General features: G+C 40.9%; 10 protein-coding genes and 1 pseudogene across 13 annotated transcripts; 9 read left to right on the forward strand and 2 right to left on the reverse strand.

The window, feature by feature from the left end:
* Positions 1–7,055: 7,055 nt before the first annotated feature.
* On the forward strand, positions 7,056–24,476 carry slc6a15 (solute carrier family 6 member 15). The gene is given in 13 exon segments (XM_018672585.2): positions 7,056–7,187; positions 8,806–9,321; positions 14,395–14,552; positions 14,975–15,101; positions 15,178–15,359; positions 18,956–18,985; positions 18,987–19,067; positions 20,352–20,593; positions 20,730–20,928; positions 21,021–21,213; positions 21,726–21,885; positions 22,260–22,422; positions 23,134–24,476. Coding segments are annotated over 12 exon segments (2,217 nt in total). The 5' UTR covers positions 7,056–7,187; positions 8,806–9,020; the 3' UTR covers positions 23,515–24,476.
* A 335-nt stretch (positions 24,477–24,811) lies between these two features.
* lrrk2 (leucine-rich repeat kinase 2) lies at positions 24,812–50,412 on the reverse strand. The gene is given in 57 exon segments (XM_018672586.2): positions 24,812–25,403; positions 25,641–25,773; positions 25,880–25,948; positions 26,653–26,879; positions 27,106–27,258; positions 27,439–27,629; positions 27,729–27,801; positions 27,951–28,144; positions 28,870–28,947; positions 28,949–29,083; positions 29,236–29,336; positions 29,661–29,831; positions 30,070–30,230; positions 30,439–30,629; positions 30,766–30,878; positions 31,020–31,166; positions 31,310–31,501; positions 31,594–31,740; positions 31,836–31,990; positions 32,104–32,291; positions 32,529–32,617; positions 32,740–32,833; positions 32,835–32,942; positions 33,021–33,239; positions 33,406–33,533; positions 33,660–33,883; positions 34,071–34,252; positions 34,345–34,383; positions 34,385–34,474; positions 34,476–34,533; positions 34,645–34,738; positions 35,013–35,161; positions 36,068–36,318; positions 36,411–36,607; positions 36,819–36,891; positions 37,010–37,125; positions 37,589–37,777; positions 37,970–38,231; positions 38,373–38,543; positions 38,965–39,093; positions 39,199–39,338; positions 39,688–39,832; positions 40,685–40,792; positions 40,794–40,813; positions 41,591–41,715; positions 42,032–42,161; positions 42,315–42,421; positions 42,525–42,604; positions 42,712–42,872; positions 43,185–43,304; positions 43,849–43,998; positions 45,474–45,608; positions 45,957–46,099; positions 46,950–47,030; positions 47,425–47,534; positions 48,350–48,435; positions 49,404–50,412. Coding segments are annotated over 56 exon segments (7,650 nt in total). The 5' UTR covers positions 49,540–50,412; the 3' UTR covers positions 24,812–25,403; positions 25,641–25,648.
* A 1,724-nt stretch (positions 50,413–52,136) lies between these two features.
* Positions 52,137–61,157, forward strand: LOC108880867 (proton myo-inositol cotransporter-like; annotated as a pseudogene).
* Positions 61,158–63,467: 2,310 nt separating this feature from the next.
* Positions 63,468–110,619, forward strand: kif21a (kinesin family member 21A). The gene is given in 36 exon segments (XM_051073168.1): positions 63,468–63,966; positions 84,052–84,274; positions 86,858–87,040; positions 88,029–88,169; positions 88,501–88,632; positions 88,745–88,915; positions 89,512–89,627; positions 89,920–90,115; positions 90,256–90,445; positions 90,576–90,642; positions 90,967–91,170; positions 91,756–91,833; positions 93,010–93,097; positions 93,191–93,305; positions 93,653–93,841; positions 94,407–94,606; positions 95,077–95,184; positions 95,288–95,356; positions 95,662–95,712; positions 95,714–95,822; positions 96,115–96,248; positions 96,844–97,038; positions 97,201–97,302; positions 97,474–97,639; positions 98,151–98,171; positions 98,960–99,017; positions 99,705–99,759; positions 99,859–100,061; positions 100,690–100,815; positions 104,578–104,714; positions 105,111–105,285; positions 105,680–105,844; positions 106,532–106,649; positions 106,849–107,019; positions 107,103–107,302; positions 108,357–110,619. Coding segments are annotated over 36 exon segments (4,791 nt in total). The 5' UTR covers positions 63,468–63,922; the 3' UTR covers positions 108,448–110,619.
* A 6,759-nt stretch (positions 110,620–117,378) lies between these two features.
* Positions 117,379–173,333, forward strand: LOC108880870 (copine-8). Of its 3 annotated transcripts, XM_051073166.1 has the most exons (21): positions 117,379–117,585; positions 118,604–118,731; positions 130,323–130,363; positions 134,847–134,893; positions 135,238–135,341; positions 141,529–141,568; positions 145,502–145,578; positions 149,800–149,863; positions 152,135–152,238; positions 152,913–153,017; positions 153,461–153,502; positions 154,437–154,512; positions 156,029–156,085; positions 156,458–156,519; positions 156,790–156,836; positions 158,628–158,809; positions 161,996–162,123; positions 164,591–164,693; positions 165,829–165,886; positions 166,631–166,704; positions 167,183–173,333. In XM_051073166.1, the coding sequence occupies exons 2-21, from the start codon at positions 118,649–118,651 to the stop codon at positions 167,393–167,395; spliced, it is 1,707 nt and encodes a 568-aa protein (XP_050929123.1). In that variant the 5' UTR covers positions 117,379–117,585; positions 118,604–118,648; the 3' UTR covers positions 167,396–173,333. The 3 variants fall into 3 exon arrangements, 2 of the variants coding, with proteins under 2 accessions (XP_050929123.1, XP_018528104.2); XR_001960547.2 differs by lacking the exon at positions 165,829–165,886 and having other exon boundaries at positions 167,183–167,220; XM_018672588.2 differs by lacking the exon at positions 117,379–117,585 and having other exon boundaries at positions 118,457–118,731.
* A 7,425-nt stretch (positions 173,334–180,758) lies between these two features.
* LOC108880871 (carboxypeptidase A2) lies at positions 180,759–186,420 on the forward strand. The gene is made up of 11 exons (XM_018672589.2): positions 180,759–180,924; positions 181,795–181,876; positions 182,355–182,489; positions 182,643–182,741; positions 182,849–182,950; positions 183,277–183,378; positions 183,871–183,981; positions 184,201–184,291; positions 184,449–184,648; positions 185,205–185,289; positions 186,153–186,420. Exons 1-11 carry the CDS (start codon positions 180,860–180,862, stop codon positions 186,338–186,340), a joined length of 1,260 nt encoding a protein of 419 aa, XP_018528105.1. The 5' UTR covers positions 180,759–180,859; the 3' UTR covers positions 186,341–186,420.
* Positions 186,421–186,506: 86 nt separating this feature from the next.
* Positions 186,507–198,922, forward strand: smc1b (structural maintenance of chromosomes 1B). Its single transcript, XM_018672590.2, has 25 exons — positions 186,507–187,209; positions 188,224–188,412; positions 188,613–188,725; positions 188,948–189,151; positions 190,067–190,305; positions 190,634–190,892; positions 191,202–191,342; positions 191,493–191,575; positions 191,709–191,916; positions 192,188–192,373; positions 192,458–192,649; positions 192,755–192,901; positions 193,075–193,212; positions 193,330–193,446; positions 193,614–193,720; positions 194,161–194,302; positions 194,512–194,657; positions 194,934–195,087; positions 195,366–195,464; positions 195,572–195,728; positions 195,871–196,025; positions 196,850–197,001; positions 197,656–197,725; positions 198,129–198,239; positions 198,347–198,922. Exons 1-25 carry the CDS (start codon positions 187,101–187,103, stop codon positions 198,491–198,493), a joined length of 3,765 nt encoding a protein of 1,254 aa, XP_018528106.1. The 5' UTR covers positions 186,507–187,100; the 3' UTR covers positions 198,494–198,922.
* Positions 198,923–199,400: 478 nt separating this feature from the next.
* Positions 199,401–205,797, forward strand: borcs5 (BLOC-1 related complex subunit 5). The gene is made up of 4 exons (XM_018672596.2): positions 199,401–199,911; positions 200,775–200,918; positions 201,736–201,893; positions 202,405–205,797. The coding sequence occupies exons 1-4, from the start codon at positions 199,854–199,856 to the stop codon at positions 202,636–202,638; spliced, it is 594 nt and encodes a 197-aa protein (XP_018528112.1). The 5' UTR covers positions 199,401–199,853; the 3' UTR covers positions 202,639–205,797.
* An 18,387-nt stretch (positions 205,798–224,184) lies between these two features.
* Positions 224,185–258,102, forward strand: LOC108880875 (alpha-1,3-mannosyl-glycoprotein 4-beta-N-acetylglucosaminyltransferase C). The gene is made up of 5 exons (XM_018672592.2): positions 224,185–224,281; positions 253,975–254,117; positions 254,242–254,389; positions 254,504–255,651; positions 256,007–258,102. Exons 2-5 carry the CDS (start codon positions 253,989–253,991, stop codon positions 256,139–256,141), a joined length of 1,560 nt encoding a protein of 519 aa, XP_018528108.2. The 5' UTR covers positions 224,185–224,281; positions 253,975–253,988; the 3' UTR covers positions 256,142–258,102.
* A 103-nt stretch (positions 258,103–258,205) lies between these two features.
* Positions 258,206–267,116, forward strand: rnf141 (ring finger protein 141). Of its 2 annotated transcripts, none has more exons than XM_018672595.2 (6): positions 258,206–258,295; positions 260,332–260,538; positions 261,884–261,992; positions 262,556–262,737; positions 263,250–263,357; positions 263,504–267,116. In XM_018672595.2, exons 2-6 carry the CDS (start codon positions 260,402–260,404, stop codon positions 263,652–263,654), a joined length of 687 nt encoding a protein of 228 aa, XP_018528111.1. In that variant the 5' UTR covers positions 258,206–258,295; positions 260,332–260,401; the 3' UTR covers positions 263,655–267,116. The 2 variants fall into 2 exon arrangements, with proteins under 2 accessions (XP_018528111.1, XP_018528110.1); XM_018672594.2 differs by having other exon boundaries at positions 258,219–258,394.
* A 1,480-nt stretch (positions 267,117–268,596) lies between these two features.
* On the reverse strand, positions 268,597–281,544 carry ampd3b (adenosine monophosphate deaminase 3b). The gene is given in 16 exon segments (XM_018672591.2): positions 268,597–269,475; positions 270,035–270,145; positions 270,316–270,354; positions 270,356–270,490; positions 270,845–270,965; positions 271,603–271,766; positions 271,922–272,048; positions 272,500–272,663; positions 273,963–274,094; positions 274,478–274,672; positions 274,839–274,968; positions 275,140–275,359; positions 276,494–276,659; positions 277,198–277,369; positions 277,472–277,694; positions 281,204–281,544. Coding segments are annotated over 16 exon segments (2,283 nt in total). The 5' UTR covers positions 281,226–281,544; the 3' UTR covers positions 268,597–269,313.
* Positions 281,545–288,358: the final 6,814 nt, after the last annotated feature.

Raw genomic sequence — 288,358 nt, forward strand, 5'->3', positions numbered from 1 at the left:
TCACCCACTTAGAAGTGCCTGAGTGTGTGGACGTACCATGATATTTAAGCCAGTGCCATTTTGTTTGGAATTAAATAAAGGAGGGGTTGCATCAGCAGCAGTAGCCTCTACAGTTAAACAGAGGGCTACATGCTTTTCTATGAGTGGATCCCCATTTTGTTTGCCTCAGGTGATGGTATACACATTCCTGCCAATGGTGATACACTTGTCTTCTGGTGGCTGGTAGAAAAGAATCAAACATGAATCAAAGAAAAATGGGCTTTGCACATGTTTTACAGGAAAGGAAATTCATTCATCACGCACCTGTTGTTAGACCTCTGAGAATCACACAATGTATTTTGGTGAGTAACAATGATTGTAAACATAACTTTTGTTTGTTCATAGGAAAACTCCACAGGGCACCTTTAATCGACAGAACATCTGAGGTAAAGACCACAACAGTTCTGGCCACAGTGTTTGAGTAACTGACTGTTCCAACATTGTTGGTCCTTGGACCTGTAATAATAATCTCACACTGGTGCAGAGATAGTAACAGTAACAGATAGTAACAGAATGATAAATGCAACCAAGCAACAGAACATGACCTGTGTCAGGGCTGGGGCTGACAGCTGCATCTACTGTGTGGTACAGGAGGTGGCAGGACATTACTGTGGTCACTTGCTCTGCAAAACAAAATGGATGGTTAGGAAACAGAGGCTACAAAAATCAAATGGGTGAGAGAAGAAAACATCCTGGAGTAACCCACATTTAAAAACTAGAACACTTTGACTTAGGCAAGACACAACATGGTTGTAGTAGATAGCATTTATCACCATCTAGTGTTTTGATTCTCATTTCTTCCATCCAAACTCCATCCATCAGCACTTCTCATGGCCTCGTGGTCTCATTCTGACACTCGTCTTCACTGAAAAGAAAAAACTGCATCAAGGCTGTAACAGTGAACGTCATTATTGCCTCACCACCTACTGTTTTCTTTTGTTTTATCAAAGCAGGTTTGAGTTGCACATTGCCTATCACAGCAGCTCCTAGACAGTACATGAATACATTGGGTGAAAAAAAAGAGCTTTTCAAGACAAAAGCACACCCTCAAGGTTTGTTAGTTAAAGAGTTTAATGTGTAATTATGATGTTTGAAATTGCTTATCTAAATATAAATGTTCTACATCATATGACTGGATAACAGTTGCAAGATGTTTCCTCTTTTTAGGGGAAAGCTACATCAAATCACTGATTCCATCTTTCATGCCAGGTCTAGGTGATTCCCATTGGCTGAGAGCTTTCGTCTCTGTGACAGAGTGAGAACCAATATGCCTTAACTTTCCATCAGACATCTGGCAGGGGTAAACTCATGACGTCCGGATGGCTTCATGTTACCAAAGTCAGGGTCAGTTCATGAAAAATTCAACAGGTAGGCCAGGTAATCCACCATCTGTGACCGGCTCTGTGTTTACCATCACAAAATCAAAACAGCAGCACAGAATGGGGAACACCAAGTGCTTAATAGCTCATGTAAATTAATCACTTGTTTTATTCCGATTTCAAAACAAGCTCAACCCAAGATTTTTTTTGTGTATTTTTCAAAATAAATACACATTTTGATGAAAGAATATGGAGGATGAATTCAAGCCTGAGTTTATGTTCCACAAAATAAAGACATGAAGAAAAATCTACCTCTCATCACCAGACTTTTTAAGTCTGATCTGCAGCCTCATCCATCAAGCGTTTGTTAATTGACCCCAGTTAACCTTTCAGGATAGAGGTTTTTTTTTTCATTGTCCTTGAGGCAAAGTGAAGACAGACTTCAAACATGGCTGACAAGCAACGCACCACACAGCCAGTCCGTCTCACGAGTGATATCATCATACTTATCATCGCACTGCTTGAAGAAGGAGGCATTCTTCTAGCCATACATTGAAATCACCGATTCCCTGAATGCTGAGCTGATATCAACACAAAGATATATACAAACACACACATCATTATGCTCACTACCAGGAACACAGCCGACATTCTTTATGCCTGCAAGTGTTAAATAAGAGATGTTTTTAGCTCACTGGTTTCAGACATTACATTAGTGAATGTAGCTGTCAGTTGGTTGGTCACAGTACAGGAGAGACTGAATATGAGCCCAGTTATTAGGGAGAAATCAGTAATTACGATTGCAAATGTTAATGTGTATTCTGTGCTGTTCACTCAAGATGATAACTGGATAGAATAAGAGAATAAAAGATCTGACAAACCACACAGCTGCTTACAGTATCTAGTCAGATTTTTTTGTTGTCTTTTTTTCAACTGTTGTTCAGCTTTAAAAAATCTGCTATTGAAAGGAGTAATTTAAGCAGAGATGGGGTTGAATTTGTTTCACACAGAGTACAGCATACTATTATCATCTTTCTTATCAGTGACTGTCATTAGCTTCTTTGTCTGCAGTACATTAAGCCCCAGCTGATACTGTTTAACTTGCAGATTAGACTAAAACAGTTCAGTTGAGTTGAACAGATCAGCTGTGATTTTCTGGAATTAAATGAAATGAATTGGTATGATAGTAATTATTTTAAGCATTTGTTTAGATTTCTCTGAATAGAAACTTTCATATACAGTTCAAGTGAATGAAAAGAAGATTCAATTGAATTAAACACAAAACTGAAAACACATAAAACAGTTTTGTTCATATTTTATACGTGAACATAAATTGCCAAGTTTTAGCAGTTGTGCTAAAGGCAAGTTAGTCAAAATACATCTGAAAGCCTTATAGTTTGGCAGACTGGACAACCTAAATTGCCATAAAATCTCTGAGAAGGTCTGAACAGGTCTGTAGCCACAAATTAATGCTTTACATTAACCACAAGTGTAGTGGTTATTTCTTCGCCACTATGATGGCTGAGCAAAAATATCAGACTCTCTACATCCAAAATAATCCATGGTCCACAAACAGAAAGATAAAGCACTATCTGTTACAAATGTTAAGTGAATACAATGCTCAGAAGTTCAAAAGTTAACTGAGGATATGCAAAGATAATGTCAGGACTGTCTGAAACAAAGCAGAGGCAGAGCAGAGCCTGGACTTGAGTATGAGAGGTCAAAGCCACTCCCTCCAGGTAGTACCACCTGCACTTACCTTGCAAGGACCCATCTATTCCAGCCACTAGATGGAGTTGACTCAAACAACAAATACAATACAAACCCACATGTAGGAATCATTTTTGGCCCCTACAACAATATTTAGAGTTTTGTCATGCTTTTTTATATGCTAAAATAAGATGGTGATGATCGTAAACATAATATCTGATTAACTTTGGCCTCACAGAGCCACTAATGTGACTGCAGACTCTGGTTTTCAGCAGAGGTCCATGGTCAGATGGGAACCACAGACATTGGGGTTCATGGTCAGCACCCTAGGGAACCAGATTTCTTACTCACAAAGGAGAAATGATTATTCTTCTCTGGCTCCATAGATTGAGCTGTTTTCCGCATCTGAAGCCACTCTGACATTGAGTTCATAATCACCTACAGCCACTGCTATCCTATTAGCCAAAGCCGCTGGCTGCTCTTCTCAGCTGCTGCTTTATGACTTGACAAAATCCCTGACCACAAAAACCCTGAATCACTCACAATCACCATAATACATAATGCCACAAATTCACTGCATCCAATTCCCAGCCAGTTAACCCAGGCCTGTCAGCTTTGTTGTTCAGCCTCAACTGCTATAGCTCTGTACTCTGTTTGACTTGTCCACTGCATCTTCTACAGCAAAAGGACGGCCTGCTGGGATATGAACCAGCAGCAGAAGATGTGTATTTTTTGAACTGGTGTTGACCCTAAACTCTAGACCAGCATCCTCTTTCACTTCCCATTTCCTCACCTCATGAAACCTACAGTGGTTTCTTTACGCTGGAGTAATTTTTCCTCTCTGTCATAGAAAGGACAATTTTAATGAATGCAGTACATATCTCTAAAGTAGTTTTAGCCTCTACACTTTTTAAAGCAAGTTTTTCATAAATGTGGTGATTAAGAAGATTTTAGCATCTGTTCGTCCACCACTTTGATTCAGACTATTACAGCATCTAGTTTTAGTCAGTTTAATGATTTTGGGATCCCCTGACTTTTCTTCTAGCGCCACCAGGAGGTTGACAAGTTTGGTATTAAGTTAAATATCTCAGTCATGAAATTTGGTGTAGACATTTGTGTCCACCATTCCTGTCAGCCTAATTTATGGTTAGTGCTAATTAGCAAATGTTAGCATGCTAACATGCTAAACTAAGATTCAAGATTTGATTTAATTATCATGCAACACAAGATTGTATAATGAAATTCCATGTGTAGTCCTTTACTCCTACTCACAAAAAACAAAAGTTATATAAGTCATAAAATTAGATTTTTTGGGGGGTGAAGTGCGGAGGGTTTACTAAACATCACACCTGCTACACCTGTTAGCATTTAGCTCAGAGAAATGCTGTGCATAAGTGTTACAGACATTTGTGGCTTTAGGTTCTTAGTTTTGTTATCTCTTATTTATCTCAGACTTTCACCACTGCACATATGTACTATTCTGACACATATTCCAATCTGACCATAGGAGCTGATTTGCTCAAACACACTTTGAAAGGACCAAAGGATAAAGAGAGTGACCACATTTTTACAGCTCTTATAGTGTTCGTCACCAAACCACAGTGCTGCTCTTTGAACAGATGGTGATTATGCAATCATAATACCTCTCTTGGCTTTTTAATGAGTAGTGGCAGTTGCCTAAATCATTTAAATGTCAACTACAGTGTCATCAGCCAAACAAACTATACATGCACTAACAGAAATTAGCATGAGCATTGGTTTTCCTGCACTGCTCTCAGGGTTTCTGTACTGCCCTGCTGATGAGATGGAGGCTATTAGCAGCAATCAATAAGTGCTACTTAGGCAGCTCTCACTGAGCTCCTGCAGAGTGAGAAAACTGCAGTGAGCAGGCAATACCCTGGACATTTTGTAGAATGAGGGTGATAGGCTATGTTCATGTTAGGAGCACCGAGATATACGACACAGTGACGGAGATACTCCTCATCCTTCATCAGAGGGAAGCTGTAAAGAGCAGTGATAAGTGCAATGGACTGGAAGTAATAGGATTTGTGTGAGCATCCAATACACACTCACACACACGCATTTGTGCCTGGCGACTACTGTGAGATTTCTGTGATGATGTCCTTGGTGCACCTGAAGCACACAGTGGGTGAATATCACACCAGGCAATGGGGCAACTCAGGACACAGACGTGGGTGGTGTTAGTCTCTCTTTTTCAGCGTACACCTGCATGAACTCCATCTCAATGAATTAGCCAGAGAAATCACAGTTCTCCAGAGAAGAAAGAAAGCAGAGCACTTAGCCCACTCTTCTCTGAAAGTTCAGTTTGTGTCATTCCTCTTAGATGGTGTCATTTTCCCTGCATTTTGACAAGTTAGGTCTTCCGTGTGTCACGCAGAGATACTGCACAGAGTAAATGTCAGTAAGTGTCTTTTTTGGCCAGTTTTTATGCAACAAGATAAAGATATTTACAAATATAAACAAACCATGAAAACTAGGAGGAGAGGGTCCTGACTGTTTACAGAAAACATGATGCATTTCTCCCAATATCCAGTGAAATTTTCCAAAAACACAGGCTGTTTCTTAATGAAACTTCTTCTGTTATCAACACTGACAGCTGATCAGCAGGAAATACATCCTTACATTATAAGGACACAGAATGACAGCGACATCGTCACACATGTGCACAGGAAGTGAAATCAAGACAGTTTTCCAATACAGAGGGATTATGTTAGGGTGGCTCAGTAGAAGCCTGACCCTGAAACTGTGGTGGATGAGTGCGCAATATTTATTTCCCTGCTACGACCCAGTTTCTTCTGCGTCATACCCTTTCATTGTGAGGTCTTAGCTCTGGTTTTCTCACTGAACTTGACCAAACGCTCGCTCAAACTCTGACTGCATGCTAGCTGTCTAAACTCTAACCTTAACCAAAGAAGCTCTGCACACAAGTTAACAATACACCTGAACAATTAGGTAGAAGGTAAAATTCTAATCGAGGAAAATGTGGTCTTGTGTTTAATATATCCTATAACCATGTAAAAGGCCTATATGTAGCTTCTGACCTTATAACTTAGTTCATAGATTTATTATATAGTTTAATTGATTGATAACTATATGAAACCATGTCTCCAGGAAATCATGTTTATATAATACTTCTTGTTTTGCCAGTTATTTTAGTTGGGCTATTTGTTAACTATGCTTTATTCAGCCTGTTTGTACGACCACAGCCTTGTCGTTGGTATAAGTCTATACAGTTATTGTGGTAACGTAAAGACAGCAGCCAACTCACAAGATGTTGACCGTATTAAACTGTTCTAGTTGCACGCACAATAAATTTCTTGAATTAAATACAGTATTTATTTATCATAATCATTTAAAATCCACACGCACATAAGGGGCCTTTGCATTATCTAAATATATTTGAGATGAACTGTCTGGTCGACGTATAAGGGAATATTTCTCAGATTTTTTTTTTTTTTTTGGTTAATAAAACAGATTTCTGTCTCGTCTGGGCTGTATGTAAATTTTTTTTTTTCGCGAGTCTCGATGGTTGCGCGGGTGGATGACGCGCATCCTAACCTTGACCAAAACCTCACTTTTAATTCGATAAAATTCTAAATAAATTGTGTATTTTGTTATGAAATGACTGTATAATAGTAAATCGGTATAATGTCGAAGTGAATACGTATACAGTGGGGAAATGAGCGTTTATAAACAGAGGCACATTGCATTCATCCGTGAGCCAGCCCCTTTTCTTGTAGTAGTGGACCGTACCAAGTAAAAAAGGGGGTGGCCAGAGAATAGAAAGACTTTCGTTTCACCATAAACCTTATATATGCCAAGAAGTCTAATAGTAGCCATCGAGTACAGATATATAACGTCCATGCGGTGAAACATAGCATCGATAAGAAGTGAGAAACCGGTTTAATGTCGGTACGGAGGAGGCGGAGCGCCCCCCTCCTTTAAGAGTGTCGCGTCTCTGGCTGATATGTAGAGAAGACTGAGCCGGGGACTGAGGCAGAATACACCGGCAGGGTTCGTACAGAGACAAGTGATGATGTCTGCTCCGTGCATGTGCTCTCACAATTTCATCCCTTGAGACGTATCATTTCCACACAGGTGAGTGCCCTGCACCGCATCCTCAATGGATAAATAATGATACAGACGTGGCATGGTGTGTGTATTTCTGTGTGTGTGTGTGTGTGTGTGAGAGAGAGAGAGAGGCTGACTGAGGTACCAGTGCGCAGGATGTGGCTGGCCAGTGAATGATGAAACACCTCACATGGATGTCATGAAGACTGGGCGGGAGGGAGGACAGTAATTTATGCGCATTCCTTAGAGAACAAATTGTGCCCGGGTAGAACAACGAGCCACATGGCACCGGTGTGACTTGTTGGTTTGATCTCTATCTCTCTCTCTCTCTCTCTGTGCGTGTGTGTGTGTTTGTTTTACATTCCTTTTTACATCCGCGTTTTCTCGCTGTTTGACTCATCACTCCTGAGTCGTGCAGGAAGAGAAAATAAAATGTTAAAGCCTTTTTGTGTGCGCTCAGTCATGGCCTCAGCCTCAACAGTCATATCCTAATTCCCATGCAATAATTGCGGCAGCGTTCCTTATCACAGCCTCCTCGTTGGAGGTGCAGTGAAGGTTACTCAGCATCAGTGGTCCTTTTGGCTGCTATGTTGCGTTCACTGGATTATGAAACGTCGGCCTTTGCCTCATACAAACCAGGCTAATCTGGAAGCAGTAAAGGAAATCTATTAATCACTTAATCCGCTGCTTGGTGAAACGCGGGATGGGCGTGCTGTTTCTGTAACATGGTGGCGTCGGAAGATTTTTTAAATATTTTTTTGATGCGTTTTAATGAAAAGATTAAAGCATGAAATGAGCGAAATGTAAAAGTAAGACGCCCTGAGGATGCTGAGATCCCAAAGACAAAGATGTTGCGCACCTTAACTCGCCTCCGGGTGGACAGTGCCCACACCCTCTCCAGCGCTATGTAGGCTGTAGTATAAATCATAGTGGCTTAAACGTGCATATTGCGTCTTCTGCAGATACTAAAACAGACCAAGCGCCGCGTGGTTTCCCGCACATTGTCATTCAGGGGACCGTCGCATGTCCGCTCATACTCTTATTTTTATTTTGAAAGTTGACACCCTCTCATATTTGAGGGGCTTTCCTCATCCCCGAGTGCTGCGGAGAAAAGGAGTGTTTGGGTTCGTATGCAAATGGCCTCCTCCCTTCAATTATTCAGGAGGATTGGAAACCTGATAGTCTCCGTACCTCAACCTGTCACTGTCTCAGTCACCGTCCACAAGCGAGCGAATCTTCCCAGGCCTTTTTTTTTTTTGCCACAACACTAACTTACACTAAAATGAAACCCATTCATTGATTTTGCTGCCCCTACCAGCCATGTGATTTCCATGTGAGAAATAACTGATTCCTCGGGATAAAGCAGTAATTATCACGTCAGATAAGATGGTGTGGACGAAGTAGGGTCAATAAAATGATGACTTATTTCCTACAGAATAAAAGTCTGTCCTGCATGTTTGATTTCCACTTCAGATCTTTACAAATTGTTTACAAAATGTCCATTCTTGTCTTTTGTCCATTTGCTAAAGCAGTGTGGTTGCTTGCATGTCAGTGCTGTGTCAATGACAAAGCACTGATGCAACCTCTGTCAGAATTTTCACTTTTGCCGTTTCCTCACTGAAGTGTTTCCTTTCCTGTGCCACAGACATTTGGTGATCATGAAGAAATAAACAGCTTCCTCATCACTCAACCTCTACGAACTGTTTTAAATCCCTTCAACCCAAACATCTAAAAACTTGTAGCTTTGCACAGACAAAGTTAAAAACAAAAAAAAAGTGAATTTCCACAGACCCTGGCCCTGCACCTCCAGCCCGCCAACCGAAAAGACTTTCCACCCTTCGCCCTTGATTGCTTTATCAAATGCCCAAAAACAGCAAGGCCGTCAAGAGAGAGCTTGACGACGATGTCACAGAGTCTGTCAAAGACCTGCTTTCCAACGAGGACGCCTGCGACGATTCCTTCAAGAAGAGTTCGCTGATCGTCAATAACCATGAAGGGGAAGGGAAAGAGTGCGACGTGGAGGAAGGGGGCTCGGATGGTGAGGAGGAGGAACGCCCGGCCTGGAACAGCAAGCTCCAGTACATCCTGGCCCAGGTTGGCTTCTCTGTAGGCCTGGGTAACGTCTGGAGGTTCCCCTACCTGTGTCAGAAGAACGGAGGGGGTGAGTTACTCTCAGCAGTCCTCATGTACAGTTTCACTTTGCACATTTCAGCCACAGACACTCTTCTAGTTTCTGAGGGCAGCATGGAAAAACATTGGAAATTTTAAATGAACTTAATATGACTTGAAGGACAATTCATTACGCTCTGAATCTTATTGTCAAAGTTTTGCTCATGACTATTAACAGTTGTGCTAACATTTTACTCACCAAGTCAATAACTAAGATCTGGAAATGCAACAACATTGTAAATTAGCCAAATTAACTGGTTTATCTGGAGGTAAAACAAACATGATGGCGCCTACAGTGTCAGTAAATATAGCTTATTGCACAGGAAAACTGCACATGCAACTACAGCAAGAGGAGAAGGTCAAAACTGTCCAGTTTGGCTAATCTGGGATTACCAATAGAAATGAATAACCAGGAGAGTGCAGCAGTAGAATAAACCTCAGTTACAAAATGACTAATATTAGAGTGAACCTGCAGTAAAGCAGCATGTATTTCTGTAGGTATTTTATCTCTGCTGATATGCCGTCTGTTGTCAAACTGTGGATGATTTGCCAGACGTAAATTCACATTAAAACAGCATCAAAAATGGTAAACTATAAAAAAAAATGCTTCAGGATCTGAGACTTATGAGTGGAAGCTTGAGTGAAACTGAAAAAAGAAGACAACTATACTCCCAGTTTCTGAGTTTGTAGAGATCCACGTCTTATTGCAGAGGACAAACAAAAACCAAAGAAACCATTTATGTGATTTGCATCCTTGAGGAGATACAGAACTAGACTGTGTCAGTGTTATTTTTAACATGTATTAGTAACAACACAGAGATGTCTGGAATTAGCCGTCTGTGCTCAGAAACTAGAAGTGTAATCTTCCTCTTTTTGCATCTACCAGCACTGTAAATAATCTGAATGCATTTCAAAAGGACTTTGACACTCCTGTCTAAACATCTATTTAATATTAAAGTGTTAGCTGATTAATTGTGAAGTCCTTAAAATAGACGCATGACTAATTCATGTGTTTGTTGCAAATCAACAACTTTCTATGTTAAGAAATACTCCAGTTTATCATCAGGTTAAAACACTTGGAAACTAAAAACATTCTTCATGATTAGTCCTTAAATGTGTTTCTAGAATCAACATGGTCCAAACAGATACACAAAGTGCTGCACTGTCTGTTTGATTTTAAGTGCATTTAAGAAAGATGGAGAAGCTGAGTCCTTCCTATTTTGTACTCCTCTGTCAAAACCAGACTGCTCAGTGACCTTCAGGGCCAACATGAGAGTCATGTGACCGTCTGTGTCTCTGTCAGTGTGGTGTCTGCAGCATTTCACAAACATAAAACAGATGAACGCAACATGAAATAACACCGCTGTCAACATGCAGGAAATCATTCTGTGAGCTGCTCTGATGCTCTTGGATTGTAGTCTGACTATGACAACATTCAGCCTCAGCTGCAACCAAAACCACACTTCCCACAATGCCGTACGCACTACTTGAGTAGCTCTCAATGAGGACTCATTGCAGGGTTTACGCTCTAACGTGTATGTGTTCTACGACGGTGATAAGGTGCTGCACCTCCCACCTGGAGATTATGTAAAGCCAGTGACTGTCTTGAGAAAGCTGATTAAATGAAACCGTATCAGAGGGGCTGGCCAGACAGGATAGAAACTCTCAATCCAAATCAAGTTTATTATCAGATGCAGTGTCTCAGTGGAGTTTACAGACACACAGCGACAGTGGTTCCTGATCCAGTTCAGCCTCTCTAAAAGACATAAGGAAAAGTCCCTAAAATACCCTTAGCATAGACATTAAACAAGGGAAGACTATTTGAGCTGCCTTCTCTTCACCTTTCATTATTACATAGAGTATTATATTATTATCATAGTACAACCACAAGTCTGGGGTCATGAAAAGTCTTAAAAAGTTTTACACATTGAAGTGTTTTGTCTGTCAGTGCAACACAGTTCATTTCAGCGTGAACATTGGCTTCATTATTTTGTATAGATTTGCCATAATGTGACGTACATTGCTGTCATGAAATGATAGCATTGTGATACTGACTTCCAACTAAATCGCCCAGCTCTAGTATGCAGCAATGATTTTTGAAAGTGAACATGAAAGTCTTTGTTTATGTGTTATGTAATCACAGTCTGGGATGATGCACACACACTGAAAATTGCCAGTGACAAAAATGAGTAGAAATTTGTGTTAATCAGCAGAAAAACATGATAGAACTGTAATCTAATTATTAAACACTAATGTAGTAATTCCAGTACACAGTGGGAAATATGGTCAGAAGTAAGAAATTGGGGTGTGGCAAATGGAGAATACCGGTTAAAGTCTGGCTTTGACTCCAGGAAAACAATGTAAGTCGATGCAATGTCAACTGAAGTGTGTATGTGTATGCACACAATGAATCATGTTCTTACAGGTGTGTTCATGTACATAATTTGCGTAAGATCCATCTGTTAGTATCTGTTAGTGTGTGTGTGTGTGTGTTTCGAAACCTGTCATGTTTTCAGGTCTGTTTTAAACAGCTCTGGTCGACCTGCTGTGTTAGAGTATAATTTAATTAAAATGTCAGATCTGGGGCTGGAGCAGGTCTGTGTGTGTGTGTGTGTGTGCTCATGTGTGAGTGTGTGTTTGCATGTGTCTGTACTTTATCAGCATCTTCTATCCACCCACAGCAGGAGCCTATAGTGCATCATGTGCTGTGTTCATACATGTGTGTGCATGTCACTGCCTTTCATCTCATTACAGTATATTTCCTTTAACAGCAGTGTCTGCTGGAGTGCCTTTAAAAAAAGCCACATTCATTTAAATTAATTCACTTTTCTCTTTTGTTTATAAAATAGTGAAAAATGTAAATCGTAGTTTCCCGGAGCTCATTGTGACACAAAAATGTTGTGTCTTATCCAACCAACTGTGCAGAACTCAACAATATTCACTTCAAAAAAAGAAAAAGTAGAACGATAAATATGCAGTAGTTTGAATTCTAAATAAAAAGTAAGAGCCCTGCAGTGTAGTGATTTCACAGTAACAAAAGCAACAAAAAATGTTGCTGGATAGATTCCCCTGAAAATTGCCAAGGCTGGTTCATATAAACTGTGATCACTTTGCTGATCCCCCGACATAAAAACTACATAGCTAATGAATATAAATCAACAAATGTTAGCATGCTAACACTAAATATTACACCGAACATCAATCAGAATTGACCAGAATGTTGCAAACTGTCCATTAGAGTTTGTTGACAAGTATATACTCATGTGTACACCTTCATACTGTATGTGTAGACGCTGCCATAATGTCATTTTTAATGAACACGTGCTCCTGAGCTTGAGTTTGGAATGTCCTGGTGATTCAAGTCAAAACCTGCTCAGCCAAATGCTTTACAAACAGACATGGTGTTCCTCAATCACACACCAGAAAGCTCAGGGCATCTTCCTGTGTTTTGTTTCTCCATTTCTCCTCCATCCAATGATAAATCAACTCAATATTTAAGGCAGTTTTTATAAAATGAGTTATATCTTTTACGTTGCTCATATCATAGACATTGGAAACAATCCATGCACAGTGCCGCCTAAAAAATACCTGGACTGGATAAGCCAGATATTTCACCTTGATTCTGTAAGTGAAGAGGACTGAGCTATTTTTAGAAAAGCGCAAATGCACTCTGATCAGGCAAAGTGCCGTCAAAGTGTTTGAGTATCCAAGGAAGGCTGTTGAAGGTTTTAAAAGACAATGGAGACCAGAGGGAGGTTTTGATGCTGACTGATGTCAAAGCCTCTTCCCAGAATGAACTGTGTACTCAGTGAACCAGAATTAGATGTTTTAATATTAGAAACCAGTTAGTATACTGTACATACACAAACACACACGCTTAAAACAACACACACACACACACACACACACACATATTTACTTCCTGCCACTCCCTTCCAGGCCAAACCTGGGAGGGACAGCAGGACTCAGGAAAGGATCTGAATGAACGTCCTGCCAGATGAAACAATAAACTCCTGTTGAAACAAGGATGAAACTAATCTTTAAAACAATACACCCATGGCGGAAGTTTTGATTTTGTCATCTGTGACTCATAGAAACATTACTGCATGTTGTCCCACCACGGTGTTGTCATTTGATGTTGTGGTTTAGCCCATGAGAGGAAAAAGAAGGTTACAAAGGGGGATTTTAAAATAATCTTTGTTGTGAAGTGTGGCATCATCTTTAAAAAGGTGGGTTTTCAAGAAAGTATTGTTTGGTTTTTCCATCAGTGGCTCTGCAGTTTTGAAATGATGCAGTGGTTTCTAACAGATTTCCGTAGTTTAAGGGTCCTGAAACCTTTAACACACACATCAGAACTTTCGCTTCACGTGAGGAAAATAAACCTCCACACTGCAGCGAACATACTGTACTTTTTCCCATATGTAACAGGGAAATAGAAGACACATTATTTTAAAATCTTGTGCCACTGAACACATCTAACCACCGGCCATTTCTTCCAAACAAAGACTTTTAGGTTCCTCCGTTCTCTTCCAGCCATCATGTGCCTGGCAGTCTTTCTGCTCACGAGCACTCTGACCATCATGAGAGACGTGCCCCCTCCTCGTATTTTATTGCACCACACTATTACAGCCTGTGTTTATGTTAGTCATTCGCCCTGAAACCTTAATTCTAGAGAGGAACGTCATCTTTGTGATGCACCTCAAAGTAATCCCACAGTAATTTAGGTAATTTCAGACTGCAGTATCTTTGCTGGTTTCCTGAATTATTTGATTGCACCACACACCGCGGGGGAAGTGTTAGGTGGAGACACAAATGCAGCTCAGCAGATGTGTGTATAGTAATGTGTGTGTTGCTCCTGTGTGCTCTAAAAAGCCCCTGTGTTTGTGTGTGTGTGTGTGTGTGTGTACAGTATGTGGTAGATAGTGAGATAAATAAGAAAACTAGAGAAACAACACTGTGCCCACGTGCTCGTAGGCTGCTTTCAGGAACTGAAATAGTGTCACATCAAAGTTATCTGATGACACAGTTTTCCCTTCCTTGTGTGTTCTTCATCTAACTCTGGCAGGAGCGTACCTGGTGCCCTATCTCATCCTTCTGATATTGATTGGCATCCCGCTGTTCTTTCTGGAGCTCGCCGTGGGACAGCGGATCCGCAGGGGCAGCATCGGGGTGTGGAACTACATCAGCCCTCGTCTGGGGGGCATCGGCTTTGCCAGCTGTGTGGTGAGTGCGACACAGGCGTCTGCGTTAGTTCTAAAAACATGGTTGAAAGAATAGTAAATAACCTGAATCTCTGGTGATAAGCTGGTACAGAGGAAGTCAGGTAGTTTCTGGTTTCAGCAGCAACAACAGCTGTTTCTTTATGTGATGAAACAACTGCACAAGTGCCATCAGGAATAACTCAAAGAAAGTGCAACATCTGTCAAGTTTAAACTTCAACTCAATGATGAAAACATAAGGATGCTGTATATTAGCCATTCATTCATGTCTAAATCAAAATTAAAAAGTGCCCTCTTGTTGCAAAAAGAGAAAAATCAAGGTCATGTTTGGTACTGAAGATATGACAGTTGGTTTCAGAAGATAACACCCGTTTTCCTGTTTTTGGTTTTGAGTTTCTCATGCTGACTTGGCTCTTTTGTTTGTAGGTGTGCTTCTTTGTGGCTCTCTACTACAATGTCATCATCAGCTGGAGTCTCTTCTACTTCTCCCAATCCTTCCAGCAACCTCTGCCATGGCACGAGTGTCCACTTGTCAAGAACAAGACCAGTCCATGTAAGACGCAGTTAAACACAGACACTGCAGTTCATCAAACAAGACTGAGGTGTAACTCTCACCGTTTTGTCCGTAGATGTGGTGCCGGAGTGTGAGAAGAGCTCGGCCACCACCTACTACTGGTACCGCGAGGCCCTGGACATCTCTAACAGCATCTCTGAGGGTGGAGGACTTAACTGGAAGATGACGGTGTGCCTGCTGGTTGCCTGGTCCATGGTTTGCCTCGCCATGATCAAGGGAATCCAGTCTTCTGGGAAGGTAGGGACTGCTTTAGGTTTCTGGCAAAAGTGATCAGGAGAAAAGATATTTAAACATGTAAGGAATCAGGCAGAAGAGGAGAAGCAGAGAGGAAGAGAACAGATTAAAACGACCTACTACAGCTGCCCTGCAATCCTGGCAGCTTGGCCTTAATAACCACTCAAATATAACTCCTGTACCCTGTAAAATGGGAAACCAGTTACAGAAACAAAAGACCACTTCTTGCCAAGTGTTTTGAAAATCCTCTCACACATAGTCAGCTCACTTTAAAGTAGAGGCTTACAGAGGGCCTGGTCTAAAGACACTCCAGAGTGACTACTGTAATGTGACTTGGCAAATTTTTCTAATGATACAGGCTCAGATATGATCCTGGGAGCTCATGTGATCTTGTGTGGGATTCCTGGCTCAGCTTACTTTAGCTTAGTGCAGCAAAGCTGACAGTAGCGTGACTAGCATCCGGAAGGATTAGCCCACTGGTTAAAGGTTGGCGTTTGCTTGCAAACTCGCCCCACTACTCCTCCCCTTTTACAGGTGATCTCTATCATTCCACACTTTCTCATATCATATGACAAGCATTAGCTGTTAGCTGTTGTACTTCCAAGGTCACATTCAAGCCTGTGCTAATTGGAAAAACGTTGTTAATGTTCCCAGAATAAGCTTTGAAGTCATTTGATTTTGGTCTTATCCCCACTTCTTACCATAGTCTTTGTAATAGAGCCAAAATGATTGAGAATTCACACCAAACTTTGCAGCTCTTTTGGGTTTTTAGCCTCTCATAGCTCATCATTTTGGTTTTACAGCACATTAACTCTGTATGATTTAGTCTGAGCTGCATCTGTAGACAACTGTTTCCAACACAAAAGCTCTGACAAGCCCATTGTTTGCAACCTGTCTGGTACTAAACAGAGGACACTTGAAGTTAGCTGGTATAAAGACAGCAGCCGTAGAGCGATCATATAAAATGACATGATAAACATCCAGAAACTTGATCTTGAAACTGAGTAAAATTCATTTTTGCCACACTAGCTACAATACACTGCAGTTTAGTTGAAAAGATTTGGCTTTGAAGAAACTAACAGGCTAAAATATACAACCCCACTGCTAAGACTGTAACTATAGTTTCTTGAGATAGTGTGGGAAATGTGACTGTCACTTGATAAATGAGATTTCCCACCTTTCCCATCCAGACATTATCTTTAGCTCAGGTCTTATCCCAGCAGCTGTCCTCTCTATATTTGGGTCCACTGAGCCCCTCTCTTTTGCACCTCATTCACCACAACAGCCACAGACAAAACAAGATGGATGCCCTCAACAACAGTGGCGCTTTAATCTTCGCCTCTGCTGTGGTGATTTGCAGCGCTAGACAGTCTCATTTCCCCTCTCTGCCACATCCTGCTGCCTGGCAAGAAATGTCACTGATAACCACAATCGTTGTCACAGTCGCACTGCCGCTGTATCAGAGGGGATGTACTAGCATAAATGATGTTCAAGTCCTTCCACTGCCATCATGAAAATAAAAGATAGAAATGTATTTTGGTGTTTATAAAAAAAAGAAATAACCCGTGCTTTTTATAAGAAACCAGCCAAGCTACAGTTTAATTGTACAGTTTGAGCCAGATGGTCGTCCTCCAACTACCTGGTGTGTCTGGATGGCCTTTCGAGTTGGCCCGAGTAGAAATGGGCACAAACTCTCTCTTGAAGGGGCCAGCTCGAAGTGTCTTTGAAGTTTAATCGGCGCTGTGTGGCATAAAAGAATAATAATGCCCTCTCCACCCATGTTCACACAAAAGCCTTTTCCAAGGAATATCCCCACCGCGATCTGCATTTCTGTCCCATTTGTGTGTGTGGGTGGGCGTGAAAGGGATCAGACTGTCGTGGTTACCATGGTTATACGCGCTCTTTTGGCTTGGTTTGATTGTCAAGAGTGTGGCCAAAAAAAAAAAAAAAAAGAAAAAAGAAAACGGGAGGGAGGAATTTTTGGCTTATGATGGGGGAGAGAGGGGGCTCGTTATAGATCTGGAAAAAAATGAAATTCATCAAAAGTTGCTGAACAACAATTAACGTGAAGTTTCTAATCTTATAGATATAAAAGCCTGTAGATTACTGACACATTACGTATGAAGAATTTCAACAGTTACATGTATTTCAGTCGTCATGGGGGAATCTGACTTTTTATATCGGTTTCTGACTATAACAGTGCCATTCTCAGAATTTGACCTTTGCAAGAAGCACATGCTATCTGCTATGACACCTAATCTTTCACAATGAAAGCCCTTTTTTTTTTTTGATAGAACATACAACTGAGGTTATAAAGGAGCAGATATCAACTTATCACAGAAAGCAGCAGCCTGTTTGGCTCTGTGGTGGCAGGTCTAATCAGAAAAGAACTGAGGAGAGCTGCAGCAGAGAAAAATAAAAATAAGTGAATAAACATATTCAAATTATTACATTTGACTTTATATTTAGGGACCTGAAAAGCATTTAACTCTGTGAGGACATCAATAAAACTCTAAATAATATCTAAATTAAATTCTGTTTTGTTGGTTTTAAGTCATATATGGTGTCCAGTTCTTTGAAAAGAACTGTCTTGCAGCTACAGTGCAGCATTTCACACTTAACAGATAAGCATTAATTTGAGAATGAGAGGAAGAACAACTTGTAGTCACTACCGAACAGGAAAGTCCCCAGCACGATTTCCTTTCACAGTAGAACATGTTTAGGTTTTTAAAAACTGTACATTAGCAGAGAACAAAGCCAGGGGACAATTATCAGACTGAGCGTCATAAAAGTATTTTTATGACGTACGTTAGAGATGTTAGAATCCTGCTTTTCCCCTGTAACATGGGCCTCCTTCAGGGCTTACACATGGACCACCATGCAGGAGACGCAGTGCCTCTGAATCACTGACTGTGCATATGACTCAACCTCAAACCATCTCCCGGCGTCTGCACCCACACCCACTGCTCGTCCCTGAAACCCACGTGTCACAGAGTAGCGGCTGAGTTAGGCCTTCAGTCCGGCTCTCAGTCTTTCACTGCCTCCTGTCTTTACAGAGGGGCCTCAGGTAAAAATGAGTAGTGTTCAACTTAAAAAGACATGGGGCCCCATGTCTGATGAGACAAAGGGTCTTGCAAAGGCCCAGCAGCTACCAGTTCTGGCCTGGGACCCTGCTGATAATAGTTACACAACTTTAAAATATACCAGAACTACATGGTCACAAAAAGGAGAATGCTTGAATGTACCCCAAACTCACCTCTGAGCTGCAAACAGAGATCCAAGACCAAGATAGAAATCAGAAATGAACTGAAATGAAACGTCAGTCAGAGCTGCTCTTTGATGGCCATGTTCCTGTCAAATTATCATCATGGTTAGGCAGGCACAGTTATTTTTTACACTTTTTACTCTCATTGTTTTAAGTTTCACTTCCAGTTACTGTTTCAGTTATATACTGATTGCTCCTGATAGTTTCCTGTCTTCACAGACACGGTGTGCCTCTCTCAGAGGACGGAGAAGACGTCTTAAAATATGCAGAGTGACTTTTTTTTAAAAATGCAAACGTCTGGTGCTGTTTAATATAATGATCTGTTTGCTTGCAGGTGATGTACTTCAGCTCCCTGTTCCCATACGTTGGTGTTGATTTGCTTCTTGGTTCGGGCTCTGCTCCTGAAGGGCTCCATAGATGGGATTCGACACATGTTCACGCCCAAGGTAAAGCACCTTTTCAAGCCAACGTTTCTCTGACCTCTTAATGTTACAGTGGCATCTTCAAATATGTTGTTTTGTCCAAAACTCAATTAAGTTTGCTTCTTCTTTGTGTATTATATAAGAAAGAAAAGTATCAATATCACATATACACTGTTATTTCTGATGTTCAGTTTTCCCTGCTGAACATTAATCACATCACCATCAACCAGCCGCTGCTAAATTGAATCCACTCGGTGTCTGAGGCGTCTGAACTCAAAAATCAAATCTGCGCCGTAATAGGCCGGCTCCTTAGCTGCAACAGGCCAATGGCACCTCAGGCCGTGGAATCATGTCTCCATGGCAACAGGAGTTACCGAGGCTTTATGTAAGCAACCAGCCGAAGATGCTCGTTCACAGCAGAGCGCGTGAGTGTCTCGTTCTCGTGTGTCTGCTCTGTCTCGTCGACTGACATCTTGCGACTTCAAACGACGCCTCTCTGCCACCATCTTCCGCGTACCTGCGGACATCAAAGTCCTGCTGCGTGTGTGTTCTGCTGCTTTGTGCTCAGAACAGTTTGAGACCTTTGTAACAGAAAAACTGCCAGTTTGAAACTGTCAAGACACCAGCTGTCTTTTCACAAGATGGTACACGGAGAGTCTGCACAATACAGACAGAAAGAAACATTGATATGTTACTTATTAAATTTTCAAGTTTCTGCTCTAACCTTGTTTTATCTTGCAGCTCTGTGAATCACAGATCACACACAGATTTGATCCTAAAGCATAAAAAAATACATAAAGCACATAAGTAAAACATGTAAAACAAATGCTGAACCTCCCACACCTAGCTCTGATAACACAGTATACATCTGTGACAGCAAAACATCCAGCCATCACGGCCCCATCCAACAACTGCTGCTCATAAATATGCAAATTTACAACATTCAATGAATGTATTTACAGCTGTATATTTATGTGTACGGCTAAAACAAGTATCAAGCATATTTTTAAATTACAAAATATGAGAAAATAGCATCACACTGCCCCAGTGCTCAAGATGTTATCATTCTTGTTTTGTCCAACCATGCATCTAAAATCTAAAAAGCACATGTCACAGTCCATCAGTGACTGGACCTGGATAATGTGTTGTCATAGGAACCAAATGATTGTGGTGCATTGGTCACTTGATGTAAATACAAAGCAAATACTTGTCATTTTAGCTTGATAGGTCCAATTTGAGGAGGTAACTGTTAATTAATCAGCTGTGGTACTTAACTAAGCCAAATGTGTCCGTGCTCTGTTTTTCCAGTTGGAGATTATGTTGGAGGCGAAAGTGTGGCGAGAGGCGGCCACGCAGGTCTTCTTCGCGCTGGGTCTCGGCTTCGGCGGCGTCATCGCCTTCTCCAGCTACAACAAGCGGGACAACAACTGCCACTTTGATGCCGTCTTGGTGTCTTTTATTAACTTCTTCACCTCCGTGCTGGCCACCCTGGTGGTGTTTGCTGTGCTGGGCTTCAAAGCCAACATCATGAACAGCAAATGTGTCGCACTGTGAGTACAAGCTTAACCTCAAAGTCGATGGTGATTTTGGCTTCTTGAAGAGTAACGTGGACCTTTAGCATTTTTACTCTTTACTCAGATGTTGGGAAAATAAGAAACATCTTGTTATTGCCTCCTGTTTTTTTAGGAACACCAATAAGATTGTGGCGTTGTTGGGTAATGGCATTGAAGAAAGCCTGATCCCTCACCACATCAACCTCACTCAGGTTAGTCAAGTCAGTGCTGAGGACTACCATCAGATGATAGACATCATCAGAGGGGTGAAGGAGGACGAGTACAGGCAACTGGGACTGGAATCCTGCAGCATTGAGGACGAGCTCAATAAGGTAGATGCAGGAGCTGCCACAAATAGTCATGAAAATAAATGAAGGCCCTGGCTGCTGGTTTTTGATTTCTTCTTCTTCTTTACCCCCGACAGGCGGTCCAAGGCACGGGTTTGGCCTTCATCGCCTTTACAGAGGCCATGACCCACTTCCCAGCTTCGCCCTTCTGGTCCGTCATGTTCTTCCTCATGCTGGTTAACCTCGGCCTCGGGAGCATGTTCGGCACCATCGAGGGCATCCTCACCCCGCTGATAGACACGTTCAAAGTCCGCAAGGAATTTCTTACAGGTAAGAGATGATCAATAGTGCTCTCTCTAAAATGGCTCACAGAGGAACTCTCATACTTAGATAAAATGAAATGTGTTGTAATTTTAAGGTATTTTACAAGGCTTCATAAAGAGATTATGAATAAAAGTCCCTCAATATTATTAGACAGTTCCCTCAAGAGTAAAGGAAAGAAATATTTCAGGAATTATTACAGTAAAGTTCCACCAGAGGCAACAGAATAACTGGTTTGATTAATGATACTCGTGGCTCAGTGGCTGCTCACACCACAGTGAACAGATGTGGGCCATCCTGCTGGTCGTTTGACTCAAACTGCTCTAAATGGGTCCCGCTCTACTTAAAGTTCATCTCTACTCCTCTTGTTCGGGTTTAGGTGCAAGTTTGGAGGATAATGACAACAATTCGCTGTAATTTGATGTCCTTAACTGACACTGAATGTAAACCTTTACAGTCACATGTACTCTAACATATCTGTCAGTCTGTACACCAACTAACTACCTGCGTCTCTCCTGCAGTGGGATGCTGTGTGTTGGCTTTCTCCATTGGTCTCCTGTTTGTTCAGCGCTCAGGGAACTACTTTGTGGCCATGTTCGACGACTACTCGGCTACTCTGCCTCTGCTCATAGTTGTTATCCTGGAGAACGTGGCGATCGCTTGGTTTTACGGGATTGATAAGTAAGTAAAAACATCATCTGCATATTGTCTTAACCTTGTATGACATATTTGTCATATAACATGCAAAAATAAGTAGATTATACGTCCCTTATGTGTAGAATCTAACTTTATAAGTTTCTATTACCTCATAAGCCTTAAGAGGGTTTAAACAAAACCTTTTCCTACCTTGAATTATGGGAACAAAAGGGTCTATTTTTGGAATCCTGGAGTTGCTATATTGTCTAAATCACACTATTTGAATGAGGCCATAAAGGCTAAATATAAACAACATATAAAGGTCATCAGGTTTATAAAGAAGCATGAAACTATTGTGAATTCTTTACCTCAAACATCTGATCTCACCTCCTGCTGCTTCGCTGCCGCCGCTCTCTCAGGTTCTTTGAAGACCTGAAGGACATGCTGGGCTTTACGCCGTACCGTTTCTACTACTACATGTGGAAGTTCATCACGCCCATCCTGCTGATGGTTCTCCTGTGCTCCAGCTTCATCCAGCTGATCATGACGCCGCCCAGCTACAGTGCCTGGATACAGGAAGAGGTGAGTCAACGTCTCCGGCTCGTCTCTCTTGAGGGCCGGGGATCAAATGGGGGTGGAAGTTCTCCTACTTGATAAACCTGGAACAAGTAAAAAGAGAATTAAAGGGTTCAAAGTAAATGAGGCGGTAGCTAAAAATGAGGGGGAAAAGACCATGTTTTCACTGATAAACACATGTCCAGGCATCCTTTAACCCTCGGACAATCAACAGGATGTGTAGTCTAATACACAGACATTCAAGCACCGGTTTGAAAACATCAAGAGAAAGCTAGAGTCATTTTAAAACCTTAAGTAAGTGGAGCAAAGGCCAAATGGGACTAAATGTCTGGCATCTTCTCCTTAATGTGTCCAGTGAGGCCAACATGTCTCAGCTCACCAAAGCAGCTAATTAGAATCACCTGCGGCTGTACTACACCTCACTGTGAGGTGGATTTACCACACCTGAGTGAGCAGAATAATTAGTCATCATTTTTCACACCTGAAATGAAGTGGTCATTCTCATTAAAATTACATTTTACACAAATAACTGTGTAAAATAAACATCAGGATTTCAAAGAGTACAAGGAAACATCTTCTCTTCTCTCTAAAGAGGCTATTTATATTTTACTAGACTAGAACAGACTTAAATGAAACAAAACACCTTCAGGACAAAGATCAGAGCTGCCATTTGACACAGCAAATGCCACATATTTAATGAATGTGTGTTTTCCTCAGGCCAAAGAGAAGAACTTGCACTTCCCTCCGTGGGGCATCGTGGTCTGCATCTCCCTGGTGGTGATGGCCATCATGCCGGTGCCCGTGGTCTTTGGCCTGCGCTACTTCAACATCATCGACGAGAACACCAGCGGCCTTTCCACCGTTTCCTACAAGAAGGGTCGCATCATCAAAGAGAGCGCCCGACCGGGTGAGGATGACGACGCCAGTCTGATCCAAGGCAAGTCGCCCAGCGAGGCGCCCTCACCGATGCCTGGCAACAGCATCTACCGCAAGCAGAGCGGCAGTGGCGGCCCTGATGCGGACACCGCCCCCAATGGCCGTTACGGTATTGGTTACTTGATGGCCGACATGCCGGATATGCCCGAGTCGGACTTATAGACTGACTTACATAGTAAGCCATGCCCGGCCATACCGGCTGGCCACTCCTCCCCTCCACCCCTCTGCGTGCGTTTAGTTGGCTGTATCATCAATGTATATTTCACTCGTACTGTATATTCTTTGTAGATATCGTAGCTGCTCTCTATTTGTTGTCTCTGAACCTTATATGATTGTCTACCTTATAAAAAAAGGTGTGGGAATAAACGTCATCCTTGTCTGACCTTTGACCCATTCACTCAGCTGCATCCCAAACTCATCTCGCTCTCCTGCTCCCTCCAGCCTTTGCTCCCTCCTCCTTGCAGATCCTGCAGGAGAGAACAGGTGTAAGCAATAAGGTGGATGTTCCACCATGCCTACTTGAACAAGAGGCTGCAAAGGAGCAGGTCAGGGGGTCAAGAGGTCATTTTGGGACTGCGCCTATGTCTGTGGGTAGTGTAAATCAAGCCAGCTTTGAGTCCTGCTGTAAAAAAAATGGTTGTGTACATTATGACCCCTACCTGCTGGCCAACAAGTATTGAGAGTGTAGCCACTCTGGGTGGCGTAACACTGCACGACTGAAGGTTTTTCTTGGTGAAAGTTCACATCAATCTAGTTCAAACAGTGAGAGGATGGCCTTTGAAAACCACTCCCATTATTGTTTGAGACAAAAGTGTGCCTAAGTAATTTATATTTGTTTATAGAATACATGATGAACAGTTGTAAATTTAAGGTATTCTGTAAATATAATATAAATATTATAAATATATTTATCTTGATAGTTTGGATATCAGAACACCCTGTTTTTAAGGTTCAGAAGTACTTCAAATCCTTAACTCTCGTCTCTTTGTTTTTTACTAATGTGTTGTCCATGTGTGTGAGGACTGAGTCCTCCCTGTAAATAATTTTTCCATGAAATGGCTTCAAATGCATCGTCTTTTTTTCCCTGACAAAATTAAAGATCAAATATGGTCCATACACTGAAACACTGTTGTGTGGGGTTTTTTGTTCCTCTTTGAATGTCCGATTTCTCAGACCACATCTTAGATTATTCCCAACATGTATGTCATTATTCCTCTGAAATACATGAAAAATAAAAAGGCAAATACAGCAATATAAAACGTATAGTACCTATTCACAAATACAAAATACTTTTTTAGTATTTAGTCATTTGTATTTTTTTAAAAAATCAGCAAATCAAACTTTTTACTTTAAGGGCTTTTGCTTATAAAAAGTAACTACGACACCTCTTCCACCTGTCGTCAGTCTCCAATGCTCTTTTTGTAAATAATGCTCCGACAACAACATACACACAGAATCATGACAGTACATAAAATAGTATTTACTTTGTTGTTCTGTTTGACACCATCACACACTGACCTAAACAGTGACTTTAAGTAACATGGCGTAAAAAATGTGCACAAAGCAGGCAGCATTATGAGAAGTCCCGTGGTCAGTTTACTGATATGGAGTGACTGAGCTCACTGGTAAACACGCACACATAGACGAGAGAATAAATAATCTGATATACACTTTTAGAGGCTTTTTTTCCTTTGGCTTTCTTTCCAGTTTTTTTTTCCTATCACGCTACAGGTAAACAAACATCTCTGTTCATTATGAGCAGGAGGTCGTGCTGAACATCTGCACTGCTCCCAGCTCTGATAACAACAAATCAGATCATGTGTCCCTTTTAGAAAAAATGTCCCCATCTGGTAAAACGTCGCACATTGTTTCCTAAGTGTGCATCTTCAAAAATTGTCGAATCAAACTCTTTTGATTGATTCATTTCAACGTGCTTAACCTGCTCTCCTCATTACGTATGGCTGTCAGAAAATGAGGTAAAACTTCCCCTTCGATGTGTGCTGCTGACACATCGGTCCACCGGAGAGTTGATCCCTTTTCGACGAGCAATTCTGTAAAAAACATGGTTATGTTATTACTGACAATCAGACAATCTAATTTAAAGATAGAAAAAATATAATGGTTAACTCTAAAAAACTGAACGTGTCAGATATATATGTTCTAAGTTTAAGATTTCAATCTTACCACTATCAACAGTGGTACTTTTAATAGATCTGGATATATTGTGCAGCGTTATGACCTGAATTGAAATGTAGGTTGCAAAGGGAATTAAACAGAATCAAACAAACCTATGGGCTCAGTTGTGATGAAGTTGCTCTCTCATTTTGGCTGCGATCTGCTCTCTCTTCTCACAGTGCTTGTTCAGGTCTTTGACCTCCGTCGGCAGCGTGCTGTTCCACACCATCAGCACCGACTCCTCGTCTGAGGGCACAGACAAACACACGCTTCAGACCAACACGGAGGAACTCACACAGCGAGACAACTGTTTTCATAAAGTGTGGGACAAACAATGAACCGTCAGACTCACCAAACTGATTCTTGTCCTGTGGGAGTCTTCTGCCCAAAGCCAGCACCACATTCTTCCAGTTTAGTGTTTCTATTGAAAAAAGAGTTAACTTGACAGAGTTGGTGTGGATACAGCATACAAATCAAACAAACAAAATACACAAGAGAGTGAACAAACTGTGAACAGCATGACAGACCATGAAACAAAAACAAAAGAATAACCCAGCTGTTATAAACTGTTTCAGCTCCTTCCTTTTTGTTTCCATCCATTTTCTCACTCTAAATGCTGCATGCTGTACAGTTCATCTTTTACCTCCTCTAAACTCAAACACTTCACATTCTTTTGGCAAAATGTTGTTGGACTGATGAGTTAATATTCAAAGTGTGGAACAAAATGCTAAGAAAATGAGCGGCTGTGTGCAGGAAATATCCTTTCTCCTATGTATTAAGTTATTAGGAGGCACTTGAGCCGCCTAATGTACTGTGATAATCACCATTTCATGTTACACAGGGCCTGTATTAGTGTCAGTATGAACCCGTGACCCAAGGGGGGAGCTACTTTAGTTTCAACAAAATACTTTTTCTTTATTAATATGCATTAAAATCCAGCGAGATCATTTAGTATGTAAGAATATGCCTGTGTATGCTCTCTTGATCAGAATGCATGCAGAGAGACACCCATGTTGTAACGACCTGCACATGTGGCACCATGGTCGCCTGACATGAAAATAAAGCCAAATAAATAAAATACGTACATAATATAAAAGATAAATAAGTAAAACTCCGAGGGCCCACCAATGAGTGCAGAGGCGATGCAGCGGATGGAGTTGCAGCAGGGGCCGATGACCTGCAGCGTCTGGTGTTTACAGAGCTCCAGCAGCAGCAGGTGGCCCCCTCTAGTGCCGATCCAGAGAGTTGCGGCGCTCTGCACCAGCAGGGCCTTCACTCTGGCCCAGGAGGGAGCCGCCTCGGTGGGCAGCTCCGCTCCGCTGCCCTTCCTGCCCTTGCGGCCAGAGTCATGTCTGCAGGAAGAGGAGTCATTAACACACTGTACTGCTGCTGACACATGAAAAACACCTGAACTTTCCAAGTGTGTCATTCTGAAAGGCTGGAGACTGCGATAGCACACAAACAAATTGTGTGCGCTCACCTTTCACTTCCTGTTTATTCCTGTTTATTCCTGCTCATATCTCTGACTATTCACAGTGTGTGTATCTAATCTATTAATGTGGTTTGTTGTGTGTGTACCTGATGATCTGAGCACAGTCGATGCGGTCCACCATCCTCTCGCTCCTCTTGTCCCAAACCTCGACTGTTGGCGTCCCAGCTTTGTTCAGATACACGTACTTATCCACAACCATTCGAGACACACAAGCCTCACCGCTCAATGACCGCTGCTGCCTGAAGGACACGCACACACACATATAAGACAATGACACGTTATTGTGCTGTTGCCTGGCCTTTGCACCAGTCTCCACAGACGTGATGTTAACTTTAAACTCAGGCTTCACTTAAATCCTAATAAAATGCAGAACCTTTGGAGAGAAAACAGGTCTATTTCCCGACATGACATGGACTCACTGGAAGATGAGGTTCGGTCTGGTGTCGATGGTCCTGCAGACGTCGTAGTCGGCAGTGAAGGAGAGGATCCTGGTCCCGCAGCCGGCCCACACACACCTGTTGTCTAATGCATACAGCGACTGGCCCACACACATGACAGGTGTGCTAACGTTTCCCACACTGACAGTTTTAACTGGCTGGCCCTTTTCCTGCTGCAGGGAGGAGAATGAGAAGAAAATAAAGATTAAAAACCTGCATATTCAGACATGTAATTTACACACTGGATGTTTTATTTAATATTTCTTACTTACATTGAGAACAGAGTCCTCATAAACAGTGAGAACTCCATTGGCCGTCCCAACCAGCAAATAATTCTTTCTTTGGCTGAAAAGAATTAAAACATCAAGAGGGAACATTGATGGATTATTGTTTATTCAACATTAACAAGTATTCTGCAACATTTTGTTGCTCATATTCATGGTCTTCAGAAGATAAGTTCTAATGTTCTCCACGAGTGTAGCATCAGGTTTTACCTTCTTCGAGGGTGAACGTGGAAGTACAGCGAGGTGACGGCATCTGTGACGCTCTGCAGGCGGTGCCAAGTCGACATGTCCTGAGTGCTGATGACCACTAATGAGCCGGACTGGGTGCCTGCCACCAGCCAATCACAGGCCTCGTTTGGGATTTGGACTGTCACAAGGCACAGGACGGGACTGGTGTCGATCTCCTGCAGGAGGGAGAGAATTGGTCTGTGAACATTAACGACTGTATCTGAGATGATGCTGCTCGAAGACGGCGCGGCCTAGGACAGGCAGTAAGAGCAAATTGTGAGGACTGGTTGGACGGAGAGGAAAAAAAAGTGTCTGAATTGAGAAGCTGAACTGTGCACTCACATCATTGTGCGGTAGAAAGCCTGTTAAAAGCTTCTCCTAGCATCTCTGCAGCAGATGATTCCTGACAAACACCATTACTACACAAAAGCGATCCACCCAGGGACCAAATACTCAAACAGCTACCAGTTAGGGACCTCCTATCAGTGGGTCAGTGTGATGCCAGCGAGGCTGTTACCATGCTTGTTCACAGCTGCACAAACTGTGTACATTTCCACTGAAATACATGTTTTTAATGTGAGAACAGGTCAGAACAGTCATGAAGTATAATGCAAATATATCAGCGAAGGAACACAATGCACTGCTTTGTGTGGGATGATGACACAGCTGTCGTGAAATGAATTACAGAGAGATTTTTCATTAGAAGAGGAATGAGATGGTAATTGAATCAGATGTCACTGGATACTTCCTCATACTTAGAGAGGCAAGCACATCAAAATAAAACAATGACAACTTATCAACTGAAACAGATGCTTCAGTTTGTTTACAAGTCCTGTTTCAACTAAACCAAAGGTGAAATAAACAGAACATTCAGTCCTGAGGTTAACAGTGCTGTTCATACCCGTGTAGTGACTGTGTTGGTGTCCAGATCCATGGCAGTGATGGAGCCCACCCTCTGGGTGCTGCTGCCTCCTCCCATGCCAGGCTCTGTGGCTGCTGGAGGGACTGTCGCTGCTGCCGGAGCTCACTGCGAGGCACTCAGCGCTGAACAACCGGGGAACCACCAGCTCCCTCATCAGACACAGCATCTCCCCTGAATTCAGCCTGTCAAACACCTGCAAACATTACAGAACCTATTTTTAATTGTGTGTAAAATGGGCTCGTTTGGTTGTGAAATCATCAAACTTACTCGAGTAAGCCTCTCTGTGTGTCACCGCATTCCTGTCTGCCCACCACTACCACAGTTACTCAGCTTTCAGGTTCTCACCTGAGCAGAAGTGGGTCGGTCCTGTGGACTCTCCCTCAGACAGTCCTTCATCAGCGCCTGGAAGCCCGGCCAAGGTGAGCAACCATAGTGTTTTACTGGATCTGTGTACAAGACGGAGAAGTCAGTGCTCTATTTACATATCTATCAAGCTGTTTGATTCATAAAATCAAGGTTAAAAGTTTTCTAATGCTGGCCTAAAGTTTGTTTACATGAATAATAAAAGGTAAACAACGCAGTAAACAAAGCTAAACTTTCAGTTATGAGCAGTTAATTTTATTTAATTCATATGTTTTTAAATGATCATGATTGGTCTTAATGTCATCTAGATGCATCAACAGACAACAAACCAATTGCATCACCACAGAGGTGATTTCAGGTCACCTAAATTCATGTTTATGAGTGAGCTGTATTTCCTGGAAAATTACCTGGCAGTTTCCCCTGCACTGCAACTTCATCAAACTCACTGGGGAACTTCATGCCATCAGAGATACGCTCACCGCAGGTCAGGAGGTCGTAGAGCAGCAGGCCAAATGAGAACACATCCGCCTGCTGGTTGTAGATCACATTACCCCGTACGACCTCTGGTGCTCGGAAACCTGCACGATGTTTATAACAGCTTTGCATACAGTGCGCAACTGACTTTATGCTTTCCTGATGCATCATATTATAAACATCCACTTTAACCAATTTAACCGAAAAATCTGATTTGTACGAATAATCTACTGACCTACAATGTAACTGCAGCTCTTCAGATATTCAGGTCAGATGTTTAATAAGGAGGATAACCTTGGATATAGGTCACAAAGGTCTGTAAGGACTGAGGAAATGTCTGACCTGGAGTGCCCTCTGAGCTCCTCACTCCCATGCTGCAACAGTACTGAGCGATGCCGTAGTCTGTGATCTTGGCGATGATCTCAGAGTCGGTTTTCAGGTTGAACAGAAGCACGTTGTGGGGCTTCAGATCCCGGTAGATGATCATGGCTGAGTGAAGGTACCTGACCATACAGATGAAATAATTAACTTAATTATTATTTTATTTATACCCTGCATCAACATTAAACTGAATTGTATTTTAATGTCATTTGGATTTTGCAATACTTTGATCACACTTTCCAAAAATTTGTGTGAAATCCCCAGACTTTCCAATGTTCCCTTTTTTCAAACAAGACGGTGAATGTCATGCAATCACTCCTAACTTTCTACCTGAGTCCATCAGCCACGTGCAGGGCGATCCTGTGCTGGAGCTTTCGGTTGAGGCTGCCGTTCTCATGTTCAAAAAGGGAGTCCAGGGAGCCGCGCAGAGCCAGCTCCATCACAAGGACCTGAGGTGCTGATCCGGAGGCCAGCAGGCCGACCAAGCTGGGGTGACGGAGGCGACCCAACACCGCCAACTCCTACGAAAAAAACACAGATGAAAAGAGGTTAAGAAAATTATCAGGGATCAGATTGGCTTATAATATTTCAGTGACTGTCCAGGACACAGCAAAAGTAGGAACCTTTTAGTTTCTTATTCTACATGTTGAGTGGTACCTGTCTGAGGAGTCTGTAGATGTAAAGCTCAGATGCATGCTTATTGAATATCTTCACAGCTACTTCTTCGTTTTTGTAGACGCCTCGATAAACAGTTCCAAAGCCACCGTCCCCTGTAACCAAATATGTAATATTATTAAGCCATTATGGAAAACAAACGAGACATTCTGGTCTTATACTGTTTATTAAAACTGCTTCTTCAGTAATTAAATAAGTAAAATAAATAATTACGTATGAAAATAAGATAAGCTTACCCAGTCGGTTTTCCTTAGACAGGTCCACCTCCAGCTCTTCACTGTCCAGTATTGTTCCTGCAGGCTGATCACTTAGAACTAAATCAGGGGCGATCTGAGAGATGGGCAGTGTGCACCGGGGGTCCTCTGGATTCACCAGCAGAAAATCTATGATCGATAATAAAATTAACATGATTAAAAATAAGCGAAACCAAAGTCAACGTGCTTCTAATTTCACTGATTTAAAAAAGGAAACTTCTTGAATTCATTCCAGAAATCCAGGTGTTAGTCTGTTAGTGTGATTAATGCACCATTGTCAAAATAGGTGAAGAGGTCCTCCAGCAGAATCTTGCTCCACTCCCGGCCATCCTCAAAGCTGTACAGAGCCCACTTCTTCAGCAGAGCCTCCCCGCTGCCGTGCATGTCGGTGTTCAGCAGGCCAGGAAACCACTCCTCCAGCAGGGAGTCGATGTGATCCACCACCTGACCCAGTAACATCCGGCCTGGGGGAGGAGAGGCGGTGGTGAACACTTGACTGTGAGGAACATCAACACAGCTTTTCAAACAGAACTTTTTAAAAAAACAATGACGGCACCTTTGCGTGAACAAGGCACAGTTATTCTGACAAAGCTGGAGGGATTGTCCTCCACTGAGGCAGCCTCCACCAGACAGTACGCTTCAGGGGACCAGCTCAGGTAAACACCTCTCCTCCAGTAGATCCGGTTGGGTCGCACAACTTTCTCTGGACAGCAAACAGTGATTATTTATGCACTGGGTTTTTTCTCTTTGAGGCGGTGAACAAAACAGCACTGATCAAACAGTAACTGCGCATGTTACCTCTTCCACAAAGCAAGTACGAAGAAACCTCCAGCAGGCGGCTGATCTGCCGAGACCAGTAATCCATGGGGAAGTATGGCATCTCATACAGACGCACAATAACCTCTGAGTTCTCACTGTGAGGCAGCTCTATTACTGGCCTGTGTTTGGACAAACTTAAAAAAGGAATGTGTGGTTAGAGACATTATCATTTTCTACTTATTGTTAGACCTCTACAAAATCTGGTCCAAAAAAGCACAGAGATCTGTAGCTGGGAATATAAACATACTTGCTGGGTATCAGCAGCTGGTCTTCTCCGAACGGCAGCGCGATCTGGAACTTCTCCAGCAGTTTGAAGAACTGCGTCAGGTGGCTCTTCGGGAAACATTTGGTCTCATACAGAAACTTTTCCACCAGCGAGCGCTGAACAACTCCTTTAGGATGTTCCCAGAGGCCACAGCTCTTTAATGTCAGTTTCTACACAGAGAGAAGAGAAAACACATTTGTGCATCTGACACTTCTGACACTTTTTCTACCTGCACAGGAGTGAGAATACAGGGCTTTTATGTTGCAAAATAGGACCTCCAGTGGCCATTCTGGAGGTCTTACGTTCTTGGTAAGGTGAGCAGTCCAGTAAACATGACAATAGATCTGTTTCCTGTTAGACAAAACTGCTTTATTGTCAGCATCAGCCCAAAGGAGAGATGAGGGTACCTGGGAGATGATGTTGCACAGCCACTGTGGGTCGATAAAGTAGAGCTCCTGGAGCTGAAGTGCAGGATCATCAAAGTGCAGTAAAACCCCTGCAGAGGTAAAAAAAAGAAAGCAAAGTTTGGTCAAAGATAATTAAATCTAAGGTCATCCAGTTTGTGTGTGATGTTGAATGAAGCAGGTTTTCTGTAAAGCAGCCCTGACCCAGACTGACCTGCTTCACTGAGGAAGTGGACGGCGTGCGGCAGCTCGGCTTCCTCCAGCTGCAGCTGACTGTCCTGGATGAGCTGCAGCAACTCCTGGTGCCTGAAGGACTGGGAACTCTGGGGGGACCCTGGTCCGCTCCAGGAGAACCCGGTGCTGCAGCTCCACGTAGCTGTCTGGAACCAGCTGGCCCATCACAGGCTGGCCCTGGATCTGTGAGAAGGAGAGGTGGTGAGTCAAGAGGTGAAGCAAGGAAAGGAGACATCTTACCTGCTGTCTGTGTCCTTTTACCTTGAAGCTGGTGACCTCTCTGGCGATGGCCTTGCGCAGTCTGGCCATGGAGTCTGAGTCCTCGCAGACGGAGACCATGTGATAGTCTGTGATGGTGGGGAAACCCTGGTGGTTCAGCAGCTCCTGTCTGATCTTGGTCAGACAAGCCTGAAGCTGCAGCTCATCGCTCACATCTGTGTGGGTGCCCACCAGGATCACCGGGGAGAGCGGAGCGACAGCCTGAAGGAAAGAAGAGAGCAAGGATTTTTCAAAAGACAGAAAAACATATACACATGCACATTTCTTCTTACAGATTGTCCACGTATTTGCACTAAAATTAATATTCAGATTGTCAGTTAAGAACATATTCATCGTGACCTGTTGAATCGTTAGGTTTATGCCTTACTTTGATGTTGAAGAGCCAGGGTTTGAGGGCGTCCACCTGACTGGCTCCTTTGCTGAGGTTGTAAACAACCAGATACAGAGCTCTGGAGGTCAGGAAGTGAGGGTGAGAGCCACTGAACTCCTCTCCACCTGGGGAAAGAACCACAGGCATGTGATATATTTATATCACTGTCTTACAACATGCATGACTTCGATTTGGACACTGTGGTCTAGTAACACACATCCCTGCAGCTGTCAGGTGTCATGCTGGCCAACCTGAGAAGTCCCAGACGTTCAGCACCATCTTCTTCTTGTCCCGTTCCCTGACGATCCAGTCCCTGACGTCGATACCAACGGCCGTCCTCTTGGAATTCATCTGGGAGCGCTTCAGCTTCATCAGCTGCTGAATCAGGGTAGTCTTCCCGCTGCCGGCATTCCCGACCACGATGAGCTTCATCCGGTAGTACGGCACTGCCTTCTTCAGCCGCTGCTGCAGGAACCTGGGAGAGAGGGTGGAGGAAAGCCAATGCCTTAACTATGAGACTTTAATCGTCACGTTTTTTTCTTCTACACATTCCAAAACGAGTGATTATAAACTGTGGCGTAAATTGTGCAAATGGGATTTAAGATGACTAGGGTGAGGTGGCATTGTAGTCTGCGTATGTACAAGTTTTTAAAGCCCCTGACCTCACTATGTCTTTGGTCTTGCTGCCAATGAGTTTGAGGTCCAGTTGGAGCCGTAGACCATCCAGCGGGAGGTCCCACAGTCTGCTTAGTTTCCCCATCTCATCAGGGAAGGAGCGCAGGTTAGTGTTGCGGCTCACGTCCAGGGAGGTCAGGCCTTCCAACAGGCCGATCTGTGGAGGAATCTGAGCACAAACAACACAACCATCAGAGGTACTTTATTTGTAATAATTTGATATTCACGGTTTCTTATCAAGTCCTCTAGATTGTCCTTTACCTCACTGAGCTTGTTGTCACTCAGGTGGAGTTTCTCCAGTCCTGGTCCATTTGTAGATCGGTCCGCTCAGATCCAGAGCTGTGATACAGTTCTGACTGAACATCAGCTCTCGGAGGTTGCTGGACGCCCAAAAGCCCTGGGCCAGGAAGAACAGCGATGCTGTTGGTTCTCATGTCCAGAGACCTCAAGCTGGACAGATAAAAGCATTACATGTGTGTACTGCTGAAACTCTGAGGATTATTACAACACCCTTACTGAAAAAATATACGTTAACAAGAAGCGGTTGATAATGTGACTTACTTTTGAAGATCAAGTATAGCCTCGGAAACATACATGAAGCTGTTGTTTGCTAGTTTCAGTGTTGTGATCTTGGATGGCAGATGTGACAGGGAACCTGGAGAGGACAGTAAATCCAAGATTATATAGATCCCCCCTTCAAATGTTGCAGTGATTTTAATTTCATCAATTTTGAGAGAAGCGGAAAACAAGATGCCTCTTTTTTCCGTGTGTTCACGTGACCTGATTTTTGAAATATTTTGTGCTCCATTTTGAAATTAAATGTCAAAATAACAAATAAAAAAACTTAACCTGAGTACAGGTATAGTAGGCAAGCAAAGAAGGCACAAAGCTCTTTGACTGAAGGTGCTGAATACAATAATATTACTCACAGATTTTGTTCATGGAGGCATTGAAGGTTTCTAGTTTTGGGCATCCAGTCAGAAAGTCTGGAGAAATGTTCTCCACGCTGTTCTTGCTCACGTCGAGCAGCTTGATCTCCGGCAGATACAGAGGAGTGCACAGCTCAGTTATACTGTTACTGAAAGAGGGAAAGAAAGAAAACGAGTTATCCTCACCATTCTGCTATTAGACACGTTGATGCAGGACACCGTCATGAAATGATGTGGTTATGTTTTTGCTTATAAAACCTGACTTGACCTGAAGTACAGAAACAGGCACAAGTATTACTGTGTGAATGGGAACAAGATGCTACTGCTGAACCACTGCCGAGGAGATTCTGTATTTACACAGAGACACTCATACTATCTCAAAGAAAATGACTATAATTAAATTTGGTGGAACTGTAGGCCATGCATTAATATACACACATATAAGTGAAAATCTAGATTATTTTAAAAGGATTTCTTAACACTGTGACAGGAGTCATTTTTCACATATTTTTGCTTTTTCTCAGAACTACTGCATTTACTTGAAAGCAGGAGTCCTGCACACTTATCTCATGATTTACATCAAATCCAACATTTTCTCTATTAAAACAACAGAGAGGATTGTGCAGCACTGATGGAGCTGTGTGCTCTTTAAGTGCTCTCTAGTAATCCCTCTGATCTCCACAGCACAGCAGTAATTTGTTTAAGGTATCCGTAGAGAAAATGAAATAATGTTTACTATGACAAGAGCCTCAGTTTCAAAAACCTTACACACAATAAAAGTCTTCATGTAGCCCATTTATGTGTTGACCCATTTCAGGCAATTCATTGAAATCCTGTAATAACTGTCGTTCCAGAGATTACAGTCATGGCAACAAACACATCAAAACAACGAATTTGACATTAATGTGAGCGCATTCACTTCCTAAAAAAAGTACTACTGTGCTACATTGGAGTGGTATGTAATCATGTTGAAAGAACTTCTATCTTTCCACACCAGCACGCTCCTGCTCATGTGAATATTCAGACCAGGAGCTTTGTTGCTGTAGCACACCTACCCTTCCATGAACAGCTCCTCTAGTTGATCCATGGCTCGGCTCAGCTCGTGAGGAAATGTAGTGACTTTGTTGAAAGACAAATTGAGCTGCCGCAGCGACGGGCAGGTGACAGCGGGGTCAAAGGTCAGCAGGGGACCCACGCAGTTACGAGAGACGTTCAGCATGCTAAGCGAGGGCAGGGACAGCAGCTCCACCGGCAGCGACTGGAGCTGGTTTCCCTGCAGGTCCAGTCGGGTCAGGCTGTTCAAGCTCTGTGCCAAATCAAACACAAGTAAAAGCTTCAGTGTACATTTCCTTTTATCATTTGATATCTTGGTAATTCAGTACTGGTCAGATCCATTACCTGGCAAAGAGCTGAGGGAAATTCCAGCAGGCTGTTGTGGCTCAGGTCCAGGCGGAGGAGATGACCCAGCTGCTGCTGCACAACGCCGTCGTCCATCAGACAGGACAGAGAGTCCAGCTCGTTCCCTGACAGGTCCAGCAGGCGGATCCTCTCCCTCTCTTTGGGCAGAGCAGCAGAGTTTTCAATAGACCCCAGCACTGAGGAGGTGACGCCAGAGGAGACAAATCATCAGCTACAAAAATCACTCATGAGTTTGTGTAGAAGAATGTCCCCTGACTTTAATCTAAATAGAGCACCTTAAGATGAATTTAAAACATCAAACAGCAAAGTAAATGAAGTTGTTTTTCATGCAGCTGTGTTTGAGGGAATGAGAATAAAGCTGAAGTGAATTAAATCTAATGGACTTACATTTGTGGGTCGAGCCAGTCCTCCCAAATCTCCTGTACACAGGCTCGCTGTGTTCATTCTCAGTTTGACCGCTCTGCAGACAGAGAGAGAAACCAACAGATTAGGAAATATACATGCATATAATTTTGTTTTAAAACTGTAAATAATCTCACGTGAGTGTAAAATACTAAAAAATAATGAGGAGTTTTTACCTCTGCACTGGCATGTCTGTGACGTCCCTGCTTTCTCTGAAAGGACCCCCCCCTCAGCTCCTCTGTTGAATTATTATGTGGTTTTGGAGACAGAGCCCCTGACAGTGAATCACTCCCTACAAAAGGACACAAGCACACGGGAGGACAAGGTGGTCGTTTACGTATGCAGTTACCATGTTATACTCATCCTGCAACAGTAGTGTTATTTTTCCTTTTAGCTGTGAGGTTATGATCAACTTTTTTTAAATTCATGATTTTAAATTTTGCTCTAAAATGTCATTTTAAAGCTGCAGAGTCAACGTGAGATGACAAACATCACTGCTGTAACATCAGGAATAAACTGAAACTAATCACAAGTCAAATCAGTTTGACTCCTTGATGTGGAACAGACTGTGCATAGAGCTAAGATGAATGACATAATTCACCAAAGAGGTTCTGAGAAGACAAGAGTACAGTGAGGAAATGATTCAGCGTATAAATCTCATACAGTGTCATTTCCACCTCATGTCTGAAATCACTTTTTCAGCTGAATTTAAGCCCTGGCTTAAAGTTGGTTAGTGAACATCTTTCAAACTTTACCGTCACTCTCCATGTCGTCGTTGAAAAACAGGCTGTCGTCCATGGAGACGAAGCTGAAGCTGGAGTCGTCACTCTCGTCAGAAATGTAGCCAGAGGTCAGACAGGGGTCGGCCATAGACCTGGGAGGACCGCTGACACTCTTGGACCTCTGGAGAGATTGAATGTACCTGGCCAAACTCACACCTTTACCTTAAAGATCAAGAACATAGTACACAGAAATTATGGCTGCAACTAAATATAAATGCCATTTGTCAACTGATTTTTTTCAAATAACTGATCAACCCATCACAAGTTTGGCTTTAAATTCTTTGTTTTGTCCAAAACCCAAAGATAAACAAGTACAAAAATATAAAACAGAGACAAGCATCTACTCTTCCTCACTGCTGTAACGTAGACTGTGCGTTCTTCCTCTTTCAGCCAGCAGGGGGCTAAGCCAGGCGGCGTCCAGACAGCCCAGCCTGAAGCCTCCCAAGCAGAGGGCGCTGTTGTTGAGGTCCAGACCCAGACGGCCCAGCAGCTGAATGATTGTGGGGCCGTCACCCCGCTTCACACTCACAGCCAGAGCCCTGCGGAGGTGCTGCTCGTGGGCGCCTCGGCTGAGCAGGAGCTCCACCAGTTCCAGAGGTCCGCCTCTTTCACACACCTACAAACACAACACAGAGGCCATGACGGACAGGCAGGCAGGGCTGCAACTGGTTTGAAAACATACCTCAGAAACTTCACACATGAACTGCTGGATTCTGTACATCTCTAATCTGGCCTGTGTGGTTTTGTGACATCAGACCTGATAGATGAGAGACTCTGTCTTCGTCTTCCCGTTGATGTCGGCTCCCAGCTCGATCAGACACTCGGCCATCGTCGTGTCTCCGTCCTTGCAGGCTTTTTCTAGCATGCTGTAGTGTAGCTCCGAGTCACTCCACATCTTAGACAGAGCGAGACACACCGACTTCCGCAGCTAACAGCAGACAGAGGGAGAGGAAGAAGTTACAGAAAGCTAAAGTTGCCCTGCACATTCTGTTCATTAAATTATGTTAATCAGGAAAAAAAAAGAGACATTTCTAAGAAGTTTACAAGAGGAAGACAAGTGGCCTACACGTGTAATGTGAACAGTATAAGCATGTCTAGTATGTCTTGCACAGTATCTTTGTACTGTGTGTGTACAGAACAGCATGTGTTTTAACATGACTGTCTGCTGATACACGGTATGTGACACAGACTGAAACTCCTGACGTCTGCATGCGGTTACATCATTAAAAAAGACATTTATGACGGAAGAAGAAGTCTGTAATCTTTGAAGACACTGCCCTACAGGCATGCTAGTGGGTCTGTGAGGCTGTAATTAGGTACGGCAGTGCTTTGACCTAAGTGTTACTCACTGAGTTGTTGGTCTGATCAGGGGTTTCCTCTCTGAGGTGTTGGAAGATCTGCCTGTCAAAGTCTTCTCTCTGCAATTCAGCAGCTGCTCCTGAACACGCATCAAGCATCCTCAAAGCCACCTGACAGCACTGCGGGACACAAAACCAGAGACCGATCATGAGTTTACAATCACAAAACTAAAGTACAACCAGAAACAATCGAGAGAAGTCAACGACGATGAACACTCAGGTCACCTTCAGGAGCATCTCAGAGTCTTCTCTGTATTCGTTGAGTGAGGCGACCACAACGGAGGCCAGAACAGGCACGATCATCCTCGACAGCTTCTTCTTGGTTACGAGGTAGCTGAGCAGGGTCAGACCCCAGTAGTGTATCTCTGGAGTAAGTTGGGAAGAAAGCACAATTAGTCATTTTTAATATTGATATCAGAACATTATAAACGTATAAATGAGGGACTTCTAATTCCACAATCCAGCTGCTGTATATTCAGGTTTGTGCTCACTGCTATTACACTAATACATCATCATTCTCTACATTCACTACAGCTAAAGCATTTCCAAACCTGCTTTTATGGACTTCATCTCAAGGGAGGGATAAAATGCTGCATCAGTGTAATAAAATATTTGCTGTAACAGAAATAATCACTGTATTTCCCTCTCACGTAATGATAAAATCAAATAAATCTAATTTGTTAGTGGGCTGTTATTAACAATTGTGTACTGTACCTCGCTCCTGTGGGAACATCTGTAGTGTATGTAGCACTGTGTCTATTGCCCCCTGCTGGCAGAGCAAATCCACTGCACCAGAGCAGTCAGCCAGAGCAGACAGCACCTTCAAACCACACTTCTGTATGCTCGAGCTGCTGATGAACTGCAGAGAAACAAACAGAACATTCAGGATAAATTCTTGATTCTGTATCTGCAGAGCTGTTGTACTGGACTGCATTAGTATTTGCTCAGGTACAGCTGAGAGACTAGCTCAGGTTAGAAGAATTGTACATTAAAAAAAGGATTTTTGGTAAAAAAATGTTCAAAATTTAGTTAGATATCAGTCAAAGCAGACACTGTAAATCACTTCTTATCTGAAAAGCAACTGTTTTAATCGACCTTTAAAAGAGAATTTGCTTGAAATCATTCAAGAGATAAATCAAATAGACGTTTAATTCATTTTATTTGTGGATAATGATTATGCTACATAAGGAAGGATGTCATGTTGCCTGGTAACAGAGTGTTAAAAAAAAGTTTAAATCTTATTTTGGAGCAAAAACTAGAAAACAAAAAGTAGATATAGTTAATGATTGGTTTTTGGCTTTCCCACTGACATCGTGATGTTTCATCTTGTTTTTGTCAGTGACGGTACCAACAACCACAGGGGGGGAAAAAAACATTCATTCATACCGGTAAGAATGGTAATTCTTTTTAGAAATGTAATTACATCCTTCCTACTGTATAATTTCTACAATGAATGGATGAACTGTTGTTTAACTCATGTAAAGAATGAGAACTATAAGTACTGGCGGTGTATGTGTGTACACTGCTTCGCTTTTTGTGGAAATCAAATCACACTGTGTGTGTTTTCAAGTTCCACCATCTTCTGTGTTCTTTTGTTTTTGTGACGTTGTTATATTATTTCAGGCCAGATTCAAGAACAAAAAATGTGAAGAAACTGAAAAAGAGATGGAGAGAACTAGAGAGATATTTTGGGCAGTCAGTGTGTTCATACCCTGTTGAGAACCTCCAGGTAGAGGGTGTGAGCTCCCTCCACCACACACTGGTTTTTCAGGACCTTCAGCGACACGTCGGCCATGTCGGGGTCTGCGACCGAGATGCCGATGCTCCCTTAAACTCCTGTCTGGGAATTCACACACAGCAAGGAAACAAGTGAAGACAAAGAGGCAAGTAAACATACACACACAGACACAACCACTCTGTTCTCAATCACTAATCTGATTAGGACTGTTACAAGTGCGGAGCTGGGAGCAGAGACTGAGGACACTATGACCTCAGTTTGACAGAAATTTAAAACAAAACAAGTTGCTCCACTTAACCAGCTCTGAATTCAACTGCTGAACAAAGAAAACAGATAGCTGCTCTGCCATGATCTGAAGTAAGCATCACAAAAAATAATCAAGCATATTATTAGTATTTGTTGCATGCACACACCAAACACACTGTGATGAAACATTACTGTAATACTGAAAAGTAGCTAGGCTTATCAGATCCCAGAACATGCACAACTGTGTTCAGAGCTAACTGTCAATTGCTTGAATTGTAAGCAACGCCTCTTATTAAAGCTGCATAAATAGATTTTTTGTTTACTCAGAGACCACGCTGACACTGAGCCATGTGGTAAATAACCAAACCTAAAGCTCTAAAGGAGCTGCAGAGATGGTGATACACTGCTATCAGTTTCAATCACCACAATCAACTCATTTCACATTACACAGTCATTCAATTAACTGGCATGGGCATGAGCAGAAACAGCCACCATGGAGTCATCAATAGAAAACAGAAGAAGACCATATACCTATGATTAGATTTTCAGGTCACTGCTGGGCCGTACATAAGCATCACAGAAACAGCAATTAGATGCTGACAAAATGAAATTAGAGCAGAGACTTGAATGTACCTGGGCAGAGGAAGACCAGACTGGCCTGCAGAGCCTCCAGCTGAACCTCCGGCTGGAAGTTGTGGACCTTCATTGTGCTGAGGATCTGACTCATGGCCATGTTTAACTCATCCAGACTGGCTGTCCTGCAGACACAGAGAGGCAAATTAAATTCAATATTGTTTTATCTGTACATTTTCAAAACAAGATGACATACTGAAACAAGGAAAAACTGTTTTGTATGTGCACCTGACCACTGTTTCAAGACAGATTTGAAAAATTGTGAACCCCTACTTTATTTATCTTTTTACACCTGTGTAAAGTTCTGAATACAAAGATGAATATCTGTGACAAACACTCTGCCCACCTCAGTAACCCTGTTTTTTTCCCCATGCTTATTTTTGACCTCCTCTATTCTTAAAACCAACAAGGACACAGTGAACTGAAACTGTGTGCGCTCACCGTCCCTGGAAGAGCAGGTTGAGCAGTTTGCAGGCGCTGATGGAAACTTCTGCTGACGTCGAGTGTCTCTTCATCATCTCTACTAGGTTGACATGGAGGCCGCTGGACAGCAGCAGAGAACGCATTTTACCTGCAACCAAAGCACAAACTGTAAACTCACTCACCGTCAACATAAACCCTCTGGTTCTCTGTCTATTTTCTTAAAAGTATTTTGGAGGTAGCACATAGACAGGTCCACTTTCTCTGCACAGAAAGTGTTAATATGGCACTGCTGGAGACTCACTGTTGTGAGTAATGAGTGTGGCAATAGCACTGGTAGCAGCTTTAAACACGCTGGGAGAGGAGGAGTGGAGCAGCATGGCCGCCATTAACTGTCTGTGAACAGGAGTCCTGGAAACAACCACACAACAACAGTCATTACGTTCTCTCATCAATATGTTAAATATATAAAGAAGATAAGATGTGTGTGATAGTTAATTGTTTCAGTGTGTACCTCTCATCCTGCTCCTCTTCTGATTGGTCCACTCCAGCTCCGTGCAGTAACAGATTGTGGATGGCCCAGCTTGCAGCTTCCTGAGGCAGTGGAAGGGATTCACACAGGTTTGAGTACCTGGAATTACACCCAGTTGAATATTCACTGTAGGTCGGGGGGGCAGGGCTGGAAGAAGTTGGGGACTGACCTGAACTGCTGGCTCAGCAGCGTGGAGCTCCAGTGCCATACAGCAGGCCTCCATCCAGCCCAGACCCATGTCCTCCACCTGCTCTTTACCCCTGTTCTCCTCCTCCTCTCCTTCCTCCAGGCCCTGATCGGCCACCGCTTTGTTCTGCACGATGGTTGCAGCTGAGAGGAGGAAACAGTGTGGTATACTTACTGCACTGCAAGATCTATTCTAAAAGTGGTGGGTTAATTAATAACCATAATAACATGTGGTTACAGAGAGGGCAATAGCTAATAAAGTCTCTCAAGGAGAATCAATAATCATAGTTACTGTTTACAGCACTGTTTCTCTACACTAATATAAATAATCCTATATAACACTGCTATGTGTCAATGTTGAGGTCAAGCCACTGCTCCATTGTCTCCATCATTTATCCATCTGTGTGGACATAAATAAATGAGTTAAATATAGCATGTGTGAGTGTGTGTCCTCACTGAGGTCAGCCAGGCAGGAGAGAGCGGCTGCTTGCAGCGTGGCGTTGTCAGGGAAAGTCTGACAGGCTCTCACTGTGACCCTCTGGACGCCGTTCAGCACCAGGATGTTGTAGTAACTCTCTACAACATGACACAAAACAAGCAAAAACAGAATCAAACAGATGTCTCTATTGACCTCGTCAGTCTTCATCTGTCATCAGGCGAACACATTAGCTTATCAGAATAAACAGAATGCAAACTCTGCTGTATTGATAGTGAGGATTCATTGATTTAGCAAACAGTGTTATCAGCATCAGCTGGGTTATTTATTGACAGTGCATCTCCGGGTTTGCAAATGCTTAATTTTATACTGATTATGTATTCAGTCCACAGTATAGTTAACCACATAAATATGCAATCAAAACATATGATAGTTACACATTTTATGTTCTTCAAGCTCATTTTATTAACTACTACAACTAACAGGCGGATTTTAGTGCTAATTTTGTGACCTTTATATTTCAAAAGTGTTGGGGAAAACCCTCAGTTCATCAATGTCTAAAAACCAAATGAGGTTTGTTAATGTAATTTAATAAACAGACACATTAAATTACATTGAAGGAGTCAAAGGGTAATTAAAATGCTAAATAAATATGACTCATCTCTGCAGAAATCTGGCTCTGACCTGATGTAAACTTCCTGAACAGGCAGCAGGCTGTCTCCTGCAGCTCCTCCACCTCGGGGAAAGCATCCATGGCAGCCATGATCACGCTGTAGCACCGAGCACCTCCTGACATCAATATCTCAACAGTTACTGCCTGGAGGAGGAGAGAACCTCATAAGCTCAGTGCAGCAGACAAAGTGTGAACAGGATTCATCTGCTTTTTGTTTGGTTTTAGTTTGCGGATTTAAGTTTTAGTCAGTAATCAAAGTACACACTGATAGATTACACACAAGAAATATAACAATGTATTGTTTGAAAAGCATGAGTAAAATAATGAAAATGATTAGCAGTCACTAAAGCACAAACAACTGTTGAAAAAACAAATCAGCCGATAAAAGAACATTACGCAGGAGGTCAAAAAAAGTCCTTCACAAATGAATGAGAACAACATCTCCAAATAGCCTGGAATCCCCCATGACCGTGATAAATCATACATCTGTGAAAAACAGAGATTTGTGTGGAAAAAATGTTCATGACTGAAACTTTTGTTATGTCCACTTTTCCACTTTTCCATGTCCAGCTCCAGTTTTCATGCAGAAATCATACAGATAATTTGAATTTCAAGTAGAGCAGTATGTTCTTATTAACGTTATGCATCAGCTAATATATTTTAGTTCTGCTTCTTAGAGAAAATATATGACATAATGTTGCATTAACAGTGACAAGCTTTTAACATGATGAAAAACCTACTACTTAATACAGAGCATTAAAAACTGAACTAATTCTTTTTCTCACCTTTACTTGATGAGCAAAGAAGTTGATGCTAACTCACAAGATTTCTTCTAAACAGTGTTAATACTGACGTTATCTAAGTAGCAATTGCAAAAACGTAAACAAACAAGTACACAAATGACAAATGGTCCATTTTATCATTCTTTTGTTACAGGAAATGCGCCATAATTGTGTGTGAATGAAACAGTAAGTGATGATGGCAGAAAAATGTAATTCTGGTACTACAAGAATCCGGGGGCTTCCTGTTGTCTGATAATTACATTTGCTGTTCCACAAAATGTAAAATTTCATGGAAATGTTAGAAGACTTAAACCCAATTATCCATTGCATAAGTATGTATTTGGATAGCTCGTACAAAGAGAATTCACTCAAGGAGAGCCTGTCTTCCTCACTGTGAGGGAATTTCCACGGAGATTTGACTATATTTAACAAACACCACTATCCTGTCCCACAGACGACTGCTCGTACGCAGCAGCAACACAGCGTCACACATGTTTACTGCCGTTTAATCTGATTTACATCAAGACATTACAGTGACATTATGGTCTTGGGGTGAAGCTAGAAATAGACTGTGTGAAATAAAGAGAGGGTTGATGTTTAATGTGTTTCCTTCAGGATCATCAATCATTATATTAGCAGATTCATTCACCCATATCAGATGAAACCAAACCTTTACTCTTTAATTTGCTGATATGCTCCTGACCTACACTGAGAGATCAATCAATCAATCTGAAATCGCTGTTATATCAGGTTTGAAGAGCACTAACGAATTAGCCCTTTTAACTTATCTCTCCAGTTCTTTTCTTTCCCTCTTAGACCTCATAAACATTATTGGGTTGTGATCAGGTCCCTACCAGGACGAGCCAGTGGGAGCAGCACTTTCATGGCCTGCATGAGCAGCTCGGAGCTGTCTGGGAACCTCTGTAGAGCCGCCAAGACCACAACATGGTCCTGGTTCTCCACAAACTCCATGAGGTGGTCATCACTCACTGGGAACACAGACAAGGAATATATTCAGCTACTAAAAACAAGCACAGAGAAAAATGCTGAGTTTAAGTGCAGGTGAGGCTGATGAGGACAAAATGTCACAGATAATAAACCTTTTTATTTATATAAAAACATGCACTTTCTTTTTGAACCAGCTCCAGACCAAACTTTTATTTTTATGTTTTCCCACGACTTATAAGAAACAAATAATAGCAAAGCTTTGCTGTACGTAATGAGCCTCAAAGGACTCTAAGCTTAGCTATAGACCATTAGTATATTTACGACAATAAAAGTCAGATAAGTAACAAAATCAACAAAATGTATTAAGTTTATAGTGTGTGTTTGCCCACCGTTCTCCAGGAGGAACTGCAGAGCTCCACAGCCTTGGAGCTGCACCTCTTCACTGGTAGGAAACGTCTTCATCGCCTGCACCACCAGGCCAAACACATCCTCCTCCTCCTCCAGCACCAGCAGAGGAATCATGTCTACATAGCCACAGATAAAGGAAGCTTAAAAATACAATTGTGACCATTATGAAAAACAAGTAGGAATGGCACAACATATCAGTGATTGATGCCTCCAATCCCACAAACTTCAACAATGATTTTAGATTTAAAGAGTTTAAAATGTGTTAAACTTATTGCCAAAAAACAGTTGGTCACCTGTAGATTAACTATAATGTTATCGCCAAACTGCCTCAAGTTTCACAATCTGCCATGTGATAAGTGGTGAATATATCTTAGTAACTGCATATACGACTCTTTCTTTTTTTTGGGTTATGTAAATATTTTCTTGAAAAAAAAATGGTCCTGAGTGTCAGAAAGAGGAAGTGTTTGGTTTGCTTGATTATTGTCCTTGGTAGTAGCAGTGCAGCTGCTGACACTGTACCGTCACAGACAAATCAAAGCACTTTTCAGACCATGTGACACATTTACCCCTCTGCCTTTCTCAGAAGCTTCAAATCACATCAAGCTTCATGGAATATGGGTCATTACACATGAGATTAGAAATGAGCATAACCAAAAAGATCATTAAAGGAAACAGGAACTTCTAAAAATAAACTGCAAATAGAAAGCTTTGGCTTTGAAAGGGGAGTCCCCGCATGGCAGACATGTAAGATACCTTTGCATATACAGAATTACAGTCAGATAATTACATGTGGACTGCTGTTCTATGTTTTTTCTATTTTTACTCTTTATCCTTCCTACAAGGCTTTGAGATTAATTAATTTCCACATTTTCACAAACCGTGACCTGGGCTTCAGCTATAAAGTCACAGGAAAGCTTGTGCTGTTATCAAGCAGTATGTTACATATCTCCAGGTTAATCATGTACCTGATCTAGAGCAGTAGCGCCAGAGCCCGTAGTCCCACCATGGTCACTTTGCAGTCTGCGCTGTACTGTGATAATACCTTCAGGATCTGCCTGGAAAACACATCAGCACAGGCAAAAACTTAACCAGGGCTGTAGCCAGGACAAAGGAATTCATTTTACTGTCTGCATGGCAAGGGCCTAACGTCTGCCTAACTTCTTTTTTCAGTGACCTGCAGTAAAAATGCAGGGGAAAGATGGCCTAAATCAAAACCTGAAGGCGTTGTTTGGACAATATGTTAGTCAGTAGTATAAAAGGAACTGAGACGGCAACTTGGAACAAAAATTGCAGGTAAAACTGACATTGCGTGACACAAAACTACAACCCAGAGTTGGCTACTTAGAATAAACAGGAAGTGAATCAAACTTTTTTTCAGGACACTGTGTGTGATTTTGCAAAGGAAAATATCAATTCCCTCTTGCATCCAATAAGTCTGTTCTTACTTACTGGTGCACTCCCAGTACCTCCCACTCCTTGGCTGCCTGCAAAGGTCTGGTCAGCTGGTCCAGTGTATCTGGGCATATTTCAATCAGCCGACACAGCAGTGACCAACCCACCTGCAGCAAGAAAATCACACCATCACACTTTATTTCCAGACTAGAAGTGAAGAGGCTGACCAATCGATCCACATATATCTAAAAAAAAGTAATGATTCCAACAGTGATGAAGGAAAAAACTTTGAATTTCTGACTGAAATTGAAGCCAACTCAAAAGGAATATGTTTGAGTCTTCATATGTGGGCTTGAAATGATCAACATGACTGCCTACAGCTCTGAGGGAAAAAGTCAAAACATCAGAGTCTTTAAGATCAGATTTTCTTTTATCGTTGACGTGAATCAGTTGTGACTAAACCCATGAGTCTCACAATCTGACTTTCAGTTTGTGTCATACTGCAGTCTCACCTCTGACAAGCTGCAGCACGGAGCTGTCACGAGACACCGTAAACATGCTAGATCAGGCATGGGCCTGTCAGCTGTGGATGACCTCAGCTACACAGAGCAGAAACTGTCTGAGCAGGTGATGCTGTTGTATGCTTAAACATCGGAGTGTAGTTAAAGGTGGTGCACAATTCTGTTTCATTCACCAAATAATCAATCAACAAAAATATTGGCAAATATTCTATTTATTTTATGATATGATTACCTACATGATTTATCTAGACAATAACTGTCAGATAGTCACAGCCCTTGACATTTGCCATTAAAATAAGCTGTGTTTAAAGCCACCATATGATGTTTGTTCTCTCTGCTCAGGAAGACAAAGTTCAAGATGACCCATTTTGTAGTTAAAGAATAACCTCCTTTAGCTCATGCACAAGAAAAAACAAACTGCACAGTCAGAGGTTTGTGGGGCTTCTGACGTCTCTCAGTACCTGCTGGACTCCTCTGCTGCTGATGTAGGACGACAGCATCACCAAGAGAGGGACGTGGACATCTTTGTCTTCAAACAGTTCAGCTGCTGCAACAAAGCAACAGAGAAGAAGACATGATGTGACAAGTTAGCTTTGGAGTGGAAGGACAAGGCCTTTCACACTCATTTCTGTTTTTATTGTGTATAAGGAGGCTTGGAAAACAGTCTAGAAATAACAAGGATCCCATTATAAGGGTGCGAGTGTGATTGTTTTTGTTCATGTGCAAAGATTGCTAAGATGAGCGGTCACTCATCACAACACAGCAGTGATGAAAACACACTGATGAGAAAACATTAAATATTCATATAAAGAAATGAAATGGTAAAAAATAATTTACATTATGATATATGATGAAATGAAAACAGCAAATCCTAAAGAAACATTTTCTACTTCATTCTCCTGTAAGTTGACAGATCAACAAATAAACTAACCACCTAAACCCTGATTGCAAATCCTGTTGACCAGATGTTGTGTTGCTGAGCTAAATTATCCACACCACACCAAACTACAGCAATGCCTCACTTTCCCTTTATGTCATGTCTTTACAACATATAACTAGCAACTACAGTTTTATGTTGAATGTTGTGCAGTGAAAGTAAAAGTACAAAAGTATAAACCTGCATAAAATAGACATAGTAAAAATTCCACAAATGTAATTAAACTCCTCGTGGATCTGTGAATAAGGAACCAAAGCTGGAGTAACTTTACGTCTTGAGGTACTTCTACTAATATATACTAAATTTAAGAAGAGATGATGCATTGATATAAAACTAACATACAATAACAGCTAAATCTACATTGACTACATCCTTAAATAAGCAGTGTTTTATGCATAATGAACACTGCTACAGTGCTGATCATGCTTCTGCACTTTTACTTAGTGGTATAACTAAAATAAAAGGTCTCACAGCTTCTCCCACCGCTGCTCCCAAAAATCAAACAACATGACCAGAGGCTCAAACGCCTGTTTATGAGCAGCAGCATGATGCTCATGCAAGAACAATGTGTTTCCTACCATAATCGGTGTGCGCCAGGAAAAGCAGATCCTGGATGATCTGAATCAGAGTGCACAGCTGTCTGTCTTCCTGCGGGGTTTTCAGCCTCACCAGGAGTTTCTTTAGCCTCTCTTCCAATTCCTCCTTGTTAACCATGGTCTTTGAAATACTGTTTTCCAGTGGGTGACTTGACGTGCATTTAGGTTAATCAGTGCAGTCCCTCCGACCCGACAAATGGCTTCGAGCGGCCGCACTGCTGCCGCCGCGGGGAAGAACTGAGGAAAGTGCTACTGTCGCCATTACATCACATTACTAGATATTATATTACACAATATTACATTAGCTACACTACAGCTAAGTGACTGTCACGACTGAGGAAGCTGTCAGTGTCGCACAGTTTCGGTTCCGACGTTGACATCACCGTCCTCGGCTAAACTTTCCTCCGAGAGAGAAACATGATCCTCTTTCGTCGGAGTGGGAAACTTTCTGTTGTTTCTAAGGGAAATCCAGTGGCTTGCCTCCGTCAGGCGTGTTCCTCCTTCCCTGCGGTCACATCATATGACTCCCGTCAGAAAAACTTCCCGTTTGTTGAGGAGGAAACTGGAAGCAGACACTGCGCGGTGCGGCTCGGAAAGGGAAGAGGAGGAAGAAGAGGGGGGTCACTGCCGCCACACAGACCGACTGCAAACCGTTGGTGCGCAGACTGTAGTTTTAAACTCACATAATACTGGCTGCGGTCGACAACTACACTTGTAGGAGCTGTCAATTGGCATCTATTCGCTCCATAAGCCGCCTCCCATCACGGTGTCTGAGGTCAACTAATGATCTACTGATATATAAATCAGTGATTTTGATTTGGCACTGATTCGCGCCGTATTTCATTCAAAATTTCCGTATTGTCGTGTTTATTTGCGAATTGCCAAGCGTACTTCCCCCGTGGAGAAAATATTACAGCAGTTTATAACTTCTTGTTAGCCACTTCTAAATTCGGCATATACCCAGTTCACGAAGCTGGGACTAATTAAACAAATCTCAGCTTTTTCTTTCGGTCATCTTGCTATCGCTAGCGTCGTATTGTTTTGAAGTGCGCACTTAGCGACGTAACTACGGTATTTACTCTGTCCTCATCATTATAGACTATATTTATAGGTAAAGGGCGAATAACAGTCTATGGTTTGGATCAATAATAATAGTGTCCAACTTACAAATTTAGCCAGACTCTTATTCAAATGATTGTACCTAAACCTGCGCATTAAAAAGTGTACAAGATATGGACTGGCTTCTTTATTAGATGTCTCAGTCTATATTAAAATAATCTTGAAATAGTTCTGACCAGAAATATCCAAATAAAAAGCTAAATAAAATAACATTTTATCAGTTATTGTTAAGTCTTGACAGGCGAATAAGGAACAGCTGATATGAAGATAAATGGCCCATACTGCACAGCCTCATTTGCTTTTTACAGCAATGTAAATTCCTACTGTTTGACAAGTCCAATAATATAAACACAGCTGCTACGGGAGGACCGCTCTAAGAACAGGTATACTATTCATTATAATGTAATTGGGCGTGTTCTTTTTTTCCTGAGGTAAAAGGCCAATCATATGATCCGGGTCCATCTGAGAAACTTCCTGATTGTTAAAGAGGACACCAACTGCTCCGCAATAAGCTTTTCAGAGGTATAGTTTGAGTTTTTTTGTACAGATATTGATTGTTTATTTTACCCGAGGCTTTTCTGCAATGGTGATATTTTATATTCCATCTGCTGTGAGTGTTATTTTATGGCCATTTTATGGATATTTTATGGCTTTTATGACTAGATTTGAATTGCGGTTTTTATCTTTAAAGATTAAAGACGTGTGGTTTATAGATACATGTTGAATTCACATGGATAAATCGGGCAATACCCAACTCTCAAATATTAGAGTTTTGGAGATAATTCTCTCTCTCACCAAACTGACAACCAGCTGTGGGCAATCATGTGAACTCATCATATCATGTAAACATGGAATTCAACCTTTATTCGTCGCTCATATTTATATATGCCGAATTGACGAGAGGACACAATTATTACGTAATATTTATTTTAAAATTCATTGTTCATGCTGCGATGAGCGAAGACACTAAAATGTTAAATTTGGAATGGAGTTCTACATTGATATATATTAGAGGGGGACCTGCATGTTTGCTGTGTCAACAGTGAAACAAAACGGGAAATACACGATTTGGTGCAAATAAAAAGAACCATGAATTATTTACATATAGATTAAATAAAAAAGTAATTGGGATAGAAATTGCCCTTATTTGCCGAAAAATCGAGAAGACACAGTTATGTCACAATAAAGTACGAACTCCTGTTTTAATACGTATTAAATTCGCCAGTAAACAAAGATTCACTAAATTGATAGATTTTTAAAGGGAGTTTGGCGCTCCGTTCTAGGGAAATGTTCAAGTTCCAGTGTGTTCCTAAATGAATAGGTTGGATGTTCAAAAAAGGTATTTCTCGAACAACGTATTGATCTTTTTGATGGGTTTATGTATACGACAGCTTATGGCACGTATAATATACATATATATTACGTTGTGGGACAACTTTTTTTTCGACGGTTAAACTTTCTTTCTACGGTTAAAATAGTGCAGCGCTCGCGGAAGTCAAGTGACGTCGCGTAAACATGGCCGCACAAGGAACAGAGCTGCAGCGCAGTCAGTAGTAAACAATTGTCTGAAGTCAGTTTAAAGCCCCTAAAGTGAGTATCGAGTAAGCAAATTTCTCACATGACATGACGCTGAAATCTGCTGTAAAAGCAGAACGACTCGCTCCGTTAACCGCGGGGACTTAACACGAGTCGTAACCGTTAGCTCAGTTATTAAGTATAGCTGTTAACAGTGTTTTTCTCTTCGGGCTGGACCGTTGACCGCATACGTTATTTGGAGATTATTGGGACGTGTGGTATTTAAAGAATGCGGCTTCGTTATCTCCTTTTGTATGAACCCGCTTTTTCTCAACTCTGCTGTTTTTGAGGGCGTTTGATTCACTACACATGACTGCACCCATGTAGACCTCATCAGCCGACTCATCCCAGACTGTCATCTAACCTCAGTGGTGAAGGAGTAGCTGCTGCAAGAAGCTGCTGTTGCTGTTAGATTAACATCTGGTGAGCTCAATTCCTGGTTTCTCTTATGTCCAACAGCCACGATGAATACAGCTTGAAGCACATGAGCAGCCTTATGGGCAGCAGGAGGCAGAGAGCTGTTGCTGATGGAGAGCGGAGTCTCATTGGATCTCCATCTCGGCACTCCGCCGCTGGTGGGGATCTCCTGGACCAAGATGCCCCCACGCCAGTGTTCATCTATGTGCTGGCATTTTTCTCTGCCCTGGGAGGACTTCTCTTTGGGTATGACACCGGGGTGGTGTCCGGGGCTATGCTGCTCCTGAAGAAGGAGATGAACCTGAACGCCCTGTGGCAGGAGCTGCTGGTTTCCAGTACTGTTGGGGCTGCGGCGCTCTCTGCCCTGGGTGGTGGCTTCCTGAATGGGTGGCTGGGGCGCAGGATTTGCATCCTTGTGTCCAGTCTCGTCTTCAGCATCGGTGGCATCATCTTGAGTATTGCCCCGGACAAGGTGGTCCTTCTTGTGGGCAGAATCACAGTTGGTCTGGGCATAGGTGAGTTGATTGCTTGGAAATGATTAAATCTTTTGTCAATCCAGGTAAAGTGAGGTGATTTTATCTACAACATTTTGTTTCACATTGATACAGATCAATAAAGTGACTTCTGCGCTGGATTTGGAACCCAAAATTGGTTCACAGCATACATTATCAGGATGTGCTGAGTTTCAAACTTTGGCATCAGCTATTTGATTAGATACTGAAGCAGGTTTACTAATTCTTTAATCAATATTCACACTGAGTCTGTATTTCATCTAGTTTATTGATCAGTGCTCACTTAGAGCAGATAAGTGCAGAAATTTGTAGTGTTTTGGTATCATTCAGGAGCTTTGGTATTGTATTGGCAAATGATACTCGGCCATAAGAGCATCCCTCAGTTCCCCTGTTCCCTTTTTGCCTCAGTCTTCTTATTTTAGTAAATTACCACCACTCCTCTTTTGACCTGCATGTACATTGTTGTCACTCCCAAGAAACCTCTCACCTCACCTGATCTAACCTGCTTCTCCAGTTCTACTGGAAGGCTGTATTTGACTGGAGCATAGGAATGTGTAATTGTGTAACAGAACTGAAAAAAACTTTTTGTTTCAGAATTTGGAAACACAGTATGAAATCTTTCTATGAAACCTTATCCCCCCCCATCAGGCATTGCCTCGATGACAGTTCCTGTATACATCGCAGAAGTTTCCCCACCTCACCTGAGAGGTCAGCTGGTCACTATAAACTCCCTCTTCATCACCGGTGGCCAGTTCATTGCCAGCGTTGTCGACGGCGCTTTCAGCTACTTTGAGCCACGATGGCTGGAGGTACACATTTGTTCTGCATCTTTCCCTGCTAGCATCTTTTCACGTTTGCTTTGTTTGTCATATCTCTTTGTTTTTCCTTGAGGGGAAACCAACAGATGAAGTTTCTGAGTAAACAGATTCAAGTGTTTAATTGTTAAAGTTCTCACTGAGTGCTTTGTATTGAAGGTGTTGTCCAAACCTACACACCAAGAGCAACACTTTAGAGGTGCTGTGTGTGTTTCTTTCACTGACACTCACTCTCATAACATCAATTGAAAGGGTTGGCGGCTGTGTATATTACATGATGTGCAAGGTTGTGCAAAAAGAGTGGAGTTTGATGAACTAGAAACTTGAAAGCTGGGAGTTCTCTGCAGATTTGTAAAGAGCTGTAAGGAGTTCATTGAGTTATTGCTATGGGCAGGAAAAATTTCCAGGATCGGCTTTTGACTATTAGCAGTAGCTGAACTATTAGAACTATTAGAAGAAGTCCTCCGCTGCCTGTCCAGTCTGTTCAGTGTCTTCAGAAGTACCTGATTTGCAGCCAATTATTGATCAGTATTGTTATCAAACCTTTTAAACTGTCAAATATCAAGTCAGTTCTAGTTTTGTGTTTGTTTGCTCACAACGCTAAAGGACTTTATCGTCTCAGGGCTAATTTTGACGGGGAATGTAAGCAAACAAAGGATCACAAGTGGATTGGTCTTTCAAAAGGCAACACTAATCCTAAAATCCCAGGAAAATGAAAGGGTTGGAACCTGAAAATATTGGCATAGACTTCAGTCCTATGGGTCATTTGTGTGTCTTTGCTGCCCCAGTTCATGATTTATATTTGTATATTGATCATGTAGCTGTAAATCAACTCTCAGAAACACCCTCAAGATCCCTGAGAGTCTTGATTTGTCTGATTTCTCCCCCTCACTCCTCCTCATTCTGTCCACACTGTAGGTACATGTTGGGGCTGTCCACTCTTCCAGCAGTGCTGCAATTCTTCGGCTTCCTCTTCTTACCAGAAAGCCCTCGTTGGCTTCTCCAGAAGGGCCGGAGCCAGGAGGCCCGGCAGGTTCTCAGCCAGATCAGAGGAAACCAGAGCATTGACGAGGAGTACGACGCCATCAGAACCAACATTGAGGAAGAGGAGAAAGAGGCGGGTGGAGGTGAAACACTATAAAGAATAAAATTGAGCTAAACATTAAAAGCTAAACATTGAAAAAAATATAAAGGTACAGCAAGTTAAAATTTGAGTAGTTATTAAAGATTCTTGTTTGTTTGTAGGAGGCTTCATTATTTTGCGGATCCTCGGCCATGGTCCGACTCGCAGGGCTCTTATCGTTGGCTGTGGCCTCCAGATGTTTCAGCAGCTGTCTGGGATAAACACTGTCATGTACGCCATCTTTTTAAATAATTATCTCCCTTCTACTATTGTAAAAGCTCCAACGATAAATCAGAGCCTGTGTGTTTTTACTTTGCCCTGGTCAGTGTAACTGGAAAAGCATAGTTGCTGTGATTCAATTGGGAGTTGGAATTGCAAATTAATTTGGTTTTTCGGTGAAACCTCTTTGCCCATTTCCAGGTACTACAGTGCGACCATTCTGCAGATGGCGGGGGTGCGGGACGATAAACAGGCGATCTGGTTAGCTGCTGCGACTTCTGCTACCAACTTTGTGTTCACACTGGTTGGAGTCTGGCTTGTAGGAGAGAGTTGGCCGCAGGAAGCTGACCCTGGGCAGCCTTTTAGGTTTGTAATTTGTATAGTGACTGATAGTTTACTTAATTTGTGACAGCCTGACAAATGACATGGTATTGTATTTTCAATAACTGTCCCGAATCCATAATAAAACAGGATAATTCTAGATAAAGTTGTAGTCTCATGGCGAGGTCTGTGCAGGCTTCATTTATTCATAATTAAGATCAGAGCTTTAGTTATTCTGCTTATTGTCTCTACTGCAGGTACTGGTTTCAGTCTGACTTTGTTGGCAGTCGGATTCTTGCTTTCTGCCCAGAACTCTCCGCCCATCACCCTCCACCCAGTCGACTTGCAAAACTCGACCTGCAGACAATATGAGTAAGAAATCATTAAGCAGCCACAATGCAGACACTTCATTCCATTCATTTTTTAATGCTGAAACATCAGTTTATAGTCTTATTTGCACAGATAACTGGCATTGAGAAGCCTCTCTTTGCCTACATGTAACCCAGAGCTGAATACATTAAGTCATCTTTTCGAGGAACTGATGAAAGACATTCTAGGAAATATGGGAAATAACAAGTTTATGAATTTATGAGGGATCTTTTGGAAGAGCGTACTATAATATCGGATCTCTTAAGAACTCCCTTAGTGCATTTTAATATCATAAGTGGATGAGAAACAGTGGAAGAATAGCTTACAAAGCTTACAATTCATAATACCAGTGTCAGCAGCTGCTTTTTGTTAAACAATTCTGAATCCCCAATGTCAAAAGCATAAAAAGTATGCTTCTATTCCTAAATAAGTCCAATTTCTCTTACGCAAATATGGGAATATCCAAAGTGCTTTTCAGGCTGAAATCAAAACGCGAAGTGCACTTAATTCTGCAAACCGTGTGATGATTTGAACAAAGATCCTTGAGTATTAATCCATTCATCCACTGTATGTTTGTTTTTATTAAAGGTGCTGACAGACAGTACAGTATGTGTGCCTGTCTGTTGCTCAGTAAACAGTGTAATCACTGGGCTGTTTGAGAAGTTTTACCATCAGCTCTGTCCTCCAGGTCCTGTGAATTCTGCATGTTGGATCCGAACTGTGGATTTTGTTATCGTGAAAATGGAACCAGTGTGTACGACTCCTCCTGTGTGCCTGTCAATCAACTGTCCACAGATCATGCAGCGTGGGGAAGGTGAGACACTGATGCTCTGTGTGTTTGCGTTTGACAAAGAGTCAATAAGAACTTGACAAGTGTCACAGGACAAACTTACATTCTGTTCCCATTCAAGGGAATACTGTCATTGCTGCAGCTAAAGGCAGGCAAATGCACTCTTTTTCAGCTTTTGTAAAGCTGAAGCTAAAGGAATAACATACTTGTTGCGTTTTCAAACTACAGCAGATAGAAATAACTGCAAACCACATTTCTTTTGCTGGATAGTTAAGATTAAATCAAAATATTCTTACTGGCAAAACCTGAGGAGAAATGTGGGATTCAATTTCTTGTTTTTCTCATATGTCATCCAGATGTTCCAACCAGACAGAGGCAACTGACAGCCCAATTTGGGCCTACAACTACTGTCCCACATCCTACTCCTGGGTCGTCCTGATGGGCCTCATTCTCTACCTTGCATTCTTTGCTCCAGGTGTGAAATTACTTTCTCAAACAGTTATGTGTATGATAACAAATACTGAATATATTGCTGGGTATCTGACATCAAGAAATGATGCATCCTTGTGTAACACTGCCTCCTCATCTATGTGTCTGTCTGATAGGTATGGGCCCAATGCCTTGGACAGTGAATTCAGAGATCTACCCGCTGTGGGCCCGCAGCACCGGAAACGCCTGCTCAGCTGGCGTCAACTGGATCTTCAACGTACTGGTGTCTCTGACCTTCCTTCATGTTGCTGAGTTCCTGACCTATTATGGTAAGACTAGAAAGAAAAGCCTCTGGCGTCTCAGATTACTGCCTTGCTCTAGGACACATGCTCTTTGCCATTTTAAAAATGTTGTCCACTTTGTATTTGCAGCCAGTTTTAAGCCTTAATGTATTTTTTCTATTTCAAACTCCACTTTAAGTCATTCTCAGCGCAGCTCTGCTTTTGTGATTAGTGCACAGATGTTCTTGATCCAATCTGCTCTGTTATCTCTTATGTTTTTAAAATAGAGATCTGAGAATATGCTCTCAGTGAAATCATTCCCTGCACTTCAGTGGAGCTTTTGCTTTAGCTGATCCAAATATTGTTTTTACTCTTATAACCAGCGTGTCACTGTAAACACATCTTGTTTATAGCAACAGAACATTTGCAAGAGAGATGAAATGGACTCCAACTGAGTTTTGTTTGCAAGTCCTGATTTGCTTGTAAAAGAGCAGCGTTAAACTAAATCAGACCATGTACTGTACACACACTGATGCATAAACCGATTCATAACATAAACTGGAGGTGTCATCTCACCGTCCTTATATTGATCAATCATTGGTAAGCAAGCTTTAGAGAAAGCTGCCTTTTCCATGTCATTTTCATCTATGAGTTAACATTGTGATTTAATCGAAACTGATATGCAAAAACCCAATCTCTGCATTTTCATTTTCAAGTTTAGGTAATACATTACTTGCACTTTTTAAAATGAAAATCATTTCAGTGTCATTGTCATTGGCAGCGTTATTCTTGGAAGTACAAAAAAATATAATACAGATACTGGTTTATGTAACTTAAATGTATTTACAGTGACCTCAAAAAGTATTTGGACATCTAAGCCACATTTAAAAAGATTAGAAAGATGCTTATTCTCACCTGTTTTTTCTGATTTTACTCACGGTTTAGTGGTTCAATCTGATCTCTGATCTTTCCCGGTCTGCCTCTGCACCTTCTGTTCTCAGTCACAAGTCCTCCATCTTATTAAGCTTTTGACATTGTACCCATCTTTGGAGGATGGAAGTTTATTGTTGATCTGATTCTTTGTGCCAAGCGATGCATGACCTTTCCCTCTGAGCTCACTTCACTTGTCTTATGTTTTTGCAGTTGCTTTTAACTAACAACTTCCAAGTTAATTTATAGTGGACATATCAATTATTCATAAGTTGTACTTCATCACATTGACAGTGGACATGTTCCTCTAAATTTGACAACCAGAACTTGTCCAGATGTTTTTGTTGCCATGTCGAGGGTTATGTTCATGCTTCCTCAGGTGACAACCTGATTTATCTCTAATCTCTCTTCCAGGAGCGTTCTTTATGTACACAGGCCTGGTGGTGTTGGGTCTCCTCTTTGTCCAGGGCTGCCTCCCGGAGACCCAGGGCCTACAGCTGGAGGACATCGAGAATTTGTTCACCGGTCAGCTCTGCTCCTGTGGAGGCTCCTCGCCCAACGGCAACCGCCACGTCCACTACATCCGGGTAAAAGGCAACAACTACCTCCCCTCTGACAATGATGCCTCCGATGTAGAGTAGACTGGGAAGATTTTCTTTCCACTCTATCTTTTGGTTTCCCTGTCTTTTTGATTGAGGATTGGAAAGACTACTGATGTGGGGAGGAGAGGTGAGCGTGTTGATCTCTGGTGGCCGCAAAAAAAATTCTCAAACTCTCCAGTGATTGACTGTAACTGGCACTTTCCCTTTCTCTGGCGACTCTTTCGTAAGTCATCTGTTTGTTTTTTTTCTTTTTGTTTTTGTCTCACCCGGGGGTTTTCTGTTGTGCATTCTCCTCATTTCCCATTGTCGCCTCTGTCATCGTAAAAAGCAAAACTGAAGCAGGGACCAGTGTGATCAAAGATCCTTTGAATAGTTTTGCTGAGATAATGACTATCCCAGGAAAGATACCTTTCAGTCCAGACTGTAAGTATTGGGACAGTTACACATTTCATCTTCTTCTTCAGGCTCTGTGTTTTAGCACATTCAGTATTAAATAGAATAATGTATACTGCATTAAAGTCCCCAGTCTCAGCTTTAGACTGAAGGTCTGGACTGTATGTTTTATCAATAACATAATATTACAAAGCTGAGACCAATCATGGTATTCCTTCAGGAAAGGCTTTGTTCAACAAACGGATCATTTGTATTTTAAGGACATGAACTTTGGGAAATGATTTTTGTTTTCTCCAGTGAGTAGCATTTTAGAAATAAGTCTTTTTCAGTGAGTTCAGAAACTATGTGACCTGGTTGCTGACTCACTGTTTCCTCAGCCTTTCCTTAACGTCAAGGTCATTTAATTTCCAGATGAAGAACTCCTTGCATGATTTCAGTCAGACCCTCCATCTTTTGTAAGACTACAGAGCTGATATACCAAGAATTTGTTTGTATGATAGCCTTAATTATAATCTAAGATGCATAAAGATTTCAGAAGTAAGAGCTCCACAATGTGGAGAAGAGACTATTTCAAACTCTGTTTGAAACTGATTTCTGCCTTATTTGAACATTGGTATATCTGTACATTCTGTTGGTATATTTTGAAACACATTCCTGTTAAAATCACTAACATGGATTTTGTCTTTTAATCAGTGCTGGTATGACTGAATCAGCTGATTGTGGGTTGCTGCTACTGTCTACACAGTGGGAGAGATTGCACTTTAAAAACCAAAAATGTGTCTCTTGTTTGTTTTGTTTTGTAAGGATTTTTATATTTCTGATTACGAGAATGAGTTGCTTAAATCTTCAATTTTCTAGCACGATTCAGAACTCAGCTCGGTACACTATGGAGCAGTGGGGTCAGACAGTGGCATAGCCTATATAACTGTAAGTATAGCTTCATGGTACTAAATGCACTAAGCTTTCCTGCTGCGCTACATCAGAGCTAAATGTTCCTCTTTAATGTTCATTCTCATTTCCTTGTTTCCACAGCTCAGATAATGGTGACCAGATAGCCCTGAACAACATAATACAGAGCATCTTTATATGAAACGTATTTACACTTTGATATTATGCTCAAAAAAACAGTTCAACATTTCTTATAAGTTTTTTTTATGCAGTTTTGTGCTAGAAACTAGAAACGGCCATTTCAGTGCAACTTGTAAGTTTCCCTTTTAGATGTTTTATTTATGGGCAATCTTAATTTTGTCTCTAATAATACAGGATTCCTACGAGCACCTTGGAATATCTGACCTGAATTGTTTTGTGATGTGTGAAATGTGTGAAACTTCTATGGGAACAAAAGATGCTCAGTATTTGTAACTACATATTTTGTGGTTACAGATTGATAATTCTTTCACATAATGTCATATGTACTGTAAAAACTATTTGTATACATCTAATTGATTATCAGCCTCTGTGATAAATTAAAAAAAGGAAGGAGTATTGCATTTTTATTGGAACATGAGCACTAAAAGTGTGGTGACAGATAATTAAAATACTGACACTGCCATTTTGTACAACAGACTCAATCTACCCTCAGGTGAAGAGTAACATTACGAATATTCAGAGGGACGTTTGTAAGAAACCCACAGTTTCAGGTAAACAGATGTTTATAGGCCATAGATCCATTGAACCCAATGACAAATAATGGATGTGTACTTTTTGGTACTGTGTCATTTGTATTTTGTACATAAAATGTTCATGCTGTATATGAAATTACATTCCATGTCTCTTTGATCATGCTCCTTTCGTTAAAATGATCCTTGGGAAATAAACAAGCACATACTGAAGCAATCTGATCAGTAGAGTCAGTTAATGTGCCTCATATTGGTATTATATGTACTGAATACTGTGGAAAAGCAAAGAAACACAAATATATATGTTGTGCTGTAAGTTAAAATAGGTTTATTAATCTGTGGATTATTTTCTGGAATAACTGATGAAGTTTTGTGTCTGTGAAATGTGAGAAAGTAGAGCAAAATGCACATTATAAATTCCCAAAAGACAGTGAGTTCTTGCTTGTTTTATCTGATCAAAGTTTCCTGTTGTCCATGACAAAGAAAAGTATCAAATCCAGAGGCTAGAATCAGAAAATGTTTGATATTTTTGCTTGAAAAATGACTGAAATCATTAAAAAATATAAACAAAATTAAAATAGAAAAAAATGACATTTAAGGATTTCCTGCCACCAACCCCAGTACAATAAAGGTGTATGGAATTTCATTTGCTGTACTAAACCTGGGCCAACACATTCAACATGTTATCAACCAAACTGATAACTAAGTCAAACTGGGAAGATATAAATATTAACAGTCTCCCTTAGGTTCTGTAGTGCAGCCACTGTGCAGTGTTTGGTGTATGCACTGACATGTCAAGTCATTAGTGAGCTTGTATTTTGCCAAGTCTTCCTGTCCTGGTAACTCGATAGGATTGAAACAGGACTCCTGTATTCATGCTATTATTGCCCATTAGGAAGTGGCAGGGTGGAGTGCTGGGGGCTGTTACACACACACACACACACACAACCCTCTCTAAATATGCAGCTTCAGGAAAACTAATCCTGGCTTACTCTGCTCATTTGCCTCTGGCTGCAGTTTATTGTCAGAGTTACTGAGTCCAGCAGTTTTGGATATCCATTTATGATCAGATTAGACTGAGAATTAAATACATTAGCTAGTTTAAGGTATTTCTGCATAGAGCAACAATATTCATTCCCTGGCCATTTTTAAAGGTGTTTATAAAGGTGCTCTGTTCCTCAGAATGTATGAATTGGATTGCATTTTATTTCACAGGGGTACCTAATAAAGTGACACTTTATCCCCTGTATATCTCTCTAATACCTTCAGACGTTTACATGATGGTTTGTAGCCACAAGGTGGACACTAAATGGTCTCTTGAGTAAACAAGTGAGTAAGCATTGTCCATTACTTCATACATTGCACTCACCTGCATGTATTTATTTTAGAGAACATTAAAATCCAGCATAAACCTCATATTTTACATACAGTAGCTTCAGAAAGTATTCAGACCCCCTTCTCACTAAACAGATAAACATATGAACGTCTAAAGATCAACACATTTAAAACCAACTGTTTAAAAAGTACTAATGAAGCAGAAAGTGGTCCTTCCTGTTCTGACAATGGAGCTGTCCTGAGAGCAAATCCTCCACCAGAAGTGAGGCCACAGTGCAGGCCTGCAGGCAGACCCCTCTCCCCTGTGGCAGCTCAGGCTGGACACCCACTTCATTCATTCAGGGCCAAAGCACATTCCTGTGAAGTCAACAATGCTAAGTGTTAGAAATATAAAGTGCAGTGATGTTATTTGATTGTATTTGAACTGTTATACCCCTCTGTGCCACCAGGCGGAGCTCACTGCTATTGCCTTTGAATTGGTTTACAGTGCAACATTGATGTCTTATTTACTTTAAAAAATATTTAATGCTTGATGTTCTGATAATATGAGGCTGTGGTTTAAAAATCTTTTTTTCAGTACACTCCCCTCTGTTATCCTTTAGGTTTCCCTCCAAAATGGATCAGATTATGTTGCATTAACAAAGTATTTCAAAGTTGTTGAGTGCAACAGTTCAGCACCGTATCTTAAATGACCTTCTGCCCTTCTGTTTACACACACTAATGCTTTAAATGTCTTGTCTTGTCTGACAAACTGCCAAAATCCAAAGATATTCAGTTTACTATCATATGTGACCAAGAAAATAATCAAATCCTCATTTTTGAAAAGTTAGAAACTGCAAAAAATGTCATGAAATTTTGATTCAATCACTATTCAAATTGATCTGTTGATCAGCTTATAGATTCATTGATTAATTGTTGCAGCTCTAGTGGTATTTGTACTTTTACTAGGATATGAGTACTTCCTCCACCACTGGATTTATGGGTCATTTTCCTGATGACTTTAATCTAATTAATCATTTATTAGCTACAACTCGGTGTCGTTTATGCTTTAACCTACATCACGTAATTATTCATTTTAAATCTCTACACAAAAATTTAAAAAATAAATGTGCACAACACCCTTGTTATGACGTCATCTCGCAGCCGGTGCCACGGGGAGGGCGTGGCTTGCTGACGCATTGCGGCTTCCTCCCCGGTGCGTAAGCGGAGCGGAGAGAGGCACGGTGGCACGCGCGCGCGTGTGTGTCTGTTTCAATGTGTGTGTGTGCACGCGGTAATGGATTACCTAGCGGCAGCAGCGGTGAGGGAGGCGGCGGCGGCGGCGGCAGTAGTGTGCATGTGGGCTTGAGCCGGAGCTGAAGCATCCGGGCCGAACTGCGCAGAGATGCGGCGCCCGTAAACGCAACATGCGGACACACCGCCTCACCTCCTCGCTGATATCATGGTTTTTAAAAAAACACCTCTGAGATAAATCTTTTTTTTTTGCGTTTGTTTTGAAATGGCGGCGCTGAAGTCGAGGTGAGCAGCTCCGTTGCTCGGGGAGTGCGCACTTTTTTCTTTCCTCGCTGCTTTGCCAGGGCAAACAGCCAACACAGATAAATCCGCTTTTTGTTCTGTTTTTTTTTTTTCCACCTCTCTTTGCACGAGGAATCATGACGACGGGGCAGGATGAAAGCTCAGTCCGTGTGGCGCTGAGGTAAGTCACGAAAATACCTTTTAGTTCTCCATCAGCTGGTAAATGCGTATCTGTGTCTTAATTACCCGGTGCCACCTGTCAGTCAGCGCCGCGGGCCTAGCCAACAACTACAGGTCAACAGCAGCATCTGCTAACACACACACACTGTATCTGTAAATTATCAGCCTCATTTCATTTTAGCACGGTGACCCAGTTCCAGCCGGGCACCCCTTGATGCTGCTACCGGCTTTTAAGGACACATTTTCGGTCTGTTTTGTGGTTCCCTTCGGGTTGGATTATGCAGCTCTCCAAAGTGTGATGCTAAATGCAGAGCATCGCACTCATTGCTTGCACAGGTGCACACACACATGGGCCATCTTCTCCACATTGGCATGCACCGGGAGGGATGATACCTATTGTAACGGCTGAGAGGGTGTGGAGAGAGACAGTCGGCCTGTGGCCTCTCCTCAAAGCCTCCTGCAGAGAGACAGTTAATCGATGAAAGAGGAGCTTCACTGACAGCCAGGTTTCAAGGAAAGGACAGTGGACCGTTCAGTGCGCAGCTCCTGTAACAGTGTCAAGTCTGCTCTTTGTTTGACAAGACGTTTAGTGGACAGCCCAGATTCAAGCCTGTTGTTACAGTCTTTTTGCAGCAAAGAGACAGAGTCAGGCTTTCTTTCCTCCTAAGACCATGCACTTAATGTGTGCTATTGTGCTCAAGTAGGCCGCTCCCACCCAACTGGTGAGGTGGCACAGTGACAGTGGCATAATGGGAAACCAGTCTCTCTCATTAAAGGCCCTTCAGAAACCTTTATTAATAGAAATAATGGCTGAATTGTCGCATACGTCTCATCTCTCTCCTCTATATGTGTGTTTACCATCCTGTCTGTGCTTGCATTTGCAAATTTCTGTCTAATACTCACCCTCATGTGCACTTGTTCACAAAAGTGCATCATCATTGTGTGCGAGGAGCATGATTGTCCAGAGCTTCCTGATTCCATTTCCCATTTGGAAGTGGGGCTGTTTTTGTTGTTATGGCATTTACGGCGAAGCTTTTATTGCAGAAAATAACAAAGCAAAGAAAAATAAATAAAGACCTTGATAATCAAAGAGCAAGCACTTCATACAGGGAGGACTCCATCATAAAGAGAGGCTGAGATATCTGTGTCGACACCGACAATGTCAACAGATATTTAGGGCAAAAGTCATCCTAGGATTTACAGAATCACCAAGCACTGCAGGACATACACAGGAGGTTGAAGGAAAGCGAGTATTTAATTGCACACCACAAATCGATGATATCTATTAGCTGTGTGATCAGTGTAACAGAGTATCTGAGTGTGGGTTTAAAATGTGCCACGTCCCCCTGTGGAGCCTGAAATGCGGTCAGGTGTCTCCACCCATGAGGTCCGGCAGAGGATCTGCTTGTACTTTTCTGTTAGTCCTTCTGAAGCTGCACAGTTTGTGGAAAAAAACCGTGCTGCTCCTAGTGAGTAACCAGAAAAGTAACGGCACCTGTACTGATGTAATGCTATACAGAACAATCGCCCTGCTGTGAATACAGCCTTACTGTGAAAGTCAGTTTGTGTTGTAATGTGTAGATGTTGTTTTTGCAGTGTTGGTTTCATTGTTGCATCTCCATTTGTCAGTTTATTAGGTACACCTAGCTAAAATTAAAGTCTAATACCACAACCCTGCAATAAGTCCTACCTTCATGAAGGTTATGATGTTTCAGAGAGGTGTTGATTCAACTGTGTGATCATTTTGTGGGGTGTAGTTTGTGGTGCTGTTGAACTATATTGCGTCAGACATAGAGGTGCTTTTGTTATTCAGCCCTGCCCTCATTGAAAGGGCGAAGATATAAACACCTGTTACACATAAAATAGAAACACCTGTCACCTGTCCAAGGGATTTGGCAAAAAATGGAACAATATAACCTTCACAAAGGTTGGTTTGTCTTTTAGTTTTAGCCAGTTGTGCCTGATAAACTGGGAGCTGAGTGGATATTGCAGTGCAGTACAACAAGCTACATCTTAAAAACTGATCCTAGATCGTAGAATTAATACCTGGCTGATACGCTGTCTCTAATTCCATAACTCTTAGTTATGTGTAAAGTATACAGGAAGTTTGCTGCAGAAGAAATTTGCAAAATGGAGCGTGGCCTCTAACTAAAATATATGTTTTAAAATGACTTGCACTTTCTGAAAGAGTCTTTCTTAGAGCATGCAAATTGCAGTAAAAGTGTGGACAGCATTCATCCAGTGAGAGATGGATATTCTTTGTGTTCTGGTTCCAGGAACTAAAATTACAGCCCTGATTTTAGCACACTACATTTCACTTTGTCTTATGCAAAAACCAGTTCTTTTTAAAACATACCCAGAAAAGCACAGTTAATCTTTCTCAGTAGAATGCATGGGCTAATTTTAGGCTTTAGACCTCTCCTAATAATCTACAATTTTGAAGCTTCCAGGATATAACGATGCCTGTAAAACCAGTGTTTGTAATTAGCATACTGGGGTTTACACATTGCTTTCATTTCCCCTGTGACACCCAGCCTTAGTGATGTGGTTTGTAGTGGCATGTTTTAACTGCTACCAACTGGCAAAATAGTTTGTCAGGACTGTTGACAAGTCTCACCGTGCACGTGTACAACCAGTTCAAATTGGGTGTGACAGTTCATTCTCTCAGCTGCTTAAATTCCAAATAAACCCAACTAGCTTCCAGATATTTGGGTATGCTTACTCCTCGCTACACAAGAGTTGCCGTGTGTCGACATAAAGCCTGAAATGTAAACGTAATGGAAAAAGCGTTGATCTTATCCCAGAGACTGGTGTTTCTAAGGTGCAGTTTAAGCCGTAATGCCTGATTGTAGACTGCTTACTGCCTTTAAACAGGGTCGCTTTAAGGACTGGGGGGTCCAGTTGGAGTTGTTTAATCGGTTTAAGACTCCAGCTTATCTTAAGAGCGGTCGTCCTGTTCTTTTAAACTTCCTCAAAGGAGCTCAAAACATTTGCCTCTAACATGCATTTGCATCGATAGCATGTGTTTACCCCTGCACAGAAAGAGTTACACAATACAGTACACCTCCCCGGCTGCAGTATATAGATTGTACTTTAGTCTGCTTATTTGCACAGTGCAGGACGTCACAATAGCTTGTCTTAAATGGTTGGTGTACATTGAGGGGAAGGGCTCACGTGGAACTGAGGACTTGCTGAACCTGCCTGCTGGAGCAATTACACCAGTACAACAAACATAAGGTAGCTATCATTTATTTTCAAGGTGGTGACAGAGGAACAGTGTGAATCAAAGCAAGAGGGAGTGACTACGTTTGTGTTTATATCTGCTGTAACAGCTTTGTGTGCGGCAGTGTAGCTGCTGTTGCCAAGCTCATTAATCACTATACAAAATCAAAAGACACATCTCATCAAGGAAATCCAGCGTTTCTTTCTTTTCTCTTTACCTCTGTAAGGACTTGTTGATTATGATGCTCAGCTGAAGGGCATAACAATGACAGTAATGAAATTAAATAGGTCCCTAAACCTCTTAAATCTTAAGTTACAGGCGTACTTTAATGTAATGACGTGGAGGCATGCAGCAACTGGTGTAAGTCGCTAAGTCTAAGCCCCAGGTTGTAGCTCACGAGGCCAACTGTAGAGACAGGGTTAAACGCGGTAGAAAAAGCTTGTTAAAATGAGCTGCGCGATTAGAGCCGATATCTACTATTACTTAAAGACCAGAGCAGGCTTTAACTCAGCTGACAAGAGACAACAGCTGACAATAGCTGTGGGAGTGCAAACAGAGGCGAGGGGCCTCTCAACTGAGAGGATAAGTGAGGTGCAGATTGGAAAACTCCTAAAGATATGGTAAAATAAACATAACTCTCCACCAAGATAGTGAATTGTGATTATTTTTAAGCCGTCACGAGGAGCGGGTTTCAGCTAAACAGCCTGCATAAAGCCATAACATGCTTATTTTATATGTGAAATTAAAGGTTTTTGACAAGATTTATATGCAAAGACACAGAAACTTTTCTTACAAAGTACCAGTAATGTGGGCAGGGCCAGTAGAGGACTGGCAGAGGACCAGTGGGAACTCAGATATGGGACGTTTAGATGCGTGTTCGTCACCCATGGCAGCACCAAGCAAACACAAAAGCCCCGACGGGGTCTAAAGCCTCTCCAGACCTTTTGCTTTGTTCACATCCACTGAGCCAAGTCAGTCTGTCAGGAGTTAGCTGCTGACCCATGGTCCTGTGAATCTGTGTGTGTATATAAGTGTGTGTTGGTCTCGAACTGTTCTCTGTTTCCTCCCATTGTTCTAACTATTAGTCTGGTGTAATTTTTATACCCATCTGTGCTGTTACAGTCTCACGCTTTCACACTGGGAGCTTCTTTAGGCTAATAACTGTGTTAAACACCTGCTGGTGGTATGAGGCAGGAATGTGGATTCTGTCAGTCCACATGAAACACTATACACACAATAACTGTTTCATGTGGTCACAAAAACTCAGTCTGAGCTGAGATAACATGAGTCGTTGTATCTCTGCATATAACTCAGGGGTCTTTCCAGAACTGGTGGATATAACTGCATTACCATGCATCCTGAATTTGCTGGTGAATAAAATTTAACCACCATATGTTGGTGTTATTCTGGAGGTAATTTTTTTTCAGCTTCTCAAATGTGAAGATTTGCTATTTTTCTTTGTTTTTTACAGCTGTAAATTGAATCTCTTCTGGCTTTGTCTGTGAGACAAAACAAGCAATTTGAAGACATTGCTCTGGTCATTTTTTTTTGGTAGATGATTAAATAGTATTAGATCAATTAAAGAAACTTATGTTACAAAAACAATGTTACAAAGTGTCTGACAAGGGAAAAAAACTGATTGCCAATTAACAAAATATCCCCCAAAACAAGAAAATAAGAAATACAGAATAATAATAAACACATATAAATAAATAAAAATCATAAAATATAATAAAAAATGCACAACTTACATCTGATGTTTATCAGTCTACTTTATTAGCATTGCATCACTGAACAGCTCACAGAGGAGTAACAGCATAGGCAGGCACCTTGAGGCCATGGATACAAACAAACAGTATGTCTTGGCACTGTACAGCAGTGGAAGGGGATCAGGTTATGTGGACTGACAACCTTATGAACTGCAAAATCAACTCTGAAAATTTCTGTTCTTCAGTTAAAATCGTCTGGGGTTCTTCTTTTGTTTCTTTGTCTGGAGCGATGAGCGTTGTCTGCGACCTGTGTTGTTTCCACCCAGCTCTGCATCCTCCTGCTATGATCCTCATTCTTCTGTTAGAAAAAAAAAAATGGCCTGAAGGGAGCTAAACATCGCACCGTATTACTTCTCTACACATGCTGCTTGTCTTTTTTAAGTGTTGGCCAAAGTGTTAAAGTGCAAGCCAAGTTACCCAGACGGAAGCTATGAATAACACCTACTTCGCCTGCAGAACTAGCTGAAGGAAGAGTGTGTGCTCAACACAGCTCAGCTTTGAATAGACTCAGCTCATTACAATGTAACATAGCTGACCTCACATCGCTTGTATTTTATGGTCCTGCAGCAGTGCTCTCAGCCTGCCAGCTAGTATGAGTTTATAGGTGCTAGATAGACTTGTATGCTCTCTGTACCTGTGATAAAGGCAACTAAGCTTACAGTCCTCGAGTCGTCTATAAAGGGTCAAAAAATTGTACCAAACATACTTTTATAAGTATCCAGAGCTTTAGGTGACATCTTTGTCAGTCCAAAACCCAAATATATTAAATTAGCAATCATATAGAAGAGAAAAAAGCAGCAAATCCTCACATTTGAGACATCAGGAAGAGTGAATTTACGACTTTTTCAGCCATAATTCTTGCATCCCCAAACCTAGGAGGCTCTAAAGCTGAAATAATTTGTGATTCTAGCTTCTCAAATGTGAAGAGAGGCTGCTTTGTATCGTTAGAAATTAAATATATTTGGGATTTATACTGTTAATGAGACTCACAAGCTGTTTGAAGTCATCACCTGCAGGAGAGAGGATAGAAAATGCTGGCAAGGTAAAGTCTGTTTAATGTCCAGTCCAGCTGATTCAGACATTTGCATTCACACATACAGCTCCTCTGAGTGATGTTGAGAACAGTTCAGGGTTGAAGCCTTAGAATAATTCATGGGAAGTCAGGGGGAGTTCTGCAGCAGGACTGTAGACGTCTCTCTGCAGCAGGACTCCTATTATCAGGTATTAACATTATCTTTAGTGACTGACTGTCATGGTGACAGGCTGCCCTGTAATACAGTAATATGAGTGGAACCCAGATACATTTCCAGTGTTTAGCCTTCATGACCTCTTTCTAGACAGAAGGCTCTTCCACTCCAAGACAGTACTAAGCATAGCCTACACTTAAACTCAACTTCCCCCAAAATAGACTCCTGACTGGCCACAGCATTGCTGGAAGACCTCAGTTATCTATATCGCAACCTCTAAGGAGTCAGCGCATTTCTGCCAGACGCATCTGCAGCAGTGCAGAGAGGCTTCAACTGCGGAGCCGCACGCACCACATGTGGCATGTTTATGACAAGGAATGGATTTCCTCCCTCCTCCTCGTCCTCCTCGTCCTCCCCCATTATGTAGCACTTAGGAAACAAGCTGGTCATGCAAAATAGATTGGATGTAATTGTAGAGTAGCTTACATATACACCACACCCATTGCAAATATGTTGCTGGCATTTACACTTTGCTCATTTTTTTTTGTCATTTTCTTCCTCCTTGCTTTAGTTTCCAGTCGAGACTCTGTTACAGCTCCGCTTGATGTTGGCCTTTTCCTCGCTGTGCAGACCTGTCCAGTTAAGGGCTCAGCTAAAACGGATGGAGGTCTAAATGTGGAACCGGTGCCACAAATAGGATGTGGATGTAACTTAACTTCTATCATCAAACTGCCAGCAGAACATCACAAATAGGCTTCAGACAGTCACAAATAGCTCTGTTTGCATAGTGAGCTGCCACCTTGTTATTTACATCAAGAGGCTGTCTCTGCAGTTAATGGGAACAGATGCGTTTTCTCTATCAAACGAGCTGGTCTTCTTCATGAACCAGGCTGTGTCTGTCTGTCTGTCCATTAAACATGATATGTGAGGTTATATCTGTAATACACCAGACATCACTGGCCCAGTATTCCAGTTTATTAAAAATGTACGAGTCGTCGTTACTCGTCAGTTATTTATAAAACGTGAGAAGGAAAATGCACATTTTCTCTTTCCCAGAGTCTGAGTTGATGTCTTCAACAGTCAAAAACCCAAAGATATTCACATTCCATGCAGTTTGCATTTTTGTCTGATAAATGACATAAATGATTTTTCAGTTTACAAAATTGTTTCTGGTTAACTTTCTGATGCTGAACTAATTGTTTCAACACTAAGTTTAGTGTACATTTACCATTGGCTCACGTTTTGGATGAATTTTGGAAAAAAATTAACTGTTCAGACTAGTAAATCTTTTAAACAAGACTTAAATTAGTCAATCATCAGAAGATGAACTGGTGAATCTAACTGATTAATCCTCTCTCAATTTTTCAAGCAAGAACGCCAAATATTTCCTTGGTCCAGCGGCTCACTTATAAAAGTTTTCTGCTTTTGTTTCTCATAAATGATGATGTAAACTCAGTTGCCAGTTTATTAGGTACATCTGGCATAAACTAATGCAGTCTAATCCAACAGCCCTGCTGTAAATCCCTCCTTCATGGAAGTTATGATCAAGTTCTGTTGAGACTTTCTGTTTATTTTGGAAGCTGCTGTTTGTCAGATATATCATTGAGGGCAGGGCTACATCCTACGCGTGGGTGCACTTTCATGAATTCATATCTTTGGGTTTCGGACTTTTGGACGCTCGAACAGCTTCTTCACACATGTCTCTCTCACATTTTGCACAGTGGGATTGTCAGACACCTTCCTGTGTCAGACAGTCTTGCACCTCGAAAGCAGGCGTGGATTAAACTGCCTCTGAAGACAGCAGTGTATGCAAATGAACCCTCACCACCTGCTGGCATCATGTAGCAGCTGTCTGAATCTACATATTCATGAGATGTTAGTAATTTGAATTTTGCTGCAGGTGTGAACACTCAACGTGGGTGGTGTCTTTGTCAAACGTTTTAGTGTTGATTGGCCGCCCGCTGGCAAATAATAGTGGAAAAATAAAATCATGTATCTGACAGGGAGGCCAATGGTTAACTGTGGAGCTGAGCTGACTTCCACTCGACCTCGACCAGTGTGTTTACCTAACCTATTATCTGCTATCTGGCTGCCTTGAAAGCTGCAGATGGCGGCAAGCTGATGTGTCCCTCACCCACCACACACACACACCACACACACACACACGCACACGCACATTTTCAGGGGTAGCTTTTGTCCCTGGCCGTGGCTGACACAGAGATGGGGCTCCTGTATCAGCACCACATGGTTGAATGACACTGTAGTCCAGGCTTGACTCTGTGATTCATGCACTGAGGTGGAGGAAGTTTCATAAATGTCACCAAATTTTGTGCAGGAAACTGAGTAATATCATATTTACCTTTTGTCTGGTCAAGGTCAAAGGTTGATGGAAGTGTTTGTTTTTTTTTTTTTGAGGGCACATGCAATCATTTGGCAGTGAAGTTGTTTGTATAATAGCGCAGATATTTTGTGCAAATTACCCAACATCTTACATTAATGTATTTTTCCCAAATAATAATAATAGTTGTGAATTTCTGAAAGATTTATGTGACACTAAAAACTGAAGCACAGAAAATCATGTTAACAAAAATCATTTAGTGGGTAGCAGTGCTTTTTAGGGAGCTATTTATTTAATTGCAGGGCTTTTAGACGCTGAAGCAGTGTACAAAAGCGATAATAAAAAAAGTGCTCAAGGGTCTGACTATGAATGTCAGCGTGAGTGGTTTCCATCCAGATGAGGACCTTGTGTGTGTCCTCATCTCTCCCTCCTCTCTCCTTTAACAACTAACAACTAATAAAGGCATAAAAAATAATAATTATGCAAACAAAATAAGGTGAATGTGTAAAATGTGCTAAAATAATGTAAAAGCCTTTGTTATCTGTAGCTGTTGTCAGAGAGGAATCAGTATCTAATAATACAGTTGACTCGTGTTTGAAATTTCATAAATGCTCAATGCTAGCCTGATATATAGGCAAACAGATGGATGTGTTATTGCTATCAGAGAACATTTTTCATCAGTTAAATTTCTCCTTTGCAGTAGCAAGAAAAGCAGCTCTTTAAATAGGACTCTCTTTAACTAAAAATGACTTCTTTGTTAGCTGGTTTTTGTGCGCCAGTTGTATCTACATTCATGTGCAGATAAATGTTGAAAAAACATAGGAACTGGGACTTGTGATAATACACACATTGCTGATATTTAAGTCTTCTGCAGCATCAGCGTCACATTTGAGGAGCATGTGTGAATCACCCATAATTAGGTTTACTGGGATGTTGACTGGTTTAATTGCTAATGATTGCTAGCTGTTGCTTTTAGTCTCTACTGCTGTTATATGAGATGCTTGGCATCATTATATTGCCAGGTCTATATTAGTGATGTCAGATTAGTGTACGGAGTATCAGTTTATTTGTTGTGCTAGATGATCCAAATGCAATTAAATGCATCTCATATTAGTTTTAGCGTGTGTGTATGTTTGGGTGAGTGTTTCCACTCCTGAAAAGGATGCATCATTCATAGCACACTGATGTGTCCACAAATAAAGCATGTTAACCAGGCTAGAAAAAGAGGGAGGCTGTGAATGTAATGAGTTGATGAAAAGTGAAAAGTCTGATCTGCTGCATTTTCCGAGGCTGTAATCACACCACGTATTGTTGGCATATTTCACACGTCAGTCAGATCTGCTGTGGCAGGTGTGAACAGGGCGATTTGAGATGATTAAAGAGTTTTGGTCACAGTCCTCATCCAAACAAAGCCACAGAAATCTTTAACCTTGCAAGTGATGAATCCATGTGACTTCAGTTTAAATCCTGCTTCATTTGTAGTCGCTTTGAATTAGGGAGGTATAATTTTGTTGTTTGGGGATGTTGTTGATCAGGTCATGATCCTGCTGGTTTAGGCCTGTGGACAGTTTAGTCATTTCATATTCTTCATATTCTGTGTGGTGGGTAGTTCGCAGATGGTGAAACAAATTAGTCGTCGAGCTGCCTTTAACGGCGACCGATTTCCGACATAGTTTACAGCTGCAGAAACATCTGTCCTATTAAAGTCAAACACCTCCATACGTCTGAGGGTGAACCATATCTAGCAATTAAATCTTAATGACGTAGATTACGGGGCTGGTGGTGGTGTCTGTATTTTGTCTCCTGGTGCTGTTTGTTCACCCATTTTTAACTCCAGGCATTCATTTTTAGAGAGAATTAGATATGGGTGACAGTAATCAGTTTCCAGTCAAAAAAAAGCACAGAGAGTCTATTCAGGTTGGGTGATGTAGCAGCATAAAGTTTTATATTTAGAAACACAGAAAGCTGAAAGTGAGGACCTCTAATATGGCCATTAAAAGATCTTTTTCACCACCTGAAGTCCTTGTATTGAAAGTTGTTTGTGTGTCTCTGCATACAGCATGTGCCACTGAGAGGAAAACAGGGTCTATGATCCCTCAAACGCTGACCCTGGCCTGTCTCTCCATGTTGACAGCTACACATGATCCCTTGCTGACACCTCCTGTTGCCTAACCTTCCCCTCCTCTCCCCTCCCCCTCCACACCCCCGATAATGATGGGGTGGTCTGCTCCGTGACCCCTGACCCGCAGGAAGCAGTAAAGCCGTTATCAGCTTGCCGTGGGGACTCGGCGAAGCCTTGTTTGTTTTCAAAACCACATTTTCCAAGATCGGTGGCATGCCCGTTCATACCCAACGCTTTATTAGAGGAAGATGAACCAATAAGCTCGGGTCAGCAGCCGGGCAGTGTCAGCCTCCATGAACCTGGTGTGCAGACTGTAAAACACAGGCAGTGTGCCCCAGGAGAGGCCTGGGCGTGGGTCTTGTTTTTGCAAGCTCTGGCCTCGTGTTAAAATATGTGTTGAATTTGTTCTCTGTGTTTACTGCTGCTCTGTAACACACCCAGAAACAAGTCTGCATTGATAAATGAGCTTTTAATCACTTCAGTCCCACATTTTTGTTTTGTAATTAGGCAACTAAGCTCAGAAGACCTTTAGTTTAGGGTTGGACAGTGTCACAGTTTCTACCATTAGATAGTAGGCCTGCATTTATAACCATATACTGTAAGATGGATGTAAGATTTTTGCATTGCTGTGATGAAATACCTTCATTTTAATGTACTTAATTCACTGGATCAGCCAGGATCTGAACAGTTTTTTTTAAGTATTGAGAGCAAGTCCTTTCAGTACACATGCATCATAAATAAATACACAAGAAATGTGAATACAATTGCTGTGTCGAGATACGGACACAAGTCAGTCTCCATTTCTGTTTGAAGAAAAGATCTTTGATATGAGGACATAAAATATGAATTTGCTCTTCCCTTGTATGCAGCATTTTCTCAGCAATAATATGTTACTGTGCAAGACTGATCTGGTTTCAGTCCTCTACTACAGTTTATAAGCTTTGCAGGAAGGATTTAAGGAGCTGGGGTTTGATTTCCTCCCTGTCTCTGTCTCCCTAGAGAGCGATGAGCTTTTACCTGTTAAAGGATTAGGCTGCGCACTGATGTCAAAACAACCTTTGTTTATGTGGAAGTAATAGAGGATAGAGGGTTTTGCATGTTATACAGGTTGTAAAACCCAATGAAACAAACCTTCACTGCTGATTCTGCACCGCACCTACTTGACTTTTTCAACAACCACTTCTCAGCTTCAATGAAAAAGTCTTATTTTTAGCATTTTAAAGATGGTTAGTCATTGAGCTCTTCTCATAAACCTTAGTTCAAAAGCACACGATACAGGCTGAAGAAGGTCTTTGTACTTAAACCAAGGCTAACGGTATTTTAACTCTGCTATGGGCTAATGAGTGCATCACATCCCATAAATGCACATGCGACTGCTTTGGTCGCTCTTTGTGGAATTAACAGAGTGTGTAACTAAGGCCTGTCTAAGTGGTTGCTTTTTAAAGAATTATCCCTGTGGGTTAAGAATAATTATAAGATAAACCTTTTTTGATGGCCAAGCTTTAGTCATGAGGAGGAAATGTTGACTAAATCAGAAGTTGGGTCGGCGTTGAATTAACCTCATCCTGGAGTCTTTTGATGGGCGGCGGGATGCTGAGCGGGTTTGTCTCTCACCGACGCCCCTCCTCCTGGCACCCTTTAGTCGGCCAGACCGGCATTATATCCTGCTGGGATCGGATTATGACTTTAATTCTTTGCTGCTATTACCGGTTGCCATGGCAACCCCATCCTTTATATCACGCAGAGTACAGAGTGTTTCGGGGCAGCGCAGGCATAAAGACACACTGATACAGTGCAGGGCGGGGGGCAGGACATTGAATCAGCACAGATACAGATATAGGTGAAAGCTTTTTTTATAAGTGATGGGTTTGGGTTGGACTGCGGCACAGATTGCATGTGTGTGCGGTTTTCCTTGCAGCCCGTCTGTGGCCTGGTGCTCGGTTAAAGTAAACGCTGCTCTGAGCTCTTTGTCTGGTGCTGTAGGTGGTCCTGTCTGGCTGAACGGGCAGAGCATGAAACCACTTCTAGCAGGGTTTTTGATACTAAAAACGTACCTTCTCATTGTACGGCAGGGCACTTTCAAAGCATTTCCCTTAAATAGAAGCTGCAGAGGATCTTTGTGTTGGTGCCGCAGACAGTTTTCTCTTAAATTCTGTAGTTGGACCAAAAATTTCTGTCTTTCTTTTTGTTGTATTTATCTTTGCCAGGCAGTTATGTTTGACACTGTATATTAACATCTGCCTCTGTATATTAATATCCTGCTTCTGCACAGTATTTAGTCTTTCTCTTTAAACCTGCACACACCAGCCGAGCTGCGCTGCTCTAATCCCCGTACTGCAGAAGTTATTACCTGCACATACAGCGAGTATAGATACAGTCACCGTCAGCATGAAATGTCTCACATGATGGGAGAAGTAGTGTAATACAGAGCAGTAAAAGGATGATCCTGTATGTGTAGTAATAGCACCTCATTAGTGCCACGGGAACATTTAAAATTAATGACAAAGACGTGATTTTTATTTAAGCAGGCAGTCACTTGAGATGCTTCTTTAACCAGAGATACTTGGACCCAACATAAAATATCTTATGTAGAAAAGCCACATCACAGAAGAGTCTCAGAAAATAAATAAAAAATTAAGTATTCTTTAACTTTTCAAGTGTGTCTTTTCCTGGCCGGTGTTTCACTATTTTCTGACACATTCCCTCCTTAATGTTGCAACAGTGAAGGTGTCTGCTGTAGTCTGTGTAGGCGAAAAGATAAAGATGAAGGTGTGATTTCTCTGGTTTTGAAGAAATTTCCCAGGGCCTGTATCCTCCTAGTTTTTGGATTCATGCAGTCTCCCTTGTGGTGTTTGAAAGTACTTTTCCAGGGCTGCTCATAGACCTAGTGAAGTTGTATTTTCAGATACATTCACGGTCTCACCTATGAACAGACAGGGTTTGCCATTTTAGCACAGTGATTGACAGGAAGATTGACACAAATGACGGCAAAGACAATTAAGTGCATGTTAGTGTAATTTGCAACTTACCTGACTAGTTCTGAACAGTCCTGGTGTGTTAATCAGAAAGAGCAAACCCACCCTTCAAGCGCATGATGTTTTTGTTCAGAGTGATTTTCTGATGTGCTATTAAACCTCCTCGTGCTGCCTCACTTTGATTTCAGCCGTAAGGAGGCATGTAGATGCCGGCCTGCAGTGTCTGGCAACGAGCCAAGTGTGTGACAAAGACACACACACACTTTCTCTCTTATTACCTTCGCTCTTTTGTGCACACTCTTCTTCTCTGTCCTTCACACAGATGTGATTGTCTCCTCTATGGAGGACAGTGAGATGCTAAAGTTGAGCAGACAGCCCAGTGGCAGGTGACATCATCCCAAATAGCCGCACTGCTGCTCTCAGCAAATCTCCACATAAAGATCTGGCCTGTTTACTCTCCAGTCTGCAGAGACCACTGGGAGTGGAGCTTTGCTTTTGTGTGTGTGGCTTTGATTTTTTGGCTGTGTGTGCATGAACAAAGGTTGCTCTCAATCTTTTTTTCCCCCCTCCTCCTCTCTGTCTTAGCTCTAGCTGGGTCCTCTGCAGCACAGCAGTCCTCTCTCTGCAAAACACAAATGAAGCAGAGCACAAACATTTATTAATTCATCCATTTAGTTAGATTTCATATATATTCGGTTGGAAACACAAAACCGAAACAACAAAATTTACTTCATCGTTTAACATTAGCTTGAAGTATGTTTTTATTTGCTTTAATGCACTAAATATTCATCATATTTTACATCAAGACAAAACAAGACATATGAAGATGTCGTCTTGCTTTCTAGGATATTGTTATAGGCATTAGAGCTGTCGTTTTATTAATCAGTCATTTGAAAAATGAATCAGCAACAGTTTTGATAAATAAGTGTTTTAGCTGTTTTCTAAACAAAAATGACATTTTCTCTGTTTCAAGTTTCTCAAATGTGAAGATTTGATGCTTTTCTTTGTCGTACATCATAGAAAACTGAAATATCTTTGTGTTGTGGAGTGTTGGTCAGACAACAGGTGACATCTGAAGGTGTTATCTTAGGCTGCAGAAAATTATAGGACGATGTTTAGTTGCAGCTCTGTTGCACACAGTATAATATGCCCTGTTGTTCTTTGTTTTGTCCTCAGAGGGAAATGTAGAATACGGTCACCAGATATGATAAGAAAACAGTTTTCTGCTCATTAATCAGCCTGTCAAATACTTTTTTATTCAGCATTGAGTTGTGTGAGGGTAAGAACTGGTGAAGGTGAATTCATAGACTGCAATCTCAGACAGGCACACTCTCACGCCTCTGTATCCTTCGCCCCTCCCTTTCAGTGATATACTGCACTCTTAATGATTTATGGAGTGCAGTGAGGAGGTGGTTTGACTGAGGTTGGAGGGACTGGGCGTCGTGGTGGCAGGTTTGAGCGTGCTCTGGTGTTCACAGCTGAATACCTGCAGCTCTGAGAGAAGCTGTGAATGCAGCGTTTTTTCAGATTGTTACAGAAAGGGAAGGTAAGAAAATGAAAAGTAAGGAAACCATGTCTAGAAAACAAAACAAAATACAAACCAAGTTCTGTGTTTGAATCGTGTTGGACTCTCTTTAGATTTCTTTCCTGTACTTTTTACGCAATCATCCCGTTAATTAATGGATGGTTCAAGGACTTGAACCCAGACTGTCTTCATGTTGAGAGCCAGGTTAGTACAGAGCCTCAGATGTCTGCTCCTGTTGTGTTTCACCTGCTCTGTTTGGATCAGAATCAGTTTGTGTTGTTAGCCAGACTACGTGTCTCTGCTGCAGAGACATCATGACCCCTGACCCTCACTTGACCTCTGACCTCTGGCTCCTTCTATAAGGCTCAAAATCCATAGACAAGTCACCACAGCTGTTTTTTTTCTGGCCCTTGTATTGATATACTAAGGGCCAGTTTACATTTACATGTACAATCATTTTGGCTTCTGTATTTATTGATAACAATCAATGCAAACTCAAGACTGACTGAGAGTCCTTTTAGGACTGAGAAATACACCTGAAATCAATATAAAAATATTTCTGGATGTGGTTCTAATTTGCTTTTTCCAAGTGCTACTTAAACCTAAAATAAAAATTCCTTCAATTTAATTAAATTTAAAGTTAAATTCTGTTGTTAATTTTAAACAAAACTAATCTTAAAATCAATATTTGCATTAATGAGGAACAAATCTCCACCGCGGCAGAAAGTCTCAGTGTTTATATGCAGATGCAAAAGAACAAAAGAGAGTAAATTTGGGAAAGATTCCCGGGCGTGCAAGTACTGTGGGAGAGTGTTGAAACAACAGACAGGATTACACACCCAATTAGTGAGTTAAATCATCTGAAACAAAGACCTCACCCCACCCCTCGTGGATACTGGAAAGGATTAGATTTCTAGAACATTCTTACAAGCTAAGGAAACATATAATTGGTTAAGTACGGTGAATTTGTCGTGGAAGTTAATTGATTTTCTGACTGGGATCAGGTTTATTGTGCGTTACAACAGCACACTGAGGTCCTAACAACAGAGAACACGCGCTGTAAGAGCAGATTTGTTTTGTCTGTTTGTACACTCTCGTTCACTTACAGGGTTTGTATTCTGAGCATGTATTACTGTGTTGATGCAAACATCTCTGCACACACAGGCTGCGCAGTATTGTTCCAGATGGTGTTTTGTGTTACTTCTCATGGTTTGTTCAGTCCTACTAAAACATTTGCTCTGTTGAGAGCCTCCCACTCATCTCAGGATTCAGGACAGTGACTCTCTGGTGATTGTCCTGCTTCATTAAACCTACACTTGGTAACACAGATGCACCGAGTGGCAGCAGGTGAAAACTGTGTGAGCATCACTTATGTATGTAGAGTACAGAGGAATTAACACTTGAAAACCAAGATTAGTATCATTTAAAAAAAGCTCTCTCCTCAATTCTCGATTCTTCAAAATCATGTCTCAGGATTTTGATAAACGGTGCACTAATTTTCCTTAGATTTTGAGGTTTGACAAACACGTTGAACATTTTGTCCTTCTCATAAAGCATTTGCAAATTGTCCACATCCACGTTTGCTTGATTGCATTCTTCTTTTTTCTTGTCTTTGTTGGTGCATTGCTGCAGTTGCTTCTGCATCCCTACCACTGACTGTTAATCAGAGGAAGCATGAAACAAGTGGGAGAAATTTAGAATATATCCTCTGAATGAGAACACATGCAAAAGTTGTTCAACTGTAATAACAGTGGTCAAAAACCTCTCTACCTTTCCCTTTTATTATAAGCTTCCTTCACTGACATTTTGACATGTCAGTGATGACAATGACAATTTCAGGGTCCTTGTATCGTGCATACTGGCTCACTGTCACACTGTCATGACTTAAAGGTGCCTTGTGAAGTTTCCACTCAGAAAAACAGCTCCACAGGGAGTTGATCACAACAAAGTCGTCATTCATGGCCGTCAGCAAACACATTACCTGTGGTAGAGCTGGATTGTGCGGGAAAATCTTTCATAGATTTTAAACTGTTGGCTGCTGCTGTGTCTTTACATTTGAGGTGGTTTTGTGATTATTTTTTAAGATAAAATAACCTTAATTCCTCGAGGTCCACCATTGCAAGCAACCAGGAGTCAAGTGTTAGAGATTCACAGTTTCCTAAGGGCTGCATATTGCCAAAAACGACCAGCAGTAGAATGAAAATGAGTTTGCATTTTAAAGTAGAAGCTGTCATCTGTGACCCCGCTCAGCGACCGTTATTCTCGGACATGTCACGACCTCCAGGCAGGACATTACCTCTCCTCCCTCGCCTTCGTCCAGCCGTGTAATCCTGCAGCCGTGGCGTTGGTGTCAGCGCTGGGATCCAGTGTCGCACAGACGGACACAATGGCCGCACTGTACTCCGCTCACAGTATTGTTCCCCCCTGAACTTGGAGGCACAATGAGGCCTCTATCTACTCAGGACAGAGACTGGCAGACCCTCTGTCAGGTGCTTTTTCTTCCAAGCTTGTTTGTGAGCTGAGAGTTCGTTTAAAGTGACAGAGAGAGGTTTTCTTAAAGACTTAGTCACAGTTAACTTCAGAGTGAATAGAACATAGATGCTGGCCTGGAAATGTCAAACCCCTGCTACTTTTCTGTCCCACCCGTTCATTTGCTTTTCTAATGCGTTGATTCAGGTCCTGATGTGATTTGGAGTCGTGTTTCTGGCCACCTAGCTCTCTCTTTTAGCTCTGTTGTGGTCTCCACCACCTCCTGAGGGAAACATCTGGCTCTTTAGCTGCTAACTTCTCCACTACGTTCACCAGTTGGTCGCTATCTGGTGCTCAACATGCCAAGAGTGACCAGAGCAGTGAAACAGTGTCTCTGACAGTTAAACTCTGACCTGAAATTAACAATAAAAGCTGAGGAGAGCCGTTGCAGTGTTAAATTAATACACTTACTATTGTAAAATATTGGGTAAAGTCACTTTAATGAGGTTAAAAGCAGAGGAGCTTTTGCTCCTGTACAAAAGGAGATTTTTCTTTGCCCTAATTTATTGTAAATAGAATTTCTTAAGGTTTTGGACAAAACAAGACACCTGAAAAACATCATCTTGTTGAAATGGGCATTTTATAAATAAATGAACGTCATAGTTGCAGCCCTATATTGTTGAGTTATCTTATCAGACAAACCTCTTAAATTTGCTAGAAATGATTAATTTAAATGACACAATCATATAAAACTAGTATATGTTGATTTTGTGAAGACATGATTTCACTGAAATTTGATAAATTATAATTTTAAATTATCGCACAGCCACGTTTTTCAGCAATAAAGCTTTGGTTGTTGTTTTTATTACATGGCTTATTAAATAAATTCTAAAAAGATAATATCAGTACTTCAGTATAACCAAGCTATAGTTGTATGCTATAATTTGTAGCTGTTGTAACTGCCTCCAGAATTCACCAGGATTTCCCTTTTACTATATTTTACTGCAGGTTTTTCAGTGTGTAACCTCCAGGCTGACATGCAGAATGTGCTTGTCTTTCCATTGTCTCCGTCCTTAGAATTCAGCTCCTCTGTGTGCAGCGTGTTCTACTGTTGGTTCCACCATCTTTCACTTACACATAAAAAATAAATGCTCACTTTCACTGCAGAATGATCACACACAGTACCACTGCATCTCTCTCTCTTCTTCCTCTCTCACTTCCACATTAAACGAGTTAATCCCTGCCAGATTTCAGCATTAACCAACATTCAGCATTTCAGCTTTCGTAAGACAGACAGACACGCTAAAGCAGCACATATTAACCCAGCTGGCAGGTTTTATGGGACAGAGTATTGGGGCCAGAGTAGGATGTTGACCTTGTCACCACTGCTGTACAAAAATCAAACATCTGCAGCAGATGTAAATCTGCAGAAAACAAGCTTATCATATGATGTAGGACGGTGAAAATAACATTTCTCTATTGCACAAGAAACAGAGAGAGCACATAGATTTTTGTAGATTTTAGAAAAACAGTTTGAGAATTTGCATCTGAATGAGGTTTGGTAATTGTGTTGCTAATGGCTGCCTGCCACAATATGCCTATACAGCACTATAATTATCATGTGTGAACAAACTCCTGTCTCCAGTTTACTGCCTAATGAAGCAGCTCCAGGACTGTGTCGATAACTTATTCAGTAGCACAGTTGGAAAAATGGTTGGCTTGATTCCCATTGTACTCATCAGCAGCTGCAGTAACTGTGCAGCCTGTTACAATATGTTCTTGGAACATAACTAGGAGATATACTCCACCTAGTCTGGTGTGAATTGCTCTAAAAAAGACAGTAGATGTGTTAGCGATGGTGTTTCTAGTCGTTGTATTCAGATGAAGACTGAGTCTTTAAGCTGTCGTAGTGTATGAATATTTTTGTTTTCTTTCCACATTCTTATTTTAAAGCAATAAAATCCACAGATACATGTATCTTAAGCAATTATGTAATAGCTCAGCTTAGAGTTTTGTAATAAATACTTAGGATTACTGTGTTTTAAAGGCCGTCTGTCGGAGTAATGGTCTTATACAAATTATCTGAAAGCTTTGCAGAGATACTGATCTTGTGTTTTGTAGTTTGATTATGCACACAGAGCAAGAACTAAAGGTTTTAGTTCCTTTCTGTCTTTTGTTATTCGCAAATACACCCTGAATTTCTAGAATTTGGCGGCAGAACTTTAATCATATTGATTTATTTTTATTTTTATTTGGATCAGTGGGTGTGTTTGGATTTTTTTCCACTGCTGTTGCCAATAATTTTTACTGCTTTTATTTCTCTTGCCCAGATTGAAAAATAAAATGGATGCTAGTTGTGTTTTTGTGTAAAAATAAGTTGTATAAAATGTTACAAATTATTTAGCCCATTTGTTTTTCCTTTAGGTTTTAATTTCATGCATCCTTTATAATGTTTTGTCCCTTCTGTGTTTGCTGTAGGATTCGTCCTCAGCTGGCCAGGGAGAAGATCGAGGGATGTCACATCTGTACGTATGTGATGCCCGGGGAGCCTCAGGTGATCCTGGGGAAAGACAAGGCCTTCACCTACGACTATTTGTTCGACATGGACTCCCAGCAGGACACCATTTACGCCAGCTGTGCAGAGAAGCTGATCGACGGCTGCTTCGAAGGCTACAACGCCACCGTCTTTGCATACGGACAGGCGAGTCTTTGTCCTCAGTATCTCAGCTGCAGCGCTGACGGTGCTTCATAGCTGCGTGGATGCAGAGAACTGCTCTCTGTGCCTGGGTGTGTTTGAGGGAGGAAAGAGGGGTTGTTTAGGAGGTGGAGGGTGTTGACGTTTGGGTAAAAGGAAAATTAAATTTAACCTCTGTGACCTTGTCTTTGTCCAGCTATAGTTTTAAAGGAATAGCTCAGCATTTAGGGAAATGTAGTTGAAGAAAAGAGCAGTGCTACTCTCATGTCTGTACACTTAATATGAAACCAGGTGGCAGTTAGCATAGCTTAGCATAAAGACTGGAAACAGAGGGAAACAGCTAGCCTGGCTCTGTCCATGGATGTAAATCAGTATGTTTAGCTCAGGCTTTATAATCCTACAATGTTTTTGAGACATTACTGTTTCCCCTGCGCACACACTGACTCATTTCTTAGTGCCACTGCACCATACCTTTAAGAACACTTTAGGGATTTACTCGTGGTATTAATGGCATTACTTGCAGTGAGCCTGCTTTTGTAAGTTGTACAGAGATTAATGTCTTTTATAACAACTTTATCAGCAAAGACACAGCACGGCAGACATCAGTTAGGGAATTAGATAACAGTAAAATGTTCAAATTCATGACAATTAAAACACATCTAGAACCAAAACACCAGGAAACATGACTGATAAACGTGACTTTATAGATGAATAAATAAAAATAATGATGCAGAGACATCTAGACGTACTGTTTCCCTTGTGTTGCAGACACTCCTCAGTTGATGACTGCTTTTAAAAAGATTTAAAAACAACACTGATTTATGAACGTGGAGCCAAAATAATCTCCTGGACAGGGATTTTTTTTTTGGGTTGTTTATCCAGTGACACTCGTCTACTAAGATGACATTAATTAGATTATTGGCAACATTTTTGTCAGTTAATTATTTAAGTCCTTTTTCATGCAAAAATGTTTGAGTCATTCTGGACGATTTTTCAGACAAAATCAATCCGACAACTCAAATATAATCACTTCTTTTTTTTACTGTTTTCAGATGTTTAATAGATCAGATGATTGAGAGAATAATCTGCAGATTATTGGACACTGAGGATGATTATTAGGATCATTAGTTGCAGCCCTTCTCCTCTTTTCCTCAGCTACCCCTCCCTCTCTTCCACTTCACACATCCTCTCTTCATTTCCTGCACCAAGTCCATCACATGGAAATAACGTGCAAGTCTGGGCTTCATAACCCTCCACCTCCCCCTACTGCTTAGGTTGCCGTGGTGATGGAGCTCCTGCTGCATGGCACTCGTACAATTCAAAGTGAAGAGACGTGCACACGCACACCTTCAAGACAGCCATACATCTTTAATGTGTGTCCATGTTAACCCATATCTGCCCAGTTACTGCTGCGGTCTTTGCTGGCCTACTTCTGAAGGCACAGACGGCGGTTGGTTTGGCTCGGATCAGACCTATCTGCCTCTGTGGCTTTACAGCGACTAATCTAGATTTAGACCGACCCACTCGGCTGCATCACAAGAACTCAGCCCAGTTTGGTTACAGATATAAACAGACAGTGATGATGATGTGGGGAGGAGAGGAAGAAAAATCTCTCTTATCAAAAGTACTTTGACTTGTTCAAAGCCCTGGTTTAGTTCATTTGAAGAACAACTCTGTGGGGGATACTAAAATAGAATATGCTGGGTCCTTTTTTGTTTGTTTGTCTATTCAACAGTTCATATGATAATTAAATAGCAAGAGAGAAATGAAAGTGTCTCTACTGACTTTAGCCTCAGAGTGAATTCAGCCACGACACAACATACTTTTACTGAAGACATGTTTACCTTGACTAGAAAAACTTGCTCTCAAACTCAAACCGCAGGTGTAGCCAACAGGTAAATGCACTGGGTTCATGCTCCTTATGTACGGGATGTCAAAGGGAATTCTGGGAAATGTAGGAAATCAAAAAACTGGAGAAAAAGTAGATGGTCGATTGAGGAAAGTTCATAGAACAAAAGAGCAACTAAACTGTGTTTTTATGGCACATTTTCAAACCATGGTCAGAAATTGTTTCACAAAGTAAAAGTACAGCACAAAAATACAGTAAAACAGTGTGGAGAAATGCTTGATACAAGAGAGAATGAAAATAATTTTGAAAAAGGTAAATATCAGTCATCCTTCATCCTTCATATTGTGTAGCTCACACAGACACGATTAGTAAGATGTTTTGAGAGGGTTAGTGGGTTAAAAAAAAATCTCAAAATCACTTAAATCACGTATCCAGTGAAGCTGGTATCCTGATCTCTGGGAGGTCAAACAGTTTTCAGATTTTGTCTAGTAAGTAAGTAAAATAATATTTGAAGAGCGCTTTTCACAGACATAAGTCACAAAGTGCTTTACCAGACCATTATACAACATACAAGAGAAAAGAGCTTAGAGAATGAGGCGACCACCGGAGCCATGAACAAAGCTAAAATACACAAAACACGGTAAAATACACAATGCATACATAAAATACAGACTGCACAGCAGCCCAGCATTGTGTACAATATTTGTTCTCTTGAATCACATTCTCATCTCCGTTTACAGACGGGTTCAGGGAAGACCTACACCATGGGGACGGGCTTTGATGTCAACATTACAGACGAGGAGCTGGGCATCATCCCCCGTGCCGTCCATCACCTCTTCAAAGGCATCGAGGAGCGTCGACAAGCCGCCCAGGAGGAGGGACGCCCCGTACCGGAGTTTAAGATCAACGCCCAGTTCCTCGAGGTACACACACACACATACATAAATCATAAAATGATTAACTAAATAAAACAAACAAAAGATAATCTTTCTGCCTCTGTAGCATCAGGACGGGCTTTACAGAGATGTCATGGGTCAGGCTTGTATTGTTGACACTGCCAGTTTAACAAGCTTCGACACCAGCGCTCCGTCATTTGAAAATATCCACCCTGACAATTGAACTGCAGCAGCTGTCATCGGGGGGTTAGGAGGTGTTGTCAGGGGGGTGGGGGTGGCGGTCGTGGTGGTGTTCCAGTCTGGACAGGAAGAGTTAACAGGAATGACGTGAGCTGACAGTTGTGCCGGTCCATCAGACTGCGGCAGTGTTGAAATTCCTGGAGAGTAGACCTGGAACTGGAGAGGCGGATGAGTTGTGGATAAGAGATATAGATACACACAGGATGGATTGTTATTAGAAGTGTCTGACAACACAATGGATATGATTCCTACAATTACAGACCTTTTTATTAACGATTAAGATCCTTTTTTTAACCAGAAACATTGCTGTATATCACTACCAGACTCCATTGACAAAAACAGGAATTTTATAAAGCAAAGCACAGGAGCTGCTGGAATACCACTGCCTCAATCTGTTGTTTTTTGTGTTACTGTGTGACTCTCAGTGGTGGAGGAAGTGTTCACATCCTGTACAGCCTGAAGTCCGACACTTAAAATATTTCTTACATTCAGTATTCGTTCTCTTTCAGTTTGACTCCTGCACTTGATGGCTATAAACTATTTTTAAAAACATTTCAGCATGTGCAGTAACAGGCCCTCTGAAGGATGAAAAACTTTTTAAATATGTCTCTTTACACAAGATCTGTCAGAAGCAAGCTGCAGTTGTCAGTGTTGCTTCTTTATTTTGGCTCTTATATTAGCAGTTTTAAGAATTGTTTGAGCTATGAAACCTTCAGACCTTGATTTAATCCATGATTTAAAGTGGTTAAAACTTCTGTTTCTTGCCTCTCCTCAGCTTTACAATGAGGAGGTTCTGGACCTTTTTGACTCCACACGAGACATGAAGCAGAAATCTCACATACGGATCCACGAAGACGCCACCGGAGGAATCTACACAGTGGGAGTGACCACACGGACCGTGTCCTCCGAGGCTGAGGTAAAGGAGAGTCAGGATGAATCATCAAAAACACACAGAGAGGCTATTGACTTAGAATGTTAAATTCAGAATTACACATTGTTAGTGTCTCTTTCTCAAGCACCAATAAATTAAAATCCATAAATATTTTGTGGATAATGCTTTTAATAGATTTACTCTGATTGTGAACCTCTTTACCAGCGCCAGGCCTTTACAAACACACTTTCATTCATCCATTATTCATGTATTATTCATCGCTGCACTCATGTTTACTCTTATAAATTCCAGAGTGTCTGTTGTTGGGGTTCAACCAGTGTGCTAACATGTAAACCTCTTTTTTCTGCCTGTTCAGATGATGCAGTGCCTGAAGCTGGGCGCTCTGTCTCGCACCACAGCCAGCACTCAGATGAACGTCCAGAGCTCTCGATCACACGCCATCTTCACCATCCACCTGTGCCAAGTCCGCGTTTGTGCCTCCGACAATGTTAGTACAGCATCGCACTGATTAAATGCCACAAGTGCTGTTTATTCTAGAAACCAGAGGCAGAAACATGCAGTTTACTAATGGGAGTTTGTGTGTGTTCGTCGTCACTCAGCAAGAAAATAAGACAGACAACAGAGTCTCCAACGGGAACTCTGAGATGGACGAGTACGAGACGTTGACGGCCAAGTTTCACTTTGTGGACCTGGCTGGTTCTGAGAGGCTGAAGAGAACCGGAGCGACAGGCGATCGAGCCAAAGAAGGCATCTCCATCAACTGTGGACTGGTGAGCTTCTCCCCCCTCTACATTTCTCCTACAGGATCTGTACAGTCACTCAGTGACGCAGAGGAGCTTTGAGTTTCTAGAGCTGTACTGCCATCTAGTGGCTGGTTTCTCTAAGTATATGAGCAGCATAGAGTGCAAGAAGGTAAAGGTGTGAAAGTCCTGAAATGTGATTTACGAACAAAAAAACACACCTAGTCTGCAGGGCCAACATTACTAATGAATTTGGATATTCAGACTTAATGATTTTTGCAAAATTCTTGAAGGAAGAATATGTAAAGCATGTTGAACCATTATGTAGGATTTTATCTGTCACCAGCAAACTCATCTGAGGGATCCCTCTGCTTTCTAGAGTTTAAAGAAAGAGAAGAAGTTAAGGTCATGAAATTTTACAAATTAATCACCAGAGAAAACACTGTAGGTAACAGATTGTTTCAATAATTAGTTAGATGGTGGATCTTTGGCTCTTTGACTTATTTATTAGCTGAGATGCTTTAACAAAATGTCACATGTTGTATATGTTTATGTATTACAAAGACCATATAAATTCCTGTTTCCTGAGCATCTTTCTTCTCCTCCCTCTCTCTTTTTTGCTGCAGCTCGCTCTGGGGAATGTAATCAGTGCTTTGGGCGACCGGAGCAAGCGGGCCTCACATGTGCCTTACAGAGACTCCAAACTCACCCGACTTCTGCAGGACTCATTAGGAGGAAACAGGTTTCTTGATTTCACCTTATTCCGCAAATTCAGTCTCTGTAATTTTCTTCGGCAAGACAGAACAATAATCAGACATAAACCTCCGCAACTTGTTACAGTAGGAAACACAGGAAGGTAAAAGAATATGTTTGGTTTGGAACAGGAAATTTGAAGTTTGCTTTCAAATCCAAAATGTGAGACATTCAGCATTTTATCAGCATTAAAAATTCAGTGTTCAGAGAAACCATTCCCTTCAGGATTGTGCAGCTGAACCAAACACTCATAAATATCCACCTCCTCTTCTCTCTTTTAGCCAAACAGTGATGATCGCATGCATCAGCCCGTCTGACCGTGACTTCATGGAGACGCTGAACACGCTCAAGTACGCCAACCGAGCCCGGAACATCAAGAACAAGGTGATGGTGAATCAGGACAAGGCCAGCCAGCAGATCAGCGCTCTGAGGACGGAAATAGCTCGACTGCAGATGGAGCTGATGGAGTACAAGACGGTGAGGAGAGAGGAGGAATAAAGAAAAGAGATGGATCAATTTAATTACTGAATATTTCAAGTCAGAGGAGGTGTCAAAAACAAAAAAAAACCCTGAGATAAATGCAACAGCTTTTAAACTGCCCCCTTGTGTAACCCCAGGGTAAACGCATGGTGGGCGAGGACGGCGTGGAGAGCTTCAGCGACATGTTCCACGAGAACTCCATGCTGCAGACGGAGAACAGCAACCTGAGGGTGAGGGTGAAGGCCATGCAGGAGACCATCGATGCTCAGAGGGCGCGGCTCACTCAGCTGCTTAGTGACCAGGCCAACCAGGCCCTCGCCAGAGCAGGTAGGGCTGCATTTTTAAAAGATTCTTTTGTCTTCAGTTCTGATATGTGATGATATGTTATGATAGAGAATAGGAAACCATTTCGTCTCTTCGTTTCCCTCAGCTGAAATGTGTCTTGTTTCTCTCCCAGGTGAAGGAGGAACAGAGGAAATTGGAAACATGATTCAGGGTTACATCAAAGAAATCGAGGACCTCAGGTAAACATGATATAAATACTGAGCCTTATTTCCTTCTTTGTCAGGCAGTTTATTAGGTACACCTAGCAAAAAGTAATGCAGTCTGAGCATTAGAATCTTCATTTATTGCAGGATTGTTTTACTGCTTTTGGACTTTCAAAGTGTAAGACATTAAAAACTGCTGGTGTGGGGCTTGGAAATTATAAAAAGAAGATCATTTTGAGGATTTGCTCTTGGATCTTTATCTAAGACTCGCTACACATAACACAGAACCTCTAAAGCATTGTTTCTCCTGGGTCTGATGTGACTGTATGTCTGGTCTTTGTCCCTTGATTTCACCCTCAGAGCCAAACTCCTGGAGAGCGAAGCCGTGAATGAGAATCTGAGGAAGAATCTGTCTCGCGCCTCCAACCGTCAGTCGTTCTACGGAGGGCCCGGCTCCTTCTCCTCCTCGCTGCTGGCCCCCGAGAAGGAGACATCTGATATCATCGAACTGGCCAAGAAAGACCTGGAGAAACTGAAGAAACGAGAGAGAAAGAAAAAGAAAAGGTAGTGAGATTATTTCAGGCAGTTGAGGTCACTCATTGATTGGGTAGGTCATCTGGCTGTTACGTCTTGTTGCATTTTCTGCTGTGCTTACGTCTGATATGTTTCAAACTGGATTGGCACTTCCCTCATGATTTTATCCCAAACCATACAATTTGTTTTTAAAGGCATATCAATAATCACATATTGCTTCTGTAGCCAGAAGCCGGACCACTTGGTAAATGAGAACATGCATCTGATGTATTTAAACTGAGCCATCACTTAGCTAACAGATTATAACATCATTTTTGTGTAATCAGTTTTATTGACTGCCTTCAGAGACATGGGAAAACAACCTATAAATTGAATATGTGCTAATAACCCAGTGCTAAGAGTAGTCCCCGATGAGAGATCTACTGCAGCATTAGAGGCTGATCAGAGGCTCCAGGTTGAAAATAATCAGAGTTGTGCTGTCAGGCACTTTGGGGGATTAAAAGGTGGGTTTTTTTATAGTGCAGAGCTTCCTCTGACCATTCTTCCCTCCATTCTTCCCTCCTTCGTTCATCTCTTGCTTCCTTCTCTCGTTTGACCCTTCACCCCTCCCTGAAGACTCCAGCAGCTGTTGGAGGAGAGAGAGAGGGAGGAAAGGGAGGAGGTGGTGGTGGTGGAAGAGGTTGAGGACGCCAGGTTTGTCAGAGCTTCCACCCTCCTGTTGCCACTCCCATCCCTTGCTCGTCCCTAATTCAGCTTTTTATTTTTACTTTTTATTTACTTTAGGAAGATGTTTCCCCCCCCTGCACCCGGAGTGAAACACGCTACTGCCGCAGCACTTTGCTTCCATAAATCACCATTTTTACCATTTCAGTAAACCTTAATCTCTCTTTAGATCTTCTGTTCATTCATGCCTCATCCCTGCTTTCTATTGCATCTTTTAGTGTTTTTTACTGACTTTATAATAAGATCGAAGACAACCTGAAACCAGTCAACACAATAAAGTCAAGGCTCACAACACAGTAGTTTATGCTTTTATGAAAACATTCATCCATTTGGATTATTTGTGTTGAAGTTCTGAAACATCCTAAAATGTCTTAGAAGTGGCTTACTGGTGAGCGCACAGGCAAAATATGTATCTTTACCATTTACGACAGACTGTGTTAATCAGCCTTTGTGCAAGAAGACGACGTAACAAGTCCCTCTTTACTTTTCAGCCTATGCAGATGATTTTCTGTGAGACACCACCTAAACATCGCTAACCCTCCTCTGTGTTTGGATAAAACATTTATCCAACAGATCTGCTTCATGGGTTTGGTTCACAGTTTTTTTTTTGCGCTGCATTTTCCCTCCATGCTTTTTTGCCTTTGCTGGTTTTGTTCAGACTCTTTTACTGATGCCTCCCTCCTTTGTTAAAAATATAAAAAGTACACTTGTCTTTTTCACAAATAAGCAAATGAAAACAAAGCAGCGTCATCTCAGTACTCATCTTTATCCTTTTCCTTGCCATGAGATAATGCCTCTGTATATTTTTATAGTACCTGTAAATAAAAAATCCTAAGTGTCTGCATATATCAGTAAATTTAATTTCTAAACAGTCACCAGCTGCACAGTGGTGAAGTCCATTAAAAAGCTTATTTGCCAAAAAGACTCAAATAAATTGCATTGCAGTTGCAACTAAAAAACTGAAGCAGTGTCTTTATAACCCACAGATGTATTGTTACTGTAAAAATATGCTTAATGTGTACTTATGTGTTACAGTACCTGTGAAGATGCACTTGGGATAAACCATGTGTTCTGCTCAGAAAATATTCATGTAGTCACAGCAGACGTATGACGTCTTTAACTCTTCATCACGTCTGAATCTTTCAGCGCCAACAAGGAGGAAATTCCTGACAATGAGCAAGAAAAAGGCTCTGAGAAGGAAATGGCTGAGCGAGTCAGCGAGGACGCTGAGATGGTGCGATCTTGTTTCATCGTTTTGTTGAATTGAGCTTTAAAATACAGTGAGAAGTGCATTCAAATATTAAATGCTTTCTTTGTTCTGATGCAGGAGGTCCAGGAGGGCAGCGACCATGAGGAAGGAGAAGAGGAAGAGGAGGAGGAAGAGGAGGAGATGGATGTGGAGGAGAGCTCCGATGATTCTGACTCTGAGTCAGATGAAAAAGGTATCGGAGACATTGTCTGACTTCTTGCTGTCTCTCTCTCGTCTCCCTCTTTCTCAGAACAAAGAACAACTTACAAACTCAGTCACACGTAGCAGGCTGCAGGTTGTCCAGTAGGGGGAGCTGTGAAGTCACTGTCAGACCAGCTCTACAAATGTAAACCCATGCTTCTCATACTGACATTTACTCCTGCATTTATACCAGTCCAGTGAGTGAAGCGTCCAGGGAACTGACCTGCAGTTTTAGCAACCTGCACCACAAAGATGTGCCCCTGCTGAGTACATCCCCTAACAATGAAATGTTTCGTTAATCAATTATTGAGGTTAAATCTGATTATCTGTGTCCAACAGAGAACTACCAAGCAGATCTGGCCAACATCACCTGTGAGATCGCCATCAAACAGAAGCTGATCGATGAGCTGGAAAACAGCCAGCGGCGTCTTCACACGCTCAAACAGCAGTACGAACAGAAGCTGATGATGCTGCAGTGCAAGATCAGGGACACCCAGCTGGAGAGGGACCGCGTCCTCCAAAACATGAGTAAGATGAGTAAGGCTGCCACAAGCTTTGCACTGTTCATAATTTATCCATCATGTTCAAGCAGTTTGGATAAAAACATCCACCAAAAAGGCATGTGTGTGTTTGGTTTTTAATGTCTCTGCTGTTTGATCGGTTTATTTTCAGTCTTAAAACTGAGTATATTTGAGCTCTCTTTTGTCCCACTTCGATTTGGAAGAATTCATATCTTATCCTACACGTTAGATCTCAGCTTTTTGTTCTTTAGTGAAGAAAGAAACAGAATGCAGAGTGGTTCGGGCTTTATGTACCTCAGAGAGTCCTTTATAGTCAGTTGTGAATTTTATCTGTCAGCAGCCAAATGATGACACTTACATTTATGTTTGTCACCACTAATGGATCAGAGCTTTGTCGGAGTACAGAGAAGTTTTCAGATTGTCTAATTTAAGAAAAAAAACTTTTTGACAACTCAAGATGATATGCTTTTATCTGCAGCACAATGTTGTTGCTACATATTAACCGACTGAGTTATGTACCAATTAAAACTTAACGTCAGCTTTCCCCTGATTTTTGTATCGCGCACTTTCAGATACAGTAGAAAGCGGCACAGAGGACAAGGCTCGCAAAATCAAGGCCGAATATGAGAAGAAGCTGAGCGTCATGAACAAGGAGCTTCAGAAGCTGCAGTCTGCTCAGAAGGAGCACGCCCGCCTGCTGAAGAACCAGTCGCAGTATGAGAAGCAGCTGAAGAAGCTTCAGATGGACGTGGCAGAAATGAAGAAGACAAAGGTATGATAAGTTACTGTCAGTCCGCTCTAAGGTTGATCATGATAAGACTGTGCTGTAATGCCTCTGGTGGAAACCTGAGGCCGCTGCTTCTCCTTTTGATAGTATGTTTTGTGTCATACATTCATATCTTATATCTCTCTTCATATTTTCTCTGTTGTCTCTGTCAAAAATCTAAATCTTTTAAGAACACCACAGAATATTGACTTGATTTCTCCATGTGTTTATATAATATGAATATTTTTGTGCCAGTGACAGACGAGGCCGGGGGCTTTATGAACACGATATTTCAGTAGTGCCTTGATTTGGCACAAATGTTCAGCTTCACTGTGACATTATTCTGCAAAAACACTTTTCTGGCCTCTGTTCAGCGCCATAACTCAGGAACAGAAGGAGAGATTGTGACCATATTTCCTGCATTTTGCCTCGTTGGCGGAGACCGACAAATCCTAGTTGATTTTTGATTGTTCCAGGTCCGTCTCATGAAGCAGATGAAGGAGCAGCAGGAGAAGAACAGGATGAACGAATCTCGCAGAAACCGTGAAATTGCTACCTTGAAGAAGGACCAGCGCAAGCAAGAGGTTAGCGACAGGGAGGGTCTTCTTCAGCCTCTTCTGTGCTTCGGTTTTGCATCTTTTCATTTAACAAGTTTTGTCGATGCTGTAACTTTGTTTTCTTCCTCAGCATCAGCTGAAGTTACTGGAGGCTCAGAAGAGGCAGCAGGAGCTCATTCTGAGGAGAAAGACTGAGGAGGTGAGCAGCTTTCATCTCAACTAAACTGACGCACAAATAGCAAAGTAGAATTTGCATCATTTTGAGTTTAGTCATTTTTAGTTTTTAAATTTCATACTGCTCTTTCACGGGTAGAGCTGCCTCACAAATGACATTGCTGCTTTCACTTTATGCCTGTAAAAAAGGAAAAACACAGCTTTTGTTTATGTAGGGGCATATCCATACATAATTCAGAAACACCCACAGGACATTATGAATGCAGAAATGCATGTGGTATGCTTTTAGTATTCACCCGTTTTCACTTTTCTCTTCGCCCTATGTGCCAGGTGACGGCTCTGAGGAGGCAGGTCAGGCCCACCTCGGGTAAGGTCATCAGGAAAAGTCAATATCCCAGAACCAGTCCAGGACTCCCCCCACAGACCTCCATCTGGACGTATGTACTCCTCCGGCAACACAGCTCCTAACGGCACTCGGTGAGTCTGTGTGGGTTTATTTGTCTTTCCAGAGAAAGCTACTAAATATAGAGGCAAAATATGCAGAGTGGTATCCTTGTAATATTAAATACTGTAAGTGGAGGAGTTCATAGATAAGATGCTGACCACATTTACCATCATAAAAATTAAAAATGTACCATAAATCTGTCAGGATCAATACAGAGTCCTTGTTAACCAGCTCGGGAACATGCTTCCTGAATGTGTGTGCGTTGAAGTGTTGTAATCATTCGCTGAATTAATCAATAACATTATCGACTCGCGCTGTGTGTGCAGGTCTTCCTACAGGCGTAACAGTCGGTGTCTACTCCACCAGAGTTGCTCGTAATAAATGGCAGTGTCTGGAGCGACGCATCTGTGACATCATCATGCAGAGGATGACCATCTCCAACATGGAGGCCGACATGAACCGCCTCCTGAAGGTAACGTCCTGCAGCAGTGCACAGATACGTGAATATATAATAATGCACAGAACTGTACGCTCTCAACATCTGATGCTTTTTTCCCAGTAAATCAGTACAGTTATATGTATAGTATAAACATGTTGGATTTGCGAACAGTCGTTTATAATTTCCCAATTTCAGAGCGTTAATCTATTGTTCTTTCTTGACCTGGAAACCTTTAGGACTGAATACTGGTAGTGGACACACTCACTTTTTGTTTTTGTCTGGATGGTTCTTATGTCATTTCCTTCCTGTGTATGTGCATGATTTTATTGTTTCTTTGTGGTGTGATATAAGTTTTAATACTTGTTTTACATTGCTTAAAAAATGGAGAAAAAGAAACAGCTGATTTATACTTTCTGGCTCGGACAGATTTATCACCAGCCGTGTAGCCAGTCAGAGCTAAGTGGTTTGTTGTGGGATCAACTGCGTCAAGTCCCGACCTTGGAGGAGGAGGCTTTAATTAACTGCTATATCATCTTGTCGTTGCATGATTCATCATCATCAGGTGGGCTGCGAAAACAAAAATACTCTAAGTGTAAAAATGTCCCGTCCTATTTGTCTGCGTTTGTAGCAACGGGAGGAGCTGACCAAGCGTAAAGAGAAGGTCATCAGGAAGAGGGACCGGCTGGTCAGGGAGGGGCCAGAGGCAGAGAAGGCAGTGCCTCCACTCAACGAGGAAGTGGATGCACTGACAGCCAACATCGACTACATCAATGACAGCATCGCAGACTGTCAGGCCAACATTATGCAGATGGAGGAAACCAAGGTGAGAAAGGCTGATGAGTGGCATTTGGGAGCTTGTTCCACCATCGAGGAAAATGTTCAGAGAGAAATTTGGAGTTTGAGAGAATTTAGGCCCCTATAAGAAATCATTTCATACCTTCACAAAGTTAAATATGAACTAGCATTTATGGTGTTTGTTTTCCAGGAGGAGGGCGACACAGTGGATGTTTCTGCTGTGATTGGTTCTTGTACCTTGGCAGAGGCTCGTTTCCTGCTCGATCACTTCATGTCTATGGCCATAAACAAGGTACCAGCGCTAATAAAGACCAGGTGTCCATCAGGACATCAGCTCCAAACCAACATCCATATCTATGAGATGTACTCGTGTATCACACCATACAGCATCTTGAAAATGCCGCAAGATATGGGTGTTTTGAAACAGACACTGAACACAAACACTGCATTCTGACCTGTTCAGGGTCTGCAGGCGGCTCAGAAGGAGTCCCAGGTGAAGGTGATGGAGGGCAGGCTGAAGCAGACGGAGATCACCAGCGCCACACAGAACCAGCTGCTCTTTCACATGCTGAAGGAGAAAGCCGAGTTCAACCCGGAGCTGGACGCCCTGCTGGGGAACGCTCTGCAAGGTAACAACCGCCCTTGTTTGGGTTGAGGGGAGAATTATGGAGATAAGGACCCAAGACACAGACCAAGACCCCTGGTTTAACTCAGCCCACCTCCTGGAAGCGTCGGGAGTATCACGTCAAGTAAAAGTGGGATTTTATTCTGGGATGAATGTTGTTTCTCTTTAATGAGTCAGTTTTGTAAGCCTCTCAGAAAGTGGGCTGGGTTACTGGTCAGTTGCATGATTGGGCCTATTGAGATGCTCTTGCCTGTTGCCTTCTGCTGAATAGAAGCTGGCCTAATTATTAATTATTAGAAATGGCTCTGATCGTATTGACCAAATTTGTAAATCTTGAATGTTTTCCCAGCTTCTGTTCAGTAGGATGCTTTGTTTACAGTAGATGCACTTTATTTTCCTTTTGTTTTTTCTTAGAATTTCGGGGGACTGTGTTTTTGATTTGTGCATTGCCTTTTTTCTGTTCCCCCACGTTTTCTTTTTTCTTTTTTCTTTTTTGTTTTCTTATGTTTTTACAGAGCTAGGTAACATCCCAGCCGGTAAGTGAAATCACATTAGACTCTTATCTGTGTTTACGGATGCATGGTTCCTTCCCTTTGCACTTTGAAAACTAACTAAACATAACATGAACAGGTGCATGAGGTGCAATGCAGCCAGGCTTCCCTCCATCTGTCTGCTGACCCTTCACTTCCCTTCATCTGGAAACACTCTTCCTCCTCCTCCTCCTCCTCCTCCCAGCTCACCATGTGCTACAGCCTCCATGCTTTAGCACCCTGCTAACCCCAGACCCTTCCACAGGAACCATCCAACATGGATATTTTAGCCCTGTCGGACCCTGTAGGTCAGCTGACCCCCATCGGAAGCAACGGACTAATGACTCCTCACACTCCTCCACCTTGTTGTCTCAAATCGGGGCTTTTACCTTTGCTTCAACTCGTCCACACCTCTCTCTTTATATAACCGTCCCCACCTGACCGCTGTCTGACCTCTGACCTCTCACCTTTCTCAATCCATCCAGTCATACTGAGCTCAGTGAGGACCCAGTTTCTGTTTGTCGATAAAACGGCATGGCACTGACTGCGCTGACATCTGCCCCTCATCTGCTTCCTTTGTTCATCTTTTCTATATCCAGTCTGAAAAATCACTGTGGATAAATTAAGAATATTACTTCACCCATTATCTAAACAGAAAAAACAAGTTAATTACTCTTAAATAAATGTGTACTTGCTAAGAAATGTTGCAGAAAGTCATCTAGCAGTCATCTCAGTCTTATCAGCTTAGAGGGTATGTTGTGATTCTAATGTTATTCATGGGTTTCTTTTGACAGAAAATGGTGATGATAGCAGCAGTGATGAGTCTGCCCAGAGTCCTTCAGCAGAGGGAACGTAAGTTTGAGTTTTAAATATGTTGCTATATTTGACTTTACCCTGTTGTGTTACATTATGTTCATGTCATGTGTTTATGTTTCATCTAGTTCTGTTGGAGCATAAAGGAAAACAAACCAGTACATCTCTCACATACACATAATAATAACAATACTCCAAGCTGGAAACCTTCCATGGGAATTAATGGAATATATGGGAATTAACAGGAATTTATGGGAATTATCAGGAAATTTGTGGTCGTCTGGGGGTATTTAACATAAATCTAAACATTTTCTTTTGTCATAAGCTGGCATGCCTGCAAATTAATAACATTTTTTACAAACATTTTTCATTTTAATTTATTTGTGAGTAGAACTTAAATCAATTCTTTCATTGAACAACACAAAAACATGTAAATTCTCTACAGGTTAGCATGGAATTTTTCTAATTTCCGGTTTACTCCCATTAATTCCCATGGAAAGTTTCCGACTCTAAAAATTTACAGCGTTTACTAGTGTCATATGATGTTTTACAGCCTGTATGTTGCATTATTTTATGCTAATTGTTTGTTTCCGTTAAAGTGACTTCATGTCTTATTGCGTCTGTTTTATACATACATGTTGTGTTTATGTTGTATGATGTGTTATGTTGTTATATGCCCAGTGTGTTTTCACAGTAGTAAATATAAAACTTGTGCATTCCTTGCAGCACTTTAGCATCAGATCTCATGAAACTCTGCGGAGAGACCAAAACAAGGAATAAGGTATTACACAGTTGATCGTGTTTATGCCTCATTTGCCACATAAACTGTTACTCCCTTCCCTTCCTCTTGTCCTAATTTTCACGTATCTGTGCTTTACAGGCTCGCAGGAGGACCACCACTCAGATGGAGCTGCTGTATGCAAACTCTGACTCTGCCCCCGACGCGCCCACAGCAGACTTCTCCAGTCCGATGCTGCCGTTAGCCGAGACACCAGATGGGGGAGGAGACATGGACACGTCAGGCTCATCAGTCAGGGACTACACAGCTCTCTCCCCCGGCTTTTCCTCTAAAATGGGCAGCATGTAAGTCCAGGCCCGGCACTCTTTGCTAACACATTAATTACTACTTCCTCGCTGCCTGCATGTTTGATGTTTCCGCTACATCCTCTGCTTTATTTAATTTTGTTTCACATTATTCATGCGCCTCCTTACATCAAATGGCCATACCTTCCTTCAACTGATGAGTCCTTTGAGGTAAAAGCATGTAGAAAGAACAAATATTAACATTTGTATGGCTTATTTATTATCGTCCCCTGCATAAACTGCCTTTCTAATCCTGTATTACAGCTGAGTTACACGCTGAAAGCAAAAATACTAACCAGGCCGCTTTAACTGGCTTGTGAAAGGCCATGCTTTAAACCTGAGAGTATGTTGACTTGTATGTAAAAAAGAGCCTTGGCTGACAGTGATCCATCAGCAGATTAAGTAGATGAATTATATTTTAGAGTAGCAAAAAACCTACACAGTATCCTCAGTTGTTAAACATGAGCTTGGCGAAGAACCACCACTGTTTTGGGACTTAAAATATCAGGTAACGGTGTTTCTGTGTGGACTGCATGCTCCTAAACGTTTTACATCCTGTTTTATTATTATTGTTGTATACTGTCTTTGTGTTGTTTGTGTGGAAAAATTGATGAAACTGAATGCTCAGTTCTGGCTCCAGAACTCCATCAGGGGTGGAAAGGCGAGCGCCGGAGCCTTCCCCGCTCTCTCGCAGGAAGACCTATGACAAGGCGCATGCAGCGGCCGAAAGGGCAAAGGTCAAGGAGATTAAACAGTAAGAGCTTGCTGCCGACGTTGTGGCTGCAAAATCGAAAAACAAAACGAAATAATTTCACTTCAACTCTACTAATAACTTCCTCTCTCGGTTTCCTGCTTTGGAGAAGCATGTGGTCTCAATTAAATCAAAGATGCTCTATGCCTGGTGTGATAACCTTTGACCTGCCAAGTTCTATGCTGAATTTAATGTCATATTTTTCCTGCCTAACTTGGATATTATGGCTCTTCCTTGAGCCATAATGGTGACGATTGGTGTTTCTCTTTTTTTCACTCCTGGTACTTTTGACTCAAATTCAGTGTTCAACTTGCTAATCAATCCCTCTGCTGCTGGTCTACCTATGTATGATACATATTTTACCTCAGTGAGGAAATCACTGTCCTTTCTCTTTCTTAGTGTGCGAGTGAGAGAGAATGTGCTGAGTGAACTATTCTTATAAAAATGTCTTTCTGCTGAAAAATGATCATGTGATGACAACTTGTAATTATATGTTAGCTCCCATAATCCTGTCTCAGAATATATAGTGGTGGACTAGGGTAAAGTTATACAATTAATAAATGATTCTTATTTTAGTTTTAATGGCATTTTACTTAATAAGTGAATTAATATTTGAGTTTTTTAAGCTTTTGTTGGCATGACGTGCACACTTTCACCTCTGAGCTTTGTGCACCTAAGCTGTTTGCCAACCTGAAACACGCATGGTCAGTCTGTGAGTGCATGTGGTCAGTATGAGTACTGAATATTGCTGCATTCATGTCACAGGGCAAAGCCAGTAGATGGTATTTTGTTTTTGTTTTTTTTAGAATTGTAGCCTTTGTTGATAGATAGATAGAGACAGACAGAGAAGGACATGACATGCAGAAAGAGCCTCGAACACTCCGGCTACAGCATGGCATTTACTGTGCCACCGCCCTCAGGCTAAACGTGATAAGAATCTAAACAGTCCCTTCCTTTTTTTCCTGGTTTGCAATACACAGACAAGCTTTGCTATTGTTAGATTTAAGCTGCTGATAGGATAAAACATGCATTATCCTAGTATTATTTATGTGTTAATATTATTTTCACACCAAAAATCATGTCGTGCTCCAGAACTTTTTCTCATGTTGCAGAGAAAATCCTCTCAAAACAAACGCTGCAGCCTCACAACATTAAAGGAGGGTATGTTAGACAGATTGTAAAGCCTTTTGATTTGGAGTTGGTGCTGTGTAAATAAAGTTGACTTGAACTGACTTAATGCTGAAACCAGGCTACTGTTAGTGTTTCTCTCTACTACTAGACATATTTTGACAGAATGATACTGGCCTGAAATTTCCAAACTGATAAACCCAGTAAACCACATTGAGCAGGACACCTCAGTAACGTCATCTTTATAGCTTCTGATGAGTTTGAACAGGCGAACACTTTACTGTCAAGCTGTCCTGACAGTTGCTCCCCTATGACGTGAATGCAGCATATGCGTCTCCCTTCTGTCTTCATGCAGTCCTCCCACACTTCTGCCAGCAGTGTGTAAACAGCTTAGCACACACTTTAATTATGCCGCAGCTTAATTGGCAGCCCTACTGTCTTCCTTCACAGCCCAGTCATCAGGAACCCAAAGAGCGGCCCACCACTTCCTCTCTCCCCTACCGCTCGTCCCAGTAACCACGTCGTCGTGTTTAGCCGTATGACAGGGTATCTGGGGCGTACTGCGCGCGTCCTACAGGATAAGTAAGAACCAAAGATAAGTAAAATTGACACCAGCCTGTCAGAGAGTCAGATTAGAGCTGAGGAGAGATGCTAAGGATGATTCAGTTTGTCACATGTTGGCCAATGGATTATCTCCAGAGTTACAGTATATTTCCTGTTAATGTAGCCATGAGGCATACATGTTGATTTGTAAACATATGTGCACATTTTGATGCATCGTTTTGATTGTTATTATGCAGCCGAGGTTACTCAGCCTTTTGCAATTCTAGACTTTACCAGTGTCAGACTATACTAGTCTATTACTATTACTGACCATTTTGTAGAACATACCACAGGTGTGAGGATTTATTTTCCACCTTCTGTGCAGCCATGGAGTCAGAGTCCAGTCTCAAGTCACCAGTCCCAGTTCTCAGCATTGACTCTTCAGCTCTAATTGTTGTCGACGGTTTGCATGTAAATCCACATCTAGGCTGGTGAACACATGTAGAATATTAATGTAGTTGTCAATATTTTATGCCGAATTATTATTGCAAAAAACTAAAAAAGTCAGTCCTGGTCTCCAGAGGCATTCAGTGCTTGAGTCCAACTGGAGTCAACATAATTTTTCCATTTATGTGCTTGAAGAAAGTGTTTTCAAAATGAGCCTTCTCTACTTATAAATGTGTTATTGTCAACCCCCCTGTTGGTCTAAAACACCCAGCAGTTTACTTTACACAGTAGTTGGTAGCACATTGAGATTGCAGACGCTAATCATCATCTTTTTTAGTATTTACAAATAATATATCTGTGTGACAATAACAAATTCTTTGCTCTGGTGTGAGTGGCTGCATAGAAGGTAGAAAATGAAGTTGTACCTTAAAGCAGTGATTAGGGGAAATTAAGGGACTTGATAAGAATAGGAAGTAGTCAGTGTTTTAATCAGTAGCTAAGTAGCTCTCAGGTATATCGGATACTCTCTTCCACTCCAGGATGGATGGATGCCTCCACCTGTCCTGCAACCACATCCTCCGCTCTGTTTCACCTCCTCTCTCCGACCCACCCAAGTACAACTTCCTTTGTTTTTTTATTTGTCACACGGTCCTCTGAGATTTCACCTCGGGTGTACGGGGCAAAGGTGAATCTGAACCACAGATGCACGTGGTGTGGAGTTTTCTCATCACGACCTACACGTCAAACCTCACAACTTTGAGTGTGATTGTAGGGGAGAAAGCCGTTCATCAGACTGTGCGGTAACCGGAGCCTCCCAGGGGTTTTATCCCACACAGCTGTGATGTCCTTGGGCGAGAACCAGACACAACCAGTTAATGTGGTTAAAAACAATGAATGGATATCCTCTCTGGGATCAATGGATAGTGACAATAAACCCAAACAGCGTAATCTTGTTAAGCTTATTACCGCTATCGAGCCTGAACCCTCAATAATCCTCTCTATTCATTAGCCCTTTTTTCATTTCAGTGGAGCTTTTATTTTTCACGCGACAGGCCTTTTAAACCTCATTCATTCCACAACTCCTCAATATCGACGTCTGGATCTGTGGCACGCCACCAGCTCGTCCTGCTGCTCCACTGATACTGATAGATACAACTGTTAGAGAGTAGTGATTGTACAATTACACTATCAGGTGCCAATTTGTCAACACAACCAGCCAATTAGTAATCGATTGGGGTCCCTGTGATGCTATTGAACCTGCGGTCCCTGATGATGCAGCTCTGCTGCTTACCAATGATCATCTGTCTTTGTCTCCTTGCTGTTTTGTATCTGTTAAGTGCTGGAAAAGAGCAGCATTTGAAGGTACAGGGGTATTTTTGGATTCTTCGGCTTTTCTTCTCTTCAGCACAATGAGGGCGACTCTCTCCACAGCTGTCTCTTCATTTTTCTTTGGACTCTTATTGTCATCTCTTTCTATTTTTGATTTGCAGCATCGTGCTAATCAGCCATGAGCGCTGCATGCTGTGCATGTCTCTGGTTGTGTGTGTGTGTGTGTGATTTACATCTGCGCTGCGCTCAGGTTATTAGACGAGGGGCCGTCCACGCTGCCCCTGTTGATAATGATGTGTGTGTGTGTGTGTTTTCCAGGGGCGTCATTAACCCGGTTCCACCCACTAAGAGCAGTCGGTCGGCGACGTTGCAGTGTGTCCACGTGGCAGAGGGACACAGTAAAGCTGTTCTCTGTGTCGACTGCACCGATGACCTTCTCTTCACAGGATCCAAAGGTTAATACCCACCAGTCCTCCCTCCCTCCATCTTTCACTCTTTATTCTCCTCTCTCTCTCATCAGTATTCTCTCCATGTCTCCTTGTTACAGCTTTGGTAATTTATTACAGTTTGACATGCTGTTATATAACAGCAAATAAAACCTGACAGGGATTAATTAAGATTGTCATATGCACAGTATGTGGATAAATGCAGTGATGAAATAAAATGACACTGCACATACAGTAAAACTCTCAGGTTGAAGAAGAAGCTTTTAAACATGATAGACTGTTAGCAGCTCTGTCTATGTTCTCTATTCAGTTTTGTTAACGTTTCTATCAGTGAGCAGACGCCCTTGTATTTCTAACAATGTAATAAATGATGATGGACATGACAGACTGCCTGTCCTCCTGCAGACCGGACCTGTAAGGTGTGGAACCTGGTGACGGGGCAGGAGATAATGTCCCTGGCCGGTCACCCCAACAACGTGGTGTCTGTCCGCTACAGCTCCAGTTTGGTCTTCACTGTCTCAACCTCCTACATCAAAGTCTGGGACATACGGGACTCGGCCAAGTGCATCCGAACGCTAACGTGAGTCTGAAATGTCTCATTATGTCCAGCAGAACTTAAGCATAGAGGTTGTGTCATGCTTTATTTACTTTATATAAGATAGAAGAGGTGTAGCTTTTTGTTAAATATGCCCCTGTTCATGCATATTGAAGTCACTGTTTATGTGGTTTCACTTGTTGGATAATTTATTCCTCTCTGCATTGTTTTCACACTTTGTTACCCCTGTTTTCCACCACCACATCTGTTATGAGATGGTGTTGATATAGCTGCAGTTTTTAATGATTTCATCAGGATTTCTTGACAAGATCACAACCTTAAAAAAACAGCTTACAATGACCTGGGTGAGTGTGAAAGCACCTCTGTTTTTTTTTCTACCTGCTGCATATTCATACACGTTGCATCTGTGTGTCTTCAGGTCGTCTGGTCAGGTTAATGTTGGGGACGTCTGCGCGTCTAACACCAGCCGAACTGTCACCATCCCAGCAGGAGAGAACCAGATTAACCAGATCGCTCTCAACCCCAACGGGACGATTCTTTACGCCGCCGCCGGAAACTCAGTCAGAGTCTGGGATCTGAGAAGGTAAGTACTACACAGGACCTTTTTCTTCAGTCAGAGTCTACACAAAGCTGCATCTTGACTAGAATAAAGTGTCAGTGCAAAGAATTTGTATTTATCTGAAGTGTTGTGTATTGAAACCCAGACTTAAATGAACTGTGCTGGCTGTCTATCATTCCCCCCTGTTTTGTAATCACTTCCCACGACACCTCTAAACCATTTTCAGATGCATAACAAACACACATCCTGAGTTAATACAAAGACCAATTTCTTTTCACTGCACACTTGGAAGACTCAGTTCAATAAGAACCTGACAGGTATCCAATCCATACCTGTCATCCATCATTGCTAGCCAGGCTGCTATTACTTTTGATGAATTGCCTCTTTGCTCCTCTTAGAAAATAAAAACAGTTGACAACCGGCAGCCAGGATGATTAAAATAACTTTGAATCAGTATGACCTGTGAGAACACTCTGTAATTTATGCTGAGATTGAACACTGCAAACTTTATTCACAGACTTTGTTTACCCACATGACACTTTTTAACATTTGTGGATTATGTATTCAGTACCAAGTCTAGCAGTTAACCTATTGTTCCAGAAAGGTTAAAACTGTTATTTACTTTCATGTAATTATTGGTGGTAGTAGCTCACATTTAGATACTTGGATTTTAATGACTAAATCTAAGTACTGCACATTTTTCTCTGTCAGATTTGCATCCACTGGGAAACTTACTGGTCACCTTGGTCCAGTAATGTGTCTGACTGTGGATCAGTCTGGAAACAACCAAGACCTGGTGATCACCGGCTCCAAGGATCATTACATTAAGGTGTGTTTTCCAGTGTATTTGTCCTGTGATCCCTGGTGAAGAAGACATAAATTTAGAAGCTAAACTCCTACGTAATTGTAAATAAAGAGCTGCTGTAGCCATGATAAATACATCTTACACTTGACAGTAAAATGCTCTTTTATTTCACAACACAGTGTTTTCAGGATGTATGTCTCACCTGTAATGTGGTGCTCTGCAGCTCTTCGATGTGACTGAAGGTTCTCTGGGGAGCATCAGCCCCACACACAACTTTGAGCCGCCACATTACGACGGTATCGAGTCACTGGTGGTGCAGGGGGACATTTTCTTCAGCGGCTCCCGAGACAACGGCATCAAGAAGTGGGACCTGGACCGCAAAGACCTGCTGCAGGTACTGGTCGAGTCAGATGGTCAGATGAGAGATTGTGTTGGTGTCGACCTTTTCAAACCCGCATCCGTCCTTCTCTCCATCAGCAAGTCCCAAACGCTCACCGTGACTGGGTGTGTGCGCTGGGCGTCGTCCCCGGCTCCCCGGCCCTGCTCAGCGGCTGCAGAGGTGGGGTGCTCAAGCTGTGGCATACGGACACACTGGGGACCCTGGGGGAGCTCAAGGGTCACGAGAGCCCCATCAACAGCATCTCTACCAACAGCAGCCACCTGTTCACTGCCTCAGAGTGAGTCTCAAACACACGCCCTGCTTTTATGGCTGTAATTTTTAACTTTGGGGTGCTTCTGTTGAAAACAAAAAATCAGTCAGCACAGCTTGGATGATACGTTGCTGAATTGTGGCGTAAAGCAGGAAGTGAAAGCACCCAGTAAGCAGCCAGAAAATCACACTGGCTGTCAAAAAAAGAAAGTTAATAAAAATGTACCAACATGTCTTCACCTTGTGATCCTCAATCAGAGGATTCAGCTTGACTCCGGTAAGGGCCATGAGGTCAAATGCATATCGATCACTGTTTCAGTGTTTTATTGATAGTCAGTAGCAGGAAGTTGAGTGTTTATTGATTTCTTTAGATTCTTGCATCTTACTGTGTCGCCAGACTCGGCGCTGCTGCTCAGCACTGCTTTAACGTTCATGTCGGTTAACAAATACACAAAGGAGAAACTAAACTAAAATATGGTCAGGTATGTGGTTATCATTTACTGTCTGAGGAGTTTCGCACCACTTGACAGTATTCCAGTGTTCTTGCTTCTTATTCCTGCTCTGCTCTCTCTCTGCTGTTTTTTTAGCATCTACCTCTGGCAGGGTCGTATTAGAGACCTGCCCTCTCGCATTCAGAGGAAAAAATGTTCTAACAATAAGAGCAAATCAGAGCAAAGAAGCACTGAGGAAAAAATAGGTGTAAAAACACTCCAGAGTTTGCTGATCTGACCCCCAGAGAGAGGCTCCATAACCAGAATCAGGACCCTTTTCACCACATTTGCAGCCACCATTTGCAATCTGTGTGCAACCAGTGCTAGCGAATCACTTTTGTGAAACAGGTTCCTGAAAAGTAAAAGCTTGATTATCTCAAGTCTTGAACTCTGAGCGGGGGCACAGGCAGCAGACGTTGTTTTGATGACCTGAGGAGCTCAGTGGCCCTCTATGGGATCAGCAGTCCTAAGCCAGAGGGCCTGGAGGACTCTGTAGCACTGAACCAAGTGGCTTGTTCTCTGTGTACACCTGGTTTATGACTTCCCTTTTCTTTCTGCTGCATCTTACTGTTCTGTGTTCCCGTCTTTCAGTGACCGGACCGTGAAGATCTGGCGCGCTCGCGGTGGACTGGACAGCACCTTAGAGGCGGTTGACAATGTGGACGAGGTGGCGAGTAACTGAACACAACACCACCTGCTGGGGTTTGACTCTGGAAGGACATTAACGGCATCATTTGATGCTGCTTCCCTGCACTTTGTCCCCTAACTTCTGAAGCCCAATGCTCACTCCTAAAACACACACACACACACACACCGTCATTATGACTGCACCAAGAGGAAACACTAAACTAATGTCATCTCAAGAGAAACTAACACGATTGTTTTAGATTCTGTCCTGCTAATCAGCTTTAGTTCACTGTAATGTTAGTGAGTCTTTGCAGTATAAACTCATTTTTTCTCTTTTGCGCTGTAGACAGTTCTTCACCATAAGAACTCACGCTCACACACACTCACGAGACCGTTATTTAAGAGTTAACACTCAGAAAATATCTCTGCAGCTCAGCATATATTCAGCGCTGTGCCAGGAAACAATACATCAACAGACACACAATTACCCAGGGAAAAGGGTAGCAGTGTGTTGTGGTAGATTAGGGACAAATAGACAGGAAGATGGGTGTTAGAGGAGAAAAAGGTTGCAGAGCTAACAGGTTGGTAGCTGGTCTTCACAACCCAGTTCTCCGGTTTCTAGGGATTATTTCTCTGCACTTGGGGCAGAACATTAACAAAAGTGGCTTTACTGTATGTGAAAAAGACAAATCACCATTCCCCTTAAACTTCCCTCTCCTGCTTTTTTTTCTCCTCTCTTTTCAATCTCTGCAGCTGCTTTAGATCAGATGCACTGCGCTCGTACACAGAACACACTTTACAGTAACCGTCTCACTTCAAGCAAAAGTTTGACATTTTGGGAAATACGCTTATAGCTTTGATGCTAAAAGTTAAATGAGTAGATCGATACCAGTCCTATATCTGTCATATCACGAGTTGTTATGTTAAATGGAGGGCTGCAGCCTTAGCTTAGCATTAACACTGGAGACATGGGGAAACAGCTAACACAGTCTCTGCCCAGAGAAAACTAAATCTCTAACAGCACCTCCTAAAGCTCATTAATTAACACATTATGTCTTGTTTTTTAATCTGTGCAAAAACCTAAGTGTGAAAATGACAATTTGTGGTTTTACAGAAGCAACTTCTTACACTTTGTGTCAGATCCAACAAACAAGAGGCTCAGAATTTGTTACCCTGAGCCAGAGCCAGGCTAGCTCTTTCCCCCAGTTCCCATTATTTATGTTAAGTTAAGCTAACTGGCTGTCGGCTGCTGCTTGATATTTACTGTTCAGATGAGAGCGGTGTTGATCTTCTCATCCAACTCTCAGCAAGAAAGCAAGTACATGTAGCTCCCCAAATGTTGACCTGTTCTTTTAACTCTAGAGCACTTGTGAAAACAGACATAACTAGTATTTGACGTACATTTAATCCTTCTTAAATAAGAGCAGGTTCAGCGTTTGAGTCTACGTTTCATCGTCCAAATGTATGTTCACTCTTCACACGTTGCTGTTAACACTCACTGAACCTACACTACTGAGTTGTCGTCTAACTCCCATGCTGCTAAGTCGTGTGCTCACCTTCTTCAACCCTATATGAGGGCTTCTCGTCGTGGACTCCGGGTGAGGTCCACTCGGTACCGTAGCAATGTGTATGTATATATATGTAATAGTATCTTTTTGTTTTGGTTTTTGAGAGGAGAGGCCTTCAGACTCTGCCCAGTTTGTGAGCCTAACCACATCGACTGACGTCTGTCTCCCAGTTCTGATCCTTGTGGGGCCTTCCTGGAGACTCTCGTGGTCTCCCAGATGTAACTAATCTGTCTGTCGCAATTGTGTGCTGTCACTTTTGAATGTCTGGTGAAACAGCAGCTGTAGGCATTATTCAAATACATATCTAATGTATGTAAACAATGTATTTAAAAAAAATCTGACTGAATGTTAGTTTTGTGGGACCACCGATCTGAACACGGTCTCACCTGAGAGCCGACTGGACCAGAATTGGCGGGAAGACTGACGAGCAACATTAATAATGGATGGAGCTTTTCTTCCAGTGAGGTGGCAAGTTATGTTTAGTGGCCTATGGTTAGTTTTTTTTTTCCCTTTGTTTTGTTTATTATGCTGTCCCTGTTACACATATCCTGGGCGTTCCCCTCTGGAGTTTTAGTAGCCATTCCCAAGTGGCGGACTCTGTAGCGATTCTAATGTCAGATGCCTGATGAGAATAAACGCCATCTGTCAAAAACAAACAACTCAGGCGTGGTTTTTAAAGTCTTATATCTGCTGTTAATGTATCTGGAGCACAGGTAGTATTACAGTTATCTATACTAAACGTGTTATTGTGTTATTTTCTGTCACTACACTCATCTGTTGTTTGAGTCTGGCAGGTTTTCTGTTCAGCAGATTTCAAATAATGTCCATGACTTCTTTTAGGATAAATTAATATTTTCAGAAAGCTGTGTGAAAGTCCAAAAATGGAGAAGAAGCTAAATGCTGATTAAATAATCCATTCTGCCTTCTTTTCCAGGCTTTTGAGGCAAAGTTGGAAAGTTTGAACACGTCACATTTAAACAACCATTTCAGTTTGTGGTCACCAGAATATTTCAGCCATGTAATTTTGCCACGTCATAGGAAAATGAACTCTCTTTGAGCATCAGGTTTTGTACAATACAAAACTCCACCTAGATCACACCAGAAGTTATTCATGTCCTGTTCTAACTCCTGTATCACTGTCCCCCTGTAGGTAAAGCAGATTGTGGTTTAGGAGAGGGAAGGTGTTGCTTTCAGATGTCTGAGGTGGTGAAAATTGGCCACAAGATGGCAGAAGCAGCACCAGCATGACTGACCAGGGATAGTGTAAGTAATCCTCTGAGCTGTCGATGTCCAAAAATACTTCTGCTGACATTTTAGGAATTTGATTTATAAAGGAAACAGTAGAATTGCTTTTTTTCCTCCACTGACAAGCTCCAGATTATTCTGCTGGGAGGCCCTGGGGCTAAAATGAATTGTGGACCCTCATTGACCACATAGTAATTTGAATAAACACAAATCTGTAGGAGTTTGCACCAGAAGTCCCCTCTATAGGACCTTATTATTCTGTAAATAATCTGCTTTAGTGTTGTTTTTTCTTAACGAATTTACATACAGATCTGTTGGGGTCTCAGCAGCAAACTAACACTGAGGAGTGCATGGGTTAAAAAACAAAACAAATCTTGGTTTAATGTCAGTAGTTACCTTATTTCATTATTAATATAATAAATAATAATTACAGCATTATTCATGTGATTATTTTTGTGTGGTGTGTAGTTTCTGCAGCTGTTTCGTGGGGGACAGAGTGTAACAGTAACATCTTGTTGTGTTGGTATTAATTAAAGAAGAATATTTATAGAAAAACTAGGCCAGAAGAACAGGAAAATGCTTCCAAGTGCCAGGTTTGCACAAACATTCATTATTGAAGTGAGGAAATCTGTTTTTTTTTTTCGTCACGAGGAACTTTGAACTGATCGGATTAACAAAAATTTGTATGTATGAGTATTGATTACTAACTGAAACTGAAACTTGTACAGATTGTAAAGCCCAGATTTTAGGCTACATAAATAAAAATCACTTCATCCATCAAGTTTTATTGTTCCACAGTGTCTAACACATACAGTAGTTGTGATATTGTCACAAACCGGTGATAACACTCAGAGACTTTTGTTCAGATGCCTAATGAACGACTTGGGAGGCCATCAGGGTCTGCTATCATCAATCTGCAGGACTGTCTGACAGGCAGCTCCAATCACCGGCCACCTGATGTGAATGTTACAGTGCTGAGTGTGTGTGGATGCCACTGAGGTTATGTTGAGTTGAATTTGACACTTCAGAAAACTCCACAGTACTTTTCTCTTTGTCCCAGAACTCCAGACACACCAACTCTGAACGACAAACACCATTTTAAATCACTTACACAGACTTTTAAGTCCATGCTTGTCTGCATGAGGGCTATAGCCATGCACTGTTAAGTTATCCCGCTGGCTTTTTCACAAACATCACATGTGTTCATTGGTCAGTAGCCTCTTTCTTTGATGTAAGTCTATTAATCCTCATTAAAAAAACAGCACAACCAGCTGTTTCTCAAGATGCAGAGATGTGCACATTTTTACTCCAGCCCTGCTGCTGCTTACTGCTGAGCTGATCTCAACCCCTCAGAGAGAGATTTTGACCTGCCTCAGCATAAACTAGATTTGAAAGACCCTTTTATACTGCACTACATAATATCTGAACAGATGATTTTTATACTCGGAGTGCTAAATTTTCCTTAATGTGGCTCTGCTTGTGCTAATGTTTTACTAAAATGCTGTTCTTTTGGGTCTGAAAGCCACTCTAAACATGTCTTTCTGTTGTTTAAAAATACTAATTTGTGAAAAAGAATAACCCTGTAACCCCTTAAACTGGAAGCAAACCCCACTTCATGCTGAAGGACATTGCATATATACTATGGCCGCAAAGATAAGTAGATTAATTGATCAGTTGTAAAATGTATTTTTATCCATTCTTTTGACTTTTTGACAACCAATTCATTGTTTCTCAAATGAGAGATTACAGTGTTTTTCCTTGTCTTATCACGTTGGGCTCAATGACACTTTTTTTTGTACTGATTGTTGACCTTTCAGAGACCAAACAGTCAGTTTGACACAATTACAAGAAATAAAAATATCCTTTTATACACGTTTTCCCAAATTTTAGCTTGATATGTTTAGAATTTCTTTAAGGTTTGGGATCTTGGTTTGAATTTAAAGTCAGAATTTGTAGGTTTGAACAACACAAGTTTGTTGTAATTTATTCACCAGTGGGTCAAGCATGGTTGAGGAGGATAATACAGTTGAGAGGAACTCCATACATCTATCACAGCAAGACTATGTCTCTATATGGCAAATTAAGGGAAGGGGAGATTGAGGAGACAGTAATTAGGAGCAGTCAGAGCTGCTTCACACTCTGATAATTTGAAATCTATTTGTGGCACTGAGGCATGAATATAATATAGTTCTGCTGGTCCTGATTCATTGGCAGCTTAAAGCAAAAAAATTGTTTTATAGTTTGAGGGATTAAACACAAAGTCAAGTCATGGACGTGTTTTGATTGAACTCAACTCAATCTTCTGATGTAATTTTGAAGAATAAACCTTAAAAAGTGCTATTCCAAATGAAATTAATAAAGTTTTTGAGGAAGTCTTAATCAAAATGTAAAATGATGAAATTATTAATGATTTTTATGACCAATATGAATCTCCAAAGAAAGCAATGAAAGCAGAGCAATGATTAGAAATGACTTTGGAGGAAGTACAAGCCGTAATAAAACAGTTCCTCAATAATAAAGCTCATTTATTAGGTAACTGCACCGTCTCTAAATCAGTATCACCTTCCTGATTACACCTGGATCACTCCCTCAGCTGCTGTTCAAAGCTAATATTGCGCTCGTACTGAAGAGGAGCTGAGATCAATCAGAGCCGTCATATAACCCCATGTCATTACTCTCAACAGAACAGAGACAGATTGAAACGAGTCCACAGCCACGTTAGCAGATCTGTGAGGCTAATCTCAGTGAGGCTCTTTTACCAGGTAAATACTGTAAGTTTATATGTGACAAAGCCAGTGTTAATGTTTAGCAGGTATGATATTTACCATGTTCACTGTCTTAGTTTGACTGATGATAGTGCTAGATAAAAAAGGTCAGGGCTTACCAAAGTTATTACAGTTCATCCTAAGGGGAGAGGGAGCACCTCCACCAAATTTCATGCAAATCCACCCAATTGCTGTCAAGAAATTTCACTAAAGCCGCAAATATTAGCCCACTGCTAGCAGTAGAGGAAAGATCAGGGGATCATGAAAGTTAGCAGGATTCATCCTCTGGGCACCATGACTATCTGGACCAAATATCATTACAATCGATCCAGAAGTTGCTGAGTGGAGAAACAACTCGACAACATCATAGTACTAGCATGCTCAAATGTAGCACTGTGTAATACTGTATCACACACATGACCTGATCAAACAACCCTGATCAATTTCTATGATTTTTATTATTCATCATAAACATGATGCTGAGGTCAAGAGTCTACAAACAAATCAATACATTTATCCTTCATTTCAGTGCATGGAGTTTGCCAGGGTTGTCCCCTTATCTCCCTTTTTATTTGCACTATACAGCCAGTGCAGCTGTTTTCCAGAATCACAGTTAAAAGGTGTTTGTATGCTGATGATTATTACCTTTATTTTCTTAAAACCCCGACAGGCCTTATCTAGAACACGGTGTACTTGTCAACGACGGCAATCTGCAAAAACAGCAATTAAATGTGTTAAGCTGATAGTTTTCACACTTGATTAGGTTTTCAAATGTCTTCTGTGCTCCTGGCTTGAAGCAGAATCAGAATCAGATATTTTCATTTTCACAAGCAAGGTGCCTCCAAGACTCTTTATGCTCATTCTCTCTGTTTCACTCAGATAAAAGTCTCAAAGAGGGAGAGGACAAATGTAGGCAGACAAAATTAATTAAATTCATATTGGACATTCATTTCTTTTTCACTTTTTCTAAGTCTTGGAGGCAAATGGGAGTCAGATCATCTTGAGGTTGTTTCTATGTTTTGCAAATTGCCAGCGGCTGTCTTCAGGTGTAGATGAGGGGACTGTGGTGTAACTAGGCATCAATTTAGCCAGAAAATTACACTGAAATTTTGCAAGCCACATTCAGCTCCCTCATCCCAACTGTGACTCAAGGAAATGGTTGAAACACTAATATGCAGAAAGATTGTGGTGTCAGGTCTGTGACAAAAGAAAAAAATCAATACAGCACAGAGAGGCCTTTTTTTAATTAATCCACTAACTGTTTCACGGTTTGATCTCATCACTTTTCCAATTGAGGCAAATGTTATTTTAGACAATAATGTGCTTCCACGCTTTGGTCCAGGCTGAAATATCTCAACAACTAGTGGATAAATTGACATGAAATTTTGTAGAGAGAGTATGATGCCCTCTGACTTTGGTGATCCCCTGACTTTTCCTCTAGCGCCACAGAGAGGTTGAGATTTGTGGTTTGGAGTCAAATGTCTCAAAAATTATTTACAGGCTGGAACATATACATGAGTTCTATCACCCCATAGAAAACACGTAGCTCTCCTAACAGGTGTTTGACCTGCAGAATGAACTTTCTGTCTATTCCCTCAGACTAATTGAAGCTGACACACATATTTCCATTTTTAGCTCCCTGATTCATGCTGGGCTGGTTAATTGAGTTTGTTTTGCTCAGGTGGTTTTGTCATCTGTCTTCAGTGCGACTCTTTTCACCGCTGTCCAATCACAGTGCTATCAACTCTAACCCTTTCAGGTCTCACACTGGCCTCAGCAACATGTGACACAACTATTTTTTTTTTTTTTAACTTGACAGTTGTTGAAGGGAACATCTCACTCCAAGTTGGCAGACAATAAAGTGTGTTTTACAAATACAGAGTCAGAATAACAATAACCCATGTGTAGCCTCATTAATCCATAATTACTCTTGCTTTGTGTTTGGCTGATTACTTGTCACCTGTGGGCATTTTCAGTCACATATTAAGACACTGAACATCTTTACTCATCTCAAAGTTTACTCTGTTTCTTAACTTATTCAAGTCACACTGTTAGTTTTATTACTTTCCAGTTATACTACAAACACTTATAATTGCATTTTTCTCCCACCCACAAGGATGACTCAGCTGGCTCTTCTATGAGTGATCCTCAAATTTAATGGAGGGAACAGCAACTTTCTTTTTGCTTCTCAATTTTTCATCTCAATTGCTGTAATATTTTAAAGATTGCTTGGGGTGGAAATGAACTTTTGGATGATTCAATCTCATCAACTTGATTAGAGAAGCTCATAACATCAGTAAATACAGTAATTAAATAACAAGATAACTAATTCAGAGATATTTTTTTGAACAGTAATAGTCAAAATACTGCTGGGAAAAGAGATCATTTAATTGTAACAGCACCAGGCCTCTTCACCTCTCATACCCTGCTGAAATATAACATATTTTCAATTAAAATGAAGGAGTATAGTAGAAAGTTGTTCCAAAAAAAATCCCACATGTGAGTTTTAAAATGCATGAATCTCAGCCTCCAGCCAAGTAATCGATAAGTTTATTGATCAACAACCTTATCAACCACCCGCAGATCTTTTGAGGCTGTTTTGTTAAATTCTTCTTGAACTTTAAATACGGTTTCTCGTCAGATGTCTGAAGGTGGTCCTCCTCTTCAGGGCCTCTTGAAATGAGTTTTTTCCTCATCAGCAGCAAACCTGCACACCCACTGGATTTCCCACCTGTAAAAACACTGAATTGACTTACATTAATTCCCTGGTGGTTTACTACAACCTTAACCATAGCTTCTACTTGCCCAAAAGCCCAATCCATATTGCTTTATTTATCATTTAAGGCTAAACAAACCTTAAACCAAAACCCTTGACACTTAAAATAAATAAATAAATAATGTTAAACCTTGTAGGGACCAGATTTTTGTCCATATACTGTCCTTATGGACGCTTATTAGACGCTCATTAACATATTGTAATTTGTAGCCCCCCATTGACATTGACAGTATTTGTATTTGAGAACCATCATTGATCACATCCCTTCCTTAGCTCCCTAATCTTAACTCTTGCCACCAACTCAAATTTGCAGGTTTACAACAGAATGATAAATTATTTTAGTTGTCAGTTATTTTTTATTGTCAAGTCAACCACCACGGTCTTAGAATAAGCACTGTAAGTTACAGTTATGAGAGATTATTGACAAGATTGACACTTAAATCTAATTCGGAGACTTTTATCATCTCATTCTAGTAATTCAGACATTGAATTAAATGTGTTGCTTTCCAAAGAATTTAAATATTTTATATCAACAACTCCTTGTTTATCTCTCTAGCCCTGGTTGTGTTTACAAGACGAGACGTTAGAAAACATCCTCTACGCGGCGCTACTTCCTCATTCGCTCATGTTGGATCGACGGAAGCCTGGATGCCAGTGGTGTTACCAGAGGGGATGCACCGGGACGAGGTCGTTAGCATGCTAACTTAAGTAAAGGAAAAGAAGTTAAACTGAAACAAACCCAGAGTTAACATTGGTGTTGTGTCCCACTGCTGGAGACACCTCTTGGCGAGTAAAGGAATTAAGTTTGATGCTGAACTCACAATGTTTCTCCTCGACTGGTAAGTAAATAGCTGCTAATACTAATGTTGGCTAACTAGCGATTGCAAAAACCTACATTAGCACCTGTAAAAACACTTACCATCTTACTGAATGTATTTCCAGAATTTTCGCACACTCTTCTACCTACCTGGATAAGAAAATAATCTATGATATGATGTAAAAAGATTTTTCAAACTATTTCTAAGTTGCACCACCATCTCCGAATCAAAAACAAAATGGCTGCCGTCCGGTTAGCTTGGCAGAAAGCAGCTTTAATTTATGTATTTACATATTTTTTGTAGCAGGTTGAATATTTTTCATCCACATTAATAACACAGTGTTTGGAGAAATAACATCAGAATAGCGGTATGTGTTTTGGGTTGTTCAAATATTTCGGTTAATAATTATTTGGGAAGCCAACTGCCACTTTTTGTAACAGGAGTTTATGCTAATATCAAACAGATTCGCGGTGCAGCTAACACAGCTAGCTTGTGTATAACTGTTGTTTCTGCCTTTTTTCGTCTGATTTTAACTTTTTAATTAAACTACGCTTGAGCATGTAATCCCTTATCCTCCCCAAATAAATATAATACAAGACAAACCAGAATCCAAACTCTGGACATGAACTAAACTTGAACTTAATCTGAATCTCTAAACTCTGAAGAGAAATTATTCGTTAAAATTGTGAAGTTACGTGGTTCTTACAAGTAAAAAAAGCACTGTGTGCATCTCTCTCTCTCTCTCTCTCTCTCTGTTTGTGTGAGTGCGAGTGCGTGCGTGCATGCGTGCGTGCATGTGTGTGTGTCTTCCCGCCCCTTCACAACCGTCCTCTCTCCTCCGGAGCACCGAGGCGCACAGAGACGCGACTCCGACGCGCTGTAGCTCCGCGTTGTAGCTCCGCGTCCGCGTTTTCACTCTCCGGTGCTTCTCTCGCCTCCAGACAAGAAACGGCTCGTTGTCTCCTCGCCGCAAGGCTTCCTGTTCATTCATCCCATCCCTTCTCTCTCTTCTCTCGGTTCCTCTCATGCCGCCGTTAAGGCGCTGGATACGGGGCGATTTGTGATCGACCAAACAAGCAGCTCGATGAATATGGCGTGTATTGGGGACGCGGACCCTTTCACCGCTGCGATACCTGCCACCAAAGTTGAACTCACGGTTTCTTGTAGGTGAGTACAAACTGCTGATGGTTTACCACACTATCTGCTGCTATTAAACACACAGAGGACATAATTACAAGTGTGAAATTATCCATACTATTCTGATACTTGACACTTTGACAGGGAGTAACTGTCGATCACTACGATGGATTAATGTAGTGGAGAGCAAACGCAGCAGAGGCTCACTTTTATTGCAGAAACACAGTTAAATATTATTGATTTTAAACTAAAATGCATCCTTTTAAAAATGTCGGTTTTATCTTTGTATCACAGCCGTGATGAAAGAATGATAATACAGGGACTTGCAGTAGAGGAGGTGAAGGGAAATACAGCTGAATTGTGTGCGTCTGTTGGCGGCAGTTTGCATTTGGATGAACGCTAGATGGAGGTCAGAGTTGACATGTCTTTACTGTAATATCACATTGCCGAGCTCTGACACAGCTGCCACATGCAGAGCTGTGGGGATTTATGTGTTTTATCACAGTAAATACTCACTTTCTGTCCCTAGTCATGCTGTAATGTTTCTTAAATTCATATTTTTGTCTGAGGATTTTGTGCATGGAAACTGGATGAAGCATGCATGACCAGTCTGTTTTGGTTCAGACTGTGGCAGTTTTACAGCTGCAGCAGAATTTACACTTCTTTCGTACTGTAGCACAGATAGTAGAGGGTTTTACTGTAATGGATGCTACACCTGGCTGCTGAGACTCACCCGCAGTAGCCATTACTAATCTCATATTATTTAATTTAATACATTTAGTTATTTACTTATTCATCTTAATTTCTATCTATCTATCTATCTTAGAGCTGACACAATTATTTGATTAATCGATGAATTGATTCACAGAAAATGTATCAGCTACTATTGTGATAATTAATACATTGCCGTAGTTTCGAAGATGAAGACACCAAACATTATCTGGTTGCAGCTTCTTCAGGGTTAGGACATGCTGTTTTTTCAGTGTTTTATATGATTATAAATTGAATGTCTGTGGGTTTTAGACTGTTCGTCTGATGAATTTAGACATTTGAAGTCCAATCTAAGAGTCTGAGAAACTGATAGGTGACGAATTAAGGTAAACACCAACGCTACGCATCTTAGTAAGGTGTTGCCATCACAAGCTTCCACAACAGCTCCAGTGTAGGGCTGCAGATGTCAATTAAAGCTGCAAGCAGCATTGAGAGGGACCTTGCACCTTTGTGCACATCGGTGGTTATGATCAGAAAGTAGGGAAAAATACCTAATCACATGTTCAATAGGGCAAGGTGACATCTTGAAAGTGAGTTTTGCTCCCGGTTAGACAAAACAAGCAAAGATGTTGATCCTTAACTAATAAGCAGGAGCCGGGGAATGCATTTGCAAGGTTGTTTCAGATTTATTCTCTGTTGATCAACTTCATTATTTGATTAAATGTTTGAGCTGTGTGTCAGTGCTCTTTGACATAGATTGTCCGGCTCTGTGCAGGGATGAACGCTATTCTTCTGAAAGATATTCCCTCATTTGGTGTTTTGATGATGATGGTGGAGAGTGCTGCCAACATGTCGCCCCAGTATCTCTCAGAGATGTTAGCATTAGTTGAGTTTCAGTGAGTGTGAAGACTGTAACATTCAGTATATTTCACATCATTTCCATTAAACTAGAGTTTACTGATCCTTGACTAGAAACAAAACAGCAGCACTTTTGATATACTGAATAATTGGTAAACTCCATTTTTGAACATAAATGCCAAAAAATTGGCAGTGTGCCTTTTTTAAAAATTACAGTAAAGTGTTTACTGCACTGTTCTGCCAAAGTTCTTTTAAATAGAAAATAATATCCTGTCAGCGTATGGAAGACTGGTCAGAACTATTTGTTTTGGTCAGGGTTAGGGTAAGTTTTGCCTTTTAGTTAATATTATTTTACTTGGAAACTAAGTGTTGTAAACCTGAGACACATAATGAAGAGAAGAACAAAGACTCTGCACTGAATTTTGTTTCCTCTGACCTAAAATCAGCCAGCTGCTACAGGAGACTGAGCTTCAGTCTAAGATAAAAGCCTGATAATGGCTCGACAGAAGAAGTCAGCCTGGTAATGACCCTAATGATTTTGAGATCAGAGCCTGTGAAGATGTTTCTCCCAAAATGAGGAAGCCACCATCTGGAGAAAATAATTGTTCTTTTGAAATGATGGCATCATGAAAGAAAAGCTACTCTGTTAAGAGTCATGACTCATTTCTATTTCCTCACACAATACTGTTCTTACACATGCAAACATTATGTATAAGCCCTGAACCATGTGACCTTGGGAAGGAATAAGTGGTTACAGAAAACAGATGGATGGACGTGCGGTGTAGTGACAAATTGCTACATTTCTTTAATGGTTGTAATGGAGTTTGAGTCATAGGACCATTAAGTAACGGACTGTTTCTGTTAGTGTCTGTCAGATGTCAGCAGGAAATAAACCACGGACAGGCCTTTGGCACAGCTTAGCCTGTGATGGACAAAATTACACAAGTCGCCACTGACAGAAAAGGATGAGTAAACCACTAAGAGTAGCTCCAGCAGAAACATCCAGTCACGAGCTAATACCATGTACTGTGTTCAAATAGAAGTGTTGGTTTGTTATTTGCTGTTTCAACTTGATAACTAGTATTTGTGGAACTTAAGCTTGCCTCCTTCTGCCTTAATGGAGCAAATCACAAAGAAACAAAACATTTTATTGCCAGTTTAGAAACATCCAGCTAAACTAAATGTATTTTGTTCGGATTGCTCAGAGCTATGAAAAATGGCATTTGAAAACAGCTTTATGAGGTTTTCAGTGGCTCTGGAAAAACTTTGTCACGTCTTGTTTTTTTGGCTTGGAGGCTACTTATTTATAACAGAAAGCCTGTATTACAAACTGGAGGTGTGGAGTTGAAAAAGCATCAGTGTCTACCAGCCAGACACTATTTGCATTATTGGAAATTTAGCATTTAGAATTTTTGGAGCATGCCCCATAATTAGGGACAAAAAGTCTTCTTTTTCTTGGTCTTGGTCTCTGCTGCTTTATCTTGACCCTTCATTTTTTAAAAAACCTGTCCTTTGCACATCCCCCATCTTTATGGAAGTTCGATACTAAATCACTGGAGTCCTCTGAAAGCTGAAAATTGCACTACTTCAGCAGTGATGTGGAGGTGTACTCCAGGGAATGTCAGTTGGCTGAATTCCAACTAACATGTAATTTGTTTGAAACTATTTGAAGGTGAGTGTGAGAGATGGTGGTCTGTTAATCAGCCACATGTGGCCAGCATTGTCCATCTGTCACACAAACCTGGAAATGTATATTGTGGTTGTATCTTTGTTGTAAATTTTGCCATCTATGGTGTAGAACCTTAAACATCCACACAGCACTTCTCAGATGCTTTGGTGTTGGGATTATCAGATCCTTGTAGCTTAGATTCCTGATAGGTCAAGTTGATAGTGAATTATAAAAGTGCCCTTTGCTGGACCACAAGAAAAACTAATTCAAATGGTCTGTTGCTCTTATGGACTGTAAATTTTGAACTTGAATAGGTTACGACACAATTCGAATACATAATTATTTCTCATGCTCAAACAGGAAACAGCCCTACTGAAAACTTTTAACCAGAGTGGGCAGTGAAATTATGATCATATTAAATTACAGTTTAAACTGTCTACATTAGGGCTTCAACTATTGATTATTTTCTTGATTGTTAAATTTTTCAGGCTATACAATTAATAAGGCAAAAAATGCTCACCATGATACTCTAGAGCCTAAGGTCCTCAAACGGCTTGTTTTTTCTGAATTATCCATTTTCTGTAGTGTAGGACTAAGAAAAACAAGCAAATTCTCACAATTGAGAAGGTGGAACCACAAAATGTTAGCCATATTTGCTTGGAAAAAAGACAACTATTAAGTTTAAAAAAAAGTATTTTAGTCAATGAATTAATTCATTGTCTTATCATGATCTTGTTCTAATTCGAACTACTAGTGCTCTCATGTTTCCATCAATGAAATCAAATGACAGGTATCATGTCCTGCACTTGACAGACACATCCATTCAGTTACCATTAGTTTGATTATATTTTTAAACCGAAAATAACTGTAAAAAAATTTTTAGCCACCTGAGCTGATAGCAGAGTCAACACCTTCAGTTGCTTCACCAACACAAAATTTACCAGCCCTGAGGGTGGATGGTGTGATTTTCCCACTTTGGTGTGTCTCTGCGTGTCGACAAATCTATTGAGGCATTCAGCCTAGATAGATCCCATCTTTCAGTGAGAGCCTTCCTTCACTCAATAAACCCAAACCATTGCCGGACTCATCACATGTGTAGTCGAGCAGAAGAAGTGACAGATTGATTAACTCAAGTCCAATATTGTGCATCAGTGAGAGGAAATCCTGCAGTCTGCTGCAACAGCCGTTTGACTGATGAATGCCTATCACTTCTGATCAGAAGGCCTTGATGACACACGTACACAGAGCTTACTGGAGTTTAGTTTTGTGCATGGAGAGTAAACAGTGTTCTCTAGCAGGCCTCTAAAGCTGCAGAATCAAATGAACCCTGCAGATCCTCAGAGGGAATGTTTGTGCACAAAGATGTAGGTGTTCACGTCGGTGTGGCTGTCTCCTGATCTGAGTGGTCCACAGCGGAGAGATAGCCGTGACCTTTGGGCACAAAAGGTAGGAAGTGTATCCCGTCGCAGAATTGACGTGTTGTGATGTGGCTGTATTGAAGCCGGACGCTGACCTGCTGAGAGGCCGGTCGATGTGTCACAGCCGATGTTGCACTTTCCATGAGGAAGGTGAAGAAAGAGACAGAAAGACATGTTGAAGCAGAGAAGGAATCCTGTGTGCATGTTTCTTATGATGTTTCAGCTCTACACAAACAGCCAGCATTACTCTAATAACGTGGGTTTATCAGATGAGCTATAACATATTTGAGAAGCTTCAACTGCAGATGTTAATACCATTTTGCTTGAGATATCACAATTATCAAAATAGCAGAGTTTTCTGAGGCATTAGTCTTTTTTGTCTTGTTTTGCACCTGTTGGGTAATTTCCTAGTACTAAACAAACCTGTTTTGCTGCCTGAACACCCTCGTAGTCGTTTGGCAGGTATGTGCTTGTGAGTTACATTGACATTTAGGTCTTGTTCCTATGGAGATTGAATGCACTTATTGTATTTAAGTTGGTCTTAATGTTAAGTTAATGTAATGTAATTGTAGAAGACACACAGTACACACTTAATAGCCGCTTTATAAAGGACCACAATCTACAATTGTAATTCCAGACAGCTCTGCCATAAATTCTACCTTCATGAAGTTAATTATCATTTAGTTGACATTGTTGAAAGTGTGTGAATTAAATGATATGTCTATTATTGAAGTCATAGTTAAAGGTTAGGTTGAGGTGTTTCTTATTCATTGTCTCTTGCATTCACATAGATGAGTGGGGAAGAGCATTAGTAACTGAATCTGAATATAATGCAGTGCAGCACACCACCAAAATTTGAACATTACTGGCAACATAAAAGACTTAATTTGTATTGAATCACATTAGATTATAGATGTGTACCTAATGAAGTATATTCTGACAGTGAAGTAAAGAAAATGGACAACTACTTTAACAGACAACTGTATAATATACAGTAACAGGTTACTGTTTTTTTTCTGATACTGGAATAATTCATGCGCTGCCATGCATTTTGCCATCTGGGGAAAGAAAAAAATGTGGCTTTGTATCCTATTTTAATGAGCTACAGATAGTCCTTCACATACAGTTTGTTTATGTAATTTATCCTAAGTTATTATCCTTTCTTTCATGTTTCTGTTTTTTCACACCTGTTGTTTGCTATATATTTATCAAAACTTTTTATCTGTGTATCTGTCTTAACTTCCACTCAATTCCCTTTCAATTATCAGGTTGATTTATTTGCTAATAACTAAAACTAAACAAGTACAACTTCAGTTTCCATCAATTTTAATGAAACTTGACTAGACAGACAGGCTGTTTACCCTCCACTTCATTCTCTCTGTGTTGTTTCACCTTGCAGCTTTGCTCCCTAAAGTGTGTATTGGTTCTTGGTCTTACAAATTTGGCACCATTTAGGTGAAACAGAGCAATGAGCATAAAAACCAACAGAGCAAGTTGGTCTCAGGTGGCAGGTCAAAACCACAGGAGGCCCAGTGGGGGTCATGCTGAGTGGCTGCATTAATGAGTTTTTGAAGGAGTCATTTAGCCTAATTAAGGCACCAGCCAGCCACCGCGGCTTCACCTGGTTACCTCAGAGAGCCAACTCGGCTCCATCGCGTTACTAACCACCTCACCTCTTGTCCCCTCTGTTCCTCTGCTTTCATCTTTTGCATAGCCACTTTCTTCCATCTCTGTGATTGCTGTGGACAGATTTGAGGACATCATGTTGATTAGTGTCCAGTGTTTGATGCCTTTCTACTGAGCACAATATGTGATTTTTATGCAGATCCTGTCTTTTCAACTCAAAAGAAATCTTGACTTTTTCAACTTTTAGGGCAAGCAGTAAACACATTATAAGACATTATAAGAGTGAAATCCACAGTGCTCTTCAGTTGATTTACAGTAAGTAGGTGTGTTATATGTAAGAAGCAGTGTGGTTAAAAAAAGAGCTGTCCTCTGTTCTTAGATGTTGTGAAATAATTACCATATTTATCTGATATGAAACAGTCAGTCTACAGTCTACAAATATAACAACAGATGCTCCAGACTGAGCTGTAAGATACAAATTGTAAACTCTAGTAGCGCATGACCAGTTTCAGCCTCAGCAACCCTACAGTACTGAGTGAATATTGCATGATCTGTTTTTTGTTCAGAGCCACAGAAGTTACATCCATGTCTGAAAATTATCAAAATAATAACCGGTACCTGCAACGGGTCCAATCCAGCTTTAGTTGGACTTGTATATAAAATTATTTTACTCTTACCTGAGGTAAACATAGACACAGGAATGGATGAAACAACACTGTTGTGCAAAGTCAATTAAATGTTTTACAATAAGGATTTTACTGCTGCAGTTGTGTTGTGGAAAGTCATTCCAAAGTTACTTCATCAGCCATTTTTCTGTTGTAAAACGTACATGTACTGCTGATGTGGTGACTTTCTCTCAGTAAAGTAGGATTCCTTTAGTTCATTATTGGATGCACATCATTTTCCCCTGAACACACGTACAAACACACATTGAGAATCTGAGAAAATCGTTGGGAGTTAAGAGAGTGTCTCAGGTGCTTCAAAGGTGGATTGATCAGAAGAGCTCAGAGTTTTCTTCAGACTCAATTGACCTTATTGATCTGCTGCTATCCTCCCAGCAGGACGAGCTTGTGCTGTTCATTACTGTGCCTTCGCTCACAGCGGGGGCGTCTTGATTAGGTAGTTCATAGCTCCACAGACAACTGCTGCTGCACTTACAGTAAGCAAACCTACACAATGGCTTGGGGGGCTAAATGTCAACCTTGTGGACTTAACATGAGGTTATGTGATGGGAGTTCAGTGAGCTGGCACTAACGCTGCCGGGGTTAATGCTTCCAATCCTACTGGGGACCACCCAGGCAAAAAAATGTATGCCTTCACATCCATCTCATAGCATGTGTGAAGTTAGTTGGAGGAAGTTGAATGGTGGGAAATTGTTGAGGAAAGCACTGGTGGCAGTTTTCATTTTATACTAACATACAATAAAAGTTAGTGACAAAATTCCCCATTCAGGACTTTTGCAACAGATTGCTTAAGTCACAGCTCCCTAACACTTAACTGTAAAAGCAGTGATCCAGTTAATTGATGATAGCTGTTTGTTGCCTTACATCGCACTAAAGCTAATTATATTTTCATACAGCTATTTTTCAGAATATATTTTTTCAGACATCTTGGCAGCCACTGGTTTTGAATAAGTTCTCTCTGTATTATGCAATGTGGAAAGATTAGGAAAGATGCAATAAAAATCTCAAACAGTGTTTGTATATTTGTAGTGGTAGTTTGTAGTGAAAGAGACAGATATTGTAAAAACACAGCTATGGTCCTCTGTCTCTGGATCACACCGTAAATCCTTTTTAGAGCTAATACTATCAGTAGTCTGGATTAAGCTTGTTTTAAACTAGAAACTAGACTTAATTGACACTTAGGTTGCAGGAAGGGTATGGAAATGTAGGAATATAAGGAATTCCTTATGTGTAATAGTGTAACGTGCAAGCTATAGATGAACAGTATATGAAAGAAAGAAGTGATTTCCCTCGGCCTGTACCTGTGATGAAATCCCATTTGATCCTCTTTTTTATGTCAGCTTGGAAAACAAGCATATTCCCTTTTTTTTTAAAAAAAAACTCATCTTGGAAAACTTAATCTCAATTGCTCTCGCAGATGGAAGTCCCTCCCCTCCCCTCTCCCCCCTCACATACAGGTATTTAAAGCTCCTGCTGCCATGTTTAGGTGGCTGTGATGTAACTGGTGGGATTTCAAATGTAATTCTGGTGTCGAGGAGGGACCGCTCTCATAAATGTTTGATGAACGACGAGGCACTCTGCTCGGACCGCCCAGATGTTTCCCTGGGCTGCCCGCGGTGGAAAGGGCTTTTTAAAGAGTCGCCTGTCTCTATCAGGGCCAGGTGGAAGCCCTCGGGTGCACATGAATCATAGGGAGGTTACCATATCCATATAAGTGTGTGCACTTCTGCCTGCAAATGCACACACACGTACAGTTGCGTGCTGTCTTTCATACACTCCTGACACTGTTTTTTTCCTCTTCTTTCCTTCACTGCATCTTGTTCCTTGCCTCCACTCATACTCCTATGGCAGCCAACAGGGTACAGTATTGCTTTTTATTGGACATTTATCCCATTTGGCAGGTGAAGTCGCCCACTTCTCACTCCTACGCAATCCCTCAGACGTTGCGCCAGTCATAAAACACAGCCCTGATATGGCTAGACCCGATTCCATCGCTTATTATCATTTATTTAAGGTTTCAGAGCTGGGGAAGGGCCGGTGGGCGTGCCTTGACAGCGAGGCAACAGAGCGTAGTGTTTTACCATCTGGGCCACACTGGGATCAGCACAACACTGAGTGCCTGATCTAGATACATCACTAGCCATCAACGGTTTCTAGACACTCGCTGCTTGTCATACAGGACAGGACGGGCGACAGAGCGCTCGCCCTGCAGCCAGCATGATAGCAGGAACCTCTCTCCACACCACTCTCCCCCTTTATCTCTTTCACTCTCTCTTTGTCAGCAGTGCACAATATGGACAAAGTCATGCTGCTGCGATTATTACAACTTAAAGTAATAAACACAAGGTCATCTTTCTTAAGAATAGGTCACACCCTGTGGGCTTTAAAAGCAAAAAAAAAAAAAATATTGTTTCTCACTCATGGAGCATAATGGCTGAGGTCAACTTAAATTCACTTGAGATACAATTGATTTTAAATGTGACAAATTTCACAGGGGAAAGAAAGGCATCAAACAGTTTCTTCATGCCCCATCAGTATGCTCAGTGTGTTACAAACACACACATTTTCACCAAAACGTGGCTAAATTCATAACTTATGTCTTTAACATCGTGCATGACCCTTTAAGCTCGTGATTTGGCATGTGCGTTGATTTGTGCACGTGACAGCAGCTACCTCCTGCTGATCTAAAAGACATGTAAATCTCCCTCAGGTCAGATGAGGAAGATCCTTTCTGTATTAAAATACTGTATGTTATTCACCAAAGTGTGATTCTGGATAAAATGAGAGTCACAGTTTTCTTGCTTCAGTATCAAATGTTCATTGCACTGATACATCTGATACAGAAGGAAATGCAAATGTTCCTGTTTTTAGCTGAAATGCAGCAGCTTCATGAATCTAACACTGAACATAAAACCAAATCAACTGCAGTCTCTTTTTCTGTCTCATGCAGCCCTGTAACCTACAGCACTGCTGTTCATTTGCTAGGACATCATGTGGTTGTACTGTTATGACTATTGTCTGTCAGGACAAACAGCAGAAAGTGACATTGTTGTCGTGTTGCAGTTATCCTGTCAATACAGGCGCAAGATCAAAGAATATTCACAAGTCATTATGGAAATGAATGATGAATGTCAGATTGGGTTGTCGTGTTGAGAGAGCTTGCTGTGAAATGTTCTTGCTGCAGACTTTAGACACTCTACAGGACAACTCATCTTTTGTCTTGGTGGTGGTTGTTTCATATATGTGCAGAAGAAGTTCTGTCGAGGTTTAGTTTGTTTTCCCTCTTTTTTCTGTATTTCTTGACATTGATATCTTCAGGAAGAAGTGAAAGTGTCCTCTAAGGGCCAGGGGGCAAGCTGCTATCCATTTGTGTAATGGGCAGTAGTCATGGTTTTTAGAGAAAGAAGCATGCACTAAAAATCTCCTAGTTTAATTGTCCCCTGACTGTAGGAATATACCTTAAATTGGTGCAGTGTTCTTTTACTTACAAGCTACTCTACAGTGGGTTTGACAATGTAAAGGTTTTATTTGAAGATAAATGAAAATGATGGAATATAAATGCAGACATACTGAGATGAACACAGACGGCACAATAACATCTTAACACAATCCAATACAACACCTCTGGTCACTAGTAGACACTGTCTCAGTAATTGGTATTGGTATTTTTTTTGCAATGAACTGGATTAAATCAAGACCAGTTTTATGACTTGTGATTATTAAATTATTTTATAGAGAGTAGTTTTAAATTTTATGTCCTTTATTAGCTTTATTACCTTTATTGCATAAAATACTTTCAGTTCTACAACACTAGATTTTTGGGTAATGTGTCCCGCTGGACTTACTGCTAATGGCCAAGCCACTCATATTATTTAGTCTTTCTGGGTTGGCTCTATGAAAGCTTTATGGGGTTTTAATGTAGGATTTGGCAGGAGTACAAGCTGAGTGACTGAGTGAAGGTTCACTTCTGCCCCTTTGGGTGTTGTCAGGCTTGTCCCTGTCCCCCTGGCTGCCTCCTCCTGAGACTTGGACACTGTAAGCAAATGACACAGAGTTAAAACCACAAAGGTCCACACAGCTGCTGACGTAACAGGCTGGGTCTCCCTTTCCTGAGCTGGAGCTGCTCCTCAATTTCTTTCTTCTTGGATCTCAGGCAGCTGTGACTTGTCGTCTTTGTGTGCATATTTAATTCCTTCAGCGCTGTTTAACCGTGGAGTACCTCAGTGGCACCGAGCATCTGCTCTGCAATGGGACTCTTCGGTGCATTTATCCCTCCCCATGCAAAGAGTGAAGTGTCATGTAAATTTGATGGCAGCTTCCACTGCTGTTGCTGGCACCCAGGGAGTGCAAAAAAGTGAAAAATAGGTCCTCTCCTCTGCTGTTTTCTCTGTATGTTTGAAATATAAATGGGCCCCACTTTAAGCTCAATTTTATAGTCTGTTTAATGTTGCTTCCTCAGTGACTAGATGAAATGTCTTTTGTTAATCAAGTCAGAGGAGGATTATGGGTAAACAAGTTGTCAGGGTCAGTGAGAGAGCTAATTAGGCAAGGTTTAATGATGTAATAACTTCCTAGTTCTCACTTTCTTTGTTGAAGTGGGAGAGCAGTGCAATTAATTTTTATGTCAATGTGTCTCTTTGTTTTCTTGTTTTTCAGAAATCTTCTGGACAGAGACACGTTCTCCAAGTCTGATCCAAGTAAGCTCACCTCCCACCTCACACACACACACACACACACAAATATGAACATACACACCAGCTCTCAGCAGGGCAAACACAAATCCACGTGCACATGCTCACATGCACGAGCGCTCGTAGTGGACCTTAAATTCTGCAGACAAACAGAAATAAGCACAAACAAATATCTACCACATGCAGGAAGATTTTAACTGTACAAACACACGGTTATATATACACACACACACACTCACACTCACTCACTCACATGCTCTGCCTTGCAAGTGTGAATCAGTAGACATTTGCATATGTCAGGGGTCGTATTCGTCACTGTTCTCCACTCCCAACATGAGTGAGGGGAGCCAGATCATCCTCACACACAAACCAGCCACTTCCCTCCCACAGATTAAAGGACACACACACACACATACATACACACACACTCCTCTCTGCCTTGACAGCAGGGGTTCAATTTGGCAACTGGTCCAGTGGTTTTTAAAGGCCCAGTCTGCAATCTAACAGCAATTTGCCTTGATAGAGGAATGTTTTGGATTGAAGACGTTTTTCCTTTCCGTTAAACATGCAAAATGAGTGTCATTCCAGAGAATGGTTTTGTGTTTAGCTAAACATGTAAACACTCGGGCTAGGTATCAAGCCTTGAAAACTGTCAAACTGTACTAAGAACTGGTGTAAAAACTGGTGTGGTCTGAACAGGTTCATCATCCTCCACAATATCAGCCAGGTAATTGACAGTCTTGGGAAGGACGTAAATACAGCAGTTGTTCGTTTTATCCTGTGGAGGGCAGAATCTGTGAAACCTTAAAATGCATTGACAAAAAATAGTCTGTTAGTCTGCCAGTTTTTTTTCCTTTTTTTGTACAGGTTTGTCTTCTGTGAACATCTGTGATGTGATAACACTGATCTACAGTTCGGCTTATTCTGGATTACTCTTGAACTTGCTAGGCCTGATTCCAGCAGTTTAGGCCGCTGACTATCACTCAGCTATGCACCTCTTCCGCGTATCATCAAAAGAATTCTTAAGCTGTCATTTTAAGGTAAAATAGCTCCCTAATGTTGCTTTAAATCAGACCAGTTTTAGAATATTTTATTCAAGCAAAGATCTTGTACGGCTGCTTGCGTTTCGGCATCATATAGAATTTGAAAGCTTAGTCTTTTTTTAATTTGTAAAAGGAAAGAGATATAGATATCAGCCCTATTGTTGAAAATTTCAAAGAAAACCCAGTCTCACTAAATGCTGAGAGCAGATCCTCTCATAGTCATGTACTCAGGCACAGACAAGCCTGAAGATTGTAAAGTAGCTCCTTGCTGTTTTCATCTGTCGTGCCTGCTTTGTTTTCTGTAACAGACTCTGACAGTCCTGTCGGTTAAAAGCCCTCTAAAAATAAACATGATGGGAGGAAAATACTCAGAGTTATGCTGAAATGATAAAGTTGAAATATATGTACTGTATCTTTTATTTTTTACCCTCTATTTATCCATGGTTTGGTTAGCATGCAGTTTTTTTTCAGCATCACCTTGCTTTATTTCCTAAATATTCAGCACTTTGCCACCTGGGTGATGCACAGCGAGCACAGTGATGTAGGTGTGTGTGTGAACCCATAATTGATGAGCTCCCCGAATCGCGGATTGCACCTTTAAGTGTCAGACGGTGAGAGAGGAGGATGAGCATCCCTGCCCGCCCCAACATTTATGCAAGGAGGCACTTGTGCTGCGTCCATGTCTCTGCTCTGCTGACAACACTGGCCCCAGTCACACAGCATTAGATCGCCTCAGCAGAGCTACGCACACACGCAAAAAGTGCACACATCCAGGGCCGCAGGCAGGCTCACGTACCATATTCATATTAGCTTATAAAGCTGGACAACAATCCAGTGTTTCTGTTTTGTGCATGTTTGTGCGTGTTTATATCCGTAGCCGCTGCATTTTAGCCGCCGATCCTGTGGTGCATGAATGTGGATGCACTTTGATCAGTGTGCTTCAGCAGATTGGAAAAGGGCATTAAGCAGACAAGAACATTATCAAAGTATGTGCCGTCAGTCTCTCCCACATTCAAAGCAGAGATGGTCTTAGCAGTGCTATTGTCAAGCTCCTGCCCTCATCATCAGCCTGATGAATACAAAGAGTTGAAAGTGTGCCGGTACGGATGCAAGGATGCATCGCTATTTATGGGCGTGTGATTGATACATTGCTTTTTCCCCTGCACAATAATGCAGAGCCCATGTGTCATCCGATGCTTCATGGCAAGATTAAAGGATGACTGTATAGTCAACCAGCTGAGCCCCAGCCCACTGCACGCCATCCACAATGCAACATATACAACACTCAGACTGACAGTCTGCCAAAACACCGCACGTTTGTACACTCCTGCCACCATACCAGATGCTGAATAATTAGGACGTTTGTTCTTTGTGTTTGCACTCAAAAACAGTGTGACATTTTCAGCGTGGCTGTGTGGTGGAAAAAACATCAGTTTTTCTACAAAATGTTTGCAACAATATAGCGTATTTTGGCTCAGCAGAAGCTTCGAAAGATGAAATGTCAGTTTTGGGGGAGAAAAAACAGGAAATCACCAGATAGGCCTGGTGATTTTGACACCAAAGATGATTTTCACTCACAATCACAACCGTTAATGAGTCCATGATTAAATCAGTCATGTCATTTCATCAGTTGGTGGTAGCTCATACATTAATTCAGGCATAAATTTGCATTTAATTAATGCTGTAATTAATGATAATGCATGTCACCGCAGTGGAAGTTGTTGCCTTCATAATCAGATGTCACAAGATCGACTCAAGTTCTGTTTTTTTGATGCAGCACTTAAAAGAGAATGTCTTGTGCGTCTATGTGTTTTTATGCTACATTTACATAGTTTGACCTTTTAGCTTCAGTGAGCCTCTGTCCTGTTGATAAAATGTAAATCCTTGTCTTCGTCCTTAAAGTTAAAGTTCATCAAACAGCAGGTTTGGACAGCACCAAGACAGAGACAGCAAAGTAACACTGGATGCCTTGCTGACAGCGTTACATTGAAAAGGCACTGAAATGGTTTTATTAACCTTCATATCCTATAGAGTTTATGTTGTTAAATGACAGACACATTCTTGCTGTTATCACAGTAACTCTCAGTAACCACTGAGCTACCCAACCAGCTCACCAACCACGCCATGGATCCCCATGGGTAGTCTAGCAGCCAGGCAGACCATCTTAGTGGTTACTTAGCACTCGCTGAACATGAGCTAGTAGGCTCAAGTCTCTTAGTTTTTTTTCTACCCTTTTTTCGTTTTTACTGCGTTTTGTGCGACCAGATACAAGAAGGACAGACAGAGGTTGTAGTCGTCGTGGCCTTGGAAAAGAGGTTCCTCTGCCCTGCTCATAAGGTGTATTTTAAAGATCATCCCCAAAGGATGGTGCTTAAATTACAGCAGTAAATAGCAGCCATACAAAAACAGAGCAGTTAGGTGTCTTATTCTTAATATCAGTGTTTTTAAACAGTAAGAGAGAATAATTAAATAGATGAAATGCAGATTGCTGTCTTCATTACTGCATTTGTTTCAAATTTATCTAACTGGGTTGAATTGCAGCCAACAGCTATTTGTAAATCCATTAGTAATTTTGTGTGCTCCTAACGTCTTAGTAATTACTAGCTATTTTCAAACTCGTGATTAACTGAAACAGGTTGCACCATAAAAACTTTAGAAATGTCTTAGCTATTAAAGACTTTAGTAATGAGTAAATCTGCAGCAGCATCCAATCAGCTATGTAAACAGGATGATTGTTGCATCACAAGCTGTAACATGATAGTCATGATTGCCAAAAATGGCAGTTTTAGGGACCAGTCTTTATATTTCACATAAAAGCTAATCTTTCATAAATGTAGGTATGACTCTTTTATTTATATATACATACTTACATCAGAGTTTTTATGCTGTTTGGAGTCTTGTAATAGTCCATGTCTTAAATTTGCATTTCCACCACTCCAAGTTGACTGTTTCATTATATAAACCAGTTAAAACAGATTTAAAAGTGTCTAGTCCCAGGGGTTTTCAGAGCTGTGAGTCTCTGCCATGTGACACCATGTGTGAATACAGTAACGGCTGCTAGGATGCAAATGAAATGTCATTTTAGTGCCAGCTGATTGCCTCGCTCTGTTGTCGCTTGTGGTCCGTCATCAAAAAACACTCCAAGACTCCCTCGGACAGATACGCTCAAATGTTAATAAGGAGGACTTTTCCTCCACCCACACAGATACTCACTAACCCCATCCCCATCCTCCCTGTCCCTCCCTCCTCTCCCCTTCTCTGAAATATCATCATGCTGCAAGGCAAAGTTCTAGTGACATTTAATTAGGAGTTTTCTTCTCATGTTGGGGTCCGGGGAAAGAACACGCTCTTAGCTGACTTCTCTGCGTTGTTTGTTCACTGTTAAATACTCTTCAATCGCTCTAACCCTCTCTTGTTTCTCCCCTGCCCCTCCCCTGTTTCAACAGTTTGTGTGCTGTACACTCAAGGAATAGCCAACAGAGAATGGAGAGAGGTGAGTAAAAGGGTGGGGTGGTTGGGGGGAATTATTTATAACCAGTGAATGCTTCCAAGTAGCAATGCCTCGTTTAAGCTCCTTAAGTCATATTGAAGGAATACAGTGAGTTTTTGGGAGGCTGGCCTGTGAGTCATCTTACAGTGTAAATATTGAGAGCACGGCGATTAATGCTAGGTTAAAGGATAACTCCGTTTTTTTTATATTCCCATGTTTTTGGATGTAAATTAGTGCTAGGGACAAATATTTTCAGATCAATCAAGTATAAATTGGTGTATTCAGATTCTTTACATACGTAAAAGTACCTCACAATAACGGTGTCTCTTGTCTCACCTCTTCTCTAGTTTGGCAGAACAGAAGTCATAGACAACACCCTCAACCCTGACTTTGTTCGCAAATTCATCCTGGACTATTTCTTTGAGGAGAGACAGAATCTACGCTTTGACCTGTGAGTTTAACAATTGACTTATGCATGTTGGTGTGTGTGTGTGTGTGTGTGTGTCTGTGTCTCTGTGTATTTGTGTGTGTGTGTTGTGCAGGCGTGGGTGAGAGTGCTGCTCTGTGTGGAGCAAAGTTAAGACTGAAATATTCATGGTCTGTGTGGAGGGAGATGTAAGTCTTCTCCCCTTTAAATAAAAGACAAGTTTTTGTGCCACTTTTTCACCAGCGTTTCCATTTGAATTCATCCCATTCATACAATGCTTTCAGACAAAACAGGGCCAGATGCCCACAGTGAATCATACACTTGGCATTTTGTGATGATCAGATGATCAGTTTTCAGAATTGTTCATTTCACCTCGGTATCCATTGAAAAGAAAAGTGTGTCTTCGCAGTTTTATGTTAACACAACCTACAACTGTCAGTTTTTTGTAGGTGATCAACACTCTTTACTGCCTCTGTCAGTGTTTTTTTTTTTTACAGTTATGTAAATCATGTTTCCTTTTTTTCATAGATTTGAATAATGTTTTAGGGTGCTATCCTGTACATTTAAAAGCCCTCTATGAAAGTAACAAATGACCTCTTTTAAACGGCAGATGCAGGAGATTGCTTGGTCTTAATCCTTTTAGACCTAAGTGCGGCTTTTGACACAGTTGATCATACAATTTTAATTGACTGCCTTAAGCACTGGGTGGGTATCTCTGGGTCAGCACAGACTTTTCTCAGACCTTACCTCTCAAAAAGATCCTGCTCTGTTAGAACAATAGATTCTTCAGCCACCACAGCAGACGACACACACTTCTAGTGTCCCTCTGAGCTCATTTCGAGGCCCCATCATATTATACTATATGAATTTTATTTTGTAGTACCATTTGTAAACATTTGCACGTTACGCTCACTAAGCTCTTTATTAAGAACACCTGTGCCAGAAACAAAAAACATCCAGTGAGCAGCAGCTCTGCAGACAGAAATGCCTTGAGAGAGGTTAGAGGAGAATGGCCAGACTGATTGGAGCTGACAGAAAGGCTGCAGCAACTCAGATAATCACTCCTCATAGCTGTGGGGAGCAGAAAAGCATCTCAGGATGCACAACAGGTCCAACCTCGAGGTGGATGGACTAGAACAGCAGGAGACCACGTCAGGTTCCACTCCTCCCAGTCAAGAACAGAAATCTGAGGCTACAGTGGGCACAGACTCACCAAAACTGGACAGTTGTCAGCGTTGTCTGATGAATCTGGATTTCTGCTGAGGCACGCAGATGGCGGGGTCAGAATTTGGCATCAACAGCATGAATCCATGGACCCAACCTCCCTTGTGTCAACAGTCCAGGCTGGTGATGGTGTAATGGTGTGGGGAATGTTTTCTTGGCACATTATAAGCCCCTTAATACCAGTCAATCATCGTTTGAATGCCACAGCCTACCTTTGGGATGTGATAGGACAGGAAATTGGCAGCATGAATGTGCAGCTGACAAATGTGAAGAAATTATTCACATCACATCAACATGGAGCAGAATCAAAGGAAGGTTTCAGACAGTCAGGCTGTCCTTAGAGCAAAGAGAAGCCTCATCCAGTATTAGTATGGTGATCCTGACAAAGTGCTTCATGAGTGTATGTTTTCATTAACATTTAGAAATTGTTGTTCTGACTTTGTGCTGTAAGAGACAGTCACGTGTGTTGAGGAATTGACATTGATCATTTACAACAAATATTTACATTAACAGATAGATTTTTTATAAATTTAATTTATTATAAACACATTTTTATGTATCATATCAAACATTCAACTATAAACTTCTGACAAAATGTACAGTCAAAATAACTTCTTATACAGTGTATTTAAAATGATTTGGCCACACAAAACAGTATGCAACTAAACCAAGAAAGTAGTAGGTATGAAAATAGATCAACAAGATTTATGATTTATTTGTATTAAACTTTAGGTGACACCAAAATTTTTAAGTATATTTTACTTGCAGTAGATAGTGTTACTGAAGTTGTGTCATCTAGCTGGATGCTGAGTTGGTAAGAAGTGCATGTCTGGCTTGTGAGCGAGTGAATGGGCATGTAATGTGATTGACATACAATTAGAAAGTTGTCCTGATTGGCTCATTAGGTTCAGGTGTGTTGACACTGACAGACTTCCTGATGAATCTCGTGTTTGGTAGAAAAGTATTTACATTTTGTCTTGTCCACATCAGATACACCTGTATTTTGAGTCCTGGTGCCGTTAATATAAAAAAAAGAAGAAAAACAGTGATATTTCCTCATGTAGCCCTAAAAGTCGACCTGTCCATGTAATTATGATAATCTGGATTTTTCTCTATTGTGTCCCAGCCTCGAGCATATTCACTGTATTTTCCCATGATAGCTCATGAAATATGGAACGGCTCTTTTGTTTGTTTACTTGTTGGCCTGTCAGCTGGGCCACATGCTGCTTACAAACTGTGGGAGGTTGAAGTGAAGGTCAAGGAGAGACGCGAGCTGTTTGATTGTGTGTGAGTATGTAAGTGTGTGTGTGCATGTAGAATGTTGCATTTAAGTTGCATGCACATTGTGTCAGAAAAAGTGTGTGTGCGTGTTGAGCTTTGGTTGGTGGTTTGGTGTGGTTTTGTTGTACTATATTTGTGAGGACCAAAATGTTGGACAGTTATGGATGATTTAGGGTTATTGTTGGGTATTCAGTTGTGATTATTAAGGTTAGGGTCCCTCCAGAGATAGGTGTATGATAGTGAACATATGTGTGTGTACGTGTGTTTTTATTGTGCGTGTATATTCCCATGTGGCAGAGGAATGTAGTGCAGACTTTGCCATTATATCATGCAAGATGTTAAAACCTAACAAGCATTGGAGAGAGGGGATGTAGGATGATGGTGTGTGTGTGTGTGTCTGTGTGTGCAACTAGTGCGACTCCCTGCATGGCTCATGGGTGAGCATCAGGCCCCGTTAGTGTCTTCTGGGCTGATGGCCCTACGATCACTTGCAGTGAGGACATGGTTGCCACACACACACACACACACACACACACACACACACACATGCACGCCTGCCCTCAGGACAAGATAAAGGTCCAAAAACACGCACACACACTTACACATAACACATTACACTCTACCTCTAGGCATTCTTTTGCACTCATGTTGAACTGTGACATGCGTGCGCACACACACACACACACACACACACACACACACACACACACACACACACACACACACACATACACACACTTCTCAGATTTCTCATCACAGAACCAGTGGTTACTCCTGCTCTCCTCTGCCTCTGTCCTGAGGTCTGGAAGTCTTTATACTGTAGCTCCTGCAGCTCCCACAGCCCTTCATTACCTCCACCTCCCTCACTTCCACTCAGCGCCTCTTCACATCCCTTCAGGAAATCCATAGACAGACAACGGCGAGCTGCCCACAAACCGCCAGTATAGCCGCTGCTGAACCATCCCACGCTCTCTTTACCCGCAGACCCCCCACAGCCACGACACACTTTGCTTCCTCTGCTGCTATCCGTGCCTGGAAATCCTGTTAACCCTCATCTCACTGCTGGCCATGTTCAGTGCTCCTCTTAGCTTTTTTTTTTTTTTTTTTGGAATTGAAACTTGAGATGCTCACTGAAGCCAGTAGAAGCCCCCCTGCGGGTGGATGGTTGTCTAATCAAGTGTGGCAAGTGTTGGAGATATAGCTGCATTTACTCCCTCTAAAGTTGGAAACTGATTTCAAAATTTATTTTAAGAATGTAGGATTCATTAAGAAACACATGTATCTTACCAGTTGTCCATATATACATTGTCTACAGTATTGTGCACTGAACAATTTCATGCAATAAAGACAGCCACTCTTTCAAAAAGAACCACTTCCTACATTCTAGGTCACAGTGAACTTGACCTTTGACCCCTAGGCCACCAAAATTGAAAGTTCATCATGTACCAAGTTTCGAGAAATTCCCTCAAGGTGTTATTGAGACATCACATTCACAAGAATGAGATGGATGGATAGGCAGACGGACAACCCGAAAACATAAAGCAAGCATTGAATTTGTTTGTGACCAGAAGACATATATTTTTCTTTCTATCATCTGTGTACCACAAGGAACCAGAAAAAAAAACACCACATTTTGGTTTCTCTCCTTGGCAAAGTAACACACCAAGAATCATTTCCTGTAATTTCTCGTTATCAAAAGTATGACAGACATCATAAATCACTCCATGCAACAACTGGATAATTTACATTTGAATTGCGGAAAATTAGACCAATTATTTTGCATGAAAATAGGTTCTGAAAATGATTAAGAATGTCCTGCTATTCAACAGTCCATCCTCATGTAAATATTCATTACAATACAAGAAACAGATTCATGGTCTAAAAATTAGAAGTGCATTATTCCCTTCCCATGTTGAGGATGTTCTGTCAGGACCAATTACAGCATAGCAAATATATGCTAATGAAACATTCGTGTAGCATCTTGTGTGAGGATATGAAGGTTTCACAAAACTGTTGGGAAACGAGGCGCAAGTGTCAGTGTGCTGTCGTCTGTTGTTTGCTTGCCTCTCCGGCCCCGTTTGTTTGTGTGCCATCATTAGTCATCATTGCTCAGTTCAAACGGAGCTCTGAGCACCACCCCCCCAAAGACAGACAGCACAGGACCAAGAGAAATCCTGTCTGGCCCAGTGCCGATGCAGAGTGATGTCATCCACATGAACACACACACGTTCAGTAACACACCACAAATGTGCACTCACGAGGCGCTGGGACGTCTACTCCTGCAAACACTCTTCGTATGTGTGTGTGTGGGCAAATCATCCATCATATTTACATCAGGAGTATGTTTCTCTTTCCTCTCTCTCTACCTCTCTCTCTCTCTATTTCTCTCTCAACGTCTTTGGGTCTCTCATTATTAAATAAGATTAAATGAATCATTTATGAACATTTGGGAGTGACAGAAGCAAGGGGCGAATAGAACATGAAGCGCACCTGTGCATTTTGCCGGCGGCACGTTGCGTAACAGCAGCGTGTTTCCTTGCTCTTATGGAATTACATTAGTAACAGCACTGTATTGGAGCCCCCACCCCAACCCCCTCCTGTAGTGACACACAGCGTCTCCCAGTTTTGTCAGCAGGCGCCTTATCGTACATGGCATGCTGTCTGTAGATAGAAACGCACAGGCTCTCCCATTTATACACTGTTACACACACACACACCACACATACATGCTGACACACACCTGAGACGCAGAGGAAGGTGACAGGTTACAGGAAATAAATAAATCTGGATAAATTGCTCTCCGGAGAGGGGAGAGGATCACATGGTCTGCACAAAAGCTGCACAAAAGCTTGTTTCTTGAATTTCTCATACCTTTTGAATTCTTGTAAATATTTTTCAAGTCCAGCAGTGCTGCTGTGGAAGTCATGTATCTACAAAATCCATTACTTTTCAAAGAAAAATCTATGGACAACGAGAAAAAAAAAACATTCAGTTCAACTGATTTTACCCATCAAGGTCTTGGAGAGTCCTGCTGCTATATAGGACTGGGCAGTATGGCCTAAAATTTATATCACAGTATAATTTGACAGTAACGCCATAGATTTGGGTATATTTCTTTTTCTTCTCACTGCAACCACTGTCGTCTGTTGGTTCTAGGGGTTCTAGTTCTGCTGCAGCTATTTTCCTCTCTGAATTTTTGTTTGATTTTCTTATTACGATGCCGTATACTTCTACAGTATTTTAATTTGTTATTTGTCAGTGACAGATCTCCCTATTTATTCTTTTTGTCTTCTTTTTACATCCTTTATTCAAATCAAAAACCACTGAGAATGTTACTAACACGTTAATATTTGGATAGTGGAAAATTAGAAAGTGGAAAATTTGCTGAGTAAAGTGCCAAGATTTTTATGTGACAGCCATTAATGAGACTGACGCCACTGATACTGTTGCACCCTCATGCATGAAATCAGATCAGTAAAGCTTTTGGTGCCGTACTCACAAGCCTACTTTAAACCTGAACAGCTTCTTTGCAGTGATTAGTGGAGAAGTGGCTTGCATTAATGGTAGGTGATGAGGGAGAGAAGCTTGTGTCACAGACTACTAATTTGTGTTTTGGCAGCCTTTCAGTCGCGGACCCTGCTGCTCAAACCTTACAGCCTATCATGGCCTCCGTTCTGATGTGTCATCTCCTCTCTCTTCTCTGCAGGTATGATTTAGACTGCAAGAGCGACAACCTCTCTAAACACGTGAGTGTCTCTCCTTCACCTCAGCTGTTCAACAATCAGTCATGCATTCATGGAAATATTATACAGCCAAACGTTTACCCTTCCAGTACAATAGCAGCCTGATTTGAATCTGAATGTCAGAGGTAAGAGTCGCCTAACAGGAACAAAGCAATCGTGATGGCATTTCAACTTTTTTAGAGCCATACCAAACATATTAAGAGGAGTTTTACACCACAGTTGGGAAATGCAATAAGGTGTTAAATTTAAGGCTCAGAATCACATACGATCAATACACAGTTATCATGATATCAATACACAATTAAATGTGCCAAAAGCAGCTCAGCTGCTGTGGCCGACCCCAATGTCTAAATCATCGAGTTAAAACCAGTGCTTTATGAATTTAACAAAGACATTGTCCAGTGACACTGGAAGACAAACATTTTATAGCTTTGGGCATTCAACAGTAAGAGCTCATCAAAATGATCAAATAGAGGATGGGAAAGATCTCCTACAATCTCACAGGTTAGTTTTCTAAAACACTTAAGTATCAGTGACAACTGCCGGTGACAGCCTTTGATAAAGAGATTATATCAGCTTTGCCATGTCTTATCAGATGTCTGTTTAGTTCTGCTTATGCTCCTTTGTCATGAGAGTGCAGTTGCAAATTTCAAACATCCTACGTGCCCTCCCGCCATCGCTGATGATGGATTGCGGGTTGAAATTATTCCCAGACTCTATTCAGACTGCCTCTCTTCGTTAAGCTCTTCCTCCATCTTGATTCAAAACTTATAACTCGAGATTTCACAGTCCTACAGCCCCATCCTTCACCTTCCTTTCAAAACAGAAGTTTCAGGGCTGCCCTGCTCCAGTTCTGTCTATAACCTGGGCTCTATGTCCACCCCTAGCTCCTTTCATATTACCCGGCCTCATACTCATTGCCAACTGCAGGCGGAGTTCTTTTCCTCAGCTCCAGCCCCAGTGTGCCCCGGGGCTTCTACTGAGAGCGCTGAGCAATGTGAGCACAGCGACTCACTCTCAGCATGAAGGCTGAGGACGCTTGGATGCGTCCTGTCGTTGCCGTGGATGTGTGGGATTGGAGATCTGGCACACAGTGATGGCTCCATTGTTCGGGCACAGTCCATCCCCAGTCACATGGCTATAAATAACAGAAAATGGAAAATAGTGCTCACAAGTACAGTATCTCTCTTGGCAGCTTCAGTGCCAGCGTTTGAAGATGTCTCCTTCCTCCCATCACAGCAGATGTTTTTGCTGTGCCATATGGTTTGCATACCTTGTGCAGATATGGCTGCAGGGGAAGATGTGCAGGAACAGAGTGTACAGTAAACCCTAATTAAGGGCTGGATATCCTGTTTCCTATTAGATGAAGGCGATGTTGCTTTTTCATCCTGACAGACGCTTGTCACAGCACTGTGCACAATTCTTCATTTTACCCGTGTTTATCTTTGTGGTAGGATACACCAGTAAACAAACTGTAATCTCATTTCAAAGTCTTTTTTCATTATTTTAAACTCGATGATTAGCAAATGAATCCAGGCGGGGAAATAGCTTCTTTGTTTGCAGGCAGTAATTAAGTTAACTGGCTGTGTGTTCGCTCACGACTATTTTAGAGCAGTGAAGATTTTACTGCAAACTTTGAATCCTCTTATTAAACGTACTGTTGCTTCAAAAGCACATATATATCTTATGTTATTCTTGTTTTAAGTGTTTTTTGTGGGGTTGTGGGACTCATCTGATTGCACCAGACTTGAACTTAGGACACTGCTGAATGTGAACCGGGTTGGACAGTGATTCCCAACCTGGGGTTTTGGGACCCCTCCAAGGAATCTCAGCATGAATATCAGGGGTCATGAGATGACGCTGCACATATTTAGACTCATTTTTTCATGCGTTTCTCTACTTGTCTGTGGTTTTTTTAGTTGATTTGCCATTAACACAAAGTTTCCCTTATCTTAATCATATCATAGATGCTATGTACAGATATTTTATATAGACACTGAACATAATCCAGAATGCAGAATCATTCAATATGGTTGTTCTTATCTGATGCTAGGATCGGGCAGAGGGACTTAAGACATGGACATGGTCTCTGTGTGTTCTATATTTGAGGCCTAATGAGCAGAAGAACTTTAAGAAGGACTGCAGTACTTGTGAAATTCAGCTGTGATCTTTTTTACTTGAAGATACCCTTCTAACCTTTTTCTTCCTGCCACCACTGAGCCTGTTAATTTGAGGCGCCTGAGCCTCTAGCCCTAGATTTCTGAGGCGTAGCAGGCGCTGGGCTGGGGCAGCTAGCTAGCAGCATAATTCTTATGGAAAGGCCAGAGCATTTTTGTCATTTCTTTTTGTTTCGAGACCTCGGCTGGGGGAAAAATTTGCTCAGCACCGGCAAAGATCTTTGGAGCAGCTTTCTGCCCGCCGGACTCAACACGGCTCATCTGTCAAGCACTTTTATACACACACACAGACACATGTACATATAGGCTTACTCGTGCACACATGCATACACAATCTGTTAGGGGAGACCTCAGTATCAGTGCATGAACAATCAGTCCAAAGCCTGTTGTAAACAGACTTTTTATACCCCTTCCCCACTCTCCCTGCTTTGCTCTTCTTGCTGGCCAAAGGCTCCTCCTACCCAAACTGACTCCTCTCTTATGGTCACCCTACAGTGATCAACAAGGACACGGGTCTCTCTGCATGCTGGGCCTAGATGTCCATGTGCAAAATATACATGGAAAACAGAAGGGAAGCCGTTCAGTGACAACAATGTGACATTTAATATTACAACACTTCAGTGGAATGCAGCCTGAGGAAGAACTTCAAATACTTGACAACTGGAGTAGCCGCTATATAAAAGTTTTCTTTTTTTGTATGCCTCTATAGTATAGTGCTCAGAATGACAAGAGGACTGCAATTATTCTGAATATAGATTAATCAGCTGGTTATTTCCTTGATTAATCAGTAAATTATTTTGTTTATAAAATGTTGGAATATCGTAAAAAAAATTAATTAATTAAAAAGCCATATGACAACTTGATTATTTTATCCAACCAACAGACCAAGGATATTCAGTTTACCATCGCATGTGATGAGGAGAATAATTAAATCGTCACATTTGAAAAGCTGGAACCAGAGATTGTTTGGCATCTCACTTGAAAAATGGCTGAAATGATTAATCAGATGTCAAAATAGTTGCCAGTTAATCTTCTTTCAATTGACTAAGTGGGTAATTGACTAATTTTTATAGCTCTAAATGGCAGTATGACAAAAAACGATTAATGAGACAAATTCTGTTGTGACAGACTTCGATCATTCTGTGTCAGATAATGTTGCTGCAGCACCGTCTTATATTTTGTTCAAACCTTGTCCATCTCATAAATGGTTCCCAACACCAAGACCTGTAAAATATTTCTGATCAAATCCCATGTTTTCACATTTTTTCAGACCTTAAGATGATTTCATTTTTATAACCTAAAAAAAAACCCCAGCCTTTCTTAGAAGCCATGTGTGGTCATTAATGTTTTTACAAATATTATTCCTACCCTCACCAAACGCTGGAGGACAAGCATCTTCTCAGTGTTGCTGGACCATTAAAAGTTTGTACTGCATTCCTTTTCATTTTACAGCTCTAGATTTGGAAAAAAGTGTAAAATTCCTAAACAAGGCTATACATATTCATTTTTTTGCACCTGATGGTTTTGTATTGCAATTGTTCATCAATTTTGTGCCAATATTTGTGATCTGTACCACTAACAGACTTGAAGATATGAGGAATAAAACCTCAAATACATAGTGAAAAGCATTGTTTTTTATGGAAGACCGTTTCTGCCACTGTGAAGAAAATCCTAAGGAATGTTTCTCTCTGCTTAGAGTTCTGTTTTTCAGCCTCTGTATTTTTCTTTATTTTTGTTTGTATGTTTTTCACACGTGCAGGATTTCCTGGGCCAGGCTTTCTGTACACTGGGTGAAATAGTTGGTTCCCTGGGAAGCCGCCTGGAAAAGCCTTTGATGTAAGTAGCTCATGTTACCATGCGCGCACATGCACCAACGAACAAACACACTCACACAGTATGTCTTCAGCTATTTTAATTAGACACTCATAACTGAAAGCGAAGGGGCGAAAGGCTTATACTGCATTACTCTAATCAGGGAGCCACTATCATTAGGTGCTACAGAAAAGCTGTTTGGGCTCATGCTTAGATTTTAGATTCTGCTCCTTTCAGATGATGATGGAGATGCTGATGCTGATGAGTACCCTGTCTCCATCAGCCAAATGAGATGAATAGTTAAACAGCAGCAGGCCTAATGACAGACTGTAAACACGTCAAGATGGGTAAACAGCGTGTAGTGAAAAGGGACAGTTCACCCAAAGGGAAGATGTCAGTGGTGAGCCCCTTGCTCGTTTTCTGAGGAAGCCTCAACTGAACTGAAGCCTTGACTGAAGCCTGAAGAAATAATCAGGGACATTTTCCTGTGAATAAATGTCTGATTTTCTTCTCCATTGCTGATTACTATAAGATCGTGATTAAACTTAGAGCCAGCTCATGAAAGATTTCACATTTGCAGCTCTGTGTGTGGTTAGTCTTTGCTTGAAAACCTCCTCTGGTGCACAGGAAGTCCCCCTCCCCCCACCCTCTTTACTCTTTCCATGTTTGGAATCACTCTCTAATGTCAGCGATCTAATTTTATCAAAATATCATCTAAAAACAAGAGTTTGTTTGGTGTTCGAACAGAGGAAGAACTGAACAGTTAAAGGATAACTGTGGTGTTTCTAAATTTGGACCTTATTTTCCCATGTTTTTGGGTGTAAATGATTGATAGGGACAAAAGTCTTTGGAATTGGTGCAGTATTGAGCAAGAACAATGTACCCAGGCAATGTCCAAGTCAAAATATGTCCACTAAAGTGCCTGTTTTTGACACCGACAACGTTACGGAAAGGATTCCTCCAGAGACAGACCTTTTTATTAAAGAGTATGACTATACATCACCACCAGACTCCATTGACCGTTGTTTTACCGAGCAGAACACGAAATCTGCAGGAATACCAGTGCCTCGCTCCGTTAGTTTGGTTGTGGTACTGTGCGACTTTTAGTGGCGGAAGAAGAATTCAGATCCTTTACATAAGTAAAAGTACCTCACAATAACACAAACTATCTAAGAAGTCAAGGCAGCGGTAATCCAGCGTCTTCCCTCTTCTACCAAGTAAAATTATTGTTTTTGTCTGGTAGCGTTATATAGCAAAGTTTGTGTTTAAACAAAAATAATCGAACTATTTAATACCTCCTCACCCACGTGACCTATAAGATGGGCTAAGCTCTCAAAAAGGAAATTATTATACCACATTAATAAAGTGGGTTGGAGTGTCTTGTATTATCTCAGCTGCACTCTAACTGTCCTCTAACTCACAGAGATGATCTGCAGCGTCTTCTGGAGCTTATTGAAGAGAACAATTTGTTGTTGCTTTTGTTTTTCCTCCTGAGGCAATGAGCCATCAGTAGTCTGACCCTCACCTCATCCCGCAGTGGTGTCCAGTGTGTGTGTGTGTGTGTGTGTGAAATGGAAGGAAGTGACTGTACTGGCGTCTGCATCCATGATTGTCTGTCTGTACTCTGTTTATGTGTGTGTGGCAGAGTAAATGAGTGGCTGCAGCTGAATGGGTCTGCTGAAGAATGACACACAAGAAATATGATGTAAGAATGTGTTGCTGTCGCCGAGTTATGTAATCACCTCTGCCTGTAGTCATTCACTGTGTTTCAGATCTGTGTGTGTGTGTGTGTGTGTGTGTGTGTGTGTGTCTGCATTTGTATTGTGTGTGTTTGTGCAAACCTGCATGTTTTATTTTTATTCTTTTTTTAGATATGAGAAGATATTTTTAGTTATTCTTTACTATTCTGTAATTCTTGTTTGTGCTTGCAAGTTTGTGCGACTGCATGTGAATGTGTGTGTGTGTGTGTGTGTGTGTGTTGTGTGTGTTTTTGCACTCACTCTGCTGCCTCCAAGCACAAAAAAAGAGAAAAGAAATAAACGTCTAAAGTCAAACGCATCACACTTCTGCTCAGTCAAGTGGAGGCGGATCACAAATAGAGAACAAAAAATACACCCGAGATGACAATATGCTCTCGGTTCATGCAGCACAATGGCATTGTAAGATTATGTCACATTGTGTGTGTGATATGCTTTCTTCAGAGGCTAAGAGAACATTTTACAGCACAGTCTGTGTCATTAACTTTGTTTTGTTTCCACTTTTGGGTGACTTTTTCAAAACATTTTTATCAGGGCACCTTTTTAACTTTTGGCGGATCCAAATGTGGGATGTTTTTATGGGTTTTTTGAATACTTTTGCTATTTTTTCATGAAATATTGTACTTACATAAACAAAAAAACCTACTTCATGTATCCTAAGCGGTATTTCTCACTGTGTTTGTGGAGGCGGTGGCACAGCGTGTAACCGATGTGTGTGCAGAGCTTCATGCGGTTTAGAGGGGGAGAGTGTAACCCAGGTTATTTTCCATAGCTACAATTTTATAAATGTCTAATTGCACTGTTTGTTTACATTGCAGGAGCTGTTTAGCGGTTACTGGTGCAGTGTTCTCGCTCAATACTGCACCGATTTCATATTTTTGTCACTGTCAATCACCCTAAAACATGGGAAAATGACATTTATGTCATTAAATATAATTTAGAGTGTGGTGCAGCCTTGTAAGAGGTGCATATCCTCTGAGTGCTTTCTACTTTTTAAGCATGCAGTCTAGAATATAAGATGTCATCTTTATTACACATGTATAAAATATTGATTATCAGCACAAGAGTGTATCGCCGTCTACAAACCCATTTCAGTGGAAGCCATGTACTAATGTTTTCAGGCTCACTCTGTTTTCACTCAACAACTTCTCATCCACTACTCTGTCCTTCTAGTGACTCTGTTCTTCCTCTCTTTGCTCCTGTGATGGTCCATCTCTTTTTTGTTCCTCCCCTCTCTCTTTCTCTGTATCTGCCATTTTTCTATCTGCCCCCTTACTGAGCAATCTCTCTGCTCGTACAGTGAATTAATTTCACTGAATGCTTCCGTGTGCATCAAAGGATGGTGGTGTGTCTCAGGTGACGGTGGGGAGTTTCAAAGCCTCGCTTCAATTTGCCGTCAGTTTCTCCGCACGTGTTATTATAGGCTCTCTCTGCCATTACTGGACAGTACTTAGCCAAATGAAATTATCTCTGCCCTTCCTCGTTCTGAATCAGGCCCGGGGTCTGTGGCATTCATTTGGTCTATTTTTAGTGATGAGTCTCCCTTGGCTTTATTGGCTGAATGTTACGCTTCGCCAGCTCAGGATGTAAACAAACATTGCAGCTGAAATGTCACTGGATGCGGTTACATTACTTTGATGTTCTTTTTTTAAAAGGTTTTCATTCTGCATTAATTAATATTTATTTGGACAATCAGGCAGTGAATATGAGAGAGACTGAGATGAAGAGATCTGCAGGGGTCTCAGTTGATAGAATTTTACATTTTGTGTTTTTCAGTTTAAGCATTTAACCACAGAATAATTTTAGATTCTCTAAGAGCTTGACTATTACTGACATAATGCCTTAGGTTTCCTGAAAACCACAGTGTGGTTGATAAATGCTACATGGAGAAACAAGGAACACATATCCTTTATCATCATAGATTAGATTTGATTAAATTAGTTAGAATAGATTAGATTAGATACGATTCATTGTCAGTACAACAAAACGCAATTTAGCATCAGAACAGATACGTGGATATATTGTACACAAAGTTGAGTGAATTATACTGTGATGTTGCAGAATAAGCAATAAACCACTGTGGGGTATGTACCGTAGAATCAGTGTATGATGTAAAGTGTATACTACAGTGTAGTATAGCTAGGGAGAATATGGGAGTCTGTGCAGGTTTTCAGATTGACAGGGAGCTTATTCCATTCTTTAATAGCTAAATACAGTTTGCATGAAGCACTATGTATCAGCAAACAGGGTTAGAGCAACTAGTGAATATAAAAAATGATGGGAATAAAGTAAAACATGATCTATAATTGAGTAAAGTAGATTCTTGTTATTGGCTACTTTTGAAAAGAACTCCCTTAAACTACCCAGAGAGATTTTCCCTGTAACTTTTGTCTTACCTGTCATAAACCCATTATTTGAAGCGTATGGCTACTTGAATTGAATGGAAATGTTCTGTTCTTTTCTCACTCTCTCTTTCTCTTTTGTTTAGTGGGATCCCAGGGAAGAAATGTGGCACCATCATTGTGAGAGCAGAAGAGCTGAGCAACTGCAGGGTAAGAGTTTGTTTGGTTCCCCTGTCGATTTGTTTGAAGTAAAACTTTTAGACATTCAGATACTTTCCTCTAATGAGCTCAACTTTTTCTTACCCATAATTCCTCTGAAGTAACGATGAGTCTGACACATCTGCTGCTCCACACAGTTTCAAAACAAAACTCTGAACTTAGATGCAAATCTGGTTGTAATAGAATGACAACTACAATAAATCCCACTCTCACTATTTATATCAGTGAGGATGGACTAAATATTACAAACACCTCTCAGTGCAGCTTAATACGGTTAAACATAGAATATGTAATTTTCTTCTGTTAAGGGTCACTCAATCAAAACAGTAGCAAAAGACGTAGTTGAATGACATCTTGGAGTAGTGTGGAATCATGGGAGTTTTTGCTGTCATTGCAGCTTTTCCTGGTCAGGATTCCTTCGTTGTTAATCCCTCGGGAGGTTTTTACCAGGAGACAAATTATGCCGTAGGGGTTTCCTCCTCTCCAAAACAAACAGACCAGGTGACTAAATCTGGTAAAAACAATATATAATAAAGCAGTTTCCTGTTAAAAATCGTCCTGGAGGGCTGTAGCCGAGCGGCTTCTTATGTTTGTTCAGCTTGTTTCTCTGATAAGTTAAGATCCAGACGTCTGATGACTAAAATCCTTCATTTGGTCAAAATATACAGTTAAAAAAACAACCAAAAAATGTACTGTAAAAATGCAGCTTAAAATTGAATAAAAAGTTTTGACACATGTGCAAAGGTGATAGGACGTCGTTGACGGTCCAAATGAAACAGACTGTTACCTGATTAAAATTACAGATTTTTCAGGTTTGAAAATTGACAGAAACATTTGGGATAACTTAACAGTACCACTATACATAACACCTCGTGAATACATGTACATACAGTACATAAATACATAAACATGCTCTCTCAACACTTTCCCTACTTTCAGTGCATTTTATCACAGATATTGCTTTAACAATGCACCACAGATGTTATTTGTTAGACACTACTGTTGCTATGATACCATACATTTGTCTCCAATTAGAGAACTTCGTGTATTATCGAAAAGTGTATTTTCTAAAAATATCGCAGTGGTGCCTGAAAGCCAGAGAAAATTGTTACTGCATTTACTTTTACAGATCTGTAGTAACTTTTGCACTTATGAGGGTTTGGGCTTGATTTTATTTGGCTCGGCTCTGTAGGCAAAAAACTGAACTTTAGTGTTTGTGGTGCAAGTTGTCGACCAGTTTAAGAGGTCTGGTTTTCAGTTCAAGACACAGTGGACTGTTTGACACTATTGTCATGTCTTCAGTTGAACTTTGTGCTGAGGCAGACTGTGACTCTGTCTATTCGAATCCCTCTGTCTCTATAAGGAAAAGAGAACCTCACCTCACATTTTTGGGCACAGAAAAAAAAGCTATTTCTGGAAAAAAAATACCTTTTGTTGTTTGGTTGTGTTTTGGCCACCTGTAGATACAGTACATCACCTCACAGCAAGATATTTCTAGTGAAGCTATGGTGTGAAGTGTGATAGCACAATGTTTTGTCAGAGCACATAAATGTCATATTTTGGTGTAATTCCTTCAAAATCAAAGTACAAATGCTCTGAGCTGTCAGTTTGCACCAAAATATGACAAGAATAAGAAGAGAAAATCATTGTAAAAGAGGAAGAAACGCCACAACACTCTCTTCTGGCAGTAGAAAATATGCCCGAATGTAGTGCAGCCACCAGAGAAGATGACCAGCTATTGTTCTATTTGTTCATCTCTCAGTTCTGTTCTTTCTAACTACACACTACAGCTAAATGAAACAAGCTCACATCCACTTCTCTGGGTGCTTTCCAAAGACATTACAGAGAAACAAAAGAAGTGAGTTGATTAAGAGCGAGAACACAGAGGAATTCATTGCTCCCAAAAAAAGTATTTATGTCACTATTGAAAATATAACCCCTGCACATCATTAATTATAGATTTAGAATGATATCATAGTAATAATATACAAGTGAGTTCAAGGGTGGAATTAAGCCTGATAATCTAAATTTAATGCTCTAGTCTGTTTTGGAGCAGGTGAAGATCAAATATTAATATCAGACACAAACATGCAAAGTGAAAATATCTATAGATGCATACAAATATAATGTGTTCTATCCTTTCAATTAAAATATCCTAAAATAATATTGATATCAGGTGTGCAGAGAGTTTGTATTGTGTGTCATTGTTTAGGATATGAGGCTGCATAATTCACACGTTTGCCTCCATCTCCTCTTTTTCAGGAGTCGGTGATGCTGCAGTTTTGTGGCAACAAGCTGGATAAGAAAGACTTCTTCGGAAAGTCAGATCCTTTCCTCGTCTTCTACCGCAGTAACGAAGACGGATCGTAAGTTGACATGCAGCTTCCCCCGTGGCGTTAGCGGACATCAATTTTCTGAATTTACAAAAGCAGCCGTCTCGGTTTTACACACAAAAACACACATACACGGGGATGTAAAGACGCCTGACATGCAGTGTAATTTTTCATGCTCCAAAAAGCTCCCATACAGAGGATATAAGGTCTAAACTGCCTATGTGACATTACATAATGCTTAGTGCTGTATATGTGACTTAAACCATCGACAGAAGGAGGGATGAGCAGAGATACAATGGCAGAGTTGACAAGAGGAAAATAAGTGGAGAAAGGATGGATAAGATGGAGTTAAGTGAAAACTGTGTGTGGAGTTCGCACTTTCTTTGCCCCGCAGATGCTTTTATTCAAGTCAACTTCAGCATCTCACACTTAACACATTCTCTTTTTGTGCAGCTGGGTATTTACTGATGCAGCCTAAATGTTCAGCCGCAGGCTATAACAGCAGCACGCTGCAGCAACAAAGAGCCAGACTAGTTACCATATAAAAAAGGAACAGGAAGCGGTTATTTCAGCAGAGGATCAAGCTTTATGAAATACTTTTTAACATAACACTCCCCTTAATAACAAAGAGGAGAGGTGCACACAGGGGTTTGCTTTTACCTTTAAGGCAGATCTGTCATCTGTTAACAGTGGTGTGTGTCTCACAGGTATACCATCTGCCACAAAACAGAAGTGGTGAAGAATACTCTGGATCCAGTGTGGCAGGCTTTTAAAATTCCTGTCAGGGCGCTGTGTAACGGAGACTATGACAGGTACAGTAGGAGAGAGCAGGATTCCCACAAACACAAACATTATACAGAGCAGAAGTAAGAGTAAGAATGAGCATTATTTTTTACAGCAGTTAAACCATGATAGTTGATTTGACAGCAAGAGACATGTAATATATAACTTATGCAGATTTAGAGGACTGGGCAGTCTGGATGGTGGAATATGTTTCCTAACTTATTTATTTTTATATCTTTTATAATTCTTTTCTCATTTGCCCTGATTACACCAGGGTATACTGATAACGACATTTGAAAAAAAAAAAAAAAAAAAAAAGCCTTCTGTGTTACATAGGTTCATCCACTCAGGACCCTGGACTTTCACGGTCCAGTTGCCATCATTTTAAGCAGAAAGACTGTAAATCAGCGGTGCTAATTGGTTTTTTAATAGGATTTCCCTCGCTCTTCCTCCTGCTTCTCTTTCCCTACAGGAGCATTAAGGTGGAGGTGTATGACTGGGACAGAGATGGAGGGTGAGGGAACAACGCTCTTTCATATGACTTTCATGCTTCATCCATCTGTATCTGTATAGTATTATCATTTTATTGACACACTGCTGTGAAGGACGCCCCACATACATTTACAGCAAAACCCCAGGGCAGAGTAAATGAATTACATACCTATGAGCTATATACTGTGACTGTGGTGACCATTTTCTGCATGCCATTTTAAAATCTGAATATGCAGTCTTTCGCCTGATGACACTGATAAAAAAATAAAAACTGCCCTGGTGATATAAGAGCATATGTGCAAAGTGAGGAAGAGCATCAGGGATTACAGTCACACACACCACACTCCAAAATGTTTGTCCTCATGCACCCTCCTAGTTTTTCCCTCCTGTGCAGATACTGCAGAAAGAAATATCACTGCACAGCTCTGCATGTGACAACACCCCCTACACTGCTTTAAATATACATTAACTATTAATGCAGCCTGAACGGTCTCTTGACAGATAACTTCATACAGTCGGTCGGGGAGTAAAGATAGTGTTTATCATCTGAGGCGAGTGAATTCACAGTATTCAGGGGCGCAGTTTGCCCCTTCATTGTTAATTTCACAGGCGGTTTTTGACATTTCAAGGGCATTTTGCCCTGAGCTCCCATTAATTTCTGACCCTGATTCCAACTGCGCTGATTATCTCCATGAAATTATTAAATTGGTTGCTACGCCCACGCCTCCAGTAACCAAGGAGCTTGTTAGTGATACTTCTTGATTTCTCCTGTACTTTGAGGAAGACTTTGCAGACAATGTGGATACACACCAAAGAAATGAATAAAATCTGTGAGTCTCCAGCAGGCCCTTTCACCGTCATTATGGGCTCTTAGCCTTTATCTGCTGCTGTTTTACCACAGCACACAGGTTTTTTCAGTTGAGTAGAAATGTGAGTCTGTGTGTTTGTTGTTACAGCCACGACTTTATCGGTGAATTCAGCACCAGCTACAGAGAAATGTCCAGAAGCCAGTCACAGTTTCACATCTATGAGGTGAATTTCTTCACACACACACACACACTTGTGCTTTCATACTTGCAGGGATTCATTATCTTCTCGTCCCTACCTTACCCCCAACCTGACCTTAGTTTAAACCTTAACCCTAAAACCAAGTCTTAACCCTCCGACAGCCTCATTAGAAGAAGCGAGGACCAGACAAAATACCCTTATTTTTCCAAAATATCCTCACAAACAGTCAACAGTGCTCTTGGACTAAGCATGTCTCCTGCACAGCGTCTACAGGATTATTTAGAGTTGTGTTCAGAGGAGAGCTGAGCTGTAGACCCGGGCTACAGTGCTCATGTTACTAGCTGCAGTTTAATAAGAAGAGATCAAGTTGAAGTGAATGACAATATTTATTGAGGTTAGTAACAGAGGAAGACTTTTGCAAAATAAACCCCAAGATAAACCAGATGTGGTGTAAGAAAATGAACTTTGACAGCGCATGAAATAACAGAGACGACTGGGAAGAAGGCAGAGGAATAAAGGCAGAATATGAGAGAAAATATCTTCCATAGTGAAGGACATTTGCCAAAGTTTCATTTGGATAACGACAGAGACTCAAACTGTGTAACAGACCTTTTGTCTTCATATATGTTCATTTGTTATTGTCTAGTTCTGGAAGATTAAAAAACTTTTCCATCTTTAATCGCAGCACAAATGCTTCCATAACTGGCAGCACTGTCAGTGCAGCGCACAATGTGCACACATGAGCACAAAAAAACATAATGGAGGAGGTATCATACATAACTTGTCTCTCTCCTCCTCTTGTGGCGCCTTAAAATGTGGGACACCTGATTTGAATTTTATCTAGAGTCTCAGCACAGCCAACATTTCCCAGAGCCCTCCACAACATGAGCTGGTTTTATCCCATTTGAGTGCTGCTTTCCCATAGTGGGATGCATCGCCACCACCTCATCCTTATTCAGCAGTTATTTCTGATCTATATTGCGATTCAAGTCATTACATTTACACACTGTTCGTTAGCAATTGTGCAGTGACTGTAGCAGGATAAATAACAATGTACGGTATACGCTGTTAAACTAGCACCCGTTCCTCTGTGAGACTGACTCCTGTCCCTTCTTTGAACGCTCAGTGCAGCTCGCTGACGGTTCCATTAACGTCTACACCAGCTGTGTTTGAGCAACCCATAAATCACTGAAGGTCAAGAGTCAGTAAAGGTGCTTATGAAGCACAACCTGAATCACTTAGTGTAGTGTAGAGCAGGCTGTCCTCTCTCCTCACGTGTGACGAAACGTGTCATCATCGACTGCTCTGGAAAATCTCAAGAGAGAAATAAAATTTAAAAAACTACTTTAGTAATTAAACTGAATGTAATGTGGTGGTAGAGATTCTCTGTGTACAAAGCATTTAGTTTAATTTCGCTGCCTAGTGTAGGTTGATTGAACCAAGAAGAAGACATGAGTCAGGATTTCTGGCTGCAGTCCAGTCACCCACTGCTCACTGAGACACAATAAAGTGGATTCAAGTTGGTGTGTTTTCTCCACAGGTGCTAAATCCAAAGAAAAAGGGAAAGAAGAAGAAAAAGTACCTAAACTCAGGAACGGTGAGTCAACAGTTTCTGCTGCCTTCACATGATTTGTTTAGGCATCTGTTTTACCAATAGGCAGTGATAATGATATCAAAAACACAGAAAGACAGCGTCAGGGAAACACTGAAGCAAAGGAGTCTCATGTGCGTCGTTCGTACTCATGGGCAACCAATTACTCAAAGTAATAAAATAATAATAATTTAATGTAGAGAAATATTGAAAAGCGAAACAAGGCACCGAACAACATGTTGGAGAGACTAACAGCCATCACAAAATAACAAAATTAGAAGTGCTGGTTTAATTTGAGAACCAGGTGGTGCATTTACAGACTCTGCTCATACTGTAAAACAGATTCTTGTCTAATTTCTGCTCTTTTCTGGCTGGCAGGTCACCCTCCTGTCCTGCCTGGTGGACACTGAACTCTCCTTCCTGGACTACATCAGAGGCGGGTAAGTTCACAGTAAATGGCAGCGAATGATTCTGCCTAGATTACTCTCATCATTTAATCCAGTTATGAAGCAGTAGTAGACTCTGCGGAGACTCAGTTGAGAGGATTACCGCACTGTGTTTACCTCTTAGCTCCAATATTAAGACGGACCGCTGCAGATAACCTGCACCTTAATTTGCTCGCTGCTGCATGCTTTGAAACATGCTGTGGTATAATCTAGCATGATTGATGAGTCCACGTTACTCCTTACGTGATTTTTTTTCTCTTGTAGGACTCAGATTAATTTCACAGTTGCAATTGATTTCACAGCATCAAATGGTAAGTGTGTTAAAGCTTTGCTCTTATCAGTGAAATCCCTTAAGTGTATCGAACAGCTCAAACTTTGGTGGTTAACACTCAGATCTTTATTTGATGTGAACTCCTAAGTGATTCCTTATCAGTCAATTTTAATTTACTTTCTCTAATGACACTTCAGCCCCCTTTTTACTCAGCTAGAGACAAAAAGGGCAAAGAAGCAGAAAGTTGGACAATTATTTTAACATTAAACTTCTGAGCTCAGTTTGATGTTCTTCATCAACCACAGTGTGTACACTTTGTGCCTCAGTGTTTACAGAAAAAACACAGAACACCCACGTTTTTTCAAAGTTAGGGAAAGTTTATGAAGCCCCACAGCTAAAATCCTGTACATTCGTCAGTGACCACAGTTTAACAACAAACACACCAAACGAGCAACTCTGGGCAGAAGACTTTTCCACACTTGATTGATGTTCTCATTTTAGTAAGAGATGATTTAGTGAGTTAATATATGTAATAGAATTTTGGAGACATCACAAGCGAGCTGGATGGCCATCTTTACTGCCGTCGAATCAGTTTCTCGCAGTCCTGTGTTTGATGATGGCTGAAATTATAGTGATATTGGGCATATAATTGCATTATTTGTGTGTTTGTTTTGGATTAAGTTTTTCTTAGATCTCACTACTAACAGAGATTGGGTCATAATCTTATTTTGTAACATTGCACAAAGCAGTCTGTACACATTAATTTCATATAAAAGGATAAGGCTGGTGATACTTTTCCTTGTTATCAAAAAAAAAAAAAAAACTGAAAACATCAAAACAACAATGAACTGATCCTATAACAAGTAACATATGTTATTCCTCTGTCCCTTAGAGCACTATTGTTATCCAGAAATTATTAGTTTCAATCCCGCACACACCATCCTACTGCCATCATTAGTGTTAGCGTTAGCATTAGCACACCAAATGTGTATTAATCCACAGCTGAAAATAGTCCCTAACAAATGCACTGTTTACTCCTGTTTTAGTATTGTTTGCTTAAAACTAGAGTGCCCAGCTGGGAAATTACTGTGGCTTTTTAAAAAATGAAACAATTTATTTGTGACTCCTTTTTTCTCCTGAAAAAAATAATGAGCTTGGGGCTGAGTGCCACGCATTTAAAGATGTGCTAAAAAATGGTTAGTTTTTGTCTTGTCATGATGTTTGATGACAATAACAAAAATATATACCACCAGCATTAACTTCTAATGTCACCACTGTGGTTACAGTTTTTAGAAATGTGCTTTCATGTATTTATTTTTATCTGTTCTCATTTCTCTGTTGATGCCAAAAATATAGACAAGACAAGTGAAAGTGAAAACTTTTATTTTTGCCAGGAGAAGTTTCTTACTTTTATGGACAGGAGTGTTTTATTGCAAATCAAAAATCAAGACAGTCCGGCATTATTTCTGAGTGATCACATATTTACTGATTTCATCCACTGGAGAGAAGATCCAGGAGGGTCATCAGGTCACTCTAGCAGTGCCATCCTATTAGTGTGGTTAGTTAAATTGCAGCAGTAGCATCATACTGTAAAACTGTTCCTCACACCGCCCTTTGAGGTTTAAGGCAACCAGTGAGATTATTTCTGCCTCCAGTGCAGCTGTGCCCTGGAGAAATGTTTGTGTAACTAAAACTCCAGTCTGTGTTTGACCCCCCTTCCACCCACTCCCCTCCTTTTTATTTTAATATGACTCACAGCCCAGGGGGAGCAGGCATAATTACGGTTTGATGCTGATGTGTGTTTTATTGTGCTGAACTATTCGGGTCCCAGGCAACCCGTCCCAGCCCACCTCGCTCCATTACATGAGCCCGTACCAGCTGAACGACTACGCCATGGCGCTGCGGGCCGTCGGAGAAATCATCCAGGACTATGACAGCGACAAGATGTTTCCTGCGCTGGGCTTTGGAGCCAAGCTTCCCCCAGATGGACGGGTCTCGCATGAGTTTGCCCTGGTGAGGAAACCGTATCCATCAATTTTGTCATCTCAAACTTTCATTCAGTTATCCTTCCATCTTTTTATTTAAAAGTCCATCCTGTATGAACACTGATAACCAACATAACCTTACACAAAACATGCAAATATTTATCATCACATATGAGTGCCATTGTTAGCCACCAGGAAGTTGCAGGGTTCATTTATAGCTGAACAGTATCTTGATTTATAGCACAAAACAGGAAGAAGGCACTGTTTTTCTAGTGCAATCAAATCTTGAAGATATGAGGTGTGCGTCACCTCTGTGTTGTACGTAATTCCTAATTTCCTAAAGAGAATTTTCCAAAGGATAATAAATCTGACTAACTAACAGCAGGTTAAAGGTTTACCATGGTCACCATCTTATTTGTGTGTTACCATGCTAACATTTGCTGAACACAAGGTACAGGTGAGGCTGATGTGAATGTCATTAGTTTCACAGGTATTTGGTCATAAACTGAATAACTGGACAAATGAACACTTACACCTGATGATGGCAAAAGATGGAAAGTCACAATGAGCGCCAAAGTCGTAACAATAGATTATATGGAAGCCATGAACTTTGACCTGTTTGCACTAAAGGAAAAGTAAAGGATCACCAAAGTTGTTTTGGATTTGTCCTCTGGGAAACATGGATGTCTGAGCCAAATTTCATGGTAATCCAAATTGTAGTTAAAGATATTTATCTTCTTGAGTAAAATGAGAGACAAAATCTTTGGAAAAAAAGGTTTTCTTCGTGACATGAAGGTGCTCATGTTTAATGTGGTGCTAATTTTGAAAACATTGAGATTAGGACTGCCAGTATAAAGCAAATTTGGCTGGTTCTCAAACTTCTGTTGAACATGGCACTGAGAATAAATCTTTTAATGGCTTCCATGCCAGCTGGAGGAGCGTGTCTGTCACAGAGAGAGCACAGACAACTTTCATGTTCCTCAAACCAAGATATAAACATAACGTTATACTAGAACTATGTAAAAGAAAACTGAAAACACACAGCCTGCAACCAGGCGCTTTCATACACATAGGACCAATTACAGGCAACAGTCTATTGGTGGGTGGTGAACACTGCTGTCCAAAAAACAAGAGTAGATTCAGCCAACCAGTCTGCGCACATTGTGGTAATGAAAGCCAAATGAGCTCTTTAGTTTCTGGCTGTAAACAACAACAAATTCACTTCTTTGCTATATTCTGCCAGTCAAAGTCCCGCTGGATTGACAAAGATAGTCACAATTTTTTCCAGTCGTAGTTTCATTGTTTGAAAGCTCTGACACATGGAAATCATGTACATACTGTAGTATCCATTAAGGACATAATCTGGATTATCTGTGTCCTCCATTTGATGCTATCAGCATTAAACCATGCACCTCTATAACTCTCCATTTCTCATCCTCCTCCAATCCATCCTTACCAGTCTGCCAATGTCAAACACTCCAGGGCTCTAGACATCCTGACCATTCCTCAGCCTCCTGTAATCCTCTCACTGCTCTACTGTCACTTCCAGATGTTGCTCCAGAGGCGTTCACAGCCATTACAGCTGCTCACCGTTGGGTAACAGCCTCCCCTGAGGCGCCAAACCTTCAGACAAGGCACACATGCATTAATGTAACCATTAAGGATTTATCTTAGCTCTTAAAGAGGAAGGCTACAGCTGTGCAGCCGCAGTGGGCGAATGCCACCACTGAATCCGACATAATTATGCAAGCTCCATTTACAAAGCAAAGGAGTCTCATGTGCGTCGTTCGTACTCATGGGCAACCAAGCAGAGTCAAGCAAGATGGTTTCTTACCAAGATAATTAGAAAGCCCAAACATATGGGTATCTTAAATAATGGATTGTGTGCTTCTTTGTGAGTTTCTTTTGGGTATCTTAAACCCAGTCAACCAGACATCAATTTTAATATTGTGCTGCACTGATACAGAAACACCACAACAACTTTGGTTCTCAAAACAAGAATTCACATTTGAAACCAGTGGATAAACTTCTTATAGACACAAATTATCATTATGTTTTAATCCTCTTGTAATCTCTCATGAAAACAAATTGCACCTCGCCGCAATGGATTTTACCGAGATGCTTCTCCTGCTATCCGTTCTTCATGCAGAGTTAAAAATGTGAAATGGCTTGCCGCAGGATATTCTTTACTGAAATGCTGCAACAGAAGAATTAAACTGTCGACATTTCCCTAAAATATGTGTAATATTTTCAATTTAAGATTGGATTGTACATCCTTAAGGGCTTGCAACCCTCTAGTGGCTTCTTACACTAGGTAATTTTTTTTGATAATATTGCAGTATTATTGATGTTTTGGCCCTGGGGAGGCCATTTTTGATCTCTCAGAGTAGGCATGTAATCCTGTTATCCTACAATTTGCAGCCAAAACATGCCTGTTTTGAAAATTAAAATGTAATTCCATCCCAGTCTTTTTCCCCATAAAGGGATATAAAATCTACACTTTATAATTTATTTTCTTCTTCAGGGTGAAGCTGTTTTTATTATTCCTTTTAGCTGCACTGTCTCCGAATATCAGAGCAAACTGCTTTCAATTACATCCTAACTTTGATACATAGTCATAAAAATGCATGTAAGTCCCAGATGTGGCTCACAGATGTTATGCAAGCAAGTTACTCTAATTGTCTTTGGATATATTTAGCACATTTTTCAAAGTATTAGCTGGCTGACATTGAATCAATAAAGCTGACCCTGTATGTAAATCAAACCTTTACTTTGTGGTGCAGTGAAGATACAGTAGTGCAGACCTGCAAAATCACCTTTGTAAATGACGTTTGCTTTTTCAGTGTTCCTGAAAGGACAACAAAGTCAGAGCAGACCACCTTACTGTCTGTCTCTTCAGCTTGGAATCTACTAAGTGAGGTTAATAAAGAGTAAAGGCCTGGCAACAAAACATTAGAATTGTGTTGCTTCAGCTGTTAACATTTGATGCAGATAGTGTTTGTGATTCAACGCAGCTTCTACTGACATAGGGATTAGCAGACAGCGTCATACTTGCTATTTGGTGTCAAATATTATATACTTTAATACAGATGCAAAATAATGAGCATCATCAATTTAGATCACATTATGGTTATTAAAACTATAAAAATTCCAAATGTTCTTTGCTAATCAACAGCTTCATTCTGTGTTTTTTTTTTTTTTTTTTTTTTTGCAGAATGGTAATCCGCAGAACCCCTACTGCAATGGCATTGAGGGGGTGATGGAGGCCTATTACCAGAGTCTGAAATCTGTGCGTCTCTACGGACCCACCCACTTCTCCCCTGTTATTAACCATGTGGCCAGGTAGGTCCACTATAATCACAGCCAGGGACGTGAGAACATGTAGGCAGACGCACACGCAACTGTCTTCAACTACAATGCCACCACAAAATTTACAGTTCTGCAGGAGAGCTGTGTGTGGGCTGCTGCACAGTAATCAGTGAAGCAAAAATATTTAAATAAATCTGCTAATATGAAGCAATACTTGCATATTGGTGGTGGTGGTTTGGACACATGCAGCGATCATGACTGTCCTTTTGAAGATGACCAGTACTGCATGATGACTGAAGTGCATTAGAAGGAAGTAAAACAGAAAATCCCCATGCACAGTTGAAGGAACATTGCAGTGAATAACAGTAAAAGTCACACCTCCCACCATTTCACAAATAAACAGTTAATGAATCCTTATAAGTACAAGTAGAACATCTTTACCTCTGTATTAAAAAGACTGAAATCTTATTAATGTGAGACATATGGGGCCTCAGGTGCAATTAATTTTTTATTGAAGCAACAAATCAGAAATGCAAGAAGCTGCTCTTCCACTGTTATAAATATTTAAAACAAATAATATACACTTCCTGTAGCTACTACCAGAAGCACTTACCCAATTTACACAATAACCACTGATAAAAAGTTATGTTCTGTTTCATAGTGCGGTATTTTCTGACTTCCACCTGACTTCCACTATTGCTAGATCTTGTCTCATGATCCTAAAGACTGACTGTAACAAGCACTTTTCCCACCTTTCATCATCGGCTTTCAAACCCCATCTCTCTGTGCGAGTGCCGTCCGCCCACTCAGCCTGAGAATAGCTGTATTGTACAAAGCTCACTTCTGTGTGGAGCGTCTGACTAAGACCCAGGAAGACGTCACTTTAAAAAAAAAAAAAATGTCATGTCAAATCTCTGATTGTCTGACTGTTAGTGCGTGAGAGTGTTGTTTAACCTGTGCTCTCAAAATATTGTCCTGCGGCATCACCTCAAACATTTCACCCAGGTTTATATAACAGAAAACTACTAAGTGTCAGTTTAAAGCTAAAAAATAGATCCAAGGTCTATCAGTATAAGTCTGTTTAAAACATAAACCACACAGTTTCCCTCCTGTAGTAATTGTTTACCACATCAGGGTATGCTTCAGGAGGTTTGTTGTGCTTCTGTATATTCTGCATGATATTAAATTGTTTGTGTTTCCATGTCCCAAGCAGCATAATGTATCTCAAGAGAAGTCCTGGTAAAATAAAAGTTAAATAGTCTTTGATAGATATTGGCTGAGAACAGAGAGTTTTGAAATAATACTTCTGAAATATCCTCACATCATTTACTTTGTGCTTTAAATATCCACAACCTTTCAACATAATTTGCGCTGCCAAGAACAATAAAAATGCTAATTTTACATTTTACATAACATATGTTATTTTGGGCAAAGCAATGACACACACTCACACACTGTAACTGAACCATTTGTCCTCAATAAAATGAGATTAGAATTTTATTGATCTCTGGAGGGTAATAGCGTAATATGGGGTATTATGTAATAAGGTAATTGCTGAAGCGATGAATGGGATTTGAGACGGACTTGCATTAAAGTCCACTTCTCCAGCGAGTTTACAGCGTACTTCCATAAAGTTGGTGGACTTGAGGGAGACAGATGAGGAACAAAAGGTCCAAAATAGTTGCAGCAGAGGTCGAGAGATTGAGTACTACTAGTGCAGTGCCTGTTAAAAGTGTCGGTAGAGGCTGATTGCTTTGTCTGTGTTGCTTTCTGGGCTGCAATGTGTGTGGTCAGTCTGTCTGGTTTATTATTGCTAGAGTTTGTGTGACGGCGTAAAAAGTACTGTTGCAGTTGGGTTCTGCCTTTCGTACAACCCTGGCTCGTGCGTTCTGGTGAGGTGTAGAAAAAGGGATGTTTGAAGCTCTCTCAGGAACCCGTCATCCCAAAAACTTCAACACTGCACTTCCTTTGGTCTTCAGCAATACACCCACAAAGTTAGAAGTCCATATGATGAGTCGTTATTGAGAAAATGGAAAGACAGACAGACAGAGATTCCTCCTCGTCTCTAGTATCGGCTCAGCTTAAAAAACACTCTACCATCTTTTTGTTAGACCCTCGCCGACTGGTAAATCTCTTAAACTGTGTCCCTCCAGTTTCTAACCCAGGCTGAATGTTAAAAATATGAGTATAGTCTCACAACTCAAGCTGCTCAGACTTTGCTCCCAGAGCCACAGAAAGCATTATACAACAGATTTCACAGGCTGGTGGTGGTGGCACTCCCCACGACACGCAAACTGGTCAGAGGAGTTCCCCCTTTAAATAAACATTGATAGATTTCAGCAGACAAGAAAAAGGCAGATTATACCTTTTAATACTGATAAAATGTTAAAATTAAAATGTGTGTGCATGACGGAGAAGCGTAGGCTTTCTGCCTCACTGTGTCTTATGTTTTATTTTTGCTCATTTGTCCTCTGACCTCCCCATCTCTTTTCATTGCCAGGTATGCGTCAGCAGTGACAGACGGCTCACAGTACTTCATCCTGCTCATCATCTCTGATGGTGTGATCACAGACATGGCACAGACCAAGGAATCTATAGTCAATGTACAGTACTGCATCACATTTAAACTTGCTTTATGTTTCAGAAATGAGCCTTTATGTTGTGTTGCCAAGGCCTTTTCAAAAGCATCTTAACCAGTACAGTGGGTTACAGTCCATGTGCATGCCCAGCAGTTCATGTACTGTAGGCCCATTTTCATTCAGTTAATTTGCTGTAAAACATGTGAGGACCCCCTGGAGGTCCAGCAGTAATTAAGCCACTAATGGAGATTCTAATAATCCAACAAACAAACAATATGAAGAGGAGAATATGAAAAGCATTCCAGCTGCTGTCTTTCTCTTTTACTGCCTCCCTCTCTCTCTTTTTCTCATCTTTGCTAATGAGGGGAGTGAGGGAAGAGAGGGATCGGCCTGGTCACCCACCATCCCCCCGCCCCACCTCCCCTTGCACCCCTCTGCCCAATCCTGCCACGTTCAGCTCTAATAACTCTTTTGTAATTAGAGTGATCAGAGTTTTTGGGTGAGCTCATGTATTTGGAGCATCAGTCGCCTCCACTCGCTGCTCTGCACCTCCCCTCCCCCTTACGCCCCCATGTGATGTAATGTTATTGTAAAGTAAGATTCGAGAGTAATTATTTACTAGCCTGCGGAGGATCCATGCCCCTCATATCTCAGGCAATTTGGGCGTCCATCTAATAACCACAGGAAGTTATGAAACACTGAAAAACCTTCATTCATCATTCATTACTCGAACTGTACTTTGCTGTCCCACTCGGCTAAGATTTAATAAACAATATTGCAATGCAGGGTGGGAATTCAGCTGCAGCTCAGGGCAGAGGAAGATGTAAATGGGAGTCATTTTTAAGCTGTCAGGCTTTGGGAGATTTAGACAAAGTTGTAGATGCATGAAATTAGAAACTCCAGAACTGGCTGGACGAGAGGCTTTATGAAACCGACTGCAGAGGGCAGATGCAATTGGACAAACCCGTCTGTCTTAACAATGGCATTGAATTTTTCTATTGAGCCTCCTTTCTCTGGGCTGTTAACTTACAGTTAGTAATTCATGGGGGTATTTCCCTGACAGCCTGCGGCGTTTAAGATAGCAAATGTTGAAAAGAATGAACGCTGCTTCTTCCCCCGCCTTTGATGCGCCTATTCTGTCTCCTTCCACCGTTTGCAGGCCGCATCTCTGCCCATGTCAATTATAATAGTCGGGGTTGGACCAGCGGAATTTGATGGTAAGGTGGTTGAAGAGCGTGTGCATACGCATGCTTTGTGTGCATGTGTAGGTGTGTGCGTGTGTTTATTTGCATGCAGTAATCCTCCGCCTTCATTCTCCTTCCTATCTCGTCTCCCACATGGTTCAGCCCTTCCTTGTGCAGATCTTCTTTTCTTTTCTTCTCCAATCTCCTTCCCCTTAATTTTTTCTCCCCTCCTCCCCTGCATCTGAGGTTAAGTGGATGTGAAAACTCTCATTTGTCAGACCAGAGGTGGTGCTTTTTTTTTTTCTTTTCTTGTTTAAATGGACGACAGCCATATTTCTCACCCCTCTCCTGTGTTGCTCGTGTTTACCATTCACAGAGCCAGACCTCTGTAAAAACAAGCTCACTCACGATGAGCAATTAGCCTGCAAAGTCAACAAGATTCAACAATTATCACGGTTGTGAAGTCAGTGTGCACGGTTGCATGATGTCCCCGTGGTGCACATGGCTGGCTGTGCTTACACATATTCTAGCATGTTTCCTCCATGTTTCCCCTGTGTGCAACTCACAGCCCGATGGCTTCGCATTCGGAGATGCAAATTCTGTGTACTCATGCCACGCTTGGCATCGTCAACACTTCAAGGCAGTGTAACCCGGTGGCACGCTAATGGCTCCAGCAGATTAAAACGCACAAACCGCGTGTCATGTTTGCTCGGCGTGGCTTTGACATGGCAGTTTGAGTCTCCTGACAGGGCGTGACCGCTGTGCTTCCCTCCTCAGAAATGATTGAGCTGGACGGGGACGAGGAGAGGATCTCATCCCAAGGACGATATGCCGAGAGGGACATTGTTCAGGTACAGAATATTCCCAAAGACATGGTTGACTGGCTGTGAGGCCGTTCGCTCAGCAGAATGTCTCCAGAGAAATGTGGGATTTGTGATTAATGGGAAAAGGTCATGGTGCTTGACCCTCTGCTGTGCTCTTGTTCTCAATCTGCCATTTTTCTGTCTCCCTCCCGCTGCATCGCTTCTCTGAACAATATCCTCCTTTTTCTTTTTGTCCTTTTCATTCTCTTATTCTCTTTCACTCTTACCTGATATTTTATATAACCTTTTTCTCTCCTTGTTTCCTCTTACTTCTTTCTCTCCTCTCCTTATTTCCTCATCTCTCTTTTTCTTGTATCCTCTGCTCTCCTTGGCTTTGTTTCCTCATCTGTCCTTGTTTCCTCCTGTCTTTTTGGTTCCTCTCGTCTTTCTTGCATACCCTTCCTTGTTTCCTCTCATCTTTTTGTTCCCTCTCCTCTCCTCTCCTTGTTTCCTTTCCTCTCCTTAGTTCGTTCCTTTCAGAGACTACATCGACCGGCGAGGAAACCACATCCTCAGCATGGCCCGTCTGGCTAAAGAGGTGCTCGCTGAAATTCCCGACCAGTTCCTGTCCTACATGAGGACCAGAGGCATCAAACCTGGGCCCTTGCCACCTCCTTACACCCCCTGTCCACCACCAGCTATCCACCCCCTTCTCGCCAGACGGGTAAGCCGAATTTAAAGGCTGAGGCCTCACTTCAACGCGGGCCAGCCGACTCTACTGGCCTCTGCTCTCTTCTTCTCTGCTTCTTCTTCTTCCTACTCTTCACTGGAAGCTTTTGAGCACACGGCGAACCTCGGCCTGCTCTCTCATGTCGCGCTCTCGGAAATGTTTGACCGTGTGCAGTGATGCGGATTAACCCAGAGTGGGACTTTTTTAGCAGAAGGGACTTTTCCCTTACTGGACTAAGCTGGGGGTTTTGAAGAGTCGTGGTCGTGCGGGGGTCTGGGATCACCTAACTGCACCAGAAAGAGTGAACAGGACAGATAACTGACCACTTGCAGCTGTCCGACTGAAAGGGTCCAAACTGTGGAGGCCCTTTTTTCAAACACTGTTCATCTGTTTGCTATTTCTATTTCCACTTCTTCTGTCTTTCACAAAATCATGTCTTTCTCTGATATATAAATGTTTACAACATTGAGGACGGGGGTGAATAAATTTTTTCAGGAGGTAATTTATACCAATCAATGTGAAAAACCTTTCAGATTCCTATTTTTTCGGCTGCAGAAACTGGAGGTTGTGACTTTGTACAAAAACGTTTAGGCCCTGGTGCCACATTCTTCATTACAGAGTGTGTGTTTTTTTTTTTTAATAAATGGAGCATGTGCTAGTTTAAGAAAAGCATGCACTGTTGTCCTGCACTCAGGGCTTTGTCCCTCCCACACAACCCCCCCTCTCCACACCATCTCACAACCACCACCACCACCACCACTACTACTGCCATGTTCCATTAAGAACAAACCCATCACCCGCCTGAAATCTTCCCACGCTCCTACCTTCTGCTCCGTCCACCTGCCTTGACTCAAAAAGGAAGCTGTGCTCCCTGGGAGTCTGGTCAAATCAAATGCAGCAGGGACTTGAACCAGCCTTACTCTTTTGTCAGATAACATTCACAGGCACCGTGTCCTCCATGGGTTCTGGAAATGTGGATCTCCAAGCCCAGAAGTCAAAAACACACATCTCACTACCGAACCTGACTGTGTGTTACATTTTAGAGTCTCTTTATTTTCATGGGATAACATTGTACTTCAGAAGATTTTTTTGTTTTTGTTTCGTTTTACGTCTCTCTACCTCTCACTTTGTTTAGTATTGCCAAAAAGCGTTGATTAAATAACAAAGTGTTGGTGTGTCAGTGATTTTTGATAAGTCTGTAGAGTTCACAGTTTTACCTTTCTCACAGAAATATTCACAAAATATTTGCCAAACTGTAGGCTGAGAATTATAGCACTTTGGTTGCTACCAGATCAAGTGACTCGCACTTTTGTGGTAGCAACGCACTGTGAATATGTGCACAGGAATCAGTTAACCAACAGACCAAAATGCAAAGATGTTTTTTTTTAACGACTTCCCATATGGATCAAATTAACAACTATGAGCACAGTTTTTGGTTCCATGTTGTCTTAACAGCACTGTAACTAAAAACTGAAGCCAATTCTAATCAGTGACCCCAAGGTTTAGTAGCATGTAGCTAATAATCTCCTTAAGGGAAAACTCTACAGAAAACCCGTGTTAAACACTCACACACCACCTGAAGTTTTGGAAGGTGTCTCTGAATACTTTGTAGTTTGGTACTTTGAGGATGACAGCAGCTGTTCCTCGCTTAAATTAACAGCAGTTACAACAGACTCCAGCGCCCACTTTGTTGTTTGTCGCTGCTAGTTCATCAAGCTGTCGGGGCTAGCATGGCACCCGCATTGTCACTAATTGCACTCCCTGAAGAAGTATTATCCAATTTTTGGGAACTTCGAAAAAGCTATTTCAGAGAGAAGCGGCAGAAGGGTCTACAGTTTGTCTTTGAGGGATATATCCAGGACGTCAAAGTGACTCCGCAGCAAAAGCACGCCAAAAAGATAAAGAACGAAGCTAAAGCTACAGATAACAATGGAAAAGTAAGCCACTACATCACCTGACAATCCAGACAGATGACTGTGATACTAAAGAGAAACACTGCTCCTGTAAAGCAGGGTAGGTCATTAAAGTAGTATACCTTCAACAGCTAGTGTAGCATAGAAGTGCTAGTTAATGATTGACTGTGCTGTACTGTGTTAATATTAGCTCCCCCAGGTGGCTTTTTGCACCAAGCATTCAAGGACTAGGTCTTGAATCCAAGCACAACCACAGATGTTGTCCTCTGCAAAGGAGCTAGCTACAAACTTTTTTCCCTTAAATCCTTAGTTTTTACTGGAGTTTTCCTTTTAAGAAATGGGGTAATACTCAAATCCAAAACAGGTAACTGCACTGTCACTTTTAGCCACGTTTCAGGGTGAAACTCAAACGCAGCCCTGCTGTTTTGCCCGACAATGTGTACATGAAAACTTTACAGTTCAAGCAAAGCACAAACCATTTCCTATCAGGCTACAGCCACCGCAATCCAGAGGCCCCTTTCAACTAAATGTGTGAAGAACAGCATTTATACATTTTACTCTGTATCTCTGTGCTACAAATTGTAGATGTTATCAGTACTTTTTTTGGGCCCTATTCAGTCAAGGAATCAATGTAAAAGACGGTTTACAGCGTTTTTCTAAACTCACGCCTCAAAATTATCATATACTTGCTTAATTAAAACGTCTACTTATAAACTGCTTGTAAAACATTTTTCTTAGACATTTATACACTGTACAAATTTTTGCCTTTTTTTGTGTATTGGTCAATATACTGTATGTGTAATGCTGCTTCTTTACTGCTGATATAAGTATTACATTTTATACTGAGGCCTGTAATCATATTTAAATCATGACTAACAGGCCTTATTCATGTTTATACATAAGTTATTCATATTTAAATCATGAACGACAGGCCTGTATTTTTTTATAAGCAAATGGTTAGATAATAATGTATGTTTCATGTGCGCAAGACATTTAAAAGTAGACCTGGTGATCAAGTACACTCCGTAGCAACATTTTTCTGCCAAATTCGACATATTGTTAAGTGTAGCATCTCTTTGTTGGCTGAGACTCATCCCAGAAAAGCTGGTTATTCAATCTGACTGAATAGGGTCCCTCGGCGTGGGGAGAGGTGGTATGATAGATTTTGTACTCTCCTGTATTGTTGTTTCATTGCGGGGACTCCGCACGGCAGCGGGGATGTCGAATTGCACAATGTAGCACTGGTCTCAAGCCTGGTATCAGACTGGAGCATGGCCAGACTGAACCAGACCAGACCAGATCAGGCAGGAACAGTCTTTTTATATGTCTATGTAAATATGTATTCTGTATATACTGTAGTATGTTTTTTTTTCTGGAGAGTTGACTTGCAGCAAACTGCCGGGACTCTGTGACTCTCCTCCTGAAACACAAGGCAGGGCCTTTCATTTATTTATCACGACAAGATGTCAACTGCATCTCACACCCACACTCTCGTATATACTGTACATCCAGTACATGTATTTGTATATGAAACATGCATGACACTTACATAACAAGGCGAGGGTTGAGTGAAGATTAAGGGTTTCTCGCTTGTTTTCTCAGAGAAACAGTGGTTTCAGAGATAAAGTCACTTTGTATTCATGTTGGTATTCAGTACCATAAAAATCAGAGTTTCTCAGCCTTTGCTGTCCTGTTACCACATTTTAAATCCCAGCTGTCAAATTGTTATGGGTTTGGAGTTAAGAGATCATTTATTAATGGACTCCTTCCTGGATGAGGATCCACCCAGAACACTTGACCCTTGGGTGCTAGCTTTCTCCAATCAAACAAATTAGATCAAAGCTAATTTAATAATTATATCCACAGCTAAAGCCAACTGATTGTTTGCTAAGCCATTAGCTACTGATGCTACTTCTGCCAAGTGTTCCTTTCCTGCACAACACAGTCTACAATAGCTGTGGCAGATTTACTGTCGTAGTAATTTTCAAAACAATAAGTCTGTGACTCAGACAGTTGTAGACAAAAAATCATCCCTGCTAATTACAGAAGCTAATTAGTAATAAATTAGCTAACTAAGCTAACATTAGCTGACAGAGCTGTTTACACAACTATAATCTCTGATAGCATCCAAGACCAATTTCCACACAGTGAGAAACACTGATGTTTTGACGTAATTTTGACATAAATATAAACAAAAAGTTGTTAATTATGTACTTTGTCGTGAAAGTAATGTTTAATACTGAAAGTTGTAAGATAGTTAGCTGGACTTGCTAATGATTGCAGCTCCATCACTTGCAGCTTTCGTACACTTTTGCTCGTGTTTTTTGTTTTAGAAAGGCAAGACAAAAGATACCACCCTTGAAAATCCTAAAATGCCAACACATTCACGCTCTCAACTCGCCACATATATATACTTAGTTTGGTGGTTTGCACACCACACCAGAGACCACGGTTTGCATCCAGAGCCCCATCTGTGGTTAGGTTTAGGCAACCAAAGCACTTCAGTTAAGTGTAAGGGAAGATTGTGGTGTAGTTTGATACAGTAAAAGTTCACTAACACTTCAAAACAATGGCCTGCTTGACTCAACCTTCAATGAATTGGAAGTCTATCAGACTACCTTGAAAAATTACTCTAAAGTGTTACTTGCTGTGTTAAAAAGTACCAAGGTGTAAGCGTCCATATGTGACGAGTGAGAACGTCCTGTAAATGCAGAGCACTGCTGTTCCTGCAGCCACATGCACACCGCTTCAACTGTCGTTCAGCTCCGATGGATAAATGTTCTTAGCAGTTAAAAACCGCATGACTACACGACTACCATATTATTCTTTGATATACAGTATAGGTATGAAACTGTGTGGTTCCTGTGTTTGGCATGCATGAATTTGCCCTCAGGAATAGGAAAGGAAAGCTGTTTGTAAAGGAACCCAGTGGAGTTGGAAGTCTTAACATAAACTGGTGGGTTTGTCACATTCGGCTGCAATGTGTGAAATCACTGTTCCTCTGAGGCTGTGTCAGTGTAGGAGTAACAAACATAAGCATTTAAAAAATATATAAATATATAAAAACCCTGCGCTACTGGACACAAACAAGCTTTAATGAGGAAGGCTTACACCTCGCTGCCTGCCACCGCTCATCGTTGCATCTATGTCACTCTGCCAAGGCCATATGAACCGCCCATGTAATCTTCACACATATAACATGAAAGTTGTTTACTGTACCTTATAATATTAACAAAGTGGTTTAATTGAATGCTCGTGATGAATCTCCTGTTTTATCCTGATGTTTTTTATGGCATGCATCAAGTTTGCATGTGTAGGTCTTTTCTAACAGAGGTGCACCAGTGGGTTTTAACGAAAAAAAATTGTAATATGACATCTTTGCGTGTTATTTCAGAGTATTTTAGAGAACTTTTTTGCCTTAAAAATCTCACTGATCAATCTTGGAATTGTGCAATGCCTTCAGATGTTTCTTTTTAAGACTGACTCTTGTTTTCTGATTTGTTTTTCTTTCTTTCTTTTTTTTTGGTACATTCATGCACAGCCACTCCTCTGTCAGACTCATCTCAGCATTGTTCTCTCAGACCCAGTGGCTGAAGTGATGTGAGTAAGAGGGAGGATGATCCGAACAGAAAAAAAAAAAAAAAAAAAACTGGGCTGTCTTGCTCTCAGCAAAGAGACAGAATCATTCAGCTGGGAATAATGTTGTCCAGCCTCATACAGCCATCGTTTAAAGTAACCACAGATCTGTATTTTTATCTGAAACCCAAATTCATCAAACAAATTGTTTTTTTAATCAGTTCTCATTTTAAATCTGGCTTTTGCATGATGCTTGTAATTACACTAAAAGACCAATTAGAAATTAAAGTTGTCCATTGATACATGATATTTACTTCAGAATCAGTTCCTGGGTTTAATGATATTACAAGACAGCACAGGTTTTACTGTTCTAATAGGAAATATGGAAGCCACAAACCATTGATCTAAAATGACTATTTCTGTAAGAATTGAAGTCTTTAAATAAATATTCATATCAAACCGTGCTCCTTCTTTATTCTGTCATCAAAAAAGTCTGTGGTCGGTGGAGAGTCAGTGGGTACCATACATGAAGAAGTGCTATTAAAGCTTTAAAAATATCCATAGTGTTAATTAATACATGATTAATACGTTTATCTGTATGGTGGGCTGTTGCAAAAATACAAAGATGACATTTTTTCTCTAGTTGGAGATGCTCTCCATGTTGATAGGCATCTGTCCTGGTTGACGATGCCAATAAAATATCTTTAAACAGCCAGCACGCTGGAATAGATGCGCTTCACACCATTACACCTTTAAAGTGTGCATCTCAAGATCTAAGTTGTTATAATTGGGGGGGGTGACAGACCATCCTGTTCCAAAGAACTCCTCCAAATGTGGCTGAGAAATAAAGCCTCTTTTCGTTTGATGACAAAACCAGTGCGTCAGTATTTTAAAATCTTATCACGTGTCAGTCAGTTGTCAGGAAAGTAAAGCCGGTGTTATTCTTCATTTTTCTTACTGCAAACAAATGTCATGAAGAGAGCAAAACCAAGAATGTATTAGCCTATCTCTCAATACTTTTTCCCACTTTCCTGCTGAAGGCAAAAGATCACAAATTTATAGTTTCACTTTTACAAACAGCTCAGTAGTAACCTGACACAGCTGTAGTTTATATTCCTCTGTGCTGGTGAGCACAGAGCAGTATCGATATCTCAGGAATGCCTTTGAGGAATTTCCTCAAACTTGCAAACATTCACTTGGACTCAAGGATGAACTGATAAGATTGATGGTCAGAGGTTAGAGTTCAGTGAGTGGGACCACACAGTCAGAGCGAGCGTTTTATTGCACAGCTATTGATTTTACTAACCACTGGATTTGTTTTATAATTTTATAATTGTTTTTGTTGTTGTTGTTGAATTCTACCACACAAACGAATATTATAATGATCTGGTATCCCCTCCAGTAAATTCTACAGATGCCCACTTTCTGCAGCACATTGAATTTCTTTTGCTGTGATTATGCTATATAACATTAATCTGTGTGTGTGTGTGTGTGTGTGTGTGTGTGTGTGGTGTGTGTGTGTGTGTGTGTGTGTGTGTGTGTGTGGAGCTTACATTGCCAATTAAAGTTTCTGATTATAAGTGGGAGGCAACTATACTAATATAATAACTCAACATGAAGTTAAAAGTCATATGTAGATAAACATACAGAGCAGATACTATAGCTGAGTGCTCATTAAAAATCTTGGACAGGACCGGAGTGAGGAAGAGATAAAAGTCTACTGGCTGTAATTAGCATACTGTCACTTGTTACAAAGCCGCCCACGCTCTTAGCATGTCAGATCACTTCCCTGCAGCATCCACCGATTGTTTTGTTGCTATTCTGAAGAGCAGGAGGCAAACAATTCATATCCATCAAGGCCGGCGGTCTCTAACCATCGGACGTTTTCAGTGGATCTGTCATGGGACATTTGAGTTAAAGCGTGTAACAACTGTGCCAGATAATAAAGCAGAAAAGCCTCAGATTTAATAGAGAAACATTGGACTGTGTATTTATAAAGACAGGCAGCTACTACTACTACTACACACACACACACACACAACATCCCTCTGGATCTTTCACTGGGTGGTCAGCTCAGCAAACCACCAAGAAAAATAAAACACAGCACACAAAACAAAAGATCCATGTGATGCTTTTATATGGATTATGAATTTGGAGGTCTGATTTCCTGCACCGCAGAGCAGATGGTACCATAGTGTTCTGTTATTTCTGTGCTCGAAAAGCCATGTACTTGCTTTTTTGTCTCTCCACGCGGTACTAAATAATAAAGCAGGGATTCCATAAAATGTGATCGCACAAAGAATGTCAGTGTCATATAACGTAAAAAGTAAAAGGGCTTTGAGGAATCCTTCAACCGTAAACTCCAGATTGCTCAGTGTGAGAGAGAGAAACCCCTCAGTATTTGACAGTACTTCCACCAACGTCTGACTGCTGCTGTTGCCATGTGAAAACTTCATAAAGCCAAACCTCCTTTTAAAACCCTTTAGACAGACTGGAAGATTCACAAGATTCTAGATAAAGGCTTGTTTTTATTGGTTGCTAAAACACTGAGTTTTCACCAACAGTCAACAAACAGTTTTAACTGAAGCACACTTACCTCTCTTCATGTTGTTGTTCTCTCCAGCAGCCAGCGATAATTAAATGATGTTTCACCTATCACAGTTGTTTTGTGCACCTGCCTCTCATCCAAATCAGCCTAAATGCACTAACTAGTGAGATGCACCACTGAGATTAAACTAAAGAATTCAGATTCTTTGAGGGACGCAGTTTGTTCAGTTCAGTCCTTTATTTATCCCAGATGGGAAACTTGGCTTGCAGTCAGGTGACAACAATACGGTACAGAAAGAACAACACAATACAAAACTATACTAAGTAAATATTTAAATATTACCAAAAATATCTCAAGCACAAGGTGCAGTAACAACTAAACAATTACTAAAATACTAGTTCCTAAAAGTATTCATTTATTTTGAATTACATGTGCAAATTTAGAAAGTTTATTGCACAAGGAACAAAGGAGGAGAAAATCTAAAACCTACTGGTTCCAGCTTCTCCAATATTTACTAGTTTTCTTTTTATTCTCTGGTAATACTCGTGGATTTGTTGTGGACTTGTGGATGTTGGACTTCTAGTCGGATAAAACTATGTCATTGTGTTGAATCCTGGTTCTTGCACTGTGCAACTTTGTCAGCAGGATTGGCTCCAGCCCTCCATGACCCTCAGAAAGAAAAGCAGTATAACTAATAAATGGATGAATATAAAACTTCATTATACACCTTCTGAAGCCAAATAAAGGCAGAAAATATCTTTTAGAAATGTGGCTCCTCACAAAGCAGATCAATTAATTTTTTTTTTTTATGTGGCTCCATCAGACTCTGCTTCATTTCATCTGACAAAAAAAAACAAAAACTTTTTAATATGCACCTCAGGGAATCACGAGTCCCAGCTTCTCTCACTACGGGGACCACCCGCACTGAGTGCTGAGACTCTAAAGCAATAACGCAGACTTGAACAAGCTCAGCATGAATCTAATATCACTTGAGCCGATGCGGGGAGCTACTCGCGTCTCCGAGCTGCCGTTTTCTGCCAGTTTTATTTCCCTCGCTCCCCTTTATAAGCTCATCAACTGCAAGATACCCGCATGCTGAAATAGGTGGTGATGAGTAATGGGATAAGGAATAGTGTGTAAAATTTTGATGACACACACCTCAAAAACCCTGCAGCCAGCACACAAACATACACCAACCCTGCAGAAGGCAGAGTCTGTCCACTCGACTCAGAAAGTACAAGGATAGAAACGTCCTGGCAAGAACAAGGCACAGACTAAGGAAGAATATAAAACATCGCTCCTGCTATTCTTAGAAGTGGACGGGAGGGGTGTTGCTAAATATAACCAGATCGTTTTGTGCTTGCCTTTCTATTTTTACACGAGCTGAGGCCTTCCTGGGCTGTTGTGGTCTTTTCTTAGACTGTTATGTAATAAACAAATCTTAAGATGCAATGATGCAGACAGAGGATGAAGTATTGCATCATCCAATCAAGACCGAGAGATCTGTGTCATGATAAAAAGCATGAGAGGCAGATTTAAAAGGTTTTGATGCAGGATGTGTTTGTGGGGATTTCCGTGAGGCAGTGTGGCTGTATTTGCAAAAACAAGTCCAATGTGTGCTGGAATCTTGACAGGGTTAAACAGCCCAAGGACAGTTTGTCAGCTCCCTGTTAGCTCGGATGGTTGACAAGGAGCGAAAGGTAATGAGTTAGTCTTCGGGGAGACGTGTCATCTTGAGTATGCAGAAGTAACAACATAAAAAGAGGAAAAACGCTGATTTTCAGCATTAAAATATGCCTCTTGGGACAGTTAACATTCACTGCTCGTCCTCATATAGTGAGAAACAAGCCAGCAGAGCCTGTCCGGTCTCTGCATCTGTGATGTCGCACAGATGTACGACTCCATCAAGACTCAATTGGCAAAAGTGGAGGATGTAAATGTGACAGCGCCATGGAGGATTTTCTCCAGACATGGTTCTGTTTTCAGAGCTTATATAATCTTTATACAGATCAGTGTAAACGCCTGAATGAATATTTTTAACAAAGTCAACGTGAATGGGAAATGCTGTCAACAAAGCAGCATGATGAGAAGTGTAATTTTTGGAGTTTTGATTCTCTGTTTTATGCACTTGACAGAGCTGATATATACAAATATCATAAGCAGAGAAAGCCGTGGCTGGACACGTTCTGTTGTCGGATTGTCCGTCCATCCATCTGTCCGTACATCATATTCTCCTGATTGCGAATTTATTCATATTTTGCACAAACATTCATTTGGACTTAAGGATGAACTGATAAGATTTTGGTGGTCAGAAGTGAAAGGTAAAGGAGAGGAACCCTGTTTTAACACATCTCCCATATGTGTTTAAGCACTTAAAGGACTCCTAAAATACCCTGGAGGCCACTAGAAACCTCCTGAAGGACTGCTAGGATCTCATAAAGGACCACTGCAACCTCCAAGAGACCCATAGAACGTCCCAACAGCCTCCTATTATCCCCCCAAACCACCTGAAGGACCTCTAGAACCTTCCTTTCGACCTCTAAAACATCCTAAATGATCCTCCTTAGTAACCACTAGACCCTTAGAAAGGATCCTTAGAACTCTGTAAATAACTTACTGACATGTTTAATGAAATGAGAGTAAAACCAAACATAAAATTTGTCCTTTACTTTGTCTGTATTTTGTGCCAGTCCCACAAAATCAATCGAAAGCATCTCTCTAGACTCAACCAATGTTTAATATTCAAGACAAGAGGCGCGGACGACACTTGTGGGCTAAATAGATCAGAAAGTTCAGCTGCATGTCACGATGCATTTTAAATCAGAGGTCTGACTCTTGCTTTTTCACCGGCAGAGAAGCTGTCACTTTCTCGCTTTCACTCTGTTCTCATTATGTCTCGTTCACACCCGCTGTCAAACATTATTCTGCTGTAGGTGAAGCAGGATGAGGGAAAGTTGGTGCAACACAGAAGTAAATTACAGCGCTTACTCATTAAAAGGGGCAGGTTGGACGTCACAGACTGATATCTAACGGTGTAATCGAATCAGAGGAAAGATTTTTCCTCACAAAAGGGACGTCACAGGTGACCGACTTCTCCGTGCCTCTGTCATCTGACCACCAGACTGTACACGAATGACATGATGTGCTCAGGTGACATACAGTGCAAGCAAAGCAGCTCCCATCAAAAATAAAATGGGTGCAAAGTCATCTTTTCTCTTTCATCCTGGGGTTGGTGTCGACAGAAAATATCCAAAACACAGATTAAAAAACTAAAGGTCTTGTAAATGTTCTGTAATATCTACACATATGTGCAAAATGAGATGAACAAGTGAGTAATAAATGATTAATGGTCAATTTACTGGTGGGCCTCTGAAATATTGAGAGAGAGCTCAGCCATGAAATGCAATGTAAATGGATCTATTTATAGTGTAGCAGAGGAAGTCATGTGGAACAAGCTAGTCGGAGGTGCCTTGTTCATATAGCTTTTAGAGGCAAATGACAGGGGAGAAAAGAGGGGAAAACACACACACACTCACACACACAACGCCCACATTTGCATGTAAAGCCACTTTTCATGAGGACATTAAACTTTTAGACGCATGCAGCAGGAATAGCAATAAATAATTTCCACATTGAGAAAGATGGAAAGCCCCAGCTCGACTCCCACGTCCCCTGTAGCCTCCCAAGCCTATTAAACCCCCTTCTCCCACTTTGTCTCGTGGGATTGTTTGGGAGTGAAAAGGAAGGGAAGTGACATGTTAAAACCTCTTTTTATTAATTCTGAGGAGAGGAGGGAGGGTTTGGCGGGGTGTCGCAGCAGCTGATGGGAGCAGGGAGGCTGCGAGATGCACACACTGTTATCAACCAGTGGATATCAGGATGAATAACTCAACACAAACCTCAAATCCTCTGCTAACAGTAATAAAATATGATTGTGTTTGCACCACAGGGGGGAGGCTGGGAGAGGATTGCAGATTATCACTGCTTCTTTTATTACACTATCACCAAGTGCTCTGAGTTGGTGTAGTGGTCACTCGTTTGCAGCATGGTTATAGATATTACAAGAACTACGTGACCTTCCAGAGATTGCCAGCGGACATTACTATAGTTACGAATCTACATTTACCACCTACATATATGGATGACTGGGTGTTGAGTGTATAGTATGTTGTGTTGACCTGTAGTTTTATTTCTCAAGTTTTCTGTAAGAAACAAGTGCAAGTAAAGATTATTTTCATTATCAGTTACTCTATAGATTACCTTGTCTATGAAAAGTTTTTTCTATCCAAAACAAAAAACTAAATATTCAGTTTACAATCGTATAACTTATTTAAGAAGTTGGAAGAGTGTCTCAAACAACTAATTAATAATCAAAGTAGTTGCCAGTTAATTTTCTGTTGATCAAATAATCGACAAATCATTCAGTCATGTCAGCTTTAATCATATACTATAATTTTATAAGCACACTCACCAACTCTAATGATGACACTGATCATGACCAGAAAAAAAACCCTCAGTGTGTGATCAATAATTTAAGATTCAGGGTAATTCCAGCCTCCTCCTTAATCTCGCTGCAGCTGTAAATGGGGTTTATTATTACTGTATGTTATCCTGCTGTAGAAGTGTGGTAGTGTGCTGCCACCCACTGGTCACTGTGTCCACTAGCAAGTGCTACGGAAATATGCGGACACCTGAATGTTACAGCCATGTTTAACATCTCGTTCTGACTCTGATGTGCATTTATCTTCTGCTTTAACAGCCTCCATATTTCACTTAGTCAGGCTAAGCTGCTGTGTTTTGCTTCCCCCTCTCTGGTTGTAAGTTTCAGGTGTGTGTTCAGAAGTGTAATCACACCTGACAGAGGTCACACAGTCCAGCAGCGCACCTGTACGTCACTGCAGCAAGGTGAGAAGCTCAACCACTGGAGACCAGCAAAAACAAGATTTTTTTTTTTTTCAGTGAATGTCAATAACTGAAGTAATGATTCCCAACCCAATCCTTAATATATCACAGCTTTACTAAATCATGCTTATATTTTATGACTCAAATCTTTGTTTTTTTTTCTCAATTTTCTTTTCTTCGTTTGTCTTAAAGTCAAAATATCTCTGTTAGGCCTTAAGACACACAACCCCACACATACTGTAACTATAGTGTGTGTAATTAAATCTAATAGATTATATCAGAGTTCACTAAAGTCAGTAAAATATCTGGGGAAAGTGCCACTATCTACAGCTGAACACTGGACAAAGCTTACTCAGTGTTTTTTGTCACTCAAAATAACTTTTTTCCACACAGGAGAGTTGTGTCATTATCAGTAGAGTGGGGTAACTCTGCTGTGTGGGAACAGTCCACCTGTCCGCTGATGATATTAAGAGACGAGAAAAACTGCTGCCCAACCCACTTGTGGTCCCCGAACAGTCCGGACAGACAGGCGAGATGAGAGGCCTCTGGTTGCTGCTGGTGTTTGTGGCTGCGGCCAAAGCTGAGAAGGTTTTCATTGGGTAAGTTTATCTGCAAGAAGAAGCAATTACAGTGGTTTTAATCTGTTTTTTTTTTTTTTTTTTTTGCTCTTTAATATTGAAATTGCAACTTTTGTGTTTAGTGTGTCGTAAAAATTCTTATTTTTAAAGCTCAACAGGGGTCTCACTTCCTTTCCCAGGAAATTGTTTTAGTGATTTAATGGTGAACTTTTTCCTTTCTTTCCTTACTCAGCTCAATACTAATATGTTATTGATATGATAAAGGACACTCCTGTCAACACTTATGACAACTAACAACCATCTCACAACAACCAACCAGTATAGGGTGTAGACTTTGCAGCTGCTCCACAGAAATTTAACAAGAAAATGTGGCTGACGTGAACACAGTGAAATGAGTGTTTCTGGAATTATAAAGCACATTTCCTAATAACTATTAAACCAGAAAAAAAAAACTAATTTGGGCATTAATCTCAAGCAAACACTTCCAGAATCCATTAACTCAGTCTGCCATTTCATTTAGAGAAAAAGAAGAAGTCATTAAATTAGGTATCTTAGTCACTAAATGAAAGTATTTAGAGACTCCGTTATATGGCCTCTGTTCAGCATATAAAATAACTACCCAAGATGAAAAAGTACATTGGTATTCAATGGGTAGAACATGACCAGGCTTTATGTTTAGAGAAAGATTAAATAGTAATTATAGTCTTATTAAAGGGAATGGAGTGGGACTCATGGGTCTGTGCTCTAGCTGTTCCGTGTTATATTGGTAAGCAGTGGATCAATTCGCCCTCTGTTGCTGAACTTGCTGCAGATCGTCATGAATAACAGCATCAACCAACAAACACTGAATATAAATAATAATGTTCAGAGACTGAAATGAATTTCCTCCAGAGATCAGGTCATCAGGGTCAATGTGCAGTCTGAGGAAGAGATCCAACTCCTGCGGGCTCTGGAGACCCAAGAGGAGTGGGAGGTATACAAACACACACACACACACACACACACTTACACAAATACAGTGCAAACACCTACGTTCAAGTTTTCTCAGCTACTTGTGCCAAACAGTTTTCTCATGAACTTCCAAGAAGTACAAAAGGCAAAACCAAGTTCAACTGGAAATACTCCACACAGTCTATCTCTCTGAGGCCTGGCTGTTGTTTTGCACTTCACCTGTTAATGCAAATTAATAATTTCCTCTTATTTTGCGACTTGAACTCTGATCAGATGAATCATTTAGATTCATAATGTGACATTTTCTAGTGAATCTTTGACTCAAGGACTCTCCAAACTTCTGTGATATCTCTGATTGGGTTTTGGAAATCTATGGCAAAGATTACAATAAGTTCAAGTTCATGTAACTTTCTTAGCCATTTGCACAAGCACAGAGGCCAACTTTTTCTCTTGGTGTAATGAGTTTAATCTGAGATTCCCCATTGTCTGTCCAATCCCAGCTGGATTTCTGGCTCCACCCGGTCTCCACTGAGCTCCCCATCGACATCCGAGTGCCCCGTTCCAGTTTGAGTTCAGTGAAGGAGTACCTCGATTCCCACAACATCCCCTTCAGCATCATGATTGACAACCTTCAGGTTTGTATTAACACACACTTGTCTGTCTAACCGGTTCAGGGGATTTATCAGTACTCATGTGTCCCTAATGATAGCGTCTTGGCTTTTAGTTCAATTCAGAGAATGAAACCATTACCGCTGCTGAATTTTCGATGTCTTGCATGTCGCCTTCAGGAGGTTCTTGATCAGGAGAAAGCTGAGATGGAGGAGAACCAGATGAAGGAGCGCAGCAGCAGGAGCTTCAACTTTGGAGCCTATCATCCCCTGGAGACAGTAGGCTTTAATCAAACTAATAGACTTTTGCTGACCCCTGCTTTAAGTATATTTAGACTCCTTCCACGTCTGTCTGTATCACTATGCTTTAACTATCTTCCATACAGATCTACAGATGGATGGACACCCTGGTGGCTCAGTACCCTAACCTGGTCACCAAGCAGGAAATTGGGAAATCCTACGAGAACAGGCCCATGTATGTGCTCAAGGTAGGATAATAATAGCTCATACAACACAACAGGATTACACATGTTTGTACCTGTCTGTGTGTGCCCTTTGCACTGTAAGAAATGTGTTAACACAGGATTGATGCAGCTGTGAAGCTACACTGTCCTGTTGAGAAAAATCAAACATTGGCAAGTCAGTGTTGCCACAGCTGACAAACTGAAGGTGTGGATTTGGTTTTACACAACAGTTTCTGGGTCTGGCTCAATAGTTTCTTCATGAAAGCCACAGTAAATGACACATCTTCTGAGGAGAAAGGCTGCAATAAAAAAATATTTAGGATTTTAATCAAAATTCACTTTGTTTTTAGTTCAGCACTGGCGGCAACAAGCGTCCTGCTATCTGGATCGACACAGGAATCCACTCCAGGGAATGGGTGTCTCAGGCTACCGGAGTATGGACGGCCAACAAGGTACAACATGTCAGCAGGAGGGGGTTATATCGATAATATCGATCAATCAATGTGCTAGATCATTTTGAGAAGTTGTGAGAGAAAACATTCGTGAAGGTGGGAAAATTTTACTGTGGTTCCAGCTTCTCGAATGTGAGGATTGCTTGCTTTTCTATATCATATTTCATTGTAAATTGAATATGTTTTTCTTTGTCTCTTTTCATTTCATTGCTTGGATAAAACGAGCAATCTGATGATGCCATTTTCTGACATTTTCTAAATGTATTGATAAATCAAGAACGCAATCAGCAGATTAATAGATGATGAAAATAACCTTTTATTGCAGCCCTAATAATGACTTTATAATGACATGTAAGATGACAAGAAATCAACAGTGTTTTGTAAATAATCTTAGATTTTCCTCCTCTGCTATTTACAGTATACTGTTCCACGGCCTTGTCCTAAATTGCATAAGCTATTTAAGATTGCTTTCTGTTTTCTGTTCTTGCTCAGATTGCTAGTGATTACGGTAAAGACACCTCCCTGACCTCCCTTCTGAACACCATGGACATTTACATGCTGATCCTGGCCAACCCTGACGGCTACGTTTACACCCACACCAATGTACGTCACCACCACTCAACCGGATAGTGTTAGACTTGTAGACTTGAGTCAGCAAAGAAGGAGTAGAATGAGGTTCATTTCCTGTTTGAAACCACACAGGATTTGAAGGACGTAAGGGTCATGTAATGCACCAACCACATAAAAACGCATGTGTAGTTTAGATCATAGGAAGAAAACAAAAATGAGGATACATACTAATTGAAGCTGTCTGATGTACAGAACCGTATGTGGCGTAAGACTCGCTCCAGGATCTCAGGCTCTTCTTGCCGTGGAGTCGATCCCAACAGGAACTGGGATGCTGGCTTTGGCGGTCAGTATAGAAGACACAGTAAACGCATCTTGTAAACTTTGTGTTGTATATGTTCATGTTTGTACTAAAACAGACAGAGAAGTCCTCTGTAGATATAAATATAGAAATGACGCCTCAGTTTCTTTGCCTGTTCTCAAAAAACTATCCATCCCTGCAGGTCCAGGAGCCAGTAGGAATCCCTGCTCTGATTCTTACCACGGTCCCTCAGCTCACTCCGAGATTGAGGTGAAGAACGTGGTGAACCTGATCAAGAGCCACGGCAACTTCAAGTCCTTCATCTCTGTCCATGCCTACTCCCAGCTGCTCATGTACCCCTACGGTTACTCCTGCAAAAATGTGTTCCATCAGGCTGAGCTGGTAAGAAAGGAAGGATCCATCTGTCCGTCTGTCCCATTCTTGTGAATGTGACATCTCATTAATGCCTTTAGGGGATTTCTATGTCCAGAGGGTCAAAGGCCAACTTCACTGCAACATTACAATGTTCTGCTAAAACACTTTTTGGACCATTAGTCAGCGCCATAACTTGGGACCAACAGAGGCAGAGGCTGACAACCACGAGGCATTGCACAGCTGTGTGAATTAACACAGATTAATGGACTCATATTACTGCAGTTGCTCATATGTAACTCATATTTAAGTTTTCTGAGACACATTTGTGGTTTTGAGCATGTATTGATAAAAGTGGTTTGACTTGTAACTGCTCAAGAGGATGTGTTCGGCCCTGAATGTTGTTGAGTGTGTTTCATTCATCTCCCCTCTCCAGGTTTTTTCCTTTTGAACTGCAGAGGTAGAAAAATTGAAAAGCTCAACTCTACCCTTTCTCTTTCTTGTTACCTTCTTTCTGCACCATTATTATCTGTGCTCTTTTCTTAATTGCAGCATTTTGTCCTTTTTTTGTCTTTGTTTCCTGAAGGACTCTGTTGGTAGAGCTGCTGTGCAGAAACTCACTTCTCTCTATGGCACCAGGTACAAAGTTGGAAGCATCTGCAACATCATCTGTAAGTATCTTTGTCATCTTTGCTCATAAGAACTCTTAAGTTACAAATACTACAGAGTGCTGAGATGTGTGGATGTCATGACAAATAATAAGGGATGGAACTTAAAGTACATTTACACGAGTACTGCAACTTAAATACAGCTTTAAGGTACTTGTATTCACAATTCATGCTTCTTTCCACTTCTACATCACTACAATTACTCAACTAGATTCATTTACAGTGGACTAAAAAGTAGTCATTAGTTACTGCTGAGATGACCAGCTCTTAGTATTTTAACTACCCAACAGTTTAAAAACAAGTTAACATGTTTCCCCACAGAAACTGATGAAGTGGTAGCACCCAAATTCGAACGTCTTAACCAACACGTTACAACAAGTCAACACGTTCGACGTCTTACAGGTTAGGGTGTCCCCACCATTGACTAAGGAGATTTGAACGTGTTAACGCCATCAAGACATTGCGTTAATACGTACTTTAACAGTTTGAATTTTGGTGCTACACTTCATTGGTTTGTGAGGGAAAACTCTACATATGTGAACAATCAGTGCCAGAGAGAAAACAATTTCTCACGTAACCTGTTTTGTATGAATGATGGTATAAATAATACTGATTGAATTGGGCTTAATAATATCTATTCATGATGACGTGTTTAACATTTGCATTTTAGTTGGCTATTTATTGCTAAAATTTCATACTCGACATATTAATTTAATGTTGTGTGTTGCTAAGTGCCCACTAGGTGGCAGTATTAGAGCACAAAGCAGCATGTCTCCTTGTATAAGAAGAAGGTATTGGCATTGACAGTACTTTAGTTTTGAGTAAAATTCAGGACAAAACTGTCGTATCTTGTCCTGTCCTCTCAGATCAAGCCAGTGGTGGCAGCATTGACTGGTCCTACAATCTGGGCATCAAATACTCTTTTGCCTTTGAGCTGAGGGACACCGGTCGCTACGGTTTCGTCCTACCAGCCGATCAGATCATCCCCACTGCCTCGGAGACCTGGCTGGCCCTGAAACACATCATGGAGTACGTCCGTGACCATCCTTATTGATGGCTACAACCACAGCTTGGAGGATAATTATGATATCTGACTTTAATATCGACCAATAAAGTCAAAAATATTCTCTTTTATTCTGTGTTTCAGAACTTTTGTGCTCATTTGTTTCACATAGGCCAAACTCTGGTCAACCTGCATCTTAGATGGACACCTAAGTCTCACTTTTAATTAATGTACTTGAGATGTTTACTTGTTAAATGCAGAGAAATACTATATTAGATGCTTGATGGTAGTTGTAATTACAGGGCACCTGACCTAGCCTTTGATTTCTAACGTATTGCTCCATTTGAATATGTAAAAACTTGTTTTTGATTGCTCTATTTCCATATTCCACAAACAATGTTGAGATTACAGATATTAAATCAGTCCTTTTAGTTGCTCCAACGTGAGTTTTAGTCCAAAAATGTACTAAATAAATTTTTACTTAATAGATTTGAGGCTTAAATGGACCTGGTCTTGAAATAGGTCTAGACCTGAACTTCATAATCTACATTTAAAACACTAAACATAGGATAAGAAATCTAGGATATAGACTATGAATTTAAAAACTAAACAAAATTAGAAGAGGGATAAAATTCCTTTGGTTGTTTTGAGGAGGAAAGATGAAGTGAGATGTTCTTTGTTCCTCAAATGGAGGAAACTTAGTTTTCCCGCTTGTTGTTTGAACTAGTGACCTTCCCAGTCTCCTCTCAACGACGCTGCCTCTGGTGCAGGAATTAGCCGTTTGATTCACATCAGCTAACGCGAAATTAAAATGGGTTATCTGAAACAAATAGATGTGGAAAACTTCAAGTCGTGGCGTGGGAAGCAAGTTATCGGTCCCTTCATGCGATTTAATTGTATAATTGGCACAAACGGCTCCGGTAAGTGAGCTTTTTACCGTCAACTTTTCCCACTCTGTAGCGAGCTAACGCTAGCTGCTAATGCTAACAACGGCTGTCATCAGACAAGGTTTGGTTAGGTCGATATATACACTTATTATTGCCACGTTAATATGTGTTAATGACTTAAGTAAGTTAAGAACACAATGTCAAAGTCATTTTTACCCGCAATTCATGTTAATATTTGCTCAATCCTAAGCTTTAACTTAGCAGAGGCCGGAGTTAGCCTCCAATTAATAAGAGTAAAAAAGGTTAAGTTATGTGACAATACTGAGTTTTTTGCGTCACTTATTAAATCCTGTTAGAAAATAGATAATCAAGAGTAGCTATATAAAGTACAGTTCATACATTCATGAAGCGAAATGTGTGTTTAAAGCAGCACTTAAACTCTCCCTGAGGATCTAGTCCAGATCTGCTAAATCTAGGTATAGTAGTTTTTTTATCTACATCTTATCCAATGCGGTCTGGAATGCAGGGAAAAATCATCCAAACCACTTATTCTGTCTGTCTGTATATTTTAACAAATATAATAAAGGTGTTGCAAATCTGAAATTGTTTAGTAAACAGTTATTATATTCCAGTCCAGCTTTGAAAAGTCTAGGTACAGTGGTTTCTAATCTAGACCTGGTTTAAAGTGGTCTAGATGGAGGGAAAAATCAGCGTGATCACATTTTTTGTGTTTCCACAAATGTTTAAAAGTTTCACAGATCTGACACATGTTTTAAACTGTATGTAGCTTCTCCCAGTAGATCTAGTCCAGATTTGACAAGTCTAACTAAAGCGGTTTTTAATCTGGGCGATATGGGAAAAAATCAGATCACGATATGATTTTTCATATTGGTCAATATCGATATATATCTCGATATAAATCAAATCACTATTTCTGTCAAACTTAGGAGTTTCTTTTTACTCCTGAGTGAGAAGTGAAGATACTAAGATACTAATTGATTTATTTAGATGATTCAAAGATATATTAAACATGTCATATCAAACTAGGCAAGTCCAATGTCATGGACGCTCTGAGCTTTGTCATGGGCGAGCGGGTTGCCTCCCTGCGAGTGAAGCACCTCAGAGACCTGGTTCACGGAGCCCACATCGGGCGGCCCGTGTCTGACACCGCCCGCGTCGCCATGCGGTACTGTGACAACAAAGACCTGGAGACCGTCTTCTGTCGGAGTATCATCGGTGAGGTTCATTTGCTGAGTAGAAATCTCTTTGTATACAAGTAGTTCTGGTTTTGATGCACTCTGAGACCAGTGCAATGAAGATTAATGAGTTTTGTCTTTACACAACATTCAAGCCTGATTCCTTTCTCTCTTCAGAATAAATGTACCAGTCGGTTTTTGGTCAAAACTGTCTTAACTGCCATTCATTGTATTTTTTAGGGGACTCCTCTGAGTATTGCATCAATGGTGTACGTGTTACTCTTGCCAAATACTTGGAGGAGTTTGGGAAGATTGGCATTGTGACCAAAGCTCAAAACTGTCTGGTGTTCCAGGTAAAATGCCAAGGGACTGCATCCGAAAGTATTGCTATATTTATATATATATATATGGGATGTGAGTATATGCTGAAATGACATATTCACCTGATGTGAGACATAATTAAGATCAGCTCTAATTAAATTGTCCGGTAATACTTTAAGTCGTCCATAGAGGAAACAGGAGGTGGTAATAGTGCCTCACAAAACAAGTCTGGTAATCACTGTGCTCCTCACCAGGGGGCAGTGGAGTCCATAGCTTTGAAAGACCCAAAGGAGAGGACCAAGATGTTCGAGCTCATCAGTCAGTCGAGGGAGTACGCTGCAGAGTACAATAAGAAGAAAGAGGCCCTGCTGAAGGCCAAAGAGGACACACAGTTTCACTTCAACAAGAAGAAATCTGCCGCTGTTGAGAGGAAGCACGTGTCCCAGGAAAAATTAGAGGTGAGGTTACACAAAAAGAGGAATATAGTGTTTCTGTCAAACCAGATAAAGAGATGAGACATCACACATTTTCAACTATCTGCCAGATACTTTCATAACCACCTTAGACAAATCAAGTCTCTGGCTGAGCGCAGGTGGCTTGTAGAGGACAAAATACTACAAGAGTACTATCACCAGTATCACAATTCCTGATGTAGTCATGTCTTAACAAGCCTGTGCTGTATCAGACCCCTGGATTAGTTTGGACAGCAGCAGAGGTACAAAAGGTCAAATTGCTTTGCAGTGTCTGGGGTTCCCACAGGAAATTGATTTTGCAGAGGTGGAAATTGATGCCAAACCCGATCACAGCCACTGAAGATACAAGTGATCTGCAAGCAAACACAAACTTCAGACTAATTTCAACTCAATGCTGTTTCTTTTTGGTGAATTTTGTTTAACTGATTTGTCTCTACTTGTCCCACCTTTTTAGGGGTTTTTATTTCTTCTGACATTGCGATGTGCTGTTTTGATTAATTGCTGTGAAAGCGCAATGTGATAGCTAGTGTTGCTTGTAAAATACAGCTATAATGTAGATGTATACAATACTTTCATCAGTTTAGGTAAAGAATACTATGTTCTGCCAGAGTTTCATAGAAATACTTCAACTGCTACACTGGAAATCCACCTGATAATTTTTATAAACTTTCTTTTGAATGTTCTTCCTCTAATTAGGCTTCATGCTGGGATGTGTCTCATGCTGTCTCTGTTGACTTAGATTGGGGAGAGAGCAGCAGGGATAAGATTATGTTATCCTAAATTACTGTCGTATGAGCTCACAGGAATAGTGTCATGAACTGTTCAGCATCGACTGAACTTGTCTGGTGGCCTTAGTTTCTCTTGAGAATAAATGTCCCCCTTCACCTCTCTCTTCTCCAGGCCCAGAAGTACCAGGCACTGGTGGACGACCTTCACCAAAACCGACTGCAGCTGAGCCTGGCTGAACTCTACCACAATGAGAAGGGCATCAACGCTCTCAGCGACGACCTGAGAAAGGTGCAGCAGGCTGCGGCTGTAAAGAAAAATGAATTGGCCGCCTGGGAGGAGACGGTCAAAACCCACAAGAAGGAGCACGGACGTCTCGCTAGAGAGCAGCAGCACATCGAAAAGGCGATCCGGTGTGTTTGTGTGTGTGGGAGAGGTTAAAAGGGACTTTTTTCTGAGGGTTTCTTGTCTATTTTTAGGGGCATTTCTCTGGAAATAAACTCTCAGCAACATTTGAAGTATATCAGAAAGTGAATTTAAGCATTGCTAAACTAACAGAGCAGTAAAAAGTTATTTCATTTTCATGTTTCTCCATGTAGGAATATTTAAAAGGCAAGCCTCTAATGATAGCATCTATTAATCTGTAAAACTAGCATTAAATATAAATACATAGGTGGTCTGTGCCAGCAAATCTTCCATTGACTAAAATGAATCCAAACCTCCTCTGACTCCATCACCCAGCGCCCAGGAGCATATCCTGTCCCAGTCTCAGTCCAAGTACATCAAATCCAAGGTAAACACCTCCCATCACAAGAAGAAAGCTGAGGAGGTCCGTAATGCCCTGAAGAAGGATCAGAGGCTGCTGGCCGTTAAGAAGCAGGAGCTGGCTGAGGGTCGGCAGGAGATTGCTGAACTGGAGAGGACCTGGAGCATCTACGAGAGGCGTGTCCAGGAGCAGGGAGCCTCCCGTGGGAGGGACATCGAGCTGGAGGAAGATCAGGTGAGTGTCTGTCAAACAAAGCTACCTCCTCTGATCTTGAATCAAGTCAGTTAACGTGATGTAGAACAGGGCAACGGGCAGAATGTATCATAAACATGGTTTAATCTCAGTTTGTGGGTCTGTATTAAGTCTCACAAAGGCTGAAAATGAACTTCCATGTTCAAATGAAGGTTGGTTTCATCATTTATTTCTGCTCTTACACTTGTATTAAATATCAGGTAGCTTAGACCTGCAGCTAGCTTAAAAGCAGCAGTGACAAATAAGCAAAAAACATGACTTTTCCATAGCATCCTTATCATGTTTTTGCAGTTAGAGCGCTACAAGGAGCTGAAGGAGCTGGCCCGAAAGCAGGGGGCTGTCCTCAGCCAGCAGGCAGAGAAGCTGCACTGGGAGGTGAGAGCCGACTATGAAAAGTTGGCTTTCGACCAGCGCAGGAAGAAGGAAGTGGAGGTACTGTCAGAGGCACATTTCTGCTGACGCGTTAATAAACACAGACTGAACGGCTGCTGAAAGATACATGTGTCACACTGTTTCACACTCCTGAACCTGTGATTAATGTATCCATAATTAATACCACACTTGAAACATCATCTGCTGCAGGTTGACATCAGGAACAACCAGGCTCAGCTGGAAGATTTGACAAGTAGAGCAGAGAAGCTGGAGGAGTACACCAAGACCTGCAAGTATGTCATGTATCATCCCCTGTACAATGTCAGCTAGTAGAGCACCTGTCAGTCTCTCCATGATGATTTATCAATGACACTTCGACATCAGAAGGAAAGTAAGCATACATTATAAAGGCACCGCATGTCTCAGGTCGTCCATTGAGGAATACCGCCAGCAGGAGGAGAGCCTGAGCGCAGAGCTGGAGCAGGGCCGCCAGCGCAGCGAGGAGGTGAACCGGGAGCTGGGTCAGGTGCTGGAGGAGCTTGGAAACGCTCGTCTGGACAGCCAGGAGAACAGACGCCAGCTGCGGCGCAAAGAACTGCTCGAGAGGCTCCGCAGACTCTACCCTGAAAGTGTGGTAAGAGCTCCTGCTAAATTTATTGGCAATAAACGGCTACAAAAAAGACTATTTCTTGTCTTAAAGGATAAGAAGAATATGACTAAAAACTTTTTAGCACATGGCCCTTTATTGGTAGTACATAACTTATTCAGGGCTATTTTTTTATGCCGCTCATAAATCAAGATTAATTTTCTGTTTTTAGAAGGATAATCCTTGAAAACCAACCAATTATTTGCCAATATCATGTATTGATTTCTTCATTTAATGTGTGGAAATTATTCTGTCCCAGTATGGTCGCCTCTCTGACTTGTGCAGTCCCATCCACAAGAAGTACCAGCTGGCTGTCATCAAGGTGTTTGGCCGCTACATGAATGCTATTGTGGTGGCCTCGGAGAAAGTGGCCCGCGACTGTATCTCGTTCATGAAGGAGGAGCGAGCTGAACCTGAAACCTTCCTGCCCATCGACTACTTGGATGTAAGTTGAAACAGTCTCAAAGCAAGTCCTGACATCATGAACAGTACGTAGCATCAATGATAACCGTCACTATTCTGTGCCCAGGTGAGTCCTCTGCATGAGCGACTGAGGGAGGTGCCCGGTGCCAAGATGGTGGTGGATGTTGTCAAGGTTAACGTCGCCACAGGTGCCGCTCAGCTGAGAAAAGTGGTGCAGTTTGTCTGTGGCAACGCATTGGTGTGTGAGACGATTAAAGAGGCTCGGATTGTGGCCTTTGACAGGCAGGAGCGCCTTAAGGTAAGCTTGACGCTCAACAGGCCTTTCTAATGTTACAACCTAGATCTTTAAAGGAATAATTAATAATTAATTAATAATATTTAGCCACAAGTGTTTTTTCTGTAGACAGTATCTCTGGACGGGACGCTGTTTGCAAAGTCTGGTGTGATCTCTGGAGGCTCCAGTGATCTGCGGAGCAAAGCTCGCTGCTGGGACGAGAAGGACATGACACGGCTGAAGGAACGCAAGGATCAGCTGACAGCTGAGATTCGCGTGAGTCAACATGTGATCTAATCAGCAGTAACCAGACATCTTCAATTAATTTAGTTGATTTCCAGTTCTGTCCAACAATAACTCTTATTCATTTTTATTAAATCGGAGTAACACACTTGAATATTGTAGTAGTTTCTTCCCAATAAATAGACCTATTGTGTTTTTTATGACAGGATCTGATGAAGCTGAAGCGGAAGGAGCCAGACCTGAAACAGATCATCGCTCAGGCTCAGGGTGCTCAGATCCGCCTCAAATACTCCAAAACTGAGCTTGACATCCTGCGGAAAAAAAGCATCCTCAGATGCCAAGCGGTATGATCGAAGTAATTCTTAAAAACACTTGAATTAAAAAGCATATCATAAGTGAAAGGAGTTGACAGTTTCACATTATTTACTGTGTCTCATACTGCCCTGGCTGCTGGCTTTCAGGAGATTTCCCGTATGGAGAGCGAATTAGCAAACCTGGACTCTCAGATCCAGATGCAACAGGAAAGTGTGGAGGCAAAGGATGAAGAGATGAGGAAGATCAGAGACCAGATCAACCAGGTACCTCTGTCTGCAAAAGTTTCACAACTTGTCGCTGCATATTGACTTGGCCTTCAATTGATTGTCTGTACATTTCCTTCCTTTGACAATTTTAACCTGCCAAATCCTTTACCACCCTTCATCTTGTGGTTAGTAATAGTGTATGTACTCGTGATCTTTGTATTCAGATGGAGGACTTAGTGTTTTCTGACTTCTGTGCTGAGATCGGTGTGGACAGCATCCGGGAGTACGAGCAGGAGTATCTGAAACAGCAGACGGAGCTCGACAAGAAACGGTTACGCCAACCACACGCCTGTATTTTCACCAGTATCACATGTGCTAAACTCAATCAGCCAAATTTTGTATTAATATTTTATGACAAACACCTCAGTGATGAGGATTTGCTTTATTTTATTAATATTGTGATTTTATGTGAGGGATTTTTAATGATTTTACAGATAAATTTTAATAATAAGTGATTTTTTTTATTGGCCCTTTTAATACAATCACAACGGGACTCAAGTCACCAACTGTGTAATACAATAAAATTCCTTTTCACTTTTATTTTTTGGTTTTAATTTCTAAAGGAATCTTCATTTTATCATGTGTTTTAATGTAAGTCTATACTATTACTATACATATATACTGTATACTAGTATTTGCACAGTACGTCTGCAAGTTCTCATGTCTTGTGCAGCATCAACACCCTGATGCATCATACATGTCTCCCTTCAGGCTGGAGTTTGAGAGACAGTTTGCTCGCCTGAACACACAGCTGGAATATGAACAAGACCAAGTGGAGCAGCTGAAGAAGAAACTCCACAAAATGGAGGAGATCATCAACAAGGAGGAGAGAACCATGGCAGAGCAGAGGAAGGTAAACACCTCAGGCTTTCCATTCAGTGTTGATGTTGATGCTTTGCTGCTGTTACACTGCCTCTTGTAATTTAGCAGTGGGTAAAATACTAAGCAGACAAGGAGCATTACTCACCTACCCCCTGGATTATTAATCAAAATCTGGGCACACTGGACACATTCTGGCTGAGATCAAACTTTCTGCCACTGTGTGTTTCTGTTCCCCCGCAGGATGAGGAGAAGCTGCTGGTGGCAGTGGAGGAAGTTGAGAACAAACTGCTGGAGCTGAAGAACCAGCTGCTGTCTAAAAAGAGCCAAGTGGCTGCTGCCAAAGCTGAGCTGGACCAGAAAACCCAGAGCCTTCACGAGAGCAACAAGTAACACTTCTCCTGATATTACTAGTGCCTGTTGACGACTATAACTGCGCTGCTGGGTGCTGCCAGGTTTTCCCTCTGCCAGGTGCAACTGTGGTTGCTCATATACTTTTTGATACGGATGCCACTTAATTTATGGATGGTGGGGACTCTAAGATATTTAGTGTAACATGTAATGTTAATTTGTGTAAACCATTCAGGTGTTTGATTATGTTTGATTATGCAAAACCAGAAGACATTAACTTCTAACTTCTAACTTCTTCTAATTCTGTCTCTCAGAGAGTTGGTGAAGCTTCAGCGGGAGGTGATGTGTGCAGAGACGGCTTTGGAGCACAAACGCCTGGCCAGACACAACTTACTGCTGGCCTGCAAGATCCAGAGTCTGCCCATCACTCTGCTGTCAGGGAGTCTGAATGAAATCAGCGAGGTGCAGGTAGGACAGAGAGAGAAGTGCAGAAGTTTGTTTTGACAGTTGACTGTTCTTTGTCTCTCATGCCCCAGGGCTGTGCAGTTTTGGAAATGAACAGAATTTTAATTTGAGCTGAAGCTGTCATATTTTGGATTTAATAAAAAAAGCTGTCGGAGCACTCACATTAGAGTAATGAAGACTGAGAAGTCTCGCTGAGTTTTGGCAAAGTAAAAAAAAAAAAATGACTTGAAGCACTTTTGGTGGCAGTCTTATCTGACGGCTGATTCTTGTGGTTTGTGCAGCTGGACACAGAATCGGAAAGCACGTCAGCCACCATGGACATCTACGAGAGAGAGGCACAGCTGGTCATTGATTACTCTGAGCTGCAAGCAGAGCTCAGGGTCAGACATCAAGCCTTATTTTCTCTTAGTGGTGTTTATTCATATGACCAGAATTTACCACAAAACATGTCTACAGCACAACATGCATTGAATGCGTGTGTGTGCAGGGTTTGCAGACGGAGGAGGAGGTGGCGGCTTACCTAGAGAGGCTGAGGGAGTCAGTGTCCTCCATAGAGGAAGTGCTGCATCGCACCCCTGCCCCCAATCTGAAAGCCCTGGAGAAGATGAGGGAGGTGAAGGACAAGTTACAGGGAGTGACTGAAGGTATAATGAAACACTTGATAGGTGGAATCCAACTACTGTAATCCCTGCAAAAACTGTCCCAATCCAAACCACTTAATTAATATATATAAGTTCATAGTTTCAGATTTCTGCCTGTTGTTGTTTCCTCCTCCTTCTCACTCAGCATTTGATGCCAGCACCAAAATAGGCAGGAAGTGCAGTCAGGAGTTTGAGCAGGTCAAAGCCCAGCGCTTCCACCTCTTCAGCCAGTGCTTCGAGCATGTGTCCATCGTAATCGATCAGATCTATAAGAGAATTTGCAGGAACAGCAGCGCTCAGGTAAAACACATACACACAAGTTTTTCAGTTTTTATTGTATTTATGTAGCTCATCTTTCCCTCCCCCACAGCCATGTTTGTAAAAAAGTAGTGTTAACGTAAGCTCTGCTTCTCTAAACTAGGTTTTGTGTGCGCCTCACACTGAATATTAAACTCTATGTATGTGTATATCTACATTTACCACGAAGGGCACTTAGAGTTCAGTGTAAACAGTGTAAACTACATAATTCTCATCAGCATTCAGCATCACAAATGGTGCTACAGGGTATTACTGATAAGGCCTCCAATGCACTGATTTCAGTTTCTTTAAAAAGGCCTTAGAAGGCATTTAAAAGTATTTAGTTTTATTTCTTACATACTTGCTGTTGGCGATAACATTACTTTAAATTCTGGTTTTAGTAAAAACTGTCCACATCTTTTAATTGGTTCATCCATCCATTCATCCATCTGTTTGCTGTTCCTTGTGCAGGTCTAGGTCGTTTTAATGATTCATTCATGACTTTATGAAGAATTATTAATAAATATTTTATATAGTGCTGGGAAGTGCTGACAAAAATGTCATATATCAATAGATTCATGCACTTGGGAAGCAGTTCTAGATCTCATCATCCTCCCTGGTTTTCATCTATATTTTTCGTACCCTGGCTGGTATGACCATGTGAAACAGGTATTAAATGTCATTCGATGTGATATTAAAAATGTCCTAAAAAAAAGTTTAAATTTAACTTCGTAAATCTTGCTGAATCCCCGTGTTAGAAACAAGAAAAAAGGAGAATGACAAGTTCCAATAAAGGAAATTAAAACAGACTGCTGTATGTGCCGCAGGCCACTCTGAGTGCAGACAATCCAGATGAGCCGTACCTCGGAGGCATCAACTACAACTGCGTGGCGCCAGGGAAACGCTTCATGTCCATGGACAATCTGTCTGGAGGAGAGAAGGCCATCGCTGCTCTGGCCCTGCTGTTCGCCATCCACAGGTAGTCCTGGAGGCTCAATAAAACTCTGGATTACAACACAGCAGTTTATAACAAGATAAAGGAATCATACAAAGCCTATAAAAGCACCGGTTAATGAGTAGCATAAACACAAAAGATTAACATAAATAACTCAACAAAATCAGTGTTTCCTTGACACTGACTGTTAGCTGGAGAACTACCCCCAGCAGACGTTCAAAACAAAATAAGAGGAACTGCTGCAGAGCTGTCGACACACCATGAGATCTCGTTCAGAAACTTCACTTTCTCTCTGGGAAAAATAATAACAGTTGGCCGGGGGTACTTCGCTTGTACTGCACTTTAGTTTTTAAACAGATGACTGGACTATTAAAGAAAAGCTTTGCAATTTGGGAGCTGTTTGATCCCTCCTCTTTCACATCAACAACTTCACATGAAAAACTTTCCTCTGAAGAGACACTCAACATCTCCCCTCAATCCCATTCATCGCAGCTGTGCTTCTTTCTTCTTCTTTCTTTTTTTTCTAGTTCTTTTGACTGATAACAAAACACATGCCCCACATTATCTAGAACTTGTTGCATCAGTTATTAATCATGGCTTTGACATTTGACTCATGTTTACTGGTTTAAGTGTGTCTGTGGCTGTTTGGTACTCTGCTCTTTGTGTCAATCCTCTCAGCTTCCGCCCCGCTCCCTTCTTCGTCTTGGATGAAGTGGATGCAGCCTTGGACAACAGTAACATCGGCAAGGTGAGTTTCCAGCGGCTTCAAGACAGATGTTAGCAACTAGCTGGTGAACATAGTGGAGCATTTAGCAGCTAAAGAGCCAGATATTTTGGACTTAAAGTTAACTTAGAGAGTTAAGGGAATATGTGATAGTTTCTATACTAAAAGATTAATTGATTAAAGAAAAAACAGGTGACAGATAAACTGATAATGAAAATAATCATTATTAGCAGCCTTCATCTATAGTTACCACATCCATACGTGCTGTGAATGTGTATGGTTTTACTTGAAAGATGCAATAAATTTCACTAAAATCACGTTAACACTGTTATGTCAGGTGTTAAATGCTCATCTGTGCAGTGCTATCCTTGTATTTTCATGCATTATATTTGTGCATATCTTGTGTGGTTGTTTTGTTTGCATCTAGGTGACCAGTTTCATCAGGGAGGAGTCCAGAGAGAACATGCAGATCATCGTCATCTCCCTGAAGGAGGAGTTTTTCTCCAAGGCAGACGCTTTGCTGGGAGTCTACTCGGATGTAACAAACATTTAGAAACATGTTAAAAACGTTGGAGAGGGAGGAACTGGTTGACTTCTTTATTACATGATAATGCAGTCACTACATTGTTTTCCTCTCCTTCACAGTTTGATGAATTCATGTTCAGCCGCATTCTGACCCTGGACCTGCAGCCCTACCCTCTGGTTGAGGAGGACAATGGGAAACAGACAGACAAGGAGGTGCACAGAGTGGACAGAAGGCAGGATTCGTATAGCCTGGGGTCAACCGTATGAAATCCTCATTTGTGTTTTTCTTGCCTTTATTTTCATTAACCATATCAGTTCTGATTGTTTCAGCTTTTGACTAGATGTTAAGGCAATCAGTAGTTTTCTCAAATGCCAAATAATGACTTCTGTGTTGTTACAGTGGAACTACTCCTACAATTTACAAAAATTCAAAAGGTTAAATTGCAAATATAACAGCAATAAGAGAGAAGTTTAATTTCAGTGGTTCTTGTTTATTCTCCAGGATGTTCCATGTTATTCAAAGATAAGAAATATTTTCAGCAATTTGTTACTTGAATTATTTTGTGTTTAAAATGCGCTTTTCAAGAGTAACTTGTGTCCTGTTCAGTTGTTCTGTTGTCCCAGAAAACTGAAAGTTTTACCAGTTGAAAGGCAATAAATTCATTTAGTTGGACTGTCCGTATCAGTAGTTGCACTAGAATAACCTATTTTCAGGATCTCACTGTAGACATTCTGCATCTCTGTGGTTATTTTGCATTTCTTGTCTTGTTTTCAATCTCTTTGTGGTTGTTTTCTGTCTTTTTATGGTTGTTTTGCGCCATGTGGTCATTATGTATCTCTTTGGGATAGTTTTGCTTGTCTTTTTAGTCTTTAAACTGAGATCTGTGACCTTCAAATAAGAAATATGAACAGTCACTTTACACAGAAACTCTGGACCAGGGGCCCACTCACCTGCCCAGTAATCCATATTAATTATATCACCAGGAATCATTATTGCATACAGCTGGGAAGTGCTAACAAAGACGTGATAGAAATGTCAATAAGTTCGTCTATTTAACTGCATTCAGGGAGGTATTAAAAAGTGAAAAGTCTTAAATTTGGTTATGTGGACATTGCAGGACCCCTGTGGAGGTCTGGTTCAGTTCCTGGTTTACGTCAGACCTCAGCGGCAGCAGGGGGCGGTAATGTTTTGGTCCGGACACAAAGAAAGGGCAGACCCCGTGATCAATATTTACGGAAGCGTTGCCTCGTCGTGAACCAGTCAGTCATTTCTGTTGTATCATGTAAGGTTAATGTAAAGGTTGTTTAATTCCTTAAAGTACGTGGGTGTCACTCGCCGGCGCCGTTAGGCGTCATTTAGCTTCAAATAAACTTCCGGTAGCTTGTTTGCTAGTGAACTGTAGTACGAATTAACCGTTAGCTAATATAGCTAACAGCCAACTACTCCGACGTCCAGTTCCTCTTTTGTCGACATGGTTGCTTCGTCGTTAGCCAGAGTGTGTTTGGGGGTCATGTGAAGTCTCTGCACGCGGTTTATCATAAACGTTAAAGGGTTTGTTTCGCTGTTAAGTTTCTGGATACGTTCACGAAAGCTAACCGCTAGCGTGCTAGCTTAGACGTTAGCACCATGGGAGCAGAACAGAGCGGAGAAGCGGAGCACAAACACTCCGACTACAGCTCGTCAGGTAAGGCTGTCCTCTCATTAAATGCCTTGTATTCAGTCATTTTCATCTGTTTCTACATAATTAACCAAGGTATGTTAGCTTGCTGTAAATAAAGGGACACTGCACCATTGCACTGTCACTGCCATTAATGGAAAATAAGTTAAAAGTTACTGCAGTACTGTGAGTATTTTTTACTCGAGTGTCATTTAAATTTAACTTCTGCTTCACACCTTAAGTTACTCCACTACATTGACTTGACAGCTGCATATTCCAGCTACTTTCCTCTTAGTACAATCTTCTAACATTAATGTTTCAGTAAAAGTAATGAATATTTACTCTGAATGGACAAATTATTACCTCTTAATATCTTCTGCATATTTTTTGTAGCGTATTTCTGTACAAGCCTGCAACTAACGATTTTGTATTATTGATTAATTTGTTATTTTCTTGGTATGTCAATTAGTCCATGGGTCAATATCTTTAAGAAAAAAAACAACATTGACTTTTACTATTATAGAATAAAGAATAAAAATTGAAAATATCCACTTATGAGATGCTGAAACAAGATTTATTAAATAAAAATCTAAATCGTCTCTCCATCAACTAATTGATTAATTGACAAATCTTTGCAGCTCTGCTTCTGTACTTTTACTTAAATCAGATTTTATATGTAGTATTTTTATTTGTAATGAAGTATGTTTACATTGTGCAGTTACTTCTTTTACTTAATCAAATGATAGAGTATGTCTTTCATAATTTTCTCACCCATTAAAAGGATCAGAGAAAAGCGCAGTTCTCCCAGATCTTCAAAAACTTACTTAAGACATTTGATTACAACATGGTGAACTGACATGAAGTAATTAACAGGAGTGTTGTCATTGCAGTGGTGCCGTCTCCAGCGAAGCAGAAGGCAAAGATGGATGACATTGTGGTTGTGACCCAGGGGACCCAGTCGATGCGAAATATTCACAACGATCCAGACGTCATAAAGCTTCAAGAAATACCCACTTTTCAGCCCCTTTTGAAAGGTACCCAGCTGCTGGCGTAAATTGTAGTGTTATCTTTCACACCTATCCAAAACTAATGCAGTCTACTCCAATTTACAGGTACAATACAATTAAAATGATCAGTTTTTAATGAAATTGTTTTGAAAGGTGCCAACTTTATGATCATTTTGGATGCTGCAGTTTTTTGTCTGTAATGGTAGGAGGTATTGCAGAGATTTAGAGTGCATTCATTTTTAGCTACATGTTCCTAACAACGAGTTGACTGAATGCAGAACAACACACTTCAGTCCACAAGTGCTCATCCACAGCACAAATCCCATATGCTGTGGCAAATACTGAATGCTTTAAAATAAATATGTGCATTTATAAACATGTAAAGTATTAAACCACCAACTGTAATTGGGGCCACCGTGCCATTTCAGGTTTAGAAATGTTTAGAGCCCACGTTTTATAGAAGTCAGACAAAAGATCTGTACAATGCACTAATAGCTTCAAATTAATTTAATTTGTGATATGAGCACAGTGTGTAGGTTTTTAATCTTGAGTTTCCACATGAGGATGCCGACAGTTTCATCTTATTTTCAACTGGTCCCCTCTGGTCTGTTTTTCAGATTCTGTGTAGTGAAGCTAATTGTCGCTGCAACCCATTATCACTGTGTTAGAAGGTGGATAATGAGCCAAGTTTCCTGTGTAGGCACACTCCTGAAATAGCAGGAAGGGCAGTTCTGTCAGATCCTGTGCTGAGCTAATTGCAATAATTACCAAGTGTTATGCTCTTGTCAAGTGTTACTCTGTTCCAACATGTCCATGTAAGTCCTCTGCTTCTCTCCCTCTGCAGGAGTGTTGAGTGGCCAGACGTCACCCAGCAGTGTGTGTCTGGAAAGGCTGGATGCTGCTCAGGTTCTGCAGCTCTGCGTCCGGTATCAGGACCATCTACACCAGTGTGCCGAGGCCGTGGCCTTCGACCAGAACGCCCTGGTCAAGAGGATCAAAGAGGTAAAAAACCAGCCCATCAATGCAGCTTCCCACTGGGATTAATGGTGCGCTCCAGTTGTACTCGGAAGTCGTAATTTCCCAGCTCCTGGTCGTAAGTTTCAACTTGAACGCCTCCTGAAGTCGGATTTCCAACTCAGAAAACGCAAGAATTTAATAGTAGTGAACACTCTGAACACTCTTGAACATGGTCAACTTGAGACAGACGTCACTCCCAGTTGCGACTTCCGACCCCTGATGTAAATGGAACGCAGCATTATCCCGGTGTGCCTGATGGCCAGTACACCACTGGGTGTTACCAAGGACCAGGTGCTTGCCAGCTGTGATTTTCCGATCCGAAGCTGAGCTAATGTTGTTGACTGTGTAGAGCTGCAGATGTTTTTATTACTCTTTCTGCAGTTTCTAAAACATTTCTGAGTTGTGTAAATCGTCTAAGCTATTTTTACTGTGATTCAAAGTGTCATCAGAAGTCAAAGACTGTCTCTCTGTCTTTCTCCCATCTGTTTCTCTCCAGATGGACTTGTCAGTGGAAACCTTGTTCAGCATAATGCAGGAGCGCCAGAAACGCTACGCCAAGTATGCCGAGCAGATCCAGAAGGTCAACGAGATGTCCATGATCCTGAGGCGCATCCAGATGGGAATCGACCAGACGGTGCCGCTGATGGAGCGCCTTAACAACATGCTGCCTGAGAGCGAGCGCCTGGAGCCCTTCAGCATGAGGCCTGATGGGGATTCTGCCACAAAATAGCCTCCTGAAATCCAGCACAGCTGCCTCCCACCCAAGTCTCCATCCAGTCCTCTGTCCAGGAGAAAGTGCAGGTCTGTCCAGCTGTAGGGATGCTAAGTGTTTACATTAGTAGAAAAATGCATTAAGGTTTTTTTTGTTCTCATAGTAAGAGAGGAGCACAGGTGTAAATGAGTCCGCTCTGATCAGTTCTTTCTATTAATTTAATGCAGGACATTTTTCTCAACGCACATGCACTTAATAAGCAACATCCTACTTGCTACAGCACCTCTTAACGACAAACCTGAGTTTAACCACACCCCTCTGCTACTGGCTGCTGTGTTCGAGCAGCTGTGAACTTACGAGGTGCTGCGTTCAAGTACACCCCTCATCCATACAAGTGGAGAGTGGATATTGTCTTTTTTTATCCCCTCCCAGCAGGGAATAAAGCTGGCAAGTTTCCAGGCACAGGCTTTCTTTGCTAATCTAAAGTCAGGGGAGGAACAAACACATTTGTAAGAGGCATAATGAATTCCATATGCTCCAAAAACTTGTCCCGCAGGTGTGTTGCAGGGTTTAGAGACACAAATAAGAGTGTGAGCATCAAAAAGATATCTCTAAAATGTTTCGTGCTGCTTTTGAGATTTACATACACCTGTCAAAACATCAGAGCCACTTGAGAACTGGCAGTGGATTGATTCTGGAATTTGCACTTCACATCACAAATATTTGTTGTTTGTGAGCCTGATTTTCATCTCGCGCCCACGGCATGTGCCTCGACCGATGTTTGAAGATCCCTGGCAAGAACTGCTTGCGTGCAGATTGACTGGTTTTAATTTTCAGAACTATGTCGGTGTATCATTTTTGGGATGTTATGATGAAGAAATTCACGGAGAGTACGAACGAAGAAGGATTATTGCGTTTGGATTTACATGAGGAGCACATCGGAAGTAAAATGCAAAGCCTCTTCTTGGACATTCTCAACATTCTCGTGAACGTGTGAACTTAATTTTTGGGGTGAACGTAATATAAATTAATTTGGGTACTTGTGCTTGAGCAGTTGTGTCAAGACTTTTTGCATGCAAGACAGTTTAAAAAAAGGACTAAACAGACTCCTGATGCTTCAGTTCAGCAGATTGTTAAAGAAAATGGATGCAGAGGTGAACATATAACATTTTATGAACTTCCCTGCTCGTCACAGATCTCCGTCCAGACCACGCTTTTAGATCATTTCAGCATTAACTGTATGTGTTTCAGCTTTTCACAATGATAGCCAAACATCACACATACCAAAGATTCTTAAGTTCTCAAAGCTGTTAGATTAAAAGTCATACTTTGGGTCTCAAAACCCAACATGTTTTCTCTCTTACCCTTACCGGTCTTTATATCCAGTCAGATAGTTTTGGTTTTATTGGCCCTGGTGTTGAAATATCTTTCTGCTGCCTCCACATAACAATGTATGAAACTGGAATTTTATTTCTGGTGCTTACAGTAACAAGAAATGTTCTTGTTACTCAGGATAATCCACAAAACACATTGTTAATATACATAGACTATATAGATATCAGAACTATTAAATATAACTTTTTGATGCCGTGAGCACCACAAAACAAAATTTAATTTGCATACTTTGTATTTGGTGGAAGCAGAAATCTCAGAGGCAGATGTCTTTTAAAATAAAACCGAATAATGCTAAAGTTTTTTTTTTTCGTATTATGGTGAGACAACGCTTTAACTCCCTAATCACTGATCAGTTTGCATTGTGTCAATAAAGAAACAAGACACTAAAAAAAAAGGTCAAAGATGGTGTTATTGCTATAGAAGTGTTACAGTATGGGCCTGTGTAAGTCCAGTAGGTGGTGCCAGAGGTAACTCAACAGTCTGTGGATTCTTAACTCAAACAAAGTTGTTTCAGTGAACATGCTGTTCATGCTCAACCACTGACCGTCAGAGGACTCAAACCTGCTACTATAAAACTATCTAATCGCCTGTTTTCATGTCCATTAGTTCTACTATTGCTTCAGAAAGCCCCGTCTCACCTGAGCAGGTAATGTATTCACATCCACAACCCCTTTACTGCTAAAGACAGTGGTTACCACATTTCATAGGCTGGTAACCCCCAGCTTAAACACACTTAGATTGGACAGTATCCAACAACTCAACAAAATCTGTCCTTAAAGTCAAAAGTCTAGTTACTTTCAATGTACGATCTGATTATTTATTTTCCCTTTTCATTGAGACTGAGCTGAGATATAGCCGCATTTTTTGAAGCTCTGTTTACAGCGATAAATCTTATCTTTGCTTCAGAGCTGCAATGATTAGAATAGTCGGTAATAACAATTTTGATGTAAAAATGCCAAATATTTGCTTTTTCAAACTTCCCCTATCAGGATTTGCAGCTTCTCATCTTGTTCTCGTCATGCGTGATCAAAATGAAAAATGTTGTGTCGAACAAACCGAGTAGTTTAAGGACGCCACTTTGAGTTGGGTGCTTAACCGTTAAGTTGCAGCCCTGCATCACTTGCTGTGACATTCGCTATTTGAAAACTATGATAAACTCAGAAGCAGGAAAATGTATTGTGTTACTATGACAACCAGCAGCCACGAGCTGTCACTTTACTAGCTGTGAAATGCATAAATTAACTAGGTTTTAATGCCGCCATTTTGAAATGTATCACTTACTTTTGCTGTTCCGATGTGCTCGAAAACTAAATGTAAAACTTAAGTTCCCCCGATTTATGTTGTTATGTGTTTAAGTTGGTGAGAGGTCGTTAAAAACACACACCAAAAACGTTGAATTCACCACCTTGGCAGACATTGCCATTGTATACAAAATCAGAATTAGGCATTATAGCTTTTTTCTAGAAACAAGTTGCTGCTAATGGTGCGAGTGGCTTCTCTCTGGACACAGCAGTGAATGGAGTTTTCCCCATGAGCCAGTGTGATTAAATTGGTTGTGTACGGTGTTGAATTTTTCAGCAGTGTATAAACATGCTGAACTCAATTACACCTACAAAAGGATCCTCCTCTGCCTGGCTTGCTTTGAGGTGCAGAATTAGCCCAGTTCCTTGACATAAGGGACATAAGCCAGAGACAAGTTTTCTTTTGAATTTAAAGCAGAACTCCTTTGATATGTTATCACCTTTCATGTGTAAATTAAAAACTGGTGAGAAATGTCTTAAATGGCCTTGGGGGTATTGTTTGAACATTGGAACAGAAATGGAAATTGTCACTGCGTTCTGGGGCGAGGAGGTGTAAAAGTTCCACGGAGTCTTTGTAATGAAGAATAGCTCCTGACGCTCAGAGCTGGATATTAACGCCACAAGATGATACAATACGATCCGCTACCAGGAAATTCATTCTCTGAAATGAAAGAGGAAATCCAATTTCCCCTGTATACTTCTCATTTGAATATAAATCAAAGGCTGGTTTGCACCCTTTTTCCTTCCTGTTTTGCCCACTCAAAATTGGAAACATGAAAATAAGTCTAGGCCTCTTATCCCTGTCATCTCTCAGGGTGAAATGCAAACCAACACTGGTTGTTTTCCTGTGATAAGAGTCAAATTTCGACTTTCCAGACAGCATGTCAGTGAAATGTGAAAAACATTCAGTGTAATAACTTCTCAGTTACACAATTCAAATGCATAAATAGTACTTTTCACCCTCTGTGAGGTCTTATAATAGTAGAAAAAGACTCATAATGTGAGTTTAAGTTGCTTGGATCTGTAGCTGGAACAATCAATAGATTAGTTGATAGATTATTCTGATAATCAGTTAACTGTTTATGTCATTTTTCAAGCAAACAACTTTCTTCCAGCCTCTTATTTGTCAGGAGTTTTTATGTGATTAGAGCTGAAACAATCAAGTGTGTTAACTGCTCAACAGAAAATTTGAAGTCATTTACAATAATTTTAATAATCAATTTATTGATTCATTACTGATTGCAGCGTCTTTAAAGTGAGGATTTGCTGCTTTTCTTTTCTTTTAGTTTGGAAATGTTGGCTGCACAAATATCTTTGGATTTTGGAGCTTGACGTTTTCAGTAAGGACATCAATAAGTGATTTGAAGGTCTTTAAAAAATAGTCCCCCCCCCCCCCCCCCAGTGCGGAGGTTACAAGCTCTGACTCGGGAAAAAATATTTTCAGGTCCCAGATTTACCGGAGGAACACTAATATTACAAACACTATTTAATTACTTTAAACAAGTCAGTACTACTGTATGTGACATATTTACATTCTTGATTTATAACCAGTGTTATAGTTTGTGCAAATACCTTTGTAATAATTGATTTTAGCCCACTAGTCTACAAATAGAAGTAAATTCACCTTAGACATTTTCTGTAGCCAGAAGCTGGTTAGCTTAGCTTAGCATAAAGGCTGTGAACAGAGGGAAACAGCTAGCCTGTGTCTGTGCAGAAGCAACAAAATCCACCTACCAGCACATCTAAAGCTCATTGATCCAGATGTTCAATATGTACAAAGAACAAGGTGTAATATTGAAAATTTGTTTTACAGGTATGTTACTGTACGTGTTCGGCCATCTCTTCACTAGACTCTTTTAATGTTACTGCACCCTGCAAAGAAGCACTTTCAAAAGGAGTAATCCTTTTCAGACGGGGTTAGGTCAGCGACTGGTGAGACTTTTTTAGTTTTATATTCACTTTATCAATACCCTGCTGCAAAAAGAAGGGAGAGGAAACATGCTGCATAAAGAAGATCACTATTTCCTGCTCAAGAGTAGGTTTAGACACACACTGCTGCTTTAAATCGACTGCGATTTTTCTTTTTATCACACTGAAGTCCCACTGTACGAGTGCCAAACTCAATCCCTTTCCCCTCTCAGCAGGTTAAAACCATTTGGCCCAGGACTGTTGTAAATACTGTACCAGTGAGTAGCTCAAGGAAAGGCGAGAGGCGTGCCTCAGATGATTGCCTGTATTGACTCTATTGACTTTCATCCTGTAAAATTACCCAGCACTGCTTTTTTATTTGACACCCAGTCACCTCCAGTGATAGATACCGAGTGGACCCTCCCTCTTGAGTTGCAGCCAAACATTATCCCTCTTACTGGAGACATGAATTCCACCTCAGACCAGATCTATCAGGGGACATCTAATAAAGCACTTTGTTGCTTCATTGCACAGTCGTGTTCTCAAGGACACTGAGCCGCTACAGCAAAGTAGCAGCACCTTGTCCCTCCAATGAAATACCACGGCTCTGTTAGTGTTTATTAGGATGACAGTATATCAACTGGCTGTCTATTAGAGCATCTGGAATGTGCTGTTTGGTCTCTAAATCACTTACATATAGCGTAATGAGGGATATTTAAGACGTAGGCTTTCACCTGGAGGACCAGCTGTGGCCACACTCAGCTGTCAGGATCAGTTCAGCTCTCGCTCAAGGACACTTCAACACCTTGGCTTTTTTGGGACGGGAAAGAAATGTCCCTCATTATCAGTTTTTACAGTCTGTATTTTTGTTTTTTTTAATCCACTCTCCAAAAGAATCCATTCACTCAACCAGAAACATTTTAATATCAAACAGAACTGATTATGTAAATACAGTGTACAGTTTACCCTGTATACATACAATACTATAGTCAATATATAGTACACACAGTACATATACAGATTTGTATTATGATTAGAGTCCTTTAATTTTTATCTCCAGTTCTGCTTCCATTCAGTGTCATTTGAAGTTTCTGACCTTTGACCTCTGTTTGTTCTGGTTGATTGTGAAGTGCCTTTGAAATTAAACAAGAAAATTAAACAAGGAAAGACACGAAGTTTCTCTTGAGAAACAGATATACTCAATTATTGAATATAAATTCTCAACAATATGGATGTAAACTAACATTGGAGCAGAAATCGAATTGAGCTTTTTGCCTGAATATTGACAAGAAATGAACGAACATTAAACATTGAACGTTAAACTCTTGGGCCACTTTATAGCTCCGGTCAAAGTTAGTGTCAAAAACTATGACATACGTGCCTTTCAGCATGGCACTTTGCTCCCAAACGCTCCAGTGAAGCGACCAGCAGCACAAAATCATCACAGATGTGAGTATTGGCAAGTGAATAATGTGTAACACATCCTCCCCCACCGTTAACTTCCCAAGTCATCGGTGTAAATAAGAACATGTTCTGGATTTGTCTGGATAAATAAAGGTTTAACAACAATAATAAAATGAAGAAATAAACCCGGGATAATGAAATTTTACACCAGAGCAAACACACTGAAATTGGTGGAGAACTTGCTGCCGATCAAACGTGGGACGGTGAGAGACTCAGATGGTGATTCAATGCCACCGGGGCTGCTGCCATGAAATCCGAGTGACAGCATCATGTCTCATCTGAGACAGCCTGTAGCCAAACAAACAGCAGCTCATTACAGCATCAGTTTGGATCGCCTGCCTGCTCTGAATAGGAGAGGTGACATTGGCTCATAATGTGGAGGAAGGGAGGTGTGCGTATGTGGAGGAGGAGGAGGAGGAGGAGGAGGGGAGCAGTGTGGCGCCATAAATTGTTTAATGTTTCTTTACGTCTCAGCGGTCACAATGTCGAACCAAAGGTACTTGAACTTTGGATGCACCGGCTTTTGAGCATCAGAACAAGTGAACCTCGTGAAAAGCTGCAGCCAGTTCGTCTGTTTGGTCAGAGATGTGATCCAGACATGAAAACAGTCCCCAGAAAGCCATAGTTTACTACAAAGACTCCCGGCCGTGATGCTGACGAACGTACTCACCAACGTGGAGTGGTAGCAGAAAATCTTAGCAGCTGCCTCCTGCTGTGTTTGTTTTTTTCCACTTGCTTTCCTTCACAGTTTTTGTTTAAACATTTCCAGAATTTCCATACATCAATCAAAGCATGAGGCTAAACTTTGTAGCCCAGTTTCTAGACGTTTATCACATATTTTCAGATGTTAAGTGCTTAATTTGATTTAAATTGAGCAGCTTTTGTAATTATTTACTGCAGTGTTGCAACATGAATTAATCAGTCGTTAGGTTTTTGATTTGATGGCGCAGTTCATAAAGTCAAAAGAAGCGAAACTGTCAAAGTTAACAAAAGATATTCAGGTTATACTGATATAAAACAGAAGAAGTCAGAGCCAGATAATGTGTTATAAATACCATTAACTGTAGGAATCTTGGTCTGTCCACCAAAAATTATATTTCAGCTTTTTTTTATTGGATTGGTTATTTAATGCAAAAATTGAAAAATCCACATAAAAACAGGTGGCATTTTGAGACTATTAGACTATTTATAAAGCACTTACTGTAATGTTTTTAAAAAGGCACAGCACTCAGGTTGTCTGTGCTGAAAGGTCTTTCCCAAATGACCGTTTTTGTGAAGACTAAATATTTCATCCATAATTCATAGAAGAGTGCAGGAAACCCGGTGAGGCAGGAGCCACGTCCATCACTGCTCAGTTATGTTTGACTCGCTCAGATGAGTCAAACAAGCCGCTGGGAGTTTTTGCTCTCTCTCGCTTTCAGTGCAAATGCTTGGTGTTACTTATTGTAGGACATTTTTATATTCAGGTCCCAAAGCTCTGATGTTTTTCTTTTCAGCATACAACTGTCGGTTACAAATGTGGCTTTTTGTTTACAGCGTTTGTCTTCTCCTTTTCTCCTCGTAATGGTGCTTTAAATGAATCATACATAAAATATTTATTATCATCAGTGCTGGCTCGAGTGGAAAACTCAATTATCCTGCTGTGAATCAATCACAATAGTGTCACTAATGTAATCATATGCATGTTCTGTGTGTTTTAGGCCCAAATTTACAATGGATTAAGTCAAAAACAGTAAATTCAGCATCTGTATGTCTGAGTGTAGTGCAGTGGTGATGCATTTCAAACAGTGCCAGTGAGCACCACTCTGTTCATTATGGCCTTATTTAAGAGGGAACACATGTACCGCTTCACTTCAAACAATAACAAGTGGGAGGAATTTAGAATTTGCTGTTATTCTTATGCAAATCAGAACATATCCTCTACAACAACGCCCTCCTCTTCAGTCCCCACTTAGCTGGGTGCTCCAGCTTTGTGTATATATGTGTGCACTCGAGCCTGAAAAAAAAAAAGAAAAAACATCATCACATCCTATATCAATTATGTTGAGTGGTCTCTTCACATTGATTAGCAGACAAGAGGCTGAGCCAAATGCTTTGTTCCACAAACATACTGTAGGCAGATGAGTTGGTGTATGTTGGTGAAAAGCCTGTGGAGGACCCTCAGGGTTTGATCAGACCAGAACTCCGTGGACTCAATGGCCTGAAGTGACATGTCCTCTGTGTTTTGCTGTTTTCTAAACCTGGACAAATACACATATCATTTTAAAAAAAAAATCATTATCATCCTCTCCCCAGCATCACATTATCTGCAGCTTCTGGTTTTTCTGTTGGAGAACTCTGCAGCTGTTTGTGCCAAACATCAGTGGACAGTCATATGATTTCTGCTGCCTCCATTTGAAAGCAGACCAGAGAGAGTTTGCCTGTGCAGGGCATTGTGATTATGAGATTTTGCAGTGCAAAAGAGTCTGGTATGAGGAAATCATGGAAATAGGCTAGATGAAAACCTAGTGTATGGCTGGACTGCGTAAAGGTGAACGAAATGACCATGGAGTGTCTCTCCTGCCGGACTGCTGACGCCGTTGTCAGCCGGCGTTAACCCGTCATAACACCAGTAGTTTCTGCTTTAGCTGTGCACGTTTCCACAACAGGCATGCAGTTCTTTGGCAGGTGAGCAGAGCTCTGCAAACACCTGACACCAGAGCTGGGAGCATGAGAGCGGGCAAACAAAAACAGGTCACATTCCCTGATGACGTAACAGTAACTGTTCGTGCCAAGTCATTTTGACAGGATGACGGCCAGGGAGAAAAGTCCAACAGCCGGCTGACCAGTGGTGTAACTTCATCACTCAGTCACGGGCATTCACGTTACTTAAAATGCTGATAATATTGAAAAGTAAAGGCTGATTTGAATGATGCATCAACGTATGATGAGCCAGTATAGTCACGACGAGCTTAAAATCATCAACAGCCAGTCTGAGTTTGTCATCTTTTCACTTCATGAGGAAAGCCTCAAATAAATGACTCACTCGCCAAAGAGAAAGCTGGTATTATGGAGAGAAAACACGATGTTTTTCTATTTGATTAAGGTTATTACACTTCAGAGTCAAGTATGACTGGAGTATCAGATGCTCCAGAGCTGCACCAGGCTGCAGCCTCCACAAGCATTTTGAACTATCTTTAAAGCCACAGTATAATGCAGCATCACCAACTGTTTATGTCAGGGTTACACATTGAGAGAAGCTGCCGGGGCAAATTTGATGAAAATCATACGATCAATAAAAGTAACTGGAGTCTCTGTTAGAAAGAAGCCTGTTTGTTAGGTTTGGTGGTTATTTCAGTAGGTCATGTTGCTACGAATTCATGTGGTCAGAGCAGAGGTTAAAGAGGTTTGGTGAATGGTTAGATTCAGATATGTGTTTGGTGTGTTATGGTTCAGCACAAAGACTTGGCAGGATGGTGATGTGTACGTTCCACATTTCTGTCTCCCCTTGTTTTCAGTTTTCTCTCTACTGTTCACACTCTAATAAAGATATAAAATGTCCTCTCCAGAAAACTTAATCAATGTTCAAACATTGTGGAAAGCAATTTGCATGATTTGACAGAGAAAAAAGAAGCAAATCTTCTTCTTTGAGAGGCTGACAGTTTTGCATTTTTGCATGGTAAAGTAATTAAACAATTTATCAACGATCAAAACTGTTGAATAAATTGATGTAGATGAGGTGTTTTAACATTAAAACCAATAAATCAGTCTTAAATCTTCTGCAATCTCCTCTGCATATCAATTACACCTTGGGGTCCCTCCCCGAAGGCTTAGAGACTCTGGCATGATGTTGGCTGCTCCTATTAAGTACCTGTTTGCAGTGATGTTTTAAATTCATTGCTGAATAATTTATCTCATTTCAGAAAATCTGACCCCGAGAATCGGCAGAGAGGGATTTCTGGCCGGGCCTTCAGGTGAAGAGCAGTGTCTCACGTCCCGTCCACGCCGCTGCCTTTCATCCCGTTCCGCCGGGTTAAAATGTGAGTAGCAGTTCACTGAATATTTAGTCACACTGGGAGCTCTTGCAACCCTTCGAATTATCGGTTATGAAATATTCAGACCTCTCCTCTGTGGGGACGGAGCTGGAGCACAGCAGGAGCTCCGACAGCTGATTGGATGGCGGAGTTTCCCTTTAGCTCAAGTTGCTTTCTGCATTCACCTTTTACACTGACAAGGCTGACATTAATGGATACCCTTCACGCCTTTCAAGCATGTAATTATGGTGCAGGCGGTTAGAAAATACAGTAATTGGCAGTTTAGAAAGAGGAACATTGAAACTGAATGAACTGTTATCTATTACCTGTGATAAAAATAACACTCAAACAACTGGGAGCTTGACATTCTAAGTTCCTATCTGGTCTTTTTAATCAAAATGGAGTCATCTGAATATTCATGATGTTTGAATATCAATTTTATATCTGGCTTATAAATTTGTCTTTTAAAAGCAACATTAGGGGATTAAATATTTCAAAAAGATAAATAAAGTACACAGAGAAACAGCTTTGCCAGCTCAAAATCTCATAACTACATCCTAGGCAGAAAAAAAATATTTTTTTAAGGTTAAAAACTGCTGTTAAGGCATCAAATGTAGCTTTAGTGATGTATAATTAAACATACAAACAGCAGTTTAATTGAGCTCATTTTAGAGAGTTAGAGAGTTAGTTCTTAACCCACTGTAGCCCCTGAGTATTTCACTTCAATATTAATATATAAAAGTACTAATAGACTTGAAAGTGACTTGAAATAAATTGTCACTTAAAAATAAACCAGTGGTTCCCAAACTTCTTGGCTTGTTGCCTCTTAAAACAATGTCTATTTGTAGCCAAGTGTCTGAATAATACATGTTCAAACACATCTGTGATATAGTATCAGTAGTCTGTGACATTTCTACATTGTGAGTCCACATGTGAATAGTGGGCGCTTAATGACAGCATCAAATCTGTTGCTTTTATTTTAGGCTGTGAAAAATGTCAGTTTAAACAAAAAGGAAAAGCTGTTTTTTCTGATTTAACCGAGCTGCTTTGATGGCTTCTAACAGTCTAAATATTCATGTTCACATAACTCGAAAATTATCCTAGTTTCCTAGTCTTTCTTTTTCACAGACTTCCAGCAGTGTTTCTGGAACGCCTTTTTTGTACTTCACATTACTGAAGTGAAGTGACTGCAGGGGTAATTTTAAAGTGAATCCAAAAATGTAGCCTTTGCTCCAGTGGTGAAGAGTTCAGGCTGTCGGTACAGTCTGTTCACTTGTGTTGGAGAGAGAAGGCAAGTGGTGAGTTGCCAGCATTTAAAATAACCTCCCTGTGTGGGTTTTTTTTTTTTTTTTTTTTTTTTTTTGGATGCCAAACCACCTCTTGGCTCCTTCACTTTGCCATTCATTCATTTCTCCATCCATTCATTCAGATTCAAGGTTAGTCTGTTGGGACGTGGATAAGTTAGGATACCTGCTGTGGCATTGTCTGCAGACATCTTTCATCCAGGATCATTCACTCTTCTTCCTCCTCTGCTGAACTCAGTCGCCTGTTTCACCTCCATGACGCCGTGTCCTTGTTTACTTTTGTGCCAGTCCTTAAGATTACCCCAGTATGAGACATTAAAACTCACTGTTCTCCATTCACTGGCAGGAATTTGCTGCCATTCATACTTTTCTTGAGCAACATAATCCATCATAGTAAACACAAAGCTGCTGTTTTTGTTTGGTTTCCTTTTTTTCTTCAGCAACTGTCTTCATAATTAACACTGCATTATATTCCTTGTCAACCACCTGTCGCCCACATAAAGAATCTTGAGGCTCCTTCAGGAAGTAATATCTAAAAAACATGCTGCTTCAAACTCAGCTGTCTCACTCTTGTATCATTTAAGCTGCCTTTGTTAGCTGGAACAGCTACAACCACAAATAGTGAATCAGTTTTGAAGGAGATGCAAACCAGACATAGTGAACCACAAGTAAAAGCTTTTGAACCAGCTGACCTTTCTTTATATAGTGTCTCAGGTGTTTTGGGGGGCCGTTCCCAAAACTTTCATCTGAATTCTAATTCTGCGCCCCAAAAATCAAATCAAACACCCAACGCAAAAGCACCAACATTGTATTGTCAGAGCTATAAATAATCAAGACAGATGAATAATTACCACGAGGGGAATCAATTCCAATTCAAAGTTTCTGACAAGCTAATGGATGGATCTGAGGTTGGGTCGTGGTGGTGTGATGTAAAGCGCTGCCAGCCGGCGGAGATGAAGGGAAAAAAATCTCAAACGCTGCTGCTATGATCCGCTATGTTCCCTCTGTGATTGGAAATCTCATGATGTATGGAGGAGATGAGGTGAGGTATTGACTTTTTTACCTTGCACAATCAGCGCTCTCATTGCATACCTCAAGGTCCGGTATTAATCATTCATTGCATCTGGTTTTAAATTAATGCTATTTGCAGTGGTGGATGAAGAACTCAGATCCTTTACCTAACTAATACCACAGTGTGAGGAGTACTCCATTACAAATAAAACTTAAAAATTTAACATAGCAAAAGTAAAAGTAAAATTGGCCCCAGTGGCTGATATATTACTTTATATTACATTAGTACATTATTAATACTGATGCAACAATGTGTAAGCAGCATTTTACTGTTGTAGCTGGTCAAGGCTGAGCTATTTTTACTACTTAATGGCTTAGTGAATTGTACTGGCTCAACTACTACCGCTACACAAATCTGTGTTCGCTTTTTGGAACACTTATCTTTGCTTTTTTATGGTAATGGAGAGTTTTCAACTCCTAGACTTCAGAAAAAAGTGACATGGAGCCTCAACCAGATGCTGATTTTGATAGGGTCACAAGCCAAATAGGTTTGGAGCCAGTGGTCTCTAACACACACTGAGCAATACAGCAGCGAAAGTGTGGCATGCTGTAACCTTCAGAGCTGAGTCTGGTCTTAAAATGACCTCTGAACAAAACTAACTGTGATGAAGGTAGAGATGTGATCGAAACAGGACGGGGCGACACTGGACAGTGCAGTGCGAATCATCTGTGTAGGCTGCTCCGATACTCTCAGCTCCAGTGTCTGGTAGGTTCTGCCTGAGCTGTATTCCCATTGAAAGAACGCACACACAGCTAATGCGGAAACTACTGATGTTATGGCGAGATAAAACAGGCTGATAATGGTGTCAGCAGCCCGGCAGGAGAGACACTCCACAGTGCAATAATTGATCTATGACCAAATTCATGAAAAACTAACTAGCCAAATCTGATTTGACAAACATAATTCTGCTGGTTTCATTGCAATGCATTGTATTTTGTAAAGTTGTCTAAAAATGAACTTGTAATTCCAGCTGTCAGATACATGTATTGGAGTAAACAACACAATATTTTCCTCTGAAATGTAGTGGAGAGAAACTTTTTTCATACGTGATAGAAAGACACCAAACTGGGAAGAAAAGCAGCAGAAAATAAGTTTAAAACTCAAAAACAGCAATGACATGAATCAGACCAAAACATTAGATTAGACTTGTGTGTTTGTAACTGTGGCTGTTACTCATTCTCTATCTGGCTGCGAGGCTTGCAGCGCACCAAGTTGTCATCATTCTAACTTTGTTTGGCAGCTAAATATAATAAGATCTTCTTTCTAATGCGTCCCAGATGGAGGAAATAGTAATTTGCATCCGTTATCAGCAAGACAAGATGAGACTGTGTCAAACTGCTTGAGAAAATTCAATCTCTTTCTCCCGTTTCACCCTCCTTCCCCTCACTCACGTGTTTGCGATAAAGTGTCGTCCGCCGACCTCAAAACGCTCACAGAGCAACTTGAACTTTTAAAACAGTTAATTAAGACTTGTTCTGACACATTCAGAGCTGATTTCTTAGGCAGGAAATCCATATTCATATTTCAGAGAGAAGAAGGTCATGCAGCGCAATGCCAAGAGACCAGTCACCCGTGGATGTCTTTGAGCAGGACTTTGCATCGCCTCATCAATTTTTAATTGATTTATTCATCTATTCATGAATTAGCCTAGCTTGTCTCCAAAGCACACATGAATATATAAAGTACACACCAGGCCCCTGATGTATAATTCCCTTGTTGTATCAACAGTCAGCTGACTGTCACTCATCATCATGGCTGCTAATGGTTCCAGGTTGTTTGCTGCTCAGAGAAGCTGACAGCAAACTATTGCCTTTAATGAAGTCGCTCCTGATAGACGATTGTTGAATTTTCAATCAACAGTTCCCAAGACAAAATACGGTAAATAATGGCTTTAATCAGGCGTGTGGAGAATATTGAGGCATCGATGGGTGTGCAGGGCGCTGGAGTCTGTTTTCTGTGAGTGGACTGAGCGCTGGCAGTTGCTTCAGGCTCCTGATATAATCACCACTCTCGCTGCAGCTTACAACAATGATAGTTCTTAGTACAGCACAGCACTGGCTGAATAAATGTTGAAAAGGTTCCCCTTTAAAAATACTGCTGTAGCTCTTTAACAGTTTAATTTAGAACAAAAGAACTTTGCATGACAGACCTACGTCCTGTCGTTATCACCGTTTTGTCTCCACATACTTGACGTTAATTGATTTAAGGACAGGCGGGTGTCTGACGTCCCCTAAGAAAATAACTGACGAGTTTTAGCATTTTAATGCATTTTTTCAAGTTTACTTTTGATTTCATCATCCAGTCAAATATTATATTTTGCCCCTTAACAAAAGTTTTTACTGTAGTTAATGATGTAAGTTTAAGGATATGGAATCTGGAATTGTATTGATCATTAAGTGTTCAATTCAGTTGCTGATATAAATGTGTTAAAGCACCACTGTCATTCTTCTAATCCCCCCAAAAACCTCATGTGAATACTCTGCTCCCAACACGGGAACTAACTGTCAAACAAGATTGTGCAGTACTAATTTATAACACTATCTACAAAGGCACCAGCTTCCTCCAGCACAAACAACATATGTGTGTGTTTGATCCCTGTCCTTCAGGTTTTATTTTCAGAAAAAAAAAACTGAAGCTCTGTGTGTTAAACACGTCCCACCAGTGCATAAATACATCTCAAGACTAAACAATAAAGATGATGTAACAGTGCAAATCTCAGATCTAGCTGTGGATCGCCACAAAGGAAGTCTGATCACCAAAATCCAGCCAAGTTTAACTGATGTTCCTGAGGCCAATAAACAGACCAGCAGACAGAGAATCATATAAAACCCACAAATAAAACCTAACAAGAAGGACAATAAGACGAGTCCTGATTACGAGAGACACTCTAGTTTCCAATAAGAGCAGGACAGATGTTCCACCATTCCTCTTTAATTTCCTCCTCATATCAAAGCTGCTGCTCTTGAATTAGGCTAATGCTTACAGGAGTATTGTAACAGCAGGGACTCTGTGTTGGCGCGTAGTGTTACACGGTGTGATCTGAATGATTTAGGACGCTTACATTTTAAAACAGCTGCGGCACATACCCAAACACGACAACACCGAGAGCACTTCACGCCTTTAGCACGAGCATCTCCGATTCTGCCATTAATCTGTTTTCCATGGCGAATTAGAATGAATATCACACGAGGACGTGGCAGCATGGAGAATATATATATATATAAAATCTACATTTTAAGGGGCTTGGAAGCTAATTATAATTGCAAATTGGCAACTTGACTCCTGGCCCTCTTCCGGCGCAGACCCAGTTTGAACTGATCATTAAAGGCTACATCCACTCAAAATTCAGTCCTCAGATCCTCTTAGTGAGGGCAGCTTGGTGCTGCTCTTATTTTGGTTTCTTCTACCTTACACAGTGCAAAGTAGTTTTAAAATTTTGCTGTCCTCATGTAGCAGTTGTTATAAATATGTAAGGAAAAAAAGGTTAATTCGTATATGCGTGTCTACTGGCGACAGAAGCAGAGGATAGAGAGAAAAATATTAAATATAGTTATTGCATTGACTCAACCTCTTTCTAATTTCTGAATCCAGATGTTCTCTGATAGAGGGTCAGGTTTGATAATTTAACACAATTATCAACAGCTAGAACAGTTTGTAACAAATAGATTTTAGTCTTTAGTATTTATTCTGAAAACAGTACTCTGAAATACCTTTATAGGGTTAAAAGGTGTTCACAGCTTTTTCTAATCACTGCACTTGAATGAAAAAGCCTTCCATCATAGAGAGGAACCCAACACAATAACCAAACAAAGGGGATAATGGAGACCACTTACGGACAGTCTCTCATCAAAAGCATTTTATTTGACTGTACATGTGAAAAGTAAATTGTGTGAAGAATAAAAAAAAGGTAAGTTCAGATCCTGCCTACCTACTCAGCTCCACCATGAATGAATGAAACTTTTGGAAGAAGGTTTCCCAATTTTGACTGCTGAAAGGTTTGGGGCAAGGTGGTTCCAGCTGCTGTTCTGTGATCCGACTATCATTTTATTTGAAGAACACGGATCCTTTAAAGCCAGAGTTCCCACACCCAAAAACCAAAAATAGAAATTTGGTAAACCCTGGTCTCCAGAGTGGGTAAATCTGAAATGATTGTTGTGATGCTTGTGAATTAATGCCAGGTTCTTGCACACTCATGAATTGGTCAGAGATGTGGTGTTAATTTTAATTGGTGAGACAAAAATAGATGTATAAGAACAACTTACAGTATCAGTATTGAAGGAGGCAGAGGTTAAACCAGCTGAGACTCTACAGAGTCTGTCTGTCCCTCTTCTATCCAGATGTTGGCTGTGATCTGCAGCATTGTTGTTTGTCAACTGAGAGGAAGAAAACATTTAACTGTTCTTATTGTGGATGGAGATCTTTAATAAAAGAGCCTTGAAAATGCTGGAAAACACTGTTTATGTGTTGTATTACATGTTGTGCAGCTGTGATGTGATGCATTGCCTCTTTAAGGCAGGCAATCCAAATAGAAAGAGAGAGAGAGGGGTAGTTGGGGGGGGTAGAGGAAGGAAGAGAGAGAAGTGAAAGCCAATAAGAAGCAGTGGGTGCAGACACACTGTTTGTGACACCTTGTGGTGGAGAGTGAGGGGGTGGCAGAGATGGAGAGAGAGGGGGGCACCACTGTATAGAGAGAGAGAGAGAGAGAGAGAGGGAGGGAGATCAAAGCAGAGGAAGAGACAGAGGAGGAGAAACGAGGATGAGAGATAGCAGCTCTGCAGCGAGAGCAAGCGCCCTGCCTCCCTTTGCAACGAGTGTTTACTCCACTTTCCCTGAGAGCCGGTTATCTTCCCTCTGCGTGAGTCATGGAAGTGATTTAGGTGAGTGGAGCGGTGCGGAGCAGCAGCAGCAGAAAGCAACAGATCTGTTTGTGTGTCTGCGCCGTGGGCAGGTAAGCTCGCTCTGCGTCTCTCTGAGTGTAATATTCACTGTTTTCTCCCTTTATCTGCCTCTTTCTCCTGCGAGGAGGAGCAAACAACTTCTACAGAGTTTGGGTCTTGTTCAGTTTGCCTCCCCCACCCTCCCCCAAACACCCCTCTGACGGACTTCAGTCCCCTCTTTTCTCCTCTCAGTCGAGGGATAGTTTGTGCTCGTGCAGGCTGTACAGTAGGACTGGGCAAAGTGTGAAAGGCGTGCTGACAGTCGGAGCAGTGTTTAGCGTCTCTGTGCTGACAGGCGGCTCAGAGGGGCTGTGGGTTGGAAGAGGATGAGAGGGAGATGAGGCAAATCTCTGCTTGAGGGACCAAGAGGGTAACAGCATCAGCAATGATGATCCCGATCTGCACGAAAGAAAAAAAAAATCCTGCACAAATAAACCCTGGCTGCTTGTCAGATTTTACATTCCTGTTCGTGTTTCGTAATACAGCCAAGGTAAAATCTGTGTTTTTCCTGTGCACCGGGATGAACAGGGAGCCGGATCTTTCCCTGGTTATCCCTTCACGCTCACACTGACTGAGGCGTGCGGTCCGTGGTTTTTGGAAGTGTAGAAGGCAGGTGATGAGAGATTTTATGGCTCGGCCCCTCTTCAGTGACAGCTGAGCTCTATCACAGCTTTCATCATGACTGAAGCTGGTGAACTGCAGCTCAGCTTGTGACACAAATCCCCGTCCCCTCAGCGATGTGGGAATAACCTGCCTTCATCTCACGGCTGGATTAGAGTGATTTACTGTTGCTCCCCGTCAGACCGGGTGTGTTTGCGTGGGGTTTGACCTATAATGGCACCTAATGGCATAATATGTTATTTCCAAGAGGACGCTGTCAAACGGGACACTGTCGCCAGCCACATCCAGTTGTAATATGGCAGTTGTTATTAATGTTAGCTCTCCTCGTGACCCCCATCAAAACTACTACTGGCAGAGGTGCTGGACAAGAATTAATGGACCCCTTAAAATTAGAAATTACATTTATTGCGGGCTGGATTTACCGTCAGCAAGGACCTCCATCACTCTCTCTCTGTAAAGGACAACTCCTGAGGATATTTTTATCTTTGTTGGCTGGCCCACAAAATACTCCTCAACACAAGCCTTGATTGAACACACAAAACATTAGAGTTGATCCTCAACCTCTTTCTCCACTTCCCCTCTCTCACAGCTTGAAATTCCCCTTCATTGATTTGTCTGCTTCTCTTTACCTGAATCCCCTCTGTTGTGATTGGTATAGATTTAATACAGGGAATCAATAAAGGAAAATGGCTTTTACCTGGATTGACCTTGTCCGTGTTCTTCTGGGAGAGGGAAAATCGTCTCTGACGTGTTTTTCGATTCAGCAGAGAGATGTTTTCTTTGTCTGCGTGAGCTGTCTTCGACTTTTCAATACCTGACTCACCTTGATTTAAATGCAAGACCTCATATTAAAGTTTCAGTATTGCAGCTTGGTGAAATAGCTCACGCTCAAGGATCGATAAACAGGCAGAAACAATGTGAGGGGGAAGCAGAACAGCTAGTAAACAAATTCAACAACTTGTGACAAGGCAGGTCGACTCAAAAATCATTTCGTCTGTGCCAAAACTGCTGAATGAGTAAAAAAACTAAACTGGGCAAATACAGATTTCAGAGTGAGCTTCCCAGGTGAAACAAGTTATGATCACGTAGTCCTAATTTCATGTGCACCTACCTCACAATCTGATCTCACTGTTTCCTCTAGAAACGAGCCGTGTTACTCACTGAAATTCTCTTGAACAGGATTCTGGCTGCACAGGCTGTCAAGATTCACTTTGTGCTTTTAAATCTGTCCATGTGTTTTTTAAAAATCTTGAAATCCTAGAAACGACGTTTATATCCGACTATGGATGCACAGGTCTGATATGCTGGATCGGAATTGGCACCGATACTGATCGTACGAAATGGGATTAAGTATCGGCCATGACGTGACCAATGCACATTAAATACAGTTTCCTTGTCATTTTCATTCTGAAATTATTACTTGTGTTTGCTATTAGTTCATTTACAGCAGTTAACCAACTTGCACAGTTATCTCTGCCTTCGTCTTACCTACAGATAGAAATGACTTTGACGCTGTGAGATATTCAGATTTTAGATTTTAGATCTGTCCTCTGTGGTGGCAGATACCCTGAGTTGAGGTACTGGAATCAGTATGAAGCCAGAACAAGTCCGATCAGTGCATCCCTTCCCATCATAATAATATCAGAAATGTTTTTATGCGTGTCTGACAATATTATGGATAAGATTCCTACAGAGATAGATCTTTTCGCTACCAGACTCTATTGACAAAAACAGTAATTTTACCAAGTGGAAGACGGGAGCTGCTGGAGTTGCTTGTGTGTCTTTCAGTGGAGGAAGAGGTAGTCAGATGACTTGTGTTGTTACCTTTGCCAGGTACTGTTGTTATCCTTTCACATTTATTTGTATTATTTGGACAAACATTAAACTAAGGATGCTGCAGATCATGGTTGTCACCTCTGGCCTATTAACTAACATTTTTATGGTTGTGTTTAGGCACTTCACTTGGTTCACGTTTGGGAGAATCTCAATAGAAAAAACAGAGTTTACTGCCTCCTCTCGCTGTAAGATTCAAGTGTGTTGCACCTGTGATCATACCCAGCACCACTGATGTGTGCTATCATCGGGTGTGTCAGAAGTGCGATTGCGTTGCACCTGTTATAGCCATCAACTATCTACCCACTGTGAAAATCCCCAACAACATTGGAACAATGGAGAGTGTGTTTTCTTTTTTCTTTTTTTTGGCCCTCAGTTGTCTGTCCCCTTTACATCTTTCACTTCTACAAAATTAAGTGTGAAAAATATGGAGGTGGGTGGACTGCCTACTTTTAAACAAGCAAGCAAAGTCTACACGGCCATCTGCTCGCACCAGGATTTTATTTTAATCAGGGCTGCAGCCTCGCAAGAACCAGACTCCCTCTCACTCCTGCAATTTAGCATCTTGTATTGAGAAGGAGCAGAACACACAGCATAACATATTAGTTACATCAAATCCAAGTTGAAATCCAAGCGTGGCTTCGGTGCCATAAACAGATGCTGTATTTGACAAATTAGTCTGAGATTTGCCGCATGTTGCTCAGAGTCACACTTCCTGCGTGACTTGTTATTTCCTGTTTTATTTTATTGTTTTTCTGATTACAGTTTTTATTTATAGTTTTTATTACAGAAAGGAGAAATAAACAGACTTTAAGAGTGGTCTGATTGAATAGAGGAAGTGTAACTAAATAGTGTTATTTAAAGTTTTGTCTTCAAGATGGTAAATTTTTATGCACATTACTTTATGGAAAGACAATTGACAGAATCAAACAAAATCAAAACAAGACTCAGGTTTTTATTTGTCAAATGGTGAAATGCAGAAAGAAGCTGTTGCTAAAAAGGTTCGTGTGCAGCAGTGTCGTAGTACTTTGAGTCCAACTCCTGATTTTCAGGACTCATGATTCGACGTGGACTTGTATTTGGACACGGAACACAGAAGTTGGACACGACTTTCTTTGTAACAAGCCATAATAATTTGATATAAGATACTGATACTGTAACATTATCCAGTCCAGTCCTAGCCCTAGTCCTAGGGCTCAACCTTGACTCAGAATTGGACTCAGATAACGAGGACTCGACTCAGACTCTTTATTGGTGACTCAGAGCCACTTGAGAGTCCACTCAGACCCAAGGTGTAGTGACTCGACTACAACACTGGTGTGCAATAAGGAAAAATAATTAGTTTTTTTCATTTTGTAAATATACAAATGTTCACACGTTTAGATGATAGAGAGAAGCCCAGATTTGGACTGTTTTAGAGCTGGTCGATAATGAGCCTGTTTTTTGTTTTTTTGTTTTTTCAGTCTGAACACAGATGTAGTGTTTTGGAAAAGAACATTTTCACTGGAGGATGCTCTGTTTGTGAGAGTCTGATGCTTAAGACTGACTGAACATGCAGTCCTCTGTCTCAAATGGCCAGACAGTTCATTAGAGGATGTGTGGGTGAAAAATGCATTACAGTTCTTTTGAATTATATTATAAAACAAAATGCATCATCAGTGTATTATTTCTCTTTCTCTCTCTGTTTTGTTTTTTTGTTTTTTTTCTTTTCAGGCTGTCTCATCTCATGATTGAGGATCCATGGTAAAATTACAGAGCGAACAGAAGAGACCGTCTCACAAACAGCACACAACCTGACCATATCAGCAGGCAGGTAAGAGTTTCAGATTGTCACCGTTGGTAGGACTGGGTTTAAAAATGCTGCAGTGCTCAGATTTTGAAGCATTCTCTCACTTTGTTGTCAAATCAGCTGCAATCGCACATTTTTAATTGTTGCCGCAAATGTGACTCTTGTCACCAGAACAACAGTAGCATCACTTATCAGTCTGTGTCATCATTTCACCCAAATGCGACACTTCTCAGTTTTAATTTTATGCAAAATCTGTGAACACCCTTTGTGCTGTAACAATGAGTCATGCATCACAATAACTGGGAAGGAGGAGCAGCAGAGATTCAGTTTGATATGATTTATAGAGACTCTGCTTGGACTTTCTTTTGCTTTACCTGTGATTTAGACCTAGCTGAGGTAAACTTACAGAGCTAAGCAACAGTAGAAGACATCTGAGAGTCTTCATCACTTATGTAAAGTTCAGAAAATTAATTATACCAAAGAACTCTATTTTTCTTAGTGACAGCAACTTTAACAATTAAAAAGTTTCCCATGGTTTCAAACACTGATCTGCTGTGAAGAGACCCCAACGAACGTGTGCATTAAAGATTCATCCAAACAGCTGCTCCAGGCTCAGGACAGCATGTGTTCACAATCCAGACTGTTTTTTTAGAGCGGGGGGAATCACAGGTACCTGCTTGATAAATATCCCCAGATGTTTTCACCGCGACTACGGGCAGATGTTTTCACATGACCAAACTTTAATTGATACTGAACATAAGGAGAACATAGATGCGGAGGTTGTTAAATGTGTTTAGAGAGCAGTGACGCTGACGTGCCCCTTAAGCGAAACTCTGAATCCCTATAAGATTGCTTCAGGGTCTGATCTCGACCTCTGATCTCCACGGGAGGAGGAAAGCAGGAAGAGACTTGTTCTGCATTGATATTCTCCTACTCTTCCCAGCATTCTTTTAAAACATGTAGTAGGCTTCTCAGGTTAAGAGAGTTAAGATGCGATCGCATAGAGAACAACACTACAGTGCACCGTTGTTCAAATGACAAAAGAGCTAGCAGAGAGGATGTTTAACATGCTACTGATGACACAAACACAACCTGTATCAAAAAACACACTGCATTCTGGACACGACTTATTTCAGGTGGATAAAAAGGTCTGTTTGCTGTTTTTATGATGGATTTCAAGAAGCATGACCATTAAAAGTCTGATGAAAATGGAGCTCTAAAAGAAAATCAAAGAAAACACAACATAACATTTCCCTCTTGTGTTTCCTCTGTTTTCGCCTATCATCAAAAAACTAGAGGGGATAAACCCAGTCTGCCCCAAAATGTAATGGGTTCTTCCATGGCCCAGGCCCCATATCTCCACCATGTTTGGTGCAAATTAGTTCAGTGCGTTTTGTGTAATCATGCTGGCAAACAAACAAGCAGACAAAACAAAAATCTGCCAACCTTACATATGTTGTTATGACAGACGTGGATCTAAATTAAGATCAGTGTAACTCTACCAAACTGCAGCAGCAAGTCTCTAAAGTTCGCTGGCAGCAGGAACCAGCAGTAATATCAACAAGCTAACAACTCCTGTAGCTCCGAAAACTCCCGGCAATCTCTTCTTTGGCATTCTTTGGCGTACCGGCCACAATTCGGCATGCACAGGAAGCGTCAAGGGCAGCACTACAGCTGATGTGTTGAGGCATGTTGTTGCAATCTGTCCCGAGCTGTTCCTGATGAAGATCACAGTAATGAGCGCTTGAAACCTCACAGGAAATAACAGCTGCCTTTTTTCTGTTTTTCTTTGACTGAGCCACCTCGTTCTGTTTATTATTCAGCCACACATGAAGAGCTTCAGCTCCAAAACAAGACCCATAATGAGGCACCTATACTCCAATGCATGAGGCAGCCAAGGCTAAAAAGAAAACACTTAAAACACAAAGAAAAGCATCCTGCCCTCTTATATTCCACTGCTCTATTACCCTTGACACCTATGATAACATCCTCCGCAAAACAGCCTTTAAACAGACTTCAACTGGAGACACATACTGTATAATGTATCCCATGAAGTAGCGCCTGTGTATTCAATGCCTGAGGTGTCTTATTCCTCTGCATATTAATCCACTGCTGAAAATAGTCCCCTAGTCCTACAACTACATATTTGTGAGTTGTTTTTAAAGATTTGTGTCGTTTTTAGAGTGTCCCAGACAGCCTGATAATGAGAAATTGAATTGAATTTCATCCCACTAAGGGTCCATGTCCGCCAACCACTCTCAGTTTACATAGATAGATAGATACTTTATTGATCCTTTGCAGGAAATTGCTTTGCTACAGCAGCAACATTTGGTCAGACAAGCATCACACTACAACCAACATATCAAAAGATCTAAATATGTGGGGAAAAAATGATGACTTAAAAGTAAAATAAAACAAAAACCATTTCAAAAAGATAAGAACAAAAAAATAGTCTAAATAATAAAACTAAATAGATAAATATAAAGGTGTCGTGAAAAGATTATACATAAAAGTAAAAGCTGCATTAAAAGAGCTATTTGTAAGTTTTTGCTAACGCTACATAGCCGATGTTAGCATGAACAGCTGTTTACTCGCCAGTCTAGAAGAAACCTTGTGAGTTCAGCATCAAACTTCATTCCTTTACTCGCCAAGAGCTGTCTCCAACCGTGGGAAACAACGCTAATGTTTTCCCTCTAGTTCTATCACTTCTTTCCATCTATTGTAGTTAGCATGCTAACCAGCTAGCCCTAGCCCTAGCTGGCCTGTCTCGCCATTTTCCGATAGCGACTCGCTGTAGAATCCGGACTGCCCTGAAGAGGTGACGCTGCGCAGAGGGCGTATTATAACCTCTTGTGCTGTGAAAGCGGTGATGACTGAAGCTCTTGGCAAGCACCCATCACCACCACCCACTCTCAGCGAGAAACATCATTTGGCGTCAGAGAAAACTTATAATAGCTCAACATTTTTCACAGCTATTGAAGAAATATGTTGATTTCTGACTTGTTATTTCTGTGAGTTGACTTGTATAGATATCTCACATTTTTCCACCTAAAATAAGAGAGATACATTGAGATTGTGAAACTTTGATTTATGGAATCAATCATATTTTTGAGATACTGAAAGAAGAACTCCAACAGGACTGCAGCTGATTCTGCTTAATTTAATAATTCATGAACTGTTAAGTCTGTAAAATGTCAGAAAACTTTCCCACAGCAAGGCAAAAACCCAAAATATTTTATGATATAAAAGCACTGTTCAGTCACTTTTGCTTGATAAAATACTTCAACAGTGAATCAATTATCAAAATGATTCCTGAACAGTTTTCTGTGGTTGAGTGATGGATTAACCCCACTAATAATTCAAGTGCTAACTCAATTTTTTAACTTATTTTAGTGTCAAACTCTAATGTGCCTTCCTGCTAGCTGTAGAGTTGTTTACAAGGCTAAGATGCCCGGGGTCTGAGTGAACTTTTAAAGTGCAGGATGAGGGTTAAAGGAAGGCAAAGCATCTTCAGCAATGGGTCTGTTGTCTCCTGCAGATTAGCTTTTTATTTTCACTTGTGCATTCAAAGGCGTTTGATCTGCCTCCCTTCAACTTTTGACAACTTAGAAGAGGAAGGCCTACAGCAGTCCCACAAGGCTTAATTATCCCTCAGACTGATAACAACCTGGTAAGAGGAGAGGCCGGGAAGAGAACAGGAACTAAGGGGGAGATAGAGATGGATTAATGCAGATTGACTGATATTACCTGGCCTCTGATCAAAAGAGCGTGTTGGCAGGTGGAGCACATAATCCTCTCGATTTCTCCTGTTGATGCCAAAAACCGCTGGTGCTTTGTAGCTCAGTGGGCAGAGCAAGACATCACTGACCGGTCTTCTCCCAGCAGAGACACTCGTACTACAGTAAATACTCATCTGAAGGCTTGACTTGGCTGCAAACCTCACAGGTCTGAAGCAGGGTGAATTTTTACAGCAGTGTTTCTTTTACATTTTTTAGTACTGACTAGCTTTGAGTAACATTTTAATAACCAAGTCCAGCCTTATATTTTTCTCAATATTCTCCGTGGATGTTTTCGTCCACAGAGACCCCCCCATTCTGGACAAATGTTCTTCTTTCATCATCTTTTTTTTTCTCTTCTGAAGTGCATCCCAGCTGCAATAAGCCCTGTTCATAGTTCTCAGAAATGTTATTAGGATTGTTTTTTGGTTTTTTTGGGGTTTTTTTGCTCAAGGACATTTTAACAATTTTTGTCAAAGAGAGAGAGAGAAGTGCTAAAAAGAAATTAGATAATTTTGTATTAAGATTGGTATGATATTATTATCTCATGAATGAGTTAGATTTTTGAATAAAACTTCCACACAAACCCTATTTATGTTCTTTTAACTCAATTTCTGTAACCAAAAAAGATCAATTGAACAGAGTCAGTGGTGTTAAAGGTGTTTGAATCTGCAAAGAGCTGATGTATAGTATGTGAAGAGAGGAACATGCACACGATGGTCAATGTTTCCCTCTCCCTTATCCAGAGCCCCTCGTTAAAGTGAGAAACTAAAATCACTCTGCTGCAGCTTCTCGCTCAGATAAAAACAGTCCATTGGGCCAATCATAAGACCTTCAAAACCCACAGTGAATCCTGTTCTCAAAATGGGAGGCTCACCTTGCAATCAGACACGTCTTTATGTCTTCTGTTGGAAAAAAAGATGAGAAACTCTGCTCACCATCAGGGGTTTTTTGCAGCATTGTCTCCTACCTTTTACAGATGTGGTCAATAGTAATAAGGTTAATATAACCTGTGAGAGCGAGTGGTTTGCAGCTCTTGTTTTCTGCATAGAACATATAAACATTTTGGAGTTTGTTCTCAGCTTCCTGGGCTTTCAAAGGCCTAAACAGTGGTTAAAACTATCTGGGAGGTTGCTTCTTGCAGAAGTATAAATCAGGGGGGACATACGTGACTGACAAGTGTAGATTATTATTATAAACTCACTTTTTCTCCATTTTTATTCATGTCTTTATTCTCCTTTTATGTCGTATTTGTGGAGCAAATGCCAAGACACACTCCCTCTATGCTGGAGTACTTGCCTAATAAAAAAAATGATTCTGATTCTGGCTTGAAAAGCAGCAAGTTTATCCTTTAACAGAGATGTCACAATGCTAAGCTGCTTAACATACAGAAAAAGGATTTGCACTTGACAGCGCTAATCTGGTCCTAAAAAGAAATCTACTTATAATTTTGTGATTCTATAAAAAAAAGCACCTAACAATAATGTTCAGTTATTATATCATAATAATTGATCTTTCTGATGTCTGCTCTTGAATCACCTCATACGACAGGAAACAGTCACTGCCACAGCGTGATCCTCCTCCTCACTGAAGGTTAACTTTTAGAGACGATATCAAATGATGATATATGATGATATCAGATATGCGAAGAGGTGAACCGACTGTCCGTATCTAATGATTCAAATATCCGCTTTCACCTCTGTTGGCAAAAGTAATTATGACAAAGTCATGTGAGACTGGAAGAGGGCGAGTAGATGAGTACGGACATCAGAGAGACAGCCCGTACATCTGACTGAGGAGGAGATAATCACACACAGGGCTGCTCAAACTCAAGAGTCTGTTTGGTTCATTCCTGTTTTAGATGTGATAATTAGTGATGTTTGAAGACAGAATAAAATTATGTATCAGAGCATCCTGCTTCCTGACCACGATGCAGTTGAAACAGGATGCTGGGGCAGGGCAAACACGTAAACTAATGGGATATTGGTTAGATGGGGAGAAGCTGTTTTATGCTAATGGAGGAGCAGAGAGGATTGTTCAGTAACCTGCAATATATAATTGTTTTTTTATGAAATCAGAAAAAAACATATACTGACAATATGTGTTAGGAAAGCAAAAATAATACGAGTAATAATTAAAAATTCAGTGTCTCTATTAATGTCAAAGGTGGCAGGGCAGCCTAACAACATAATAAATCATTGAAAACTCTTCATTACCAGGGTCTAACAAATAAAAACTAGTGTTAAATAAGGCAGTTGTAGGGTTGAGTAAGAGTACCACAGTATAAATATACTTGATTAAAATGTACATGTTTCCTGCCTGTCTCTACTGTCAGTTGTCGAGTAAAGGCAAAATTTCCAGGGCTTAACTTCTGTGGCTCAGAAGTTAAGATGCCAGACATGAACCACGCCTACCCCAGGTTTTGTTTTAGTATTAATGTTGCATCACTATTTAAGCAGCATCACGACTGTGTTTTCTGTGTAAAAATAGAAACTGCTAGAAAAGAATCGCCACAAAACAACGTAACAGTCAAACTGTACACATAATAAATACATGATAAATAAATGATAAGCAGTAATAATACTGTTCAGAATGAGCAATAACCATTTTATCCACTTAACAATTCAGTAATCACTAAGTGTGCCATTTGGAGCCAGAAGGACAATCAGATGGGAGCTTATCAAACCTCCATTTATATCAGCAACCTGGTGAACCGTGAAGAGCACACCAGTCAAATTCCCAACACATGCTCCGCACTGTGCTTGTGATGGTGATTCAGATCGGGGATTATTTCACTAATTAGCAGGGATATGCTCCTCTTTTTTGACACAAACTGAAGCCCTTCAGTGATTGGATCAGATAAGCGTTTGACATTCAGAGCTCGCTTTTACCCCTCCTTTGGTAAATCCCAGAGGGGATTTCATCACAGACTGCCTGCCTGCTACTGAGCTCTCAAATTCTGTTCTCTTCTTTTCCATTACTGCCCTGCAGTTGTACTGCGCTGTAGCGGTGTAGCTTTGGTCCTGCTTTTGTTATGCTACAGTGTCATCATTCTTCTGTTTTCTGTTGGAATACTGAGCAGCATCACGTGGGTGTGATTTCCATGCTTGTTCTTCGTTTGTGATGCAGGTGTAGTGCACTGGATGCTGGCAACACCTCACCAACTTTACATAAAGTAGACTGAAGCAGTGTTTACACATAGGTGAAGACAAGCGCTTGTTGACTACTCGCAAGGCTAGATGGCGAGCAAACCGTTAGCGAACCTGGCTGGGATCCCGCCAATAGATCTTGAAGCGTCTCTCTTTTCTCAAACTACTACTCTCTTTACTTCCCCCTGGAATTTTGCCCAGTGTTGCACACAGTTTTAATCAATAAAAAGTTATCAAGAGAAAATATAAAGCTCTTCAAGCTAAAAAGTCAGCGCACATTATTTATCTTTAACTTAGTATACTGTCTATCCGTATCCGAACTATCACAACCGCTACGTGGAACAGCTCTTGGTGATAAATTTGGACAAACTTAAAGTTACAACTCAACTAGGAGAGCCTGTATCTCTGAAGTCGTTTCATTTGGTTTTCAGTTTCCATTAAGAACACAGCTGAGGGTTTGGTCTCCGAACTGGTGCACAGCTATGGCGGTCAGTAAACAGCACACAGCATCAATAATGTTTACCTTCCCTGCCAGTCTGTGATGTTTTATACCAAAGAGATGAGGGAGAGAAAAGGGTCAGAGGTCAGAGTTTTCTGTGGATTGCGTGTTCACTTTTTAGAGATTTCACTTTGCAGTTTCACATAAATTTAGGGGATGATTTTCTGTCAGTGGTTTTATCTGTGAGTAGGTGAAACAATCTGCATTATTCCAGACCCACTTTGTAATTCAGACTAAATGGACGGCTGGATTTTTAGATTTGTGATGACATTCCTGCCAGCAGCCTGTGAAAATGGACGAGGTCTCCTACCACTCCACTGCTAGCATAATAAACTCAACAAAACTGTACAACAAAAGGTAAAAACAAACAGAACTGCGCAGTTTCAAATAGACCTATTACAGCAGCAGACAGGTTTCTTCTGGCAGCTTTAGCAGGCGTGCATAATATAAACCTTAAACTGACAGGGACCATAGGTTCGGTAATTGTGATTTTATTTTCTCAGCTTTGTTCGACATCTCTTTGAGTTATCTTGTGTAAAATGATGCAAAGTTTGTGTCCCAGCAGGCAGCCACATACAGTACACAGCTCCTCCAGCCTTAATAAGCCAAACCTTCCTCCTCTGAAGGTGGCAGGTTTGCCAGCGTCCCCGCCTTTGGTGGACCTGGTTTTTTCAGTTTCCTGACAGAAACCTTTTGATTATCGTGGATGGCGGCAACATGCAACCAAAAAAAGCATCTGAGAGTTATTTTCTACCAGCACAGAGTTTTCCGGCTCGTCTTATTCTTGGAACAACTTGAATGTGGAAGAAAGGAAACTCCCAGCAGACTGTAAAAAAGATTATGATGGGGGATTGTTCTTTAAAATTATTGTTCTTGTGCCAGATCTGTTGGTGGGGATCCAGCTGTCTTTAGGCCAAGGTCCAAGAAAACAAAACTGACTGAGAAAAAGTTGACAAGACCATATTAAACAGTATTTTAAAACCAGATGATAAATGGGAAAGAAATACACAACAACAGCACGTATTATTTACCCATTATGGTCCACAGCAGACATGATGTCATCGTCACTGTCAAAATGGCGACCTCTGAGCTCCCTCTTCATCTTAGAGATGGGGTAGTAGTCTGAGGAGCCAGATCAGGTGGATAAGGCAGGTGTTGGATGAGTTCAAATCCATATTTGTCAGTGCTGATTTCTCAACAGAAATACCACAAAAGTTATTAACTTCAAACTCTCTGCATAATCACTCAAAGAGTTGAGCTGCACCTGCATGTAACAAGAGCTGTTTAACTCATCTTTAACCTTAAAGAGCATCAGTCAAACCTTTACTAGTGGAAAACAATGTAGAAATCATGATGGACTTATGTTTACTTTATGTATTTATTGGAAGAAGGCAACAGTTTCCACACAGATATGATGTCTTTCGTTCTTTCAGTGGATGTTTAAGTCATGATCCATGTACGAGATGAATGATTTTCAGTCAGTTTCCATTGCACTTTGTCATATTCTGCTTTTATCAATACATAAATACATTGTCCTCAGTGTAAAAATGTTTTTGCGATTAGAAAAACAGACTGCGATTTGAGAAAGTAGCATGAGTTCCTCTGTTTATCTGCAGCAGTGCTGAGAAGAGACGAATCAGTGTCATTGATGCCCCAGTAAAAGATGAGAGGAATATTACCACAGTGGATCAGATAAGTGCATCACATCAGTGCCTTTGAACAAGAAAGGTGTCAGCTCAAATCCCACAATGCAAGTGAAAAACTGCTTTTATGAAACAATGTACATCATACATTATGATCTCTGTCAGAAAATGAGATTTGATCTAACCTTCTACATGCACGCAAAGGTCCGATAAATACAGTAGCTGAATAAAAAGGGGGATGTGAGAAGAGTATTGACTTCAGGAACAAAATTAGAATTGATCTGAAGAGCAGAGGGAAGATGGTTTACACTTCCTGCAGTGAATTGTTATGCTGGTAGTTGGAGTAAACCTCCGACAGCCTCTCATTATTCTTCCAGGCAGGCCTGCAGCCCTCAGATTGGAAATGAGAGTGACTTCAGATGGCTTAAAAAATCTTAATTGATGAAGCTGAGGTTGGTGTGGAGGTCCTTCTCCAGTGTCACATTCTCTTTTCATCAAAACAGCTTCTCAGTAAAGAAAAACAGTCACGGAGCAAGCTGCTGCTGCTGCTGCTGCTGCTGCTGCCGCTCTCAGCCGAGAGAGAAATTCAACAAACAAAATGAAAAATGTTTTCTTCCAGCACATCCATATCTCCACTTTGAAGGCTGAAAGATAAAGTGCGAGACTGAGCACTGTCCTTTCGGCTAATCCTTTTAAGCACACACACTCACAAAAAACAAAAAACAAAATCCCATCCAGAAAAATGTCTTTTTAATGTAGATGAAATTCCTTAATGGCACAACTTACATTTGGTTTCTGGAGCAGGGAGGCTTACAGCAGCTAATGTATTAACTGACACATAATGTAATAAGTTGCACAAATTAAAATGTGTTAGTGCAATGGTAATGTACAGTAATACATATATAGTGATTCCTTATCAATTGATTGCTTATGTTTTACATTATCTTGCAATTGTAAAACTAGATTGAAGTGAGATCTTTTCACAGCATGTCACGTTGTTTTTGTCTTTGAGAACCTAAGTGGACAGAATGGAAGTTTTTCATTCTTGTCTCTTGGATAAAATCCAATTTTCCTTTTTTTGTCCTTAGGTTTAAGTCGTATTTTTCTTTTATCAGATCCAGTTTAATCTAATTTAAGTCTCTTCCAGTCCAGTCTAATCCAATCTAATCCTCCCCAATTCAATCTCATCTAATCTAATCCATTTCAAGTCACTCAGTTTCTATCAGAACAGATCAAAGTCTTTACGTGACATTTTCACACATGTAAATGTTAATTTTGTCAGGTGATGATATTATCTGGAAGTGAGGGTTACACTGATTTAAAACAGGGGTTCTGTTTCATGTCATCATGATGAGAAGGCTTCATGACGACAGGTTGAAACCCTCAGGTCAATCAACTCAGACATGTTTTCGACAGGCAGACGGGAAGATGTCAAATAAAATGAGATGCCATGTTTGATAAAGTAAACCTTCAAAGTTAATTTTTGATAAAGTAATTTAAGGTCTGCTTAGTGTTTTACTGAGTGGCTGACAGCTGAGTTTACTCCATCTGCTGAGGAAGACAAGTGATAGCTTCATAGTATCCAAAAAAAAAAGAAAGAAAGAAAGTACGTTTACCTGAAGTCAAACTAAAGTCCAAAAATGTTTTTGTTTTTCATTGATTCACTCGTTTCCAATGATAAACTTCTCAAGCTACTTACAGAAGTCATTAAAAAGGATAAAACATGCAACTACCAGGAAAAACACAACAATATATCCTCTAGAAAGAAAGTTTTTACCTGTAAACTTTGTGCTCACAGTGCAGATAGACCTTCAACACCTGGTGCGATTACTCCAACTTTCCAAGTTGGCAATCCGACTTTAAGGGGAACGCACCAATACATACTCACGTTACTTTCAATCGGTCCAAGCAAAGAATGCTTTGGTCTTAACTTTTAACCATTGCTGTTCCTCGCTCGTAGTATTTTCTGCAACTTCACAACCAACTGCAGAGTAGACAGATACTTTTAATACTTTTTTTGCCTCACAGCTTGCAGAAGAACACACAAAATTAAATGTACAAGCTTACAAAGTCAAGTACTGAAGTATTTCCCTCATTTATTTCATTAGAGATGCACAAGAGCACAAGACAAAACAGGACAAGACGGGAGAGGCTCAGGTCAGCCTGAACAGACAGTGACAAGTTAGAGGCAGGAAGTGCTGCCAGTTTGAGTAACAGTGATGTGGTAAAAGATTGTAACATTAGTCATCAAATGACGGTTATTTACATCAAACTGAGAGATTAGAGAAAAACATGAGTGTGGGTTGTACACTAGACGAAGCGAAGCTGTGCTGAAACGGGACGCCTTCCAAGAGCAAGTCAGCCTCTCGCTTGCCTGATTGATGAGCATTCTGGGAAACATCATTTTGAACTCCTGGTGATCTCTAGAGGATTTATTAGTATCCTATTATGTTCATCTTATAGTAGCAGCTTCCCTTGTACGCTCTTGGCAAGCAGCAGAGTAATGATGGTTTTGTTGCTCTGCACTCTCGGGCTACATTCACAACATGGGCTTTCGGGCTCCATTCCAAATTACCGCTCCTATCTGATTTTTTGGATGGCTGTTCACGTCTCTGCTTGGATGTAATAAATATCTGATATCAATATGAGCTGACTGCGACGTCAGGAACTCCTCAGAGGGTAAGAAAAGCCCCCACATTCTCACTGCTGCCAAATTTACACCCAAGTTGGTGATAACCAAAATTATGACCACGTGTCAAGTAAAAAATGGATGAATAACGAGTGAGCTGTGAAATGCAGAGTACATATTGAGGACAAATCATATTAAAACTATGAAAGATGGGATTATGAATTGGACAGCGTTTACGCTGCTTTTAAATTGAATTGGTGTTGGTGTGTTGGTACAATTGCATTGTTTTCACTTCTCTGTTTATTTTGCTAACAGTTTAGAGAAGTGAAGAAGATAACACACAAAACACTGCTGGGTTAAAGAAGAAAAGATATATTGTACAATATATGGAGATAAATATCTTAAAGGAGTCAGAAGTTACAAAGATATGTTTCTCTGAGGGACCATGAAGTCAGATTTTTGAATCACCCAGTGGCACTCTGCCAAACCTTAGAAAGACCTGAGGTCAACTTCAGCAGCTCTCTGTATAGTAACTCCAAACATCAGGTCTGGAGAGGTTTTAAACAAACCAGCAGTTTAACCAACCTCTCTGTGAGGTGAAAGCAAAGATGAAACTCCACTGAACATCCAACACAGTTTTTTTTACAGACCAGATTTCTGGTTCATTTTTTTCTCCACCTTGCTCAGTGTAGTTGTGCAGACAGTTTTTCTGTGCAAAGAGGACTCATTACTGATATTTTGTGTGTTTCCTTTCAGTTTAACCTCCAGATAAAGTGGCTTAGATAATGTAGCAGGCTTGTTTACAACCGATCATCCAACTGCTTGAGTTTCTTGCCCCCGTCGGACTTCTTGCCTCAGGTTGGGATGCAGGTTCTGGTTAATAAAACACATCATTTCCCACCAACAAACAAACTTGATTTCTTTTAACCATGAGCTTTCCCTGACTTGAACCAGGACTTTTTGTGCTTAAACCGACTCATGTTGCACATTATAACCGATAGAAATGACGACCAAACTTTATAAGCTGTGTATTTCTTTCACCTGAACATTAACTACACGTCACACGTAGACGCCATGCTTCGCCGTCTATATCATCACGCTGTGTCAAATTATTAACTCGTCTGAATTGGACACGCTCGGCTGTAGTATGAATCGAGCTCGGCTTTCTTTAATCATCGTATCTCTGAATCATCCTCTCCTGGAGAAAAAGAAATGGGGGGAAATTTAAGGGACTGAGTGCACTTCAGAGCAGAGCCTTGTGACACCTCTCCCTCCTCCCTCCCTCTGTGGAGCTGTGGGATGATTTTACAGCGAGCGGTATCGTTTCAGAGTCACAAAGATTCAGGGCGTCTCAGTGCCACTCTGCCACTGAGCTCGCACTGATGTTTTCACTATACTTGTCGCCATGGAGACCAACATCTTCTCCCCCATATTCCACTGCATCACAAAATCTCTCTATTTCCCATGTATGTACCATCCAAAAACTATGAGACTACGCCCTTTTTTCTTCTTTTTTTTTTTTTTTTACTGCCGTCTGCTTCGACACGGATTTCCCCAGTTTCTGCAGAGCTGAGAGAAAGTGATGGGCTTTGAGAATACTTAATGAGTCCAGTATTTTCCTCTCAGGCAGTTTCATTTGAGATGTGAAAATCTCAGTTCGCACCCCCCACCCCACCCCTGGGGGCGGATAGCACATATTTTGCATTGATGCAACTCACAGTGTCATACGTCCAGAGTGACAAATAGCAAGCGTCCCACCTTGGGGCATTGTTGACTTCTCACAGGAGGGCTGTTTGTTATTGAAAACGTGGTTCAGACCAGCTTGACACTTCCCAGTACCCCTGTGGTGCTTTCTCACTGATAGAAATTTATTATTGGCAAGTCCTGGGCGATATCATATCCTTCACCCTATTGCCCCACAGCAAGTGAAACGTAATAACAGGAGAATTGATTATATGTGGACCACAGAGCAGCACTCAGAAAATGTGTTTACTGTAGTCTTCCTCCGCGTCTAAATGCCAAGAATCAGCTCTCAGCAGACGCTCCTCTGCCCGATGAATGATTAATGAGTCAGAGTGCCTCCATAACTGGCCACACAAACAAATTTCCACCCAGGTAGATCAGCAGTGTGTCAGTGCTTTGGCAGCACAGAGGGAAATGGAGGAACTTACAGTATGTTCACGTAGTTAAGTCTGAAAATAGACGGTTGCTGCTTTAAACTAACTGGGAAAACACTCAGAAATGCACTTATTTGCCAGTTTATTCGATGTAGTCTTTATTCAATAGAAACCATCATGCTGTTATAGCTCATAAAACACTAACTTTGCCCTTAGAAGTGTCTACACCTGGATTTCTTGGCAGTAGATTTCCTGATTAACTCCCTGAATCAAAGTACATCACTTGTGCTCTGAGGTGGACAGGTCAGCATCTCTGCTTGGATAAGACCCAGGCCCACTTTGGCCCAGTAAGCACAAACTGTGTCATCTGCACTGGTCGGAGTCAGTGTTGTCTTCAGCGGTCTCGCCAGTTTATTGGAGTAGGACAGAACAGGAAGTGACCCTGCTGTGGATGTAAAAAATACTTAAAGGTCTCAGGTTTTTATTTAAACTTCATAAAACAACATCATGCCAACAGATTCTGCTCGGTAGCCTAAAGTAACTGATTAATATTATAAGATCAAGACCTGTAAATAAAAGTAATAAATAAAAGATGAGACAAGCTAAGTTCTGCTCAAATATTAGCTATTGCCCAGTAAATTCTTAAGACAAGTCTTGAATCTGTTATTTCTGCTGCGGTCTTCACCTCAGGGCTGCATTTATAGACTGAAGGTGAAATGTGTTATCATGTCATTGCTGTGCATGTGCGTCCTCATGAGCGTGATGAATCTGTGACCTCACCACCAGCTGTTCAAAACACCATCCTCCATCTTTTTCTCGCAGAATAATTGTCCTCAGTCCTCAGATTGACGCAGTGATCTGTCTCGTGGAGAATATGAAAACCACACAGTGTCAGATGTGACAGGTGCGGTCCAAAAGATTAGAATTTTAGATGGAAAACACAAGGGGTGTGTTATAGGTGGCCAACTTGATAAAAACCGTCCAGCCTTGGTGATTACTGCTGAAGGGCCCTTGAACCTAGCATCTGCACAGCTAAGGACAGCGGCCAAAAGTGAAACTGGACATGTGTGAAATACCTGCTCAAACCCCAGCGCTCTGAGACTCTCAGTGGATGTGCTCGAATCCTCTTTAGCACAATTTTAGTGTGCTAAAGTGACTGACTGAGTAATAGAGTTGGTCGGGTTATTGGCTGGTTGGACCCATTGGCCATTGCTCTGTCATCAGCGAGTGTGACTAGTTTTTGTTTGCCGATACTCTCAGCCGGTGTTTGCAGAGTTCTGCCTGCCTGTCAACAGTGCATGCATGAGTGAAAGTTATGACAAGTTAAAACTGACTGACAACACTGTCAGCAGCCCGGCAGGTGAGACACTCCACAGTCCAGCCATGTACGAGGTGTTCCTAATATTTCCTTAGGAAAATTTCCTTAGTTCCTATAGTTATTATCTTTTGTTAGCTTCCTTCCACACAACCCTCCTCACCTTTTCTTCAATTTTAATTATTTATTCCCTGATTTTATTTCCTCCTTCAACATTTCTGAAGAAAATTTAAATCATTATAACTGTAGATAAAAATGTATCACCCTCATGCCTCCAATATAGATTTTATTTTCTCTTTTGAGTATTTTTAATATTTCACTGCACCTTGTACATATTAATAAAGCAATAATTTTACACATTTTGACAGGATTTTTCAGTATTAGCATCTTTTATTTTTGACACTGGGATACATCTTACCATCTTTTAAGCAAAGGAAGCAGGTTTGTGTGTCTAACATATAAACAACCTTTTACTGTCTGTCAGAGCGCGCCGAGTGAAACCAGCACCAGTAAAACTAAATGGAGCTGAAACCTTTATGAGAGACAGCAGAATGAAACGAGACAAAATGAAACATAAAAAACAGGTCTCTCTTTCTGTCTCCAGCTCATTCGAAATTTTTCCAGCGTGCCTTTGAGCAAGGCAGCTGACCCACTCAGTAGTATGTCTGAAGCCTGGGTGTTTGGAAGCAACATGTCAGCCAACTTTCCCTGCATAAATCAACACAAGAAGAAAATGTTATCAGAGTTATCCCAGGCTATTAATGTTTCCAAGGCGACCATGTTTCTCAAAATGACCCCCTCACCATCACAACACCACCCACCTCCTGTCCACCGCTTCTCACTCAAATCAGTCATTTTCAACCATTCAGCTCAGCTTTGACGTCACACAAACCTGATGGAAAAAAAAAGTGACTGAGTTAGTCATTGTGCCCTGCCGCTGATCCTGAACGCTACATAATAATCAGACAAGCTGTTTGAATCTGCCTCGAATAGACCAAGACAATCAAAGCACTTTTTGCATCATTCAAATCCACCACCTCTTAAATGACAAAGAAGTTAAAAACCATACTATTTTAAACCATGTCTCATGTTGTAATTGACATATTTCAGCTGTAACTTTTGAAGCCATGACAGATTTTCTTTTCTCTGCTCAGCTGAAAGCCCTGTCTGAATTAATTACATCTAAAATATCGTCAGCAGTGTTGTGCTCAATGACAAATGATCAGAGGAAATATATTACAAAGTGTTTTTCAAACACCACCACCAACAACAACATTGCAATCAGTGTAATGTTTTGCAGACTTTTGGAGACTGATTTATCTTGAAACTCTTCTCCTGTTGTCTGACAGTGCTTTGCTACAAAAGCAGATGTTTGTTATCGGTGAATAAAAAAGTCAAGAGTTGCAAGAAATGATTTCTTTGAAAAATTATATACTATTGTGAAAATAATGAGTGTGGAATACGTTCTAGCCTTTGGCAGCGCAAACAAATGCTGACAACCTCAGCTTCTAGTAACTTCACATCACGGCTGTAAACATTTTCCAGACAAACTATGAATATTTCATCTTTATGATGATTTGATCAATACCGTCGAGCGTCAGAGTTACCGACAAGAGTCACAAATCAATCCACTGTTCTGGAGCCTTCACTTCTTAAGGCACCTTTACACTGTGTGTGCTCAGTTGTCTGTTTCTAGTTGAGAGACTGTGAGAGACGTGAGGCATACACCAAATTCTCATCGTGTGGTTGCTGTTACAATCTGTGGCTCCACAGCAGCCAATAGAGTGATGCAGGGATGACAACCCGGAAGTTAGCATCACCCTGGTTCCCTCAACGAAAAGCCAGTGAGATTTGGTCATTGGTTTTTGGATTGTTGCGGGAAGATAAGCAAGATAATCTTCACAAATGAACACCACATTCATTTAATATTTTTATAAAAAGCTAAGTTTGAAGTTTAATTTAGCTCTGATGTCTGTTTGGGAGGCTTTAGGTGGACCGTCAACAACCTCTGCTGTCTTATTCAGCCGCTCGTTAGCAGTCACCTTTTTTAAGGCATGTAAAGGGTTAGAAAATCACAAGTACTTATTCTATGTTGTATAATAAAACGAGACAATGTCTTGAGTTTGTGTTAAAACCACAGACCTTATTTTACCTGATTTTTGGGTTTTAGGACTCATAAAATGACACAGAACTCACTGTCTAACAGCAACATTTTAGGCAACCCTACACATAGTTTCATGGTAAGTGACATTATGTTTTCAGTAACAAGTAGCGTAAGGGATTACAATTTAAAATTCAGTACTTATAGTACAGTTTTTACTTCAACATTTGAGTTGGCTCGTCCGCTGTCTTAATGGGAGTTGGATGGAGAGTTGATATCAGTTAGCGTTAGCTGTTGGTGCTCGTGCATTCAAGAGTCAGCCAGTTTTGTTTAGAGTTGGAGGACGTGTAATCGTGCAGCTGAGGTCAGGACTTCTGGAGAGCTGTGTGAAGTCACTGAGCCTAAGCTAACTGCTGCTACACGGTCAATTAATCTCTCTAAATTGTAGGGCTGCCTGCTTGTATAAAACTCAATGTTCTACTCAACGTGTTAAAGACAAAGGATGTGGACAAAAGACAGAACAGACAAGAAAAATTTATAACATACAGTATGTAGGAGATGACGACCAAGATTTTTTGTTTGACCCAACTCACACAGTGTGACGTAATGACCTTGTAAAACAGCTGTTATCAGACAGCGTTGTAAAGCCTTTAGTCAGTGTGAGAATTGAACCTCCAAAGACTTGAGGCCTCAAAACAAAAACACCTAAGTCTTGAGTTGTGACCTGGTAAAATCCTGGACTAAATAGATCCTCCAATAACAAATAAATAAGTGCCAGGCAGACCTAGTAAAGCCACACACCTTTGTTTATAAGGCCTGTGCACTGAAAAACATCCATCCATCCTTCCATTAGCTATCCCACTTATCCCCTGAGGACTGAGGCTGAAAACAACTGGGCTCATTCATGTTTTAAAAAAGGTACCCAAAGCTTTAAGAGGGAACTGTTCAAAAGTTGTTTTATGTTCAGCGTGCAGCAACCTTAAAAAGCCCGGATTAAACTTTTGTAAGTTGCTTGAGATTTGACATTCACCAAACAGTTCTGGTGGTCTGTATTGGTGCATCCTTTTGCTCAGATTTGTGTTTTGTGAAGTTTGCACCAAATCATTACCTATGCAGCAGAGGATTTTCACAGAAGAAATCTATCTGTTTGACTCTTTTGGAACTAAAACAGCGAATGAAAAAGCTTCATGAGCTGCAGGTTGAATCAATGTTGTGTTACATAAATCACTGATGGGAGCAGGAAATATGCAGGAAAATGTAGCCAATTATTACTGTAAGTGCTCATAAACCTGGAGGCAGAATCAACAAACTACTAACTGTAAACGCCTTTAGCTCTCCTTCCCCCTAACAACTACGTCTCAGTGTGTTGCTCTCTTCACCACATTAAGGGTAGAGCCATTTTTTTGGATTGTAGCTGTAAATTGTACCAAAAAAGCATATGTTAACACATAGCTGCCTCAAATATAATGTCATTTTTTATTTACTTATACACCCCATCTCTGAAGCTCAACATTTGTTTCATGTTGCTTGTCAGGTCTTGTTTAGATGACAGTTTTTAACTGATACCAAACGTTAGAACTGAAACTTGCATCACTGCCCTCCCCGCTGTGCTTCCTTGTCTTCTCTCCGCTACAAAAGAAATCACTGCTGTGAAAGGAAAAGTCGTGACTTCAATTAACTTTCTTCCCTCTTTGATGAAATGGTAGTTTCTGCCGCCTTTTATGTATTAGCAAACGTGTTAATGAGAAAGGAAATGCTTTTTTTGTCATCCCTTAAAATGATCATAGATAATATAGAATATGCGTTTTCATTATCATTTTCAGTTGCACACAAACCAGATTTAGGTTTTTGTTGTATTCTCTCAGCAACTTCTGATTTATACTCATTTCCATAGAAGAGAATCAAATAGAGTCTGCATTTATGTTTGTCAGTGTTACATTATTGTTGTGTGATAATGCAGGTTAAGCAGTTTTTTTCCACATAAGAAGAATGTAATTTATTTAATGCAGACCTGATTTGATATTTATTATTGCATGGATATTAATGGAAACCTGAAACTTGACCTGCCTGAAACTGTAGGAAAACAACACTCAAACACAGAGGCATGTTTTAAAAATGGTTAAAACTACCTTCTGGTATTAACATTAATATCCACCTTGCGTAAAAACTTTGGTGATCCCTTTACTTTTCATAAAATATTTTAGTTTGTCCAATACTGGACATTCCCATCAGCCTCAGCTGCACTTTGAGTGTGGCGCTAATTAGCAAACATTAGCATGCTAACACGCTAAACTAAGATGGAGTACATGGTGAATATGATACCTGCTAAACATCGGCGCGTTAACATTGTCACTGTTGTTTTAAATCTATTTGCTTTTGTTTGTTTCCTTTAATATACGTAGAGAAGTTTATGTGTACCGTTGTTTTATGACAGAATACAACTGTTACCTTGTTAGCATGCTGACGTTAGCACTTAGCTCAACACAGTCCTGTGCCTTGCCACCAGAAAACAAGTGGCTGTAGACACTTGTTTGTTGTGAAATTCATAACTGATATACACACTTTTTCTGACTTTTGTTTTCTAAAGAATGGCCTGTGAAGGGGGTTTACTTGGGGGCTACATGGATCCTTTAGTGACATTGTGCTAGCTTTATTTTTGCTTACTTCCATTTTGCTAAAATACCCTCTTTATTTCTTTTCTTTGACTTTGAACGTACCTGGTTATGCCTGTGCAAAATTAAAGAAAGCATGTTATACAGCAAAAACGGTGTACAGGCTTTGTAGTAAATTGGCTAAAGCATGCAAAACTACTCTCTAAAAAATATTATCTTTGTGAGAACCATCCCAACAAGGTGAAACACTACATCACAGACTTCAAACCCCTCTCTGCTGAGAGAGTCGCATCATCTCTGCATGCCGACAACCAAACATGCAGCGTGTGTGCATGAATATTTGGCGCAGGTCTTGCAGCCGCGCCTGTTCCCCATGCATTTTTAATCGGGTCTGCCCCTCTTGTCCAACAGCAGGAAGAGGGTAACTGCTGGAGCCTGGAGTCTGAGAAAGTAGCTGGCCCCCTCCACCTTGATGAATAAGTAAACACATCGAACCAGGCAGAGATGCAGTCGGTAAAACTCCCAGCTGGAAGCAAGAAGATTTGCTTTCTTCTGGAAGAAACGCTGTTTACTCGCTGATGATTCCACAGCTCGCTCTCTCTGAACTCTATTAACATTTTCCTCTGAGTCTGGATCCATGCATCAACTCTAATTCTGGCCAGGAGATTGCATTTCTGCGCCTCAATCACACTTGCAGCAACCTTTATTAAAGCATACACTTAGGAAATCTTGCCTCAGCCTTGATATGCTGCTGTTAAAATTGTAGTTTTAAGGTTTTACTCACTGTTTTTTGTATGTTTTTTTTTTTCTAAAGATGGATTAACTCATAACTGATTTCTATATCTGCATCTGAAGTTGGTGGCTGTGTATTTTCATGCACCAATCAGACTATAACAATATACAGATGTGTTCAGACAGAACAGGAAGTGAATTTTAGATGCAGCACGATGTGGACACAAATACGTTAATTTGTGTCCCTGCAAGATAAAAAAAAATAGGAGGAAACAGCTGACCAGGCTCTGTCTGTTATTTCTTGTTTCTTTAATCTATACACAAACAGAAATATTATAACCACAAGTCCACTAGAGGCACTTAGTTGCTGTAACTATTTCTGGCGATCAGTTGCAGTGCAGTGCTTCCAGCCCTTATGTTAATCGTGTCATGGCTTTAGCTCCATTCTGGGAATGGCATCTGCAAGAAATCGAATAAGCTAATTTCTGTAGACTCAAACTGTTATTTCTGTAAGTTGACTTGCAAAAACGCGCAGGGTTAAGGTTAGGGTTAGGGCGATGCATAAATGTGAAGATACATCGTGTTTTTTCACGCTTGTCTCTGTTTTTGGACCGTAAATATAAAATGGGGCAGCATATTTAGGAATCTTCATTCTGTTATGTTTCTTCATATAATTAAAAGAATTAGGCCTAAATTCATAAAACTTTTCTTGGTAATTACTAATCCTTGTGATTAAAGATTCAAAAGAGTCTATGTCTGTCATGAATTTTAACAAGTCAGCAAAAACTGGCTTTGCCTGACCCAGTGCTGGAGAACAGTCTTTGAGTTGCCAAGAAAAACCAGCCAGTGCAAGTCTAAATTTTTTTGTTTACCTGGATTTACCTGGTGGTAAGAGAGACCTTTCTTTTAATAAACACAACCAGGGAGATTCTGGCAGTGGTTTATACAACCGCTCTCCAAATACTTTTCACTACTTGTTTCTAAAAAAAAAGGAGAAACAACAACAATCCCTCATTAAGTGAAGGAAGATTCCTGGCTCCTCTCAACACCTGCTGCAGTAATTATCCATTAGTCCCATTTTTTTCAAGTTTAACTGGTGGATAATAATACTTGTGTATATATGTTTTTTCCACATATCCCCTATGTTTGATTTAAGAAAAAATAAATAAATAATTTTTCTCCTTTTAACTTAAAATAACCCTCAAACTCTTTATTTGGTTCCCAATTTTTAGGTATTACCAGACATTGTCGTGTTTTTCTAACTGGCCAAACCGTCGTTAATTAGCACAACACCAGACCTATTTCAGTCGCTGAAACTGTCCAGTGTCCTAATTTGGTCAAATGACTTATTCAAAGATTACTCAACTCAGTGCGACAAAAAAAAACTCAACCAAAAATAAAGACTCAAGATTAAGCTGAATCACGGAAAAAACATTGAAATGAAAATCACCAAAATGTTTGTCATCACTGACATCTCACCAGTGTCTCTCCAGCTGCCCCGTTTTCCTGCCACACACACAAACAAACACACACCAGCTCAGCATGGTCTGCCTGGGTTTACACACTGCCCGGACGTCAACAGGCAAATGAACAATAGTGTTTACCAAATGGCCTTGTTGTTCAACACACAGGCTTATTAAAATGGCATCTCATTAGAGGCACTGAGTAGCCATTTTATAAGAGATTAATTGCGTTTTTTGAAAGCACTTTCTCTTCATTATTATTCCACCTTGCATATGGATTCACTGTGACTGTAACAGCCCCGACATATTCACATTACAGGAAGCTTAGAAACGGTTGGGAAATGAGCCAGAGGTGGAGCCATGTTGCAGAGCGAGGCTGAGCTTTTCTGCTCTGGAGGTAAAAAAAAAAAACAGGCTCAGTGTGTTTCATGCTAAATTAATGAAACATCCAACTGTGGATCTTCCACTGTTCATTCACCTTCTGATGTCCTTTAGTACAGTCAAACTGTGTGAGTGTGCTGAGCTTCAAAGTTCGCTTTTGACATTGAAAACAGCCTCAACTACAAGGTCTGTTGAGTTGCAGTCCTGGGCTGAGACTGAAATCACTCACTACTCACTACACAGAAACCATTTTGTAGTGCTGTCCGAATGCATAGTGAGAATTACTATACCCTTTATAGTGGAACCCTAGTATCCCACAATGTAGACTGATGATCTGATGGTCACTAACCAAGAGAGGAAAATCATGTGACAGCGATGATGTAATTAACGGTGCAGAGAAAATGACCTGGATAGTGTCTGAAAGTGAGCGAGTGATTTTGGATATGGCCCTGGAGTTTTCAGTCACATCACATGATCTTCATCAGCTGCTGAGGTTTTAGAGTTCTCTATTTTTTTATGAGCACTCTAAAGGAGCTACTTGTAAGCTTTGCTATCGCGACATAGCCAACATTAGCATTAGCAGATGCTTAGTAGGGATGCAGTGGTATCGTCAATTTCACAATATCGCGAGAACAAAAGTGATAAAAAACGTTATGCAGACACTGCCAGACTGCACCTACCTACACACTGACGTTTTGGAAATTAAAATTAATACCTTGTTCTTTGTTCAATCAAGAGAAAAATTCATTTGCCTTTTTTTTTTTAAATATCGTAGTAAATATCATGAGATTTCGATATCATTACATCCTTGATGTTTGCTTACAAGTCTAGAAGAAACGTCGCGAGTTCAGCATCAAACTTCAACAGCTGACTCCAGCCGTGGAAAGCGATGCCAATGTTTTGCCTCTATTTTTCTCACTTCTTATCCTCTACTGATGTTAGCATGCTAACCAGCTAGCTCCATCTTATCACTTTAGTGTCTCAGATTATCAGTACCACCGTTTAAAATAACCAAATCTTTGTAATCGATGATCTCGGCTGCCTGCAAAGTGCAGCTGCACAGTATTCATGATTAAAGGAGGCTTTAGCCTTAAGCTGACATAATGCTCTACTTCTAAAGCTCATAGAGCAGGCCTGCAGTACATGTAAATTGCATCTGGAGTGTATTTACCTTTCAGGTCAAAGACGAACATGAAAGGCTTTCGCGGTCCCAGTGGTGGCGACTGTAATGAGGATAGGCTCTCCTCAGCAGTCAGCGCTTTGACCCACATTAGCTCTCTGCCCGAGGCCCGCAGAGGCAGGATGGAGATGGAGAATAATAGCTGGATATAGTGTCTGAGACGCGCATTGTATATTAAATTATATTCACAGAGTTCCACAAGACTGTGTGAAGTTCATAAACTAGAGGGGATTAAAAAAAGCCATTAACAGCCCTTGGCACAGATTCCAGAGCACATCTCAGCACTATGATGATCTCTGAAACAGAGCTGAAACCATCTGAGTAAAGAGACAGCATCATTCTTACTGTTTAGGTTGCAGTGGACTGTGAATGAGTGATGTGTGGACTGTGTTTATTTACACAAGGTGACACACTGAGAGCGAAGGCCTTCAATTTAAGGCTGTTAACAAAGGGTAAAAAAGGTAGAATCTTTCGTTTTGAGGAGTGGAGGTCACCAAAACAGAATTACAGAAACAAAGGATGGTGAAATCAAACAATGTTGTAAATGTTAAAAGATACAGTTGCCAGTATTTTTCTTGCTGTCAACAAATTCCATCAACAAACGAAAACCAACCATGAATTGATCCTTTTAACAAGCACTGTCCGTGTATCCTCAGCGCCATAGAGCTCCGTTATTGTCCAAAACCTTTCAAAAACACTCCAGTGAGCCTCAGTGTTGGACTGGGCGACATGTCCCTTCGTTACCATGAACAAACACACTGTAATTTATTTTAAATCTGTCACACAAATGCATTTATACAAGGTGATGTGTCACTTGTAGCCCTATTTGCAGAAGAAGATTAGTTTTCACCTGTGTTTGTTTGTTTATTACAAATTACTGATGATGCGGATCATGGGCCGAAGAGGAACCCATTTCATTTTGGTACACATTCCGTTAAAGGCGTGGAACCAGGATTTTTAAAATCACAAAATAGTGCTTTTTGTCTCAGGAGGTAATGTACTAATCTTTATGAAAATAATCAGACACATTTATGGTCTTGAGATCTATGAGTTTGTACAGTTTGGTGCAGATCCAGACAATAATCTGAACCTGCACCAAATTCTAAGAGCCAGACAGACGTAGGATTGTTTGGCCTTGGAGGAAGCATTCACTCTACTGATTGCCATTCTAGTTAATATAGAATTTCTGGTGGAAAAAATACAAAAACATTGTTTGTATAAGAAGTGAAATCACACACCAAAAACACACAATGAGCGAGACAGAGCCAGAGACAAAAGGTGACTCACCTTGGGTATCTAATCCTCTGGGGAGCTTCGAAGTTGAAAAGACCATGCTTTAATGCAGTTAGAGACGCATTTGATAAGACTCTTCACACTAAAATACAAAATAGATAATAGACATTACTTCATAATCACCTCCCACCTCTATTAGTCTTTAAACCTGCAGTGTGGAGCTTTTGTCTCCTTCTGGCAGCAAGAGTAACTGCACCAACACTGTCAACGTGTTTATGATGCCACACCAGTAATAATCCATGTTTGTCCTCGCCGTCAATCACTTTCTCTTTTAGACTATAATTCTACCTCAGAGATCCAATTTCTTTTTTATTTAGGAGCATCAGAAACGTTTCTTTCGTTTGGTTTCTTACAGTCGCGTTCTCCATCTCCATTGCTATTCCCAGGGATGTAACAACATCGAAATGAAATGATACGATAATACCTCGATAACAAGTCCACAATACGATATTTATTGCGATATTTTTTCACGTCAGATTTAAAAAACGCTGGTGGTCTCACTGCAGATTTGAAAAGGGAGCGAGCAGAGCGCAAAGGACGATGGTCTCTGTAGTTTTGCCCAGAAGACCTGCCGTTTGTTACCGTCCCGTCCACAACAGCATCGAGTCACTTTTTTTCTCGCGATATCGTGATATTGATGATATCGTTACGTCTCTAGTTGCCCCCCTCTTTAGCTCTGGCAAACTCATCATTGCTGGTTGATGTGAAAGGCATCAACACAGGAATGTCGCCACAGACACCAGATTTAAAACTTCGGTACACCACAAAATGCACCACGGAGCTCACAGCAGAAGCAGTAGTGCACAAGAACATCATATGGTGAACCCTAAAGCAAATGCATTTAACAGCCTCAAATAATCTGTGAATCAATAACGTGAACCAGCTGTCATGTAGATTCATCACAGTCGAGTCTCGCAGCGCTTTGTCTCTGCAGCAACAGGTGTCCCATCCATCTTTTTCTGTCTTCATTTACTCAGGGAAGGCTGTTTTTGCTGAGCAGGCATATTCTGTTTCTGCATTTCGTACAGTTACGCAAATTCCCTCCTGGGAGCCTCCCAGTACAACCACAGGCTCCTGCTGGTGGAGACTTTGCTGCTGCTGCTGACGCAAATGGGGATTAAGTGCCTTGCTGAAGGGCACCTTGATGGACGTTGTTGAATTTAAAGCATTACTCGTTTATTCTCCACAATCAGAGTCTCATCAGCGGGCTCAGTTATTGACTCCGCGACCCTCCAGCCACAAACCTGTCTCTGCTAACTTTCAGGCTGCAGGCCCTCCGTTTTCCAAATTACTGCTAAAATCAGACTTTTTAGGAAAGCTGTTAATCTTCATTTTAGGAAACCAATAGGAACTGACAGCACTGCTGAGAAAAATCTATGAATGTGCAGAATCACACCAGGAAAAGATGTTTTTTTAAGCGTAAATCAGCTGTGGTTTGATAAATCTTGATACATCTTTTTACAGCATGATGGGCTGAAAACAATGATATCAGATGATCCTGCAAAACCCCAGACTGTGTCCAATAACAATGCTTTCAAAGGGCCACTCCACCAATTTTACATGGACATGGAGTTTGGGGTGTGGCCGTCTACAAGGCAGATAGGCAAGGAATTCTTTTATTTTATCAATAAAGCGATTCAGAGTAACTTTACATAACATAGATTAATTAGTTGCTCCTTAAAGTTGTATCACAGAGAATCAGGAAGTCGTTGCTTCAGCTTTTCCTCCATTTTGTTTCAAAGGAGCTGCGATTTATTTGATAAAAGTAAAATGCGTCACAACATATCATTATAAATGAAGTACTGAGGTGTTACAGAGATGCCAGGGTCTATAAATCATATTCTGCTCTACCTTAGAAAAAAATCACTTTTTTTTTTTTCATATTGTTCAGCCCTTGTTCACAGTGAGTGGCTTCCTGTTGTATCTCCACTGCTTTAGTCTGTTTGTGGTGTTAAAGTCTGGATATCTTGACCATTGTGTCTTTTCCAACTGTTCCCCTTTAAATGCTGCTGATATAGATGCAAACTCAAGACTTCTTTTTGTGTTCTTCAGCCACTGAGTGCCTGTTTTTCCTCAAATATATACACTAAAGACTGTATTTCTAGACCTAAGCTTAAGGTTTGGAAACTAAAAACTTCCTGTTTTAATGTTCCGTTCCACTTAGTCCAGATCAGAATTGAAAGAAACATGGCTGAACAGGTTTTTGCTCTTAAGACTGACAGGCTGACTGAGGGAGGAGAAAAAATTAAGACCCTTTCAGCCGCACTATAAACAGAGCGTTTGACTGCTGGCAGCCTTAATGTGCAATTTAGGAGTAATTTAATGACATTTGCTGCGGTACAACAACATCTCCAGGCAATTTACCCTTTACCTGCTAATATAATTTGTCCACAAGCTCTTGTTGAAACTGATGAGATGTAGATGTTGGAAATATTAATGGAAGGAGAGTTTGAGTTTTGCTTTATTTACTTTAGTTTTCATAGCAGAAGATTTACTTGTAAGGACAGGACAGCCCGGCTTATAGCACTGTTGTAATTCCTTTTTTTCCTGTGTAGTTTACATTTATACAACAAAAGATTAGAGGACAGCACAAATCTCCTCATTTCTGCTCTTAGGAGACAGTTTTGATGTTCACCAGTAAAGATAAACCCTCCTATAGGATATATAACAGTTTTTAATCCTGGAACTCATTTGTATTCCCCACTACCTGTTATTATTTTACTAGCTCTAATCTAAAATGACTTCAGTCATAGAAATGATCTCTCTGGGCATACACGCTGATAATTTGCTGTGGAAAAAACAAAAAGCAACTTGGCAAAAGAGCATTTTGAACTAAAGCAAACAGGCCCAGAAAAATGGTGCTTATTTATTCATAGATGTACCTTCATTTCCATATAAATGTACGTGACCTCTTGCAGGCTTGTTTGTTGTTTAGATTCACTCAGAGAAAGCAAACAAAAATCTAATTTCTTTGCAGTATTTTCTCTCTCGCAGAGAAAGCATGTGGCCATTATTTCGCCTTGTTAGATATTCCTTCGTCGTCTCAATATCTGATTTCGCAGGCTGCCATCTCCCAACAATAGTGTGTGTGTGTTTGTGTGTGTGTCGGGGTGCTTTTGTGAGGACTTTTCATAATATTGACTCACAGCTGTCATTGTGTTTCCACTTACTCTTGCCGCTCTGTCTCTCAGGTGCCGCCGTGGAGCAGTTTTTGTGACAGAAACACAAAATGGCTTACTTCTCTGGCAGATGGCAGATGGTTTCCCCCCCTAAAATGGAACTCGAACAATGAATAACACAATGAATAACGAGTTGTTTATTGAGTTATTGTGCATAGAGGCGGGGGGGGCACTGTGCCGAAATTGTCCCTGTCACCGGGGGGAGCTCACGGTTTCTCGCATTGAAGGCTTCGTTTTGGTGTTTCACAACATCAGAATTAGGGAGGGCGTTGTGGGATCAGTAGTTTTTTTTTAGATGAGGTGCCAATTAGGACAGATAGCGAGCAGAGTAATTCTCTTTAGTTCAAGGACTGTCAACACTGTGAGCAAATATCACCCTGAACAAGGCTGAGAGCATTTATTTTCTATCTCCAAATGTCACCAGGGTTTTATTGATCCCTGAAACATCATCTGGCTTGTGTGACAGCTGCACGCAAACTGAACAGATGACTGACGTTTCCCCCCGTGAACAGTTAGATTAACAACCAGAATTACTCATTATTAGCAGTCGTTTTGCGTAAATCCAATGATAAACCTTGAAATCAGCCTTCTGTAGCCTGTCTCTGTCACTGCTGTTGGCCACATCTGTCACACTCAGCACCTCATCATAACCCAATTAAAGATGAATTGATACTTCAAGGCTGCAAACTAATGATTATTTTTTAATTAAATCTGCACTAATCAATATTTTTATATCAAGAGTGGATCAAATGACTGAATAACATGAAAGGAGTCAGTCATAGTGATGAACACAGAGAATCATCATTCGACCGTAGTTCCCTTCTTACCAAATGTTTTGGCGTCTTTCAGCTCATTGTTATCAGGGCCCATAACTTTTCTCATCGTTCTCATCAGCCCTGAAGCATTTGCCACAGTTCACTTTACACAACCTGCTCAACACCGAACAGCACACACACTCAGGTAGAGATGAGCTGTTGAACATTGTGCAGCATTTAGCAGCAGAAGAGCCAGATATTTCCCTCAGGTGGAGGTGGAGACCAAAACAGAACAAAAACAGTTGAATTTTGGAACTCAATTTGATCCTACCTGAGCACCTTTGTTACAGATCATACCATCTTTGTCTTCCTGTGTTTCCTGTCCCCATCTCTAGTAAACAGTCTCATGAAAACATTAAAGAAAGCATTTGTTTTACCTGATCAACTGACCAAACTCCACAGACATTCAGTTGCATGAATAAAAGAGAAAAGCTGCAAATTCTCACATTTGAGAAGCTGAAACTTGTGAATTTTGGACATTATTTGTTTGATAAAAGAGTTAAAACTTCAATCTACTATCACAATTGTTTTTGATTTGTTGATTAAATTACTAATCACCCAATTGTTTCAGCACAAACCGTCTTTTTGCCCTTTCTGTTTAGATGAAATATCCGTTCTCCTCTGATAACTGAGGCAAAACTGATTTGATTAAAGCAAGTGATGAGGTCTTTGTTATTCTATTCACAGAGGTCCACTACTAATCTTTAATATCAATGTCACAACCCCAATGTCTACAAGGATCAGAATGTTTTTTTTAATATGTAGTTAGTCATGTGTGCAAGCTCTCATACATGTTAATTCCCCACTTTCTGTTTGTCTCTGGTTTCCTGCAGTGAGAGGTGTGATCATGAGGCTGATGTGGAAGTCCATGGACAAGATGAGGTGTTTCAGGAAACGATCCATGCTCCCATTCCTCGGCTTCCTCATCACCTTCCTGCTCTTTTTCAACCTGTACATGGACGATGGATATGTGCTGGTAGGTCTCTCGCCTCAGAGATGCATCAGAGTGTGATTATGGTGATGCTTTCGAAAGCCTCTGTCAGATTTTTATTCTTGGCATTCTGCTCTTGCTCAATGTGTGCTTGTTTTTGTGATTTTAGGAGGCTGAAAAGAGACAGCTGGGAGAGACACTGATGCATCCTGCAAACTCTGAGAGATACGTCCACACATTCAGAGACTTGTCCAATTTCTCTGGGACCATTAATGTGACATATCGCTATCTCGCAGGGATTCCTTTGCCACGCAAAAGTAGGTATTTCTACCCAGGTGATTCTACTTTGATGCTAGTTTCTGAGATTTAATCACAAGCAACAAGAAATGTTTGAGGGTTTCGTTCCATAATAAAGAGATTTCTGTTCACAGAGTATCTTACCATCGGTTTGTCATCTGTCAAGAGGAAAAAGGGGAACTACCTTCTGGAAACAATCAAATCCATCTTCGATCAGTCCAGTTACGAGGAACTGAAAGAGATTGTGGTTGTGGTCCACCTGGCAGACTTTGACCTGGTCTGGTGTGAGAACCTGGTGCAGGAAATCACCAGGAAGTTTGCTCACCACATCATAGCCGGACGCCTCCTGGTGATCCACACTCCAGAGGAGTATTACCCGTCTCTAGATGGGTTGAAAAGGAACTACAACGACCCGGAGGACCGGGTCCGTTTCCGCTCTAAGCAGAATGTGGACTACGCTTTCCTCCTCAACTTCTGCACGAACCTCTCTCACTTCTACATGATGTTAGAGGACGATGTTCGCTGCTCCAGGAACTTCCTGACAGCCCTGAAGAAGGTGATCACCTCCAGAGAAGGCTCCTACTGGGTGATGCTGGAGTTCTCCAAGCTGGGCTACATCGGGAAGCTGTACCACTCCAGAGATCTGCCACGTCTGGCTCATTTCCTCCTCATGTTCTACCAGGAAATGCCCTGCGACTGGCTCCTCATCCACTTCAGGGGTCTGCTGGCCCAGAAGGACGTGATCCGCTTCAAACCCTCGCTTTTCCAGCACATGGGCTACTACTCCTCTTACAAAGGAGCAGAGAACAAACTGAAGGACGACGACTTTGAAGAAGACTCCATAGACATTCCTGACAACCCTCCTGCCAACCTTTACACAAACATCAACGTCTTTGAAAACTACGACGCCACGAAGGCTTACAGTAGCATTGTTGATGAGTATTTCTGGGGGAAGCCTCCCTGCACTGGAGATTTCTTCGTCATAATCTTTAATAAATCAGTTAAAATCAGCAGAATTAAAATCGTCACGGGCACAGACGATCGGCAGAATGACGTCCTTCATCACGGAGCGCTGGAGGTTGGACAGAAGTCTGTGGAAACTAAACAGGGAAGGCAGTGTACGTCCTACATCACCTTAGGGGAGTTTAAAGGCGGAAACATCGAAGTCGACAATGTCGACCACAAGATCGGCTTCGACATCGAGTGCGTACGAATAGTCGTCACTGCCAGTCAGAAAGAGTGGCTCATCATAAGAACAGTCAGTTTATGGACCACACAGCCAGTGAGTCAATTAAAAAAGTAACGGAGGACGTTTTTAAATGATCACCTGTATGTACAGTATTAATTATGGATGCTACAAGTTCATTTTGGACTACTGCTGTTTATTGAATTCAAAACAATCCATATTTTCTTGGGTTGTTTGCAGATCTGTTGTATGTTTTCAGTGTGATGTATTAAAAATGATCTGTACAGTATGGATCCTTTATACTTACGTTCATTTTCAGAAAATCTGTACATAAAGTTGTTAATACCTGACTAGTATCTTTTCTTTCCCCCCTCTTTTCCAAGCAAGAGGACCTCTGCTGAATCTAAGCTCAAAAACAACAAACTTACCTCTGATACGTGTTGTTTTCCAGGTTCCAGACCTCTTGAATCACCACCTACATCCAGGTGTGCACCCAGACTCATTTAACAGATCGCTGCCTTTCACACAGTGTTTCCAAGAGGTTGGATTTGGACCAAATATATTAACATTTCTATGTGGTGAGTGAGGATTTGTGAGGAGCTGAGGTAGAGCTGTCAGAGCAAGCCTCAACCTGATGCCGATATTGAAGCAGAGGTTCCATCAGGTAAAAGAAAAATCAAGTTTAATGACTTTTTCCACAGCATTTCTCCTACAAATCAATCAAAGCAATGACTATAAATACTTCTTTCCTTGCACAACTTTTATTATTTATTCCAAACAGCTTGATTTAAGTTATGACAAATCAAAACAGCTTAAGAGTTTCGTATTTTAAATATACAGTATTATAATCTGTGGACTTCAGCTAAATTTTGTTTGGTATTCTTTGCTGCCATCTGCTGGAAAATTTACAACTTGACACACAGGGAACCTCATTTTCTACCAATTAAAGAGCTGAACAGTAACTTGACTAAATGCAATAAAAATGTCCTGATTATTGGATTAAAAGTGTAACAGGACATTATATAAATTGTTCTAAATTGGTGGAAAATGCTTATGGATCACTTCATTACAATACCTGCAAATTATTACTTCATATAAATGTTGCAAAGCACTTATAACTGGTGAATGTAATAGCACAATAACAGTTTAATATGGAGAGACATATAGTTACATTTTACTGGTTTAGATTGCTCAAATTAAATTTAATCTACCTTAACTTATTATTTCACATGAAATATTATTTTATTTTATTTTTTGTCCACTGACAGATATATATTGTCACATTTTGAAGGTTATTATTACATTTAATGTCAGCAGTTAGATGCTTAGTAAATGATACTGTATTTGTTTAGCTTTATTTAACTTAAATTAACAAAAAAAACAATAAATTTAATGAGAAAAAGAAGAGAAAGAGTCCAGAGGCAGAACAACAGAGGAGAGGTATCTCCTCCAGCACAGAAATAACAACAGTAAAATTACAATATGGAGAAACTGAATGACAATATTAGGTAAATATACAAAATGTAAACCTAATATGGGGATTATGAATCTGTGAAGATCGTGTCTGACAGAGTTACAGGTGTCACCTGTGCTGCAGCCTCTACTCTGTATGAGCCCCCTCCCTCAGGTGTTTGTGTTTGCCAGTAAATAACAGATGGCCTGGCTGCAGATGGAGCCAAACCTGAAATGAGATTTGGGGTGAGAAATAGACTTTTTCACCAGAGAACTAAGTTCACCCAACTCCTCTAACTCTGTTACAGTGACACCTCATTCAGGTCGTATCAGAAGTTAATCCACTCTTTTTCTTTTTCTTGGATGTTCTTGCACATTTCACTTCATACTCATTTCACACTTTCTCCTCCTGTTACTCTCTGATGTCGTCCTCCTGAATATATCTTACATTATCCTCCTCATACCTGTCCCCAGGTGGCCTGTTCTTCTCTCCTGTCTTCCAGTCAAATGCAATTTCCTTCACTTTCCTCAGCTCATTGTGGTCTCTACTTCCACTTGTTTTTTACCGCCTACTGCCTCTCAGACACCCTGTGGTTACGTGTAATCTGAACCAATCTCACATCGTCTTTCTCCTGCAATTTAAAAAAAGATTGTAAACTGAATATTCTCCTTTCAGAAAATGTCTAAATCATAAAAAGAACAAAACTATCTAGGTTCTACTTTCTTTATTCAGATGAATCATACATTTATAGGTTAAATTTGAAGAAAAACATTATTGTTTTTTTATTTTAAGCCATAAAGTGTTATTGTATTATATTATAATCCATTAGCTCAGATAAATTTGAAGCCAGAACCAAGAGGCATGACCACATCACTCTGGAATTTAGCTTTTTTACACCGGATCCAAGATTTTAAGAGCTTAAGACTGATTACTTCTAATTTATGGCATTTCTCCCATTTGTGTTTAACACCTTTTATCCTGACGTTATGTGAGTTTTTACCTCACATTATGTCTTTTTTTTCAGCTTTTCTTCCTCTGCTTCTTTTTCTTTCTCTCCTTATCATTATTCATGATGTGACAGTTAAATGTCTTGAGTGTTTTAGATTAATTAATTTAGTGGGAATTGTCCTTTAAACAGGGAGTTTCTGTTTCACAACATTTCCGTAAATGGTGACGTGACGTGCCCTGCGACGTCATCAAACGGCGAGCGTGTGGCGTCTGTCAACAGAAACAGAAGCTAGCAGCGAAGCTAACGGTAAACTTCTGCCTCTGGATGTTGACAGTTCGGTAAGAAGCTTGTTTCTCTCTCGTCACGCAACACAACCACCTTTATCTGTCTTACGTTCACCGGGACGTCGGCTCTTCCACCCGGTGGCTCGTTGACTGGTGAGTTTACGTGCAAACTAACGCAGCTCCTCGATAGCAAACTGCCGTTTTTGCTAAAGCAGACAGGTCGGGGTTGACTTGAGGTTCACGTCCAGCATTATGATTTAATTAAACGCTATTTATAAAAGTGTCACTTTAATATCCGAAGGTCAGAATAATGCTTTAATTCGCCGCGGTAGCTGGTAAGGTATCTAACGTCCGCAGCGTTAGCTTCCTGATCAGTTGGACGATGTTATATAATGCTAATTATAAAGCTAATACAATTCAGGTGCTGTTCCTGCGAGTTTAGACGATTAAATTCTAAATTATGGTCAGGTTTTTCTGATATCCGAGGCCTCATCGCTGGAGAAATGTTGAATAGGCTCAACTGTTGTTGCCACAGGAAGTATTCATGTGGTTAGTTGACGTGACAGGGTTTGTTTGTTTCCTCAGATTGACATTGACATTACCTCTCAGTAACAGTAGCATCACCTCTTATTGTACATGTACTCTCACAGGAGACTTTTTATTATTAGAAGCATCTGTACACCTGCTTATTCATGCAATCAGCCAATCATGTGGCATGCCTGCACACACAGGTCAGGAGCTTCAGTTAATGTTCACATTAAACATCAGAGAGAATAAAAACAGAAGTTTGTTGTTGAGCGAGATCAGAGGAACCACAACTGCAGATGAAAGGGCAGTCGGCCATGTGTTAGACCTTTATGTGGATAATGGACACCTCTGTCCACAAAGGCCTGTGTGCTTCTGGCTTGGGAATCTTAATCCTGCAGGCTACATATTTTCCTGAAAGGTTTGCTTCCCACTTTGTGGCAGCAGTTTGGGGAAGACTCTCTCTAAGTTCACAAGAAATTATTTGGTGTGGACGAACTTGTCTGGCCTGCACTGAGCCCTGACCTCAAACCTGTCCAGCACCTTTGGAGTGAACTGGAACACCCACTATGAGCCAGGCCTTGCTGTTCCCATTGGTACTGAACCTCACTAATGCTCTTGAGGCTGAGTGGACGTAAATCCCTGCGGGCAGGTTCCAAAAAATCTGGCAGAAAGCCTGAAGGGAAAAGAGTGGAGGCTGTTACAGCAGCAGATTAATGCCCATTGTTTTTGAATGACATGTCACATCCAGGTGTCCACACACATTTTACCTTTGGATATGTAGCATATCATCACATGATTAGACAACGTAACTGCTGTATGCACTGTAAAGTTAAGTTCATTATATTTCAGTTTCTTTGCATAGATAATAGGGTTTCTGGAAACTTTACACTTTTACTTATGCTGGATAAATGAAACTATAACAAACTATAACCTACAGCCTTGTATGATAACAGAAACTGGCAGAGGAAACAGCATCACAGTTGTGCTAGCACCATGATAGCTAGCCTCTTAAATTGTCAGTTAAATGGCGTTAGCTAACTTACAGTTTATTCCCATTAATTCCCACACAAAGTTTCCAACTTTGACAATTCCTGTAATTTTACAATCCTAATAGATAACTGTTGAATCGATTTGCTAAATTAATTCACACTATTGACAATAAGTTGATTTTATAAATAGTTCAAAGTGCATACTCACACCAATATACACTTAATGGTATCATCTGCTTGCTGTTATTTAGCCTCTACTGTTTTTTAAGTACACAGTAAATACACTGGGTTCACACTTCAGTGAAAGTGGCCACATAACATGAAGATGATTTAAGGCTCAGCAGCTGAGCTCAGACGAAACCACACATTAGATTAGATTAAACTTTATTGTCACAAAGTACAAATAATGAGACAGCAAAACACAGTTAGGCATCAAACCAGAAATGTAAAGTAAGGGGGAAAAAGTGCACTGTAGTGAACATGTATAGATACTTGTTACCACAAAACAAACAATCAAAACAAAGTCCAATCCAGATTGAACACACAGACTTTTATCTGTTTATTCCCCTCCAGGCTCTGCAGAACTGAATGAGGTGCGGTCTTCTGCCACTGCTGTCTTGTAAGTGCTGCTGCTGTTCCCGGGATGGGCCAGCAGATCTCAGGTCAGGCGGTGATGACCCGTCTGCCTGAGAAGCTGGTGAAACACGTAGGACTGGTGCGTGACAGCGGCTACCTCACCTACGAGGAGTTTCTGGCTCGAGTGGCCGAACTTAACGACGTGTAAGTCACAGTTTCTTGAGGACATGTAGCCTGCTCGATAGGACAAATAAACGTCCGTTAGGAATAATAGATGTTGAATCATGGAAACATACAGCTTTAATAAAGTGGAATAAACAGGTTTGCTGTTGAACAAACGTGTTTTGAGCAGATGACTGTGAGAGGAATGTAAAGATGGAAGTATGTGACCTTACTTCACAAAGAACACCTGAATGCCGGGACCTGAATGTTTTGTGGATTTTTTTGGCAAGTGTAGTTTAGGCTGTTTCCAAATAAGAGCTAAACTGCAGACTGGCAGCACTATTCCAGCATCCAGGATTTGGCCCATTTTATTCCCCAGGCCCGTTGGGTCCTGCTTCTGCCAATTTAATTTTAGTCCACTAGCTCTCAGAGATAGAAACAGGGATGCAGGGTAATGTGGTTAACGTGAGCTACTCTCCAAAGAAAACTGAACAGTATGAAATAAAACAGAAGAAAAATAAACATCTGTTGAGGGTGATGCTGTGGCTGGAGCCTGTCCCAGGTGATGTAGCATAATGTGAGTGGTTGTCTGTCACTGCCTGTGGGTGCAGTGGTTTCAGAAAGTATTCAGACTCCTCCAGTTTTTGTGCACTTTATTGTCTTTGTAGATTTAATTCTAAATGGATAAAATTGGCATTCAGTGCAACAATGACCTGAAGCACACAGCCAAGACAACACTGCAGTGGCTTCACAACAAGTCTCTGACTGTCCTTGAGTTGCTCAGCCAAAGTCCAGATTTAAACCCACAGAACATCTGTGGATAGACCTAAAGACGGAGCTTGAGAGGATCTGCCAGGAGGAATGGGATAAACTGCCCAAATCCAGATGTGCAAAGCTTGTAGAGACTTAGTGGAGAAGACTTAAAGCTGTAACTGCTGCCAAAGGTCTTCTACAAAGTCCTGAATTAAAAATTTCTAAAAACCTGTTTTCACCTTGGCATTCTGGGTCATTGTGTGACGACCTAAAACTTAAAAAAATTAAATCTACAGCACAATAAAGTGCACAAAAAGTGAAGAGGTCTTGAAACCACTGTACGTCCAGAGCTGATCTGCAGAGTAAGCATCTGGCTGATTTGGCTCTATACTGTAAAGCTCATTAATTTTCCAGTCCTTTACATTTTAATGAGTGTGTCAGCAGTCAAAACACAAGCAAACAGCAGATGAATTAATCACAAATCAGTGGAAAAACTCTGAATAGTTGTTTAGTGAAAATGTGAAGCTAAATACCACTGTGTTCATACGATGCACTGTTTACTGCTGTAGCAACAAAAACGATGCAGAATGCTTATTAAGTAGAGCCCCTCTTTTCTCTGCTGGATCTCTCTCAGCACGGCCAAGCTAGCTGCTGGACAGCAGAAGCACCTGCTGTTTGAGGTGCAGCCAGGATCCGATGCCACAGCCTTGTGGAAGGTGGCCGTCAGGATTGTTTGTACCAAGGTGAGGCCGAATACCCTTTTCCACATGCAGCACATGCCAATGTGAGCATCTGTCTGCACCTTTTCATTCTGTGACAGAGAGAGAGAGAGATGCCTGTGAAACCATGCACCTGCAAACTGATTATATGTGGGAGAAAGTGCACATAGGGATATTTTTCTTATGTTTTTGCCTGAAGAAGGGAATCTCTAAAATAAATGGTGTATACAGTGAAACACAGCAATAAACAACTACCTGTGAAAAAATGGCTGCTAAAATCCAAAACCACAGCCTTGAGGTATCTCATATCTGTCAGTACATGAGACATATAAATCAGTATTTTTCTTCATGGAGGACATGAGATCTTTGCAGGCAGAATTATTACATACTCTAGTGTTCCCTCAGTCTTCCACCCATATGAAAATGTGGTTGAGACATTTTGCAATTCAATTTTAATGGGATCACAGTTCATGTTGACAGCATCTCTACTTTTATTACGAGCAACACAATAAGACCGAGGCTCCTGAGAGATAATTTACATGCCGCTGTGTCATATGAGTCATCTTATCACTTTTGCTTCTTCCCAGATCAACAAGGAGAACGGTATGGTGGAAGCATCGCGGATCATGAACCTGTACCAGTTCATCCAGCTGTACCGAGACATCACCAGCCAGGCTGCCGAGGTGCTGTCTGCAGAGGGCGCCACCGAGGGCCCGTCTGCCCAGCTCCCCTCCACTGACTCCTGCCAGGCCAGCATGTGGATGGGCAGGTCAGAGCAGTGTTTTCCTCTGTGTATGGTTTTGACTTTTGACTTTTTAAGGGTTCGGAAATCCAAATAAAGACGAAAGAATGAAGCCTATTAAATCATTTCAACTCCAAAATCCTCCAAGTTGAGTAAGTACAAGTACCTTAAGTGATTTGGTTTTCTGGCCTGTTTACAGCAGAACAGCTGAACAGGAACAGAGGAGGCAGATTTGTCCCAGAATCTGCTTAAATTATGAATTTAACAACTCATTTTTCAGCAGAATAACTGGTTATCCCAGAAAATGGATTGCCATCCATAGGCGGAGCTTTGAGCCGGCTGAGGGGGTATCATGTCTAAATTCTCATACATTTTTATAACACGCAAAATATATTTTTCTCTGATAAATCCCCAGCGAACAAGCCATCAATATTCATCCAGTGTAAGGCATTGCATTTCAAAATAAGATACAAAAAGTGAGGGAAAAAGTTCCTTTTTAAAAATGGATTAAAAGTTGAATTGTTTGTGTTTGGGTGCAGAGTGAAGCAGCTGACCGATGAGGAGGAGTGCTGTATCTGTATGGACGGGAAGGCCGACCTTATCCTGCCCTGTGCACACAGCTTCTGTCAGAAGTGCATTGATAAATGGTAAGATGATTGGAAAAGCTTGAATTTGTTTCAGTAATTATTCTATTAGTTGATAAATCACTTTAGTTTTGTCACAGGAAAGCTGGAGTCTTCCATGATACACACACCAACTGGTAATTATCACACACTGTCTTCTGTTTCTGCAGGAGCGGGCAGAGCCGAAACTGTCCAATATGCCGCCTGCAAGTGACTGCTGCCAATGAATCGTGGGTAATGTCTGATTTCCCCACAGAGGACGACATAGCCGGCTACATCCTGAACCTGGCTGACGAGGCAGGCCACCCACACAGGCCTTAACACACAGCACGCTGAGCCAACTAGATAACAAGGGAAATCGACCCGAACTAAGTAGACTTTGCAACACAAAATGTCACTTTCACTGAGGAGGAGGGTTTTTTTTTTTTTTCTTTAAATGCTAGCAACGCAGAAAGAAACCTATCCTACTCCTTATGTTATTAGTGACAGGTTTGGAATATGAAACCAGTAATACTTTATTTTACAGGTCCCCTGTTTTCCAGGTAATTTTCTGGGAATCTTCCACATAATATCCCGAAAGATAAGCTGGTATTTAACTGTAAATTACCAGGATATCACAGAATGTTCAATTTGGTACTGATTATAAAGGAAATGGAGAAAGTTAGTAAACTATTAAGTACTTGCTTGTTATATTTGAGTGTTTAAGACAAAAATAGGAAATTCTCTTGTAGGTGACAAATACTACCAGAGGTAGAAATACATTTGTAAGTATAACTGCTTAACCTGTGAAATTTTAAAGCTTGTAGTTTGTTTTATTTGTTTATGATCATATCAGAAACTAAGGAATTTACAGTGCAGCTGAAAACTACAAGTGACAATTCAATTCGATCGATATGCAGCATAATGTCGACTCAATTATTAATTATTTACCAAATCTCAAGCAGCTCCACAGTGTATGGCAGTTGAAAGAGGAAGAATCCAAATGACATATTGTTGTTAGTCTGTCCAGGAAACTCAGATGGATATTGGCATCTGTTACCTACTACTAGTTTTTTAAAATTAAAACATAACGAGCGAGTGTTTAATAACAGTAGCAACAAACACATTCTCCTTTCCCTTCATAATTAATACCACATTGTGTGAACCTTTCTTGGAAATTTCACAGCAACTTACAGCTAAATACCAACTAATTTATAGGAAATTATGAGCAAAGTTTCCAGGAAATTAGCTTGAAAATACAGGATCTGTAAAATATAGTATAATGACACCCTGTCTCTTAAAGTCCTAAAAAAAATCCCAGGATGCTCTTTGTAACCCATGTATTGTAGCTGTGATGCTTTATGGGAACTGTGTGTGATAATATGTTGTCTGAAGTGAAAATTCAGTATTTGTAGTATGCTATAATAAATTCTAATCTTTTATTTTAACACACAGAATAACCAGAAGTACAGTTCTTACAGTACTTTTTGGGTTGATTTAACCAACATGGGAGAAAAAGACCTGGGCTGGGACAAACCAGACACTTTATACTATGAATTCTGATTGAAGTTGAAGTTGCCTTTTGTGTTAATATGAATGGAAAAGAGGATGAGACAGAAGAGGTGAAGTAAAGTCAGTGACTCCTGCATCAACTTATATTAAAATTTAAAGGAATGGTTCAACATTTTGGAAAATATTCACTCCCCGGTAGAGTTAAATGAGTGTCTGTCAACTGCAAGGCTACAACCAGCAGTGGATTAGCTTAGCTTAGCACAAAGACTAGAAACGGATGGAAACTGCTAGCCTGGTTCTGCTCAGCAGTAACAGGAGGGGTTATAGCCAAGCACAATAACTTCTTGGAGCCTGCCAAGAAATAGTCACACAACCCACTATAAAACAGCAAATTCTAATTTTTAAACTTAAGTTTTTGTTTGGTCATGAATTTGTAAAAGTTAGAGGTGTTATTAGGTGGATTTTGTTATCTCTGTACATCTGTTTCCCCCTGTTTCCAGTCTTAACGCTAAGCTAAACTAACTAGCTTCAGGCTGTAACCTTCTGTGTAACAAACATCTCATTTAATTCTCCAGCAGAAAGGAAACAAAAAGCAGTAGAACACCAAATACACCCTTTTTTTTTTGCCAGAGTCAAACTGTAAAAGCCAAATTTATTTTCCACATGTGAAGCTGTTCTGTAGTCCGTTCGATGTAACCCTGCATGTTTATATCCCACATGACATGAATTATCAGCCGTGTTGTGTGAACAATGTTATAAACTGATGCTCTGATCTGCTGGACTCCTGGGTGTACAGAACTGACTAGTTTTATATGATTTTAATGACTTGGCCTGCTGTGGTATCTTCTTTACTGTTGGAAATAACCACTATTTGTCATCTTTTTTTTAACATATATTTTTTCCCTTCCATAATTGCATTAAGATGATTTTAATCTGATTGCTGCAGAAGTACTCTAGGTCTCACCTAAACAGCCATTTCTTGTCTTTGCTTTGCTTTTCTCTGTCAAGCCATTAATTCAACTCAGGCAGCTTTTCCGTTATAACTGACCTCCTGCAGGATTACAGTTAACTACAAAAATAGTTTTATTTTAAATAAGTATTTCTGCCTTGGTTTCCAAATCTGATAAATCACAGGCAGCACTTTTCAGTTTAAGAGGACGTGGTTGTGATTTATGTGAACTGGATCCATGCTGAAGTATTTCATGAAATGTGAATATATTACTTTGCATTAGAGCGATAAATTTCTATTTTACTGAAAATCTAATGCTTTATTTTAAGTTGTAGAGATATGAGTTGCTAATTCAGCTTTTTGTTTGGTGACATTGAGTGAGTTAATCCACTTTACATTTGATCTCATTAAGATGTTTTAAAATGTTTCCCGGTATGAGACGATAACTCCACAGTTATCCCACAGCAGTGTAACAGAAGCCGTTTGATTTTACACAGGAGTCATTTACTAAACAGCTTTTTTCTGTTCTGTTAATAGACCGTAAACGTGAAATTTTATTGGACCAGAAGTAATTTTTGGTCGTTGATGCTGATAAATCGCACTTTGAAACTTCACTGTAGCTTTCTTGGTGTTTGTGCACTACAGCAACAGAGGATTTTTATCTCTGTGGTGGAAAATATTATCTGACACTGTAATCCAACAGCAGCTGAGTCTGTTTGCACCAAAAGATACTCAACCGTAGGAGGCTTTTTTCACCAAATTAAACATGAGTTTGATCAGAGGCCATCTGATCTAATGGCCACATGGCTGCATGTATTAAACATTTGATAAATACAGAATGAGGAAACATTCAATTTGGATTCCAGGCCATTTTTCATAATAGATTACTATAAAGCATCTGATCCTACATACACATATTGTATGTAAATGTTTTTGAGTATGCCCTAAGCAAACAAACTGCTGTGTAATGTAATGTTGTGACCTTAAGGTGGTAGCATTATCCTGAAGTTCTGCTTACATGCGAACAGCATTATTGAAGGCATTCTATTAGCAAAACTGAGTGAAAGGAGGTGTATTAAAATTGAATTTATTCTTACCGTATTATCCTTAATAAAGAGATACTCACTTTTTGCACTTTAAAGACTTCTTTGTGTTCTGATGGATATAAAAATTGATGCCGCACTGATTCTTTCAGTATCAAGTTGTATATTTGATCACACAAAAACTGTTTATCCATCTCATTTAAACATGCAAAGGAAATCTTATGCAATAAAAACCTAAATGCTGTCATGTACCAACTATGTAACATTAAAGCAATGTGCTATATAGTTTTTTTATCATCATTTTTATGTCTTTATTTCATCCATCATGTCAGCCCAGTACTGTGTAATTGCATTTTACAGAACAGTAAGACAGTAATCCTCACGTGGAGTCAAATCCAGGGCCTTTCATAATTCATATCAGGAATCACAGTCTTCCTAGATTCGTTGTAGATGTCAAATCAGATGCTAATTATTAACTTTAATAAGCAGGATAAGAGCTAAAGAGAATAAAATCACATTTATTACAAATTACATGTATCATATATTTTGTAGAATAGGCTGTTGCAATACAGCTTGTGGACATCAGTGGCACGACTGAGCGGAGCTGTGTTCGATGTACGAAGAAGAAATCATGCGCCATTTTGATTTTAGTTGAGTGGAATTCATTTACATAGAGACGCCCTGCGCTCCATCAGATTAAGTCGTATTTTAGTTACTTTACAATCACCAGACAACGATTTATTCACAGCCGATAAATTACCAAGAAGTTCACCTTCTCTGTTCATGGTCGTATTTTAAATATATTTGTCTTGTGGCGTTTCTAAGCACCAAATATGTGAAATGAGCGAGTTTCCCCACACACCAATACAGGACCAGTGATACGTCCAGCTAACGGCTAACGGCTAACAGACCGCTAGCTCTAACAAGCACCCCCGCAACGTCATTGACGACGTCACGGCGTGATTAACGTGTAGTGGACGCAGCTGTTGGTCAGGATCATTTAATTACAAAATGTTAGCAAAGCCAGCTAACTGTAATTCCCTCCAGTTGTGTTTTATGTCGCAGAAATTGCACAAAAATTGAACAAACATCGAGCTAAAACAAGGTTTACCCACCAAATCAGTGGCCAATAAAGTTTTGTTCAGCTGACATTTCCCTTCGTCCCTCACCTGATGTTTGTTTATCGAATGGAAATATGATGTTTCAGCTAGTCCGGTGCTAACCCCAACAAGGACTCACACAGTTGGAAAGTATCCCCCCCTTCAGTCTGAATCTTTCTGGTAAGTAAATTATGTTTACATGAAGATATATGTCTTCATAGTATCATCCTGACTCTACCCGTTCGATGAGCTAACGTTAGCTAGCTCAAAAAGTTAAATGCTATCTAGCTAGGTGTCAGGTTGGCTAGCGTTACCTAAACCATAAGATTTATTAACACTATATGGACGTTAGGTTAAGTACTAATTAGAAATTAGTATTTATTGAATGAAAAAAGTATGTTGTTAAACCACTGTTCATTATCCACAGCACAATTTAAACGAAATATAAACAATATAAACTAAAACAGTAAAGCTCTCAAAAATCATCATGGCACAGTCCGTCCATAAATTTGAGGCCAGTAGATGGAGGTTTGAAGATCCATCCTAGCTAATACTACACTTTAATTTCGTTTCATCTAATGCGTTAGATCCAAATAACATGCAGAGGTTTTGGACCCCAAAAGCCTAATTGTTATTTCAACTTCATGGACATAAACAAGTTTAAATAAAGTTAATAAACATTCTTGACTGTTCTGCAGTCTTTATTTTACATATGAAAATCTATGACAAATGACAAACAAGAATAAAAAAGAAAACTTTTCTAAGTCTTTTCACAGTTGTGAGTTTAACAGTGCTCTCTCAAAACTGACTTAAAAGCTCAGTTACACCTGCAACTGTCTCTGTGAATATTTGCCTGACCTCTCATTCACTACAGTCAAAATCTCGCAATTGACAAATTCATTGTGCAAAAAAACAAATCTGACTGCAGGCTTAATCATTTTTTACTGTACTTGCAGTGGACTACGAAACATGCATATATGCTAAAGTGATACAAAACAATAATTAACCAAACAGTGGTAATTTTGCACTTTTGGGAAACCTTTTTTTTTCTCTTTTTCAGTGTAAATAATTTTATAATCTGCTTCTAAATGTGTCCATTCTAACTCAGGTTTTCATACGTCCAAATCCACAAGTAGACGTCACACCCTTCAAAAGAAAAATAAACCTCTATCCCATTAAAATGAGGCACACAGTAATTGGCAAAGTTCATAGATACAGCTCTGAATACAGTCTGAAGGTCAAGTTTTATCATACTACAGTAAGGTCAACTTAAAATCCTAAGAACCCCCCTTTTTGTATGAAAATGTCTCTTAAAAAATTGCAAATGCTGTGTAACCTATGTCCCTTTATCCCTGAGGACATATCCAGGCACAGTATGTGCTGGTGTAGTCAATCACTCAGCCAGACTCTGTCTTCACTGCGTCCACTAGAAAACTGAGCTCATTGCACAGAGTCTCGTGGCGGTAGGCCATGCGGATTTGTGCCACGTTTGTCCGCCGAATGTCATTGCCCTCTGGTCCGTCCTGGAGGTAGTTGGAACCAATGAAGTGTTTCTTCTCCTGTGGGTCAGGAAGAAAAAAAAGTAGAGTAGTTTGAAGCATGTGACTCAGTGACCTTAATGTGGGACATAGCTGATAGAACGAATGTGTGGCTGAATTGTTGACCTGTACAGATTCTTGGTCAGCTTACAGCCGGACAGAATAGTTTCCCTCCATATTAGGCCTCATGCAGTGGCAGTATCAGCTCTGGCACAAGGTTTCACTTTGGACTGTTCCATAAAGTGTCTGATTTATTATAGTGATGTAGCAAAAGATATTTCAGGGGATGGAGGCATGATTTTATGGCTGTTTGGTTAACCAAGGCTGTGACTGTACAAAAGAGGAAGTGCTGTAGTGTACTCTGTGTTGTCTAACCAGTGATGTAGCCATTGAGGAAAAGGTTTTACAGCCTGAAGGGCAGAGGTGTCGGTAGAGGCATGCATGTGATATAGTGATGCCAGAAACCTATTTAAAGCCATTTAGAAACAGTATCATCACAGCTCGTCTTGAACTGTAAGAGGAAAATATGCAGAGAAGTCATCTTGTAGTACTAAAACCCACAAAAATGTTGGCACTGTACCTGGTGTGAGAGGCCGCTCTGCAGCACGCTGTTCCTGGCTATCTCGCACAAATCACAGGTGCTCAGCTTCCACAACTGGGCGGCGATGGCATACTCCTCCATCAGAGCCTCCTATAGAGGGTTAAAAAACATTTGTGAGAAGGTGCTACCAGGAAGATTGTAGGGATAATTTAAAATGTGTACACCATATTTTTAGCTAATTTTGTTTGTGGTTTGTATGTCTTCTGAATGTGACAAAAATAAACAATCGTATGATTCGTTCTCGTTCCAGTGGCTCTGACCTTGGTGTAGTGGAACTGCATGGGATCGTCGGTGGACAGCTGACACACACAGGCCTTTGTGTAGGAACTCTCGCAGAGGGTTCTTAGAGTACTGAAGGAACAGGCTGTTGTTGCTCAGTGGGGACATGGCGATCGGGACCTGGGCCAGGTAGTACAGGTACTGCAACACTGGACTCTGAGGAGGAGGAGGAGGTGTTGAGACCACAGTAATGTGAATAATGCTACAGGTTAATTTGAGGGGTTACTGGAGAGAATGAACTACCAGTTTTTCATCGATACATTGGGCACTAAATTCAACCTATGCCCTGTTTATAAAGGAGAGTCATTGGATAGACAAATCTAAGTGTGTTTATGGATTAAAGAGACTGCATGAAGATGAAAAGCAGTTCAACCCTTGTTCTGTGCAGTGGCAGGTTTTTAGCATTGTTTGGTGAGCACAACAGGTTTAGTAATCCCATACTGACTCTGTTATTGGTAGCTGATCATCATGTATCGACTCATTTATCAAAGTATGAACTGAAGACTGCACCTTCTTGAGGTTGAGTCCATGTGAGATGTTGTCAGCTGTGAGGAAGGCGGAGACCAGGTGGGTGATGGAGCCAGCTTCACCACAGTGAGGACGAAACTGGAAGGTGTTCAGTCCTCGCTCCCTGGGAAGAGACGAATAATAATACGAGTAGTGAAATACATAGCATTTTATGAGGCTCAACTGAGGTCTAACTCTTCTCTGACACGGAGTAAATCATGCGTATTTGTTGGTGCTTCCACCTCTAAGAAACATTGGTGCGTTGTAAACATTCCATGGGAATTAGCAAGAATTAATGGGAATAAACTGTAAATTAGCAAAATTGCAGGTTAGCCTATAACAGGGAACTTAAATGTAGTTTTTAAATAAACCCATCTTGCAGCATATTCTTGGTTAAATCAACCAGATTTAATGTAAATTCAGCTGAATTTATACCTTACACTGTGCATTCCTGCATCACGTGTACAGATAATTTCTAGAAACCTGCTCACTACTGCATCTGAGCCTATGGACAACGTGTAGTCAATGAAGTTTTGATGATATTACAGGGGTAAATATATTTGATATTTGGTATTAAGAGTGGCTGGACGTAAGCAGCGTTTATTTCCCCTTGATGAATCAGTGTGGACATGTTTATCAGCCCAGTCATTAACTTGTAGCTTCTGCGGATCACCTCATCACCCATTCCTCAACCTCATGTGCCCAGAAAACACAGATGATGGTCAGGATTCTGGTTGCGTGCACAGACATGCAGGACTTACTTGCGCAGGTTGTTCAGCACCATGATGTTGGCGTACATGTAGAACAGGTAGTAGGTGTAGGGAGGGTTGTCGTCTGTGGTCCACGACTCAGGCTTTGGGCTTTTGTAAGAGAACATGTGGTCACTGTGTTTCGACTCATCATCCACACTGTCAAACCCTGTCACCTGCAGAACACAGATAATGGCAGCACATTTGCAAAACAAATTACAAAACTGTGTGCTTCTCCATCAGTGCGTCTTACTCTTTGTCTGTTCTGTTCTCAAAGAGTTTTAAGTTTTCCCTTTAAAAATTTCCCTTTTGTAATCATAAAAGTACTCACGTATTTTAAGAATATATGTATTGCTTTGTGCTTCTGTGGATTGACCGTCGCCTCAAAGAGGGGGAGGAAAATGTTCTCCAGCATCTTAGCGAAGTGTGGTACCAATTTCTTTGACCTGAAAATGTCACTGCAAGACAAAAGGAATCAAATGAACTCATCTTCCCATATAAACAACAAACATTTGTTTGCTTTGTGTGTGCTGTTATTATTCCTAATTTGACTATGAGTTCTATGAAACCCTACCTTTCTTCTGAGTTTACATTTCAGGATTTCATTAACTGTGTTTGGAAAACAAAATGGATACTTGGACTTTCATCAATCAATCCTAGAAGAGGAAGCAGCATAACACTTAAGATGAGGGTTTGATGTAGTTGTAACCCTGTATGTGGCTTACTGTCTTGGCTGTAATAATGTAACAGTTACTGTAGCATGTTCCTTTTTTCAGACGTCTTGCTTACAACAGCCCTTTACTTTTAAATAGACCCAGTCCCTTTTGCGTTAATAGCACCACATTTCTTTCCTTGCAGGGAACATGTCTGCTGTCTCCTGTTGGCTTCTGCTTTCACTGAGCCACTTACTAGATCCTGGGAACTTGGATCATCCATCTCATGTTAGGTGAGTGGACTTTGTGCTGGATGAACCAGGTGGCCAGGCTCTCCCACTCGCTGGTTGAGCGGCCGTAAATCGACAAACGCGGCTCGGCGTGCTGGTACTTACTCTCCTCCAGCTCGGCAGCCACTTCCTGAAACACACACCAAACCACAGGAAGTTGGTGATGTTTCTTGATAAAGCAGAAGTGACTGTTAGCCAACACTCACTGGACAGATAACATATCATTCTGTCACATTTGTGCTGTTTCAAAATACTCATGTTACTCTAGTAACATTTCAGTACACCACCACCAGCAGCAGCGAGCACATGGCATCTACAGCTTTTTACCACTAAATACACTGAAATTAAACCATTACACACAAAGATATACTACACATATGTTTGGAGGAGAAAGAGAAATTCTACTGTAAATAAATAAAAGGCAAAAAGCTGAATAAAGTTAAAGGCCTTACATACTGTTGCTGTATAGAGATCTTTTAGTGCAGTCAGTTTTGGTTTTTTGTTTCACATAATTTAATCTAATTCTGTCACATTTTTAAAGAAAAAAAACACAGGTTTTCAGCATTAATAATGGCTCTGTTCTCTTGTCCCAGTAATCCCATAACAGTGTGACAGTTAGCCTACAACTGATGCAGCTAACTGGAATTAAGCCATCGTTAATTTCATTATTTATACCTGTGCTTTTCCTACTGTGACATGGCAAAATAAGCTCAGCTGTGACAGTGCAGTGCAGTATCTGGACAGTGTTGAGTCTGCACCCACTTGAGTTATTTTGTAGGACCTCTTGTAGGACCTTACTTTGGATTTAACAACTTAAGATTTGGAAGACAAAAGTAAGAAAAGTATTTGTTAAAACTTCATACACCATCGTTTAGAGACTTACTCCAGCACTAGCCAATTCAGCCAGCTCTGGTAGGGTGAAGAAAATAACTCCTGTCTTCGGTCTGTTTAATTTTAAAAGCCCTGTGCCTGCACTGAGTTGTGTATAACTGGAGACATAATGTTAATAACAGCACAGCAGCAAACTTCTGTTTTAACTGCTGATGTTTGACACTTAAGTACTTTCCGTTCATTAGTCTTAAACAGGCAGAAGACTGTAAAATGCTTCCAAATTAATTCATTTTATGTTCTAAATACAAAAGCAGTGACTGCTTTTCTCTGCTTTTGAACTGATGTAAACCTACTGCTCTCCTTTTCTGTTTATTGAATCAAAAATGTGGTTTTGTGTCAACAGCAGATTCTGTGATAGTCCAAAAGATTATTGATCAATAGCTCCCTGACCCTGATCATCATCCTTATAGGTTTGTGGAGTTTGTTGACGACACATATTTTCATCTATCCAACTTCAACCCAAGCAGAAAATCTAGTTAAACCGAATAAATGAACACCAGTGAGCAGAGCCTTCAAACGACATTAACTCATACTGCACCTTGACGAGACGTGCAAAGTATTCTCCTTTGATGTAGTTGTCTGATTTCAAGTAGATCTCTCGCAGTTCGCTGGCTCCCACAGGGTTGTATTTGGAGTTGAACTTGTCGAACCGGTGAAATGTTTGTCTTCCCTGGAAGAGTAATTCGTGAGAGAGGATGAATCTTATGTACCGATGATCACATTCTCATTCCAGCAAAGTGACTGTGCTGATTATTTTCATATTACACACTGAAAGGACCTTGCATGGAACATAGAAAATGATTGCGTAACACCATATGAAATCCATGAATACCCATAATTGCATCCTTGTGTCAGTAAGCACAGGTTAGGGAAATGTGCTGTAGTTATTTGAAAACAACAAATTAATTGTTGGCAGGTGTGTAGTCGTTATGTCTGATATATTTGCTTCAAGGATATGTTCATTTTAAGGAAATTATTCAAGGTAAAACTAGTGTAGGCTGCAGCAGCACAGTACAGTTTTAAAATCTCTAAGTATTTTGAATTTGTTCTTACAGCGTGCACGTCCAGCGAGTCAACGGTGAGGTCGTAGGGATCCATGTTGAGATTGTTGAAGACTTCCTTGAGTGTGATCTTCTGACAGCCTTTCTCCAGGACCACGCGATCTGCCTCCGTCTGGTAAGTGGTCTTTATAAATTTCAACAGATGCTTCTGGTTCATGCAAGCAGCAGCGTGTATGTGTGTGTCCACCTGTGTTTGACATGAGGCAAACAGTGATTTTTATTGTTACCGTGGATCCATAAACATGAGTTTATTTAGACTGAGGGTAGTGAGGTTAAAAATAGCTTCTGCTGTAGTGAAGCCCAAGGGCTCAGGTTGAAGCTGTGCCAGCCAGATGGATTGGAATTGAACCAACCTTTCTGACGTTGTAGAAGTCTCTGTGTGGAACGCTCTTCAGCTCTTTTAGCTCCGCCATTTCATTCAGCATTTCATGAAGGTAGAATTTAGAGGCTAAGAAGTTCAGCCGTCTGTGACAGTAGGTTTTCCTGTGAGAGTATCGGCAAAACATGTCGTAAAGCAAAAATAGAAGAAATCTCGTGTTTAGAAACTGACTTATCCTCTGCTCTAAGAATACTGTCCCCACAAACACTTAAATCACTCAGTTAAAAACAGATCACTCATTCGATCTGTTGCGGTTGAGGAAACTGTGTACTCACGTTGGGCCGTCAGCTATCATAGCAAGGACGTGGCTCAGGTCTATGGCAAAGGTCTCAAGGTCGGGGTAAGGCAGGCTGTGGGGTTGCTCTTGTTTCAGGGCCTCTGCGTTGTCGTAAACATGTACTATGCCATCCTTCATCTGGAGCATGTAGTTCAGGTCCTCAGGAATACCCTCCATGGAGTACGGGTCCTCCCCTTCATGAGGGTAAGGCCAGATGTCTACAGGCGATGGTTGAAATAAAATGTCAACTGAGGAATAATCATTTACACTGTTGGGAAAACTTTACAATATGACTGAGTACCATGCACAAAAACTGTATCATTATATCATGAGGAATATTAAAAGACTCCATTAAAATGTCATGATTAAAATTGCATCATAATCAACATTTTAGCATAAAATTGTTGACAACAATATTTAAGCCCGGTCGTTTTTTATAGATAGCACAATTAAAGATGGAATCCATTAATACAAACAATATAATAATTAACACAGGGGAAATGTGATGGAAAATAAAACAAAAACATTTTCCACTCAGTCATTATGTGCTGCCCAAGAACATTTGATTATTTCCATATGACCAAGATGTTTGTTATGAAACTTGTGGAATGATTTATACGTATAGATAACAGCATGTGACAAATGCACTGTAAACAGCAAAAGGAAGGCTAGAAAAGGCAAAAAAGTTTTCTTGATGATTCTTTGTGAATTTTCAGTTCAGCAATTCGAGACAGATTTGTGAAATTGTGTGAAGTTGACCGGCATTTAAATCTAGTTTATATCTTTGCTACTAAAGGATGATTACAGTGATGTTCACCTGCCAGTCTGTCTGTTGTCTAAAATCTGAGTTAATATAGGTTATGTTAATTTGGCTGTTGCTTATACAGTAAATGCATTGGTCAGATTACTGCTATATTAGTCATATATGCATTAATACTTCATGACACATATCCTCCTCCCTTGTTGTTGTTTGCTGGATTGTGTTCAACAGAAGCATCTGGTAGCTCGTCAGGAATAGCCTGACTGACCTCGACTCACACGCTCTTCACACTAACTCTGATACACATGAACAGAGGTTTTAAAAATAGTCGTGTGAAAAGTTTTTAGGCAGAGATTGTGCCCTACCTTTGACATCAAATTAATGTTGCAGTTGTTGTTTGATTTGTTGTTGTTTAGCACTTTTTTCCCCTGCTGCCCTGTTACGGTCACCTGCTGCATTTAATCTATTGTAGTCTACTGAATCTAATGTGTAGGCAGCTGCCTAGCTACCCTTATGTATGGAGTAAAGAGTGCACAGAAAACTGCAGTGTAGTACGTACTTTTCAGTATTAACCCATAAAGTTTGCCCCTACCTGGCAAGATCTCATCCTCCTCCCGCCACTCCTCGTCTCTGGCGTTGTGCAGGAATTTGGCAGTGGTCCTGGGGAAGCGGTGGTAGGCCAGCCTGGAGTACTTCTCTCTGATGAACAGTGCCGTGAGGAGGCTCTTGGCCGCCTGCTCGTAATCCTCAACTGTGATCTGGAAATGTAATGGAAAAGTTTTGACACTTTTATAAAAGGCTTTAATTTCAGTTAGTTAAATGTATTATTTGACCTTATGAGTCTTTGTTTTTAAAATGATTACTTGGAGAAGAAAAATGCTCTTAAATGCCCTTTTAGACTTGTAATAACAATGGTGGACATGCTCTTTCTGGTGCCACCTTACATTAGCTGAAAGGCAACACCTGGTTATGTTGGAGATCTTTTGCAGATGATGTTTAGTCTATCGACAGTTTTATTATTAAGTTTTTTGCCTGTAGTGCTCAGGAGGCTAAACCCACTTTTTTTTAACCCACTGTTGGTAAGAATCTAAAAATCACTCATCCATTTTGTTTTCTAGAGTGAAATGGACCACTGGGTCTCTGTTGTCTGGATGTTGGGTGTTTGTTATTCTTGCACAGCATTTTGTTTTAATGACAGTACACGTTTTGATTACAGAGAGCTGTGTAAAGCAGCCGTCATATGTTTATATTACACGCAGTTGTGCATCAACATGCTGGAGTATTAACGATGTTTACCCCTGCACAGTAATCTCCGCTAATGGTAACCCTCTGGAAGTCTGGGAAGATCTCTGGCTGACAAGGTTCAGGTATAGTTGGGGAGAGCAATGGAGAAACCAGAGACAGGGCCCAGTCAGTGCTGACGGACAAAGACATCGAGTGCGAACGCTTCAACATGAAATTCTTCTTCCTAGTAATACACAAGAAAGCACAAGTGTTATTTGAAGAGTTGTGATGCAGCAGCTGTGCAGAAAGAGAGGCATATTTGATCAAACACATTTCCATTTCCTACTTCTTAGCAGACTCTTGAGAGTGCTGCTCAGCCAGCTCCTTCTGCAGCGCCCTCTCCCTGTCCTCATGCAGACCGATGGGACAGTCCTCCGGCACGGTGAACAGTGCCATGGCATCTTTGGTGTCTTCCTCCTTCAGTGCAGAGGCGTAAACCTTCTCCGCTATGAGACGGACCTTCTCGTCCACCTCGCTCATTGACATTTTTGGGAAAAGCCGTGGCATTTCTGAGGGAGTTGATTTAAAAAAAAAGAAAAAAAAAGTGAGTTTTAATTAGTTATTTTTTGTCTTGCCAAGGAAGGTTAGGTTTAAAAAGGTATCGCAGTGGAAAGTGTATATAATAAATTTTGAATGTGCTTGCTGCTTCGTGCTTATCCAAGATAATCAGCTGTCAGCACCAAAAATGGCCACAATGATAGTTACTCAGTCTAATTAGCCATTCAGAGTCTGTTTCATCCACTTCTGCCCAGAAACTGCTGAGTCATTACCAACTGCTGAGTAACTGGTTGCTATGGTGACTGGGGCCACCAGAGGGAGGGGGAAAAACACCTACCAACCACACTGTAACACCCAGTAGACAACAGCTCATAACTTTCCATCAAAAATGCCCTCATAGTTCAAAAAGTACAAGTCCTATCAACAAATTTTTTTCACAATGAGCTCCGCAAAGCTTCAGCAAAGACAGTGATGTATTATATGTGTACCTACTGTGTACAATTTATCCACGGTCACATTTTTAAAACACTTACGGTCTCTGTTTTTAAAAAGAACTTCAGAGCTTGGTTTAACATGGCAGTCTATCAGACTGTCGGTCAGTGCTCCCTGCGCTTGGAGGTGATCTATTCAAAAAGTGTGAGTCATGTTGCAGTGGCAGTCACACTGGGTGAGAGAGGACAAATTTCTCTACATCTTCATATATAAAGTGTCTGTGTAGGTTGGAAATTGTGGGAGTTAAAAGAGGTTTGAGTGAGTTTTTTTGGCTACATTTTCAGAGGTGGCAGTTAGAGTGCTGGTGATGTCACTCACTGTAGTCCAGAACATTCCACGCAATACACACCCATTATAAAATATGAAACAGTTAAAAAAAAAAAAGTAAAAATTTAAAACTGCAATTCCGTAAAAAACATAATTCAGATTAAACCCAAAAAAGTAGTAACCCATTTTAAGTTTCAACAATGTTTATACTTGAAAGTATGATGAAATAATGTAGCTCCAAAAAGGGGAGGATTTGATCATTAATTTTCTGTGTGAAATTTTTCACAGTTTTTTGCGACTTGTGTTGTCATAGTTACTAAAAACGTTACTGAACCGATTGAACCGCACATTTTGATGTATGTTTTGCCGGGGTATTCTCAGAGCTTTAGGTCTAGTTGCATGCTGAAATTTGTATGGAAGAGGAATAATAAGAAGAAAGGCGTTGGATTATAATGTAAGGCACAATAATGGCATTAATAATTTGCAATGATATCAATGATAACTACTTTTTTATTAATTTGCTTTTCCCTGCAATTTAAAAAAAAAAAAATTCTCCTGCTGATCCTCATAGTTAGGTGTGTTAATGAATGGAAAGAAGAACCTCCACAAACTAGAGCACTGGTGCTGGGCAAAGATTGAATTACAGAGATCATTTTAGAAAGGAAACATTTTATTTGTTTTATTTTATTGTTTGTTTAAGATGAATAGTGGTATAAATCCTGCATTGCTCTGTCAATGCATCAATTTTAAGGGCACAGCACTAACTACATAAGATATTTGCATCTGTCCCTGGTTGGAGGCCAGTATGTGCAGGTTGATGTGGTAAACACTTGAGTGGAATAACTGTGATTACTAAGTAGTTCCTCACAGCAGTCATCAGCAGTAGTTACTGAAGTAGTCTTATGTCATGATTTGTGTCCTGGAAACAAGGTTTTATAATCTGAGCAACTTGCTAACACGTTATATTTCATCTCCGTATTGCGATGAAATATGGCAGTGCTTGAAGAAGGAATAACATTATCCCTGCGGTGGCAGTAAATACAAATAACGGGAAGATAAACATGAGGCCCACAAATATGAGTTTGAGGTCAGGGGTGGTGGGGGGTTACGTGATGAGCTTGGCACATTTTGCAAAGCCTCACATCAGTAAACATGTCTTAGGTTGCTGACTCGTGTTTCGGATTTGGCTACGTGTTCTGCCAGTGTGTCGGGCAAGTTACAGTAAACACTGTTAATCACTGTCCCAGGCTTCCTCGCCTGGCAGTGTGACCTCTCTACCTCTCATGGGGGAATAAGGGGTCACCCTTTCCTGGACTGCACAGCACTGGGAATGGTATGCAACACAGAGAAAAACGAAAACATGAAGGATCTTGCTTCCACAGTCTGTTGTTTGTCTGTTTGTTGATGCATGCCTGTGTTTAATTTGTTTGATGTGAAACAAAGTGTAATCATAGTGAAGTCAGTCCTAGTTGCTCTGGATCCAACACTATATTATCATACAATGTAGGTGATATATAATGGACGCCTTTTTAGTTTATCTGTATTAATGTCTGCTGAATACTTCATTTGACCATGGTAATCATTTAGGTCTTTCAAAGAATTTCTATGTCGGCATTTATGCAGAAACTCTGAACCAGATTGATGTAAAAAATACAAACTTAGTAAGAAAGTAAACATTCCCAAGACATCTGCAGATAAGTTTCCTGATCATTCACAGGATTTTTTTCTCTTTTACTTTAAAAGGAAACTGAACTACTAGAACTGCAGTTATTAGCATAACACAACTTTGGGTCTCAAGAACGTTCGGTGGGAATACGGTCATGTTTATTTGTATTGACCTGACTCTCTTACATACCCATGGCATGAACTCTGGTCCTCTTTTTAGACTTGAGACCCTGTGAATTCATATTTTGGTCAGACCAGATGAAGGACAGCGGAGATGCTGTTTTTTTTTACTTGCTACTTGCTTAATCTCCCTGGTGTTGAAAACTACTGTTGCTATCCAACATCCCATCAGAGGTGGAGATGTTTGGCTATTCTGATCACCATGTCATCACTGTTACTAATAATATTAATGTTGCAGCCGGTGTAAGACACTCGGCCACTTCCAGCATCAGTCCCCTGTGGAGGTATTTGAATCAACAAGGACAAGACAGAATATGTAATACCATCATATCAAATAGCGAATGTCTCTGCTGCAGACTCACCATGCTAAGTGGTTTACATGCAACTCTATCTGTCTGAAAACTGTGTGATCTTGGCACCTTCACAGATGACACCATTAACATTTGCCCCTTACATTGGCAGATTTTGCAGCCTGTTCTTAGGTTAGCACATTTCGGAAGCTGTCATTCCCGACAAGCCTCTAGGCATGTGTACACTGTCTCTATACTGGAACAGCTGAGCAGCCTCTTGGATGACCTTGACCTACATGTCCCAGCTATAGAAACCTGACCTACATAAAGCAGTCTGGGTATGTTAGGAAGGAATTTTAACATGTCTAATAAAATTTCAAATAATATCCTGATTTGTTTTTTAGAGGAATAGACCATTATGTAACCGAACACATCACAAACATGCTTCAGTAATTCACAATAATCACTTTTAGTAATATTTGCACTTTTGTTTCAGCTGTCAAATTTAGCTAAAAACCACCTCAGTGCCTCAGAGCGCAGACACTGAATGGACCACTCATCACATTGTATTTCGGTGTCACTCTGCAGTTTTATTACCAGTGGAGGAAGCTCTGTCTGTCTCTTACCTTCTGTAGTGGTTTGGGCCATGTTTGACTCTCTCAGTCTCTGCCTGTTGAGTCAAGTATTTCAGCTTTCATGTGTCTGCTTCTGTCTCTTCTAGACTCCCTAGCTCTTAGCACTGGCGCCACTATTTTTCATACGCCTGCCACTCGATGTCGGTTCTTACAGAACACTGTGGAGTGTTGCTGAAACCTCTTGATGCTGTCAAGACTGTCCTCGGGTCTGGTGTCTTGTATCTACGATGTGTCTCTGAGTGTGTTTTCACTCCGACTGACTCTGTCGGGTTTTGCCCTGCTGTTTATGCGGTCTGGTGCCTGTATGTATAATGCAGCTGCTAGTTGTTGCTGTCTTGAGTGTCCCTCTCTATCTCTATTTTAGGGTGTTGAGAGCGTCATAGCAACAGGGGCTGCTAATCCAAGCTGGTATGTCACAACTGGCTGCTTACATGTGAGCAGCTTTCTGTGGGATGGTGTAATAGGAAGGGTATGAAATACTGTGATTATATAGGTCATATTAAAACCCTGGGAAAGTACAAGAACACTGACCATGCATTTAAAGACCAAAAAAGGACATTTCCTGAATGTTTTTACTGCGGCACTTGTTTGGATGTGCAGTTTTCAAACTAGATTTGGTGTGTTTCCTGCACACAACTGACAATAAGTCTTTTCTTTTAATGAGAAAATTTCCCTCATCCATGCAGCCTAATGCTTAACTGTGTTTCTCTTTCAATCAATCAGTTCCTGTTTACACATGCAGACGTGTGCAGACTATTATTATGTATCAACATGTATTACTCTGGCCACAGTGCAGAGGGATGTAAATACGAGTCATTATGCATCTTTGTATTGAAAATTTTGTTATGTTTTCTTCTGAAAAACTGAGGGGTATTTGTAAATCTCAGTGGAAAGATGCCTGCTCTCACATTTCAGAAGAAAACCTGTTTGGACCTGTTTGAGGATCGAGGATGCAAAATCATCCATTCACAGGATTTGTCCAGGATTTGTTGTAGTTCTACACGTTCTTTGATCACTGCCTTAGTTTGAAGAAACCATCTGGTGTGTGTACGGTGGATTAGTGTAGAAAATTCCCACTTGGTTTACTGTTTCATTGTTCTCACTCAGAAGCTAAAATCTACTACAGTTGTCACCTGAAGCGTTGAACTCAAACACACAGGTGGCTGCAGACTGGAGTACATATAAAGTTTGATTTGCACTGGAACTGCATTTTGCTTTTACGATTTTGACGTAGATAACAGTTTAATCCTTCTCCAGCACCATGTGTGCAGATGTGCCTGTGTGTGCTGTGTTCATCCAACAGTAGAGTATTTACTCACCCTTCCCGAGGCATGGTGTAGACTGCTGCTTACAAAGGGGTGTGTCCCTTCTCTTCATTTTGATCTGTGTTAACCAAGGAGAAAAAAAGCCAGAAATTAAAACCAGACTAATTCACACTTCATTTGCTGGAGGTAGATCTTCAGAAGTGATTTCTCAGTGAGCTGGTAGAGTTTCAAGTCTACAGAAGTAAAGAAAAGGAGTAAGGAAGCGTCTCCAAAGTGGGACACCACTTTGGAGACCTGGCATTTCAAGAATGTGCATTGAGAGCCAAAGTCTTGCACCACTCCTGGGTCAACTTTTGTTTAACTAACTTTTGTTTAACTAGCAAAGGTTCCTTTGAGTTCTGTTTCTGAAAAGCTAAAACGTGATACTGGACATTGGAATTTGAGAGCCTCACCCTTTTGATTTCATGACAATTATATTGTTTGCATTCAATAACCACTGCACCATATTGTGCAACATGTGTTAGTTGTAGTATCATATTTCAGCTTCTATAAGAAACCGTATCTGGCTGAGAGCAGTGGAGACTAGAGATGAGCTTCAGAAAGTGGGTGAATGCTCAGCTCCATATTCAGGTCAAGTGCTGACTTTGGTTCAGATTGAGAAAGTGTAAAGCAGGATGTAGCCAAGTGTTTTAAAACAACAGATTTATTCCGTGCAGGTGAAAAGTGCAAGTGAGAAATATTTGGTGTTGCAGAAGCATTAAGTTGCCAAAATGCTCGACTTAACAGGCAGGATTTTGAGGCTTTACACAGGACTTGCCCACGCAACATGTGTTTGTAATGATGGACCTGCTGGAGGGTCAAAGTGCAGCTCAGGTCTCCTCATGACTCACACACACACACACCACTTTTAATGAGTCAAAATCAGCAGCAGAAGTGAATGTTCTGCACTGTATTGATTACTCACAAATTCAGAGAAAAAGTATTCTTTGATCCAAATCATTTATGCTTGCACTTGGTTTCAGTTTTTGAATAAACACTGGAAGTTAACGTTTCTAGAAAGTGTTTTTTATGCAATATCTTTTTCTTCTTTTCTTTATCTAAGGAATTTTGTAGCAACATGTGTCAAATCTCTAAAACTGACAGAATACACTTTAGACTACTAAAAATGTCATTTCACTTTTATCAAGAAAAAGTGGTATTTTTTCACTTGAAACTTGATCACTTATCTCAGCTTTGGCCAAATACTCTATATTTATTCACATTGATTTTATTTGAAATGGACAAACTGCAATCAACACATATCTTGTCCATTTAGTCCTCTGCTCTGTAAAGGACTAAAACAGGAAACTCAAGTGTTTGGCCGATACAGACTGTTCACCCTCAAAGACCGAAGCTCATTCCCAGTAAGACCCAGAGGGCTCAGGGTTGTCTCTTTGTTATATTAATGAGTGTTTGACTTGCAGTCTAATTTAATGCAGGTTTTGCTTTAGTGAATCTACAATTACATTTACAAAAAGAAATTGTTAAATTTAATTTAAAGAACTAGCTGGAAAGAGGAAAGAACAATGTTACAAATACCTAGCATCAACCACTTTATTCTGCAAAGCCAAAATGATGTTGATTTATTGGGTTAATATTTAGAAAGTGAGTTATAAACATGCAGTTTGGTTGACTTTATAGATATATAAGCCTTAACTTTCCACAGAAAACATGTAATATAATAATATCAGTCCAGGTTTTAAGTCTTAAGTTTACAGCACCTGTGACTTAACAATGGCTGATGCCAGTTGTCTGATAAAGTTAAAAACAATGAGGTGACCAACACTTGTCAGAGTATAAGTAGCAGCACAGAGAGAAAACAGGCTGGCAGTTGGTTAAGAGAGTTTCACTCTAAATGCTGTTTGTTTCAGAATTTCCTGTTTTTTCTGTCAGAATGCTAATGTACACACTGATAAACATTGCTGCACAGAGTCACACTGCTCTTATGCGTGTCTAAAGGCTCTGCACTGATAGTGTTCATTGTCAGTGCACTGATAACATCAGTGTGAACAGGTCCATGAATGTTTAAATATTCAAATTTCTCTTGAGTGTATGTAAAAATTTCAAAGCAACAATGGCAGCTGACGTAGTATGAAGGTTTAGTAACTCACACTTAAAGGTCCTCTTAAGACATCAAGATGTTTTAGCCTTGAAATGAGTCACGTCTGACCACAGGGTATCACAGACATGCAGTGCAAAACATGAAAGATACTTGGAAGATGCAGGCAGCACAAGCAGTCTTGATACTTTTCTGTGATGATGTCTCCTCCCAGTAGAGAAATAAATATCTGTAGAAGATCATGAAACCAATCTCTGGTCACTTTTTTGATGTGTGCATCTAGACTTTTCTTTAAAAGGCGTCTTGAGGCTTGTTGCATTTTTGAGGATATACCTGCACAGCAAGCTCTGGCCTGATAAAGGAATGCACTGTTTTGCACGCTGTAAGCATCTGAGGCATACACAACATCACATATGGCAGGCTAAATTATAGCCGAGTGTACCTCCTTCTGTTGACAGCTGCACTGTATATTATAATCTGAGCAAACACTATTTGCTGTTGCTATTCTCACATCTCGCATTGCAAGATGCTTCCTGGTTTTTCTGTTTTTCAAGTTGGGCACAGTAAGGATGACTGTGCATTTTAAGAAAGTAAGAAACATTATCTTCTCTGTCATGATGACAACAGATTTTTTTCCCCATGTAATGTTCAATATATTGCAGTTGTAATAATGTTTTAGTTAAATTTGAATTAGGCATGTAGTCATGCTACAGATGGCAATATCAACCAATGTTCAGACCACTTTGGTCCAGACTAAAATAGCTCAACAACTATACAACAGATATCCTTGAAATTCCTGGTTCTCAGAGGACGAATCCTAGCGTCACTTGCAAGTTGACATTTTTTGTCTTGTGAATGAAGTGAAAAGTCTTGACAGTTATCAGACGGATTAGATCAAATTTGGCACTCAGGTGCTCAGAGGATGAAGCCCAGTGATTTGTGTAGCCCTGTGACTTTTCCTCTAGTCTCACCAAGAGGTTTGCATTTGTAGTTTTGACGTTTGGTACACACATTCAAGTTCTACTTGAATTCACATGTACCATGTGAATGAATTTGGTGTTCTCTTAAAGGGGCTACATGTCAGTTATCTCTGCCACTGTATGGGTTTCTTGCTAAGAGCTTCAACCATTGTTGCATTTGCGATACAAGAAGTTATTATACGCCCTCTGAACAGCAGCATTACTTTTTCAGGACAGACTGGATGCTACAGTGAGTTGCTGTTGGTAGCTAGCCGGTTAGCACTAATTAGCATGTATGGTAACGGTAGCATTTAGCTCAAAGCACAGCTGTAACAAAGTACAATCGTCTCGTCTTGTCTTTTTGTACTGTGCATTGCGTTATGGTGTATTGTCAGATTGCTAAAGGTTCCTGTCAAACTTTTCTCAGTCAATGACCACACTGTAAAAGGTGCTCAACATGGCCACAAATCTACACTGGCTTGTGGTACAAGATCACTCAAAAGTGCACATGGACATCCACAACTTGTTGACTCAATAAATGAAACAGTTTTGACAGCAGAACTGAACTAAAATTTCAGGTTTCAGTGTCTGTGGTTGGACTGTGCTTCATATCTTACCAGGTAAACAGTTCTTATAGTCAATAGACTCAAGTTATCAGTCTTCCTGGTTTTAGTGTTACTATGTTACAGTGAATGGCATGTAATAACATTTTCCAGAATATTCATAGTCAAGAAAAAGGATTTCTGACCCAGCCTACGCTTTCTAGGAAAAAGAAAACTCCCTCACTTCACCGCTAGCTTGGCAGGTGTGCAAGAGCCATGGGTGGGTCAAAGGTTGTTACAAAACATGAGTACACTCCTGTAATTACTTGAAAGACATAAGGTGTGTCATTCTTTGTAATTCTTACAAATATGTACAAATTAAAAGACAAAGTTTTAACCACAACAAAAGTTTCACAATAGGCAGCTGGAAGTAGAAACTGTAGTCTGATAGTGAAAACGGTTTGTAGGAAATAGTGTTTTGTTAATGAAATATATGAGTAAATGCATTTGTGTCCAATTCATGGTAACACAGGTACTTTAAAACTTATTTTACCATAACTAAATAGTTTCCCTAAGCTTAAGCGAATACCTATTACCGTATTTGCATAAAAATTAGTGTAAGCTAACAGTTTAATGCCACACAGACTTGTTGCCCAATTTTTCTGTTTGACATTGCCTGTAAATTAAGTTTCCTGCCTATCACAGCTGACAGAGATGCTCTTATTTATACCTGTGGTTGTAGTCTGTAGTGTACCTGACCTGGCTTGTCTTTGGACTGTGTGGAAACAGCAGCACAAGAATACACTTGCTCAAAGAGGAGTAGATCATGCAGGACTACACTCACAGAAAAGGAACTGAGACTGAGAGATAAGAACCCAGTAACTGTTATTCTGTGAAATGAAACCTCTTTGCTAAAAGTGTTATAATTCTTCTATTTGAATATCTCTGCTATGTATGAGTCTGGAAAACATAAATATGAAAACTGAAACTGCACTGAAAATCAGCTGCTACTTTTACTTTTTTACTACTGCTATTGTTAACTTCCAAGATGAAATACAGCCGAAGTTATTTCTGTCAACAGATATTAGCATGCAAAGTAGGGCAAGTGCAAGAAAAAAAAAAGCTAGAGCGATGACAAAAGATAAGCCGTGACTAGAGACAGAGAAGCACAAGAAGATAACAGAGTTAGAAACTCAGATGCAAAGCATCATTGTGACGGCAGTGTACTTACTGTTTGCAGTGTGGTGCACAATGTCAACACCTCTCAGGACTGAAGCGGCCTTTATTAGGCGTCACGAGACAGAGGACTAGTCCTGTCAGAGCAGCCTCTTGTAGCATGCAGACACGCCAGTTTACCCTTTCACTGCCAGTGTGAGCACAAGTGTGGAAGGTGCATGCAATTTAAATGCATGAAGTAACAGAGCTCAGGCCAGAGTTTCAGGAAGTGAATTTGCATCAGTGTTGCTTAGTTCGATAGAGGAAGTGCTGGGGGAAGACAGAACTTCTCTATCACATTTTCAAGAGCATGGAAGTTGTTTATAGAAAACACCCCTCCTTGTGTGTATGTATTGTTCATGCAACATCGCCACTGTCACGTTTCAGGGGATATGACTGCACAAAAAATGTGCCTTTTTTTTTTTTGTAGAAAAAACCTTTGTGCTGCTGTGACACAGGTCAGGGTCTGGTTCACCCTGGTTGGGATGCCCAGGCAAGAGAGTCTGACCCAAAACACCCAGTGACCCCTGATGTATTACTCAGACAATACTTATCACAGCCTACAGTGTATTAACAGTAATGAAAAACTACTAACCAGTACTTTTCTACTTCATTGTACAGCTACCTTATCAAAATGATGCTGTAGTTTTGACCCAGTAAATCCGCCCCCCACTCTCAAACACCTTTTGAATTCTTATTTACTTATAGTACAAATTGTACTGGTGTGGTTCTCCTCATTTACAGAGATGCAGGAGGTAAAAAGGATCATTATTAACATACTTACAATGGCTGTCCTGAAATTTGTTTTGGAAAAATTCCTGTAAATGGATGACGGTGAACATCAGTCCAGCAGACGTGTCAGTGGATTATCTACAGTATTGTATGCTTACTGAGGTTGAGGTGGTTTCCTGAGTGGTGGAGTAAGGCTCACAACACCACCATCTGGACAGTGAAGGAAAATCATCCCTCTCGTGGCCTCTGGACAGTTGGATCATATAGATTTTCTATACTTTAACATTAGTTATCCATAGTTCCAATATTTCTTGAGAAAGAGTATTTCATATAAA

Source organism: Lates calcarifer, linkage group LG10 (genome assembly GCF_001640805.2).
Source record: "Lates calcarifer isolate ASB-BC8 linkage group LG10, TLL_Latcal_v3, whole genome shotgun sequence".
Taxonomy (NCBI): domain Eukaryota; kingdom Metazoa; phylum Chordata; class Actinopteri; family Centropomidae; genus Lates; species Lates calcarifer.

Excerpts from the sequence above, each read along its gene's own strand:
- smc1b (XM_018672590.2), top strand. The coding sequence starts at position 187,101 with ATGGGTTATCTGAAACAAATAGATGTGGAAAACTTCAAGTCGTGGCGT. Across the intron at positions 195,088-195,365 it reads ATGAAATCAGCGAGGTGCAG|CTGGACACAGAATCGGAAAG; the intron begins GTAGGACAGAGA and ends TGGTTTGTGCAG. Across the intron at positions 195,465-195,571 it reads AGCTGCAAGCAGAGCTCAGG|GGTTTGCAGACGGAGGAGGA; the intron begins GTCAGACATCAA and ends GTGTGTGTGCAG.
- rnf141 (XM_018672595.2), top strand. The coding sequence starts at position 260,402 with ATGGGCCAGCAGATCTCAGGTCAGGCGGTGATGACCCGTCTGCCTGAG. Across the intron at positions 260,539-261,883 it reads GTGGCCGAACTTAACGACGT|CACGGCCAAGCTAGCTGCTG; the intron begins GTAAGTCACAGT and ends GATCTCTCTCAG. Across the intron at positions 261,993-262,555 it reads TCAGGATTGTTTGTACCAAG|ATCAACAAGGAGAACGGTAT; the intron begins GTGAGGCCGAAT and ends GCTTCTTCCCAG.
- LOC108880870 (XM_051073166.1), top strand. The coding sequence starts at position 118,649 with ATGAATATGGCGTGTATTGGGGACGCGGACCCTTTCACCGCTGCGATA. Across the intron at positions 149,864-152,134 it reads AAGAGCTGAGCAACTGCAGG|GAGTCGGTGATGCTGCAGTT; the intron begins GTAAGAGTTTGT and ends CCTCTTTTTCAG. Across the intron at positions 152,239-152,912 it reads CGCAGTAACGAAGACGGATC|GTATACCATCTGCCACAAAA; the intron begins GTAAGTTGACAT and ends TGTGTCTCACAG.
- LOC108880871 (XM_018672589.2), top strand. The coding sequence starts at position 180,860 with ATGAGAGGCCTCTGGTTGCTGCTGGTGTTTGTGGCTGCGGCCAAAGCT. Across the intron at positions 182,951-183,276 it reads GGCCCATGTATGTGCTCAAG|TTCAGCACTGGCGGCAACAA; the intron begins GTAGGATAATAA and ends CTTTGTTTTTAG. Across the intron at positions 183,379-183,870 it reads GAGTATGGACGGCCAACAAG|ATTGCTAGTGATTACGGTAA; the intron begins GTACAACATGTC and ends GTTCTTGCTCAG.
- LOC108880875 (XM_018672592.2), top strand. The coding sequence starts at position 253,989 with ATGAGGCTGATGTGGAAGTCCATGGACAAGATGAGGTGTTTCAGGAAA. Across the intron at positions 254,118-254,241 it reads TGGACGATGGATATGTGCTG|GAGGCTGAAAAGAGACAGCT; the intron begins GTAGGTCTCTCG and ends TTGTGATTTTAG. Across the intron at positions 255,652-256,006 it reads GTTTATGGACCACACAGCCA|GTTCCAGACCTCTTGAATCA; the intron begins GTGAGTCAATTA and ends GTTGTTTTCCAG.
- borcs5 (XM_018672596.2), top strand. The coding sequence starts at position 199,854 with ATGGGAGCAGAACAGAGCGGAGAAGCGGAGCACAAACACTCCGACTAC. Across the intron at positions 199,912-200,774 it reads CTCCGACTACAGCTCGTCAG|TGGTGCCGTCTCCAGCGAAG; the intron begins GTAAGGCTGTCC and ends TTGTCATTGCAG. Across the intron at positions 201,894-202,404 it reads TGGTCAAGAGGATCAAAGAG|ATGGACTTGTCAGTGGAAAC; the intron begins GTAAAAAACCAG and ends GTTTCTCTCCAG.